Source organism: Talpa europaea, assembly GCF_964194135.1.
Source record: "Talpa europaea genome assembly, chromosome: 3".
NCBI lineage: Eukaryota > Metazoa > Chordata > Mammalia > Eulipotyphla > Talpidae > Talpa > Talpa europaea.
In genome coordinates this window covers 34,815,260-35,103,617 of record NC_140069.1, presented here as the reverse complement: position 1 = coordinate 35,103,617, position 288,358 = coordinate 34,815,260, and the positions used below count along the sequence as shown (strand labels likewise).

The 288,358-nt window shown below is 37.6% G+C and overlaps 3 protein-coding genes across 3 annotated transcripts; 1 reads left to right on the top strand and 2 right to left on the bottom strand.

Moving 5' to 3' along the window:
• Positions 1-57,331: 57,331 nt before the first annotated feature.
• NECAB1 (N-terminal EF-hand calcium binding protein 1) lies at positions 57,332-191,506 on the top strand (the record flags this gene model as incomplete). The annotated part of the gene is made up of 13 exons (XM_084230541.1): positions 57,332-57,430; positions 64,963-64,987; positions 83,976-84,084; positions 120,451-120,476; positions 128,939-129,036; positions 161,647-161,783; positions 167,454-167,575; positions 172,655-172,731; positions 176,210-176,263; positions 182,998-183,110; positions 187,682-187,759; positions 188,996-189,124; positions 191,347-191,506. The coding sequence occupies 13 exons, from the start codon at positions 57,332-57,334 to the stop codon at positions 191,504-191,506; spliced, it is 1,227 nt and encodes a 408-aa protein (XP_084086667.1).
• Positions 191,507-194,343: 2,837 nt separating this feature from the next.
• Positions 194,344-218,740, bottom strand: LOC311168810 (uncharacterized protein C8orf88; the record flags this gene model as incomplete). Its single annotated transcript, XM_084230540.1, has 5 exons — positions 194,344-194,370; positions 195,589-195,695; positions 197,461-197,536; positions 216,758-216,831; positions 218,668-218,740. 5 exons carry the CDS (start codon positions 218,738-218,740, stop codon positions 194,344-194,346), a joined length of 357 nt encoding a protein of 118 aa, XP_084086666.1.
• Positions 218,741-235,694: 16,954 nt separating this feature from the next.
• Positions 235,695-276,829, bottom strand: PIP4P2 (phosphatidylinositol-4,5-bisphosphate 4-phosphatase 2; the record flags this gene model as incomplete). Its single annotated transcript, XM_084229149.1, has 7 exons — positions 235,695-235,838; positions 236,047-236,137; positions 244,410-244,462; positions 253,646-253,769; positions 254,935-255,041; positions 259,522-259,670; positions 276,724-276,829. The coding sequence occupies 7 exons, from the start codon at positions 276,827-276,829 to the stop codon at positions 235,695-235,697; spliced, it is 774 nt and encodes a 257-aa protein (XP_084085275.1).
• Between the last annotated feature and the right edge of the window lie 11,529 nt (positions 276,830-288,358).

Here is a 288,358-nt window from a genome sequence, read left to right as displayed (position 1 = left end):
AAATTGATGCTGTAGAAGTGAGTTTGAGAGAATACAGTATGGAGGATTGGTGAAGGGATTAGTTTTAGGCTGACAGAGAAGAGTGGTGAGTTAGGGATTTTAGAAATGTATGACTATCCAGTTTGGTTTGATTGCTGCCAATGTATGAATTTCTCATTCTTACTCATAGGAAGAAAATGCATGACAAATTGACTCCTTCATTCATAACACAGCAGAAGAGGTAGGACTAATGACACATTTAGTAAATTTGATTAGAATAACTGAGCATTAGAATACTTGGCTGAACACCAGTCGTTCTGGCATTTGGGAGCAATCAGTCTGTATACAGCATATGTTCTCCTGCTCTTCCAAGGTCACCTCTTCCAGACCATACAAGACTTGCCGTGATCCAATGCCACCTTGGACTGAGTTTTGTTGGCCTCATTTTGAGATGCAGCATTATCAAACTCCTATAGCTAACAGACTGAACATTATTCTCCAACCTGACCTTTATAGCTAAAAAAAAGAAAGAAGAAAGAAAACTTGGTCTCTATAATCCCTTTCTTGTGATTTTCAATTAAATCAGTACTGAGTGGGAGAGCAGAGTGTTGTTTCGTTTGCCGATTAATCATTTAGTCGAGTGTAGCATTGACTGTGTAACCATGGCGCACTGTTACTGGTCCCCAGAATTGCTCCTGTAAATTGAACATGTATGCCAGCTAGAGACTATTTCCCAGACCCTTTGCAGCTCTGTGTGACAGCAGAATTTCATAACACCATGGAAAGGGATCAGAAGTCATGAGTATACAACTTCTTCCTCCCTCACTAAAGAGGAGGAACTTACTTTCCCTCTTTCTTCTGTCTGTGGACTAAACCTTAGCTATGGCTCTGCCCTAACTTGGCTCTGCAAAGGAGGGAGTCCCAGGGAGCAGCCCAGCATCAATGTGTAGGGAATCTGGTGGCTAAATATCCTGAAAGAGCAGTCTTGATCCCCAGACTACTCTGGACTGTTACCTGACAGAGAAACAAACATTTATCTTACTTAAACCATTGTGTATTTGGGACCCTTTCTTACAGCAGCTTAGCCTTTAACTTAAACACCAAGAACATGTTTTGGGGGCCTTAAATAATTGATATTATAAGATCTAGAGAGGCAAATGGAATTTGACCTATCAATCTTTACTTATGAACTGAAACTCTGAAGTGTGGGTTTTGTTGTTTTTCAGAGAAATAAATGACATAATTTCTAATATAAAAGAATATGACAGCCAGCCATAGTTATATTACTAATATATTCCAAGAATGGCAAGGCATAAAGTTCTGGGTTTTGATTATATTTACCAGAAATGTGGCTAAATAAACATGTGTTTGTGCTAATTTTGTTTCTTTGCAAGTAGTTTTCAATTACATTAGGAATTTTTTTTAAAAGATTTGTTTATTTCTTTAATTTATGCATATAAGAACTGGGGTACAGGCCAGAGGTGTGGGGGGTGGGAGGATCCACGAGAGACAGTGGGGAACAGAACAGGCAGACTGACTGGAATACATTGCTGAGGGGAGCAGCGGGCAAGACAGGAGAGGGTCTGTTGCACCATGGGGGTAGCTCCCTGACTAGCCAGGGACCGAATTTGTGCTGCAGAGGCTGTGGACAGCTTCACAGTACTGTGCTTAACCCCTTGTGACACCAGGGAGGCCCCTACATTAGGAAATTTTAACTGAGAAAATTCTTTGAGCATTCCAAATAGAGAAGATAGCTAGCATGCAGGGCCAAAGCCAGGAGTGAGCTCAGATTACTCAGATTCAGAAGTGTTGAGTGCCTGCCACACAGTGGGTGGGGAAGATTCACAAAAAAAGGGCTTGCACAGATTGGGATATCCTTGCAAATCAGAGTAGGGATCTGGGATTTTATTCTGTGCATGATGAAAGCCATTTGAAAACCTTAAATAACTGGATGGCATGAACAGATCTGTCTTTTAAACATACCATTCTATAAAAGTTGATGCAAAGGAAGAGGCAGGGCAATGATATTACAGCAATCCAGGCAAATAATCATTGGACAATGATACATATTTTTAGTACAATTTTGGGATTTTGAGCACACCAAGCCTCCTTCATTGGCAACAAAGGAATGTATTAGTTAAAACTAAAGAATTCAATATAATGTCAAATATTTCCTTTTGTTTGGCACTACTTAGCCAAGACATTCTTTCAGTCCCAGACATTAATACTGCTGCTGGCTGCTCCCAACATGACTTTGTTATCAGGGAGTAAATGTCTTGGCTCAGCTCAGCAAGACCCAGCAGTCGCCCCGGACCCACAGCTGCTTGCTTATGGGAACATGGTCAGCAAAATAGTTGTCTAGGTTTCAGTTAATCAAATGGAAAACAAGCTAGCACTTTTGGTTTAATGCTTCCAAAGTCGCTTCCTGCCAAGTCCGGTCAATATTGTGAGCTGTTGAAGAGACTTCTGCAGCTGCTTGGCCCTGGTGAGACTTCTAATGGGAAAGCTATAGACAGCTCACAGATGGGCGAGCTTTCAATATCAGTTGATCCAGTGTGCTGGGAGAAAGAAAATGACAAAATTGGCAAGAGATGGTTTCCTTCTGATTGGCACAGGGATGAGGTATCAGGGAACTGGAGCAGATTAATATGACCTAAAAGATTATTCTAAAACTGATATTAGTGTTTGTCTTTCTTTGCAGAGTTAGTTCTACCACTCTAATCTTTATATCTAATGCAAATTGGTCTGAGGCCTTTAGACACAGGAGTCCTTCCTACTGGTATGTGTTTCACCAGCACTAGAAATAGGCAAGAGAGAAAATTAGAGATCCTCTTTTCATAATTCTAAAGCAGATAGCACCCACCACCACCAAACCAACCCATATGACCTCAATTCAAGGAAAAACTGGCTGTTTTATACCCATGTGCACATAAACATCTTCTCAAATGACAAACTATATATGTTAACCAGAAATTTCAATTTGGAGGTGGTGATATGTGTGTGAAAGCAAAGTTCTCTGTTAAGGCTCAGGGTGACAGAGATACAACAAGGACTTGGGAAAGATTAATAGGTGATTGGTGATTTGATAATCTGCTCTAAAGAACTGGGGAGAGAGATTCCAGAAACACATGAATTGCAGAGAAGCCATGGGGGTACAGGTAAGGTAAGCGACTTAAAACAATAGAGGTAAAACCTGCCGCAGAGTCTTCCCAGCAGCACTCTGCAGTCTTGCAACAAAGAAGAGAAAACACATTTTTGTACAGAGCATGGGCAGAGGTTTGCCAAGGGGATAGAAAGACCAGCATTCAGTTGCTGATGGATGACCTTGTATTAGAACAACAGAAAAGAAAGTCTAGGCTAGACAGGAAAGGAAGTGACAATAAGGGCAACAGTTATAATATAATTTCTCTCTGGAGTTTGTGGAACCAGGGAGGCAAAAGAAATGAGAGCAAGTGGGAAGGGAGTCAGAAAATTTAACAGTTGTCCTTTGACAGAGATGCATTCTCAGTTACTCAAGCAATACCTCTAAAAGTGTGGTCTTCCTCCATTTGCTTAGTTTATCAGAAAATTGATACCCTGCCCCCATCAGATAATATGTCTTAGTCAGTTTGGGCTGCTAGAACAGAATACAAAATTTTGGGTAGCTTATAAACAACAGATTTATTTTTCACAGCTCTGGAGTCTAGAAAGTGCCAGGTAAAGGTGCCAGCAGATTCAGTGTCTGGTGAGAACCCACTTTGTGGTTCTAGTCTCCTTGCTCTGAATCAGGCAGAATTAGGACAATATAACTCCTTGGGTCTCTTATGTAAGGATGTTAATCCTTTTCATGAAGCCAACCTCATGTCCTAATCACCTCCCTAAAGTCCCCACTCCCTAATTCTGTCATATTGGGGTTTGTAATTTTTAACATGAATTTTGGGCAGACAAATATTTAATCCATAGCACCATGCCAACATTTACTGAATGTTTACCATTTGGCAATGACTGTGCTTAGTCTTTTACCTCATTTGATGTTCACAACTCAATTGGGTGAGTTATATAGATGGAAATTTACCTACTGAGCAATCACACATAAGCTGAGCGACAGAACTAGGATTCATGCCTGAGCAGAACAATGGCAGGCCCCTTCCCCCATTTTTAACCTAGACTGTGTGTGGTGCCAGCCTATCCGTGTCATTACTTTAACCTGTGAGCTTACCTCTGGCATGGAACTACTGATTTTTTTTTTTTAACAAAAACTGTGTGGTTTAAAAATTATTTTTTTAAGATTTATTTATTTATTTATACAAGAACTGGGGTAGAGGTCAGATGTGCAAGAGGGTGAGAGGATTCACCAGAGACAGAGCAGGGAACAGAACAGGCAGACTGACGAAATACAGCGGGCGAGACAGGAGAGGTCTGCCACGCCATGTGGGACCCTCACTGGCCGGCCGGGATCTAACAGGCACTGTGGAGGCTGCGGACAGCTTCGCAGCGCTGCGCTCAACCGCCCGCACCACCAGGGGAGGGCTCTAAAAATTATTATTGCATGTAGAATCATTGATAGATAATTTACAAACTAGGGAATAATATGTGCATCACAATGGTTGAATCATTTTTTTTTAACCTTGTGTTAAGTACCCATAATGTGTCAAGCAGCACACATATGTCTCAGACCTGACACAATGTACATTGTGAATTAGCACTTCATCATCAAATGAAATATCTTTTATTCAGTAGAGAGAGAAAACTTTATTAGAATGTTATTTGTCTATCTATTAGAATATTGCATGAGCCTTATTATGTATTGCTCGGGACCTTGCCATTGATTTGAGATATGAAACTTTGAGTAATTATTTCAAGAATACCCAAAGAAGTATATAACTCATTGACACAGACATTGAGATAAAGCTCAAAAAAGATGCCCAAGTTTGAGAAGCCAAATGGCAGTTTTGGTATAATTTGAAGGCTTCCCCCCCCCCACCCCCCCACCCCCCCCATCCCACCCCCGATGGTTAGAAAAGCAGCCTACTGCAGGATACTGTGGCAAACTCTGGAAGGAAGAAATGAGCGCTTATTTTTATCCAGTAAAAGTACATTGAGAGGGCATAATATGCATAACAATTGGAAAAATTTAGGATAGATGCAAAGTGTTTCTTGCCAATAGAAATTGTCAGAGACTAGAATGCCAGGGTGGGCTATGAATTTTTCTATGAATAATAAAGGGAAGACAGAAGACTGGGAGTTACCTCCTGAGTTTCTGCCTTTGTTAAGTTTGGGATCACCTGCATTAGATGGGTTCTAAATGTCTTCCTATTCTGTACAATTTGAGTGATGACCAGGCTTTGCTGTTATGCAAACCACTACTGTGTGTTGGAAGTAGATGCTCCTTGGCAGCACTGTGTCCCTATCCGAGGAGGAAACATGTAGAGAGAAGAGAGTAGCTTGAATAGAAAGTAAAGCAAGAATGAAAAAGGCTGTTTGCCAGCCTGAAACTAACTGGTCACTAAGTTAAGAAGTCTCCTGTACTTGTATTTCAGCATTTACCATTTTTTAAAAATTGAAGTGACATTGTCATATTAAAAAAAACTAGCAACAACAAATGTTGGCGAGGGTGTGGAGAAAAAGGAACTCTTCTGCACTGTTGGTGGGAGTGCAAACTGGTCCAACCACTATGGAGAGCTGTGTGGAGATTTCTGGACCTACTAAACATAGAGCTTCCATATGATCCAGCAATTCCACTCCTAGGTATTTACCCAAAGGACACAGAAACATCCATTCCAAAGAACACCTACACCCCTATGTTTATAGCAGCACTGTTTACAATAGCTAAGCTTTGGAAACAACCCAAATGCCCAAAAATAGATGACTGGATCAAGAAGATATGGTACATATACACCATGGAATATTACTCAGCATTCAAAAAAGATAAACACATGCAATTTGCAGCAACATGGATGGCGCTGGAAGGGATCATGCTCAGCGAAATAAGCCAGAAAGAAAAAGAAAAATACCGGATGGTCTCACTCATAGCAGGAATCTAGAAAACTTAAATAAGGGACCAGGAAAATGAATATAAGAAAGTGAAAATCAAAATCAACAAAAAACTATGAACCAGAGACACTTTTAGGGGGGCGGGGGCGGGAGGGGAGGGATTGGGGTCAGAATGGGGGGGGCTGCAATTGTATGGGGAATATAAAAATAAAATTTATTATTTATAAAAAAAAATTGAAGTGACATTGTATTGTAACATTACATAAGTTTCAGGTGAGTGTCATTAAATAGAAATATGTATATACTATAGTAAGTCCACCATGAAAAGTACAGCTCTATTACCATAAAATTGCCCCATTACCCAATTTATTCACTAAGATTTCTATTTTAAATAAAAATATGTTTGAATAAGAACTACACTGTAGAGAGAACATCATTTAATAAAGAGTCAGAAAAAAACAAACCCAAAACACCTTGTAGAAATCTGACCATAAATCTGAGGGTACTAGAGGGAGAGAAAGAGGGGAAGAGTATTTGAGGGGCGCTCAGTGGACTCTGATAGAGGACAGTGGGTGCCCTGTGGGGGGGGTATGATGTGGTAACAGACACCTGAAGAGGTGGGACCCTGCATTGCTAAATCATATAAAATGTTATAAACCAATGTTACCTTAACAAAAGAAATCGTGAAGTCTGAGACTTCAAATATGGTACATAATCCTTTAGCTGAGTCTGTTTTATTGTTTGTATTATAGAAACACAGTTGGGAAGTTGGGAGCAATCACTGATTTCAGAAGTTTGTCTTTTGCTTGACAAATCTCTCTAACTCTTGCTAGTAAAGTATCATTCAAATGGAAACCTGCTTAGGTTTATTATTTTTAAGTGAATTATCTAGTGTGGAGTGTTGCATTTGGCAAAGGACCAAAAAAGGCTTCTGTGAGAAGGGAAATCAATTTTTTCCTCAGTATCTGATTTCATTAAAAAGGAAGAAAGAGGTCACAATAAAATTGAAATAAAATTTTAAAAGAACTCAATTTTTTGACCCAGTAATCTCAAGAAATTGTATTTGTATTTGAGTGGAATCTCTTATTATAGAATTAAGTCAAATATGCAGCAAAATGAACAAGCCAGTAGTCTAGTGTTAAGAATTGCTTCTTTGGGCCTCCCTGATGGTGCAGGTGGTTGAGCTCAGCCCTGTGAAGCTGTCCACAGCCTCTGCAGTGCCAATTGGATCACCAACAGCTGCGGAGATACCCACATGGCACGACAGACCTCTCCTGTCCCGCCCGCTGCTCCCCTTATCAGTGTATTTCCATCAGTCTGCTGTTCTGTTCCCCACTCTGTCTCTGGTGAATCCTCTCACACTCCTGCACAGTTCTTGTATAAAAATAAATAAATCTTTAAAAAAAAAAAAAAAGAATTGCTTCTTTGATAGCCAGTGTTTTCTTCGAACTTATTTTTCTTTTTTCTTCCACAGTGTACTCACAATTCTGAAAATATGCTAACCATCCAGTCACAACTCAGTGCCTTGCGTATAATGTTTCTTGATTACCTCCCTCCCCGTTACTATTTACAAGACTATTTTGTTCATCTATTATGCTTCATTCTTGGTGAAGACTATTCTGGAAATTCCAACTATTAAGAAAAATAGGAGGGGGGCGGAGCAACATGGCAGCGAGGAGACGCTGCGAGTAAGATCTCCCATTAAAAAAAGTTAATAGGGAGGAAAAGCGGCAGGTCCCAGAGAGAACTGGGACATGGAAGATAAACGGACGACTCCAGCAAACTGCCCAAAGAAGAAAGTTGCCATAAAAGAGGACCAGAAGAGAGGGAAGCGCAGAACCCTGCTCCCCTCCCCCTCCCACAAAGTCTGCATTTTCCGACAGGCAGAGAGGAGGGAAACAACAAACCAAAACGGCCAACAAGAAAAACGGACGCAGCAAGTGGGACTGTGAGTGGAAAGGAACTATTTCAGCCACCACACCCCGTGAACGGGAGCTGTGGAACACTGCAGGATCCGCCGCGGAGGTGAGCTCCAGGTGCCATTAAAGAGAGCCCCGCCCCCCAGGAGGAGACCAGCACCAGCACACAGCCCCGGCTGCCCGGTAAGCTTGCGCACAAAGCAGCACGCTGATCCAGATCCGATCGCAGCTGCCCAGGTCCCCGCGCCTGCGACCTAGGCTTGCGGGGAGACTGAGGAGGCCCTCCCTGAGTGAGCAGGAACAAGGCGCCCAGGCAGGGAAGCGGGATTCAAAAGGCGCCATTCCTGCGCCACTGATCTGGGCTACAGCCTGCGTCCTGGAACTGAGGGCTTTGGAACTGAGACCCGGGGCACGAAATTAGGGGCGTGGGTTCCCCACGACGGTGGGGCACAAGGTAGACACAGCACCCCAAAGCCGTTGAGGTGTACCCTACCATCCCCGCTCTGCTCCCTGTCCCACGGGGTGGAAAATCAGCTCCCCAAGGGCTCTAGGAGAGATCTCTGGCGCCACCTAGCGACTTGAAGCCAGCAGAGGCTCCTGAAGGAGCTAGTGGCCAGCTGGGGAGTTAGCCCACACCAGGCCCCTTCCGAACAAGTAGTCTGAGCCCACAGGGAGAGCGAGCACCCACAGCCGGGGCAGTCCAGGGGCGCAGAAGAGTGTGCCTGAGACCAGACACGCAGGGAGTGTGTCCCACATCACCATTTTAGAACAGGGACATTTCTTCAGTAAAGACTACCTGCAGAAGGCTTCCTCAGGAGCCAGAGGTGAGCGGGGGAAGTTCGCCCACACCAGACCCCCTCTGGCCTGCAGTCCAAGCCCAGAGGGGGAGCAGGAACCCACCGCCGGGGCAGACCAGGCGCACAGGGGAGTGTGTCCCCACATCGGTATTTTAGAACAGGGACCTTTCTCCAGTAAAGACTGCTTGAAACTGACAGATGACTCCTGGAGGAACCAGAGGGGAGTAGAGAAGCCCACCCAAGATGCCGGCCAGTCCCAACAACACAGTGTCCCAACGCATACGGCAAATTAGAAAACAGACACTAGGGAGGAGAAGAACCACACGCAACCTAGCAACTCTCCAGAGAAAAAGCACACCACAAAAAGAAAACCAGCCTCCAGATTGCAACGACAATAACTTGGAAGAATTTCTGAGCCTTCCAGAAAGAGAATTTAAAATTGCCGTGATTAAAAAACTGACAGAAGTCATAAAGGAAAACAATGATAAGGGAAAAATAATCAACGATCAGAAGAATGCAATTGAGTCCCTAGAGAGGGAAAATAATGGTCAGAAGAAAGAAATTGAGTCCCTAAAGAGGGAAGTAAAAAAATGCAGGAGATCAAAGAATTAATGGAGACGCTAAAGAACTCTGGGAAAAGCAATGAAAGCAGAATAGATGAAATGGAAGAACGAATAAGTAATCTTGAAGACACAGAAATAAAAAGAACCAAAACAGAAAAGGAAAGAGAAGTACGAAGGAAAAAGAACGAGGAAAGACTTCGGGAACTATCTGACTCCATGAGGAAAGGAAATATAAGAGTTATAGGAATACCAGAAGGAGAGGAGAGAGATGTAGGAACAGAGAAAATATTCAAAGAGATAATTGAAGAGAACTTCCCAAATGTGAAGAAGGAGCTGAAAATTGATATACAAGAAGCAAGAAGAACACCAAACTTCCACGACGAAAGGAAAAATACAGCAAGACACATAATAGTAAAGCTCCCAAGAATACAGGACAAGGAAAAAATAATGAAGCTGGCAAGAGGGAAGAAACAGATAACATTCAAAGGAAAACCAATCAGGCTGACATCAGACTTCTCCGAAGAAACACTACGGGCAAGGAGAGAGTGGAGGGACATAGTCAACAGACTCCAAGAAAACAGATGCCAACCAAGAATACTCTATCCCGCAAAGCTCTCCTTCCTCTTTGAAGAAAGAATATGGACCTTCCCAGACAAACAGAAACTCCAGAATTTCATTGCAACTAAACCCCCACTCCAAAAAATACTACAAGGAGTCCTAAAGCCAGAACCTCAGAGGGACGAGTAACAATGAAAGAAGGCCAAAAAAAAAAAAAAGTTATTAAAAGAATAAATAAATAAAATCAAAGGAAAGACAAACACAATGGCAAATACAGATGTTAACATATCAATATTAACTCTAAATGTAAATGGACTAAACTCTTCAATGAAAAGACACAGAGTTGCAGCCTGGATTAAGAAACAAAACCCAACCTTTTGCTGTCTCCAGGAAACACATTTAGCTACAAAAGATAAAAAAATAGGCTCAAAGTTAAAGGATGGAAAACAATCCTACAAGCCAATGGACCAAAAAAGAAAGCAGGAACAGCTATACTTATATCAGATAAAACAGATTTCAAACTCAAAAAGATAAAAAGAGACCCCAATGGTCACTACATTATGATCAAGGGGACAATACTTCAAGAAGAAATAACACTCATTAACATATACTCACCAAACGAAGGAGCACCAAAATATATCAGATAACTGTTGTCCTCTCTGAAAACAGACATCAGAGAAAACACATACGTAGTGGGAGACTTCAACACACCACTATCAACAATGGATAGATCAACAAGACAAAAAATAAGTAAAGAAACCAAAGCTCTAAATAAGGACATAGAGCAATTGGGCTTAACAGACATCTATAGAACACTAAACCCCCAAAAACGGAGTATACATTTTTCTCAAGCACACACGGATCATTCTCCAGGATCGATCACATACTGGGGCACAAGACAAACATCAACAGATACATCAAGATTGAAATCATATCAACCATCTTTTCTGACCATGAAGGCATCAAACTAGAAATAAACCATAAAAAGAAGGCAAGGAACTTTCCTACCTCATGGAGATTAAAAACCACACTACTGGAAGACCATTGGACTAATGAGGAGATCAAAGAAGAAATTAAAAAATTTTTTGAATTGAACGACAAGGAGGACACCAATATCCTAAATGTATGGGATGCAGCAAAAGCAGTAATAAGTGGAAAATATATAGCAATAGAAGCTCACATCAAGAAACAAGAAAGAACGCAAAGAAACAACCTAATCTCGAAGCTCAAAGATCTAGAAAAAGAACAACAAAAAAACCCCAAAACCAGTAGAAGAAAAGAAATAATAAAAACCAAAGCAGATTATAAATGAAATTGAAACTAAAAAAACAATCCAAAAGATCAATGAAACCAAGAGCTGGTTCTTTGAAAAAATCAATAAAATAGATAAACCCCTAGCCAGGCTCACAAAGGAAAAAAGGGAGAAAGCACAAATAAACAGGATCATCAATGAAAGAGGAGAAATCACAACGGACACAGCAGAAATCAAAAGAATAATCAGTAACTACTATGAACAGTTATATGGAAACAAGTTTAACAATCTAGAGGAGATGGACAAATTCCTACAACTCTACAATCACCCAAAGCTAGATAAAGAAGAAATAGAACACCTAAACAGACCAATTACAATTAGCGAAATTGAAATGGTAATCAAAAACCTCCCCAAAAACAAAAGCCCAGGACCTGATGGATTTACAAATGAATTCTACCAAACATTCAGAGACGAATTAGTGCCTATCCTTCACAAACTCTTCCAAAAAATTGAGAAGGAAGGGACAATACCAAACACGTTCTATGAAGCCAACATTACACTAATACCAAAACCGAACAAGGACAACACAAAAAAGGAAAACTACAGGCCAATCTCCCTAATGAACACTGATGCAAAAACCCTCAATAAAATTTTAGCTATCAGAATCCAACAATGTATCCATAAGATAATTCACCACGACCAAGTTGGATTCATTCCAGGGGCACAAGGATGGTTTAACATCCGAAAATCAATCAACGTTATCCAACACATCAACAAAAAGAAATATAAAAACCATATGATAATATCAATAGATGCTGAGAAAGCTTTCGACAAAGTGCAACACCCATTCATGATAAAAGCCCTTGAAATTCTTGGGATACAAGGAACATACCTCAACATCATAAAGGCCATCTATGACAAGCCAACAGCCAGTATCATTCTCAATGGTGAAAAGCTGAAAGCAATTCCATTAAGATCTGGAACAAGACAAGGATGTCCACTCTCACCACTGCTTTTCAATATAATACTGGAAGTCCTAGCCAGGGCAATAAGACAAGAGAAAGACATCCAAGGAATCCAAATAGGAAAAGAAGAAGTCAAACTATCACTATTTGCAGACGATATGATATTATACATAGAGAACCCCAAAAACTCCACAGAAAAGCTAATTCAACTCATCAATCAGTTCAGTAAAGTGGCAGGATACAAAATCAACACGCAAAAGTCAGTAGCCTTCCTATACACAAACAATAAATCTGAAGAAGAAGAAATCAAAAAAACCATCCCTTTTGTTATTGAAACAAAAAAAATCAAATATTTGGGAATAAATCTAACAAAAGAGGTAAAGGATCTATACAAAGAAAACTATAAAACACTGTTAAAAGAAATAGAAGCAGACACAAAGAAATGGAGAGACATCCCCTGCTCATGGATTGGAAGAATAAACATTATTAAAATGGCCATCCTTCCAAAAGCAATATACAGATTCAATGCTATTCCAATCAAAATTTCAATGTCATTCTTCAAAGAAATAGAACAATTATTGATGAAATTCATATGGAATCACAAAAAACCCCGAATAGCCAAAGCTCTCCTGAAAAAAAAAGAAGGGAATGGAGGCATCACACTCCCAGACTTCAAACTATACTACAAAGCCATAATCATCAAAACTGCATGGTATTGGAACAAGAACAGACATACAGACCAATGGAATCGAATAGAAAATCCAGAAATAAACCCACAGATTTATGGTCAACTAATCTTTGACAAAGGAGCAAAGAATATGCATTGGAGCAAAGAAAGTTTGTTCAATAAATGGTGCTGGGAAAACTGGGTCGCTACATGCAAAAGAATGAAGCTTGACCACTACCTCACACCATACACAAAAATCAACTCAAAATGGATTAAAGAACTAGACATAAGACCTGAAACCATAAAATATATAGAAGGAAATATAGGCAAAACACTACGTGATTTGCACATCAAAGACATCTTTACAGACACATCACCCAAAGCAGTGATAGTGAAGGCAAAGATAAACAGCTGGGACTACATCAAATTAAAGAGCTTTTGCACAGCAAAAGAGACAATAACAAAAACAAAGAGAAACCCCACCAACTGGGAGAACATTTTTGCACCCAACGCTAATGATAAAGGACTGATCACAAAAATCTGCAAAGAGCTGATGAGACTCAACAACAACAAAGAAAATAATCCAGTCAAAAAATGGGCAGAAGAGCTAAAAAGAAACTTCTCTGAAGAGGAAATGCAAATGGCCAACAGGCATATGAAAAAATGTTCAACATCACTTGTCATCAGGGAAATGCAAATCAAAACTACCATGAGATACCATCTTACACCAGTGAGAATGGCACATATTAAAAAAACTAGCAACAACAAATGTTGGCGAGGGTGTGGAGAAAAAGGAACTCTTCTGCACTGTTGGTGGGAGTGCAAACTGGTCCAACCACTATGGAAAGCTGTGTGGAGATTTCTGGTCCTACTAAACATAGAGCTTCCATATGATCCAGCAATTCCACTCCTAGGTATTTACCCAAAGGACACAGAAACATCAATTCCAAAGAACACCTGCACCCCTATGTTTATAGCAGCACTGTTTACAATAGCTAATCTTTGGAAACAACCCAAATGCCCAAAAATAGATGACTGGATCAAGAAGATGTGGTACATATATATCATGGAATATTACTCAGCATTCAAAAAAGATAAACACATGCAATTTGCGGCAACATGGATGGCGCTGGAAGGGATCATGCTCAGCGAAATAAGCCAGAAAGAAAAAGAAAAATACCGGATGGTCTCACTCATAGCAGGAATCTAGAAAACTTAAATAAGGGACCAGGAAAATGAATATAAGAAAGTGAAAATCAAAATCAACAAAAAACTATGAACCAGAGACACTTTTAGGGGGGCGGGGGCCGAGGGGAGGGATTGGGGTCAGAATGGGGGGGCTGCAATTGTATGGGGAATATAACAATAAAATTTTCTTTATATAATGAAAAAAAAAAGAAAAAAAGAAAGTACTGACCACTGAGAAAAAAAAAAATAAAATAAAAAAAAAAAAAAAAGAAAAATAGCCTGCTGATGGAGAATGTAGAACCAAACCAAGCCAATATATAGTAAAAACCTGACATAATATCACATCATTAGAAAAGTTTTATGATAAAGGATGGAAACTTGACTTTACCTTACAGATTTATAGACCATCATTTTCACCCCAAGAAAATCTGGTAAAAGAACACCCATCTTTTTAGAATAGAAAAATTTCTAATTTGAGTGCATTGCAAGACAAATTACTCTGAAAACAGTTAAAACTTGCCTACTTTATTGAGGGTAAGACTGAAATTTTGCAAATTATTCTTCTCTAAAGAAAATAATTGTTTTTCATAATTTTTATAGAATCTGTAATGTCCCTGAAAAACATTGTATTCTTAAAAGAGGGTTTTCATGTTCATTGCACTTTCATCCCAGAAATGAAGAAAAGAGAATGAAGTTTGGAAAGATTATGAGTTTTACTGAGGGCAATATTTTTGAAATATCATTTGATATATTCTTCATCTTTATCAACTTTTCACACTGAATCCTTCTTGCCATTACTACTAAATGGAATAGTCACAGTTTATTACTCCAAAGGAGACAAAGGGGTGTGAAAATACAAAGGAATCAACTGAATTTATAAAAGGGTTTTGAAATAAGATAAATAGTTTTGAAAGTTCGGTTTTCAATTGCAAGACTGTCACTTAACATTTCTGGAATTCAAAAGTTTCTTTTTATTATTAAGGATTTAGAATATGGAATTTTCTCTCTCTGTTTATTGATAGTAGATTAATGATAAAATTATAAGTTAACTATGCAGAAATGGAAGCCCTTAAGTGAAATTCAGTTATAGAGAGAGGAAAAAAAAAAAAACCCAGTACATTCTGCACAACAACACTGGTACTTATTTTGGTATACACAGATCAAAATGATAACAGAATGAACAGAGTGGAACAGTGTGACCTCCCCCTCACTTGAGGCCACTTAGAGGGCAGTGATTCCAAAACTAACAGCAAAATTAATGGCATGGAAAGCAAAAAATACTCTGCAACTAAACATAGCAGATGCTTATGGAAGCACAGACCATATCCTTCCTCCCTGCCCTAAACCTCATCCTGAGTCACTCAACTAGAAGAACAGGGACCTTGAAAAGGAGCAGAGAATATGAGGTCCTGCTAGTCAAGGACAAGGGCTCTTAGGTCATCTCATTTAGATTTAGAAGGTATGGTAAAGAATGATGTGCTTACTTGTTTATTTTCTAAACAAATTCACTGGCACTTTTAACAACTAAAATATTAGCTGCTTCATGGTAATGTCACTTTTTTTCTATAAGTACAGTATTGTCATTTCAATGCACATGTAAACTCTATTTTGCTCTTCCAAGATATCAACATATCTTTTATACACTTTTATTTACATTTTGTATTTATTGAGCATAAACTTTCCTATATTTTGCTATTTCCATAAACCACTACTTAAGAATTCTCAATATTCCTACATTCTTTTATTTCAAAAAAGCATATACTATTATGTTTATGTACCACAATTTATTAGAAACATTACAGAGTATCATATATCCATGTGCTTTTTCCTTTTGCTGGGGAATTAAGGGAAAATCCAGTGCAGAATTAGAGTACATGATCTTTTGTTTCTATTTAATAATTTGCTAAAGTTTATTTTTCTTTGAATTTGAACTGAATGAAGTTGCAGGTGGTTGGATTACTTCCATTCCCCACATTAAATTGATTAGGAAGGAACAGTTGACTTTTTAAAATGAAAACAAACTTGGATTCTCAACTTGGGAACAGAATTTTCTTTAGCCAGTAATAAAACAAAAAACAGAATTTGGAATGGGACCTCACTGATGTATTTTTAATTAATTTTTTTTTATTTTTGAATACTTTTAGATTTACAGAAATATAAAGATAATATAGAAGATTACCATTACCCCCCCATGTGGTTTCCCCTACTATTAATATCTTCCATTAATATGGCATGCACAAGTGGTAGACTAATGATACCATATTATTAATTTTATTCAGATTTCCTTTTAGAGTTGTTTTTTTAACCTTGAAATAGCAATAACTTGTTTGTACAGTAGGTATTTTGAGTATATGAAAAGTTGATTTTTAAAAATCAATTCATACTATCCAAATGGGTCCTTTGAGTTAGCCTACAAGATGTGGGGAGAAAAGAGCTGATCAAAAATCATTTCTAACTTGTCTCACAGAATTTAGGTGAGGTCTTATAGACAAAAGAGGAAAAGTCTCTCCATTTCTTCTCTCTCACCCTTCATCCACTGGTCACAAGTCAGAGCATTGCCACAGTAGGGGCATGGAAGCCATATGACCTCATAAACTCCAGTAGGCCAACAGAGTTTCCACTGCATGCTTGAGGAGCTCATTTGGATCTTAACACACCACTGCTGAAAGCTAGCTCTGAATACTTGAGAAAATTCTGGTGACTATGACAGAGCCTCTCAAGTATTAAAGAACTTGCTCAGCCTATCCTAACCCATCCCTAGGCATGGTGTTCTTTATAACAGAATGGAACCCGCTTTGTAGAAGGGCATACTTCTGTCACATAGAAGTTGGGAATATCTCCCTTTGGCTTAATTACTCCTAAGATTTTTTCAGAGAAGTAAGTGGGCCCCAATTTGTTGCACTTACTCTGGGAGATAAAATTAATCCTGTGCATAGAAATTAAAACAGTATTATGTCCCATCTTGCTAACCAAAGTAATGTTACCTCTAGATTGCTAAAAATAGTTAACATCGGCCAGTCTCTAGGCTAAAACAGTTTGCATAGATTAACTTATTTAACCCTAACAACAACCCTTGGGAACTACTATTATTTGACCATTTTCAGATGAGGAAACAAACTGAAGCAGAGAAGGCTAAATAACTTTTTGAGTCAATAACACATTTATAGAATAGCAGTTAGCATTCAAACCCAAGTCCATGGTTTTAGTCAGGTTGCTACAAATTTTTGCCCTAGTTTTAAAGGTATAGTAGAGTAAAGTCAGTAAATATTTCATTAATGAATGAATGAATGAATGAAACATTTCCTAGGAGGTAAATCCTTGAGTGGGGCAAGTTTCACATGGGTTGGGATTAGAAACTATTTAGTTTGTCCTCATCTTTATATACAATAGATTTCCTGAAGAAATGTAGGCATGCTTTTGTACAACTTTGAGTTTTGAATAGGAATATAATAACAGGCTTAAAATATATAAAAGACAAAGTGATTCTATATATAAAAGACACCATGAAAAAGTTATAATGAAGGAAATAGAAAGAAAATAGGGCTAACTATTCCATTGACTGAATTGTAAATGGGAATGGAAGGAGAATGAATACCTATTGTCTGGATAAGTTATGTGAATGTGTGCAAAAAAGTAATAAGGGATTATCTAAATTCAATGAGATGGGATGATATAGTCATTGTTAAATGTTCTTGTTATTTGCCTACAGCCTTTTGTACTGATCAGGATGTGGAGAAAGACCAAAGACAGGAAGTGCAGAACAGAACAGACTTCATTAATCCATAGGCTGGATAAATGACTGAACTTAGACAATGGGGAAGGAAGCTTTGGATGAGTTCTTCCAGGGAGAGAAGACATCCTTCTCATTAGAAAGTAATTTTGAATATGAAAAGAATAATAACATAGTTCCTTCTTCTTCCTGAATTTTATGATTCTCTTTATTTTACTTTTCTTCCTTCCATTATGTTAGAATTAGATAATTTATTCCAATAAGTATGAGGCTAAGAAATTTTAAATGTGAATACTGTCCCAATTGTTTATACAATCTAACACAGAAAGTCCAAAATCATGTTTTTTTGGGGGAAAATTTAAAACTGCATTCAATGCTTTAACATATACAAAAGTAGATCATTCTAATTTCATTTTGCTAAGATTTAGCAAGTTTATTGAAGTAAACTTACATTCTCACAAACAGGAAGTCAAGAATTAGTCTGAGGAAGAGTTTCAGAAATACTGAGATTTTAGGGGAAAACCAAATGGAAATATAAATCTTCCCCTGAAAAGTAAACCAAAGAATTAAGTACCTAACAGCAATATAAATGTAAAAATAATTTAAAAAACCCTACCCCATTAATAGTTATTTTCCAAATATAACTGATACTAGATAATTTTGATTCTAGAAAATAAATTAGTCTTTGAAGATATAAAATGGTAGAGGTTATAATTGTGCAAGCAGGCTGTAATTGTAAAGTTACTGAAATAAGTATAGAGGTAGCAATGACTAAAGAGATAAATGATAAATATGTAGAAAGAACTCTAGGTGACCTGAAACTAAATTTATTGGGTTGTTGGAAAAACAGAAAAAATATGTCATGACTTTTCTGACAATCCAATAGAAATTTCGGTTAAACATAAGCTACCCTTTACCCTTGGAGGACTTTGAATTGTATACATTTCTTTCTAACTTTTGCAAATGTTGATAGCAAGCATGTATTGCTTAGAAAAAACTTAAAGGCAACAAAGTCAGGAATACTGAACTGTTTGATAACATACCTTAAATTTAGATGGCTTGAGTTTTGCAAACATTGAATTAATATTGAATTGCAAACATTGAACACTATTAAATGCTCTTCAACTTTTATTAAGTACGAAAGAAAAATTATATTGAAGAATTAAATGGAAGAAAGGCGTGATCCTATATTGAGCAGTATCATTCTTGAGCTGTTATTAAATTCTTTGTCCCTGGACCCTGTAGCCTGTTTCTCTCTCACAAAGGGAACACTGAAATTCGCAGAGGGGGATGGCTCTATCAGGGAGAGTTCACCCACATGTACAGCTTCTTAAAACTCTTCTTGTAATGTCCCTTCCTCTAGGATTCCACATTTCATGGATACTTTTCTCTGTTTCAGAAAAATCCAATCTACTTGCTATACAAAGTTCAAAATGTGCTTATCATGCCACTTCCCTATACAAAGTTCAAAATGTGCTCAATATGACTAGCTAAACATAAAACCGCATCTGTCAGTCCAAATTCACAGCTTTATTCCCCTAAGCATATCATTGAGGAAGCTCAATTTATCACACCATGTAATATATATTAACAATATGTATATATAATGTTATGTATAAATAAGATTCTTTTTCCAAAAACGGGGGCGAGGGGCAAAGTCAAGCATTCTACTTCTTTACCTAGTCCCATGCTATAACTGCATTTCCTAGTAATATTTCACTCTCCTGGCTCACCCTTCATGGATATGTACAAGGTCACATACCAGCCTATTTGCAACTTTTTTTTTTATAATAGGAAAATAGTACGCCACAGCTGACTCTATTTGCAGAAGAAGCATTTTAACAGGTGCTGTGGAAAAACGAGACCTTGAAGTTATAGGTCAGAAGTCTAAAAGCTAGCTTAACTAAGCCAGCCCTTAAAAAAAAAAAAAATCATCTTAAGTGTTTACTCAGCTGATAGTTAGAAAATATCACAGCAACAGCTGTTAATAGAGTCAAAGGGCCTGCTTTGGAGAAAGTGGTGGTAAGTAGAGTTTTGGAGATTGAGAAAAGGAAGCTGTTTCACAGTAGAACCAGCTGATCTGATCCCCCAGGCACTATTACAATATTGTGCATTGTCCATAAACCCAGAATGACATGAGAGTGGGGTGGCAGGGGAAGGGGAGGAGGAAAGAAGAGAGGGAGAGAGGGAGGGAGGGGAGGGGAGAGGAGAGGATTCAGGTCTTTCAGCATCTTCCTTTCTGCTCTTCTAGCAGGGCACTTGCATCTTTAGATATGAACATTAGAAGTATAAGAGCAACACAAAATCACATCATATACAAAAGAAATTTATCTGATTTGTGGGTATATTGTAAGGTGACTTTTTTTTAAACTTATGTGTGGATGAATTTCTGAAATAATATATTTAAGAGTTATTATGATGCTCTTGAGCTGATAATTTAACATTTGGTTCCTGTGATGATATGCACAAGGAGGACAAGAATTCATTTGCTAGGTTTACCGATGTCTCTAGCACCTGGCATGCAACAGGCACTGTATTAAATATATGTTGAATAAATAATGATGTGAGAATATATCATAGATCCAGATCATCTCTGATCTGAAGGACCTTGTAATGAAATGATGATGATGTAAAAGAGAAATAATATCTTTGATTTATTGTTCCTTTGTGCCGGGGGTTAAACTATAAATTTATATATAGTATTTCACATTTCATTTAATCCTAGGGAGTATGTATTATTGTGATCATTTTACAAATGAAAATACTGAATTACAGAATTAGGAAAAAACCTAGATCAGTCTGATATCAAGACTCGATCTTTTTACTGCCCTTTTTTGCATAAACACATTCTATATGTACTTTATGAACATAGAACGAAGTAGGGTGCAATGGACTGAAGGATACACACACACACACACACACACACACACACACACATATATATATATATATATATACACACATATATACCTCTTGAGATAGTGAAAGGCAAATGACAATACTGGAGATATGGCAAGGCCAATTTGCCAGGTCATTGGTACTGTTGATCAGTACTACAAAACTTCAGAGTGAGAATTTGCTGTGTACTGAAGAGTTCAGAAAATGCTTCATGGGAAAGGAAACTTGGACCAGATGTGGAAATATGAATAGAATTTAAGTGTGAATGAAAAGGGGGGAAGTATATGATGCCAATTGAGATGATGAAACACAGTGTGTGTTTAGAAAACAATGAGATTCAAGTGGCCAAAGCAGGTTTCGGACCCTGTGCTCATTGAAAGAAGCTTTAGGTACAGCTATGGCACTCCGGCCGTAGGTAGCTTGAATGCCCAGCTAAGATGTTTCAAATTTATTTGACAACCCAAAATGTTGGAGATAGTATCTTATTGAAAATAATTATTTTGTTTTCCATTTTAAAATGACCTATTTCTGTTAACATTTCGATTTTCTGCCTTCCTGTCTTATTTCCATGGATGTGTCATGTAAGTAGGAATCCATGAGTAGTTTGAAATGGAATAGATGAAAATTTACAACATGTCTCTATCCTGGCCAGAGCAGTGTCTGTTGATCTCGTGTCAAACGCTGGTGCTAGCCATACTTGGAGTCACAGTTAACTACCCAAGTGGCTGAAAATTGTGTGTTTCTGTGAATGCTCTTCTGTCATGGTTTCTGTGTTTTTAGAAGTGCTGGGCCCTGGGCCATGTCTCACGGACGGCTGCACCTAAGAGATGAACCATGGAGGCTCTGAGTCTACTGCCCTCCTTCACCCCACTGTAATTCTTCCTCTAAATGTTTACTAAATTGGTCTTATGCCTATATTTTTATTGGAAAAAGAAATTCTGATAAAATGCATTTGAAAACTTCTTGCTAAGCATAAACCCATAAAGCCAATCCGATCATTGTAGTATCTAAAACAGGAACTCTCTAGAGATAAACAATACCATGTTTATGGCAAATGCTTGCAGTTTGTGCTTTGCCTTAAACTTTAAGATTTTTGACACATCGAATCTTTAAAATATTGTAGTCAAATCTAATTTTTCTTTTGTGATTTTTGATTTTTATTTGGAGAACATTCTCTCATCATCCAAAAGAAGAGCTGCTGATACTTCTAAGTGTTAAGTGGTTTCATTTTTATAAATTCTTCTAATTTTAACTCTTTAATCCATCTGGGAAACTTTTGGCATAGGATTTGATAATTTATTTAACTATTTTATTAATTCCATTTACTAAATACTTCATTCCAACAGTGGTAATGGAGCAATACAAGGGGGGCTTATTTTTTATACAGTACCAATTATGTTTTATTTATCTCTTTGTCATTGTTTGTTTTGTTTCAGTGGGTTATCTGCAGTCATGCCCTATATCTGACTCACAGAAAATAGTTAGCTTTTCTAATTTGTCTTTTTTCTCCCAGATGAATTTGAGTCATTTTTGTTTTTTAACATTTATCTCCACCACCCACTACCCCACCCCACACGTATTTCCCAAACTGTTATAAAATGATGATGAATAGTTTTGGCAATTTCATTTAGGTCAGATCGTTGTGAGAGAAGTCTAGAGCAGTGTTTCTCGAGGGTTTTCCTTGGGCCGCTTTATCAGAATTACCAAAGCAGCCCCTCTGGGAGTGGGACACAGGAATCTGCATTTGTGCAAGCTTTCTGGGGTTGAGAGTAGCTGGTATGGCGACACAGGTGCACATGAAGAGGATCCTGCAAATGTTAGGCATGAAGCCATAGAGACTAAGTAGTGTGGTGATAACGATATAGAGATACCACATCAAATCCAGGTGTTTAAAACAGGCAAGGGGAGATGCTGTCGCTGAACTGGGGCAGGACAAGAGCCCCAGACTCTTCTCTCCTCCCCGTTCTCTGCAAACTGAGCCCCTAGCTATATCTCCTTGGAAATTTAGGCCTGAATGCCAGGGTATGAGATAGTTATAGCCCTCTGTCTATGGAGTGGCAAGCTTAACTGTAGTATATCGAGAAGTATAGGAAAACCTACTGTCTGATATGTGAAAACAGTGGCTGTGTACTGACCTGTCTTGAAAAAGACAAGTCACTACTCTGTCTACACATGAAAATATTGCTGTCATTTACACCTACGTACTTTAACCTCCGCCAGTTCAGAATGAGTTCCACTTAGGGCATCTGTATCTTTCTTGTTAGAAATCATTGTGAATATTTTTTCTTTAATCTAAAATATTTATTCTTAATTCACCTCACAGTTGATAATGAAGGCCTAAAGGAGAATTACATGGAGACCAGTGATTATAAAAAGGCATGCAGGAAGTTCATGGTCATTTATCTTTAATGGCCCATTGTATCTTTTCCTTCTTATCTACTGCCTTGCAAATAAGTTCAGCATTTGCTTGATGTATGTGGTATTTTAAATATATATCAGTGAAATTCCTGTATGTATTATAAACGTTTACCTTGGGTTGCTTCTGTATGGCTGCTAATATTTTAAATCCCACTTAATAAGCACTTTGTCCTCTGTTGGGAAAGATAACAATGCAATCAATTAACTTTCTTTTCATGACTAATTCTGGTTTTTATATTCTTGTCGTTGAAGGAACTGAAATTAGACCACAAATTGCTTTAATGAAGAACACAAAATTCTGGTAGGCAGTAGCAACTTCCTGTAATTTTCCAAGACTTAGGGATCACATTACAGTCGATATAGAAGTTTAAAGCTTTTGCTGGAAGAGTGAATCCATTTGTAACTTAGAACGATTAGGGAAAAATTTAGCTAAATTGTGGTCCTCAAATTTTTGTGTTGATAGCAACCAGCTACCTACAGTACGAACTAAAACACAAATTCTACTTTCTGATATTTTGATTTCAGTAGGTCTGGGATAGGGACCAGAACTTTGCCTTTTGAAGAACTCCTCCAGGAGAATCTGACACAAGTGGTCATTAGGTCACACTTTGAGAAACACTCTGTACAATAGATACTAAGTTCACTTCAAGGAAGTCTTTTGAGGGAAGCCAATCAAAAGGTTACCCTGGAGTGTCTAAGCCATGGAGAGTCCGCACTTCTCTCAGCGCTCCGAAAACATAGCAGTACCGAGCTGCCAGGTGCTGGGCGGGTGTGGGTAATCCCACTTAAGCCTAGAGTCGAAGAAGAAAACAACAGCAATTTCATGGTCCTAACTAGTTATTCAGGCTGTGTTGTTTATATTTTAGAAATTCTGCAGCCTCTGCTGATGATATCTTAAGTAATCAGAAGACGCACGTGCTCGTCCTTGAGTTCTTTAAGCCTTTTTTTTTTTTTGAAATGAATAAAAAGCTCTGCAAATCCACCTGTTCAGAAATTACCTTGACAACCATGTTTCAGTTTTTAATTATAGAAGTAGTTCCTCCTCATTATCTGTTCTTCCCTCAATAAATCATCACATATTAGAGTTTCTCTTCCAAAGACGTGAAGAGCATAATCAAGTTGTTTGAGAACTGTTTTCTGAATTATAAGAATTTTCTTTGTGATAAACACACAGATATAGACAAACTCATGGAAAAGTTCCTCTGAAAGGATATTGTGTATAGAGAATATTATTGTCCCTCTGGTCACAATCACAGCAGGCTGAAAGGTAAACGTTCCTTCTCTTCTCTTGATCTTCATCTGTCAGTGGCTGTGCCCACTACTTATTAAGACAGGATAATACTGAAATACTGTTAGAATCGCACCAGATGGTGTTAAAAGGTGCAAACATGAGATAAGGCTTCAGCACTTACCAGCCATGAGACCTTAGTAATTAAGTTTTACCACTTTCTGCTCAATGTTTCTCTCTCTCTCTCTACCCTCCTTCCTGCTTCCCCCCTCCCCTCCCCCTCCCTCCCCCTCTCTCTCTCCATATTGGTTTATCTTAATTCAATCTTTTAAGTCATTTGACACATTTTCTTTTATACCTACTATGCATCATAGTCAAGGTTAGGTTCTGGGAATATGCTGATAGCATTTTGAAAGCGTGATAATGGTGAAGGGGGAGAGTAAATGAAATGAAATCATAGTGTTGTTCAGGATTCAAATGAGATATACATGCTATTTCCAGATGAACATGTTAAGTTATTAACGTGTTGTTTCTCATTCCTTACCCCTCTCTCCCTATGTAAGAGTACACTATTCGAAGAGCCTTGTAAATACAGATCTTCATTGAATACTGTAGGTAATATTTAGAAATTACAAATAATGTAAATATCAAGGAGGAGCTGATTAAATAATTTATGGTACTTCTTATATTCTGGAATACATAGTAAATAATAACAAGAAGTAGCCTTTTTGAGTATTTACTGAGTGACAGGAATAACTCTCAATACTTTGTTTATATATTAAATTGCTTAATTATTATAATACCTCTTTGATGGAACTAAACAACAGAACCTTAAGTAATTTACCCAAAGTTTCTGAATTATTAATTGGGATTTGAAGCCAGGTGGTTTTGTTCTTAGTCTTCACACTTAGCACTGGTCTTTTTCACAGCCAGAATGGATAAAGAAGTTCCATATGTACTGAAAAGGAAAACTCTTCATGATACATTATGAAGTCTAGAACAAGTGCCAATGCTAAAGGAGAAAAAAGGCAATCCAAAAGGTAGAAAAGGAAATCCAAATAGAATACCTGCATGTGCATGAGCTTCTAGTGTGAAGCAAACACACTAGCAAACCATGAGTATGTTTGCTTCATGGGAGAGGCTCTGGGTAGTGGAGGAGCAAGGATAGAAGACCTAGTCTTCACTATAAACCTCCCATGTATCTTTTGAATTTTGTTATGAGCATATATTACCAATTTAAAATGTAGATAGGTTGGCAAAAGTGTAAAGCCTTCATAATGAATCCTTTAAAAGCAAACAACTACCTTAATATGTGTGTCTTATCTCCTAGCTGCTATAGTCTACAATCATGAGTCTTAGTTGGAGTGCCTGGAGGACCTCACTGCAGGATACCAACTTGAGGTGCTTGTTCTAGGTAGTGACCTGCATCAGCATGCAGTTAGGGAACAAATGACTCCCAAAGGAATTGGTCTCCGTCAGCTGCTCACTGACATACTTTTCCCAAGTAGCCTAATCCAGGCTACTCAGAAAGTCCTCTCTGTCCAGGCCAACACATTAAGGCTTATGAAACACAGAAAAGCAAAGGGGCATGTAGAAGTTGTCTAATAAATATTTCTTGAGTGAATAAACCTAAAAAAATTGAAAGGAAGGGGGAAAGTTACATAAATTTATGTATATCATACTTATACAATGATGAGATTGATTTTTTGCCGGCAGCTGATAAATTGACCCTAAATCTCATCTCAAACAATTTTCCAGGATGATTTGAGCAAGAGCCATTAACTTAAAAGTCTCCAATGAAACAAAAAGTTCCATTTAACTTGTCTTTACTCCAGGGATAGGTAGATAGGTGGTTATGGGTATGAGAACAGGATTATAACTTCATCATCATAACTTGAAGCATTTTTTTTAGTCCGCCAAAGTCTTTGAAAGTTACTTCAAAACAAAGTGTTCTGCTTAGGATTGTATTTTAAATAGGGACCTGTAGGACCTGAAATTGAGAAAGAAATTTTTGTGGTTATGGCTTCAGAAATAGCTTGACTACCAGACCAGAAAGGGCCCTGATCTCTTTACTTCATTGGAAGATAGCCAATGTAGCATATGTTTGGATTGAATTTATGCCTTTAAAGGTAGCAGAGGCCAAATGAAATTCCTGGTTCTGATGAGATGACAGTTTAAGAAATCAGAGAGACATTGTACTTTAAACACAGAAAGAATATATCATGAATTGGTTCCTATTTTTCTCTGTCCTCCCTGTAAGATTATAATCCTGGTATTGCTATAGAAACTTAAGTGGGTCTTTCCTATGGGAAGAATGAGTATCCCCATTCCATGTTCTCAACAGTGACCATATGATTGGTTTTGATCAGGAGAAAACATGGAATGTCTAATTCAAAGTTTTAAGAGCTATCACATAGTTCTCTCATATCCCTCTTTCCCTGCACCCCACCCCCAAATGGCATGTGTTGAAGAGCTATTGCTCCTCCATTTTGGATTCTGGGATAAGGGGAACATTTGGAGCAGGTGCTGATTCAATCCCCAGTTGATGTATAACTTAAGCAAGAGGTAAATCACTGTTGTAAGCACTAAGATCAGGAAGATTTTGTTTTTACTCTAGTAGAGCCTAACAAGAGTTGACTGATACAGAATGATAATGTGAACAGGTATGCTGACTCCAAGAAACTTTCACATGAGAAAAAGGAAGGTAGTAAAACATAATTTCTTATGCCACCCCTCACCCCCAGGCTGGGTATATGATGCTCCTGGCAGTGGAATTGTCTCCTGTTGTGGCATGCCCAGTCAGGTGGTCTGGGGCTCTCAGCTCCAGGGTAGGCCACTATTTGTCTTTGGCCTCTGAGTCTACGTAGGTGAACATCTAGAGCTCAGGGAATGTGTTTGGCCGTCCATGGGACACAGCCATCAAAGCTGCTATGAAAAAATTTTGAGTCCCATGAACCCAGCATAGGGGAAGTAGATATTTTTTTAATTAATATTTTATTTTATATAATTCTTACATCATTTTTTCACAATGTATGCATTATCATTTTGGTTAGGGGAAGTAGATATTTTAAAGCAGAAAGTTGATAGTTTTAGAGATCATCACTTGGCAGTCTTCTCAGCATCACTTGGCTTTTCCCACTCTTGTTAAAGTTGGAGGACATCAGATTTTGGAAACCAGTAGAGCTTTGACATGTAGCAGAGAACATGTGGAAGGGACAAATAATAGTTTAAGCTTTGGAAGCCATGCTACCTTTGTCATAACTACTCAACTCTACCTTTGCACTGTGAAAGCAGTTGTAAACAATGTGTAATAAATAATTGTGGCTGTGTTCCAGTGAAACTTTAATTATTAAAATAGATGACAAGCCAGAATTGATCCATAGGCCATACTTTGCTGACCTTGATCTAGTGGAAAACAAAATGGAACTTAATTCTATCAGTAGCACACTCTGAAATGTGGTGTCAATTCAAGAGGAGTTTATTGTAGACTTCTCATCTAGAGAAACTTGAAATGACCTTGCTTATTGAAGAAGACATAATAACCATGAGGAGAATTACTCTGGAGAAATGTTTGGAAAAGTTAAGTAGTCAACACAATGTCGTCAAACGTAATGAAAGTTCTAGGTGCCTTCATCTGGGTGATCTACAAATTTAAAGCAGAGTTTGTGGAGCCAGAAGTACAACCTATAAAAAAATATACGACATACAGTGGAACCATGAAAATAGATTCTGAAAACCTAGGAAATACAGAACTTGAGAAGCAAGTGTCAAAAGGAATTCATCACCCCACCCTGTGCCACTGTGAAATATGCACAGTCATTTTACATTTGATTTGTCAGAAAGAACATTGGCTCTTAGTACATGTCAGGAGAGTAATTTTGAGTTGATTTAGGGAAAAAACACTAGGACAGGAAGTGGTTTGCTGTATTGGGCCCTTTTGGTTACTTTTCTTAAGAGAAAAATATTTTATGCTCCAAGCTAGCTTGCTTTGTTTGTTAAATAAGATATAAATTTAAATCTTTTATATCTTTTTGTCAATATCCACAATGCTTAAATGCAACTTTCTTGGTATTTTGATCATTAGTTTCTTGTATTCATGGACAGAACATTGTCTTCTTCACAAAAAAATTAAGTTCTCAGAGGATCAGAGCAATGTTGTTACGTTTTAGAGACCTGAGGATAGCCTGGGAAGCTGTAGTGTTTGAAAATTGAAGGTTTATGGCATCCGAGATTCTATTAGTTCTGGGGTATAGTTCCTAGGTATGTACTTTAATCAACAACGTGGGTGACAGTGTTATAGGTGGGCATCTAATGAAACAGTGAGAAGAAACCTAGAACACTGATTCCTTCTGGGTTTAGGTTAATCCTCCTTGCTGTGTTGCTGCTGCAGCTCTGGGACAAAATCCTACCTGCCCAGACTGAGTTGAGGTTATACAAACTCCACAGTCACATTCACGTACCCCTAGTTCAGTTATGGGATTTTATTATTTATCACTGGTCAGAGGCTTTACATTTAATTTAGGAGATGTATAAATGTATATGGCAGGTAACATGATATATACCATTGTCGTTTTACTTTCTCATTAGAAAATAGAATATACTTTTCCCAATATATGTTCTTTCTAAAGCAAAAATTTTTGTTGTCTCAGAGGAAATGCAAGTACCTTAGAGAAAAAAGTTATTTGCTAATATCACGTTTTTGCCTGGTTTTATTTCATAGTAAAAATACTTTTCCCACAATTACAAAATAATTAAGTCAATTATTTTTAAAAAGAGTAAATAGGAAACAAGGATCATTGTAGGGATGGGGGTGAGGAAGATGATGTTGATGGTATTAGCCATAGTAATGCCAACTCATATTTACCTGGTGTTCACTATGGGAAATTTAAGTAATTTAATCTTTGTAACTTTTCTTTGAATAAAGTAAAATTGTTTCTAAATGCTTTATTAAGGCATAAGTGATATAAAAGCCTCCATGTTTAATGTATACAATTTGATGAGATTGTACACAGGTATGCATACTGTTGCCACAATCAAAGTAATAAATATATCTATCACCTCCAACAGAACCCCCCAAAAAATTTTTCAGAAACATAAAATTTAAACCTGAATTCTGCCTTTCTTATGTTCTTAATTTCTAACTTTATATCTTTGTTATTAAAACATTTGAAAAAAGAAAGACTTAATATAATAGGATATAATATAATAAATTAGAATATATTAAGAAAAAATGTGAGCTGGGTCATAAATGATTCAAGTGAAACTATATTCACATTAACAGAGTTAATAAGAGAACTAATAAGAGTATTATATGATACATTATACTTAGTAGTAGCTGAGTTAGATATTTATATATATTTTGACTATTTATATAAAAGTTCTGTCTCTTGTCCAGGTATGTAAAATCCAATTTGTAACAGAGTCCCAATAAAAAAATCAGTTACATATGAAATAATAGTAAAATCATCGGGCGGGTTGTAATCAGAGAGGAACAGGTCTGCTTGTTTGTTTTGCCATTCACCATCTATGTGAGCTTTCTCAGGTTAATTGATCTGTCAAAGTTTTATTTTTCTTTGTAAATGAGGAAGAGAAATATCCACTTCATAAAGTTGTTATAAGAATAAAATAAAGAAATGGTTATAAAATATTGAGTTCACAGTGCACACTGAGAAAATGCCACTTCCAGTCCCTTTAAATCATTTGACTGGGTGTGTTCCTGTACCCTGAACAGAAAATTTTTCTCCTTAAAAGGATTTAAATATTCTATATTCCTCTTTATATCACTTTCCTTCCTGCATTTGTTTTGGATATAATCCTTTTATTATATCAAAAATGTATGGTTAGAAAAAAATCAAATTCATTAAATAAAATTTCATTTCAAATCCTAACATTGTAATGCCAATGAGATTTGCATTATAATCACCAAATATTTAACTCAAATTAGTTCATGTTTTTACATTATTTTTAATGGCTAATTTTAATATTACTTTGCTTTATGAATCTTGGAAACAAAAACATCCTGAATCCTGTAGCATCAGTTTAACCCAAGCACTGTGTGCTTGCTATAGAAGGATTAGAAAATACAGATTAAAAAAGAAAAATGTATTTGCATAAATCTGTAAATAGAGCTAATCACTGATTATATTTTGGTGTAGATTCTTCAAGACTTTCTTTTTTTTTATAATAAATTTTATTTTTATATTCCCCATACAATTTCAAACCCCCCCATTTTGACCCCAATCCCTCCCCTTCCTCCACCCACCCCCCCAAAAGTGTCTCTGGTTCATAGATTTTTGTTGATTTTGATTTTCACTTTCCTATAGTTATTCATTTTCCAGGTCCCTTATTTAAGTTTTCTAGATTCCTGCTATGAGTGAGACCATCCGGTATTTTTCTTTTTCTCTCTGGCTTATTTCGCTGAGCATGATCTGCTCCAGCGCCATCCATGTTGCTGCAAATTGCATGTGTTTATCTTTTTTAAATGCTGAGTAATATTCCATGGTGTATATGTACCACATCTTCTTGATCCAGTCATCTATTTTTGGGCATTTGGGCTGTTTCCAAAGATTAGCTATTGTAAATAGTGCTGCTATAAACATAGGGGTGCAGGTGTTCTTTGGAATGGATGTTTCTGTGTCCTTTGGGTAAATACCTAGGAGTGGAATTGCTGGATCATATGGAAGCTCTATGTTTAGTAGGTCCAAATATCTCCACACAGCTCTCCATAGTGGTTGGACCAGTTTGCACTCCCACCAACAGTGCAGAAGAGTTCCTTTTTCTCCACACCCTCGCCAACATTTGTTGTTGCTAGTTTTTTTAATATGTGCCATTCTCACTGGTGTAAGATGGTATCTCATGGTAGTTTTGATTTGCATTTCCCTGATTATAAGTGATGTTGAACATTTTTTCATATGCCTGTTGGCCATTTGCATTTCCTCTTCAGAGAAGTTTCTTTTTAGCTCTTCTGCCCATTTTTTGACTGGATTATTTTATTTGTTGTTGTTGAGTCTCATCAGCTCTTTGCAGATTTTTGTGATCAGTCCTTTATCATTAGTGTTGTGTGCAAAAATGTTCTCCCAGTTGGTGGGGTTTCTCTTTGTTTTTGTTATTGTCTCTTTTGCTGTGCAGAAGCTCTTTAATTTGATGTAGTCCCAGCTGTTTATCTTTGCCTTCACTATCACTGCTTTGGGTGATGTGTCTGTAAAGATGTCTTTGATGTGCAAATCACGCAGTGTTTCGCCTATATTTCCTTCCATGTATTTTATGGTTTCAGGTTTTATGTCTAGTTCTTTAATCCATTTTGAGTTGGTTTTTGTGTATGGTGTGAGGTAGAGGTCAAGCTTCATTCTTTTGCATGTAGCGGCCCAGTTTTCCCAGCACCATTTATTGAACAGATTTTCTTTGCTCCAATGCATATTCTTTGCTCCTTTGTCAAAGATTAGTTGACCATAAATCTGTGGGTTTATTTCTGGATTTTCTATTCGATTCCATTGGTCTGTGTGTCTGTTCTTGTTCCAATACCATGCAGTTTTGATGATTATGGCTTTGTAGTATAGCCTGAAATCTGGGAGTGTGATGCCTCCATTCCCTTCTTTTTTTTTCAAGAGAGCTTTGGCTATTTGGGGTTTTTGGTGTTTCCATATGAATTTCATCAATAATTGTTCTATTTCTTTGAAGAATAACATTGAAATTTTTATTGGAATAGCATTGAATCGGTATATTGCTTTTGGTAGGATGGCCATTTTAATAATGTTTATTCTTCCAATCCATGAGCAGGGGATGTCTTTCCATTTCTTTGTATCTTCTATTTCTTTTAACAGTGTTTTATAGTTTTCTTTGTAAAGGTCCTTTACCTCTTTTGTTAGATTTATTCCCAAGTATTTGATTTTTTTTGTTTCGATAATAAAGGGGATGGTTTTTTTCATTTCTTCTTCTTCAGATTTATTGTTAGTGTATAGGAAGGCTTCTGACTTTTGCGTGTTGATTTTGTATCCTGCCACTTTGCTGAACTGATTGATGAGTTCAATTAGTTTTTCTCGGAGTTTTTGGGGTTCTCTATGTATATTATCATATCATCTGCAAATAGTGATAGTTTGACTTCTTCTTTTCCTATTTGGATTCCTTGGATGTCTTTCTCTTGTCTTATTGCTCTGGCTAGGACTTCCAGTATTATATTGAAAAGCAGTGGTGAGAGTGGACATCCTTGTCTTGTTCCAGATCTTAATGGAAATGCTTTCAGCTTTTCACCATTGAGAATGATACTGGCTGTTGGCTTGTCGTATATGGCCTTTATGATGTTGAGGTATGTTCCTTGTATCCCAAGAATTTCAAGGGCTTTTATCATGAATGGGTGTTGCACTTTGTCGAACGCTTTCTCGGCATCTATTGATATTATCATATGGTTTTTATATTTCTTTTTGTTGATATGTTGGATAACGTTGATTGATTTTCGGATGTTGAACCATCCTTGTGTCCCTGGAATGAATCCTACTTGGTCGTGGTGAATTACCTTATGGATACACTGTTGGATTCTGATAGCTAAAATTTTATGGAGGATTTTTGCATCAGTGTTCATTAGGGAGATTAGCCTATATTTTTCTTTTTTTGTGTTGTCCCTGTTCGGTTTTGGTATTAGTGTAATGTTGGCTTCATAGAACGTGTTAGGTATTATACCTTCCTTCTCAATTTTTTGGAAGAGTTTGTGAAGGATAGGCACCAATTCGTCTTTGAATGTTTGGTAGAATTCACTTGTAAATCCATCAGGTCCTGGGCTTTTGTTTTTGGGGAGGTTTTTGATTACCATTTCAATTTCGCTAATTGTAATTGGTCTGTTTAGGTGTTCTATTTCTTCTTGATCTAGCTTTGGGTGATTGTAGAGTTGTAGGAATTTGTCCATCTCCTCTAGATTGTTGAACTTGTTTCCATATAACTGTTCATAGTAGTTATTAATTATTCTTTTGATTTCTGCTGTGTCCGTTGTGATTTCTCCTCTTTCATTGATGATCCTGTTTATTTGTGCTTTCTCCCTTTTTGCCCTTGTGCGCATGGCTAGGGGTTTATCTATTTTATTTATTTTTTCGAAGAACCAGCTCTTGGTTTCATTGATCTTTTGGATTGTTTTTTTAATTTCGATTTCATTTATTTCTGCTTTGGTTTTTATTATTTCTTTTCTTCTACTGGTTTTGGGGTATTTTTGTTGTTCTTTTTCTAGATCTTTGAGCGTCGAGATTAGGTTGTTTCTTTGAGTTCTTTCTTGTTTCTTGATGTGAGCATCTATTGCTATATATTTTTCTCTTATTACTGCTTTTGCTGCATCCCATACATTTAGGAAATTGGTGTCCTCCTTGTCATTCAATTCAAAGAATTTTTTAATTTCTTCTTTTATCTCCTCGTTAGTCCAGTGGACTTCCAATAGTGTGGGTTTCAATCTCCACGAGGTAGGAGAGTACTTTGCCTTCTTTTTATGGTTTATTTCTAGTTTGATGCCTTCATGGTCAGAAAAGATGGTTGGTATGATTTCAGTCTTGGTGTATCTGTTGATGTTTGTCTTGTGCCCAAGTATATGATCGATTCTGGAGAATGACCCGTGTGCGCTTGAGAAAAATGTATACTCAGATTTTTTTGGGTTTAGTGTTCTATATATGTCTGTTAAGCCCAAGCACTCTAGATCCTTATTTAGAGCTTTAGTGTCTTTACTTATTTTTTGTCTTGTTGATCTATCCATTGTTGATAGTGGTGTGTTGAAGTCTCCCACTACGTATGTGTTTTCTCTGATGTCTGTTTTTAGAGATGCCAATAGCTGTCTGATATATTTCGGTGCTCCTTCGTTTGGTGAATATATGTTAATGAGTGTTATTTCTTCTTGAAGTATTGTCCCCTTGATCATAATGTAATGACCACTGGGGTCGCTTTTTATCTTTTTAAGTTTGAAATCTGTTTTATCTGATATGAGTATAGCTGTTCCTGCCTTCTTTTTTGGTCCATTTGCTTGTAGAATTGTTTTCCATCCTTTAACTTTGAGTCTATTATTATCTTTTGCAGCTAAATGTGTTTCCTGGAGACAGCAAAAGGTTGGGTTTTGTTTCTTAATCCAGCCTGCAACTCTGTGTCTTTTTATTGGAGAGTTTAGTCCATTTACATTTAGAGTTAGTATTGATATGTTAGCATCTGTATTTGCCATTGTGTTTGTCTTTCCTTTGATTTTATTTATTTATTCTTTTAATAACTTTCTTTGGCCTTCTTTTGTTGTTATTCGTCCCTCTGTGGTTCTGGCTTTAGGACTCCTTGTAGTATTTTTTGGAGTGGGGGTTTAGTCGTAATAAAATTCCAGAGTTTCTGTTTGTCTGGGAAGGTCCTTATTCTTTTTTCAAAGAGGAAGGAGAGCTTTGCAGGATAGAGTATTCTTGGTTGGCATCTGTTTTCTTGGAGTCTGTTGACTATGTCCCTCCACTCTCTCCTTGCCCGTAGTGTTTCTTCAGAGAAGTCTGATGTCAGTCTGATTGGTTTCCCTTTGAATGTTACCTGTTTCTTCCCTCTTGTTAGTTTCATTATTTTTTTCTTGTCTTGGATTCTTGGGAGCTTTACTATTATGTGTCTTGCTGTATTTTTCCTTTCGTCATGGAAGTTTGGTGTTCTTCTTGCTTCTTGTATATCAATTTTCAGCTCCTTCTTCGCGTTTGGGAAGTTCTCTTCAATTATCTCTTTGAATATTTTCTCTGTTCCTACATCTCTCTCCTCTCCTTCTGGGATTCCTATAACTCTTATATTTCCTTTCCTCATGGAGTCAGATAGTTCCCGAAGTCTTTCTTCGGTCTTTTTCCTTCGTACTTCTCCTTCCTTTTCTGTTTTGGTTCTTTTTATTTCTGTGTCTTCAAGAGTACTTATTCGTTCTTCCATTTCATCTATTCTGCTTTCATTGCTTTTCCCAGAGTTCTTTAGCGTCTCCATTAATTCTTTGATCTCCTGCATTTCTTTTACTTCCCTCTTTAGGGACTCAATTTCATTCTTCTGGTCATTAATTATTTTCCCCTTATCATTGTTTTCCTTTATGACTTCTGTCAGTTTTTTAATCACAGCAATTATAAATTCTCTATCTGGAAGGCTCAGAAGTTCTTCCAAGTTACTGTCGTTGCAATCTGGTAGATGGTTTTCTTTTTGCGGTGTGCTTTTTTGCTGAGGAGTTGCTGGGTTGCATGTGGTTTTTCTACTCCCTACTGCCTGTTTTCTAATTTCCCGTATTCCTTGTGACACTGTGTTGCTGGTACTGGCCGGCATCTTGGGCGACCTTCCCAGCTCACCAATGGCTCCTCTGGGGAACTTCTGCTGGGTTCATAAGTCTCCAGCAAAGAAAGATCCCTGCTGCAAAATGGTGATGCGGGAACGGGCTCCCCTGCACGCCCGGTCTGCCCCAGCGGTGGGTACTGCTCTCCTCTGGGCTGGAACTGCAGGCTAGAAGGCGCCCCGCATGGGCAAGCCTCCCAGCTTACCTCTGGCTCCTCGGTGAGCCTTCTGCTATGTTTACACAGTCTCCAGCAAAGAAAGGTCCCTGCTGCAAAATGGCAATGCGGGAACGCGCTCCCCTGCAGCCCGGTCTGCCCCAGCGGTGGGTGCTGCTCCCCTCTGGGCTGGAACTGCAGGCTAGAAGGCGCCCTGCACGGGCAAGCCTCCCAGCTTACCTCTGGCTCCTCGGTGAGCCTTCTGCTGGGTTCACACAGTCTCCAGCAAAGAAAGGTCCCTGCTGCAAAATTTCAAGACTTTCTTATCCGTATTATAGATAAGATATGTAAGATACACGATATATATGTGATGTAATATTACAACCCCTTTGTCATTCTAAAATAAATAAGGACCATCTCTTTTAACCAAATACATTTCTATAATGTTGCATCATAAAACAAGACATTGTTTATAACAGAGTGAAATGTAGGCATACTCTACCCTCAGTCGTGAATTTAATAAGAGCATGATTGTGATGTTGATCTCTGGGGGTTCTGGAGAAGGAGGAGGTCCACTTCTTTGAATGTCTCTCTAGCTACTGAACTCATTCCCCAAAAAACTCTGAGTTCTGAATATTTCCTTTCAGGACTGTATTAGGCATCATTTTTATACCCCCAGAGTCTTTTCCAGTTCTTGTCAGCAGTCTCCATACCTAGAAGCTCCCTAAGCTGCATCCACTTGTCTGGCTCTCTACCTGGAGGGAACCATTCTGTACTGACTTTTATTCCCTCACCCAGGACTCATATTGAGAGATCTTTGACTTTTATATACACAATCCTGGGCTACTTCTTTCTTGGAACATTTTATAGTTTTATGCTTAGCACTGAAGTCCTATGCTGTGTGGTACTCTCCATTTAATCTTTCAATATATATTCACTGGATGCCTACACTGTTTAGGCGCTGATTGAACAACAGGGAGAGATACTCTCCTGGCTGATGCCTTTGTAGAATATACACTCTTGCAGGGAGATGAGTCTGTTTTCTTTCACTCTAGCACATCTTCGCCTCCAAGCACTTGTCAACACAGAGATATGTATAAATCTACCTTTCAATGTCAAATGCTGTGAGTGCTAAAAGCATGTATACCAAAGAAGTACAGGTGTTCAGGAGGGAAGTCTCCTTTGACCTATGGATATCAAAGCAGAATCTGATAATGAGATAACATTTGAAACTGACCTAAAATAGGTATGGTAAGAAAGACAGTTTTTTATTGTCCCTCTAATGGTCAATAACCAAGAAAATAGAATAAAAACATCATATTTGTAATTCTTCCTCTCCCACTTTGGACCTTGTTTTGTCATCTATAAATTGAGTGAGTAGCACTGCCTTGCCATTTCACTGGAGAGTTAGGAGGTTAAGCTAAGGCTATTTCCTGCCCCATTTCTATAGATACTCAGTCTTTACTCAGGAAGCATTCACTTTCAACTGCTTTAAATATTTTTTCTAGTATTTGCCTCCATGTCTCAAAAAAACAAACAAACAAACAAAAAAAAACCCAAGAAGAAACAAAGCTTATGTGCTTAGTCCTTGATTTCCTAGATCTGTATATTACCTATTTATTCTTTTGGAAAGTTATCACTTATAATAACTAAACATACTTCTTTCTACTCCATTTTCCAATTTCCCAACCACAGTTTTTGCTAAGATCACAATTTCATGTTCTCCATCATCCTGAGTTGTGTAGTGTGCTTTGCTCATATATCCTTTCTTACGTGGCTTGTATTTTCTCAGGTCATTAGAATCCTTCTCAGTTGCTTACTTGGATGTATCTATTATTAATTTGTCCCCAAACTCTGCACCTCTCAGAGAAGTCAAACCTATCTTTGTGTATAAGTTTTTTCTTCTCAACCTCTCTTTCTGCTCTCTCTCAGTCTTGGACTTCCTTTCTGGAGCCTGTCAAATTGGTTGTTCTCTAGCTTGCTGCAAGCTACGCCATCATGGGCACTTTCTCTTCAACTTGTAAATTCCTTTATGTGCTCATCTCTGTTTAGCTCTACTTTTTAAAGCATATACACAGAAAATACAGAGAGCAATTTAAGCAAGATATTGTAGGGACTAAAGCTAGAGAATGGCAATTACATTTTTGGGTAATTTTTATATTTATACATTTCCTCTAAAAATGTGCCTTATTTTTTTTAAAGAAAAATGCTCTTATTTCAGTCATCTAAGCAGAGTAAAATAAGACATTTGCAGTATCATGGCCACCAGGAAACAGAATATGAAGCAAGCCCTGAAAACCTTTCCCTCTTTCCTATCTTCCCTCTTTGTACATGCTTTATTCCCATTCTTTGCTTTTATTCAGTCATTGATTCGAATATGTTTGCTGAACATCTGCTCTGTTGCAGACATTCTCCATGGTCTGGGGACTTCATTGTGGTGAGTCAAAACATGGGTCTCTGTCCTCCTTATGCCAACCTGTGAGATGGCATCTGGACTAGCAGACAGATAGTCACCGACTCTCTCACATACTCCACAGTAGATGCATTATGATCTCCCCTGAGAAAACAGGGGATGCTGAAAGCAAGGGGGTAACCCACACCACAGTGTGGAAAGTGGAATCCCATTAGAGCAGGAGATAGGAATTACTAAGCCTGATATTCCAGGCTTCTATCTGAACTGGGAAACATCAGTTTTTGTACTTGAAGGATCAGGGTTTGAACATGATCATCAGGAAATGAGAGTGATCTTTTATAATGATTAGTGGTGCTGAACTTCAATACACGTCTTCCCGGGTCTCTGCATCACCACTTTCAATCTCTTTGGCACTGAGAGTTTTATTCTCTCTGGGCTTGTGAAAATCCCTCAGGCGTGCTAGATAAGAGGGTATTTTACTAACTCTCATCCCTTGTATCTCAGCATGTTCACCATATTTTTAAATTAATATTTTAAAAATTAAACTACAGAATATCAACTAACTCTGAAAAGTTATTTTTTTTCTATCTTGGAAATATATTGGTTTACTCTCAGTTCAGAAAATTTAACTAAAATTTCTTATGTTCTCAGTGTACAACTAACAGTCTGTGTGAATCTAAGAATTTTGGAGTTCAAAAATGAGGATGGAGAAGGGTTGTTAAGGAAAACAAATATTATTGTCTTTATTTACTAAGTTAAATAAGCTTATAAAGTTTACCGACTAAATTGTCAGATATGATCTTCAAACACAGGTATTTTTACTCCAAAACCTATGCTTTATCTTGAGTATATCTAAGTGACTGTAGAACTATATTAGTATTATATTTTAGGTTTATACAGATTTACTCAAGAATATATGAATTATAATCTTTCTCTGAAGTCACATTTTGACATTTTTCTAATGTTCTCTTCCTGCTTTTCTAAACTTGCTTTACCTGAACACAATTTTTTTAATGCTGATATAAATTCTTGTGCTGGATATATAAAGAGATTTTCAAATCATAAACAGGATGAGGAAATTTTAAAGTATGTTAGTTCGGTACTAACTACTTTTACAAGATATTCCTGAATAGTTGAATTGTATTTAACCAGAAGATGGCATAAGAGCCATAGCAATGGAAAATTAGACAACAGACTATGGACTAGCTTAAAGGATACTATTAAAAACCAGTGTTTATATTATGTAACTCTCTTCTTTTTTGGAAAAAAGGAAGCAAGCCTTTGCTTTTTCCTTTGAAATTTTTTTTTTAAGTTAGGTAATGGCTACAGAAAAATATAAACACAAAAACTAAAATTACTGAAATCTTATCATCCAGAAACAAGTATTACCAACACATTAAACACTTGGAGGGTCAATGTGTGTGCATAGAAGGCTACATGGTATGCCTTGGGATCCCAGTTCTATGATTTAGATTCTGTGTCTCTAGTCTCCTATGGAGAACACATTTTATGCAGGGTAAGGCAGGATTTACATCTAAAAGACTAAAGTCAATCTTGAAAGTACAGTTTTCATACAATGAGTATTGGCTCCCTCCATATACACCTAGGTTCCATGCTGAAAGGTTGATAGTGTGTTTATGGAATTCCCATTTCCATGTCAAGGATACCAGACTCCTTTTTTGGTAAAAGATTGTCCAAATATGGAGTCCAGCTTCCATGGTAGCAGGACTAGGTTCCAGCTTACAGACTGATGTTCCTTTCATGGAGCACCAGGTTCTAGATGTGGTAAACCAGGCTGCATGTTTTAGAGAGAAAACATGGAAGGAGTTTAAGGAATTTGGGGCTGATGAAGAAAAAACATGAACACAAGAGCCAGTAACACATAGCAAGCTTTATTGTACAATGGCTTTTGGACTGGGTCGCATGAGAGGGGAAGTTCCTCCCCAGCCTAAGTTCATTCAGAGGCTGAGGATGGGTGGGCCACTATCCAGAAGGGAAGGGCAGCATGGAAACTCAGTGGAGAAGGAGTGAAAGACTGTTTTTCAGACCCAAAGGACCAAGTTTGAAGTCTGTGTAAGCTTGTTTCATGGCTGGCAGGTCAGAGTTCATGCTTTAAAAGCAGGACTTCCCAACAACTGTTTGAGAAAATTTACCTTCAACTTTATTATTTCAGAAATAACTATTCTAATTGCCAAATAGAGATCATATTAAGACATAAGTGACCCAAAAATGAACAGATAAATTATGAATGAGGTTTGCCAAGAGTTTCTATGCAGCAGTACAGTAAAAATGCTGTAAATTTGAAGGGGTTAGTGGGAGACACAAGTCAAATATTCTGACAACACATTTAATGGTTTTAACTGTTCAACTTTATAGTTACACTAACAACTGCTAAGTGCTAATTAAGTCTACATCTGAACTGCTAAATCTATACTTGCATTGTTTCATTTGGATCCATGTGATAAAGCCTATTACTTGACAGATGAGAAAATTGTAACAAAAAGAATTTTCTTGACTTTTGCAAAATCTAGCAGGTATAAAACCGAGTGATAATATAAACACTGCTATAATTTGTGTATTTTAAATCATAATAGGCTATGCCAACATTCTTCAGTGAGCCCCAAAGAGGAAATAGTCAGTGCTAATTTCCTGACTATACAACCAAACTCGACTGCCTGTGCTATGATACATATAAACTATAATTTGAAATACAGAATTATTTTACATGGTGTAAGAAAGAAATTGTATATCAATTCCAATAACTCTTTCTTAGAGCAATTATAAAACAGCTCCGTTCGACTTCAGTGTTAGGAATTTGTGAAATGTACACAGTATGATATTCATAATTAGTTCTTATAAAGCAATTTTCATCCCTGAAGCATTTTATGAAATTAACTAATTAATCTTCACTATACCCTTTAGAGAGAGAGAACTGTACTCTGTCTGCAAAGTCTGTCATGAGACTCAAAATGCCTTATGAATATTATATATAGTGATAAGCAAGCTCCAGGCACTTCAGATACTCACAAGTTGACATTGAGGATATTAGGATTCATTTATTCACTAAGCAAATGTTTATTTAGAGTCATTACTAGATATCTATGGCTGTGAGTCAGATGTCCCCAGGACATAAAACATTGTCTGCCTGACTGAATGTAGTGAAAATTATGAGGGTGAAATGTTCTTTTTATAAAAGACAGCAAACTTCTTTCTACCTCTTTAACCCAAAAATGGAATTGGTCTCATAAAGACAGTTTACCCAAGTATAGAAACTTCTTCCTTGTCACGTTTTCTAACCTGCACTGTTTATTTCCGGCTTAAATACAAAACATACATGGATTGCCTTGAACTTGTAGGCAGCCTGCGCTTGCACTCCACTGCTCATCACAGCTAGCTGCTCTTCCATTGCCACATTTCCCCATTAAGCCCTGTTTCAGGTTTGCAACATTAGAAATCAACTTGTGGATATCTATATTAAGTTCACCATTAAAAGCCCAAGTTTGTCTTACATTGTTTAATTGACTCCTTTGTCTGGATTAACCAACCTCCTTCCCCCTTCCCTTCTTGGTAACCACTAACTGGTCTTATAGTCTAAACATTTATTGTTTATTTAGTTCATACATTTATTTTCTCTATATACCACATATGAGTGAAATTGTACTGTTTGTCTCTATGTGACTTATAAAGCATAATATCCTCTACATCTATCCATATTGTTACAAATAGCAGAATTTCATCTTTTTAAACAGCTGATTAGTGTTCCATTGTGTATTTACAGTATCTTCTTCAATGGTCTGTGAATGGGCATTTAGATTGTTTACAGCTCTTAGCTATTGTAAATAGAATATAAACCTGGAGCTACTCAGTGACTAATGTGTGTTGAGTATATTTCTCCTCGTTTCTCATATAATATCAGTCCTACTTCCCTGTGAGAATCATGACAGTATCTCATTTCTCTGTCTGATGGTCTATGATTCCAAAGCAGGTAGGTGCCATACCTTTTTGTTTAATGAGACTTTTATTTTGTCCTTGGATGAAGCATTCCCTTCCTGGGAACCAGGATCTCAATTCCCACAGAGCCTAAAGTTAAAGCAGTGGGAAACACATTCTCCAAGGTCACTGGGATGGTGACAAGGTACATTTCTACTTCTGTGCCTTACTTCCCAGATGCATGCGATCTATCTGTTGGGAATGCAATATCATGTAACAGATGTGGATTTAGGGTATACATTGCATCCAGAAATAGTGTCCACAGTTATGGATATATTATATTTCTAAGTTAGGATGTTGTTAAAGCAGTGGAGCCCATCATTATGTGCCCACTGCTGTACCTCTTTTGCTGTAAAGTGAGTCTTTCGATCCTTGAGATAAAAATCTTTTAGCTTCATGTTAGTACTGCTTAAAGCAATGTGGAAAAATAAACCTCTACCATTACTCAGAATAAATTGCTGTCCTTTTCAGAGCAGAAGTGGTCTATGCTAACAACTGTCTGCTTGGTTTTCTTAAGGGATAATGATGATACTGTATCAGATGCTTATGATTTCTTATTCTGAGGTCAGGTATTCAGCAGTGGCAATGGCTGGATCAGTCCTTGTGAGAGCTATACTTTTGGCCCATGCATCACCTCCAAATTTCGTCATCAGTCTAATTTCAACTTGCAGAATATACCGAGATAAATTATCTGTGACCCAAGCCTGGGTTTTCTCCTCTTCCCTCACCTAATTGTAGGGAGCCCCATGAGGCCATAGTATGAGCTGAGGAAGCTGTATTCTACCACACCAGCTTCATATTCACCACTCTGACACTGTTTGTTCATCATACTTTCTGGATACTAGCATCTACTTGCTGGCCTCCACCTCAGTAGACAGGTCTAGCTCTGACTTAACTCCACTCCTCTCATCTCCCTCTCACTTGGGCTAAGCTTGAATTGACAGAAAGTGGGCTTGTGTCTGGGAGGAGTTCAGTGGAGTGTACTAAGCTCTCTGTGAATTGGAACTAAAAGCATTATGAAGCTTGAGGCAGCTTGAGATTATGGGAAATTTCAACACCCCTGTCATTTTATTTATTCAACTTCAGTACTTTAGAATACAATTTTGGTCTCATTTCTGCAACTGAGGTATCATTTTCAAGAAGGATTTGTTCCTGTCACACTAAATGATAAATTTGTACATTTGGAATTGTAGAACTAGTTATTCATGCCTTATGTAACAGATTTTGGGGGAGATGATTGACAATATTTAATATTGTGAATTCTATTGACATGTTGAAGAAAAATTTTACCAATCATACTGTGTTCCAACATGATCTCATTGATCTAAAGAGGTAACCAAAGAGGTGACTTGTGAACTGAGACTTGCAGGATGACTTCAAGATCTCCCGGTGGAGCTATGGGACAGGGGAGAACAGACAGCTGGATTTGCTGGTGAAGAAATTGCATGAGCAAACATGTGAAAAAGGAAAATACAGGGTTGTGAGGAATACCTAGTGCCCAGTTGAAAACGCAGACAGAATAAACAGCTATAAAGATAGTATCAAGACACATCTACAGACTCCTTGGATAGTGGGCCTTAAATGTATCTAAGCTTCAGCCTTGTTGCTTCAGAGTTAAATCTTTTATGGAATGAATGTATACATGATAAAAAATACCATAAGTGATGTTATGTTACTGAGATACATGCCAAACATTTTGAGTTTAGCAGGATAGTGAACCTCCCAATTACAGCAGACCCAGACTAGAAATTCTTCTGTTCTTATTGCTAATGATATAAGGATATCATTAGATATGGAATTCATAGGGGGAAAGGATGTCCTGAGCAAACTCCATACAGGCTTTGTGGACTCCACCCCCACGACACTGGGAACTACAAATCCCATGATCACCAAAGGGAAGATTGTGAGGACCCGAGGATGGAGTTAAACAACTAGGCTCCCGGTTTGGGTATTTAACTGGCCATGTGTGTGTGGGGGGGGTTGGTCGCCCCTTTTTTGGCCACCAGGCGTGGTAGGTTTTTGGCAGCTCGGCGGGTCATTGGGATTCTAGGTCAGTGGAAAGGGTAGGACGCATTTACAAACTTATCTCCCTCTTTTTCTCCCTGAGTTATTCATTTTCCCAGTTCCCCTTCCCTTGTAAATAAACCTTTTATCAACCCAACCTTTTGGGTGTCTCTGCAGTTTAGCATTAATAAGTCCCTTTTAAGTGCATGGGTGAGGACCCACAGTCAAGCAACCCCATTTTATATAGGGGTTTGCCCTCTAACAGCATCATTACTTAAACATCACTCATTATGAAATGTTTAAAAAATAAGCACCATTGAAATATTCCTAATCACCAAATAACATAAAATCATTATAATTTTTAAATACAAGAAAATACTAAGAATAAATAAGAAAATAAATAAGGAAAAAAACTAAGAAGTCATTTAAAATATTACCATCCAGATAAAATGGTCACTAATATTTTGGTAATCTGTCTTCCCCATATTGTTACAGGGCAGCCACAATATAAAATGGGTTGCCTGACTGTGGGTCCTCACCCACGTGCTTAAAAGGGACTTATTAATACTCCACTGCAGGCACACATGAAAGATTAATAAAAGGTTTATTTACAAGGGTAGGGGAAATGAGGAAATGTACAACTCAGGGAGAAAAGAGAGAAAGTTTAAACGCGGCCTACCCTTTCCGCCGACATGGAATCCCAAATGGCACTCTGAGAGCTGGTAGTGAGCCAAGAACCCTGAAGCCAAGAGACCCCCAAGACCCACGTGTCTGGTTTTATACCAAACCTGGCTGCTTAACTCCACCCTCAGGCCCAGCAACCCTCCCTTTGGTGATGATGGGATTTGTCATTCCCAGTGTCTTGATGGCTTTGGTCTGGGGTGGGGATGGAGTCCACAAAGCCTGCATGGAATTAGCTCAGGACATCCTTTCCCCCTAACAATTTCTCTAGGTTTACAGACACACGCACACACAAACATACACACAATCACATTTTCTTTACATAATTGCATTCACTATACCATACATTAAACAATGTTTTTACTGGATTTGATATAAAATGAATATATGAAAATATATTGGACCAATCCTCTATTCATGAACATTTTGGTTATATAAAAACTTGAGGTAAATAATTTATGTTACAATGAGTGTAAAAGTGATGTCAGTTTGGAGAGGTATTGGTTTCAGAGAATGGAGTCCTTGGATTACCTCTGAGAAGTTTCACCAGAGTTCTCCTTTCAGCAGCACATGGCAATTTTCCCCATGAGGTAGAGACATTACTTTATATCCAAAAATACAGCAGATTTAGTATATATATATAAAAAAAAAGAAAAAAAAAAAACAACACTTGCAGCTGTCCCTGAAAGGGACAGGTTTATTAAAAGATGCCTGCGAAGACACAGGCTAGCAGTCTTATGAGGGCAGCCTCTTGCCAGTCCAGAAAGTGGTCTGAGAATGTTCTTCTCTTTGGGTGGGGTTTATTCCTCTGTGGAATTATTATATGTTGTTAAGTTAATTACTTCTAGGGTGTGACTAGGTAGACTTGTAAGAACCCTGATTGTCTGCAGTGGTCCCCCATATCCATATCCCTGCCTTGGGTCTGCGCCTCCTGATACTCCCTTTAGCAGTTGACGCCTAGGGATTTTTCATTTCTGTAGCTAGTTTAACAACTGTGTTCATCATTGCTGCCTCTACCTCCAGTCTCTGGTCTTGTGACACCTCCATCCTGAATCTTCTACTCTTAGCTTCCATCGCAGGGTACATTTATATTGATCAAATTTACATCCTTTCCCAAATTTTCCTCATCCCACCTGCCTGCTGCTGCATTAGCTCTTGCCTGGCCTCCTAGCCCTAGGGCTCTCAGGTTCCCCCAAAGATGAGTAAAGATGAGCAGGCAAAAATCAGATTCAAAGATATGGAGATTCTGTCCCCTTCACCTCTTCCCCACTCCCAGGAGGCTAGGGAACTGGGACAGTATACCAGGAGGGACAAGGGTCTGGCTCCCCTAAAGCTATGTAGATGAATCAAGTAGCTCAAGTGCAGTAGTTGTAAGTACTATGCTTGTGAGCACAAGTATTAGTACTCTTGCAAGCAAGCGTAGGAATATTTAATGCCCAGCATGGAGAAGGGGCAAAGTGATCAGGGAATGATAAAAGATAGAAGATGACAAACAAATGACTCCCCATCCTTCCTCCATGCCAGTGGGTCTTCATGGCCAGATCAGACAAATTGGGCTTGAGCAGTAATGGCTGTATTTACCTGTGCAACTGTGGCCACCTCACTAAGTGACACTTTTTCTCCTTCCATTTTTCCTACCTTTTCCTATTTAATTTCCCTTTTCCATCGCTTTTGCTACCATAGGGTTGTATCTCCCAACAAAGTTTGTCCATGGAAACTTTACTTCAGACTTTCTGTGGTGTAGACAATCTGAGCTAAGACTTCTTTGCACTGTTGACTTCTTATCCCTTTAGACAGAAATGCCTAGAAGTGAGACCCCAGGGCAGAAGGGGATAAACAGTGTAACTTTAATAATACAAGTTACCTGGGCCTCCCTAGTGGCTCAAGGGTTAAGACGCAACCTATGAAGCTATCCATAGCCTTTGCAGCGCAAGTTTGATTCCCGGCCAGCCAGGGAGCAACTCACATGGTGCAGCAGCATTCTCCTGACTCTCCTGCTGCTCCCCTCAGCAGTGTACTTTGGTCAATCTACCTGCTCTGTTCCTCACTCTGTCTCTGGTGAATCCTCTCACCTCCCCATGCCTCTGGCCTGTACCCCAGCTTTTGTATGCATACATAAAGAAATCTTAAAAATAAATAATACAAGTTACCTTACTTCCACAGGGGTTGAATTGGTTTAGCTCCCTCCTATCAACTAAATGCTAATTTTGTTTTGAGAAAGAAAATGATGAACTATTGAACTCTGAAAGGAGTTATTTTTGTTCACCTTTAATTTTTTTTTGTCTTTTGCTAAAATTATAATTAAACTCATACTGTTTGTGAAAGATAAGTTTAGTAACTCACTGCATTATAGCCTGGGGAAAAGTACTTAATTGTATATTGTATGTAACATTTTATTTGTTTCATTTGTCCTTGGGCATTGTTCCTACAAAAGAAACCAATATATAACTCATCTAATTTAAATATTCCCTTTTTATATGAGGCTCTGATTTGATGAATTTTAAATCCCAAGGAAACAGAATGATCATGGCAATTTATCATGTAACATATTTTTTCAACAATACTCGCTAAGCCACTACAATGCATTAGGTGCTTAATATACAGAGGAAAGAAAGCAAGGTACACTGACCTCTTGTCTACTTTGGAGTATACAGTTCACAGACATGGCAATAGTTTTCAGTTTGAGTGTTTTGACTGGAAGAGTATGGAATCATAAAAGGGCTGTCTAAGACCTCCCAGGCGAAATGACATATTAATAGAAACCTAAGAATGAATAAGAATTGGGAAAACAAAAACATGGAGGCAGGGAAAATGAAGGAAGCATGTGCATGTATATGTGAAAATATATGTGCATGTGTGTATATACACTTGCTTATGTGAGTGTGTGCCTGAAAAGCATGCTCATAGAGAGATGAAATGATTTTACAGTCATCAAAGCATACAAAGGACACAAAGATTCATATAGATTGAATGCTAACATCAATAGTGGCCAAAAATTGTTTGTAAGCAGGGAATAAAATGGGATTCTATCTTTCTAAGATCACTGCTCTGAATATTGGTTGGAGCATTAACAGAGAAAGGATATATGGGGTAGAAGACTCCAAAATGGGACTCTTGATCCACGGGCAGAAATGCAGACAAAATGGGGTCTATGAATTTGAGTATTTATGTGTCAGAACTTATAAGACCTGGTGAATAACTGGATTTGTGAAGGATGATTCCTGCCCTTTTTAAGAAAGACTAAAAATTTCCATCAAAGTATGTCCAATTCTTTTGATTGTATTAACAATCAGGAACTAAGGAACTAAAAGATCTGTATCTTAGTTGTTAATAAATTCATGATTAATGTTTAGGGAGCAGTTACTTTGAGCATGGAACAATTTATTGAATCCTTACAAGTTCCATGAAGTAAGTGCTACTATCATTTCCATTTTCAGATGATGAAACTGAAATACAAATAAGAAGTTGAAGAGCTTGTGCATGAACCAGTTTTCCCTCCCCCATTTATTCAATAGCTCAAATTATTATGATAACATCTATTAGCAAAAATGAAAGAACTGAGTGAAGTAAGGAAATTATTCTAAACTTAACATAATTTTGCCCATTGAAAATGGGTGGTTCATTTAAAAGAATCTTAAAAGCGGGCCTCCCCAGTGGCGCAGCATTGAGTGCTGGGTTGCAAAGCTGCCCGCAGCCTCTGCAGCGCTGGTTCAATCCCTGGCCACCAGGTGAGGGTCCCACATGGTGCGCAGACCTCTCCTGTAGCCTGCTGCTCCCCTCAGCGATGTATTTCGTCAGTCTGCCTGCTCTGCTCTCCGCTCCGATTCTGGTGAATTCTCTCGCCTTCCCGTGCTTCTGACTGTACCCAGTGCTTGTATAAATAACTAAACAAATCTTTAAAAAAAAATCTTAAAAGCCCAATTTCTTTGACTCTAGATGTTAATTAAGGCTAGAAGAGCAGAACCTCACAATAATCAGTTTTTTATGATTGTTATTGCTAATATTATGGGAATAATTTTTATTGAAATAATACTGCAGTATAACATCAATTTCAGGTGTGCCTCATTATAAATCAGCATGTACATATACTACATTAAGTCCATCCCCAAAAGTCCAATTCTATCCTTCACCATGCAGTTGACCCCTTTTGCCCAATTTATTTATACATCCACCTTCCCCCTTTCCTCTGGAAGCCACTAATTAGTTTTATCACCTAGCAATTTATTTTTGCTTTATTTAGTTCATCCATTTCCTTGGCTTCTCTAAATGATATTGCCAATTTTCAAAGTGTTATTCCTTTAAACCAAAACCTCCCCCTACTATTTCTTCCTAACAGACAAATTTGAAACTCAGAAGGAAATTTTCTGAGAAGAGGAAGTCATTGCTGTTAAGCTCTGAGAATTTTTCCAAGTGTAATTTGTCTGTAAATTGCTTTAGTAAATTCCACTCTTGAAAACGTTTGAAAATTTAAAAAAAAATATTACAAGAGATTTATGTTGTGGTTTCTGAAACATCAGCTAGAATAGTTATATGATTAGAATACAATTTCCAACTCTTTTGCAGTGAAAAGTAGTTTAATCAATCTACTTAAAAATCACTCTTGAAAAATTGTTCCCAATAATCTTGGTTCGCCCACAAACTTGGGAACATATGTCAGCTTTGGGGAGTTTTGTTTTGGTGAGACAGTTCTTCCATATTTCCCTAATTACAGACTAATGTGCTTTTTCTAAAGGGAAATAGCAAATGCATTCTGGAAGTCCATTTTCATACATGAAAGGGTGAGGGTAAAATGCTAAACAGGGTGAAAATGGGCATTTTTCATCTTCTCCATAATTCCATAATTGCAGGTAAGAAGAAGAAAGTCCTTGTAGGACCATCACTGCCAGGGTAAAGGGGAGACACATTTGAAGTCCTCATATAATCTCTTCATACATCTTTGAGGTTTGTAAAGTTTGGTGTTGCACAAATGGTGACCCTACTATGTGCTGTTTACTGACTTACTTAACCAGAACCATTGAGAGCTTGTTCTGTATCAAAAAATGGTGCTGAGTACTGGGGACATTGTGATGAATAAAACATTAAGGGTCTGCCTGCAATACGCTCACAGCTCAATTTATGTCCCTACTAATTAACCCCATAAACATCTTCCAGCATGGCCACTGAGGTGCAGACAGGCTAAGTGACTTGCTCATGGCTGGTAAGTGACAAAACTCGGTTTTATTTCTTTAGTCATGAGAGGAAATGTCCACATTCTTGGGTCTGGATAAGACCCTAAGGCATCTACGCATCCTGGCCAGGTTTCTTTTCTATCTCAACATATCCCAGAATAAAAAAAAAAAAAAGTAGATGCTCATTATAATAGCTCTTTCCTATATTCTTTGATTGTGAAATGGTAGCAAAATTCGCCAACATTTGCTTTTCTCTATCCAGCATTTACCTTGCCTTTCTCTTTTGGCCAGATGCCCCTGCTCTGTATCCCTAAGCACTCTCAGTCTGCTACCTGGTGACCCTGCAGCAGCTCTGCCCAGCTTTTGCAGTCAGTGTTTACAGCTCTTCCTCTGAATCTGGAGGCCTTTCTGCTTTGTCTCTGTATCTTTTATCATCAATTCACATAATTGGATATTATGACAAGGAAGCAGCTAACATCCTTCATCTCTTACTCTGATTCCAATATTCAGTATAAGATTTATTTAATCTTTCCTTCTTTTGTTCATTCACTCCGCATTTATTGAGGGTCTACCATGTGTCTAGCAATTTACCAGACATAAGATAAAGATGAAAAATACATTTCAGAGTTTAGGCAGGCAGGCAGGCAGAAAGGATATAAAAAATTATTTTTTAAAAAAATGTGAGAAGGGACAAGGATGGGAGCTGTAGAGAGTGCTATGGGAGGAGCAGGGAAAACCGAGCCAGCCCTGGGGATTGGTGGGGGCGGTGAGAGAGGAAGCCTCTTCTGGAGAGAAAAAGATGTCTGAGCTGATACTTAAAACTCAACTAAATGATGGGCAGGCTGATTATATAGGAAGACCGTGTATTCTAGGCAGAGAATACCAAGGGCACTCTCCCAGGATCATGGAAGAACAATGCATATTCAAAGATCTGCAAGTAATGATAAATAGTCACATGTCTGTGCCATTGTTTTTGTGCAAGGTAGCGTGGTAAGTGTTTTAGATGCATTATTTAACTGAATCCTCATCCAAACCTTGTGCAGAAGGTATCTTTCTTATTTCTATTTGAGAGTTGAGAAAAATAGAGGCTAACTAACATGCCTTTGTATGTTAACATGCCTTCCTATCCAAAGACAATATAAAACAGTCTGAGATTTGGGCTCAGGTCTTCCACATATCAGAATTTGTCTGCCTAATCATGCCATTCAAACCCCCTGCCCCTAATTCTTCATGGCCAGAATATTGAGACTGGGGAGAAGGTGGGGGAAAAGATAAGAGATGACACAGCCAAGGTGATTTTATCTGGAAGGCTCCAGGGAGACTCTGAAGGATTTTAAGCCAGTATGCTCAATGCTTCTGTGTGCATGTTAGAAGGCTCACGCTGCGGATTGTGAAGCATGGATTAGGGGGAGACTGGAGGCAGGGAAACCAGGCAGGTGTCTGTTATGACAGTGAGGGGAGAGGATGGAGTCCAGTATAACCCTTGCAACAGGCTGGATGGGATGAGGACAAGGTAGAGGCAGCATGAGGGGTAGTGAGGGATTTTCTTTCAGATGAACTGAGGAAGTATATATAGCATTCTTCAACAAGATATAAACAACAGGGTAATTAGGAAAAATAGGAAAAAGTGTTGAATTCAATTCTGGACATGTCCAATTCAAGATGCATAAGAAATATCCAAAGAGACGTGCACCAGCTGGGCTGAAAAATACATCTGCAGGTAGGGGGAGGTCTGCTGGGTACATATCCATCAGTTTATAGAGCACTGGAAACCATAGGGTTAGGGTTATAAGCTTGTGGAGGAGAAAGGTAAAAAAGTAAACTAGGTACACTGTTTAGAAATCATTAATATTTAGAAAGCTAAAAGCATTAGAAGACACAAAGAAGGCACAATAGAGGAAGAGAAACAAGATCAGATAACCAAAATAAGAGTTTCAAGGAGGGAGCAATCCATGGTGGCTAGGGCTGTAGATAGTAACCTCACAGTAATAGCACCACTACGGCCCTGTGTCAGACACTGCGCCTGCCCTTTATTGTAAGGTCTCTCCAGTCCTTACAACTTGATTCCAAAATAGAGGTGCTAGCGGGAATAATAATGGCTGTCTTTGTTGAGTGCTCTCTCTGTGCCTACCACTTGCTAAGTCCTTTGGATGCAATACCTCATTCTTGCTTTTTACAGATGAGAAAACTTGACCATGAGCAAAACAAAAACACAACACCCTGATGTAGCAATGCGTACTTGATGGAAGATACTGGGTGCTAGGTTCAAGATGGAAGTTGAATAAACCAGTAGACAACAGTTTTATTTTACTCACAGTGTCTTACCAGAACAAAATTGCATCCACAGGGTAAAATAGTTGATAGGAAAATAGCCATTATTGATTAATAATTTTGACTCATGGTACTTACTACTCCTGAATCCTCATTTTGCCATCTGTTACGTAAGTGGTCATGCAGAATAAGTACTGATAGGGAGTTATACCCATCTCTGGCCTCTCTCAGCTTTCTCTGCAAGTCTCACTGCTTTAAAACTATCTATGACAATAGTGTCTCCTTAAGTTACGTATGTTCTGAAGGGACCAGAATCAGTCTTTTTCATCATTTTCCCCAGCTATGCCTGTCAGTCGCCTAGCGTGAATGAGGTACTTAGCAAATGTCTGAAATGAATTATTTTTTCTAACCAAATTTTTTTCCCAATCACTTAAAAAGTAGCTCTTTTTAACAAGAGAAATTTAGATTGAATTTATCTGTCAGAGTTTGAGCATTAAAAACTCCTACTGATTTTCAGAGTTTTCTAACTTTTTTATAGTATAGTCACCTTGGGAAACACTATGGAGATTCCCCCAGAAATATTAGTAATAGAATTACAATATGATCCTATATTCCCATGCCCATTGCTGCATTATTAACAATAGCCAAGAGAGGGAAACAATCTAAGTGTCTATCTTGAATGAATGATAAAGAATGGATACACATACACATACAAATGTTATTCAGCTGTAAGAAAGAAGGAAAATCTGCCATTTGTGACAACATGGATGCACCTTGAGGACATTATGTTAAGCAAAATGAACCAAATGGAGAAAGATAATGAATCCTCAATCTCATAGAAACAGAAAGTAGAAAAGTGGTTCCCAAGGACTGAGGGGTTGAAGGAAATAGGGAAAGTCTGGTAAAAGAGTAGAAACTTTCACCTCTGAGATGAATACATTCTGAGGATCTAACATAAAACAGTGAATATAGTTGATGACTCTATATTACCAGATTAAAATTTTCTAAACTAACTGACTCAGTTAAACATTTGTAAGGGTAGATGGCTATTTAAGAAGTCCATAGCAAGGCTGGAGATCAAGCTTGGAGAACAGGGCTGTGAAAATCAAAGTCAAAGTTCTTTTCTTTCCTATGTAGGTTGTGCTACATAGTGGCCATTTGACACCACTACTTTTGCCCACTAATATTGCCATTAATAAACTTCCTTTCATGCCCCTACATCCATACCTATAGTCCTAGGTGAAGATCTAAGTCTGTTCCAGAGAGCAGGGATTAGGGAGAGGGATCATAATCCCTCCTCCAAAGAAGTAGGTCCTGACCCAATCAGGATCCACACCTTGGGGAAGAGGGTTAGGCTGCCAAAGCAATGATAATGTTCATTAATTTAATGGAAAGGGTTCTGGGTCATTTCTCTAAAGGAAAGCCTTCCATAGTCTTTGAAAAATAAGATAGATCTTGCTGGCTGAAATGGCTGAGATAATAGTTCCTCCTTGAAGCAGAGATGAATTAAAATACAATTCCCACATGACTATGCTCTCCTGAAATGCTAGAAATACCTTCTTGTCAAAGTTTTACCATAAGAAAACAGAGCTAAAATGTAGAATTACATCCCTTCACAACCCCCCCCCCACACACACACAAAATCATGTTACAAGGAAGTTGGTAAGGGGATATATTCTCCTCCCTCTAGTCAACTGCCTCCTGTTTGTGACTATTACTACATACAGCAGAGCATCTGTGTTTCAGGAAAATGATGTGTGAAAACAGTTTTCAAAAATGCACACTGTCTACATAAAAAGAAAACCAAAAATATGTTTGGTTACCACTTTGTAGAGCCGATTGAATTTGGCTGTGAATGGGAATCTAATTGCCATCCATTTCTGCAGTCTTCTATGAACATTACATTTCTATTAAATAGAGAAGTCAGCTATAGCATCACAGTGTGCATGCTGAAATTGTAAAAAAAAAATTAATGACTAGTTGGTTGTTTAATAATTTATATTTTCTTCTTGACAGACCATTAGAGGTAATAAGCAAAGCCACAGGTACAGAAAGTATCTTTTATGTCAGCAAAGGTAAAAGGAACGTTTTTACTGAAGTGTTACAAATAGCTCCCTAGTTTTGAATGATGACTACTGATTATTCTCCTATTCTTCATTGATAATCAGAGAAAGTCTTCTTCTTAGTCACCTGCTTTTGTAACAGTGGGATTGGAATTAAAATGTTACCACATGCAGGGCTGAATTTCAGGGCTGAGAGACCCAAATGGCCTGGGGTCAGACTTAAAGTGCTTTGTTGCAGAAAAACCTATTCAATTCTCCATCCAATATCAAGAACAAATAATATTCTATTTTTATAAACTTGGTTACCTGTTGCCCATCAGTACCTCGCTGCGTGGCTTGTCTTTTTCAGTGATTAAAATGACCAGTAATGACTTGATAATTTGACTATGTGGTTTTTGATGATTTTTTTTTTTTTTTGACAAGCAGTTTTCATAGAGAAGGGGCTACTCCAGGAGTTCAGATAATGAGATTTGCAGTTAATAACGTAAAAGCATACAAAGATGCCAGATGAATATTTCTAAAGCACAACTCTAATCAATATCTACCCTGATTAGCTCTAATATCCCTAACTCCCTATCTAATTAAATTCAGAGTTCTAGCCCTGGACTTCTAGTATCTTTGTCCTGCAACCTCTGTCAATCTTATATTTATTCTACCGATCCCCTGCATGTACAGTATAGGCCAGTTCAATGATTCTTAATCCTGGTTGCACAGCAGAATAACCTGCAAAAATATAAACAAACAACAACCACAAAACTGATGCCCAGGGCATGCCAATTGACTATGAAGCTGGGAGTGAATGCCTAGGCATCAATTTGTTTTTTCTTTTTTTTATTGTTTTATTTTTTAAGCTCCTTAATTTGATTAACCATAGTTGTAAAACAATCCACTGTGAGGATTTGTGTTAGACAATGACCATTTTATTATGCTTCCAAATTCTGTGAATCAAGAATTCAGATAAAGCACAGCACTGCATGTACATCTCTACTCTGTGACGTTTGGGTTTTCAGCTAAGGCAGCCCAGATGGCATGGCATGGCTCAGATAGCCTGGTGCTGTGATCATCTGGAGGCTTCTTTACTCATATCACACCCCTGCTTAGACTGGCATTATAGGCGGGGCTCACCTGGTACCATTAGCATGATGTCTGCATATGCTTCTCCATACCGCTTGGGCTTCCTCAAAACATAGTGGCTCAAGGAAGCCAGATTTCTCATAGTAATCCCAGGACTCCAGGAGCCAATATTCTACTGAAAGCTGAAATTGAGAGGCCTTTGACACACCTGGCCTCCAAGACACATGCCAGCCCTTCTGATTCCTTGAAGCAGTCACCACCCTTCAAGGGACTACCTCTCTGTAGAAAGAGTGTCAGTGAATTTGTGGTAACATTTTGAAGTTGCAATAACCCCTGGAAATTTCACTGTCCAGTCAGAGTTGAAAACTGGATACATTTATTGCAAACACTGATGTACAGAGTCCAGGGCTGGGAATTTGATAAATGAGACACCAAAGGTGCAGGATTTAAGAAGCTCCTCCTAAGATGGTACAACTGCAATATACCATCTCCTTATATGTTGTCCAAGACACCTCACCAGATTCACTTTAGTCCTGACCTGCTTCAAAGCATTTGTATGTGTGGGAGAGGGACTTAGATCTCCAGTCTCATATTTTGTCATTTCAACTTAGCCTCCGGTGGAGACTAGGATTTTGTCTGTTTACCAAGATTCCCAATAGACTACTTCTCAGCACAGATTCCATGGGCTTTCCTGGACCCATGCCTTTGCTCATGCTCCTCCTCTGCCTGGAATGTCTTTTCCTTCTATTTCTGTCAACTGCAATATCAACCAATTTTTGAGATCCACTTCAAATACCACCTCTTATCTGAAGTGAATAAGTGAAGCTTATTAAGCTTTTCACAGTCCTACATTCAGGTTGTGTGTGAGGCCAACTAATAGAATGAATATGTTCTCTTTTATGGGTAGGTCAAAATGGAAATCTGGAACCACCCCCATCAGTTCTCACAGTTAAAGTCTTGTTTGGATAAGGTACTCTTTCCTTTGCTTCCTCTTATTTGTAAACCACATAGCAACTGGCATGTGCGTTACACATTTTAGATGCCCAATAAACAGTGAATATCTCTCCTGATGAAAGGTGAGATTGGCATTTTTGCAGCCCTCCCTGAAGTAGGCAACTATTGAATAATTACCCTCGTTTCAATGATTAAGCATGGGTAGGGATTGTACCCTAATAAAGGGTACAAGTTGCAATAACTTCAATTTTGGAAAACATCTCTTGAACATTACCTGGCAATTTTTTTTTCCCTCAGCGATTTTGATGCTTAGTCTATGTAAAGGTCCATGTACTACCTGTGCAGGTGGCACTGCCACCTTTAAGTGCCAGAACCCTTTGAGGTAAGCATCATTCTGTGCCCATTTTCCTGTTGAGGAAAACTGAGGCTTAAAAATATAGCAGCTTGCTAGATCACAAGATAAAAGAACTAAGACAGTTTTCTAACCCAGGCCTCAAAGATTCCAAAACTGAATAATTGGATCTCTGTGCTAACCCAACCACTCATTAGTGTGTGTGGTGTTCATGAGCCCATCCACCTTTGTGGCGGGAGGGGCAGACAGGTCTGCTGAAAGAAAAGCAAATTTGGCAAAAAACTCACCAAATTCTTTTGGATTCGTGGTTTCCAGCACAGGGGCAAGCTGTGGGTATCCTTAGTCTGAACTTTGGCTACTGCTGACAAACGTTCTTCCATCTGTTATCCCCCTCTGGGCTACCTCCACTCTTGTGACCCTCGGGGGCAATTTGGAATGGGTCACCTCCCACCTTGGTCTGTGAGGGTAAGGCGTGGGGTGGGGCGCAATGTCAGGGTCCACATCCCTGCGAGTTGGGCTTCGCGTTGCTAAGTGCAAGGATGAGCGTGATCCAGGGCTGTCAGCAGAGGAAGGGGGAGGCGCGAGTTTGAACGCGTGGGAGCGCGGAGGCCGGAGACTGGAGAGAGGAGAGCGCGCGAGCAGGAGAGTGGGGAGGGAGGGCGCAGAGCAGCTGCTGGGCTTCCAAGACCCGCAGCGCTGGCAGCGTGGAGAGCAGCGGTGCAGCCGCGCCCTGGCTAAGCCTGTGCCACTGCCTGGCCAGCTCCGACCCGCGCTGATCCGGGCTCGCGAGGATGGAGGATTCCCAGGAGACATCGCCGTCCTCCACCAACTCCTCGGAAGAGCTCAGCTCTGCTCTGCAGCTGTCCAAGGGCATGTCGATCTTCCTCGACGTGAGTATAGAGGGAAAGAGTTGGGTCGGTAGGAGGAGGAGCTACCTAAGTGCTGATCAGCCAGGGTTTTGCCTCTGCAACACTGGCGAGGACGACCCCTTCCTCATCTCTCTCTCCCCCTGAGAGGGAAAACCACCAAAGCAAATGCCAGAGAGAGGACAGCGCTCCACTTGTAAAAAGGGCTGTCCCACACCTTCAGCTTGGGGTTAATAACCTTTAACAAATCCTAAAAGTTCTGTTTCTCCCAAAACCTTGGGTTTCCAGAGAGAATAGATTTGCGAATACAACAGTCGTTGCCTGAGGGAATAGGTTTTCTGAAAGGGGCGAAGGGAGGGGGTGCATTGTCCCAACTCATTCTAATGTGCCTGCTGCAGCCCCGAACCTCCCTGAGGCTGAAAGGAGACCAAGGCAAGGGTTTGCGATGGCAGTGCCGGCCATCCGCCCCCAGCCGCTGCAGAAAACAAATTACTTTAAAATCACACTTGTTTTTCTTTTTACAGTGGTCGCCAAGATCTTGTTCAGGATGATTCTTTTTCACAGCCCCCTCCCTGCTTCTCTTTTTCTTCCCTGTTATTCCTTCCTCGTACCCCCTGCAAGCTGTAATTACTGTGATTATCTTCCTCAGTTTTAGCTTTTGGCTGTTCTGTGGTCCTTTCCTTGGCTCAGATATCGACTCCTTCCTTTTCACTGATAGGGAGATCGATCTTTCTTTTCCTTTCTCTATATTTTTCTGTCTTCATGTTGTGGTTTTATTATTTTTTTTTAATTGTCAATTTTGCTTTACTCTCCTTTTCCGCTGCTCCTGTTCTCTCATTTTTCACCCTGCTGCCTACCTCATTTCTCTGTCTGTAGGTTTAGTGTTAGCTCTCACTTGCCTGCTGGGCACATTCACAATATTCCCTCAGGTAGTTTCTGGCTCTTTGGGGACAATTCTGGCCACTGCTTGTTAAGACATGATAGAAAAATGGACAGGGATTGAGGAGTGCTGAGTGCTCTTTCCTCTACCCTTCTTGGAGTTATCATTTCTTATTAAAATTGAGATAAGGGCACCAGAGGACAAATGCATTTATTTGTGGAGAGATGAAAATATGAGGCAATCCAATTATTAGTATCATAATGGTGAGGCAGAGATAATGAAGAGAAGGGGGGAGGGGGGAGGGGTCCTCCCAAGTTTGGGTGCATTCGCTGATTTTTTTAAATTGGGAGCGAAACCCCTATCAATAATTAAACCTAATCTAAATCTAGAGATATGGCTCAGACTCCAGCGTGTCTCCTGACAGCCTTCTCTCCTCATCACTGTGCAGCTCTTGTTGGGATCCAGGCATTCTGAGTTGACGGTCTTCTTCCCACAGAAACAGAAGTATCTGATTCCTTTGCCTTCACTCAGCAGACTTAAATACTTTATTCAGGAGCACTCATCTCAGCTTGGCTTGGTCCTTTAGATGATGTTATTGGTGCTAATGGTTTAACTGGCTGATGATATATTCCTTTTACGTCCTGCCACTCAGGACCAAAAATCCCTCAAGGGACTTAACAACTAAACAGGGAGGAAGGAGAAGGTACCACAGCACTCTTGAGAAGAAAATCTTCAGGGACAGAGAGATCAGGGCCCTTGAAAATCATGTCAGTTATGTGGTTGATGGCTAAGCTGCCACGAGGTTGATTCGAAGAAGGCAAGAGGGTCCTCCAGTCATTCTGACCTCCAGTCATTCTGATAAGTGCTTTCTGTGATTTTTCTTTTTTTATATAAAACAGCAAATCATGGGGATACTGTGGAGAGGAATGGACTGAAGCTGTGTAAATGGAAAGCCATCCTCCCAGACACATACACCAACCTTGGCCCAAGTGTTCAAACTGTTATTTAAAAACAAAAGAAAGTAGATGAAAATCTCGCTTACTATTATATAGGCATCATTATTCCCAAGTTTCATCAATAAATACCATCAGGTCCCTATCCTGAAAAGACTTGCACTCTGTGACTAGGACACTCTTGCCTTCTTATATCTATTTTTAGAATTTAAAAATAAAAATATGAGACAGATTTTACAAGAGAGGTGTTGACATGCTTGTTTGTCAGTAAAATGCTAGTCTACCAAAAAAAAGAAAAGGCTGCCACTGGATTTTGTCTCAGATAGAAAAGATTTTGTTTACACTTTTCTTTGAGATATTTTGTGAAAATTCTAGCATTCTGGTGAAATATGTGACATGAAAAAGATTTGTTACTTGGAGGTTTTGAATTATTCATTTCTGGATCATGTTGCTTTTAGCAGAAATAAAATGTGAAATATAAATACATAGTTTTATTAGTTTTAATATATTCTAGTAGCACTGCTAAGAAAGATTGCTTTTTGAATTCTATTCAGCTTCTAATAAATAGGTAATAGATATTTCTTATTCCAAAGAGGAAGAGAATGAAACCAATTAAAGACTTCTATATCACAGAGACTAATTTCCAGATATGAAAATAATCCTTTGGTTTCCAATGTTTACATTTCAAATACCACAGGAATAATCAATCTTCTAAGAATTATTTAAATTGCTTTTGAGGACACTGTTAATAGCATGGTCTGATGTGCTCAGCTGATTAGGGACTAGTCATAGATCAGAAAAGCAGAGAGATTTACTACAACTATTGACTTTTGCTTTATTGTCCTTATCTCCAAGTAAGCAATAATAATGAGAATGATACTTAATTCTAAAGGGTGCTATGAAGTAAGAGTTCATAGGGTAGGCATCTGAGTGGGGAGTAAGGAAATAAGCTATATCATTTTGCACTGTTGGTAACTGTGTGATCCGTGTTGAATGCATAAATAAAAGTAGCCAAATTCATGGTCTAATGTAGGAGCTCTTTGTTTATAAATCTACTTTGTATGATTATCTTTCAAAAAAAATGGCAGAATTAAATGTCAGTTCATCATAAATACTCTTGCATACTTGCTGGGGACTTAGAAAACCCAGCACTGGTACCAAGGCATGCCACACACTGAGCTGGTGCAGCACTTTTGCTCAGGGCCCCTCCTAGCCACAGGGGGGACTGGACTAGGCACAGCATGCAGCACCCAGGAAAGACTGGAAGGATGACAATTATTTTTCTTCTTACACCAGTGTACTATGTTTTCACGGGTTGATACACTCCAGATAAGAGAGAATAAACTCTAGTTTAGAATATGAGTTCATATAGATGTGGGCTCTCTTTTGAGTCATTACATGAATCAACCCTGCTACTATGCAAAGGGAAAAGTAAACTCGTCCCCAAAGCAACAAAAGTCCTGGGTAAAGTTAGATGCGACTTCACCCACATGCCGCCACTTTCTTCTTCCAAGTGATTTCTCTTTAATTTTTAACTGGGAAGGAACTGTGAAGCAGAAGTAGGACCCAGAAAGTTGTGAAGGGAAGAGATGACTTTACCAACCACAAACACTCCTAACAAAAGACAAAGTACCTGGCCAGTCAGGGGTTTCCTGAAGATGAATTACTGTTTTTCCTTGCAGATACTTCATTCTGAAGCTTTGTACATATTCATCGATATGAGAGCAGAGATGCAGGGCTGAGAGAGCACAAACAACTGTTCAGGAGCAGTGGTTCTGTGCCTGAATTCTGTCACAACTGCACACCTCCTGTCTCACCCAATGGATAATTTATACAGATTAATCAACATGTACCATTGATTATTTGAGATTGTCCAGTTGGGAGAATGACAGTGAACCCCATTATGATCGACCCTAATTGGCAAAACATGTCTTACTCTACTAGTTTCTGGAACCAACAGAAATAAGGAAAACTTCAGTTTACTGTATTCATACGTTAAAAATTGTTTTCCTGCACTATGCTTATACCACGCAAAGTTGAGAAGGGTATGTGCTGTTCATTTTTCTCCACCCATCCTTTAGTGTCCACTTCCTGCATCTATTTCATGGTGTTGAGTGTCTTGGTAACAGAACTACCTACTGGATATGCAGGCCCACACAGTAAGGCTCACTGTCTTCCCGTCTGAACAGTACTCCAGGTTCCAGATGAGACCCAACACCCCTGCCGCAGTTTCTCAGGAGTCTTCTCTGACACTGACCAGCTTTCTTGGTTTCTAATTTTTGTTAAAGATTTATTTTTATATATTATGCATACAAGAACTGGTGGAGGTTGAGAGGCTTCACCAGAGACAGAGCGGGAAGCAGAACAGGCAGATCTACTGAAATATACTGCCGAGGGGAGCAGGAGGCTTGCCTGGAGAGGTTTGCTGTACCATGTGGGTTAGCTCTCTGGCCAGGGATTGAATTAATGCTGCAGAGGTTGCAGATAGTTTAGCTTGATAGTGCTGAGACTTTAATCCCTGCACCAAGGGGGAGATCCTTGCAGTCTCTAATTTTAACCTGGAACATGGGAGGAGGTACTTAGCAAATATTAGTTCAGTGAATGGTAATTGTGTCAATGTTTTATGACTCCAAGATAACATTTCCATTAAACAAGTGTTTTCAGTAACTGCAAGTGTGAAATGAAGAATTTCAGTTAAGCCTTTCAAAGAGAATCTTTTTGGGGAAAGGATGCTATTGAAAAATCCTAAAATTGCTGCAAAACATGTATCACCCACATTAAGTTTTAATACTTAATCTATTTACTGTGTATCTTGTGAGAGCAACCAGTAAGATTTGTTGACCCAAATTGCTATGGTAGTGAGTGTAATGAATTCGGTTGTCATCTACAGTACATTTTTTATTAGTCTGTGAGATCAAAAGCAAATTTGCATCATAGATAGCTCTGTTCATATTTAATTCCAAAGAATTGCCTTACCAACAAAAGCTTCTGTCTTAATTTGATCTCTAAAAGGCTGAATGTTATTTAAGATTGCTCTTTGTAAGGTGAAATGACAGAAGTCCTGGTCCCAAGTCTCTGGTGTGTAGTTATTCCTATTCTGGTCACTTCAAACTCATAAGGACACAACAGAGCTTGAAATAGAAGCTTAGAGCACATCAAAGCTAAGAAATAGTCTCCCTGACTCTCAGCAGGGGTTTTCTAGTATCAGCGAAGAAGATGTTTACAATGGTGAGATGGATACCTCAAACCCCTACCAGAAATTAACTTTGTGTTATAAAAAGAATTTGTACCTCATTATGCTCTAAGCACAGAAGCTCTTACTATTGAAAACTATTCTCCTCTAATAATTAAATAAATTTAGCTTTAAAAAAAGGGGGATCAACTTATGTATGCAAGTCAGGGGCATACATATCTAATGTTGGAAATTTTTAATGGGTGACACTTTTAGTAATAATATTAGCATTTTTTGATAAAACTCATTGTAATAATAATTAGATCCATCTGTTATTCATCTCTATGGCATGAACAGAAGGAAAGGAGGGTAATGTTTCTATGTAAAGAACAATAAGGCAGACACTTTGATAATTAAAAACTCTTGCTCATGTTTTAAGCTGGCCACCAAGAAATGATGACCTAAATTATAAGATTAGCTCTGGTGGGCCTCCCCTGGTGGCACAGCGGTTGAGCGCTGGGCTGTGAGCTGCCCGCAGCCTCTGCAGTGTTGGTTCGATCCCTGGCCGCCAGGCCAGGGTCCCACATGGCATGCAGACCTCTCCTGCCACGCCCGCTGCTCCCCTCAGTAGTGTATTTCATCGGTCTGCCTGTTCTGTTCCCCACTCTGGCTCTGGTGAATTCTCTCACCCTCCCGTGCTTCTGACTGTACCCAGTGCTTGTATAATTAAAAACTAAAAAAAAGAGTAGCTCTGGTATTTACCCATCACTGCATATTGCTAAGGAATAATGATCCTTAAGTACCCCTTTCCCGTGAGTAAAGGTTGTCTTTGTAATATGGCATAGGGACATTTTCTTTGGTGCTATATATAACATAACTGTGTATTATAGTATCCAGATTTGTTTTTCTTTTAGTAAGGGCTCATTGCATCTTAGTAAAAGAAGAAAAAAAAAACAAACAAACCAAAAACCTCAAACTAACTTAAATTATAAAAAGTAACAAATCATTGTTTCCTGAAATAAGAAGCAGAGATCATCTTGTCAACATCACTTCTTCTGGGGCTTAGAGAGTCATCAGGATCCAGTTTCTCTCAGTCTCTGGGGCACTGCTATTTATTTACAGGTTGTCAGATGTTGTTTTCTGGGCTGTTATAACAGTATGGTACAAAGAGTGGTTTATACAACAAAGCTTTATGCTCTCAGTTCTGGAGACTCAAGGGGGAAAATTAAGGCATGGGCAGGAACATGCTCCCTCTGGTGACTCTGGGGAGAAGCCGTCCCAAGCCTCTCTCCTAGGATCTGGTGGTGCCTGTCAGTCCTTGATGTTCTTTGAGTTGTAGCTTCATCACTCCAATGCCTGCCTCATCATAGCACCTTCTACTCTTGTCTCTACATCATTGCCTCTCTCCTGATAAGTCACTGGTCCTTGATTTAGGGTCCAGTCCAGGAAGCCCTCATTTTAACTTGAGTATATCAACAAAGGACCTTTTTCTCATTTGGGTCACATTCACAGTTCTGGTGGTTAGAACTTTGGTACATTTCAACCCATGACATGTATGATAACAAAAAAGTAGACAGCAGCTCCTGACCTGTGTCTTACCAGGTTCAGAGTCAGCAGAGGAGAAAGCATGTCTCTCTTGATAAGTCAAGCCAACATGACCCATCATTCACTGGCCTTACTGTGCTCATGCTTAAGCAGTCACCATAGTGGGAAGGATGTGACTTCCAATTGGCGACACCTGAATACTCTGCCCAACCCTGGAGTGTATGGGCCAAGAGTAGAGGAAAGATTGGCCTCCCAGGAGAAAATTGGAACTCTTTCCCAACGTTAAACCATTTGTATCCATCAAAGAGAATTAAAAGTAGGCCCCCAATAAAATAATTGATGCATAGAAGTAAAGATATACTGTAGACCCATGAATGCCAATTTGCCAACACTTTATTTTTCTTTGTTGTTTCTCTTTATTCCCAGTTTCAGTGAGATATCATTGACTTAAATTGTGCATATTTAAATGAAAAGTTGGTGACTTGTTACATATGTATACATTTATTAGACCATTATCATTATCAGATGATAAATATATCTACATCCCCCAAAAGTTTCCTCATGCTCCCATATAAATCCAGCAATCCTTAACCTGCTCATTACTAAGCAACCCTTAATCTGCTCTTAGTCATCTATAGATGTGTTGCATTTTCTAGAATTTTATATAATGGATTCATACAATAGGTATTCTCTTGTGTCCAATTTTTTTACTCAACATGATTACTTTGAATTCCATCCAAGATAATATATGCAGCAAGAGTTCATTCCTGTTTCTTGCTCAGTAGTATTCCATTGTATGCACATACCACAGCTTGTTTGTCCATTCACTTGTTAATGGACATTTGGGTTGTTTTCAGTTTTTGACTATTATGATGAAAGATCTCAAATTGGATGATATTTACTTACAATAGGTACTTCTTTTATTTAATAATGAGTAAGTTATGAGTATAATGTTCACTGCAATGCATATAAAAATGGTGATAAAATTTTTCCTTTTTCTTTCCAGATACTGAGGAGAGCAGACAAAAATGGTAAGACCAAAAATCAAGTTTCTGTTTATTCAACTTTTACCTTTTAAATCACTTTTACAAGAATAATGTGGAAGGGAGAGGAGAACCCAAGAAATTGATGCTTAAAATGTCAATTTTTGTGCAAGTAAGAGTTTTAGGCAAGTTCATGGCACCAGATATTATGAGAAGTTGAAAGAGGTAGTTGAAAGAGGAAGATGGAGTCTATGTCTTTGAAATGTAGGACCATCTTATTTTGGCTCTGGATTTTTCTCCTTATGCTTTAAATAAATTTTAAAGTAATAGCAGATTCTGATTGTTGAATATCTATGGTGTGCCAAACATTGGACCAAGTGCTTTGAGTTAATAAGATAAAGATTTGAGATTTGAACCTAGGTCTGTGTGACACCATGGTCTAGCCTCCTCACACTGAACTTCGTAAAGATCTTGGGAGTTGCTCCTATACTTTAAGATGGTTACCTGGATGCATGCATTGTTAGACTATCTATGTCTCCTGGCCTTACCTTTCTGGAATGATCATTTATTGAGAGAGAGAGATTTAGGGAAACCAGAAGGAAAATTGTTCTGTCAAAGGAACTATAGTTTAAATGATGCTTTCAAAAAGTCCAATTATAAGCTGTCATAAGCAATATCTTTTAACTTCTTTACTCCACTACAAATTTTGTTCTGTAGAATACCAAATCAGAGCTTATTGAGCTTATTTTGCTGCTATGCTCTTAGTACACAATACAGCTGTATTATTGACAAAAATTTCTAGACAAACAAGCTATAAAATTTCCTTTTCTTGAAATCCAATTTCTTATCTAAAAGTAGAGCTTACCAGCATATTTCAGATCTGACAGTTTAAAAACATGTTGTAGTCTAGTTAACCATGAAGCAACAAGATCAAGAAAAGCTTGACTGGCACTATACATTATCCCACCTAACATAAAATATGTCAATCTAAGGAGCAATAAAATGGGGTCCCAAATCCTGATAATATTTAACTGTGGCTTTTTATCAAAATGTTTTCTCAATCTATGTTGCAGTGATTGATGTCTAACCAATTCAGTGGGTTTCCCCCACTTCACTTGAACCACTTGATTAATTTTTAACACAGAAGTAATGATGCTATCATCTTGTCTCCTCGCCCCACACATCAGCCTTATGCCTGCTATCAGGTGTAGACACTATTGAATGGTCCATATGTCTCCATGCTGCCTGCCTTGCATTTCAGCAGCTGTTTCCAGCTCACAAATGCCTTCTCTCTCTCTCTGCCCCAGCCACTAGTTCTCTTCTCATACCCTCCTTTCTTTGGATCCCAAGGGTCTGATTGAGACTCACTGGTACCTTTGTAACAATCAATCTTCTTTCCATCAAAACTTACCTCTTTGGCAGCCCACTATTAAAACCCACATTAATTATAAAAATGATCTGAAAAGCCAGCTCTAACTATTGAATGGATTTTATGATGACCTCACATGGTATGTTATATAGAAAGGTCATTTGCACCAGCAGACCATGTGGGCTTGTGCAGTCCCATATTTCCTCAGTGGTCTCCTCCCCATGTATAACACCTCCCTGTTCCTTTCTCCCTGTCTTTAATGCCCCATCCTAATAGGCTGTCAAAGCTGCCTGCCCCTTTGCTCTTATTCCCACAGTCTTTACCAGGTGTCCTCTGAAGCACTTGTGAAACTCCTCTTGCCACAGTTCTGTGATGCTGTTCCTGCTTTGACCGCCATCTGCTCTAAGCTTTCCACTTAGCCTGAGAACTCTCATGTATTGGTTACTTAATGCCCCAAAGGACCTTACCTGGGAAGTTGTCTCCAACTCCCCATGCCAGGGTCCCACCCTCGCTGGGCCATCTACACTTGGGCACGTATTGATTACTGCCCTTATAGGGTGAGCACTGTAGTTGTTTGTTAGGTATTCTACCTGTCCTAGTCAAACATGCCTCGCTAGGGCAAAGAACTTATTATGAGTAGACAAAATGGCCAGTCATTCCCAGGCACTCAATATGTGATCAATGAATGAGCAATGATTAAGAACATTTAGCCCACTCATCCCCCTGCCTTTCATCCTGCTTGACTCTTCCTCCTTATTCTCAGGGTGAAGTGAGAGGAGAACAAACTAGGGCAAGTCTGGCTTTAAAGTACTGCTTTAAATCACGGCCTCCCTGATGGCATAGGGGTTGAGTCTCAGTGTTACCAATGCTATTACCTGAGTTTGATCCCAGACCAGGGAGCTAACCCACATGGCACAGCATACCTCTCCTGTCTCGCCCGCTGCTCCCCTCAGTAGTGTATTTCAGTAAATCCACCTGTTCTGTTCCCTACTTTGTCTCTGGTGAACCCTCTCATCCCCCACACCTCTGGCTAATATGCAAGTTTTATGCAAAAATAAGTAAATAAAATCTTTTTTTTAAAAAAAAAAAGTCACTGCTGTGCCACCTAGTAGCTTTGTGACTTTTGACATGTAACAAACTCTGTACCCTTAGCTTTCTTATCAATAAAGGAGATAACATTTGTCAATATCATGGGTTCTTATGAATATTAAATGGGATAAGACATGTCAAGTCCCCAAGGCAGTGCCTGGCACATAGTAAGAACTTTTATCTGCTTCCATTTTGCTACTATGATGATTAATGTTATCACTATTATTATTAAAAGCTTGAGATGCTTTTTGTGCCAGGGGCCTTCACTATCAGACACATGGTGACATTCCAGTCATTTCTATTTCAGTGCAGTTCAGTGGGAAATAAAAAGACTATTTACCATATCTGCAGAATTGAGAAAATGAAAAAGGATACTGGATAATCTATGCAAATTAGAGGATATCAACATAAAAAACCATCTTTCTGTACCATGTGTTCATCACATTCTGTATTTGCAAATAAACAGCTGCTGCATTACTTGATCTCTGGGTAACAGACCCTCACATGGTAGAATCCCTTGTGGACTGCATAATTGGTGGTGGAATAACAAAGAGAAAAAGAGGAGAGAAGCAATATGATAGTTAGCCTGCCAAAGTACAGATTTAGCTTTTGGGATCTCTCTGACATGAAAGAGAACTTGCTGGAGAAATAGAAAAAACATACATGACTAGTGAAAAGCTATGATAATGGTGTCTTGGAGAGATTTTTAGTTTTGGTTATTGTTTTCACATCGTAGACAAGAATCCTGTATAGATAGGTTTCAAAATAGGTTGAGATGCACATGCTTTGATCTAAAGAGCCCAGAATTAAACCTATAATGCCAAATTCCTAAGAAAACTTACATATATGCAGACTGAATAAAAATGAAAATGATACATGGGTATTTGTGGAATCTGCAGAAAGGTTTTTTTTAACCTTAGAAATAGTCAAACTAAAAAGATGGATGGCAGTGACTGCATTCCTTTTGTTGACATTGCTTGCTAAGACTCGCTGCCATTCTCAATCATTGGCACTTTTGATTCCAGTTTAAGAGGCCATTATAATTCTCAGTGGCCTTTAATCCACTCCAGCTGCCTGTGCATTGTAAACCTGTGAGGGCAGAAATCAGGCCCATTTCCATGGGCCACAGTGGTGAGTAAAATCCCAGTCACATCATAGGAGCTCAGTAAATATTTGTGAATCTGTAAAATGTTTATAACCAGCCATTTCATCTTGACAACTAGAAAGCCACAATCATATATCAGTTAATAAAGCTAAACATTGCTGGTATTTATCTGATGTTTATTAATTAATAGTATTACCTAAAATTTATTATGCCATATTATGGATTAGGCCCTATTCTAAATGCTTCATATACATTGATTTCCATCATTATGTAAAGGCTGCAGAATAGACAGTGTAGAACAGTGGTAAGAACATAATTATTGGTTTTATGATCTTGAGCAAATTACTCAACTTTCTCTTATCTCAGTTACCTCATCTGAGAAAGAGGGGTAATATTGTTTCTTGAATGCAGTTGCTTTGAGAATTAAATGAGATTATGACTCAAAAACAAATTCATGATCTCACACATAATAGTAATTGCTGAATATTTTTAACTACTTTTATTATTTTCCCATTATTTCCAGTGAAGATCTCAAGAAGTAAAATAGTTTTTCCTGGGTCTAGGTGGCAGAACCAGGATTCTTGAATTCAGGTCTATTTGACTCCAAATTTGTGATCTTTTTATTTTATCATATATGATCATATGTATGTATTTCACTACATATATATATGAATAATAACCTGAATTTTCAAAGATCTTGAATATGATGTTCTAATTTTCTAATATAGTGGTTTTATTGATTTCTTATACTCAGTGTTTCCCTGGTAAGCTGAAAGAAGGTCACTAATATACTTCAAAAACATAATCTTGACTTTAAAAACCCTAGTTTAAGAAATGTTGATGTTGTATTTGTGTGTTGGGAATATTTTGAGGATTTCATTGGGTCATTATATAACAATGTTAATAGATTAAGTGGGAGTTAGGAAGACCCTTCAATTTTGCCCAAAGTTTGGTTGATTCAATAAATATGGAAAAATGACCTTAGGTAAAGAGGTGAAACAAAGGTTCCATAAATGGGTAACTTGAAGAGTTCATTCCAGAAGTCTGTGATTCTTTGTGTTATGCATGTTGATAATGTGACAGCCCTTTGATGTGAGCTACTTAGCCAAGCATCAGCAAACCCCTACTGGCTTCATAACACCTCTGATCTTCTAATCAGAGATCCTAGCCTCAAATAATGATGAAAAGATTTAGGGTAGGGAAATAAAGATTATTGGCATAGGGCTGATTTTTATTTTATAATTCCTCACTATTTTCTCAAATTATTTGAAACTGATAATCAGATAACTGACTACAGAGCAGTTAGCTTCTCAGCCCTATAACTCATGTTTATTCTCGGGCATATACAAACTAGCAAACTTTTCAACTACAGATCTTCCTCCACTTATAGTAGGGTTACATCCTAATACACCCATCATTAATTGAAAATATTGCAAATCAAAAGTATATTTAATACACCTAACATGCTGTACGTCATAACTTAGCCCAGCCCACCTTAGACAACTTGGAACACTTGCATTAATTTAGACACATTCATCTAACACATTCATCTAAAAGTCTATTTTATAATAAAGTATTCAATACCTCTTATAATTTTTTGTACTAAAAGTAAAATGTTTTATGGGTTTTCATAATACACGTGCACAGCCCACAGTAGAGCACGCTGTGGCATATAAGTTGTTAAGCCTACTGATTGAGTGGCCAACTGGGAGCTTTGGCTCTCCGTTGCCTCCCAGCATCATGTGTGTCAAACCACTTATCAGTAGTCCTGAAGATCAAACTTCACAATTCAAAGGATAGTTTCTACTGAATTCAATGTCACTTTTAAACCACAATAAAGTAAAAAAAAAGAAAGAAAGAAAAAAGTCAAACCATTGTAATTCAGGGATTATCTGTATACACCTACTAGCTTGAAGTTGGTGCAAAGTCTAGTAAAAGTGACTCATAAGAAAAGAAAAACCACAAAAAAACTTTATGCCCTAAGGATGACTCCATTAGAAGTGGCTTATCAAGCAGTGCAGCATGTGGGAGTATACAAATGCAAGTTCTGACTGTAATGACTTTTTTTTAAGACAAATTAAGGGAAAACACATTTTCTATTTCTATAGTATGTTTTTTTTCTAAAATGTAAAGCAGCTTCATGCTTACAACTGTGTTGTTTTTCTACCAAAAGTCAAAAACTGTGAAAATTCTTATCTTTACTTAGCTGGGCTTATCCGCTGTCACAGAAACAAATGAAATTTAGATTTAAATTACTAAGCCCATCACTTGGCTGCCATGGCAGCTAAAGTCTCAGAAGTCATACACTGCTCCAATACCAGATCTTGAAGCGTACACAGTGAACCTGCCCTGAGGTGTGACTTCTACCTCAAGTGCTTTCTGTGATCGAGATTTATGGATTTGACAGCCCAGCATTCCTTCCTTTATGTTCCCACAAAGTAATCACTGGAGTTCCTAAACTCCTCTAGTGCATGTAGATTCAGAAGCCATGTAGCATTATGGTTAATCTAATAACTTTGCTGTCAGATAACTTGGGTTCAAATCAAATCAAATGATCTGGGCAAATTACTTAACTTCCTTATCTACAAAATGGAGATAAAACAGCACCTCTCTCACAGACTTGCTGAAAGATTAAATGAGAAAATACACACAAATATCTTGGAAATGTACCTGGCCCTATGTGCTATCTAGTTTTAATTTTATCCTAATTCTTATTCTAATTTGGTGAAACTGTCAAATACAATGGCCTCCCACTGGTGATGAGTTGTTCCCCCACCCCCTGCAGTGCAGTGCCCAGAGCTTCTTCTGACCATGAAGAAGGGGCTTAATAGCCCCTTCAACGTTTCCAATTGTTTGCAAACCAACAATCCTAATATAACTCCCCATATGTACTTAGATTTAGCTCTAAATTCCCAGTGCGTCCTTTGGGTTCCATGTCATACTGAAAACAAAGGTGACATTTATCTTTATGGGTTTTAAATAAAAGAATTAAATCAGAAAAAAAAAAAAGAAATGTATGTTATACATTATGTATCTAAGACTCTCCATGACAAAAAATACTGCAGTGCTAGGCTTATATTGACTATTTCTTCATGATGTCAAAAAAGATAATGGATCATTGCATGTCTTTGAAAGTAGTAATATATTTATTTTTTCACAAAATATTGTGTTATCAGTTATTACTTATATGGAGCTTCTTAAATTTTTTATGAAAGGTAATGAAACTAAGCATAGAAATGATAGAGTTTTTGGTAGGAGATCATAAATTATAATCTCGCCCACCCCAACCCCTGGCCACCTTTATCCATTTTTATTTCTCTCATTCATTCAGCTACTACTAGGCAATGCTCCCATTTGCCAGACCCTTCGTGAGGCATGAAAAACACTAAAATAAATGATGTTAAACTAAAGATAGTACCACACATGCATGCATGCATTCTCTCTCTTTCTCTCTCTCTCTCTCACACACACACACACACACACACACACACACCATACAATATGCAAGGAATGGAATGGAATTCAGCTAAAGTTCAAACTCTAGAGGAGGGGATAAATATGCAATAGAAAATAATTATACATGCTAATAAATGCTGTAATATAAGTATGTACTGAGATTTAGCCCTAAATTCCTAATGCATCTTTTGGGTTCTAGGCAAAATATTTGGAGTAATCTCTGATTCTACCATTTCTCTGTTTAAAACACTTCATTTGCAACCTACCCATTGCCTATGGGATAATGTGTCAGACCTCCCCTGGTTCTCTTTCTCTGAAGGACACTGCTTCTAATTCCACCATCCCTTGGTGTCTGTGCATGCACAGCTTCCTCAACTGGGAGTGGCCTTTGGCCATGGTTTCAGCTCAAGTTTATTCTCCCTATAAAGCTTTTTCTAAGTGCTTCCCTGGTGGCACAGGCAGCTAAGCACAATGCTGTGAAGCTGTCTGCAGCCTCTGCAGTGCAGGTTCGATCCCCTCTGGCCTTGGAGCAACCTACATGGTGAGCAGATATCTCCTGTCTCACCCGCTGCTCCCCTCAGCAGTGTATTTCATCAGTTTGCCTGTTCTGTTTCCCGCTCTGTCTCTAGTGAATCCTCTCACCCTCCCACGCATTTGGCCTATACCCTAGTTCTTGTATATAAAAAAAAAAGCTTTTTCTGAATTTGGTTTGGCAGAGAAATGGCCTAGGAGCTAGGGGTTCATTTCTAAACTAGTTTTGTCACATGAAAGCTATATAACGTTGGGCTAGTGCTTAAACACTTAGGCCTGACTTATAGGACTGTTGTGATGATTGAATGAAATCACACAATTAAAGTACTTTACACATGACAAATACACAGTACATATCAGTGCCTTGTCTGACTATCCACCATGCTCTCCTCTCTAGTTTCACACACGCACGATACATAATCTATACTCATTATATTGAATAGTTTGTGGGTGTGTTCTTCCACCCCAGCTAGATTGTAAGCTCTTTGAGAGCAGGTGCCATACATCTTTGTAAACCCAGTGATTTGTGCGATGTTTGATTCATGATAGGGATTTCATAAACAGTACAAAGTTGCAATGAGGCATAGAGGAAGGTAAGTCTAATTTTACCTAGGGAAGCCTCCTCTTGAGTTGCAATAGTTGCAATTTGTCCAATTAAGGGTGGGTTAGGTTGGAACAGGTAATTCCAGGTAAAGAGAAAAGTTCAAAGGCACAGAACTTGAAAAAACACATAGGAATTAGTTACTGGGCACAATTTCTTAATTTGTATATATATTCTACATAAAATATTCATAAAGGTGTATATTCTATACATGCCATATACTTAATCCTGGTTGCTTGACTTTCTCCTGCAACAGCAACTCACATCTCAGGAAACAGCACCACAGTCAGCAGTTGCCCCAACCAAAAGTTTCAGAGGCTTCCATGATTCTCCTCTTTCCCTTAGAGGTCTATGTCTAATCCATTAGTGGGCCTGTTTGCGCAACAGTTAAAAGGATCTTCAAATTCAAATTCCTTCTTATTACATCCAATTCTCACCCTAGTTAAAGCCTCCTTAATCTTGTACCTGGGCTGCTGCAGAACCCTCAGATTAGAGTTGTTGAAAGCTTTAGTAAATTAGCAGCAAAGATGAGAGAGAAGAAATTAAACTTGATGTAATGGCAAAGACCTGATAATTAATTGGAATGCCTAATGAGAGAGATATGAAGGTATTTAATGGCATGTATTTATATAAGGGTAACCAGGTGGACATGAGATTGTTACATTCTTTATGTTGAAAGTATCTTATATATTAAAAGTTTGATTTCTTTGTAATATCCAGGTCACTTTTAGTTATGAGAGCTTACTTCTGAATATGTTCTCTAATAGGTGACATTTCTTTTTCCTTAATAGTCTAAATCACACCTAAGTGTTAAAAAATTGAAAAATTTACTAGATGATACATTATTAAGATATGTTGCTATGAGCAAATTGGTTCACACTTCAAAAGAAAATGTTATTACAGTAATAACATTTATAATAACATTTATAGTAATAACATTTATAGTAAGTAACCCTAGCAGAAGATGACTATGTGCTAACTGCTATGCTAGGGATCATTTTATTTAATCTTCATAATAATCTTACAAGGAAGATAAAATCATTATCCTAATTTTATCAATGAGTAATCTGAAATGTAGGTAATTTTTTCAAGGGCCCAGAGCTAAGTAAATAGGATTTATATCTAAATTATTCTTCACCTCAAAAGTCTTAGTTCTTTCCTTTTTTTTTTTTTTTTTTTTGTGGGACCCTCGCCGGTGGCCGGGGATCGAACTGGCGCTGCAGAGGCTGCAGGCAGCCTCACAACCCAGTGCTCAACCACTGCATCACCAGGGGAGGCCCTCAAAAGTCTTAGTTCTTGGCCCAGGATGCTTTATTTGCTATGGCTCATCTCTGTAGCAGCATTATGCTGTCAAAATTTAGAAATATCAGTCTTTCCATATGAACAATGCTAAGTGATTCAATGGGATTTAAAAACAAAAGACGTAGATATATGGAATTATTTGTCTATGGTCTTGTTTGCAGGTGGCATGGTCTAATGGAGATTTGGAACGGAAAAGGTCAACTTTTACTTTTGGCCTTATCATTTGCTCATTCATTCATTCATTTCCCTAGTAGTTTATGAATGCCCCCTATTTACTGGATATGGTGCTAGGTGGTCAGATTAGAAAGATAAAATTTACAGAAACTTAAGTATATATTTTCTACTGTTTATCTTAGACAAATTAACTTCTCAAGCTTGTTTCCTCATTTTTAAAGTAAAGATTATAAGACTAAATTAACAATGTTATTGTGAAATCTAAGCAATGTAAATATATATGAAATCCCAAAGATTTTTCTTAGTATATTGTAATTTTCTTAGTATATTGGCGGTTCTCTCTGCCTTCATTAATTTCACATAGGCTCTAGAGAGCCCACGTGATTTCCTTACTTGTGAATCAGTTATGTCAAGTTGATGGAAGACTGAGTCCTTACAATGCTTTATGTTACTAGGGCAAATTATATATTTGTGTGACAAAAGGAACTACCCTTAGATTTTTGCACATGTATCTGTAGAAAACTTAGTTGCTTAACTTTAAATTCTTAGGAATGACTTCAGGTGGAGATACTGAGTAATGTCACTTGATAACTAGCACCTTATTAATAAACGACTGATAAGCACAGGCAATATTGAATACAAATGTCATCAATAATGCAAGGGGTGTCACTAACCCAAATGAATGGTAATGTCTAAGAATCCAGAAGAGAAATAGGTCCTGGGCTTAGGGTCTGTGGACTTACTAGGTAAGCTAATGGAATAATTGTTCTTAACTAAATATTTAAAAATTAGTAAAAAATTAAGATAGGTTAAAAAAGAAAGATTGTTATTAATCAGAACCAATCAATTCAAAGTGACAGAAAATCAACTCAGATTAATTTAAGTAAATTTGGGAGTGTGTTGGTGCTTGTCATTGAATACTGAGGAAAGGGTGTTTCAGGCATAGCTGTATCCAGGGGTTCAGGAATCACTTTCTCTACCTCCTTCCTTCTCTCTTCATCTAAATTTTGGTTTTCCTCTGGTTTTACTTTCAGATAAGCTTTATTTCTAGGAGTGACAAGATAGCATTTAGTTCAAATCAGAATAAAAAGAGCATCTCTTTTAATAGTAGCTTTAAAAAAATTCTCAAGTTTTCCTCTGATTAATCAACTAGTCTTATGTCCATTCTCAAAGCAATAGCTGAGAGAGGGGATTAACTAATTTTTTAGGCTTTGGTTACTCACACATTCCCAGGTTTGGGTGAGGTGCATGAAGCCTCACCTAAAATACTTGCAGAGAGAGCAGGTGCTTCCACGTGAAAATCAGTTTCTCTTATTTTTGCAAAATAAGAGTAATTAGATGTAGAGCAGGCAAAAATAACAGATAGTGCTAGTTTAGAAGATAAACTAGCTGGGAAAGCAGTGAGAATAAAAGACTAGGAGGTGAAAGAAAAAATTCAACTATGCATTGTGTTTCTTTGTCTGTATCTAACACCTGAATCAAAACATACTTCACATCACAGCAAAATGTGCCTCCAAATAGAGGATTCTTTACATTGTTAATTTTGAATCCACATTCTCTACAAATGAGTAAATGTTCCTCCCACAAATGTTTCATCTGTCATTCCACAAAAGGCTTAGTAAATGGGCGTGTGTTTTCTTGTTGCCTTTCTCCCAGTCTTGCATAAAATGTTAGTTAATTCTCCGTGGTAATGACATTAAACAGATCTTTTTCACTAAATTAGAAGCATATTTTTTCTAGTCATGAAAAACTAATATACACTCATTTCCTCAAGATGAAGACAGTTTTTTTTTCATATTTCCAACACAATTCCCAGTGACAAAAATATTTTGATTTAAGAAATAGCTTTCCTGATAAAGTATCTAAATATCTGGCATCAATTCAGTGCAGAGTCAAGCATTTAACCAAATTATTTCATTTCCTACCTGATTTATGGGCCCGTGGGTGATTTTAAACCAAAACAGCTTTGATAAGGAGCTTCTAGAAATGTGTCCCAGGAAGTCTGCTTTCTATGGCCTCAGATAAGTTATTTAACCTTGCTATATTTCAGTTTTCTTCTCCATAAAAGAAAAGAATCATAATTAATTCATAAGATTTAGTATGATGAATATAGATATAAAATTTGGAGTGAAAATATTTTGCAAGATAACAGATAACATATTTTTACTTGTTTGAGCGCTCATACATAGAACACATTTCATTCCCCAAAATAGTCTGCAGAAAACATGGAGACCAAGGTAGAAAGCCTGGGGTTTAAAAAAAAAAATGAATTAGTTGAGTTTATTGAGTTAAATGTGTTAGATTTCATCTTTGTCTTAATTAACATTATTATTATTTCTCCCCCCCTTTAGATTTATCATATATGAGTCTTTATATTTAAGGTGGGGATTTCCTAGAACTGCTTTCATGCTCCCTTTTCTTTCAGCTTTAGTCTGGGTCACAGCTGTAATTGTGCTGCCTTTTACCATGGTGGCTGTTTTAAATTCTGCCTCCATCTTGGTCTCAGCCAGGCCTGCCTGTTTTTCAGTTTTGTCCTCAAGATAGATAAAAAGAGCAGAACAAGAACATATAGAACAAGTGCAAGGAATGTATGGTTACCAGCCCCATGACACTTCTACATTGTTCTTATTTTTATGTTGTCAGTAAATTATTTTAAAATAAATATATAGCATTGGAAGTTATAATAGGAGGGGGCTTTATTTAGAGAAAAGAAGTTAATGCACAATGATATCAAATGACTTGTACAAGGTGATATGTACATTTCATAGAATGTGTTTTATCTCTTAAAATTTAATAAAATATTAATATATTAGTAATAATGATTCTGAACATACAATTTAGAACTTCATTTTTGAAACAAGCTTGTGATTTTTTTCTATTTCTGCCTCTAAGATTTGTGTATGTATGCACAGTATATGCTCTCCTTTGTGAATTAAACTCAGTGATGTTTTCCAGGTGTTCATTTCGTACCAGAATGCTGTTTTTTTGTTTTTTTTTTTAAGATTTATATTTATTTATTTATTTATACAAGCAGTGGGTACAGTCAGAAGCGCGGGAGGGTGAGAGAATTCACCAGAGCCAGAGCGGGGAGCAGAGCAGGCATAAGGACCGAAGTACACTGCTGAGGGGAGCAGCGGGCGGCAGGAGAGGTCTGCGCACCATGTGGGACCCTCCTCCGGTGGCCGGGGAGCAGCCGGGGATCGAACCGGCGCTGCAGAGGCTGCGGGCAGCTTCACAACCCAGCACTCAACCGCTGCACCACCAGGGAGGCCCAATGCTGTTGTTTTTAATGGAAGATCATCATGTTTAATCTTGATAAACTGCAGTATTTAAAGCATTCAACAATGTTAAATTAATACATGAAAGGAAAGCCCATGTTTTGAAAACAATCATTTCTAAAGCTCACAAAAACTAGATTAAAATTGTAGTAGAAGATATGTGTGGAAATGAAACTTGAAGGAAAAATTAAATAAGTGTATAAAGAGGCTTTTCTAAAAAAAAAGAAGTACAAGGCTTTGAATGTACAAAACCTGACTACCTAAAGAAAGAAATTAAAAATTCTATTTTTAAATAAGCAAATGAAATTCCCATTTTTGTATGTACTTACTTAGAAGAGTAAGGATAAGGAAGAGTGGAAAATTGGAATTAAAAACACACAAATGGGGGGCCACCCGTTGGCGCAGCGGTTGAGCGCTGGGTTGCGAAGCTGCCTGTGGCCTCTGCGGCGCCGGTTCGATCCCCGGCTGCTCCCCAGCCACCAGAGGAGGGTCCCACATGGTGCGCAGATCTCTCCTGCCATGCCCGCTGCTCCCCTCAGCAGTGTACTTCGGTCCTTCTGCCTGCTCTGCTCCCCGCTCTGCCTCTGGTGAATTCTCTCACCCTCCTGCGCTTCTGACTGTACCCCGTGCTTGTATAAATAAATAAATAAATAAATAAATAAATAAATAAATAAATAAATAAATAAATAAAAATAAAAAATAAATCTTAAAAAAAATAAAAAATAAAAACGCATAAATGGTCTTCACTTAGTAAGACAGATCTAGCATGTCCATCCAAACTCACCTTTACATAATTGAACTCTTCTGTGCTCTAGCTACCTTTCCTAAATGTTTCCCGTGTAACCTCATTCTTAATCCTTGCAATAACCAAAATCTGAAACTTAGTGAATCTAACTAGCATTTTCAATACTTGTTCTGGGTCTTTTCTTTCTCAATGTAGGCAATCTTTCCAGGAAAACAAACTCACTCACTTCTAGGACCTCAATTAGTGTCTGCTGATAACTACCAAGCACACACTTCAGCCTCTGCCCCCTTCTGCTCCCCTTCCCTCCCTCTGTCTCCCCTGTTCCTCCTGCACTTACATGTGTTCTCTCTCTCTCCTCTTCCTCTGCTCTACCCCTCCCTTTCACCTCCTCTCTTTTTTTTTCTAGACCTGTTTTATCTTTGTGCCCATTAGATGCCTTTACTGCTTCTGCAGATATTTCTAATTTCAGCATGTCCAAAAGAGCACTCTTCACTCTATGCTTTTGCCATGTGTTCTCTTACAATGAATGGAGAATCATCCATCTGATGGTTCAGTTCTGGAAAGTGGGTATCATCTTGGACTTATGGTGCTCTCTTCTTTTCCCGTCTCCTAAAACTGATCACATTGGTGATGAGTCTATTTCCCAAACAGATTTAAATTTATTCACTTCTATGTGTTCTTACTGTCACCTCCAAAATTTATATCACTGTTGCCCAAATTAATGTGACTTATTCTTTTTTTTAAAACAATCTGATTTTTTTAAGATTTATGTATTTATGCATACAAGAACTGGGATACAGGCCAGAGGTGTGTGCAGGAGGGGAGTGAGAGGATTCACCAGAGACAGAGTGGGGAACAGAACATGCAGACTGACTGAAATACACTGCTGAGGGGAGCAGCAGGCAAGACAGGAGAGGTGTGCCTCACCATGTGGGTTGCTCCCTGGCTGGCCTTGGATCGAACTTGTGCTGCAGAGCCTGTGGATTGCTTCACAGTGTGGTGTTTAACCCCTTGCGCCACCAGGGAGGCCCCTAATGTGACTTATTCTTAATGGTCTTCTGGTAGCATACCTCTCCATTCCCTCCCACATTCAGCTTTCCAGTCAGCTTTCCACTGAATGTCTCTTGAGCGCTCTTGCAGTAAATTAAACTCATATAATATTTACATTATTTCTCATGAGGTTGACTCTATCTAATTCTCTCACTTTTCCTCCTTCCCCCCAATGTAGACTCTTTTGTTCAACTTTATTGAGGTATAGTTGACAGTTGTATATATTTAAGGTACATAATTTGGTGATCATATAAAGATAATTTTTGAAGTATTCACCACAGTAAAGCTACTTAACATACCAGTCACCTCATATAGTAACCATTTTCTTTCCTTTTTTAATTTGGTGGTGAGAACACAGGATCTACCCTCATCTAATTGCAAATATATAATACAATATATGAATTAATTAATCTATCATAATTAATCTATCGTAATCTATCATAATTTAATCTATCATAATTTAAATATTGTACCCCTTGATCAACATCTCCCCATTTCACACTCCAATCAGTCTGTAGTGACCACCATTCTACTCCAATATATACATTTTGCCTGAGGATACTGATTTTTCTTTTCTGTTCCCATCCCATATTTTTTCATGCCTCCTAGCTTTATGGTTGGTGTTCTCTCTGCTCAAAATGCTCTTCCTCTTTACAAATGTTATCCCACTAAGCTCTGGTCTGCAGTTGTGTCTCAGGTGAAATGCCACTTCTTCTAAGAAATTTTCCCCATGCCTTTACATCTGGATTAGTTTCCTTTTGTACATGTTCCCAGGGTCCCCTCTATGCCCTGGAATGACCCTTATTCTACTGTATTTGGCAATTCATTTGGTAAATCCTCTATCATAATTATAAAATCCATAAGGGCTATCTATATACTTATCAACAAAACCATGTTTGGCATAGAGGATTTTGATAAATATTTGATGATACTAGTAAATGGCAAATCCCTGTTTAAAACTCAAGATTTTCTTCATTATTGTGCACTAAGCAGTTGCATTCTGCTGCCTTCATCTTAAAAAATTACGGGAAGTTGGAATATAAGATTAAAATGATTTAAAAATAAAGCCAAACAGGATCAGCTATGTTCAGAACAAATTCAGACAAAGCATGTAATCCTAAAAGAAACACTGAAAAAAAGAAAAAGCCTGTGGTGGCAAAAGTTAAGACAGTATCATATGGCATCAAACTTTACAGAATATGGCTATTTTATAAGTCAAGTCAATATAAATCCAGGTTTAACTGTGCTGCTCCATTTCAGAATAAAAGTTCAACAGGAAAATTGAAGTTGAAATAGATTATTTTAATAAAAATTTATAATTGCATCTTTAAGGAAACAGAAAAATATCGATGGTTTCACCTATAACAGGAATATAGGGGACCCAAATAAGACGTCAGTGTAAAAAAATAATAACAGTACAAAACACAACAAAGCAAAAACAGACAGTTATAAACCAGAGACATACTGCAGGGGAGGAGGAAGGAGAGGGATGAGAGGGAGGGAGGGAGGAGCACAGGGGATTGTGGTGATAGTGCATGGGTGCCTCGGGGAAGGAAATTCTATGGGAACTTAATTTGAGGGGGTGGGGGAAAGTATATATTGTCTAAAAAAATGTAAAAAAAGATAAATGTTAAAATAAAAAACATTAAAGTAGGAAAAAATTTTATAATTGCTTCTTTAATGCAGAATCATGGTAAAAAGGAATTTTTTTTCTCCCTCTCCTTTAAACCAATACAACACTTTTATTTATTATTAAAGCATGAAGGTTAGAAGTATTCCAAAGTAATGCTTTGCAATTGCTTGTTTAAAATTGGGGCAGAAAACTTCCAGGAATAAGAGCAGACTTTGAAAATACTTTCCATCCTACAAATCAAAAAATGTAATTCAATACCTCCATTTTGTATTTTGTATTTCCAATGAGAATTAGAAAAAAAGAAGGCTAAAATCCCCATAAAGTCATCCAAAACATTAGTCAATGCTTCATAAGACAGTATGTGCATTACTACACGAACTCACTCTTCGTAATTACAAGGCAGTATTCCAGGCGCCCACCCTATCCCCACGGTGTATAGGCAGCTGAAGCTGTAATAGCGTGATTCAGCTCGCCTGACGACCATCAAATAATCACAAAAAAAAAAAATCCACCATGAATATGTATGTATTACATTTGTTACAGTCACAATGGTAGAGTTGGAAACAGTGGGTTGATGTCAGCTTTTCTTTCATTCTTTTTTTTAAAGAAGATGAAAACCTTTCCCTTTTTCTCTTATCCTTACCTCTGGTTTATGTGGTTTCCCAGGCTGCTAATATGTTTTTCACCAATGTATGGAGATCCAAGGCCCAGAGACTATTACTAAGTTTCGTCTGGGATATACAGCAAGTTACAAGGAGTTAAAGTTTAAAATGGTCATTTGAAACATGACACTAAAATAGCCCTTCCAAAAACAGAAACACAAAATTAAACAATTGATGAGCCTTGTGGGTTAAACCTTGTTTTGCATTGAGTTTCTGTGATGTTTGAGATGGCTGAGGTAGACCAGCTAGGCTGGCCCAAGGGGCTACTGGAGCTTAGAAACTCTTTCTGTGCTTGCTCCGGATCAAGATTTTTATACCTCAAAGGCAATGCGTGCTCAGTAAACTGTGGCAAGAACTGACTTGAAGGTTGGTTTAATACGCCTATTGATTTAAAAAGCAAAATGAAATGCAATTTAAAAACACTCGGGGAGCAGGAATATAGAAAACCTAAATAAGGGACCAGAAAAAAGACTAATTATAATAAAGTAAAAATCAAAATCACAAGCAACTATAAACCTATAAACCAGAAACACATTAAGGGGGAGGTGGGTGTAGAAGAGGGGGTGGGAATAAGGGGGGGGTGGGAATATGGGAGGTGGGAATTGTATGGGGACTATAACCAAGATGAAAATGCATACATTGTGCAAAAATTAAAAATGAGGAAAAAAATAAAATAAAAAGTAAAATAAATAAATATCTGATCGCAAAATAAAATAAATAAAAACACTCAGTGGTCTTTATATTTTGCAAATAAGAATTTTTGAAATGTTAGAGACTTTAAGTCCTTATCTGAAAAACTGAGTAATTCAGTAATTAGCTTGTCTCATCCTTTATGTTAGAAAGGCATCACACAGGTTGTTTAAATTCCAGATTTCCTGTCTGCCCCTGCCTCCATGCCTTCTGTAAGTTTCTGATACTCAGGTAGGACCTGACAGTCTGCATTTTTAGCTGTCCTAAAGCTGGCATGTGAGTCATGTTTTGAGAGAATAAATATTCTAAATAAACCTTAAAAAATTCTTTGTTATTAAATCATACCTTCTCTCTACTCCAAGATAAATTCCACAGTGTTGTTGATAGGATCCATTCACAGGAGTTTTGTGAGTTGTGTAAATTCCTCTTGAGAACTCAGTTGCCCCTTTGTAAATGGAGAGGACCATTCTCCCACTTACAGTCCTTGGATTATTTTGAGAGACCTGAGAAACCAGCTCAGAAGGGTGTTTCTCTCTCCTTTTTTTCCATTCAATTCACCTGAATTTCTGCTGCTGTGTCTTGCACACATCGTTTTATTTTCACCTGTTATTCATATGTTTCTTCCATCTCTGCTAATGTATGTATTTCTGTTCTTTAGGAAAATTCAATAATAAAACTCCTCATGCCCCCAAATGGAAAGATCTTTTATTATCCAAACTGATATGCATTCCACAATGTGTTGCAAGTACTCTGTTCTGCTGTGTAACATACTTACACTCATACGGTATACCTTCTCTTTTATTAGATGCCATGACTGCATTTCACTTCTGTATCCCACAATAAGTAAAATGTGTTTGGCTTAAAAAGTATTTGTTTATTTAAAGGATAAAGGAATGTACATGGTTCACTGGTAATAAGAACCCCACGTGTTAGCATCTGTTCTCTCAATAAACACTTATTTAACATTTGCTTCTTATTCTGTAACCTGCTAGATCCTATATATAAAGGAAAAAAATACCTAAATAATTTCTCTTTCTGGGGATTTTATTTGTTTGTGTATAGACAGCTACATTGTTTGTTAAATGTTAAATATCTACCATGTAAATAAATGAACCAAAAAACTACCCAAACCATATATACGTATTTCATCAGGGTATATACATATCTGCAGTCTATGTACTGAAAAAAGTCACCAAATTGTTTTTCTCTTTAACATTGAATTACTCTTTGGTTTTGAATACATATATGGTTATGCACAAATAAACCTGCATGTGATCTGTGCAAAGTTTTAAAAACTAAAAGATAAGAAAACGAAGTAAATAACATGCTTCTTTCTGTTCTTACATTTCAGATGATGGAAAATTATCCTTTGAAGAATTCAAAGCTTATTTTGCAGATGGTGTTCTGAGTGGAGAAGAATTACATGAGCTCTTCCATACCATTGATACACATAATACTAAGTAAGTAACTTTTATCTTTGGATTCTGTAAGCAAGATAGAAAGTGTGTGAAAAAATATATGCTTCTGAGAGAGAGAGGGGAAAGATATACAGGGCACATCTTATGCTTACCTATGTTTAATTCTGAGATACCCCCTGTTAAAAATTGAAATTCTCTGAAGAACTAAATATTGAACTGTAAAACAATGATCTTCTGTAGGGAGCTCTCCTAAAGTAGTTTTAGAGTATTCAGAATATGAAACAAAAATTTAATTATGAATAATTCTAATTCTATGATTAATAAGAAATTAGAATTCTATCTTGTGTCTTAGGTTTCTTCATTTAAAAATTATCCAGAGGCCATTCTTATATTAATATAGTGGAATGAGAAAATGCCACAGTTCAGATGTACTGAACTCCCAGTACTAATTCCTGAGAGATGCATGGAATGCAGGACACAGAATTTTCTCTGAATAATAAATGCAAACAGTAACCCATCTATTTTATTTACTTTATGCATACAAATCTCTTTTTCATTAGTATAACATTTATAACATTTCTATTTATATTCTCACCATCCTTAAAAAATATGAAATGATGAGGAATTTGGGATATAGAACAATAGAAATGTGCTGCTTGATTTGAGCAATTGACCCAAATCACATTATTTGTGACCATTGTGATTACAGAATTTGAATGTGGAAACACACTATTTCAATCATGACTTGAGAGCCATCAGTTTGTTTACTGCTTGAGCATTCAGCATCTTGGTTTAGGCAGTGCTGCGATGGTTCCAGGCAGTGAGCCAGCATGGCACGAGAATGCTCTTGGGCTGCATTTAAGCACAGATATTTTCTTGAGACAAACTAATAAGGAAAATGAAAAAGATTAAATTCACTTTACTCAAGTGGCTGAATATTTTGCAATCAACCAGTTTGTAAATTTTTTGACTTCTGTTCGGGTTTCACATTCCCTTTGAAATGGCTTAAGTTCTTCGTATCAGAAACAGTATTAGCAGATGACTTTATCAAAAGTTCCATTCTGTTCAGTAAATCTAGGCCTATCAATGCCCTAGTAGGTACTGATAACACAATATGGAAACAGCTTGTAGTTTATGAAACACAGACCCACTAACTAATCATTTCATTCTAAGATCATAGACGATGTCAGTGAGGTGTGCTCAGATCATATTAGGATGACAAAAGGAGATTTTAGTTTGGTAGGCTCAGGGAATGTTCTTTAGATAGCCAAGAATTGTTTATATGGAATAGTAGAAATTGACCAGGTAAAAAAATGGACAGGGGAATATTCCAGTCACAGAGGAAGGCTAACAAAAAGCCCTGGAAGTCTAAGGTGAATGAAAGTAGTAAGTGTTTTCTTAGAACCAAAGTGTCAGCTGTAAGCCTGAGAATCGGAGAAGAATCTGGGAAGAATGGGCCATAGAAGAAGGAATTTGCATTCTGAGATTGCAAAAGTGCTTCAACTCTAATATGTAGGTTAGGGAAAACTATAAACGAACTTAAGCAGCATCTTCATACATCATTGTGTCTCTACCGACTGATAAGCTTCAGGGGGTAATGGTGGAGGGAAACTACAGATGTTAGCTGAATCCTTAAATTAGCACTGAGGAATAATGTTTACACATAGAGAAAGGAAGTCAGATGATGCCATTCTGAGGGATGAGCCCTGAGTGAAGAAAAAGAACAGAGACTCCCTTTGTGGCTCAGATGTTAAAAGTTGAGATGCTGAAACATGGATGGCACTGGAAGGGATCATGCTCAGCGAAATAAGCCAAAAAGAAAAAGAAAAATACCGGATGGTCTCACTCATAGCAGGAATCTAGAAAACTTAAATAAGGGACCAGGAAAATGAATATAAGAAAGTGAAAATCAAAATCAACAAAAAACTATGAACCAGAGACACTTTTTGGGGGGTGGGGGGGCGGGAGGGGAAGGATTGGGGTCAGAATGGGGTGTTTGCAATTGTATGGGGGAATATAAAAATAAAATTTAATATTAAAAAAAAAAGTTGAGATGCTGATACCCCCATCACAGTTATTATTATTAAAGTTTTAATGATATCCAGCTTTAGAAAAACTGTTGAGAATATAGTTCCAGAATTAAATGTCAGGGAAATTTCTCAATATGTTTTTACATATTAACGAAAAAGTTTCAATAGATGCTGTTGGTCTTATTTTGCTGTTTTATTTATTTATTTATTTGCTGTTTTATTTATTTATTTGGAGTTACTTAGCATAGAATAAAATTACATACGTGTTAAGGAATTACATGTAATGAGTTATACAATAAGTTTAAAGGAATAATTTTTACTAGCATTTTCTCTCATATATGTATTAGTGACAAGTGTGTTATGATAATGATGGTATTCATCTTAATTTGGAGCTAAAGTATGTTAGATGCAGGGTCTGAATTATATCCATGAAATTCCTTCTTTTTAAAAAGATGTCATTGTCAGGCTTTGATTTTTTTTTTTTTTTGAGTAATTCAAATACTGGTGGAGAAATTTCAGAGCTATATTTCAAGTAAGTGATAACTTTGTCTTTGCATGATCCAAGTTATTATCATTTTAGTGGTTACTGTATGCAAGCTATATATTTTGCTCCTTCCACATACTTTCTGAGAAAATATGCTCTATTTGTCCAACATACCCAACCACTTTTATTTGATCAAAGGTAGACCCTTCCCTGAAGGAGCCAATTCATAAATAAGGTGGCTCAAGACAGTCAGATTCATTAATTCATATTTATGTTGAACCACAGGAGACAGAAATCACAAATGAATGTCTGCAGCCGAGGTCCCTAGGGCTGCCTAGAGCCTCCTGCTCCTGATATCAGTAGTTGAAGTTAACCTCAAAGTCCATTAAATTATTGAGTGTATAAATTCAATGCACTGCATTTTCTTGAGTTTATTTGAATAAGATTCTATTTCTTTCAAAAGTGTGGTCTAAGAAAGTATTACCTTAGCTCATTCCTGCCATCTATGATAATCCAATTTTCTTTTTCCTGTTTGAAAGTGACATATATTTCAAAAATATTTAGAAAGAAGGCAAATATTAAGACTATGTCTTACCAGTCTTTTGTCTCATGAAGAATATTCTTAAATTATTATACTTGATTACAAGGAGCAAATATTACTTAGAAACATAATTATAGCTGTGCCAATAGTACAACGTAATTAAAGGATTTTAAATATCAAAGTAAATCATTCCTTATAAAACAACATCAAAAAGACATCAGGTAAACCTACAGATTTTCAGGGGTCATGTTTTTTATAAGTAGCTTTAAATGAAAAACTATAAACATAGAGTTGTGCAATGATTTTAGAAAATAGTTTGACAAGTAAAAAACACATACTGGTGCCTCTATATTTATTTAGGTAGCTCACAGTTTCAGTTTCCAGTATTAACTTGCTGAATTTTTTCCTTCATTTCATTCATTCATTTCTTTGTTCTTTCATTTTAAAAAGTGAGTATTTAAGAAATTATGTTAAGTATGTGAAGAGCATTTCACTGAATTTTTTAATTGCCCTTAAACCTCTTAGTTCTTGTCAGTCAAATTTCCTCTCAAGGATACAAATGACCTATAACAAACAGAAAAGCAGACCAAACATATATAACCTCGTGTTTGATGCTGTGGAAAGATTTCTGTATGTGACTGTTACCAAGGTTAGAAGGATTTCAGGTCTGAATCATAGAAAATGTTTTCAGTGTATTTCAAATCTAACCCCTCAAGCACATGTCCCTGCATATGAAGGAAAGTGTCTAGAGAGTTTTGACCCATACAATTGTAAACTGTATAATCTCATTCTAGTGAGGATTCCAAGAATCATCCTAATTTTTTATTTGAATTTGAATTTTTCAACAATGAATGTTTTTCTGGTAATTACATTCCTAATCTATATGACCTAGAGATTTTGTTCAGAACATAGGCTTTAGAAATGAGAGGAAACCTGAATAAAAATAAGAGAAATTTGAAGGTAGCAAAAGTCTAACTTTCCATCACCTTTAAAAAACTTTATTGATTTTTTTTCTATTATGTTTGGACATTTGGAAAATTGTTAAGAGCTTTTTTCTTAAATAGAGTAATTGGATGAATGTGGAATATAAAACAACTTTATGTCTGTGGATGATTCCTGGAATATGTGATAGAGCAAAGGAAAAGAAGGTCAAAATGTAAGTTTTTGTCAATAAGGCCAAATATTGTTGCAACTAACTTTCTCCAACTAAGTAAAGTGACACAATCTAATATTCCAGGACATTATAAAGAATGTAATATCCACCTTACTAAATGTTATTCTTCACAAATTTTGTTCAGCCTTCATATTGTTTTATTTCTACATCAAATATGCTCACTGTTTACATAAGACAGAATAATGTCGCAGTCATTTTGTTTAGCCTTATTACAATTTTCCAGTTCCATTAAAGATTGTTTAAACATACTTCTCCCCAAATTTTGTGATAGTCACTGTTTAGGAAAGAATACTTGAAATCCTTAGCATTTAAGTTTGGAACAAGAGAGCAGTATTAGGCAAAAAGTGATCCTCCTAGTATACTTCATTTTGAGTTCCAGATTGTTACCAAATGGTAGACCAGATGGAAGCTTTGCTTTTAGGTAACTGTGAACACAGAGAAGTTTCCCAGGGCCTGCAGATGGGGGCCTGTGACTTGAGATGGATGAGTGATGTCTTCAGGTTAAGTACTCTTTATTCCAGGCTAAAATAATTTGGGGTGAGGGGGCACTGAGTACTGAGATTTCAACCCCGTCCTTGTTAAATCACTGAAGCACATTAATGCAACAAAAATATCACCACCTACTAAAAAAAGCATAGTCCATCATGAACTAGTTCTGAAAGTTTAAAAGCTCTTTGTTAAATTAAACTATTTTTCTCCCTAAGCTTCCACTTATTTTTATCTTAGTTCTGTTCTTTAGGGCCATGTGAAATATGAATAATTTATGACAAGTCTTTCTAATACTTGAAGACAGTTCTTACACACCAATGATGAGATAAGTCTCATAATATTTGGAGAGTAATGCTATCAAAGGAATTGTTCCAGACAGAAAAATTTTGTTTCTTCAAAACTGGGAAAAGTTGTACATCTTGTATTTGTGCATGAAAGTCAAATTCTAAAATTGGATGAATTGGTGGATAAAGTCACTTTCTCCATTGAGTTATCTATAACAGTGCTAAAGTAAGTACATTTTTTTTGGCTATAGGAAAAGAAGGCAGGATAGGTTCCCAAGAAATGAACAGTAGGTTGGTCTGAAAATCATGTAGCAAAACTGCATTACAGTTTGAATAGAGAGTCTGTTCCAATAGTGGGCAACAGAGATCTCCATATTAACACAGCCTATACTATCTTCAACTTGAACTGGCAATTTTGAAATCAGCACTGAGAACTGCCTTAAGGAATATGGCAGGTCACAATTTCAGGTGGTAGTCTAAGGAAGTATAGCATAACTGAGAGGTGCACAGTCAAAATATCAGAGAAGAGGAAAAAAATCATGACACTCCATGTCACGAGAATAAAGTAGAAAATCAGAGTCCATAGTCTGGGGTAAAATGCAGTGGTCAGACTGCAAAGGCTGGGGTTGAGTTTTAGCAGTAGTCATTGGGCAAAGGAAACATGGGAGTGTTCAGTCAAGGCTCAGACTGGCCCTGGGCAAACCTGCAGAGAGCACAGAGTCCAGATAGAGCATTGCATTTGGCTACGTGATCAAGATTTAGCTGTAAAATCTAGGCAGTAGGCTGATTTCTGTCCAGGTATTAAATAGCCTACTTGACATAAGTAAGCAAAGGCCAGCAGATGTATCTTGTTTTCCAGAAACACAAGTTAGCTGACACCTCTGGCCAACAATTTTAGTTCAAAATGCTCATATGCCAAATGAGGCATGGAGTCAGAAGGACCACAATACTATGAAGTGAGAGAACAATATTGTTTTGACAAATTTTCGTAAACTTCTCTTAAATTCTTCTTGGAAGAAGTGATGGCAGGATAACAAAGTAGGCAGGCGTTGACTGGTTGTGAGTGATAGACATAAACTAAGCTGACTTAGAGAAATACTTATCCGGCTCATGTGTCTGAAAAGTCCTAAGAAAAGCTTTATGTCATTGGAGTCAAGTACTCAGTCATCAGTCTCATCTCTTTTCCTAAGTTGACTCTTCTCTTGGGAAAACCCCTCTTCGGAGAGGTCAAGATGGTTACTAAAAGTTCAAGGTTCATATTGCTGCCAGCAGGACAAACTATGACAGAACTACTGCTGGGAAAAGTACTACTGTTCTGAACTACTTCAGAAACTACTTTTCTTTCCTAGTAGTCTCAGAAAAATTCTGGCTTTGGAGCTCATGCCATTTCCTGAAAAGTCACTGTTTAAAATAACAAACAACATAATGGGAAGGGAACTAGAATGCTGAACTAGAAGGGAGAATAAATGCTGTGCAGGCAAAACCTGACTCAACTGCAGATCAAATAACTGCCTGCTCAACTTCAAAGACATCCCTTTACCATCTCATATTTTAGAGGAAAATGATCTGCTTCCCCAAGAAAACAGAGTAGTTGGTGGAGTTTGAAATCCGGAGAGCTCCTACATAGTGTGGGGTCAATCAGGAAAATATGAAATCATGATGGCATTCACTTCAATAATTTCTAAAACCCTGTAACAGGCATCCCCATCTGAGCTGACCAGGGTCCTAGCCACCTACACCTGTTCCCTTCCAAGCCAACTGATTTTGTCTATTCCTGGTGTTTCTATTTTCCCAGCTTCTAACTACTAGCATCATGCCTGTAAATGCTACTTCTTTGATGCATGTGAATCTGTCAGCATTCTGTATCTTCAGGGATTGCCAAAATACAGGCAGGCATAGTAACATCTGGTCTTTATTCCCATAGTCTGTCTTCATAATCACATAGTTTAGATTTTCTAGTTCTCACATGTCATATTATCCTTATTTCTTAATATTTTAAAAATTAGGATGACTGGTTAAGTGGAGCACTATTTAATTAGATCTTATTCAGGTGCACTATTTGCCACATTGTTAGAGACTGAAAACTGAAGTCTTACAATCTTACCAATACTCATTCTCAGGTTTCCAGTTACTGATTCCATTTGGCCATGAGAACTAGTTTATTAATTTTTCTGAGGAATCACCCATTTTTATATATACTTTCACTTCAATAATTTCTAAAACTCATTTACTTTCTTTGATCATCTCTAGCTCATAAAGTCATAGAAAGAATAAAGCAAACTATTTCCTGAGAGTCTGAAAATTCTTTTCTTTCCTATGAAGGAATGTCATTGGCACCACTTCTGTTTTCTCCTAAATCAGGTCACTCCACAATTTGCGATGATCAGTGGGGCTTAAGATTCTTCCCTGAAGGAAAAGGGAGAAATCAACAAAGTCTACCATATGAGTAAGAAGATTAGCATAGCTTAGAGGATTTATAAAGAAGAAAATTTTAAGGAGATTTTCTTCAAGTGACATGGAAATGGTTTCTCTTTATTTATAATTTTCTTTTGGGGGGGGGGGATGGTCCAGGTTTCACTGATGAAGATGGCAGACATGCCAAATTTAGAGACATAGCAGTACTTAAACAATTTCTTTAAAAATATTGAATTTATAAAGGAAATGTTTAATTTTTAATTGAATAGGGTAATATATTTATTGAATAACTGACAAGCACTGGCTTGCACTATTTTACTTAACCTTTATAAAAACCAAATTAAAATGTATTACTATTATTATTCTCAGCCTTCAGTTAAGGAATCTGATCCAGAATGTTAAGCAACTTGCCCAACGTTGATTTCTCCCTTTTCCTTCAGGGAAGAATCTTAAGCCCCAATGATCATCGCAAATTGTGGAGTGACCTGATTTAGGAGAAAACAGAAGTGGTGCCAATGACATTCCTTCATAGGAAAGAAAAGAATTTTCAGACTCTCAGGAAATAGTTTGCTTTATTCTTTCTATGACTTTATGAACTAGAGATGATCAAAGTATGGATAGTATATATATCCATACTTAAAATGGTCTGCTAGGGCCTCCCCTGGTGGCGCAGCAGTTGAGCGCTGGGCTGCAAAGCTGCCCGCAGCCTCTGCAGTGCCAGTTTGATCCCAGGCCGCCCAGTGAGGGTCCCACATGGCACCCAGACCTCTCCTGCCACACCCGCTGCTCCCCTCAGCAGTGTGTTTCGTCGGTCTGCCTGTTCTGTTCCCTGCTCTGGCTCTGGTGAATTCTCTCACCCTCCCGTGCTTCTGACTGTATCCAGTGCTTGTATAAATAAATAAATAAAGCTTTAAAAAAATTAAAAAATAAATAAATAAAATGATCTGCAATTATTTTAGGACTACTTGAAAGCAAAATGTAAACCTTTCTGTTGTCATGTCCTCATTAGTACATTTTCTCAGATTTTTAGCTATTTATTTTAGCTATTATCAGAAATCAAAATATTCCAATGCCAGTTTTAAAAGTCACTTTCAGGTATTTTATTCTTGATAAAAAGGTGGTTAATTCTTTCCTGCAGTAGAATATATTTGGATGAACAGTATAGAGGTAATTGCTTTAATTACTGTCTTTATCTCTTCTCTTTTTATATCCATTATGTAGGATTTTACAGTGTGGGAGTTGTACAATGTAGAAATGTTAGCTTTTTCTCCGTGGACATTATTTCCATTCTTTCCACATTTTCTCTCCCTCCATCTTGCCTTTCTAGTTGGAATTCATCTTATACTTTTGGCCTTTGTCCCCTCACCACCCTCCATTCCATCATTTTTGCATTGCCTCATTTTCCCCTTGTTCTTCAGAGCACTCCCACAGTTTTAATGTTTCTTTTAATTAAAGGCTTTAGCTTTCAGACTTTTTCAGATCTTTTTATATTTGTAATCTTACCTAGAGAATTACTTTTTGTTTGTCATCTATCCCTAACAATAAAGAGCTTGAATTTTCTTTTAATCATAATTGAACTATCTTCCCATCAGTAGCTAATGGTGAAGCAAAATCAATTTCTTTTCTAAACTAAAACTTGTCTACTGAGAATCTAGGTAAATTATTTATTCATATTAATGCAGTCTTTGTTTGTTTGTTTTTTTCTTACTTTGCCAGTATTACCAAATGGAGAAATTAAATCAGTAAAACTTTAACTCCAATCTTCTAAAAATACTTGGTGCTCACTTCTTGGACCATTTCTGTTCTCTCCCATCCCCTATTTCCAGTACACCAACTAAGTCTTGATTATTTGGCTATTCATTGATTCCCAGCACAGTGTCTACTACACATTACAAGTTCAAGGAGAAGACATAGATTCCTTCTTCCGCTTATCTTATATTGTTCACTTTATGTGAATAGCCTTGTCCCTCCCCTCTGCCTAGTAAAGCTTTCTAGAAGTCAAGGTTTATTCAACTCTGTAAAAGGCAGTATTGCAATGTGGAAGAACTCAGGAACGGCTAAGGTTATGTTTAAATGCTTCCACTCTGCAGTGCTTAGCAATAACTATAAGCATCTCCACAAAATAATAAGATGTGTTCACTAACCTTACCCTCGTTCCTGATCTTTCTCCAATTTTTAATAATTATAGCTCATGCCAAACCTCCCCTGGTGGTGCAGCGGTTGAGCGCTGGGCTCGAAGCTGCCAGAGGCCTCTGCAGTGCCAGTTCGCTCCCCGGCCGCCCGGGAGGGTCCCACATGGCACGCAGACCTCTCCTGCCACTCCCGCTGCTCCCCTCAGCAGTGTATTTCATCAGTCTGCCTGTTCTATTCCCTGCTCTGGCTCTGGTGAATTCTTTCACCCTCCTTCGCTTCTGACTGTACCCAGTGCTGGTATAAATAAATAAATAAATCTTTTAAAAAAATATATAGCTTATGCCTTTGTAAGGTACCATTAAATGCATAATGTTATATTTTTTTTAATTTTTTTTTTAATAGAGGCATGCTTTATTTATTTGTTTGCTGGTTTTGTTTGTTTGTTTTGTTTATACATGCACTGGGTACAGTCAGAAGCGCGGGAGGGTGAGAGAATTCACCAGAGCCAGAGCGGGGAGCAGAGCAGGCAGAAGGACCGAAGTACACTGCTGAGGGGAGCAGCGGGCGGCAGGAGAGGTCTGCACGCCATGTGGGACCCTCCTCCGGTGGCCGGGGAGCAGCTGGGGATCGAACCGGCGCCGCAGAGGCCGCGCGGTTTCACAACCCAGCACTCAACCGCTGCGCCACCGGGGAGGCCCTAATGTTATATTTTTTAAAGATTTATTTATTTATACATACAAGAACTCTGAGATACAGGCCAGAGGTATGGGGGTGAGAGTATTCACCAGAGACAGAATGGGGAACAGAACAAGCAGACTGACTGAAACACACTGCTGAGGGGAGCAGGGGGCGAGAAAGAAGAGGTCTGCTGTGCCATGTGGGTTGCTCCCTGGCTGATTGATTGCTATAGGAATGGGTTATATTGATTAGATATAAAAAAGGCATGCAGAGGTACATTGCAGGTGGCTTTTAGAGTTTAGACTGACCACAGAATGATTGCTGCCACTGATCAGTCATGTAAAATAAAAGGGAAACTGGCTCTTTTTTGTTGGGGACAAAGAAAATAAGAGATATGGCTTTGGATGCTCAATTCAATGTAAAGAGTTTTTAAAGGTTATTTCTTTTAAAAAACATTGTTATCTACGCCCATAAATTAAAAGCCATGAACAGAAAATGCAGATAATTTCTTCCTTTTAGGAGACTCAACATGTGTTCATATTAAGAATTTCTTTGTCCCAAAATGTTTAATGGATCTGCATTGATATGTTTTAAAAGGTTTCCAATGCTTAAAATGAAGCTCTGCTTAATAGAATATTATATTATTTTTTTCTGTTCTTAAAAGTTTTGTCCGTGGGGAAAAACATACTAAAGAACAAGAGCTTTTAGGGGTTAACTCAAACTATAATAGGAAGAAAACTGAGTATGCGTATCAGCTGCACACAACTGTTCTTGACTCATGCACTAATGGGTTTAATAGTTTAATTTTATTTTTAAGTATTTCTGGGAGTTATTTTTAATCAACTTTAAATTTAAGACAGTGATTCACAATAAGAGGAAATTTACATGTAGCGGTCCATAGGATTTTGATCATGTATAACTAATTTTCCTTCCATCTTCCCATCCAAAGAGCCATCAGGTTGAAATTAGTAGATATATTTCATTTTCCTTTCCTTATTTTTTTGAATTGCAAATAGTTTACAACTGAAAATTCAGATTGTCAAACTTGACAGCCATTTATTCTAGTTGAGTTTGCAGCTTTTGAGAAATTAGTCATTTATTCCCTACTTATTTATTTATTCAACAAGTATTTATTAATGATCTATAGTGGCACTATGTGCCATGTATTTTGCATAAATGAATAAATATTACCTCATATTTATGGTAAGTCTACATATTAATGGATACATTGCTTTCCAAATCTCTCATGGAGGGCTGATTTTTTTTGCAAAAGTGGAGTCACTGGCCCCTACTTACGATTGAAAAATGTGAAAAGACACTCTTTTCTGCTAATATTTCCATTGCCATGCCTTTATAATAAGTAATTCTTTATGATAAAATGCAGTGTAATTTGTTTATGTTATTGTTTGAACAACCTATCTTTTAACAAAAATTGGATTGTCTGAAAATTATTAGTAAGAGACTAATTTTTAATAATAGTTTCAAAAACCAGAGACGCTTAGGTTATGTATTACAGGAAGACTGCTTTACTTGGGCCAAAGGTCAGCCATTTATTGAAATAATATAGATAAGGGTAATGAATGAAATCCCATTACTTGAAAAATAATTGACTAAGAAGCCCTTTCTGTGGACTCAGGAATTGAATAGGAAGAATTACCATTTGACCTTTACTTTAAAAATTAAAAAGAAATAATGAAATTCTATCTACTGTCTCTCACTTCCTATTGCTGGTTTTGTTCTTTTTCCCTTCTTACTCTTTCCTTTCCTACACTGTATTTTTAGAAATTGTTATGTCTATACCAGATTTACTTACCTTAGAATGGATTTTAAGTGCGTTCCATTCTTTGAATTTTTGTTCTTCTATTTACTATATTTTCTCTTTGTATTTCTACTTGAATGCAAATACTTAAATTCTATTTTGAATTTCTAATCCCAAACTTGCTCTTCAGAGTTTATATTTCAAAGTCTCTTTATCATCCATGGAACTAAATTATCTATGTCCAGGTTGGCTTCTAAAAACATGAAAGGATTATGTCTTTAAAATGGAGTATATTCAGAAAAATATATTCCAGTGAAAATATCAGGGTTTTTTTAATTTGCTTTTGATGAAGACATGAAGAATATTATCTTTATTATATTATGTTCGTTAATGAGAATATTTTTCTCTTACATTCGATTGTAACTATCCTTTAGGGTGAAGAAAATAATCTAGATTTCAAAGCTTGTAATAGAAATTCCCCTTTCACAATTATAGAATTTCTGTCCTTGATTTATTATTTAAAGTCTTTAGTACAAGGTTTCTTAACATAGATAACCTGTTATATATAGATAGCATATTTTTATTTCAGTGGGAAAATTGAAGCAATGGTTAATACATTGTGTCAGTCATCCAGGGATGTGTGCCAAAAACAACAAAGAACCACTACAAGAAACTCACCTTCCCTCTTAACTTATACACCAAGCAAGTCACTAGCCTTATATGAATAATTTTCTATCAACCCTGATATAGCAAAATTAAGGTTATTGGTAGAAGTTACCACAAAAAAAAAATTGCAGTTTCTTGGGAATTCCAGTAGACAAGATCCTGGAGATTAGGGAAAAAAGGAACCTATTGAAGTTGAACTGAAGTCAGCTCATATCTAAGGTTTGTTCTTACAAACTGAGCTTAGCATTCTTTCAGCAAGAATACTCAAGGCTTACTCAAATGCCCAAAAATAGATGACTGAATCAAGAAGATGTGGTATATATTCGCAATGAAATATTATTCAGCAATCAAAAAAGATAAACTCATGCCGTTCGTAGCAACATGGATGGAACTAGAAGGAATTATGCTCAGTGAAATAAGCCAGAAGGAAAAAGAAAGATACTGGATGGTTTCACTTATAGCAGGAATGTAGGGGAACCAAATAAGACATCAGTGTAAAAAAAATAGTAACAGTACAAAACACAACAAAGCAAAAATGGGCAATTATAAATCAGAGACAATATTTGCTTTCCCCCACCCCCTCAGATTCAGTCCCCATAGAATTTCATTCCCCAAGGCATCATGCACCATCACCACAGTCCCCTGTGCTCCTCACTCCCTCCCTCTTACCCCTCTCCCACCTCCTCCCCTGCAGGAGGGATCAGAGGGAGGGAGGGTAGAGAACAGGGGACTAAGGTGATGGTGCACGCGTGCATTGGGAAGGAAATTCCATGGGGACTACACTTGAGGGGGTGGAGGGGAGCAAATATTGTTTAAAAATGAACAATGATGTTAAAAAAAAGTTTTTAAATTTTAAAAATTTTTTGAAAATTAAAAAAACATAAAGAATTACTCAGTGCTTACTATGTGCCAGATACTTTATTCAGCTCTGGATCCATAGTGATAAATGAGCTATTGATAGATTAGCAGAGAATATAGAAAAGCAAAAACTTGATATTATGACAAGAAAATACAACTACTTTGGGGTTACGGGAGTAAACTAACCTGTAAACGGTTAATCAAGACCTTCTTGACTTTAAAACAGAGTCATGAAATACTATCAAGAAGAGGTGTGGATATGGGTGTGGATGACACAAGTTTCCAGCCAAAGAGAACAGCATATGGAAGCCTTGAGCTGAGAGAGAGGTTGAGCAGGTTGGGAGAAATGAAGACATTCAGTATGTCCATAGCATCAATTCAAAGAAGCAAAGGTGAGAGGTCCCTGAAAGTCAAACTGGGGTACAATTGTGAAGGCCTTGTGAACCAGTGGGGATTTGTCTTTTGACCCTTAGGTCAGTGCTGAGTCATTGAAGGATCTTAAACATGGAAGTGACTGAATCTAGGTTTATGTTTTTTTTGGAAAGATTGATCTCTCCAAAATGAATTGATGGGAGGTAACAAGTCTGGAAACATAACAATTAAGAGACTTCTTCAGCTGCACTTGGAAAAATGTTTGCTGAACCAGCATTCTGAAAATCTGTGCTCTGATGTTTCTGAGTTGAGTTGGCATAAATCTTTCTGATCTGGAAAGATTTTGAATAATTACTCTGATTCTGCAGAGTAATAGTAAAGGATCATTTACCATGTGTCAGAATTAGTTTTAAGCACTTCCTATCTCTACACCAGACCTAGGATTGAGCCCATTTTGCACACAAGGAAACTGAAATGCAGTGAAATTGAGTACCTGTCCCAGTCATGCAGAGAGTAAGGGGTACAGCTATACCGCCTGGCTCATAAGTTCTCCTCCCACAGCCTCCTGTTCATTGTGCTCTGCCTTCGTGCTGACAGAGCTGAGATCTCATTCTGTCCCTTAAGGCCCTGGTCAAGCAAATTTTCCATTGCTTTACTATCTTTGAATATTAGTGGCGCTAATAATATTTTCTGGCAGGAAATTGTGAAAATTCATGAAACAAATGTTAAAAAGCAATTTAGTCTGTCAGCCAAGGAAGGTGCTACATAAATACATGAAGTGCAATTTGACTCAGGGTAGTAATGTCTGTGAGTTCAGTTATGGGAAGCATAAATCCACTGCTTGTTGCTACCTCCTGTCCTTTTGTTCTCTGCACTCTGTCCTAAGTCTTCATTGAGGATATTACTGGCATTTGTAGTGTGGGCGCTGATGCCCTCAATTAATAGAAATTTTATAGTTCAAGAGGTGGTATCAAGGAAGAACAAAATAATAGTGATGAACCTATCAGCTTAATGCCCTTGTAGTTGAAGTGGTTAATTAGATTATATTGTATAGAGATGACATATCTTGGCCAGAGAACCCTTTGAGATGAATCTCTTTTTCTGAAGAACCTTATAAATGTGAACTCCAGTTGACAGAAATTGCTTTTCTTATAATCATGCCTTTAGGATGCATTAGTAGATTGGAAAATGGACTTTCTTTGAAAAAGGAGATTAGCACAGTATAACATTAGATGTGGGTCCAAAGGACATTGACTTCAGTAATGACAGAATACTGGAGGCTCCCCAAGCTTGCAAGTATCGTCTAAGAATGGTAATTCAGAACTGCCATATATATTTGAGAGTTTGCCTTTCTCTCTCACTTCTGTTGTTATTTTCTCAACGATTAAAAGGGCCTGGGTGACTTGTTTTCAAGGACAGCAAGGAACAGGGGAACTGAGTACTCAGGATTTCAGCCTTGAGACAGACCTTAATAGGGGTCTGTTGAGAGAATGGGGGGAATGGCAATGCAGAGAATTAAAGGAAAGTAATCTGAACCCAGTAGGAATGATCAGAAAATAGGGAACAGGCAGATACCTCATGTCTGAGGAATAATTTGGAACACTGAGGAAACAGAAGTCCATGCAACTGTCTAGAAAGTAGATGGGATTTCCATAGGGTTAGAAGGAGCCTCTTAAAAGGTCTACCCATCCCTGACCTCAACAGTTTTGTCCCTGGACTTGAAGTTATATGTATCCAGTACAGATTGTATAGCTATCATATAGATGTAATGTTACTTCTTTTTGAATTCTTCCATTGTTTCTCACCCCCTCAAAGACAAGTGTTGGGTAGGAGGGATTAGTTCGGCTGCATCTCACATTATAAAAGCTGTGTGCACGGGAAAATCTTCAGCAGGCTCTCAAGGACTGGGTTGTGTGGGTGGGCTTCTTGGTTGCTGCTGGCTGTTTGTTTTATGTGGGCTGAAACAGCTTGTCTGCTAGATTCTCTGCTCTTTAAATGAGTCCTTGGCTGTCTGGCCCTGCACTGTCGGTGATTAGGGCTTTTCAGCCACATTTATAGACTTTTCCAATGTAGAACATTTTTTGTAAAGCCACAAAATGCTAAGACAGTGCTGCTATTTAGATGACCACAAGATTTTCCATTGTTGTCTGTCTTGATGGATCTCAGAACATCACATGTGAGTTTTTATGGTGTGCACTTTAGGAATTTTATTAAAGTTGCTAAGGGTTTTTGGGGCAGTGTAACTAGTTCAGGATTGTAAGTATTAGAAAATTTGCCTCAGCATAGGGCAGACGAGGATAGATGGAACTACATGGGACTTACCCCCATGTCTGTCCCTTCCCCAGTCCTTCCTTTGATTGATTTTTTAAAAGTTATTTATTTATGCATACAAGAACTGGGGCACAGGCCAGGGGTGTGGAGGGTGGGGGTGAAAGGACTCACCAGAGATAGAGAGGGAAACAGAATAGGCAGACTGACTGAAATACACTGCTAAGGGGAGCAGCGGGTGAGTCAGGAGAGGTCTGCTGTGCCATGTGGGCAGCAACCTGGTCAGGGATTGAACTCATGATGCAGTGACTGTGGATAGCTTCATAGGTTGCATCTTACTCCTTGCACCACCAGGGAGGCCCTGAATAGGTGATTTTTTTTTTAATTTTTTTTAAAAGATTTATTTATTTATTTATACAAGCACTGGGTACAGTCAGAAGCGCAGGAGGGTGAGAGAATTCACCAGAGCCAGAGCAGGTAGCAGAACAGGCAGAAGGACCGAAGTACACTGCTGAGGGGAGCAGCCGGCAGCAGGAGAGGTCTGTGCGCCATGTGGGACCCTCACCCTGAGGCCGGGGATTGAACTGGCACTGCAGAGGCTGTGGGCAGCTTCGCAACCCAGCGCTCAACCGCTGTGCCACCGGGAAGGCCCTGAATAGGTGAATTTTTATTGGTCTTCACTTCCCCCTTCATGTCCAAGAGGGGTACCAGTAAACATGTCCCCTAAAAAGTAAGAAGGGAAAAATCTTTTTATGTTTCCTCATTTTGTTTTTTAATTTCTTATGCAGTTATGATTTGCAGGCTCATCAGTAAAAAATCTTTAATATTTTCTTGGCATGTGGCAGAGAATTAAATTCAACGACTTTTCACTGAACTCCTCTAACTCACTCCTCTGTGTTAGTAGAGGGAACTATTACATGCTCACTAACTAGAACGATGAGACCTAACGAGGTGACAAGACCCCAGGATAATTGCAACACGTAAGTCTGGCATTTGTTTCATTTCACTCAATATTTAACCAACACTGGTTCTGAGGTAGAGAGCATGCAAATGCAAAATCTAGCGTAATTTTTGGATGGAAATACTTCCTTCTGAGCTGGAAGTTTCCTTTTATAGATCACTGATAAAATATGTCAAGGAAAAGAAAAACTTTGCTTCTGAAGGGGGCTTCTAGTCTGAGTCCCTCATTTTACTTTTGAGGAAACTGAGTTCAAGAAAGATAAGTTATTTGCCAAAATTATGACTGACTAGACTGGACTAGAATCATGTCTCTTGAACCCAGCCCTTCCTCTTCTCTCTATTCCATGCTGCCTCTTTACTCATAAAAGCCAGTGAGGGGTAAAAGCAAATGAGGAGACTTTGGTTCATATTTTAAAATACCTACCATGCATAATTATAGGCGCTAGATATTTATTTTGACTCTGATTAATTAAAACTTTTCAATATGCTGTTTTGTAAGTCCATTTTCATTTTTTCAGGTGTTTATCTTTTTCTTCCAAACAAATAAAGCTCTTGAAAGCAGGTACTGGTTCACCTCCCACTAATTATAGTGTCTTGTACAAATAAATAATAAATTCCATTGATTAAAAAAATTTTGTCTTTAAGTCACAAGGCAAAGCACTATATATATATTTGTGTGGCAAAACTACACAATTTTCAAATATTTGTCACTAACAAAAAACATTTCAAGTACAACTATTTTCATTTAATTTATTTTTTTTTTATTACTTTGAGATTTGAATTTTTTTGGTCTTTATGCAAAATGAAAAGACATTAATCTTGGGCCTCCCTGGTGGCGCAGTGGTTGAGCGCTGGGTTGCGAAGCTGCCCATGGCCTCTGCAGCGCCGGTTTGATCCCCGGCTGCTCCCCAGCCACCAGAAAAGGGTCCCACATGGCGCGCAGACCTCTCCTGCCGCCCACTGCTCCCCTCAGCAGTGTACTTCGGTCCTTCTGCCTGCTCTGCTCCCCGCTCTGGCTCTGGTGAATTTTCTCACCTTCCCGCGCTTCTGACTGTACCCAGTACATGTATAAACAAAACAAACAAATAAATAAATAAACATGCCTCTATAAAAAAAAAGTGGTTATTTATTAAAAAAAAAAAAAGAAAGGACATTAATCTGGTAAAATTTCAAAACATTAAACTTTTCCAAAAATGAGCAATGGTTTTTTGCCTCAAACAACAGTATATTCCCCTTTCTCTAAGTGTCATATGTTCTTAGTTTTTAAGTTTTTAGATTTTCTCTGGGTAATTTTTCAAAACCAGCAAAATTGTTTCCATCTTTCTTTTAGTTTCTGGAAGACCAATTTTTTTTTTTAGAATGAAGTACCACCTGGAATATCCTTTGTTCTACAAACCAGAGATCAAGCAGGTGAAATGAACAAAAAGGGGCATATCCTTGATTACCATAATATGATGCCTAATTACCTTCACACCAGCTTTAATGTAACACTGCACATAATTCCTTAACTTGCTCTTGATACTTGATAACAGAGATTTTATTAACATCAAAATGGAAACTGCAATATGTATGTCATAATAGATGTAATCAGCTAACTTTGCTTGATCTCTATTTAGAAAGAAATATGATAGCTCTAGAAGTCCCATAAAACTACCTCAGTAAATGTTCTATAGTTTGATTAATGCAAGAGACCTGCTATGAATGGTCTTTCATTTCCTTTTTTTTAAGATTTATTTATCCATACAAGAACTGGGGTATAGGCCAGAGATGCAGGCCAGAGGATTCACCAGAGATAGAGTTGGGACCAGAACAGACAGACCGACCGAAATACACTGCTTAAGGGAGCAGCGGGTGAGACAGGAGAGGTCTGCTGCGCCAAGTGGGTAGCTCCCTGGCTGGCCAGGAATCGAACTTGTGCTGCAGAGGCTGTGGATTGCTTCATAGTGCAGTGCTTAACCCCTTGCGCCACCAGGGAGGTCTGGTCTTTCATTTTCAATGGCAAAAAATTTAAGGCAGATAATTTATTTTGAATTAATATATTTTTACATCATTGTTCATTTTTGTACAGTCTTTGATTTTTCCTCTCAGGTATTGTCCTCATAAAATTCCTACCACTAAGACGCATGAACCATCACCATAGACTCTTGTGCTCTTCCTTCCCTTTTTGATCTCTTTCCTTCCCCTTCCCCTGATGAATGTCTCCAATTTATAGTTTGCTTGCTAGTTTTGTCTTTTTTTTTTTCCTCATCCCTTGTATGGTTTCCTTGTGTTCCTCCTATAAATGAAACAATCCAAAATGTTTCTTTTCCCTTCTGACTTATTTCACCGAGCATTATCCCTTCCAGCTCCATCCATGTTGCTGTGAATGGCATAAGTTTATCTTTTTTGATTGCTGAGTAATAGTCCATATTGTATATATACCACATCTTCTTGATCCAGTCATCTGTTTTGGGGCATTTAGGTTGTTTCCATATTTTAGCTATTGTAAATAGTGCTGTCATGAACATAGGAGTGTATGTGTCTTTTTGAATTAATGTTTTTGTCTTTTGGGTAGATTCCTAGGAGTGGAATTGCTGGGTCATATGGTCGATCCATTTTTTAGTAATTTGAGGATCCTCCACATGGCTTTCCATAGTGGTTGAACCAGTTTACATTCATACCAGCAGTGTAGGGGGGTTCCTTTTTCTCCACATCATCATCAGCATTTTTTTTTTTTTAATGTGGGCCATTCTTACTGGTGTGAGGTGATGATATCTCATTGTGGTTTTGATTTGCATTTCCCTGATAAATAATACTGAGCATTTTTTAATGTGTCTGTTGGCCATCTAAGGCACGTAATTTAGTTTCAAGTAGTTTCAATAAGAGAATACAACATTCAAAAAAATCCAGTATATTTTTTAGTTTTTCCTATTATTCATTTGCCCCACAATTATTTAATGAGTTATTACTATATGCCAAATTGTCCAGATTAAAATTGACACATAGTTTAAAATAAAATAATTTGGTTGTTATTTCTCGGGTTTTTTTTTTTTTAAGATTTATTTTATTTATGCATGCATGCAAGAACTGAGGTACAGGCTAGAGGTGCAGGAGTAAGAGGATTCACCAGAGACAGAGTGAGGACCAGAACAGGCAGATCTACTGAGATACACTGCTGAAGGGAACAGTGGGAGAGACCGGAGAGGTCTTCTGTGCCATGTGGGTTAGCTCACTGGCCGGGTATTGAACTCAGGACACGTGGCTGGCAAAAGCATGATAGCGCTGAGTCTTTAATCCCAGCACCATCAGGGAGGCCCTGGATTTGTTATTTTTATGACAGATTTTAAAAGACTTTGTTTAAAATTTTTCCAAGTTTTCCAAAGGTTTTAAATAAAATTGTCATAGTTGATCATTATATATAGCTATGATTTCCACTTTTGTAATAAAATTATTTGCTTTTGTACTTGAACTTTCCAAAGGAGACAGAGAAAGTGCTAGAATGGACTACGATCTAGAATTAATTCAGCAAACCAAAAATCATAAGGGGAAAGAATAAATAAATTCAACATTTCAAGCTGAGTAGTTACCAATTAAGTTCAAATCACTTAATTGTCCTCTTGTAGTTGTCAGCAAGGGACAGAGGAAAAGCAAAAATGCAAATGTAGCAAGAAGAAATTGGTGACATAAAATAAAAGTAAATAAGGTGGGGTAGGAAAAGACATGTTTGATTTTAAGGCCCATTGTCTTGAATACAAAAATAACTCAATATGATTGATGCAGTTGACCTGGAAGGGAACAAAATTTTCTTCTCTGACAGAAATGTCCCTTGAGGGGCCTCCCTGGTGGCTCAGCGCTTGAGCGCTGGGTTGCGAAGCTGCCCACAGCCCACTGGTTCGATCCCCGGCCATGGGGCAAGGGTTCCACATGGCACACAGACCTCTCCTGCCGCCCGCTGCTCCCCTCAGCTGTGTGTTTTGTCAGTCTGTCTGTTCTGTTCCCTGCTCTGGCTCTGGTGAATTCTCTCACCCTCCTGCACTTCTGACTGTACCCAGTGCTTGTATAAATAAAAAATAAATCTTTTAAAAAAATGCCCCTTGATACTCATTTCAGGAACCTTTACAAGACCCTGTGCACAAATCAGCACATTTTCCTACAGTACATTGTGTGAAAAATCATTAAAATTAATGGAGAATGGGGAGATTTAGTATGAAGAGATCTGGTATCATGTCAGAGAGGTCAGGTAAACCATTGGTATGGAGAAGACAGTCAACCCTGGAGAGAAAGGGAAGATAAATCATTAAAGATCATTTGTCATAAGTATTGCAAGCTGATAAATATATATCATATGATACAGAAACACCATAAAAATCACAAAATAGGATTTATTGGACAGCTCAGAGAAAAGTTCCTGTTTACAGTGCTTGCCTGCAATCTTGAATGTGCCTCCTAAAATATTAGAAAGGATACTGTGGGCGTGTCTTCAGTTCTTCTTGGATGTGGAAACAGATCCAATAGAGATCTCAACATCAGGGCGAGCCAGGGTGGATATATCTGATAGTTACTAGATGTTATCCTTAATAGAAAATGGAGGGTTTAGAAGTCCCTTTGGACTAACATCTGGATGGTATCTACTTAGACTGCTGAATCTTTCACACAAATTTCTTTAAAAAGAATGTAATAATTAGTATGAGGCCTGAAAGGAAGGAAAAAATCTCCCCAGTGTAAATAAAAATTCTCCCAGAACCTCAAGATTAAACTTTTCTTATACAACATTTATATTACTAGGCATATTCCTGCCTCCAAAACTAGTATTATTCACCTAGTTGAAACAAAGCTGACAATTTTTTCTAATGATAAGCATATATTTTATATGTCATCTTTTTCCATTTAAATTTGCAATTCTCCTAAAATAAAGATTGTAACATTTAGAAACTATCAGATAAATACAATTCTACCCTTCTCTTTATTTGAGCTTCTGGCAAATAAGCATGCATGCAAAATTTCTCGGATTTAGGTCAAGATGTAAAGAGCATTTCATGTATTAATTCTCTTTACCTTGTCATAATATAAATCACCACTTTGAAATAAAATGGCTTACATTTTGCTATATGATCCTCTCCTAATAAAAGGCAATCAGTTCCAAATGGTTAATGATAAAGGAAATGCTGTCCAATGGCATATGACTAAACACCTCCCCACCTTTTTGGTCTGCCAAAGACTAATTATCTACATTTCCCTATGAATAAGATCTATTACTTTGGGAGATATTAATTATGTGTCAGGCACTGGGCTAAAAGGTTTTTATGTATTAGGTTGTTCAATCTTTACATACAATCCTTTCACAAAGGTATAATTACTATCCCCAATTTATACATGAGGGCACTCTAGCCAGAAATGTTAAGTAACTTGCCTCAGCTCACATCTAGCAAAATGCTGGAGCCAGGCAGACTCAAGTCTCCTGATTCTCAATCACTGCATGATATCACCTCACAGTTCAGACTGGAATCCAAAACTAAGCATGAGACTACACACTGCAAATGGATGGCAGTGGATTAGAGAGGGGTTGACTGGGTTTAGGAGTAGTGGCAAGCACACTGATGTATTCTTTTCTAAATAAATTACCTCCCAATTAATTTGAAGGTAGTTTGTCCTAACAGTAATAGTCATTGAGTAATTTCTAGAAATGATATATGGTACATTCATTTTAAAAACTACGTTGTCTTTAAAAAGAATGAGACAGCACTGGATAGATATTGATATTTGATTGATAGATCTGAGATTTATTGTCAGTCAAACAAGATATCAAATAGCCTGTGTAGTTGCAACCTTTTGATTCAAAAAGAAAAGTATATATGCATGAATTTGTTAATAAATATAAGGAGAGCCTTGGAAAGTTACACATGAAACTGGAAATAACAGATTACACTATTAGAAGCAAAATGAGTGACTATGAGATGAGAGGGGGGAAAATAAACTGCGCTGGAATGTTATGCCCATTGTATGGTAAATAAAAACCTTTTGAATGTTATGCCCATTGTATGGTAAATGAAGTTGATCAGGCTTTTGCACCATTGGCCTCTGTGGCTATCACCTGATGCCTTGATCTTGTTAACATAGAAGCATGTAGGTGTGGGCCTGATTATGGACAGCTGAGCAAGGGGTGCATGCGCATGTGCAAGTGGGCACACCTGAGCCTAGGAGGGAAGGGATAAAAGGGCAGTGTCACCCCAGGGAGGGGACTCAAGTTGCTGTCTCCCTGCTGTCTTGTTTCCCTGGCTTACCATCAAAACTTGTGAAAATAATGCCAAAGGCTCCAAAATTCTTCAAATGGCTAAAACTGACAGTGAACCTATCTGGCCTGGATGGTTGCAAGAGACCGTGCATATTTATTAGCAGCTGCTGAGAGAGGTGAGCTGCCGGTAAAATGAGGAAGATGAACTCAGTGGTAAGTGATACTTGAAATAAGCAAGCAAATTTGAGTTTTAAAAATCTCAGTAAACGGAGGCAACTAGTAAAAGGAGATTTTATGAGGCAACCAATGAAACAGTGTATATATTGATCTTGAAGATGAATATGGAGGTGATATAAGCAGGAGCATATCATTCAGCACACATTTGCACACTTGTTCATGTTTGAATTACATGGTTTTTATTTGAGACTGATTTTTTTAAAATGTAGCATCACTACCTAGTCATATTTTTTAGTGGATAAACTAATGCAATGAAAGGGATTCTATTAAACATTGGAGATATGAAATGTGTACAAAGTCTAAAATACTTTCACTAAGTGTTTTCCTTACTTCCCCTCCCCCAACTCATGCAAAATTCAGAACAATAAACTATACCACAAAGTAGGAATAGGTACCAAGTTTCTTGTTCATCACAATAACCTCCTTCCTCTTCCATTTATAATTAATTTTTTTTACATTTTTAATTTAACACAGTACTCAATTTTTGCAACTTCTGCCCTTTTCATAACAAATTTATGTTAATTTCAGAAGGATTATCCTCTCAGGTCCATATTAAGCCCTTGAATGAATTTTGGTGAAACCATAATGATGATTTTAATTTTTTTTAAAAAAGGGAAGGATTCATTTTTCATTCCCAAAGCTATTCTCCACAGTATTGAGCAATTTTCTGGAATGTTTTTACTTGACATTGTTGTATTGTATGACTGATGACAAAGATTGAATTCTCAAAAGCAAAGTGATATTTGAAATAAGCCCAGAAGATTGAGAATATTAGTAGAAAAAAGATCAAGCATTTTATGAAACATGTTAAATTCAAAATTATGCATAACAATTTCACCACATAAAAAAGAAAGGTATAAACATATTCCAAACTTCCCTTTTCTCCAAAGTAAGCTTTTTATGTGAGTTCTTTTCACTTTTTGAAAAGATTTAGACATTCCCAGTCATACCAAATGTTCTTAAATTAGGACAATTTTGTTATTTCTTGCATAGTTACCAAAAATGTGTAAGTCTTCTGAAATTTATCCATCTTGTGGAACTTCCTTATTAGTTGACAAGTATGTTATATAATGCCAAGACACTACATGGAAATTTCATTAGGTTAAATATGAGATGAGAGCATTAATGTGTTTTGTACTGTTTTGATATTATTTGTGACGTCTTTAAGATTTATGATTAGACTATCAAAACCAGAAGTAGAAACCTGTTTTTATTACATATTATGCTGATGCTTCTGATACAAAACATTTTTTTTGAAATACATTCTGAAATCTAAAATGGAAGCATTAAAACAGTCTACACCATCGCAGCTCCTCAAAGTAGAGGCCACCGGCCCACAGATGGCTGCTTGTCCACACAGAGATAAGCAGAAACACAACTTAGAAACTTTTTTTGAAATTTTATTATTTTTAATTTTTTAATTTTATATATTTTTTACATTGTTTATTTTTGCACAATGTATGCATTTTCATCTTGGCTATAGTCTCCATACAATTCCCACCACCCTTATTTTGATCCTACTCCCTTCTCCCTCCTACCCCCGTACAACTTAAAAACTTTTACAGCAATTTGATATTGCTACACATCCAATACATTATCTAGTAATTCATTTTTATATATATTTTTTTTACAAAAATATCAGTCTGACAGAAATTGGTAATTTAAAAATGCCATCCTTCCCCACAAGAGTATGAGAAGCACTGCTCTGCAGAATGCTTGTGAGGCTCCTGGAAGACTTCCCAGGGAAGAGGAGCTAGATAAGAGCCAACTATCCGGTGGAAGAAAAAAAGGGAAGGAAAAGAAGGTTTAAAACTACATGGCAACAGGACCTCCCTGGTGTCGCAAGGGGTTAAGCACATCACTATGAGGCAATCCACAGCCTCTGTGGATTGAGTTCGATGAGTTCGATCCCCGGGCTGCCAGGGAGAGACCCACATGGTGCAGCAGACCTCTCCTGCCTCGCCCGCTGCTCCCCTCAGCAGTGTATTTCAGTAGGTCTGCCTGTTCTGTTCCCCGCTCTCTGGTGAATCCTCTCATACTCTGCATCTCTGGCCTGTACCCAAGTTCTTGTATGCATAGATAAGTAGATCTTAAAAAAAAAAAAAAAAAAAAAAAGCTACTCTGCAAAAGACACAGCTGAGCAGAGCAAAAGACATGAATTTTTTTTATCACTTGTATCACATGCAAAGGGAAGGTTACTTGTCTTGCGGTAGAAAACAAGTACACTCATTGGTTAGAAATTCTCTATATCAGTCTTCTTTGTCCATGTGTCCCAGAAACCAACTCAAACTAGCCAGAGCAAAGAGTGAAAATGACTTGCATAACTGGAGACACTTGAGGTGCAGTTTATATAGGGATTCGAGGGACTTAGGGTATCATTCTTTCTCATTCAAGCTGTCTCAGAGGAGTCTGAAACACCCACTTACACAGGGTGCTTGATGGGGGCATCATCACAGCGCATATGCCTGTGGTACCATGGTTTGGATTTGGTAGGGTGGAAATGGGGTACTATGATCAACAGAAACACACAGCTGAGGGAAATTGGCCAGAGATCAGGGGTGAAGTTAGAGAATGGAAGAAGAGGTGAGCAGGAGCACAAGCAAGTGATGTCCATTGCATTATAAAGATGAATCTTATGTAAAATTCTGATGGAGGATGGGGCCAGATGTTGAGCTGCAAAGAAAACACAATGAGGAAACACTGAAAGAAGTGGAGAGTTGTATTTTATTGTCCTCTAAGGATATCAGCATGGGATAGCGTTTTATTTCTGGAAGACAGTTCAAAATCCTCTAATAGTTGAGTATAATATTAAGCCACAGGAGCAGCTTGTCAGTTATTTTATGCTTTGGCGGTTATTCAGCACCTTCTCATGAAAACAGTGTTTGGCGATTTTTTATTCTCCACCCTTTTTCCCATATTATTGATAACAGCTCTAAAGTCAGACTGGGTTTTTCTTTTCTGAATATGAAATAACATCATAAAAGAATCTGTAAAAAATATTCATTCTACTGGCCCCATGCACAACTTTATACCTGACATCACATTTGAGCTACAGTTTTCAACATGATTTGTGCCCAGAAATCTGCTCAGACAGAGCCATGGAGAAAACTGACACTTGAAATCATGTTTCAATCTTCAGATGTTAGGCTCCAGAGTCTGTTCACAAATAGCTAAAGTAATTAGTGATGATTTCTCTCAGGTGTTGGGAGCAAGTTTGTGTGACTGAGGCGGGGTGGGGATGCAGGCTGACAGATGGTGCTTGCAGTTTATGATTTTGGGGTTGTAGAATCCTCAATCTTACTTGGACCCCAAGGAAGAATCTGAGCTCAGGTGACCCTGTTGAGGTACCAATCAGTGCTATTCAAACTGGGTTCTAGAACTAGCAGCAGCACCTGGAAGCTTGAGAGAAATGCAAATTCATGAGTGTTTCCCAGTAATGTGGAATCTTGGGAGTTTAACAAGGTCTCCAGGTGTTTCTAACTTACACTAAAGAGTGGAGAAATGCTGGTATAAATAGTTTACAGTAGAAAAAGCCAGTAGAAAAACCCTATGTTGGTTGCAGAAACTGGACTGGCATTTGCATAGGGAGGCAAGATTCGTGATGAAAGGAGTAAGGGTATCAGCAACTGATAGTTGAAACTATAAACTTAATAAGCTCTGAAGAAAAGATGCAGTGAGATATTAACATGACTCGGGAGAATTTTCCCTAAAGGTAGGTTTCTCCATTAGACATTGTTATTGACTTAGACTTGAGCAAGGTCAAATGTTCTATTTTCATCTGGAGATGGGCCTTTTTGTATAAGCTGGTTCTTGCTGCCTACTGAATGTCCTCTGAAGAGTCAAACAACACTAAGTAACAGGATGTTGTTATGTATATAATCATCGAGCTTATGCTGTTAACATGGAGTATATAGTTAGAATAACTGCAGGCTTCCACTTTGCAGCAGATCTTTGTTGCAGATTGTTATATTTCTAATAAATACTTTAACTTTTTTCTTTTATATTATAGTATTATTTTACATCGTTCATTGTGTATAATGTTTGATTTCTCCCCTCAGGTAATCTCTGTAATCCCCATAAAATTCCCCTCACCAAATCACCCATGAACCATCACCATAGTCCCTTGTGCTCCTCACTCCCCTACTGTGTGTCTCAGATTTATAGTTTGTCTGCTAGTTTTGTCTTTTTTTTTCTGACCCCTATATCCCTCCTGTAAGTGAAATCATCTGATTTTTTTTTCCTTCTGATTTATTTCACTTAGCATAATCCCTTTGAGTTCCATCCATATTGCTGCAAATGGTATGAGTTTATCTTTTTTGATTGCTGAATAGTACTTTAACTTTATGTGATAGTGTTGAAGTACTGAAAGGGAGAGGTTGGTTACTAAATTCACCTTGATGTCTTGTTCTAGAAAAGATTGCTTAGCTAAGCCATAGTGTCTAAGAGTTTGGCCCAAAAATCTGTATTTTAAAAATTTCCCAGGTGGTTGAGTTGCTCAGGCCACATTTAGAAAACTCTAAACTAGAAATCAGGCATAGGTATGAACCAATTAGATTTCTGCTTTTTTTTTAATTTTAGACTCAGAAGTAAATGTCTCCTCCCAGCCCCATTCCTTTCAAGGTACACCTGTGCTTCATTCAGATTCCTCCTTGGTGTCTCTTCACCTATTTTCCCCTCTTTCTCTCAGCCTCTAAGAGAAAGTTAGTTAAACTTTCTCCCTTCATTTGAACTAACCTCCCATGTCTCTTTTGTCCTGCCCGATTTCTTGCTTTCATGCCTCATTTCTCCAAATAGTCATGGTCATGTCTGCCTGTACTGCCCGGGCTCCCAATTTCAGGAAAGGGCCAAAACTGCCTCAAAGGTTGCCAATGTGATTTGTGATGGTTCCTCTTCATACTATCTTTTCTTTAGTATAGTGAAATCTTGGAATTATTTCCTCCTTCTGAGACAGAAGTCTCTTGGCTGTCCTCTAGCCATCTTATTTAGGTTTTTTCCCAGTTGCTCTTCCTCAACTGGTTTTTTTCATCACCATAGCTTATAGCTTATTTTTGTCTAGTTTTATGGAGATATATTTGACATATAGCATTGTAGGGTAAGGTAAAAAGTATCAGGTTTTTCTGCCCTCCCGCCATCAGGATTGATGATGGATCCTTGTCCTGAATGCATGCCTGATGGCGGGCACCTGGAATAGGGCGTGGGCATATGTAGATGGGATTCACCTGGGCTGAGACTGTGCTTTTTAAGGGCAGCGTCACGGGGATGCCAGCAGAACAAACGCGAGAGCAGAGAAGCAGAACCACGAGAACGGGTAGGAGCAGAGGAGCAGAGAAGCAGAGAGAACCAGAGAGCCCAGAGTGAAGACTTGCTGGGGGCTGGGAAGTCTGCCAGCTCCCAGCACCCCTGCCTGCTATGTACCTGGTAAATCCCAATAAAAGCCTGAAAAGCCACAAGGGCTCCAGGACTCTCCTCCTTCACCTGTCTGCTCGGATCATAGAGATCCTGCTCCGTGGCCATCCTGCCTTACAAGCATGTATTAGTCCAAAGTGCATAACAGTGATTTAATGTAAGTATATATTATATATAAAGCACAATAAGCCTCACATTTAATCACCTTGCAATTGTGATGAGAACTTTTAAGATTCACTCTCAGCAGCTTTCAAATATATACAATAGTATTGTTAATGATAGTATTAACTATAATCACATGGTATATATTATATGAATATGTATAAAATAGGGGCTTACTGTTTTGAAAGTGGCTATTCAGTCTTCCCAATACCATTTATTGAAGGGATTGTCCTTTTCCTATCATATTCTTGACTCCTGTCATAAATTTAAAATATATATGTGGCTTTATTTCTGTTTCATTGATCTGTCTCTGTTTTTTGTGCCAGTACCATGCTATTTGATTACTGTGGCTTTGTGATACAGTTTAAAATCATGGACTTATTCCTTCAGCTTTTTTCTTTTTCAGGATTGCTTTGGCTATGTGTAGTCTTTTGTGGTTCCAAACAGATTTTATGATTCTTTGTTTCATTTCTGTAAAAACTGCCACTGATAGGGAGGGACTGAACTTCATAGAGATTGGATTGAATCTGTAGGTTGTTTTGAGTAATTTGTTAAAATTGACATTTTAACAATATTCTTCATATCCATGATCATGAAATGTTTTTCCATTTATTTTTGCCTTCAGTATTTTTCATCAGGGTCTTTTAATTTCCAGTACAGACCTTTCACATCCTTGGTTAAATTGACTTGCAGATATTTTATTCTTTTATAAGATACAATTATAAATACTATTGTTCCCTCACTGGGGCCATGAATGAGTGGTAGCAGTCTCTAGGAGAAACAATCAGGTCTTTGCCTTACAATAGTTGTACTCTCTAGGACTTGTATATACATTGAATGAATTTAATTCCCTTGCACTTGGGTGATAAAGAGTTTATTGGAGGAAAAGTGAATTGGAAAAATGTCTATCCTTACATTTTGAAAGATATGCTGCTTTGGCTTAGAGTTCAAATGAAGATTCTTCCATGGTTCTTATGGTCACTATATTTTGTGTAGATTTGTTATTACTATGATTTTCATTATCACCATGTACTGGTGACCCCAAATCAAGTCCAAGATTCTTAAATGTAGTTGTTCTAAAAGCACTTCTCAAGTTAAACATACTTGGGTTTGAAATCTGGCCCCTCCGCTTACTGCATATGTTGACCCTGGAGAAGTTAACCTCACTTCAGGTCTAGTCTCCCACTTTGTATAATGGTGGTTGTGAGATAGAAATCGTAAGAATTGTTGTAAGAACTAGCTGTGACATACCAGTAAACATCTCAATGCTATCTGGCATATGCCTAGTACTCTGTGCAAATTGTTGCTATTTGACAATGAATTGACAATTTCAACTTTTCTCCATACTTTGTAGGGTACAATAACCTTTCAATTTTTTTAAATTCCTAAAAATTTACAGTGTGAAATAGTAACTTCCAACTTTTGAACCAACTCATCAGCTGAATATTCCAAAGATACTGAAATGACACAGACCAAAATGGTGAAATTTTGTGTATGAGTAATTTTTAACCTGATATAGCATAGAGTAATATGCAAGCATTAGTTTCCTCGTGCTGTCCTGACAATGTACCACAAATGGGTAGCTCAAACCATAGGAATTTATTCTTTCAGGGTTCTGGAAGCTAGAAGTCCAACATTAAAGTGTTAGTTAGGCCATGCTTATCCAAAGGCTCCAGGGGAATATCCTTCCTTGTTTCTTCCAGCTTCTGGTGTTTGTCAGCAAGCCTTGGTATTCTTTGATTTATGGCAGAATAACTCAAATCCCTGACTCGATTTTTCACATGGCCACCTTCTCTCATGTGTATTGTATTCAGTATTCCTCTCACTGATGTAAAGAAGCAGTAAGTCATTGTATTAGGATCAAATTTAACCCAGTATGACCTCATTTAACTAGATTACATCATTAAAGACCTAGTTGCCAGATGAAATTAGGTATTGGATTTAGGACTTGAGTAAATGTTTTTGCAGATATAAATCAAACCACTATAATTCACATAGTAAGTTTTTAATATGTCTTAGATGAATAAATGATTAACTTAGCTTGAGTAAAAATAAGGTATAGCTTACAAAATTCATTTTGTCTCTCACATGAGTCAATTTGTTTATATGTGAAGATTGACCTTATCTGACCCCAATGGTAGGGAGAGTCTCAGCTTTTGGGACCGCCTTATTCTCCTCCTACTGATACGACTATATCGCAGAGCTTGTGAGTCTCATTATATACTCTATAGTCCATCCTTCAAACCAATTAAGTGCCAAATGCTGCCTAATATAGGTTTCTGTGGCCCTCATCTCCACTTAGGAACATTTGTCCTATGATTATAGTCTCCAATCACTCTGTTCTGGAAACATTTGTGGTCTTCAACAGTGATTGACAGAGTTCTTACCAGTGTTCACTCAGTGTCACAACATCATGTCATACTATGTTGATTGCCTGGACTTGCTTACGTTTGCCCTGAAGATATGGAAACATAGTCTTCTCAGATTATCCTTAGTGAGTTGTCTTGATTATAAGAACCAATGTTTACAAAAAAGTGGTCATTATGTAAGGTGATATATGCCTTAATTTGTGGTAATTTGACAATATATACATGAATTAAACCCTCACATTATACATATTTTAAAAACCACATCAAACAATGTAAATAAAGCCACATTGTACCACCTAAATAAATGTCAATCATACCCTAATAACACTGGGAAAAAAATAGCAAAATGAGAAAAATCTCTTCTAGTTCTGGTTCTCTTGATTCAGGCCCTGTTCAATAGCCCATGTTGTATTCCTTTTCTTCTACAAGCAAGGATCTATATTCATGCCTGGTCCTAATGTTTGGCTATGGGAGCAGGACTTGAATGACTAACTGGCTCCTGCTTGCTGTGATTTTTGAGTAAACTCTGTTCCTGAGGTCCTTTGGGCGACTTAGATTATTACAGCCCTCTAGGTTACATTCTAACTCAGATTGCTCACCTCAGTTTGGTTTGTATTTGCAGCATCTAATCACTCACATCTAGTTTTAGGTGATAGCCTTTCCCACAGTCTTCTCTGTTCCTCCACAGTTAACCATACACTTGTGTGACCAATTAGAAATAGATTTCATGGAGTTAAATACCATCCAAAATATTTGCAAGGTCAAGTATTTCATCATTCTAATCCCCCAATATATTACTTCTGCTGATTTTCATTAATGATGTTTGATGTGTCAGAAATAACACATTTACCTAGGTAATGGAAACATACTCTTTGCAGATTCTCCTTCCTGAATTGGGAAAGCATAATGTTACTTTCTAGAATGAAGAACACAATGATAGCAGAGCCTATTTGTTACTTGGCCAGTCTGTTAATCTGCCAATAAACCAATGTGGGCATCACTACAATGCTTCTATCAGGAAGTAACTAAGTATATTGAGTCATTTCTCCTTCGCTCAAATATGTCTAGAAGTAAGTATCTTTGTAAGCCAGAATTAACTCCTTCAGGCTACAAAGGAATTTAATAGTGTTTAGCAGACTGCTTTGCCAACTAAAAAAAAAAAAAAAAATTCTGTTTTCCTGGCAGTAGTAATGTTCAGATTAGTGGGAGATAGTTAAGGAAGTTCAGTAAAATGTGAGCTAGATCTCGGATCTCAGAATTCAAAGATTCTTGCTAAGATCCATAGTGTAAGAAATCTTAATTTTAAAAAGAAATTAGAGACAAAAGTAATCATTAATATAATTGGGAGAAGTATGGAGGTACGGGCTGGTGGTTTTTCAGTAACAGTCCAATTTTTCTTATAAATTACAGTAAATTCAGCTAACACTATAGGAAAATATCTCAAATAACTGAATATTAGCCCTGAATATAAAAATTGTACTGAATATAAAAATTTTGAGATTGTACTCTAGAATTGAGAACTAGCATGTTAAAAGCAGTAATGGGAAGATTCTGAATTCCCAAGTAGAAATCAGCCTGCACAATGCAGATCTTCTCTCCTCCTAAGCAGATAGCAGTTTACTTCATTAGAATTGGAGTGACCCACAGGGAAGAGAAGAGTCAAAACAATTTCATCTCCCCTCAGGGCTGAAAATTAGTGCCGGCAAATTGACTATATTTTGTCATTGTTATACTAGGTATGTCTGAATAGTGCTCTTTTTCTAAAATGAGTGGCAGGCCCAAACTGAAAAATTAATGTATTTTATATGAGGTAGGCATACCATAAGCCAAACCATATGAACAGAATAACTATGAGCCCTACCTTTTATCTTTAGTATTTCTTACTTTTCCTGATTTCTTCTACTTTTAATCCCAAACCATTTTTCCCATTATGAATGAAATAAAGATTTGGAAAACTATAAAAAAAAAATTAAACCCACCCAAAAGCCTAGCATCCAGGAGCAATGTGGCCCAATACTGACATGGATCTTTGTTTTTTCCCCAAGTGTGTTTTTCACTCATTCTATATAAGCCATTTTATATCTTGATAGTAAAACTTGATAGTTTTACATAACTTTTAAACATAAGCCTTCCCCTGGCTATTGACAACCTTTGGATACCTTTTAATAATTGTACAGTGTAATACTATTTGTTTAGTTATTCATCTAATGAACATTTATTTTCTTTTTTTCAAAATTGTCAATCAGGCTGCATGATTATCTTTGCTCTTTACCACTCTGGCATCTAGCTGAGACACATTCTAACTGTAACACCCCCTGGTTCTGCTTCAATAAGGACTTATAGTATAACTAACATTCATTCTTTTCGAACTTTATTTTTGCAATGTGATGACATAGCTAAGAGTGTAAGGGTTCTGGCTATAAATATGAAAAACAGGAAAGCATCACATGCTGTCAGATCTGTTCTAACCTTACCAATGGCTTAATATTCCTGTGAAAGTCTCTGCTAACTACAGAATAGAAATACATCGCAGTAAGTAATCAGTTCACCCATGGAAGCCCACTGTAAAAAGGACAGTGTTTCACTGCTCACTACAAACAGCACAGTACAGAAACAGCTCAACAAAGGACCGCTGGAGGCAACAAAGGCTATAACATAGTCTTCTATTAAGAAACACAACAGCTAAAGTCATGCAAATTATTATGCACTTCTATGCTTTATGCTATATTACAAATAAAGCCATTTTATGTAATGGATTGGGGCTGTTTCTTGAAATTCAGAATAAGCCTTATTATGAAACTGAAACCATTATGAAGAAAACTAATACAAAATAACCTGAATGTCCTTTGCAAGTCTAAAGTTCTATGAAAACACTATTAGGAAATGGCATGTCTTATACAAAATGTTTGAAGTGGTTCTATTAAGTGTGTGAGCTATCTACTTCTGGTAAATTTCCAAGTTTTGTTGGTCCTACCTCAAAATCCTTCATATCTATCCTTTTCTTCCCCTTACCCCTGTCTACCATTCCTAGACAAAATAGAAGTTTCTTACAATGTCACATAAGGTTTTTCATTATTACTCCCATTTCTTCAGTAATGAAGTTGTTTCAGCTAAAGGAACAATTAATTCCTGAAATTTAGTAACATATTCACACTTCAATTTTTATTGTGAATAGTGTTCTAACTAGAATGTTATTCCTTTGTCTGCCTTATCTACTGCTATTTAACCTTTGACATTTACTCCTCAAAAGTTTACCCTCTGATGTCTTTTGCAAAAGTTAATTACCACCCCCATAGCAACTATTTTATTGCATTTTAGTTATTTTCTGTTTGACTCTGCCTCTAAATTGAGCTACTAGAGATTATTGATCTGGGATGTCACCTCAGTATCTGTTAACACCCTGCTATATTTTATCATGGCAGATAGAGCAGTGTCTGGCATGAAGAAATGAGTGTTTGTAGGGTGAATAAATGAAGGAACTTTACCAAAACTACAGAAGAAGATTACAAAAGCTATCTGATGACAACTATTAATTTTCAAAAAGGTTTGCCTAAATATGGAGATATAGGGGGCCTCCCTGATTGCACAAGGGGTTAAGAAGCTACCTATGAAGCTATCCACAGCCATTGCAGCACGAGTTTGATCCCGGGCCAGGGAGCTACCCACATAGTGCAGCAGACCTCTCCGGACATGCCCGCTGCTCCCCTCAGCAGTGTATTTCAGTCAATCTGTGTGTTCTGTTCCCCAATCTGTCTCTAGTGAATCCTTTCACTCCTCATACCTCTGGCCTATACCCTAGTTCTTGTATGCATAAATAAATCTTTAAAAAATAAATAAGGAGATACATTTATCCATGATCAAATATTCAATGTCTTAGAATAAAACCTTGATTTTAAAATTCTATCACAGTTAGTGATTGAGCTGGTAAAAAGTGTGTATTGAGAATTCTTACACCGTTGTTCTACCAGCCCTGACTGGTACTTAAAGGAGAACTAAATTAGTAAGTTTACTTGCATTGAAGTTTGATGTGTGACAACTGTACAAAGTCAAAGATGTTCAGTTAACTGATGGATGCAGTTAATTTTTAGGAGTCTTCATCTCTAAGTGGCTTCCATTCCAATCTCATTTAAATTTTTTAAAATAAGGAATGACTGAATTTTATTAGAGGCCATTAATTTTTGTTAATATAGCCTTTGTACTTCATAATGCATTAAGTTCTACTTACTGCTTGGAATTGAAACACTCTTGCATCCCTGGACCATGCCTTCATTTGTCCAGGCATTACTCTTGTCAACTAACTCTTCATGTGGCATGTATCTTTATGAGATTAATGAGTATTTATTGTACACATGTACAGTTTCAATCCACATCATTCTTTGTTACATGTTTGAAATCAGTTGAAATAAACATTGAATCAAATTACCTCAAAGCTTGAATACAGATTATTGAAGAAATAGTTTAACCAAGTTTTAATGAATCATGATAGCTAAGTTTATTGTGTTTGTGTCACAGTTATTGTAATTGCTTTATATGTATATACTCATTTGAATGCTATGTCATTCCTGTGAAATAGAAATTATCTGTATCTTGGTGATGAGGTACTGAGACAAAGTACTATGGGATACACAGGTGGTGAATGGTAGAAGCAGGATATGAACGCCATCAGTCTGACTCCAGAGCCAACATTCTTCCCCTTATGCAACATTCTCTCAGTATGATACTACAGGAAACACAAATCCCAAGAATCCAGAGACAGAAGCTGACATAATCATTACTAGTAATTAAACAATGTAGAGCTTATAAAAGAATTATCATAACTACATACCCTCTAGTGATATAATATGTATGTAAGCATAATTATTTAATAAGCTAAAAAATTACAAAAATAATACTTTTTTTCCCATCTTTTCAGCAATCTTGACACAGAAGAGCTATGTGGTAAGTTCCTTTTTTATGGTCTTTTTATTCTTACTGTAAATTTTTTTACTGAGATAACATTGGTTTGCAACATTGTACATGTATTAGGAGAATAAGTTCATACATCTTCAGATGCATATTGCCACACCCACACTAAAGAACCCATAATCCACCATAGACCATTAGTCCCCCTGACCCCTGTATCTCAATTGTGCATTCATATTTCTGGGGTTTGTTTTGTATGAGTTTTTCTGTCCCTTTACTTTTTTCTTTACATTCCACATAGTAGTGAAATCATCTGGCACTTATCTTTCTCCTCCTGACTTATTTCACTTAGCATAATCCCCTCCATTTCTATTTTGTTGTCAACAATGGTGAGAATCCATCTCTTTATCATAGAATAATATTCTGTAGTATATATATACCACAGCTTGCTTATCCACTAAACTGTCATTGGGCACTGAGGTTGTTCCCATAACTTGAAATTTGTAAATAATGTTGCAACGAACGTAAGAGTGCATATACCCTTCAAAATAGTGTTTTTGCATTCTTTGGGTAAGTACTAGAGAGTGGAATCTCTGAATAATATGGTAGATATACTTTTACTATTTTAAAAAAGTGTTTTCCATAGGGACTGAACCAGTAAGTTTCTTTAGGAGCAATCAAACCTGCTACTTACTTTAAACTCAAAAAGAACACTGTCATATATTTCTATATACCCTGAAATTAATTTCATAAATTAGTTCTAGAATAAAGTAAAAGGTAACTGAGATCTCAAGGGAATTATCTTCGAGTCCTGCTCAAGCATGTATTTCATTGCAAAAAGAGTTGGGCCTTATTAATTTCCTCCTGGGAAGAAAACTGCTATTATAGTTGGTACAGTTAATTTTGCAACTACAAATTCTCCACCAGTTTGAATATATTTCTAAATTGGTGTTTTGTGCAACTTCATTATCTTAAATATATTGTGCAGTCACTTTTTGTTTTCGCAAAGTTGCTCCCTTGAATGTAAAACAAGTTTGTCTTACACCTGCCTAAACCATTCTGGAATTTTAAATGTCACTTGCAAGATAAGGGAATTACTGCAAGAAAAATCTTTACAGATTCCTGATACAGCAAACTGTTTTTCTTCATCTTTGTATTTGAAAACAAAAGTAGAAGTCTAGGAATGTGGAAAGGCAGATATTTTTAAGGTTCTTTGTTTTGAAAATATTATGGAGCATTGTAAGTCTATTCAAATTGAAACAGCAATATTTCTTTGAAAACTGGAAGGTGATAAGTTTTATGTTTCAAGATAAATGTATAAGCAAATACCTTTGTCCAAGTTTGATCTTACTGTCTAGGCTACCTAAAATAATTTGGTTAGAGATAAGCTTCTTTGAAACTTCTAATTGAAACCAGAGGTACTTCCTGAAAGGTTTATAATTGCTAGACATTGAAAGTTTACTAAAATCCTACAAAAGACTATAACACTTGAGTGGTTATTTTCCATTTCATCAAAATGGTAGAGCAACACCAAGAGGTGTCATGCCAGGACAAAATAGCAAAATACAGAATTTCAAACACAAAATTAATGTGATAATTACCAAACATAAGCTTCCAGCCATTTTCCAATAGCTATAAAAGGCGATGCTTCCTGTCCCTGCAGAGTTTCATCTACTGCTCAGTGAGAGACTCCAAGAGAATAGCAAGATCAGCTTATATAGTGGTAAAGTACTTGGGTACCAAAGCAGGCCACGCTTTTGTTAGTATGAAACATTAACGGAGAATAATGGGGAAATCCTGATATCATTATCAGACTATCATCCATTTACATAGGAGCATTACCTGTGCCAAATGGTCCAAAGGTCCAAGTGGACCATGACCACCAGTTTTCCTGATGAATAATGATCATTATAAAGTTGTGGCCCAATCTTTTCTGTTGTTAGTCCCTGCTAGTAAGAGATGAAGTAGTAAATGAGATGATTGTCTTCATCATTTAATAAAGGTGGTAGACCTATTTGCCTCAAATGTCTACATGTGTGAAGTCAAAGTTATCTCTTCAAATCATCCAGATAATTTTGCTTTGCCACTTGCCTTTGCCTAGGGTAGGTATGGTTCATGAGACAGCAAACATTCCATAAGGGCTTTTATATATTTAGTGTTCTTCTATAGACATTTGCTACGTTGCTACCTATAGTCATTTAAAGGTATGATATAGCTTATAGATCAGACACTGGGGCTGTGGTTCTCTTTCCCATCTTGTAAAATGGAGGGTGCAAAAGCTGAGTACCTTCAGCTACTAAAAAGAAGCCAAGAAAGCTAATGCTAGTGACAAGGTTCAGAAAGCCAAGGCCAAAACCCCTAAAAAGGGGAGTCACACAGGAGCTGAAATGCTGTCCCAGTGACAGGAACTGTCAGGTACTCCTGATTTGCTAATTACTCCAGAAGGGCCACAAGGGGAAGTGTAGCAGTGTCATATCCCATAGAAAGGGGAGGTGCCATGTTCCCTGCTCCCCTCAAGGAAGGATGGAGCTGAGCAGCGAGATGAAGCAGGAGATCAAGAAGACTTGGAGGAGGCACAGGGAGCAGAATGGCATGTGAAGAAAAAAACTGCACTTGCTCGGACTTGTACTAAGGACTTAGGGGACATGGAAGGAGATACTTGAGAGAGGCAAAGACCAGGGTGAGCGACCCAAGGGGAGGCTGACAGTGGCAGCCTTTATCTTGACTTGGATTTTGATTTTGTTCTTTTCCTTCCAGATTTGCCTGGCCCCTTCTGCCCCTTTCCTATGGGTCCCCCCCCCCCCCCCCAGGAGGTGCCTTAGACTCTGTCAGGCTTTCAGGCCTTAGTGGCCCTGCTTTGGGCCAACCCTTGTTTGGCTGCACATTACCCCACTATCTTCTTTCTCTTCTCTGTTGAACACTAATTAATATTCTTTTCCATTAAAGGTCTTATGCACTAGAGTATGTTTTGTCTTGATGTATCAGAGCACGTAGGTTTGGGAGTCCTGGGTGCACCTCATTCTGCCCATTAGCAGAAGTTTTCAGCAGCTAAATCCAGGATTGGGGAAAAAAAAAAAAAAAAAAAAAGGAGGAGGTACTTGCTACTGTCACAAAACCAACCAGTGCCTGAGAGGTTCAGCTTTTCAGAATGCCTAGAAAAGATACTATCCTACTGAAGATGTACCTCAAAAAACACTCAGCACATAGAAACCTGTGAGCCATAGAAACCTGCGAACTGGCAGCATTCCTGGGACCGTTCTGATCAGCCTAACTGGGTATTAGAGGAAGGAGGGTGGTTTTCTTGAAGAAGCTGAGCAGTGGCTTCTATTTGTGACTGGGCCTGTGTCCCTCAATCCAGCCCCCCTGGATAGAACACACCAGAAATGTGTCATCACCACCTGCTGTCAGTGGTGTGACGATCCCAAAGCATCTCACCAATGCTTGCTTCAAGAAGCAGCTTTCTAAACCCACTCACCCCCCCCCCCCCCCCCACCACCACCGGTAGGAAAGATCTTGGACACAGAGAAGGAGAAATAGGAGGTCACAGGGCCTCATAAGTTTCAGCAGAAAGCTGTGGACTCTCAATTCTGCCGAAAATCAAAAGCTGTTAGCTTCACGGCTACCTCTGCTTGTGCTTGCTCTCCAAACTGGAATTTACCCTCGGAAATGGGTGTTTTATATTTTTCAGAGAATCTAATTAAATAATGACCATTTTTTTTAAAAATCAAGAGTTACATATCCTCTATCTAAGATAATGCTGTTGTTAAAAAGTATTATATATCATCTATTTTAGTATGAGTTAGCTCCACTGAATTATTTTTCTTTTAAATGTTTTGAATTTGTCTTCTATAAAATGTAACTAGATTAGGAACCTACTTTGTATTTATTGCAAAAGCTCTGTTTCTCTCCCACTCCCCATAGTTAGGGAACTGAGGACTAGTATAATTCAATGAAATTATTTTTAAACCCAGTGATTGTACCCTCACTGGTGTGTTACAATCCTCCGCCTCTCTGTTCAACAATATGCATTTTAATTCCCACAGTGTAGTTTCATTTCTCATTATTTTGTGAATATAAAGTCAATATTTAAGTTGGATTCTAATCAAAACCAAATGTTTCAATGCTACCAAGAGAAATATGTCTACTCACACCCCACACAAATTCCTTGTTTGTGGGAGCAACGGTAGTTGATTGGCAGAGGAAACAGACTTCTCCTCCTCCTCGTTCATAGTAGTCAATTAAAAGGTCCCGGTATCAAAATGTTCCTTATGCTTTTACTTATTTTGTCAATGTACTGATGTATGGATGTGGAATTTTAAATCAAACTGAAATGTTATTTTTTAAAATATATTTTTAATTTTAAATTTGAAAATAATATCTAACTTTCATTGAACAATATAGAATTCTGTAGATGTACAAGATAGAAGGTCAGTCTCTCCTTTTTACCCCTGCTACTGATCTCCATTGCTAACTGCTTGGAATGCATTCTTCCAGGCACCATTCCTATAGTGATATTAATAATTATGTATATATTTTTCCAGCAGTGAGATCATACTGTGTTTATCAGGGCATCACAATACCGGAGGTACTGTTCTACCCCCTTTTATTTAAAAGGCTACACAGTGCCCCATTTAAGTTAATCTTTCAACCAAGTCTCTTTTAATGGGTTTTCAGGTTATTCTCAACTTTCTACTGGGACAAATAGCACTGAAAGAAATATCCTCATCTGTACTATCCTTGCACTCTGGTACGAGTAGTTCTAGTAGGTTCCTACAAATATAACTCCTCAGGCAGAGGTTCTTTTGATGTGCACACCCACCAGCAGAGTATAGGCATGCCAAAATTATTCATCCTTCACACAATAGTGAAGACCTTGTTAAATAGCAGCTTTAGGCTTTGTGTCTTATTCCTATCAATCCATACATTCATTTAATTAGGTCAGTGTGTTTGAACTCTAGCCTGGGGTCTTTGATTTCCTGTTCATGCCAGCTTTAACTCTGATCTAAAACTGGCCCTTCCCAGTTTATAACTGTTGTTTTTTTTTTTAACCTTTCTCTTTTTTACTGAATGCTTTTGCAGATCATGAACTTGGTAGCTAAGCATTTTGGGATATTAATAGATGGGTGAAGAACAATTGCCAGGCAAGTTCATGTAGCTAGTATAGTTGATCTAATAGCGTATCTGCAAAAAAGCTTGATGAGCAAGGATAAATATATTCAGTAGTCTAATTTCTCATCTAGTTGTTGCTTACCAAATTTTAAACTAATAGTCAACAGGATCTGTAAGAACTGAGGGTACAGGAAACTACTATTAATGACACACTAGTTTCATATGTGAAGTTCCTTTTAGTAGCTGTGCCAGAAGCATCCAAGTCAGATTGCAGAGGAATGTGGCTGGTCTTGTCCAGAACCTGGACCACATAGAGGGACCTGGGTCAGCTGGGTCTATGTGCTAGAAAACCCAAGTTCTATTCCTCCTTAAGCCTGTAATAAACTTTTGGCTGCCTGGCACATTTATAAAATCACCAAAATGGTTTGTAAAATACTTTGAGTGATGCTGATCCTCATCCCTACAAAATGTTCTTACTCTCCCATTGATGTGCTTACTTGGAGTATATTCTCTTATATTCTCTCTCTCTCTCTCTCTCTCTCTCTCTCTCTCTCTCTCTCTCTCTCTCCCTCCCTCCCTCCCTCCCACCCCCCTCTCTCTCCCCTCCCCCTTTCTCTCCTTTTCTCTCCTTGCTTAATCTTCATGGCAGCTGTGAACAATGGCACCTCTCATTTTCATTTGGAATTCTTAAGCCAGATTTGCAAAATCAACATCTTTGGTGACTGAAATGCAGAATAGAAGAAAAAAAGCCCTGTAGTTTGGTGATGTGACACCAGTACAGTAGACTCAGGGAAATTAACCTTGGGTTAATGTTTTATTAGAGAAGATGCTGCACTGAATATCTGTGAGAATATAATTCACTTCCTAACAGATGACTTGTTTATGACATGCTCTGATGTCTGGACTTTTTAACTTTTCTAAGACTTACAGTGATGAAGGCTGGTCCTTGCATATTTCCTTGTATATGATACAACTCTCATTTTTTTTTTTTTTTGCCCACAGAATCTACGTATCAGTGGGTCTCTTCTCCAAGTTATTCTAGTTTCCAAAGGACAAGAAATTTAAGGAACCAGTATTTCTGCATTTCTCTTAATTCCATAATTTAAGGATAAGACACATTTGCACAGCCCACACTAGCATCATGATTCAATGAGAAGCATGAGTCACAAAAACAGGAATAAAACATTAGTCCAAACTCAGCCACTTCCAAAGCCATCACTGACCTTCCTTTCCTGCTTGCCACATCTTGGGGTAAGCTGATACACTGCATGCTCCTACCCGTTTCCGACTCCTAGCTTTGACATGGCCCATGGTTCTTATTCTGTGATTAAATCACTCCTAGCCATTGATGTGACCCTTGTCTCTCCAAAATTTGTGTCACCAACATTCCCCAAACTTGCCACAGTATATTTGGGGCAATCTTTTTAATAGGAACATTTGAGGATGTCAGTATCAACACAATGATTCTGAATTAATATACAAGACCTTATCAATAATCTTCACTTCTGGGCCTCCCTGGTGGCACATTGGGTTAAGCACAGGACTGTGAAGCAGTCTGAAGGCTCTGCAGCATGAGTTTGATCTCCTGTCTCACCCGCTGCTTCCCTCAGGAGTATATTTCAATAGATCTGCCCATTCTGCTCCCCACTCTCTCTGGTGAATCCTCTCACCCCCTGCACCTCTAGCCTGTACCCCAGTTCTTATATGTATAAATAAATATTTTTAAAAAATAATCTTCACTTCTAATGAGGACTCCAGAGCTGTGCTTTCTCAGGCTTAAAAGTGTCCACAAATTGCCCTCTGGACCTTATAAAAAATGTAGATTCTTGGAGGCAGTGGGTTAATAGAGTGCATTAAACCCAATATCCTTTTTGTACTTTGAGTTCTTATTATTTAAATGTATAATTTCTCCTTATTGCCAGATCTTGTTACAGAAGGTAAAGATTCAATCAACAGGTACCTACTATGCCCAAAAAAGCCCCACAAAAATATCTCTAGATGAATATTTAAAAAACACAGATTGAGACTATGTAGGTCTGAGGTGGCCTTGAAAGGCTGTGTTCTAGCAAGTCCCCAGTGATGCTGACTCTCCTGGTCTACAGACCACAAGTTGGGTAGTGAGGCTCCAGAGATTTCTCTAGAGGATTGTGATGAAGATGGTCAAAAATACTGACCTAGGGCCTCCCTGGTGGCGCAGGGAGTTAAGCACCACACTATGAAGCAATGCACAGCCTCTGCAGCACAAGTTCCATCCCCATGGGCCAGTGAGCAACCCAGATGGTGATGTAGAAACCTCTCTTGTCTCGCCTGCTACTTCCCTCAGCATTGTATTTCAGTCAGTCTGCCTGTTCTGTTCCCCACTGTGTCTCTGGTGAATCCTCTCACCCCCTGCAAATCTGGCCTGTGCCCCAGCTCTTGTTTAAATAAATAAATCTTAAAAAAAAAATACCTAGACTTGAGAGTCTCCAACACTTTCAACCTTCTCACTTGTCACTGATTTTTAGCATCTTGCTGCCTTTTCTTAAGTATCTCCCGCTTCTGTCTTTTTTATTCTAGCAATGCTGAACTACACATTCTCCGGCAAACATGACATCACTTCCATGCCTTTGTTTACCCTCCTGCTGATTATCCTCCAGAGTATATTCTGTCTATCTGTTCAGGTCCTACTGGGAACACCTTGTTCCTAGACTCTTAAACAATTGGCTTCCACAATGGTCATGTATATGGCAATTGCTTGTTGGAATGTTTATTTCCTCTGATTGTAGTCTCCTTAAAAATAGAGGTGTTCTTTTCACCTTGTCTATTAAATCTCCTAGTATAGCACTTGGCATTAGAAGGCATTCCATACCTATGTGTTATATCATGGGATGAGTAAGTGAACCTGCACCATGGTGAAGTAGGGAGGTGTTTATCTCCTTTTTCCATATTACTTGTCCTAGCTCTTTCATCTAACTTCTTGTTTGTGTTCATTGAATCCCTGTTTGCTCTGACACATGTCCCTTTGTGAGTAAGTTATAAAATAGAATGACACTAAACTATACCATCTCAAAACAACCCTTACATTTAGATATACAGTTTCAAATCTTTTCTAGGGATATAAAAATAGGCTTCTGAGAATAATTTTTTATTGAAACAGTCTTGTCTTTGGATCAAGATTTAAGATTTTTTTCTTTTTCTTTGGAAAGAACATTTCAAGAATAATGTAACCATCTAGGTCTCTTCAACAAAATAAATGTATTGACACATTAGTCTCATTTGAAAACCTTTCAGTTTTCATTTATAGCTGGCATTTTGTTTTACTCATTTTTGGTGAAAATCAACAGTTGGTTTTTTGATTTAAGATTATCTAAATGTAAACATGAAATTATTTAAATTTTTTCACTTTTCAGAATATTTTTCTCAACACTTGGGAGAGTATGAGAATGTTCTAGCAGCACTTGAAGACCTAAATCTTTCCATCCTGAAGGCAATGGGCAAAACTAAAAAAGTAAGGAAATTTTGATGTTTCTTTTCTATTACCTGCTTGGAAATTTTTTTTCTTGAAAATCATAGCTATTTCTTTATTGTAAAAGTATACATTCAGTGCTCACTGATAATTTATTTATTTTTCTTTCTATTGTATTTCCTTGTAATACAATGAAAAAGTCCTTACTGGTTACCAAATACTACACTTTGTGTTCAGACACAGAGCTATTTAACCAGCATGTATTATGATGGGAAGACAAGTTCATAAACAAGTACAAGATAGAAATCCTGACTCATGCCAGAGGAGATGACACTGAGAGATAAAGGAAGTAATTATAGCAAGGCAAAGGAGAACCAGACACAAGGAATAGCATATGCAAATGTCCTGTGTTAGGATAGGCATAAGTCTGCCAAGGAAATAAAATTGTCAATTAAGCTAAAGTGAAGAAGACCCAAAAGTGGTATGATATAAGATGAAACATATTGTAGGGAGAGGCAGTACCTTCTGTGATGTTACTGACAAGTCTAAGGAATTAGGCCTGTATTCTCAGTGCAGATAACTCAGCCACTATTTTAAGCAGATGTGTGAAAACTCATGCAGTCCTTTGGAAAAATCATACAAATATTAGTTTGGGTTTAGGGTGGAGAATGTGTAGGCATAATATCAGGAAGATGAGTGAGGAGGCTAGTTCACTAATCAAGATGAGAGATGTTGGTAGTTTGGAGGTATTGGCAGAAGACGTAAAAAGTAAATGAATTACACAAGATATATGATCATATAATAGAAGTTGGAGAAGGATTGAATGTGGGGGATGGGAGAAGGAAGGGGCTGGGATGAATCCTAGTTTTTAGCTTATGTGCCACATCCTTGAGGTCTCATGTTAAATACCAGGTCCTCACAAAGGTCTTCTCTGGCCACTTTATCTCAAAAAGATTCCCTCTGTTAGAGTATCTCATTTGTTTCTTGCTGACATTTATCAAAACTGTTTTTTTTTTTTAATTTGTAAGGAGGGGAAGTAGGGCAGTGTCTTTGTGAATAGAGAGAACTTAGCAGAGGACATGACTTAAAAGCATTCAATCAAAATAAATAAATTGAGTAAATTGATTAAATGAATATTGATAACAGTTTCAAAAGCTAAATATTTTGCTTCTAAGTCCATTTAAGAAGCTCTCATATTTCCTTTAATAGAAAGGAAAAGCAGGTAAATAATTTTTTTCTCACAAGTTAAACTAAAATAATGTTCTTTACCTTATATTAATATAATGAGCTTTGTGGTGTTTAAATCCGCATCAATCTACTATTTTGATCTCTAGATTCAAAATCTCTTTATTGCCACTGACTCTTCAAAGTGCATTTGATCCATATCATATTGCTTAATCAAGGATAAGTTCTTTGATTTAAAAAAGAATGAAAAAATGGCCAAATTATAAAAGGTTCTTGTATGATAGCCCAAAGAGGAGTGAAATACAGGCATTTTGACATTTTCCAAGTCACTGTTGAGCTGACATCTTCTCCATACTGTCTAGTGCAATGAACCCTTCAGAGTGAGAAAGCCAACATTTCTTTTTGAGAACTGCTATATATTTTTACCTAGATGAAAAGTACTGTCTCACTAAGAAAGGCTGACTGTTCTAGGCTTTTATGAAAAAATGAAATGTAAGCCATTTGTGGTCTATCTTAAACCCAGTATGTCTCTGCTGTGTCAGAGAATGGATAAAATGTGTTCCATCTGCTTAACCTACCCTCCAGGAGGCAACTCAGGATAGAGCTAATCTGTCATCATTATTTTCCCTTCCTCCTCTTCCTCACTTAACTCCCACCCACCTCGAGGGTTACCTGGATTATTTTTCTTATTTTTCAGAGAAAACACCATAGCTCAAATTCCAAATGGTCATTTGAAAGCCAAAGGCAGCTAAAATGAGGGTTCTTTGTATGACTGGTATTTCACAAAAAATTAGGTCCCTCAGTTTGCTTTTCTTCTTTCTAAAGTGGGATGTACTCATTTGCATCATCAGTATGTGGCGTACTTGTAAGCTCAATGTAAATATAGAACTCAAACTAAAATTTATCTTGTGCTCTGCTGTATAAACATATAACATGTAAATGCCAACTAACATTTATATTTATATAGTGCTTTAGTGTTTTCCATGTGCTTTAATATATGTTATTTCATTCATGCGTCATAACACCTCGGTAAGGAATGTTAGGTGAATAGAAATATACTCATTTCATAAATGTGGCAACTGAGACACAAAGCAGTTAGTTGATTTACTGGTATCATAAAGTAAGATTTAAACCAAATGAATCTCACTTGGAAAGCTTTTATTGTATTTGTGGTTTCATATCAAACATTACTAATATTCAATTCTAAGCTGTATCAACAGAGTTCTGACATTAGAAACATTTTGGCTTTGAAACAATTGATCTCTTCAGTTGTTCAGCTGTGGGAAGATATCCAGCTTCTCTGGCAAAGTCCTTTGCAATTTTTTTTTAAAGATTTATTTTATTTATGCATACAAGACCTGGGGTGTAGGTCAGAGGTATGGGGGTGTGAGAGGAGTCACCAGAGACAGAGTAGGGAGCAGAACAGACAGAATGACTGAAATACACTGCGGGCAAGACAGGAGAGGGTTATCTCCCTGGCTGGGGATCGAACTAGTGCTGCAGTGGCTGCTAATAGCTTCATAGTGCTGAGACTTAAATCCTTGTGCCACCAGGGAGGCCCCACGTTCTTTTCATTTTTTGGGTAAATGAACAAATATAAATGTCCAGAGCTTAGTGTAATATGTGAGGAATATATAGAAGCAGGTGATAAATCCTAGAAGGAAAATGGCACATAATCATTCTAGGTAAGGAAGTTACACATTTTTTTTAAAGTCTGTGTAATCAGCAAAGCAGATGGGACTTTAATTGGACACTAAAGGAATATACATGTCATGTCAAATAATGGACACTTAGCTTTTTTCTTATTAGGTTAGTGAAATGCATCCAAGAGAGAAGTTAATGTACTTGAGAGCAATAAGCAAAAATATCGGAGAACTTTTGAGCTCTGGAGAGATTTGGAGAGGATTTAAAAGCATCCAAATAGGATTCCAACTGATTTTTTTTCCAAATAGCTAATCATTCAAATGCTACTTCTTGAGCAATTCATTCTTTATCCACATACTTAAAATGCCACACTTACTTTGCTAAATACTTATACTTGATTTACATCAGAGCTCACAGTCCTTTCCACTGATAAAACTATGCCTTCTAGTATCATATATCATTGTCTTAATTCTTGAACACTTGGGTATATTTGAAAATATGAAAGTGCAAGACTACATGAATTGTTCTTTTCCAAAGATTTTTTTTTTTGGTTTTACCATTTTTACATAAGTTTTATTACTGTTTTTTCCAATTCTTGGGGAAAATTCCATGGGGAATTTTCAAATTATACTTGCATTAAATTCACAAAGTAATTTTGACAGAATCATCATGTTGGTAATATCATGCCTTCCCAGAAAGGTGCTTTGATATTTCTTCACTTATTCAAGATACCTTTATATCTCATTAAATTTTTAAAGTGTTTCATGTAGCATGTCTTGGTAACTTGTTTCATAGGAATACTTATGTTGCTTTTATAAATGATCTGCCTCTCAATATTCCTGACTTATTATTGGTGGTATATTGGAAAATGATTGATTTTTCTTTTTACATATATTTGGTAACTAGCTTAACTATCTTCTTGGGGAGCTGATCTATCAGTGACACGTCATTTATCTTCCTTTACTGGTATTATTGGATTAAACATCGAGATACAGAGCCACTCACTGTTAGAACCAACCTATCTCATCTGTCTTCCAGAAAATCTAACTAATCTCTGTAGTATTTAGCTTTGTGACTTCTCCCATTTTTTTATCTGACCTTTGAAATATAGTTCTAAATTCTACTTTATTGCCACTAAATTGTGATATTACACTTTAAAATCTTAGAGAAACTAGATAATTTTCTATAGCATCAAATATAACTTTAAAAAGGTTATATCACAAAAATACAATACAAACATGAAAAATTAACATATCCTTCATATTTTACTGAAAAAACAAATAATAAAACAGTGAGCAAATAGTATATTTGTTTAATTTTCAATACATTGGTAGAGGCCATGAATCAACTTGACATTCAAAAAAAGACTGAGATCAATGTTCTCTGTGTAGACAAATAAAACTTGAGAGTGGAGATGAGACATAATGAGCCTCAAAGAATGAGCAGGATTTTAATGGAGTAAAAAGATAAAAGCGCCAGCTTTGACCTTTAAGTAGGCAATTTGGGCACTGGTTCTGCTAGAAGCTTGATTCATATCTGAAAGAGGCCATGGTTTATGGACAAATAGTGTCATATCCTGCTGCCTGTGAATTACTGCACTTCAGATATTTACTGTTTCCTGAAGGTGTAATATAAATATCAGACAGGAACCTTGCAAATAATTTTGAGTTGAGAAGACTTACGGGAGGAAAAAAAATCTCAACCAATTCCTAGAGTTTTGACATTTAGATAAAGCTGATAAAACTTTAGTGTACCCCAAAGCCACAGGGATCCCTATAATTCATCACTTTTCTGTCATCACTTTGTTTTCAGACAAACCTCCAACCATATTTCTTCTCCCCATCTCCAACCAGACAAGATACAGTGAGAAGTTATTTTGTTGTCTCATGTACCTATAGTTTTGAATCGGTTTACATCTCTCATGGGAATCTTTTATCATCTCTAAATCACTGGCTGGAACAGTTACATTTTTAACAGAGATTGGGAGTTAATTACCTGCCTAATGAAGTGATGAGCACAAAGTGTATTAACAGAAAAGCTGGTTTATTTTGCCTATGGATGTACTTCTGAAGTACGGTTACCTTAGTAAAGTCATAGCCTTCTTTCTGAAAAAAACTGATCTTTGAAATGTTAAAGCTAGATAAGGAAAAGAGAATTTAATGTAACCATTTCTCAAAGATACACAGCACAGTATGTGATTTCCTTCTGTCTTGAGAATCAAACTTGATATGACTCATTTACTTTGCTTGAAGTAGAAAAGTACAGAGAAGAGAGTAAAAATTAGTCTGTTGTAATTTTAGATCTGACAGGCATCAATTACTATCTTGTTGAAGTTGTTTTTTTTTCCCTTTTTTCTTTGCTGTTGTAAACAAGAAATAATATTTAATAATTGAGGATGATTTAGTTGTGCCAAATCTTTAAGTGGTATAGCCACACCCACAATGCAAATGTGAGCATTGTACCTGTGCCTCCTGCGAAGGACAGGATGATGGCTGGTGGAGGTGTGGAGCTGTCTAGTGTCCCTTGGGAATCATCTAGTCAGTGATCTGACAGTTGTGTGCTGGCACATGCTTGTAGCTCTAACAGTCCTACAGGCTTCTGTGGCCTGGAATATCTGATAAGGTTCAAAACTGACATGATCTTAGAGTTTCTTTGGCTTGGAAAAATTTGAATTTGAATTTGTTGCAGATCACATTCACCATCAACACTTTTTCCATTTGCCCTGCAAGAGGCCTAACTCTCTGACAGGAAGGTCATTGTTTTCATTAATTGTGCATGTAGGTATCAATAGTGGTGATGTTGTTACTCTGTGAAACTGAATGTTTACCTAGGCAATCCCTTTTCTTATTGAACCAAAATAATAATAATATAGCAACTATCTGGCCAACATTTATTGAGCAATTACCAAAGTCTATGCTAAACAATTTTTAATATCTGAATTAATACTAGTATTTTACTGGGCAGGTTCTGTTTCTTTCCTGTAAGGATATAAGGAATTTGAGGCCAAAAGATAAAGTATTACATAACTCACTGTGAAATGGACAGCAATCTCAAATAGATGCCCTGTGAATTTCTTCTTAACCCATTTTTCTGTGAACTTACCATAGTTTCTCTTCAATTTCTTGAAAAGATTACAAAAATCATGATTGGGTAGAGAGAAAAGAGAATATATTTTAGGGCTGTGTGTGTGTGTGCGTTGAATATAGTAGTAGAGGAAATCCTCATTGGTTTTATTATGTATTAATAGCTGCCTCCATTAAAAAATCAAATTTATTTTTAAAACTTTGACATTCATGTTCATTCCTTGTCTTAGTTGAGTATTACTAATACTGAAAGATAGTGAAAATCATGTTTTATCTTTAGAGTTATGCCTCAAGCCACATGCACAAATAATGAATCAGTATCAGTAAATTTTGATCTATAACAAGTAGAAAATACATTTTCCTGTATTTGAGTTAAATAAATAACACTTTTTTTTTCTTTTATATAATTCTTACATCATTTTTCATTTTTGCACAATGTATGCACTTTCATCTTGGTTATATTCTCCATACAATCATTGCACCCCCTTTATTTTGACCCCAGTTCCTCCTCTCCCCACTCCCCCCCAGTGTCTCTGGTTTATAGTTGCTTAAAAAAAATAAATCACACTTTTAAAGAAGTACTTCAAAGATACCAACTTTCAAAAAGTTTGTTTTTGTTCCCAGTTTTATTGATACACATTACAAACTTAAGGCATAAAGCATGATGGTTGGATTCACCCATATTATGAAATGATTACCCCAGTGGGTTCAGCTGACATCTTTCATAAAGATAAATAGAAAGAAAAAAATATTTTTTTCTTGTCATGAGATCTCTTGGGTTTTACTCCAACATTTTTCCTCTACACCACACAGCAGTGTTAACTAGAGTCATAAGCTATATATTATATCCCTGGTACTTACCTGATAGCTGGAAGTTTCTACCTTTTGACCACCTTCCTTAATTCCTCCTTCCTTGACAACTCCACCTCTGGCAGTACTTAGTCTGATCTCTCTGAGTTTGTTTGCTTGGTTTGTTTTTTTTAGATTCTCCATATAAGTGAGATTATACAGTATTTGTCTGAATTTCACTGAGCATAATGCCTTCAAGTTCCATTTATGTGGTCATAAGTGGTAGGATTTTCTTGCATTTGTGGCTAAATAATATGTGTGTGTGTATTATTTTTTTTAGCCATTCAGCCATTGGCACACACTTTCTTTCCAAGTCTTGGCTATTGCAAATAACACTATGAAAATGGGGTATAGTTATCTTTTCAAGTTAGAGTTTTCATTTCACTTGTATATAAGAATTTAAACTGCTGGATCACATCAGAGTTCTATTTTTCTATTTTTAATTTTTGGAGGATCTTCCATACTATTTCTATTGTTTTCCATAGTGTTTTCTATAGTGGCCAGTTTACAATCTCACTAACAGTGCACAGGATACCGCTTTCTCCACATCTACTCCTGCTTTCATTATCACTCATCTTTTTAATGATGACTATTCTAACATGTATGATGTCCATCTCACTGTGGTTTTAATTTGTATCTCTAAATGTCTAAGGATGCTGAACATCTTCTCAGGTAACTGTTGGCCTTTTCTTTGGAAAAATGTCTATTCTGCTCCTTTGCCTATTTTTTATCAGGATTATTTAAGGTTTCTTGCTATTGAGTTGTGTGAGTTCTTTGTATTTTTTGGATATTAATGTCTTATCAGGTGTGTGGCTTGGAAATACAGTATTGGCTATTCAGGGAATTCTTCCAAACACTTTTTGAGAGACCAACATTACACTAATACGAAAACCAACAAAGAAAGAAAACTGCACTCAATCTTCTTAATTAACACAAATGCAAAATCCTCAATATAAGCATAGCAAACTGAATCCAACAATACATTAAAAAGATAGTACACCATGACCAAGTGCGATTTATACTAGAACACCAGGATGGTTAAACATCTGAAAATCAATCAATGTAATATACCACATCAACGAAAAGGAAAGGAAAAACACATGATCATCTCAGTAGATGCTGAGAAAGCATTTGATGAGATTCAGTATCCATTTATGATATAAACCCTGGAATAAATGGAATGTACCTTAACATATTAAAAGCCTTAGATACAACAAACCCCGAGGTAGTATCATTCTCAACAATGAAAAGCTGAAAGCCTTTCCACTAAGCTCTGGTACAAGACAAGAATGTCCACTCTCACCATAATAATACTATAACATAGTATTAGAGTCCTAGTTAGAACAATTAGGCGAGAAAGCAATAAAAGGAATCCAAATTGAATATTCAATTATTCCAGCAATTCTCTGTTGAATATCCTTAGCTTAGCAATTATTAGTTGGCTATAAGTGCTTGGTTTATTTCTGTGCTCTCTATTCAATTTGTATATTTTTTCTCTTTTTATGCCAGTACCATACTGTTTTGAAGGCTGTAGCTTATAGGATAGTTTGAAATCAGGAAATGTGATACCTCCTGATATTTCTATTCATTGTTCTCAGCATTTCTTTGACTTATCAGCATCTTTTGTGGTTCCATATGAAATTTAGAAGTGTGTTTTTTACTTCTGTAAAAAATGTCATTGTACTTATGATAGGGATTGCATAGAATCTATAGATGGTTTTGGGTAGTATTTTAAATCTTAATTCTTCCAAGCCATAGCACAGATACTTTTCCATTCATTTGTGCCTTCTTCCACTTCTTTCATCAATACCTTCTAGGTACCACACTAGAGATTTTTCACCTACTTGGTTAAATTTTTTCCTAAGTATATTTTTTTACACCATTATAATTGTGATCAATCTTTTTCAGAAAATTTATTGTATAGAAAAGCTGCTGCTTTGAATTTAACTATGTATCCTGCTACCTTTTTTAAAAAGATGTATTTATACATACAAGAGCTGGTATGTAGGTCAGAGATGGGCGGTGGGGGGGAAGGCGTGAGAGGATTCACCAGAGACAGAGTGGGGAATAAAAAGGCAGATTGACTGAAATACACTGCTGAGCAGAGCGGCGGGAGAGGCAGAAGAGGTCTGCTGCGCCATGTGGGTCTCCTCCCTGGCTGGGGCTCAAACTTGTGCTGCAGTGGCTGCTGATAGCTTCATAGTGCTGCATCTTAATTCCTTGCACCACCAGGAAGGCCTCCTACTACTTTTTTTTTTTTTTTTTTTTTTTTTTACTGAATTTATTCATTAGTTCTAACAGCTTTTTGGTGGGGCCTTTAGGATTTTTTCTTTCAAAATGATCTCACTTGCAAGCAATTTTGCTTCTTCCTTTATTTTTCTTGACTGACTCCTCCAGTTAGGATTTCCAGTACTATGTTGAATAGATGTGAGAGTGGGTACCCTTGTCTTGTTCCTGATGAACCTTTCACTATTAAGTATGAAGTTCACTGTGGAATTGTCATATATAGTATTTATTATGTTGAGCTATGTTCTTTCTATGCCTAAATTGTTGATTTTTTTTATCATGAATGGATGTAGAATTTTATCAAATGCTATTTCTGTATCTACTAAGAGATGATCGTGTGGTTTTATCTTTCATTCTATTAATGTGAGATATTATGTTGATTTGAGTATGTCAAAGCATCCTTTCATCCTAGGGATAAATCCCACCATTTCTTGTAGGATGTCTACTTTGCTGGCATATAATTGTTCAACATATTCCTTTGTATTTGAGTATCAGTTGTAATTTCTCATTTTTCATTTATAATTTTTGTTGATTTTTGGTCTTCCCATTTTTTCTAGATTAGTCTAGCTAAAGATTTGTAAGTTTTATTTCCTTTCAAAAAATTTTTTTAAGATTTATTTTTTTTATATTCCCCGTACAATTGCACTCCCCTTATTTTGACACCAACCCCTCTTCTCCCCACCCCCCCCCCCACCATAGTGTGTCTCTGGTTTATAGTTGCTTGTTGATTTTGATTTTTCCTTTATTATATATAGTTATTCAAACAATCAATATTAATCTCTTCTAATTGTTTTTCTGTTCTCTAGTTCATTTATTTTTGTTCTAATAAGCAGTAATTCTATTTTGGTTGTTAGCAGTCCAAAGGAATTAAACACAAATCCCAGGTTGCCAGCACTCTTTTCTTATTCAAGTATATTTTTACATGATCTGATCCAAAAGTAATGGATAAAAGCCAAAAATTTTTGGTTTATGGCAACAAATAAAATGGCAGCTACACAAAATATTCTGAAAATATTTATGTAAGGATTTTCCTTTGTTTATTCAGTAACTTCTGATCATGTAATTTATCACTCTTATTTTCTTCACATGATTTTTTTTGTACTACTCTAAAAGTCGCTTTCTATTTTTTTCCCACTATTTCTATTAAATGAAATTGGGATAAGTGATGGTTTATCTCACAGGTGTTCTCTATTGTGAGAACGAAATATTTTTTGATTTAGTCAAATACAAGCCATAATATCTTGTGATAAACATTTGTTAACATCAGGGTTTTGTTTTTAAAAAGATTACTAAATATCACACCTATCAAATGTTCCTTATAATGCCTATAATATTTAAGATATGGTAATAAACATTTTAAGTTAAAAAAGATCTCACACATGGGTTAACCAAGTAAAGGGTGATTTTCATGTCTATGTCTCCTTTGGATCTTTGTTGCCTTCCATTCTTTTATCTCCTGTGGCCAAATTGATCACCTGGTACTGATAGCTTCATCTCTCTCATGTTGCTCACATCCATAACCTATTCTTTCAGCCTACTCTCTGGGTCATGTGGGACAAAACCAGAATGATTTTTACTGTGATTCTTTACCACAGACACCTAATTCATCATTCTGCTTCCAGTGTTTTCTATAGACCATGCTTCCCTGCAGGACAAAAAATCCTTCCCCAAAATAAGTCTTTTATCTCATCTACCTAAAACCTTTCAATCATTCCTCATTGCCTCTGGAAAATAGTCTAAAAACTCTTCCCATACCACACAGGGCCCAGAAAAATCTAGGCTTTCGCTGTCCATCTGATACCCTTGCCCACCTCTTTTCCCACTCTTGCCAGGCTTTACTGTGTAATTTTTTTGCCCCAGCTGTACTCCATTGTTTACAACTACCTGCACTCCCCATTGCCTATTGCATCTGAACTTTGACTTATGGTGGTCTTCTGTGTGGATGAATTCCTTTGTTCTCCCCAGATCCTTTCTCAGGGCTCCAGTTATCTACTTGCTTTTCATCCAGTGGTCCTGAAATATTCCTGTTGATTCTTTTTTTTTTTTTTTTAAAGATTTACAGTCAGAAGCGCAGGAGGTTAGAGAATCCACCAGAGCCAGAGCGGAGAACAGAACAGACAGACTGACGAAATACCCTGCTGAGGGGAGCAGGGGGCGTGGCAGGAGGGGTCTGGTGCACCATGTGGGACCTTCGCTGGTGGCAGGGGATCAAACCGGCGCTGCAGAGGCTGCGGGCAGCTTCACAGTCCATCATTCAACCACTGCGCCACCAGGAGAGGCCCTCCTGTTGATTCTGTCAGACTCAGTTTAATGTCATTTGTACTAGGAAATCTTCCTTGATCCACCAGTAGTTGAATATCCTCAGATGACTACATGCGTATCTCCATGATAGCCCCCATCACTTTTTCCTTGTCTGTCATCTCAGTGCCTTGAGGTGCCTTGTATTGCTACAGCTAGTTAGAGCACATCATATATATTTAACTTATAGTTTACTCATAGGAGAGCTGAGGTTTTGCTCAGATCGCTGCTGATCATGAATCATGCTGATCATTAAGGGAAGAGGGCTCTTTGACTGCAATCCCATTCTGGATAGGTTGGAGAACCAAAGTGACTGTCCTTTCTGAGGAGCTAGGAGAAGGTGAAAAGGGAACAGATTTATAAGATTTCCACCAGATGCATTTTGTGATCGGTGGGAAGGACTGGACAAAAAGATATTAACAACTTTAGCCATAGTACTTACACAATTGTATATTTTATAAAGGATGCTGGTTTTTTTGTGGTTTTTTTTTTTTTTTAACTGTAGGTCAGTATCAGGCTTTGCAGTTGGGTTTTTCCTTGGTCCATTATGTTCAGCTTGCCTTTAAAATGATTTTGTCTGACACATCTTCAGTTCATGATCTTCTGTTCTGACATTTTGAGAGCTATAACAAAAATTTTGTGGCAGAACATGGTAGGTGCAGGTGAGTAGTATTTTTAGTTTCTTAGGAACAGAAGTTCATTTTCTTGTTGATAGTATAAAGAGCAAGGAGGAAAAAGAAGACATATAGCTTAAATCTCATATAAAGTAGATTGATAAAATATTTTTAATCAATTATGCATCTTTTATCAATTTCACTTTTCCTCTACCTCAATTACAAAAACACATTATGGAACAAATTACTCAACAAGTTAAAGAAATAAAATGGATAAGCCGTTAAATTTGTAAACATCTTGTAGTTTATGGTGTACATTTTCTCTTTTTTTAATTATCTGATTTTATTTTTTTAATATTTTATATAATTCTTACATTTTTCATTTTTGCACAGTGTATGAATTTTCAATTTGGTTCTATTCCCCGTACAATTCCCACCCCCCTTATTTTGGCCCTGATCCCTCCTCTTCTCCCCTCTCATCCCCCCCTTTAGTGTGTCTCTGGTTTATAAGATTGATAAAATATTTAGATACGTGTTCTTAACAGTTCCAAACACTCTTTCCCCCGTATATATCTTTAATGATGACAGCCTGATTGATATAAGAGAATACATGATACTAAGAGAGAAACCTATTTTTACTTCCTTGTCAGTTCTGCCCTTGAGGTTTACATAGGTTATACTTACAAATAGTATATAGAAAAATAGCCCCTCAAAACTGTGTTGATTAGGATATGAGCAGAGATAGCTCTGAACCCAGTTCTGCCCTGCTAACATATGGTGAGGTTAACCTCTTTGTCGTCTTTTCTTCATTTGTTTGGGTGAACAACTATACTTCTCTCTCAGGCATGTTGGCAGAATGAAATGAGATGCATGTGGTTGTCTGGCATTGCCTGTGGCCTAGTCAAGAGAGACTAATTATCTTGTTATTTCCTGGGTCATTCCCAAATTTCAGCCTTTGCTACTGAAAAAAAAAAAACAAAACACTAAGCTTGTGGTTTTGAGTTTTGATTCATCACAATAGGTTATTTCTTAGGACAACAAACAGCAAGATGAATAAATGAAAACTTGAAAGTTGACCCTAGAGTGAAAAAATTTTTCAGAAATTTTCTATCCTGGGTTTTTTTTGTTTGTTTGTTTGGGTTTTTCTTCTGTTGTTGTTTTAGGTAACATTAGTTTACAACAACTGTATATGACTTAGAGGTATAAGACCACACCCTTCAAGTATATGTTACCACATCATACCTACCACCAAACACCCATAGGCCCCCACCACAGTCCATTGTCTCCCCCCACCTACTTTGCTCTGATTTTTTTTTTAAATGAGTAATAAATGTGTTTCATGAAACTTTCCTTCATTTTAAGAATACACAGTTAATGTGAAAACCACATCGAGTTGAAAGAACTAGGCTTGTTTCTGGGAAGACTTCAGTCTGGTGAATGCATGGGGGTGCACCCATATCCCTGAGCGATCGACCTAGATGTTAATTCTGAGAAGAGACACTCAATTTTATCAAGGTGCAAGTATCTGTCAATAACAGAATTATCAAAACCCAACACATTAATTCCTAACAATATAGGGAAGCAACTGAAAAGGAAGCACTGCTCCTAGTCAGCCATCTCCTTGTTAATATGATCAAAACAGATCATCTGCAGCGACAGAACATACACTCCTACAACCCCCTTGGAGCACAAAGAGGGGATGTGCAACCTGCCTACCCAGGGTTATAAATAGCTTCAGGAACAGAATCCAATGCCTCTGAATTCTAGAGAAAAAAATGAAAAAGTAGCCTCAACACTGAGGAAACACAGGCTTCTTTTGAAAGTTAGAAGCAAATAAAAACCAGTGTGGTATAGAGGGGCTGTGGGTGCATTCTCAATCCATTTTAATAAATATATAGGAAGTGCCTCCCACTGGTGAGGGGATGCCAGGTGTTAAGCACTGACTGTAGTATAATATGGAACAAAAATTAACCCCCTGCCTACCAATGAAGTGATATGATGCTAAAAACAGTTTTGTTAATGTTTACCATCTTGATCATTGAGTTGCAAGGTTTTTACAAATGCTAAGGAGTAATTGTTGTAGTGGTAAAGAGAAACAGCAGGTAATTAGGTAAACCTCTCCCCTATGCAGCAATGTTTAATGCAAGGAGGGGATGACTGAGGAGTGGACTGTAGCCACAGGAAAGGGGCAAGTGCTGGAAGGAGGGGCTGTTTTCCTTTCATTTCTTCTGTCCACTCCCTTTTGTATTGTCTCAAGCAAATCAGACTCACAAGTGAAGCTTGATGAGCTGATCACAGGTACGAGGATAATTCCTCCAAGTTACTCATTTTGGATAGAATCATGCAGAGTATCTGGAGTTTATTCAGCCTAAGAGATGTTTTATAAATGGGTGCTTGTGGGTGCTTAAAGAATTGGCATGTAGGAAGCAGCAATGAAAGTCCCTTACTCCAATTTCAAGTTAACTTTATTAGTAACTCTCTCTTCTTTTTCCACAATCTTAGTGTGAATTGTTTAAAGAAGGGTTAGGATATAAATTCACTCCAGGTCCATCATTCCTTATTTGAAATCCCACAGTTTAAGGAGTTCTGAAAACTGAATGTGGTGGTGGTGGTGGTGGTATTTGACAGGTTTTGCTACTACTTAGGATTTTGGTGCTAAGTTTATTTTAATAATCAGACTGGTCATTACAGGGTGCTGCCCAAGGCCCTACTGGGGGTACTATATGATACATGGTATATGCTTAATATTGTCTTTCTAGATTGTGAGAAATTCTGAACTTTAAAACACATCTGGTCCTGATAGTTCCAATAAAAGCTTAAGAAGGTTATATTATTGCATATGGTGTGATAATAGACCTTCTAATTATTCTTCTAGACAATCAGAAGGTATGCTTCAGCATGCAGAAATGCAATAGCATCTCATGCTTTTAAAAAAAATGATTTTTTGAATAAGTCCATTATATTTCAAAGTGCAGCAAAAACATATCAAGCATAGACAAGTGAAAATTGACCCCTAGTGCTCTGGGGGATGTATGGATGGATTTATTAACATTTCAAAAATGACAAGAGACAGAATTATGTTTGTGGCAAATGCACTGGCAGGTACTGAATTAGGAATGGTTTCACTTGGAGGCTTAATTTACTAAGGAATCAGGAGCTGCCTACTGAAAGTTTCTACTGAGTGATGATTAGGTAACTTTGAGAATAAACAATTGGTTTAAAGAATAATTCCTCATTTATTTACAATTGATATAGGATGAGATTGTTTTATAAGCTCTTTATGCTCTGTAGTAGTCTGCAGGAGTTTTTTAGTTGTAGCCTAAATCTTCATAGGAGGTAGAGTGTGGTCTAGAAATTGTGTCTTATATCAGGAAAGTCTCTTTAATCAAACTATAATGAAAGTCATTGTTTGATTAAAGTCTGTTTAATCAAACACCTAACTATGGAGTTAGTGTTTCCATCTGCTTAAAGTGCAACTGCCAAGCCTTGGAGTTCCTTGTAAGGAGAAGTACAAAAAGCGAGGCAGGGTTTGACCCCGCAAGGGGGCCTTTTTGCTTTCACCTCCCTTCTTCTACTCAACTCCACTCAGGGCTCCAAATCCATATGAAAATATAGCCTTGTCATTATATCTGAAGTTGGACAATTTACGGATTAATATCAATATTAAGCCCCACACTGAGATCAGACACTACATTAACTATTCAGGAACATAGGACACTATAGGTCTTGAAAAATTAACAAAGTCAGTATTTGGAACCACCTATTATTGAAAATCCCCAAGGAAACAACTATGGTTGTATATATCCCCATAATATACCAGAATAACTGGAGGAACATGACCAAAGATTCAAGAATCCTTAAAAATTTGCCTTTAAAGATCCATTTTTCTTGGGTCTCAAGATTTTTTCAGTCTTTAAGAGTCCAGTCTTCACAAGTTTTTAAACTCCCCAGCTTTTGGGGAGTTATACCTGAGAAAAGACTAAACCTGATTTCCTAGTTGGACCATGTTCCCTTCAGACCCCCACCATCTTCCCTTGTCTGATTCTTTGTTTCTTCCTTGAATTCCTATCCACCTGACATTTTCCACAAAGGATCCAACATAATTCTTAATAGTGTTAGCTATTGATCATTTAATATGTTCGTCACTGAGCATACATTATCTCAACTAATTTTCAGCCCTGCTCTGAGGCACCCAGTCAAGCACCTGCTGAAAGCTGTAGGTAACTCAATCTAGTTTCCTCGTAGCTCTTCACCTCCCCTAATAGTTCATTTTCTCATCCTAGCTGGCACAACAAATATTTATGGAGTACTGTCTGCTCAAATCTTCCAGAAAATCAGATGGATTAGCTTAAGATTTGTTGAGAGAAACAGCTGTGAAGTGTTAAGGGGAGAGCAAGCAGGAGCCATAAGGCAGGTCTGACACTGGGAAGGATATAAATGTTGGGCAGGAAGAGCCTCCGAGAAAGTCTCGACCAGATCAGTGAGGAGCTTCAGCGCATAGCCTGCCCCTATGAAGAGTCCGTGTAAGGCAAAAATGGCCCGTTCCTTGCTCCTTTACTCTGCAGAATCACTGATGGAGAGGAACCTGGGGAGAATGTCACTTCAGCACAAACCTTTCAGAGGATCCCTAAGGTGCAGCAGCCAGAGGCTGTCATTAAGTATATTCCTTTGGCAGTTTCTCACTTATGGCACCTCCATCACTGCCACAGAACCTACGATTCACAAGTTTTGCTTTTTAAAAGCAAATGTCCCTGGGAAGGGAGAGGTATGTGAAGCCCTTATTTATTATAACTTAGGATAGTTTGAAAGCTAGCTAAGAATGGGACACAAAATTTACCTGAGTTATAGAAAAGTCAACAACTGTGGAACAACGAGATATACAGTGAGGGGTTATGACTACACCAAAAACAAATTGCCTAGATGTAACCTTGCCATAGTTTGTGATATACTGATGCTCATATCTCATCCATGTTGTATGTGTTTATATTTATTAACCAACCTTGAGTTCAGGAAGATTTATAATGCTTCTTCATCAGGTAGGTCCTTATGCCTAAAACCAGTTTAAAAATGAGGCTACCGGGGCCTTCCCAGTGGTACAGTGGTTGAGTGCTGGGTTGCAAAGCTGCCCGTAGCCTCTATAGCACTGGTTCAATCCCCGGCCACCTGGCAAGGGTCCCACATGGCATGCAGACCTTTTCTGCAGCCCGCTGCTCCCCTCAGCAGTGTACTTCATCATTCTGCCTGCTCTGCTCTCTCCTCTGGCTCTGGTGAATTCTCTCACCCTCCCATGCTTCTGACTGTACCCAGTGCTTGTATAAATAAATAAATAAATCTTAAAAAAAAAAATAAGGCTACCCATTATAGTTCCTAGAGTCAGATATAGAGTAAGGATAATCAATATGTGAAAGTAGTTAGTACCCAATAGGGAGCTTTGAAGGTCACATCAATATTTAATGGAGTGTTGCGAAGGTACCCTCTCATCAAAAGGAGTAAAAGCTTTCCTCTGCTTTTCTCTGGGAGGCTAATATTTTCACTATTAAAATAAAGCTTCATATCATTTAGAAATAGTTGCCCAACAGCAAATCAGCTGACTTCAGTCTTTATATATGGAAGTGGGAAGAGCAAGTAAGGATAAAATATCAGGACACACACAGTACAATGGTTATAATTCTGTGTGTTCTGCATCTCCCCACACTGACCTTTGAGACTATTGTTAATGTGGTAACACTGTTTACAGCACTATCTGACTAGGGGGATAGCTCCACACCTCCTAAAGTGTATGTCACCACATCTATGACCAAAGCACCTGTATTTACCAGAGACCTGAGCGCTCCTTCCCCACTTTGTCCACACCCTCCCTGGCTTGATGCCTCAGTTCTGTAGTCATATTTCTAGGATTTGTTTTACTTGGTTTTGTCAGTTGCTTGGGTTTGTTTCACTGTATTCCCTAGGAGAGAAATCATCCAACATTTGTCTTTTTCCTGACTTATTTCTTTTAGCATAATCTCCTCTAGTTCCACCCATTATCACAAACAGCAAAAGTCCATCCATCTTTTTATAGCTGAATAGTATTCTATCATATGTATAAACCACATCATCTTAATCCATTTCTCCATCATTGGGCACTTACGTTGTTTCCATAACTTGACTTTTGGATACAGTATTGCAATGAACATAGGAGTGCATTTATCACTTTGATTTAGTGTTTTTATATTCTTTAGGTAGATACTAAGGGGTGAAATTGCTGGGTTATATGGAATATCTATTTGTAATATTTTGAGGAACCTCCATATTTTTTCCATGGCAGCTGGACAAATCTCCACTCCCATCAGCAGGGTATGAGGTTCCTTTTTCTCCACACTCTCACCAGCACTTGCTATCAGTTCATTTTGTTTTGTTTTGATATGGGCCATTCTCATGGGAGTGAGATGGTATCTAATTATGATTTTGATTTGCATTTTCCCGATGATAAGCTATGCTGAACATTTTTTCTGGTCCTTAGACATCTGTAAGTCTTCTTTGAAGAAGTGTTAAGTCTTCTGCCCATTTCTTGATGGGGTTCTTTTTTTTCTTTGTTGAGTTGTAGGAATTAATTGTAGATCTTGGATATTAGTCCCTTGTTCTGTGTATGATGTGCATAGGAAATGGCCATTTATCAAAAAAGAGAAAAGTAGACTAGGTATGAGAAATTGTTTCACGTATGAAAAGAAAAGGGGAAAATGGCCCTTTTCTTCTCACCAAGCACTAGACAGTGAGCATAGACTTAGCCTATTCTGGAATAGAGATGAGATCAATGTTCCATTTCATGGATTTGGGGGAAGGGTCATTAATGGACTTGCCTAAGGTCACACTGAGCTAATGGCCTAGTGTATCACCCAATATGTTGCATCCTCTGTGAAGATGAAAAAAGTATTCACAACTGGGTGGAAATAATCAAATTAGTTTACTCAGTCCAATTACTGAACTGTTAACACAGGGCCTCTTCTGAGCATAATGAAGATTATCACTGTAACCTTCCAGGTACATGATTCTACATCTGTTGCCATGGCAAAGCAGCAAAATCTAAGCCTCTGATTAAAATGAGTCCTTTTGTAAGAAATAATCAGGATTCCTATCAGAGTTTCATCACTGTCTTAAAGTCTTTTCATTTACCCATAGTCCCCCCAGCCTGGAACTGAGTCCCCTATTTGAAATATGCTTTTTGTTGTTTACACAATAACTGAATTAATTTTATTCCATCAGTGTCTTGATTTTTTTTTCAGTGACATAAGAGACAAATTCTGACTATTTGAATGTTTTGATCTTCGTGATGAAGAGTAGATTGATAGATAGTGAGGTTATAACTTAGATTTATTTCTTCTAGGATCTAAATTTTAATCTATTAATATTAATGGTTTTGAGTGTTTGATTCACTGTAGAACACAAAAAATCTTCCTCAAATGTGAAAGAGGAATAGAAAATTACAAACGGAATAACTGGCAGCCTGGAGATACTCATTCCCGCATAGACTTTGATAAATCTTTACCTCGAGGCTGTCAGCATTTCTGAGAAAAACCTTCTGAGGTTGATATGTTTTAAGTGTCTCTGCTCAAGAAAAACTGGCTTTGAGAAATCACTCTTTTTGCTGCTATCAACTTAAAGAGAAATTCAGCTGCAATTTAGATGACTGTTGCTACTGCCTTTATAAATTGCTTATGTCCTGCCCTGAAAAGCTTTCTTTCCAGCCGTGCCCTGAAGGGCACAGTTTTATAACCAAGAGCTTCAGCCCCTCAGAGCCTCATAGGCTGGAACCTGCTGTGTCTTTCCAGACATGCATAACACAGAGGTAGGAATGATCCAAGAGCCTTTTGTGTTTTAAATACTTTTGATAGGAGGCAGCAGGAAAAGCACACCTGTGTCCTGGTTTAGTCTAGAAGAGCTGTGTGATCTTGAGCAAGGATCTATTCTGTCTGGACCTCGTTTTGGAAATGAGGAATTTGGATTCTGTGGTTGCTTCTAGCTCTAGAATGCACTGTCTTTGGTTAACTGGCTGATTGCCTATGAAATTTGTTGACTTTCTGACACTGAATTTTGTTTTCCACATTAGCAGCTCTATGTACCATCCTTGTCATTAAATAGCTCTCTTGTGCCAGTTGAGTTATATACATTTAATGGAGGCTTTGTTTTGTGTGTATTCATAAGTATTCTTTGAATTAGTGAATTTTAATATATACAACAGCAAAAGCAGGGTGCTTTATTTCCTTTAAAGCCCTTCACACATTAATACTTTCTGAAGGTAAGTCAGTAAACACTATCTATTGATCCATACATTTTATTTCTTTTTCCAAAGAAAAGATTAATCAATGAGCATGAAATTAAATCTTTGTTTAAAAAGGACACACTAGCATTGAATACTACCGCTTGCTGTCTGATGAAGACAGCACATGTATTCATTTTCTGGGTTCTGGTCCCTGTTCAGGTTAGGGAGAACTAACCTTGCCTGAAAATGAAACAGGAAACGGTATCATGCCAGGCAAAGTGAGTCCCACCCAGTGTGAAGCAATGACCATGGTTGCTGCCCAGGTTATGAAAATAGGTTTGCTGTCACTGTTGGAGGCAGCAATGCACATTTTGAATTGAATGTTTTTGAGTCAATAATGATTAAGAATGTGTTACATTCAGCTAGGCTGCTGGGAGATACATCTGTTTCCTTCACAGAAAACCATGTGGTTGGGATTCAAGCCAACACAGAAAGGATCAACAAGCTAATGAACAAATCTCTAATGTTAGAGACAGTTCTAAAGCCTCATATAGGATATGACAAGGCAACCAATATTGCTAAGACAGCACCCAGCAATGAATCAATCTTAAAAGCAACTGCTCTTGGGCTATCCCATAGCAGAACAGTTAGATGAGTGGGTAAAACCTTTGAACATTCTGGGTTCACAGTAATTTTAATTTATAATAAAAATAATCATGTTGTATAAAATAAAATGAACTTATATTTCACAAACAAAAATGGATAAATGTGAAAGCAAACTGCTATTGAACTTGACTCTTTCTAGCAGAGCCATTTGGCTAGTGTATAAAACCCTAGAACACGGTAGATCCAAAATGAATATTAAAATCATAAAATAAAACATTTACATTTGTCTATGGACATTTAGGTAGTTTCCATATGTTGGTTATTGTGAATAGTGCTGCAGTGAACATGGAGTGTAATATCTCTAAGATCATAATCTCAAATCTTTGGAATAAGTACCCAGATTTGAGATTGCTGGGTCATATAGTTCTATTTTTGGTTTTTTGAGAACCCTCCATATTAATTTCCCTAATGGCTGCATCATTCTGCATCCCTGCCAACAGCATACAGGGTTCTAGTTTCTCCACACCTCACTAAAATTTACCTTCTTCTGTTGTTATGGATTAACTTATTATTGTTGGTGGATTGACCCTTTTATCATTCCATAATCATCCTTGTCTCATGACAAGGCTTTTGATTTTTGTCAGTGTCATCAGATGTAAGTATAGCCACATCTGCTTTACTTGTATGGGAATGTTTTCCCATCTCTTCAGTTGTGGCCTATGTGTATCCTTAAATGTGTTTATATAGACAGTGTGCAGTTGAGTTTTGTTCTATCCTTTCAGCCATTTTATGATTTTATTAGGGAGTTCAATTTACATTTAATTATGGACAGAGAATGATTTACTGTTGTCATTTGTTATTTTCTATTAGTCATGTAATTCCTTTAATCCTCTCTTGCTAACAACTTTTATGTTTTATTTTTTCTATGGTATAATTTCCCTCTTTTCTTTTGTGTAACATAGGTATCATTTTTGTGATTATCTTAGATCTTAAATAAAATCTTATAGTAGGATTTTAAACTGATGCCCTAAGTTCAAACATGTACAAAACAGGCTTTCTAACTTCTCCCCCTCCCTAAGTATTAATTTTGTCACAACTTATAAGCATTCATTTTGTACATTTTAACATATTTTAGCTATTTTTAGTATTTGGTATTTTTTTCTACAGTATTCTGTATCTGTCAATATGTTTACCAATGAGTTCCATACTTTCTTGTGTTATGGTATTATTGTTAAAATCCTTTTTATTTAATTTTAAGATTTGTACAAGAACTGGGGTACAGTCAGAGGCACGGGAGGGTGAGAGGATTCACTAGAGACAGAGCGGGGAACAGAACAGGCAGACTGATGAAATACACTGCTGAGGGGAGCAGCGGGTGAGGCAGGAGAGGTCTGATGTGCCATGTGGGATTCTCCCTGGCCGACCGGGATTGAACCCGTGCTGCAGAGGCTGCAGACAGCTTCATAGCGCGGTGCGCAACATGCTGCGCCACATGCTACGCCACTGGAGAGGCCCAAACATCCTTTCATTTCAACTTGAAGAGCTCTCTTTCACCCACTTGTAAAGCAAGTCTAGTGGTAATGAATTTCCTCATTATTAATTTTACTGAAAAAAAATTTCTACCTCTCTTTCATTTCTGAAGGAGAATTTGGCTGGCTATAGTATTCCTGATTACAAGTTTTGTTTCCTTAAGCACTTTGGATATATAATTCCACTGTCTTCTAGACTGCAAAGTTTCTGCTAAAAAATCTGTTCATTGTCTTAGGCAGGTTCCAATGATTGTCACAGGTCAGTTTTCCTGTTTTAAAATGTCTCTTTGTCTTAATTTTTGACAAATTGATTGAACTTTGTTTTTAAATAATTATTTTTTATTTATTCAATAGCTGAGGTACAGGCCAAAGGCGTGGGAGGGTGAGAGGATTCACCAGAGACGGAGTGGGGAGCAGAACAGGCAGATAGACCAAAAGCACTGCTGAGGGGAGCAGCGGGTGCAACAGGAGGGGTCTGCCAAGCCATGTCGGAATGGCCCTGGCCAGCCGGGAATCAAACCCACAATGTAGAGGTTGCAGAGCTTCACAGCGCTGTGCTTAACCCGTTGTGCCACCGGGGAGGCCCTGATTGAACTTTGAAAGGGAACAAGGGAAAGTTCAATATAGCCTGTGAAAAATTATTGAACCTATTTTTTTTGTTTGCTGAGAGTCGTAAGGTGTAGAGTCAGACAATTTTGATTTCATTCATCAAATTAGTTGAGGGTTTCAAGGGACCCATACAGAATATTTATCACAAGTACACTGGAGTGTAAGCCACTTTGGAACTGATTCATCATTTATTTGCGATGAAATTTGAGATGCTATGATAGAAATTGCCTTTAGGTAGTGGTATATAGAACAGCCACGTTTCAATAGGGAGCTGGAATAATGATTCATTCATGTTGTTTCATCTCAATTCCTCAATAAGGGAGGGGAAGAATAAAGTATTAGTATTTCTATTACTTAAGATATTCTATATTGTGTCCAAGTGTTGATTTTTCTTTTATCCTATTAGGCATCTACTTGTGATTCCTGAATCTGAGACATCATATATTGGTTCAGTGATGCAAAATTCTCATGTCTATCTTCTATTTTCATCTCTTAGAACTCTACATCTATAACATAGACCCTCCTATTTTCTTCCCTATCTCAAAACTTACATTTTTTATTGTCTGTCTCTGTGGTTCAATTTGGGTAATTAGTTCAGATTTATATTCTAATTCCCTAATTCTCTCTTTATATGTATCCAATCTACTATTTGACCTATCCATTGAGGGTTTGATTTAGTTTTTTGAAGTTATTAGTTCTTTCGAAATATGACTGTTTCTTAGTTGCAGTTTTTCATTCCTTTCTCCTGTTTACGATTAATTTTTTAATTTCTCTGAATATTTGAGGAAGGTTCTGTTGACTTTTTTTTCCCCATGATTCTCTTTCCTTTGTGCAGTACAGATAAATGGATGGATTGACTTTTATTTAACTATGAACTCATACTTGGATGCTTAAATCTTTGGTGTTCTGTGAAATCTGGTTTGATGATATAGTCCTCCACAGAGAATGTTTTTATGACAGGTGTCCCAAGGTACTACTAATACAGAACTACTTTGAGTTAATCTCTCAGTTTAGGATTCTACTGGCTCAAGCAGATAGAAGAATTGAACTCAAACTCTACTGTGAACTAAGCTTTAGCCGTACATTTTCAAGTGGTTTTTGTGCCTATAATAAAGACTTAACCTGTCATTTTCCTTTGTGTGGATAGTATGCTTTCTGTGTTCCAAATCCAACTCTCCATCTTGACTCATTTCCTGTTTTCCCTAAAGTTGTTAAGATGTGAAACTCAAAGATTCTACCCAAAGAAAATACCTGAGAGACAGCAAAGACATCGTGCTAATTTTCTAGTTTTCATCTGTGCCCCATTCATTTTGGATATTTTTGGTTTTTTCTTATTTAGAAGTTCTTTGCATTTAAAAATAATGTTTGTCATTTTATTGACTACTTTTGTGTGTTTTCCAGAAGGAACATATTTAAGATATTTTTCCTAATCATATTTCTGAAAAATGGCACTTCTAGGAAATTCGTTTAATGTAAATATTATTTTTTAATTAATTTGTTGGAAAATATGATTTCAGAACTAATTGAATAATCAACTAAGTAAACTTTTTTTAAGAAAGAATATGGGCAGATTTTTATAACCTATTTTTTTCTTTATGTATGTTCCCCATAATTTCCTATATATTTTTAATCAGTAGGATATTGGGAGGAGGTTCTTATAATTAACCCAGGGGTGAGTGTGTGTGTGATATGTGTGTATGTGAATGAGTAGACTACATTATTATTTTAGCTATCTGATATCAGAGAAACTGTTCCAGCATCAACACTTGACTTTTCTCTAGGTTGCTCATGAAGATTTTCTAAACATTCCTAAAACAAGCTAAGAAATCTTAGACAAGTCTAATTTTAAGAAAAGCAATCAAAACTATGATTTCAGGGTATATCTAGTTGAGCAATACTATATTTGAACATGTGGGACAAATGGTGAATATTGTCTCACGATATTTCAGATTTTTCAAATGTGGGAGTCATAATAGTATGAAATTACAGGAACCAAGAAATCATCTTTGGTCTTTGCTCTCAGTACCATATTGAAATGTCATAATACATCATATTTTATCAATTTCTAAGATGCATATTTTTTCGCTTTCAACATCTATGAAATTAGAATGCAACTTGCAATTGATGGTATATAAAATGTAATTGCAAACATTTTTATTTCCTAGTGGGGTACAAAATACCAAATTAATGAAATTACTTATAATTAACTGTACTTTAAATTTGGTGAAATATAGTATATGGTTATTTAAAATCCCACTGATAAAAATTCTTGCCTATTTATTATTCTAAGGAAGTTATATATTCCCAGAGACATTTTTTTCTGTATAAAAGTTTTGTAGTATTTAGGTATTGAATTCATAAATGGGACACAAATTAACTCCAAAACCAGGTTAGTGTTAATATATATTTATGGTCTACTATTTTTCATACATTCTGCTATTTGTAAATGCTCACAATATTTTGATACCCATTAGTTCTTTCTCACAGACTTTGCCACAAAGATTAATTGCTTTTAAAAGCAGAGAGATTATATATGACATTTAAAAAATGTATTTGTCAAACACATGTATTAACACATATTAACATATTATAAGACTGTGGTTAGAACAGAACTATCCACCTGACAAAGATACTGTTTAGGAGGAGTCAAATTATAAGAGAATATTGTCCTTGAAGTATTTGCATGTGCTTGAAAATAGTATTGAAACAAAAGTGTGTAAGTAGTAAGGTGGAAAACAATGTTTTTATGGGGAAGAAATTCTGATTTATTATCAATATCAACAATCATAAATTGAGCATAGTTTGTATATAAATGTAACTCTTTGCATTTCATAACAAAAAAATTAACATTTGGTTCTATCTTGCACTCCAGTAAAATGCAGACTAGTTGTTAAGGAAATAGTACATAAGAGGTGATAACAGTGACTAACTTGGAAGTGTTTCTAGATTTTCTCTTCCTACTGCTTGCTAAGGAGTCCTGTATTTTACAGCCCATGTCTGTCTACTCCCACAGTTTCTCGAAAATATAAGGATGCGAGGATAGTATATGTTGACATGCTTGATTCCTATATTTAACCTTTATTTTATAAAATAAAGAGAAAAAACATGAAGATATCAAATTTAATGATTATAGGAAACATTCTTTAATCTACTCCCACAGATCAAAAAGCCAACCTACCATTCACACCAGACCTTCTGTATGGCCTATCTCAATTATCTCCTTCCCCCCTGAAAATAATAACCAAACTGATCCCTCTTGTGACCATTTCCTTCCATTTTATTATGGTTTCATCACACTGGAAACTATAGTTTAGCTGTGCCCATTTTTATGTCTGTTATATCTCCCTTAATTTGCATGCTACCCAGCATTCCTTTGGAGAGGAGCTTGTGGTCTAGATTTTACTAATTGCCTCATCATGGTACAATTCAGCATGTTATTCTGAACTGTTTCTACCACAAACTGCCATCTGAATCTGGAGTCTTGCTTGGTAAGACTCCACTTGGTAGTTTATTCTTTCATCCAGAACTCTTTACCGCCTGGTGTTCTCTCTCTCTCCCTCTTTCTCCCTCCTTTTTTTCCCTAATGTTAGCTGCCATTGATGCTCAGTTCCTAGATCAGGGATTAAAAACACCCCAACCATGGGCCACATTCTGCCAGCCATATGTTTTATATGGTCTATGACCAAATCATCTATGGCTGATTTGGAAGGGGAGGGTGAAGGGTTAAAGAACAAAAATTAATTTTTCATATTTGTAGAGGCTGAAAGCCCAAGATTTTCACTTGATCTTCCCTCTCTGTGTATATATTTCCCAGTCTTTTTTTTTCCTTCTAATTTTAGCCTCCCCATTCTGTGGAAGGGAGGTTTAATAAATCACTGTTTAACTAAGATCTTGCCATATGTTTGACCGATAAATCCACATGGATCATAACTTTAGTATAGTAGCATGGATATAGCTTCAATATGGTAGCAACTATGTGTGGAATAAAATGTATACATTTTTGAAGGAGAATGGTAGAAGATTTGCAATAGAAAACAAATGTAGAGGGCCTCCCCAGTGGTGCAGTGGTTGAGCGCTGGGTTGCGAAGCTGCCCGCAGCCTCTGCAGCGCTAGTTTGATCCCCGGCTGCTCCCCGGCCACCAGAGGATGGTCCCACTTGGCGCGCAGACCTCTCCTGCCGCCTGCTGCTCCCCTCAGCAGTGTACTTCGGTCCTTCTGCCTGCTCTGCTCCCCGCTCTGGCTCTGGTGAATTCTCTCACCCTCCCGCACTTCTGACTGTGCCCAGTGCTTGTATAAATAAATCTTAAAAAAAAAAAAAAAGAACAATGTTATCTTAAAAAAAAAAAAGGGAAAACAAATGTAGAAAGAACTCAGGAAAATTAATATTTGTGGAAAGACTTCTACATACCAATCACAAACCATTTATTTACCCCAGCTGTAATTCTGAGGACTTTTTATCTCACCTTTCCAACCTGGGTTTTGTGATTTGTGAGCCAATGATCTGTCCATTGTGCTTTGTAACATTCTTCCTCCAGTTGACTAATAGCAATGATGAACATTTATCAAAAATAATGTAGACCCCATACTGCATGTTTTGTGTGTTTCCTTTTATTAATACAACAAGCCAGTGAGTGGTACTATTCTTACTGACAGTTCGGGGGAAAGGGACCTAGAAAGATTGAACAGTTTCTAAAATCCACATTGCTGGTGAGTGGCACGTGCTCTGATTAGAGCCTAAGGGTAACTATCTTCAGCTCTCTATTCTTTACCCCCATGCTATGTTATTAGACGCACATGAGTGTTTTGTAATGTTTATAGATGTGCGTGAATATTTTTGACCTATACCTACTAATTTCCAAGTTTGAATTGACTATGTCCCCATGTTTATACACAGGCGTGTTTTGCTGAAAGTCCACTTGTTTGCAGAGGATTACTTCCCTGCAGATTAAAATTGTTCTTGGACAGACATTAAGAGGCAACATTGCCTCTTAGGGTCTCCTGGTGTGCAGTAGAGAGAGCCAGAGAAGAGAAACCTGCATGAAATAAATCCTTGACAACTCCAGGGTGAGCCTTTTGCTATGGAGTTTGTCAGTATACATGTTTGAAATAATATTACTCATCTCTAAAGTGCTTTTTGGATTTCAAACTACAGAGTCTCTAGTTCAGATTGGGTTTAGAAATTATCTCAACTTGGTTATTTAATATTTAATTCCAAAGTTAAAGCCTTGTTTCCTTTTTCACTAACCTACAATCCTGCAATTCACTTTAATTTTGGGAAATCTGCAGTTTGAAAATATCTTAACTTCTTATTTTGCCATCTAAGATTTCTACAGACCTACCTGGAATTAACCTCAGTCCATTTTTAAGACTTTTGATTATGGACCAGTTCTTTATTTTGCTTCTATTTTTAAGCCTTAAATTTGATGTGGTTTTCTCCTACTTGGAAAGAAAAAAAAATGTGCCATTTAAAATAAAAACCTAGGAATGTTTAAAGAAATAGTACATAAATGATATAGTGCAAAATGGTTAGTATTTTTAAAAAGGTAACACTTTGGGGAGAATACAGAAAGAGAAAAAGGCAACCTCAGCTTTGTAAAAGTGAATGTTTTCCTGTTATAGAAACTGGCACAGATGTCTCTCACAAGAACAGGGAGAGCTGCAGGGGCTTAGATCAAAGGCAGCCAGAAGCAATACCCCCTGTGAAACATGATTGTATCTGCTTTCATAAACAAGAAGACACTGAGACTGGATGTCACTGCCTTGATTAATTTTCACATAGGGCACATGCAAACAGGGAAGTCTGATGCTCTGATTTTCCTAATTAACTCAGATGATTCATAGTAGGGTAATGGCTCAGATGACCGCTCTTCCATCACCCAGATGGACAAGAACTTGCTTTCTGAGAAATGATCAGACAATTAAGATGCGAGACAGTCTCCGAAGAAACCTGGTTTTCAAAGCACTATGCTTCTAATGCTAGGGCTTTTACTTGAATGAATGCTAGCCCTGTTCTAGCTCTACACAAAGGGAAGTAGGCAAATTGAAATGTTTACATTCAGTCTTTCCAAGGTACAAATAGAAATATTGCTACTTTAATAATTTTCATTTAATGATTCATAGACAATTATCAACAACTTGAATGAATGTTACTGGAATCTGAGAAACAGGCGATAGCCTTCATTTGCCCTTATCCTTTCTTTGAAGACATGAAGGACTAAATGGGTTTGGAAAAAGGGGCAGAATCTGGGCATCAGGTACCATCTCCACATTTTTATTAGACCAGTAGAAGTTCTATCTACCAGTCTCTTGAATACCAGATTTGGCTCAAAGGAACTAATGCCTTAAGTTCACCTATCCCTTTTATAGGAGTTCAGCGTGCAGAGATCCCTTTTTGTACCTTCACAGCCACACATTTGTTGGGAATAAAAAGGGCCAGGCTTTGACATTTTCCAGCTTGTTATCTATTTAATTTTCCATCTGCTTCTTTTGCCACTGCCTTCCAAAGGGACATCTGCTGTGTAGCTGAGAAAAGGAAAGGAAGATTGGAGCTATGCCACCTGGGTCTGCAGATCTAAACCTCAGGATCAAGAATAAGGGAAGGGAAGAAGACTTATAAATGGTCCAGAAATAGAAATGAGGACAAACAGTCTGTTAAGAGCAAGGCTGTGTAATCCACCATTGCGGGGGGGGGGGCATGACTTGGCAACCCAGCCAGCAGCACCCCCATGGGCAGGATGCAGGGTGGCAGCTGGTGACTGCTGAGGGCCCAGAGCAGTTCCCAAAGAGCAGACACTCCAACTGGAGCCGCAGACTCCAGATGCTCCCTGTTCCTCATGTGCTCTTTAAGCATTTTTGGGACAGCTGCTATGACGAGTCAGCCTTTATTCTGGATATTCTGGAAGCAGATGATTAAGACATATTCCCACCTTTAATAGCTGGTCTACAGTGGGAAAGATAGATAAGTAACTAACAGATTGCAATATGAAACAAAAAATTCTTTACCCTGAGTAGGGATCAACAGTAGGGCACTACAGGATCAACACAGAAGGGAAAGGAGACAGTGCTGTGAGCTGAGTCTGTGCAGAGACAGTGCTGTGAGCTGAGTCTGGGAGGATAAAAAACATTAGAAAACAGACTTATTTCTCTACCTTTGCAGGGCAGCGCAGAACAACAAACCTTCATGATTGACTCAAAAAAACTTAATACTCCAAAGCCTTAAACCCACCACCATCCTTCAATACCAAGGCACCAACATTTCTGTCAAATGTAGCAGAAATGGATTTGGGTTTGTCATCTCTCAGTGTAATCTGAAGAGTAAGCATAGTAAACTCTCATTAAAGTGGTGAGTCGCAACTATAAATCAGAGACATTCTGCAGGGGAGGAGGCGGGAGAGGGCTCAAAGTGAGAGGGAAGAGCACAAGGGACTATGGCGAAGGTGCACAGGTGAACTGGTGGTGGGAGTTCTGTGGGGACTACACCTGAGAAAAGAAAGCAAACATTGTAAAAAAGTGAAAAATTATGTAAAATACATATAGTAAATTTTTTTTAAAAGTGGTACGAGTCTCAGCAGAACGATTTCTTAATTTACCATGATAGAGTAGCCAGTGGTCTGATTTTTAACCCTGTTTAAAAACCTGTCTAACTCTAAGATCACCAGACTCTCTAGATATAAGACCACAATAGCAGATACAGTAAATTCTGAGCATTACCTGCAAACAAGCATGGAATGAGTGTCTGCTCAGGACACGATGAGACAAACAGAAATAGAAGGCATGACCTTTGTGTCTAAGAAGTGAAAATCAAATTGCAATGACTGAAGTGTTTAAATTGGATAACTAAAAAAAATCCTGGCTATAATTCTGACATAACAAATATTTAACATTTCAATAAGAAAAGAATAAGGCCAATGTGCTACTGCATTGCTCAGAAAATGTACGTTCCCTTCAGTTTTCCATATGTCTACAGCAAACTTATCCTTTTCTGTAGATTAGTTGTAGTATACATTGAGGTGGAAATATAATGGGCATAATAGGTGATTACACGTTAGATCTCATTTCAATATTTTTTTTAAATTATGCTTCAGCAAAACAAAAAGGATTATGGAAAGTCAAGCGTACCTTTTTTCTGTTATCAAATTTTCTTTTTCTCTCAAAGGAAGTATAATTTAATTTTTAGAAGTACATTGAGAAATAATTTTGAAGCTTTTGTTGTGACTAAATAGTAAGCTACTTAATCAAATTATATGTAGAGCTTGAATAAACTCACCAAAATATTTATGGTTATTATGAGCAGGAAGTGTTCTGGTTTATGTTTACTTTCCTAGGTGGGATTTAAAGGCAAATATTTTTCATTTTTGAATATGAATAATATTACTAAATATGGTAGATAAGAAAATGTTCCATCTGCAAAGAATAGATTTAAAAAGTGACCAATAACTGAAACCACTTATGACAAATTAGTAAAGACAAAAGTTTTCTATGGTGTTAGGTTGTTCTGCTAATACAAGAAAATTTCCGAATCTGTATTAAGAGGCCACAAGTTCAATATTTCCTAATTTAGATTTGCTAGGAGCACAGAATATTTTTGAGTTGTAATGGATGCCAGAGTACATAGGCTGATTTGTTAAGTGAAAAAGTTGAGACACAGAACAGTGGAATAAATAAATCTTGTTTGCTCTTTAGTTGCAACTATGCCCTAAGATTCCCAGCACTCATTTCTCCTGGCATTATCCAGTTACCATCACTCCTTTCAGCTCTGTATTTTGATTTTTTTTAATGGAAAAAAAGTGTTTTGTTTTGGAAAGGAGCCAAATAAATCTTGTGATTGGCTGAACTTACTTCTACTTACCAAGTTTCTAGAAAATCAGGGTTAATAGCAGGTGCCATAACCTGAAAGAGTGGAATCTGGCACCATTTTACCCTGTGCCAACTTAGTTTTCTTATCTTTCTCAGTTTGCCCCAAGTCTCTAGAGAGCTAGAGAAGCAGGTGGCACCACCCACAATCTGCCATCTATTGATAACTAGACTAAATTTGGCAAGTATCACTATTATGTTTGTGATCATTATCTTGTAGACCTGGGGCCATTTGAGTGAATGGCTCCCACAGAGCTAATATGTTATTCTAGAAGTCAGAGCAAACTAGCTCAGATGAAGTTACTGAGAGGTACATGCGCAGATTTTGTTAACTGTTTTAATATTTGCAGTCTAACATTTTCTGAATTTTGAGATAACCGCATAATTTTCTTTGACTTCAGTATAATACAGATCAGGCATAATAAATACATCAAGAGAGAACAAAGCCAATTGCTGAAACGTGACTGCATTTATGGTAATAGAGAAAACACACGATAACATGGTCATCATTTAAATGATATACAGAACAAACTCTGAGTTAGTAACATTCTTTTCCAGATAATATACTTTTTCCTTTTCTACAGATGTCTATTCGATATTCTGTTGGGTTTTGTTCTTTTTCCTAATCATGAGGTAGACGCAATGGGAAATGAGATTATTCTAGTTTCTGCAGCTCTTTTATTCAATTTCTGCTGGTGGCTAGAGCTCTGCCCCAAATTCAGGCTCTGACATGTCGTCTTTCCTCTGTCTCTCCTTTTCAAAGATTAAACTGAGATTTATGGCTACATGGGGGGATAAGCATCCCTGGTTATTTTTTCCTACCATACTTCAAATTGCATTCATTTTGTCATCCTTAGGACTACCAAGAGGCGTCCAACTTGGAACAATTTGTGACTCGGTTTTTATTGAAGGAGACCTTGAATCAGCTGCAGTCGCTCCAGAATTCTCTGGAATGTGCCATGGAAACTACTGAGGAGCAAACCCGTCAAGAAAGGCAAGTCAAACACTTTCATATGATGTCACTTTAGTGACTCTATGGAAGATCAGTTGAAGGGCATCAGACTTAAAATAGTGAAAACTAAAAAGGAGCATTAATGGATTTAAACAGAATGACAGAGACCACCCCTGAGTGCTTGCCTTATATTTGCCGCTTAAAAATGGCAATTCAACTTTTACTGTCCATCTTTTATACATCAAAAATTAATTGAAATTTTAGTAAAGAAGATTTAAAAGACACTGTTTATAATGTCCCAATCTTTAAGGTGGTTAAAGTCAGTGACACAGATAAGATATGAACACTAAAACTATAATGCAAGATACAAAATAAGTGCCATAGAGAAAAGGAAATAAATTGCCAAGGTATTTCAGAAGACTGAAAGAGCAAATATCAATAATACAACTTCATGGAGTTTCCTTATGACATTTGAATTCGTCTTGCAAATGGGTATTAATGATGGGAACAAGCCTTACAGCCTAAGTGAACTTGGGTATCCTAGGGGACTTGAGAATTCAATGAGTCTACTTTTTTAAGGAAATAGAGAAAAGTGAATGATGGAAAAAGAGTTCAAGATTCAGAACCACTAATATCACTGAGATGATGGGTAGCCAGGTTATATTAGTTATGTAAATAAAGACATGAATGCTAAAGAGAAACCTGAATTAGAAATGTGTAAAGCAGACATTAAAATAATTCAACCAACAGTTGGTTCTGTCTTGAGTTACTCTGTTTATACCTTACAAACCAGAGAACGGTTTGCCAAAAACTCTTGCTTATGCAACATATTTCTGCATGTGTTACTTTAAACCTATAGATATATCTTATCTAACTTTTGCATTTTAAATTAGGGTTGAGTCACATAGTACGTTTTTTGAATAGGCTGATAATAGACTACTCGGTAGGGCCAGATTTTCTCAACAAATTAATGGATACATAATTATTAGGACATCTCAGAAAAATGGTGGAATTTTCAACCATGTGTTTACTGTGTCAAAATGAGTGATCGCCACCCAACTCCAACAAAAAAGCCTGTAATCTCAGATCTCATGGACTTGCACAGTCGATGAGCATGGGTATACTCTCTTCAGTGGATCTGTGTGGAATTTTTATCTTATAAACTTCCTTTTTACATTGCGATTCCATATCAAATGGCAAAGTGAAACAATAAGTTTATGAAAAAAAACAGCCTGGCTCCTCAGGTTGCAGCAGAGGATAACTGGATGTCTTAAAGCACAATGAAATTGATTTCATGTTCCTAGTGAGAGAATGAGGCTGTTTTTGTTGTTCTTTTGTTTAGATTTTCTTGACAAAAAAAAACCAGATTCTTTCTTTTTTAGCATCAATCATTTACCACCTGAGACGAGGCTTGGAAAAGCCCTCTACTCCCTTTCTTCACCCACTCTTTGGGTTTTTCTATAGTTACCTCCTACAAACTTGGATTCTGCACTCATCACCATTTAGTGGGTGTGTAATAAAAATTGGTTTTTTTTTTCATGTGTCTCTGGTAGGCCACAGGCTAGTCTTGAACTCTTGTGACTGTTGCCAACAGCTGCACAGCAGCTGTGTTTAATGAGAAGCTTAATGCAGAGTTTAAGGAAAATAGAAGACATTAGAGGACTAATGAGTCTTTTATTTCTAGCGCAAAAACAGCCTGGAAGAATGGGAGATTTCAAAGGCCCAGTATTAGTCTGGGGAATACTATACTATTATGTGGTATTTAAGGCTCCCAGGGATGGCTAAATCTCACCTTAAATTCCATGATAATACACAGTATTTTCTGTGAGAAAGAAAGGCGTCTAGAAAAAATGCATACACCCAAGCAAACAGAAAACAAATTTCCATTATGGGTTTGCATGTACAATGTCCAAAGAGAAGGCTAATAAGCCTGACAGAAGCTTGTGAATTAGGCCCAGCTTGAAAGGACTGTCTTCCTGTAAGCTGGTCACCAGAAACCAAAGTGAGCAAAAGCCCGTGGCCCCTTACTAGTTTAGGAAAAACACAGAAGAAAGATGGTCCCATGATATCAAACAGGAGATCAGTGAAGAAATCTCATGTGGAGTCAAGACTCAAACTGGACCTTTATGGGCATTTAATAGTATTGCAGAAAGACACTCTTCACAAAGCGATGGGGCTTATCATTATCCCCTATTACCTAGCTTCTCCCATCTGGCAAATTCCTCTGTTTGCTCACATCTGTACAGCACTTTCTCTGGGAAGACTTAACAGCTTTCAAAGCAGGTTTTTCTACCTCCCATTTTAGCCTCATGTGCTCTCCTAGCACCTTCTGCTTCTACTTCCCTTGTTTTTCTCCCTCATTAGACTGAGTGTCTAGATGGCAGTATCTTCACCTTTTTCCCCCCACTGGGTACAACTATGTGTTAAATATATGAAACTGAATCAAAGGGAAGTTCGGGTAAAGAAAGCCGTATAGAGAGGTTGTGGTTGAAGACCCGGGATTGTGAGGAGACTGGCCCTACTGCCGTGAGAGGTTAGGGAAAGTCTTGTAAGACTGATGCATTTAGACCTAATTTGATCAGAGATTGTCAATGGTGGTTATAAATAGGGGGAAATATTATGAAAATGAGGTTAAGGGAAATTAGTCTTCCGGCGGTATGTGATATTAATCTGGGGAAGAGAACTAGCTCAAGAGAGGAAAAGGCAAATCAGTGTATCCAAGAAGTCACCTGTGTGAATTTGTCATAAAGGAAGATTCCAATGTGCCCTGCAGAGACAAAATTTATAACCCACAGATATCGTTAAAAACCCCAGGTTGTAATAATTTGCTCCTCTTCAGAATCAGTACCACTTTGCAGTTTAATATTTGTGAATCCTAGGGATACAAAGATTTCTTGGAATATATCAAATTCGGAGAAGTCATCTATTGTAGCTCCCCACCCCAGGGAGGAATAACACTGTATCATTCATCCCACAGTAATGAGTTAGACATGCCACGTTGGGCAAAATGTCTGTGTCTATTCATGTGAAAATGGCAATTTCAGAAAGAAGGGCTGCATACAGTCAGAACACCACAGAGGTGAGGTTTCCAGATGACATTCTATAACACTCTGAATCTGCCCTGGAAAACTATTCTAAATGGGGACCAACTTAATCCCATGTCTTTTACACTACCTAATAGCCAATGATAGGAATAATCATTACATTATGTGGAAGTTTCTCTCTATAGGACCCCTGACCTCTTACATAAACCTCTCTTCCTTTACAAACTAGCTTTCTGGAAACAGTTTAATTATATATGAATTTCTTTTTTTATGCTTGAATCTACAAGCTTGCTCTATTTTTCCAAAGAACTTCTTTATCCAAAAATGACCAATTTCTTCTGTGCCAGAAAATTATTTTTCTTCTTTTCATAGTTGTTTAGTCTAGAAGTTAAAAAAAAAAAAAGGTTTAATTTCACTGACATCTAATTTTAAATGTTCGGTTTACATTTCCTTACCTTAAACATAGAAAAGGGCTGCTCTACCCACCAACTCCTGTGACCATCAAACTGCTAGAAAGTTCTTTTTGAATGCCTAGGAGAATCCACAGGAAGGGCTAGCAAAAGATTGGTACATAAACACAAGTGATTTATTTTGCTCCCTCCTTAAATTCATTTTAAAAAAGTATTAAAAGTGCTTGAACTAAAAACAATCAGAAACCCACCAACAAAAAACAAAGAAGAGCCAAAAAGCTAGAAACATGGAATATGAAGAAAAGTCTGTCGCACCATTTCTTCTGTGATCAGAGGCACACAAGAAAAAGTAGATGGCAGAGATTCAAGCAACAGATCTACAACTCATGCAAAGACCAAAGGAGGAAGAGTTTGTCTCAAACTCACTTTCCGAGAAGGCACTAACAGCCAAGAGGCAAGAACTCAAGGACAGTGAAACCAGTGAGTTAAGTGACTCCTAAGACAGTATTACTTGTCTTCCTCTGTGTTAAGATTTTTTAAACTCATGACATTCGCAGCAAAGTGGATGGAGCTAGAAGGAATTATGCTCAGCAAAATAAGCCAGAAGGAAAAAGAAAAATATTGGATGTTTCACTTATAACAGGAATGTAGGGGAACCAAATAAGACACCAGTATAAAAAAATAATAACAGTACAAAACACAACAAAGCAAAAACAGACAATTATAAACCAGAGACATCCTGCAGGGGAGGAGGAGGGAGAGGGAGAGGAAGGGAGGGAGGAGCACAGGGGACTGTGGTGATGGTGCACGGGTGCCTTGGGAAAGAAAATTCTATGGGGACTCAACCAGAGGAGGTGGGGGGAAGCAAATATTGTCTAAAAAAACAAAAAAATCGATAAATGTTAAAATAAAATTTAAAAAATAAAGTTTTTTTGTCATTTCTTTTCCAAAGTTGAGTCATTTAAAATTTTTTAAGATCAAATAATTTTTTGTGTACAGCTGAATGAGTTATTTTACATATGTATACATCTATACCATTACAATCAAAGCAAGGTGATTTGACTAACAATATATAAATGATTCCCAGCACTCTGTGAACACAGTGTAAAATTTTCTGAGACACACAGCCCCCCCACTCTCCATCTTGGCCCAGGTTGGCAGAAAGAGTGCAAAGTCATCTTCATAGACTTAAAATGTGAATCAGGCTCCATCCTGTCATGTGTGCAGGGATCTGTTGCCTGACCCTGATGGTAAAGTCAGTCTTTTCACACCCATTGAGGACCAAGATTAGACAAAGAATATTTAACAAAGGGTACCCAAACTTTGCATCTCTGCAGGAAGTGCACTCCTCAGGAAGGGAGAAGTTCAATCCTAAATTGCCCTCTTTTAGCATCAGCATAGCCCCAGGAAATAACTTAGAACTGGAAGCCCCTCCTATCAAGAATTACATTCTTGGGCATCCCTGGTGGCACAAGGGGTTAAATCTCAGTACTATGAAGCTGTTCACAGCCACTGCAGCACCAATTCCATCCCCAGACAGGGAGCTGACCCACATCTGACCCATGTGGTACACAGCAGACCTCCTTCTGTCTTGCCCGCTGCTCCCCTCAGCAGTGTATTTCAGTAGATCCGCCCATTCTGATCCCCACTCTGTCTTTGGTGAATCCTTTCCCCCCTACCCCACACACACCTCTGGCCTACACCCCAGATCTTATATGCAAAAATAAGTAAATCTTTTTAAAAATTATATTTTTCGTGTTAATGACTCACCATTCCTACTTTTAATAAACTAAATTCAGACTGGCATTTATTGGAACAGCTCTGAGAGTAAAATCTGTTGGACTGCCTCCCAGGCTCAAATCCTCACTAATTACCTAATAAACCTTAACTATCATTGAGACTTTCAGTTAACAACGCCAAAGACATTATTATACAACTCCCTATCAAAAGCCAACCCCAGAAGTATCCACTTCATAAGCCACTGGTAAGTCAATTTGCCTGTTCTTAGTGTTCATCTAATGTAAATATACAATAAAAAAATTAGAATCAAAATTGAAAGGAAAAAAATCACCTTAGATGCTCTGAAACTGAACACAAAGAAGCAAATGTGTGTACACACACAGTTACATACATATATATAATTTTTAAAAGTTCATTCACTACACTAGAAAATCTTTGTGACTGACACTTGATCTGTTCACTGAGGCAAGGGACTGCAGCTCTGACATTGAGGTTCAGCGTTATCTCTGTTGTTTCAGACAAGGGCCAACCAAACCAGAAGTCCTGTCGATTCAATGGCCTGGAAAGAGAACAAGTCGCCGAGTCCAGAGACACAATAGCTTCTCCCCAAACAGCCCTCAGTTCACCGTCAGCGGTCCAGGTAAACACAGTTGTCTTTTTCTCTTCAAAACTGAATCTTTGTATTTTCACATTGGGTTTTTTTATATAAATAAGAAGGCATTTAAAGGGCTTCCCCTGGTGGCGCAGCAGTTGAGTGCCGGGCTGTGAAGCTGCCCGCAGCCTCTGCAGCGTCGGTTCGATCCTTGGCTGCTCCGCGGCCACCAGGGAAGGGTCCCACATGGCGCGCAGACCTCTCCTGCCGCCCGCTGCTCCCCTCAGCACTGTACTTCAGTCCTCCTGCCTGCTCTGCTCCCCGCTCTGGCTCCGGTGAATTCTCTCACCCTCCCACGCTTCTGACTGTACCCAGTGCTTGTATAAATAAATAAATTAAAAATTTAAAAAGAAAAAAAAAGGCATTTAAAGCAAAAATATTAATGGACACTCCTCATTTCAAACAAAATTTGTCTGAAATCAAAGTGGCTAAGGGTCCAAGGTTTTAAAAGCTGGGATGATGATTCTCACCATCAGTTCTGTCCAAACACCAGCAGGTGTGCCCATGCAGTGCACAGAGGTGGTGGAGAGGGCAGGAAGGGACTCATCCCCACCTGAGACCCATAGAAATCCCCATAATCCTCAAGCAGAAAAGGAACCCATTAGTCTTTCCCCTACGAGGCACTAGATCCCCACACCTACTGAAGAGATTAAATGCATCTTAGGAAAAGAAACTTTACTTCCTTTCATGATAGTAATGAAGTCATAGCTGATATTTTTCAAGTGTTAGAAGATTTATTGGACTAAAAACCTTCATAGTAATTTCTTAGGCTATTTCATTTCACAGTGCCATTTATAATAATTACATTATAGTCATGTTGAAATATGCAAAGTCATGGTGTGAAATGGTAATTTTTATAAAGCATCAACATATATGCTTGTGTATATATGTGTAAATGTGTGTGTATATATATCACTTGAACATGTTTTAACACAAGTGAGGCTTTAAATAGCTAGCATTTCTGAAAAAGTACTGACTATGCCTATATTTATACAGCATGTGCTTTAAAGATTTCAAGGTTTTTTCTTAAATACTGTCCTATTGATGGATGTCACTATCACCATTTCTCAGAAAGCAGAGTAATTTGTCCAAGTTCATACAGGTTATTGGTCCATTTTCTGCTGTGAAACAAACAACCTCAAAGTATCAGTGATTGCAGTAGCAAGTATTTGGGGTTTTGTTTCATGAATTTATAGTTAACTTTTTTTTTAAGATTTATTTATTTATGCATAAAAGAGCTGGGGTACAGGCCAGAGGGGTGTGTGTGTGGGGGCGGGGGGAGAGGATTCACCAGAGACAGCGTGGGGAACAGAACAGGCAGACTGACTGAAATACACTGCTGAGGGGAGCAGTGGGCGAGTCAGGAGAGGTCTGCTGCGCCATGTGGGCTGCTCCCTGGCCGGCCAAGAGATTGAACTCGTGCTGCAGAGGTTGCGGACAGTCTCATGGTTGCGTCTTAACCCCTTGCACCACTAGGGAGGCCCAATTTATGGTTTACTCTGATGTATCTCAGTTATCTATGGCTCTAGGCTATTGGTTGGGTTCTGCTCTACCACTCCTGTAACCCTGGTGGAAGTCAGAAACACCAACCACAGGTCAGGAATGCAGCATTTTTTTTTTAAAGATTTATTTATTTATTTATTTATTTATTTATACACGCACTGGGTACAGTCAGAAGCGCAGGAGGGTGAGAGAATTCACCAGAGTCAGAGCGGGGAGCAGAGCAGGCAGAAGGACAGAAGTACACTGCTGAGGGGAGCAGCAGGAGGCAGGAGAGTTCTGTGTGCCATGTTGTACCCTCGCCCTGCGGCCAGTGATCGAACCGGCGCTGCAGAGGCTGCGGGCAGCTTCACAACCCAGTGCTCAACTGCTGCACCACCGGGGAGGCCCAGCATTTATTTTTTTTTAAAGATTTATTTATGCATACAAGAACTGGGGTATAGGCTAGAGATGTGGGGGAATGAGAGGATTCACTACAGACCAAGTGGGGAGTAAAACAGGCGGATCTATTGAGCCATATGTGGGTCAGCTCCCTGGCAGGGAATCAAACTCAAGCCACAGTGGCTGGCGATAGCTTGATAGTGCTATCTTTACCCTGCGCCACCAGGGAGGTCCCAAGGTGTGCAGCATTTAAAACCACTTATACCATTGTGTGTTTCAAGGGTTGGTTTTAAAGTCTGTCTTTGATCCTTGTTTGGTTTTTCTATATTCTACATATGTGACACCGTCCAGTAAATATCTTTCTCCTCTGGCTTAATTCATTTAGTAGAATCCCTTGAAAATTGACCATTGATCTTTGGCTTTCAGAGGGGCAGGGGAGGAGAGGGATAAAGACAGGGATGTGGCTGGAGAGTGCAAGGGACAGTGGTGGAGAATGCTGGGTGCTTTGGTGGAGGGAGGGCTACAGTGACCAGACTTGAAGGGGGAGGGAAGCCTGGACTGTCAAAACACTAGCAAGAATGTAAAATAATGATACTTCGGTTACAATAAAAATAAATGAGACAAAAGGAAAAAAATAAAACTAGTGCCTTTCTCGGCTCTCATGAGCCACACGCCAACAGTGACAGGAGGGCAATGTCCTGGGCTCCTGTGCTAGGAGGCACTTCCCCGGAACAGGCAAAAGGTGTTTACATGTAATTCTACAGCAAAAAGATAGGGAAGAATTGGAAACAATAATCAACTGTGTGTGACTAGAAAATGACAATATCTAGTCAAAATACAGGTTGTTCTTTCCACTTGAACTGTTGGCAGAAATAAATTCTAGCCTTTTACCCAGGCAGGGGAAGAACAAGTGGTACTTCAGGAATGGTGAAGCCAGGAAGCTTTGTTACTCATGCATGAGGTCCCAGACCTCCCGGTAAGGTCTGAGCACCTGTCTAGAGACAAAGAGTTTCTTTTATACACAACCACTTTACATTGATAACGTTGGTTAGTTAGCATACAAATTCTTGACACAGGAAAAGGGGAAGGACACAGATCTTTCAGGATGGCCTGCTGCCAGACCTTGTTCTTGTTTAGATATGCTTTTTTTTTTTTTTTTTAAAGGTTTGTTTTTTATTTACTTATACAAGCACTGGGTACAGTCAGAAGCGCTGGAGGGTGAGAGAATTCACCAGAGCTAGAGCGGGGAGCAGAGCAGGCAGAGGGACCGAAGTACACTGCTGAGGGGAGCAGCGGGCGGCAGGAGAGGTCTGCGCGCCATGTGGGACCCTCCTTGGGTGGCCGGGGAGCAGCCGGGGATCGAACTGGTGCTGCAGAGGCTGCATGCGGGCAGCTTCACAACCCAGCGCTCAATTGCTGTGCCACCAGGGGAGGCCCTAGATATGCTTATTAAGGACACAAACTTATTATTTACTTTACATTTCCAGGTCTGTGACTCTTTAACAGGGAAAGATTTCTTTTTCTTAGCAGTACCCTTTCAGAACCATTTAGAAAACAGTCTGCTAAAGGACTTTGACATGACAGCCACCTTGAATTCTTTTAGGAGCAACCCAGAATGGAAATGTGCTAATGAATTTGTGAATTAAAATATAGACATAGGGCCTCCCCTGGTGGTGCAGGCGGTTGAGTGCTGCGCTGTGAGCTGTCCACAGCCTCTGCAGCGCCGGTTCAATCCTGGCCGGCCGGTGAGAATCCCACATGGTAAAGCAGACCCCTCCTGTCTCACCTGCTGCTCCCCTTAGCAATGTATTTCAGTCTGCCTGTTCAGTTCCCCTCTCTGTCTCTGGTGAATCCTCTTACCCTCCTGCGCATCTGGACTGTACCTGTACCCCAGTCTTGTATAAATAAAAATAACTCTTTAAAAATAAATATAGACATAAAGTTTGTTTTTATATTTGTAAGATCTTGCTTTTACATTTAGAGTATTTTCTAAATTTTGTAGCCACTGCTTGGTCTTACCACTAATTTTTGCATCATTTATTTGGTGGGCTTGGAGAAGTGCTTCCCCCAAGAAGGCAGGAAGAGAAGTTAATTCTTACCACTCCTTTATAATTTAGGACTCGTCTCCTTATTGTTCAAAGCTAAAGCGAGGGCTTATTGTCTTGAATTCAGTCATCTCCTCCTGTCAAGAATTCTTAAATAATTGTACTTCAGCAATGTCTGAGAAAGCATTTGAGCAAGTAGCAGTGAGGATATGTAAGGACGTAGGGATGTTGGTGCAGGAGCTCAGGCCTCAGCTCTTCCATTTGCACTTTGTATAATACTTGTCACAACAATGACAAGAGACAGAGCTTACATAATGTTCAGCCTGGTGCTGGATACAGATGTGAGGGGCTGTGTGTACCTGTGCATGCCCATGCTCTATGTGTACGGCCATGTGTGTCCACCTACATGCATGTGCATACACATATAGACACACATGTATACTCACAAGCATATACTTACATATATACTTAACATGTACATACATATATATACACTAATCCTCACAGTGACTATGAGAGTGGTCATATTATTATTCTCATTTTAAAAATAAGAAAAGTCCAAGTCCAGAGGAGTCAGGTAATTTGACCAAGATCAGCATGCCCCAGTCTGCTCTCTTACCCATTATGTCTTGACTACAGTGGCCATGGATCCTCAGGTTAGTTCCTCGAGGAGGAGACACTGGCTACATTTTTCTTCTTTTGTTTGGTTGTAACAATTTATATCTTGCTGTGGTCAGGCCTGTGCTTTCCCTGGCTCCGGCCACTGCCCCAGAAATAAGTTTACAATGATTAATTGATGCTTTCCTTTTTTGAAAAGAAAAATCAACTGCCTCATGGGGTGGTAAAAATGGCTCAGCAGGACCTGTTCTTTCATATCAAAGTTTAGTACAGGCAACATTACATTACATTACAAAACAAACTTGTGAAAATAAACCCCCTGGGATGTGTGGATCTATGGAAATCTTTATTTCAGCATTCTTGTGAATATCTCCGTGGTTTCTTTTCTTTTCTTTTCTTTTTTTTTTTAATGTGTGGCTAGTCAGTGACTCTGCATTCTTCCTTCAGGGGAAAAGGAAAGTGCTGAGATATCTAAGCCTTTCTGTCCCGTTTAACATATTGCCCTCCTTGTTTTCTCCTCAAGGTTTGCTAGAAGATGACAACCAGTGGATGACTCAGATAAACAGACTCCAAAAATTAATTGACAAACTGGAAAAGAAGGTGGGTAATGCCTTTTCTTTCTTCTCCTTCAAACCTCCTAGTGGTTCTGAGTCTTTATTCCTCATTGCCCCAATAATTAAGGTTGCCCCACAGTTAGGGTATCAGCTCAACCACAGTGATGCTTCATACGGCAGATTGTTAGTTAATTGGATTTGTTTCTGTCATTAAAGAAAATATAGAATCTCACATTAAGCCCCATCCCTAGTTATATCCAAAATAGAATGCGGTAATTGTGTGCTTGAAGATCCAGAAGGCAGATCTTAGGGATGACCTGCCTGAAGTCTGAACAATGTTTCAAAGGGATTCAGGGAAATAGCTGTGTGAGATAACATACTCAACTTTTAGAAATCAGCATATTAATCTGTGATTTTGGGCATTAAAGTTACCCAGTTTGTATCTATAGAATAAGGCTTGGAAGCCTGGGGGTTGGTGAGGGGCATAGAGCAAGGTGGGGAGGTGCCCCAATGGACTGAAAGTATTTTTAACAATTGTTACCTCAATAAAAAATAATACAAATTTTTAAAAATTAGCAAAATCATCACCCAGTTAGCAACCAAGTTAGGTTGTGTTGAAGAGTTCATCAGAACTATGTTTTGTATTTTCAGGGTTTTTTGTTTTATTTTGGTATTTTATTAATACAATTGATATTCCCCTTAAATGAAAGAGGCAGCATCTGTACAAATGTATTTTCTGTGCATGTCAGACACTAAGGAAGGAACATTTGTGTCTGGGACACAGTTACTAATCCACAGTCCTTTAAAATAAGCTATATTTTAAAAAACAAATTAACAGGGTTTTTTAAAAATATGTGGCAACACAAAACCACGTTCACAGTTAATGCTCAGTAAATACTTGCTGATGGACTAAAATGGGCCAAAGATGAGTGGAGCAGATGCTGACCTGAGGGACTGATCACATTGAATTGGTGTGATTAGAAAGAACCTCATATGTTAGGAAGGTAGAGTAAATTAGGTTTTAAAAAGAATGACAGGAATTTTGATCACAAGGAGCCAAAACCATCCCTTTAATCAGAAAGGTTTTCTTTCTCAAAGGAAGTAAGAGTACTCACAGAATCAGTAAACAGTCTGGAGATGCGGATTCAGCAGAAGTCAGGAGGCAAAATAACTCTCACAAGAAATATTCAACTGTCTCTTGGCTTACCTCCACTCGAACAAATGAATTCCAAACATGTCCACCTTGACATTCTGCTCAAGATTCTGATTCCCAAAGGGAAGAATCTGATCTTTTTAGAGTCACATATGGTCTTTTGGTTAGGGGCTGGAAGAGCAACTTGATTTTTATCATCTGGGACTCTGATACCATCCCGTAGTACTGTACTGAAAAGTAAAGAGATAATTCACTGAAAGGAAAATGTGTTGTTATTAAAGTTTGAAAAAATATTAGTCAGCTAGCAATTTGTTTTTGGAAAAAGTTACGGTGAACAGAACTGCTGGAGAGAGTTCAGGTAAGTGATAGAATAAACTGGGTTTAAGTAGACCACTATGGTTAGTTTTTTGTTTGGAGAAATTGTGACAAATGAGATTGTATGGCTGAATGGGGCCATGCCATGGTGGCATTAACAGACTAAGGGATTTAGACTTGGCCTTGGAGACAATAGGAGGCATTTATTATTTTTCAACAGATAAGTGATGTAACTAATAAGATTCTTTAGATTAAAAAAAAGCAAGAATATAAAATCAATTCAAACAAGAAAATTCAGAACCAGAGCTACCTCAGTCTGTTCAAACAGTGGCATTAAAGCCCAGACTGTAGACCTGAGCCCACCTGGATCACGTGTATCAAGAGATGGACCTGGACTAAGTGACTGAAAAGAAAATGACAGATGTAATAACTTGAGGTGAAGTTAATAGGATCATCATATGGGTGTGGTGGGCAAAGGACTGGAGGATCTCAAATACGGGTTTGAGGGTATGAATTTGAACTTCTGAGACAGTGATGCCGTTGCAAATGAGAGAGAGAGAAGTAAGAGATCACTAGTGAAGTGGGGTGAGAATATGAAGTGATCTTTTGCTGTGTTAATTTCAAAAAATGCAGGAATTGGGTGAAATTCCCAGTCTGATATTGGGAGGTGAGAAATCGATTTAAGTTTTAAGAGGTGTTCTCACAAAGGCGAAACTTCCAATCTTGAGGATAAGTACAGTCTCTGAGGAGATGCTATGCAAAGAAAAAAGTCCAGGAGAAGCAACCTTAGAGAGTTGCATGCCTCTGCCACCACTTTTGCCATTAGTTAAATTTACACTGGCCACATGCTGGGCAGATAACCTATGCTAAGAACATGCTGCAAATCAACTTTTCTTCTCCCTAATTTCATTAACTGATATGTGAGCTGAAACTGGAAAGAGTCATTGGAATAATAAAGGCTTTTCCTTTGGTGAAAGACCTGGAAATCCAGGATCCCTATTTGGAAACCAAACCTAGTTAAAACATAAGGATGCAGTTGTTAAGTAAGTTTGAGTTCTCTTAAAGAATGCAAATGCTTCTCTTAAAAACAGCTTTGAAGTTGTTGGCAAGCCTGTCTTTATTTGGTGTCATAAATTTATCCAGTTATTTTTAAAAGAATGACTCAAATTTAGGTCATACCGTTTTTTCCACTTTAAATCAAAGTAGCATCATACCTTTTTCTTTCCTAGACTTTTTCTCCTTCCCTTTTCTGTGAAAGGATTTCATTTTGAAGATGGTGTCTGAGAGGTTTGCTGAAAGTAGAATGTGACTGTCTTCAGCAGGGAGCTCTAGCTGTGTGGGGCTCAGCATGAATTGTATTAATGAATGGAGAAGCAGCGCAAGTTCAGTTTCCTTCTACAACGTAAAATCTGGACTGTCTGAATTAGGTTTTTAGAGAAAAATCCAAACACGAGCTAAGTGCATGTCATTTCACTGCTATCTTGTCTCCTACAGTGGTTAGCACTAGATTTAATCCCACCATTTAAAGGAAGTGGACCTGCAGTGGAATACATGTTTTCTCTTCCCTCCACTAAGCATTTACGATAAGTCTTCACTGTAAGACTTATCAAAACCGTGCATGGGGGTGAGAGGGGAAATAACACTTGAAATCTCTACATTTCTTCTAGCATTTGTTCTTCCTATGTTAGCCCCCGAGTTTTTAGGGAAATATGTTGAAAGTATTTCTCATGTATTGCTGAATCCTCCAGTAAGCTTAAAACAAAGTCCCTTCCTTCTTCATGAAGTCTTAAATGTAGCATCAGATCAGAGGACATCCCCATTTGAAGTGGTCTGGTTAAATATCACTCTCATTCAATGTTTTAAGTTTCTCTTACCTTAAAGAAGATTGAGCTGAAAAAGCACATCTGAGTTGGTGTTAGGAAAAGAGCAGTCAGAGGGATCACTATTGCTGCAGTTTCTCTATGTAGACTATTTTTAAAGATTTAGTTTACCATTCAAACACGTTTCTTTTAATCTTTTTTTTGTCCTAACTTCCCTTTCTTTCTCAAACTTGAAGGATCTCAAACTTGAACCACTGGAAGAAGAAGTTATTGAAGGGAATACTAAATCTGTAAGTACATTTTTAAATCAATTTTGAAAACATAGTTTCTTCAAAATTACTATTTCAGTGAAAATTTGAAAAAGTAATAATGCACATTGCCTTTTATGTGACTAAGTATTTTCTAAATTGTAATTTGTGGAAACCTGTTTCTTGGGTTTTTTTTTTTTTTGTTTAAAGATTTATTTATTTATGCATACAAGAGCTGGGGTACAGGCCAGAGGTGGGGAGGGTGAGAGGATTCACCAGAGACAGAGTGGGGAGCAGAACAGGCAGACTGACTGAAATACACTGCTGAGAGGAGCAGTGGGCAAGTCAGGAGAGGTCTGCTGTGCCATGTGGGTATCTCCCTGCCCAGGAACTCATGCTGCCGTGGCTGCGAACAGCTTCATAGGTTGCATCGTAACCCCTTGAGCCACCAGGGAGGCCCTCTCAGGGTTTTTGTGAGAGTACCTGGCATGTAATGCTTGCAAGTGAAAATTTGATGCAGGTTTAAATCAGTGAGGAAATTGAATGACTGAATGATTATGACAAGCAGAGATAGGACCCATTGAAACTGTCATAGACATTTTACAAACCCTATTAGGCTGTGAGCTCTGGCTGGGTTGAATCCTGGCCCCCATCATCACTTGTCTTTCTAGCACTTTGCCCTGTACCGGGCACATTGTGGATGCTCAGAAGTCATTTTTCAAAGAAAAGTGATTAGTAGGAAAAGATGTCCATTCAAGGTAACAATTTATAGAGATTGAAAAAATTAACAAAATTCATCTCAATAGGTAACTGAGTGCAACAAATAGAGATTTAGTGAATAAATTCATCGAAAAGCAACAGGTATCATGCTTTATTATTTTGAAGAAAACATTTATAGTACATACGATTTGGGGAGACTGGATGTGTGCATTCGCATTTAGAATTTTGTATTCGTAGAAATTTGCATTTTAAAATTTTGGGCGTCTACAGAAAATCACTTTTTTCCTTATACCATAAATGTGTTGAATAGTATCAGGTTTGTAGGATCAATCACATTTCCATGAAACAGAGAGAAAATACCTTTATCTCTGTGCCATGCACTTATCCACAGGCCCTGTTTACCTGAGAGAAGGGGAGACTCACCTTTGTGTCAGCTGCTGCCCAAATCATAGTGCAAAGGACATCTTCAGAGAAGATGATTTGGGGGTTCTCAGAAGGGTTTAATAATTAATCATTATTAGAATCCTATAGACACACAGTCCCTGGATATAAGCTATATTTCACCGGCATACAGTGTTTTGATTTCTTCAAAGATAGTGACCTGTGTGCATTCATCAGGCACCCAGAAATTTAAAGCTGTAGGTTTTGTTGAGAAAGTGGGAGTCAAGGACTGGAGATGAAAGTTCAGTAGTCAATATGTTACTAAAAGCAGGAAAGGAGATTGCTTAACTGTTTTGAAGCATGTGTGAAGGCAAAAAAAAAATATGTTCTTTGGGAATGTAAATACAGTTTAAACTGTTTGTTTTTCCAGAAATTCCAGTAAAACACTTGTCATTAAAAGTTAAGACTTTTCATTAGTGGTAGCACAGGCATCATTATCAATTCCTACAAAACCTACAATTTTTCACTGTTATCTTACAGAAGCATTCATATTTGTATCCTACTGTGTATTCAGTATTTTATCCTCATTACCGAAACCAGTTGACTAGTTATTTTTCCTCATCCATTAGTGAACGTACATGGACACTGAAAAACAAATTCCACATCAGAAAGCAAATTTTTTAATAAATTATTTTGTTTTATATAGTTCTAATATCATTTTTCATTTTTGCATAATGTATGCATTTTCATTTTGGTTATATTCCCCATACAATTCCCACCCCCTTTTTCTGACCCTTATCCCTCTTCTCCCCCCGCCCCCAACTGTAGTGTGTCTCTGGTCTATATATAGTTGCTTGTTGATTTTGATTTTTATTTTATTGCAATTAGTCTTTTCCTGGTCTTTTATTTAGGTTTGCTAAATTCCTGCTTTGAGTGAGACCATGTGGTATTTTTATTTTTCTTTCTGGCTTATTTTGCTGAGCATGATCCCTTCCAGCTCCATCCATGTTGCTGCAAATTGCATGTGTTTATCTTTTTTGATTGCTGAGTAATATTCCATTGTGTATATGTCCCATAGCTTCTCAATCCAGTCATCTATTTTTGGGCATTTGGGTTGTTTCCAAAGCTTAGCTATTGTAAATAGTGCTGCTATAAACATAGGGGTGCAGGTGCCCTTTGGAATTACTGCTTCTGTGTCATTCGGGTAAATACCTGGGAGTGGAGTTGCTGGATCATATGGAAGCTCTATCTTTAGTAGGTTAAGAAATCTCCACACAGCATTCCATAGTGGTTGGACCATTTTGCACTCCCACCAGCAGTGCAGGAGAGTTCCTTTTTCTCCACATCCTCGCCAACATTTGTTGTTGCTAGTTTTTTAAATATGTGCCATTCTCACCGGTGTAAGATGGTATCCCATGGTAGTTTTGATTTGCATTTCTCTGATTGCAAGTGATGTTGAACATTTTTTCATATGCCTGTTAACCATTTGCATTTCCTCTTTGGAGAGTTTCTTTTTAGCTCTTCTGCCCATTATTTGACTGGATTTTTTTTTTTTTTGAGTCTCATCAGCTCTTTGTAGACAAAAAAAAAAAAGAAAGCAAATATTTTTTATATACTCTCCTTTTATATACTATCCTTTTCAAAAGCTCATCTTTACTGAGCATTTGCCAAGTATTGTGCCAAATACACACATACGTAACTCACTTCATCCTCACAATAGCAGGATGAGGTGGTACTGTCATGAGCCCTATTTTACAGATGAAGACATTGAGATGGAAAAGTGGAAATACCATAGCTGAACCCCAGTTCTACACTAGACTTTCACTTGTCACCACATGTAACATTCCAACACTAGTGGCTGGTGCACAGCTGGGTCCTGAAGTAGAGTTTTTCTTTCCTGTTAAGGTTGTGCACTAAGAGATAACGCATGAGCTTTCCTACAGTAGACCAGAGCAGATGAGCTGATCAGTCTACTTAAGCACATAGCAGAGGTCCTGCACCCTGGCAGCTGCCATATCTTGTTTTCTGGGACATGAGCCGTTATATAATGGTGAGCCTAGAGTGTAATTTCTTTTTTTAAATCTATTTTTTTCTCGCCTGAAGCAAGAAGAGTAACCTTTATTAACTATCATGGGGGAGATTTTTGCATACACTGTGCCACCTAATCCCCAAAACTCTCTGACTTTAGAACCGCTATTTTAATTTTATGTATCAGAAACCTAAGAAGAGAAATACTAAGTAATTTGTTCAGGCCATATAGCTGGTGAAAGTGAAGCCAATTCTTTTAAGTTTATATACTTTGCTCTTAAAGGAGAAAAAAGGACAGGGAGGATAACATGCGGGGCTAGATAAAGAGCACAGTGCTCTGGATTTTCAGCACCACATCAAATCCCTTCCTGGAATGAATAGAATGTGAATGATATAGATTAAAGGAATATTTGAGAATAGTCAGTAGCAAAAGTGAAAGAATCTTTTACTTGTTTGTTCCAAAAATAACTTGCTCACCAACTAAGTGCCAGGTCCAGCGGTCTGGCCATCAAGTGGTAAATTACGTTACAGGCTAGAAAATAAACTAGATGCAAATATAGGCAATTAAACAGGTTCTACAATAAAAAGTGATGAGGATTATTATAGAAAAGTATACATTTGCACAGCAACATAATACAACGTAATTTAGGAGGCCAGGAAACACTTTGAAAACAATGTAATACTGTTTTTTAAATGTTTATGTGTATTTTAAAACATTGAATTGTTCTAACACTATATCAAAGAAAGAGTAAGGTACAACACAGATATAAAAAGAAGCACAGCATTTACTGGTTCATTGCAATGATGAATCCATGCTAGGAAGGTCTGTGTCAGTGAAGGAAATTCCATGATTAGCCCTCAATCTCCATAGAATGAACCATGTTGTTCATTGTTTTGTTTTGTTTTTCTTTAATTTCTTCTTGGTCCATTATCTTCCATGACCTCTTAAGAAACAGCCCAGTAGAGGGCCTCCCTGGTGGCACAGGAAGTCTCAGGTCTATCAAGCTATCACCAAGCACTGAGGCCTGAGTTCGATTCCCTGCCATGGAGATAACCCACATGGTGCAGCAGACCTCTTCTGTCTCACCCGCTGCTCCCCTCAGCAGTGTATTGCAGTAGATCAATCTGTTCACTCTATCTCTGGTGAATCCTCTCACCTCCCACACCTCTGGCCTACACCCCAGTTCTTATATGCATATATAAAATTTTTAATTAAAAAATGAAACAGCCTATTAGGGAGTATTGCCCTGCATGGGGCTCTGCAATTTTCACGACCTGCTTCCTGCTCACATAAATTTGGGGGTACAAATAATCTTTTAAAGTCTCAACAATCAAAGGATTTTAAGACTAAAATCGTATTTTTTTGGTAATACAGTTCTCTCAAATATTTAGTCACTTCTGATCAACTTACATATAAGCAGTTTCATGTGCTAGTTAACCATACCTAAAGTTATACCTTAGGTATCCCTATTTATTTACATAACTGTATGAAGACAGGAATTCTCTCTTGATTATCATTATATACCCAGAATCCAACACCTAACAGTTTACCTCCCCAAAGTACAGGGACAATTATTGAGTATATAAGGTGCCTAACATAATGCATATAATTGGTGTTCAAAACCAATAACTATTAACGTAAGGTGAGAAACCCATTAGAACAGAAGACAATAAACCAAGCAAGGGCTTCCTTCTAGACCTCCCTGTATATAGTTGAGGGATATTGCACAGGTTAATTTTTATCATATTCTATATTGTCCTGACATAGTTGCTATGCACTTTTATGATCTCCTTACTCTTTTGTTTTCCACTTTTTGATTCATTTCCAACCCCTGATGAGGAAAGGCTTAATGTTTAGATGAAAATATTGTGAGAAGGCCATAGGCAGATGTTTAGGGACTATAACTGCTCAATAATAGTAATAGGAATTGTTAAAAGGAATAGTTAGCATCCAACCCACTATGATCCACTGTTTCATGTCATGAGGTTCCTTCTAATGTCATGAGATTTTGATGGGAGTCTAATGTAGGTGGTTAATATGTCTAAGAACTCTCTGGTGGTTCATGAACCTTTGGAAATGCATCAGTGTTTTGCAATTTGGTTGTTGGTAATGATTCCCACATGTTTACTATTATGAACTATCCAAGAAGAAGCTGGGGCTCCACACTGTGTACAGTAGGACTTCTCTTTAAAATGTGGTAACTCTAAGTCATTGATCCCAAACCTGGCATCACATTAATCACTTGGGGAAGTTTTAAAAATACTGGTGCCTAGGCCCCCAAATCCCAGAATTTTTACATAAATGCAACTTTAAATTCACCTGTGATTCTAAGTATGAACCACTGCTTTTACAAGAAAAGCAAAGGAGAATGCAAACAGCTGGGACTACAGCAAACTAAAAAGCTTTTGTACAGGAGACAGCAACCAAAATAAAGAGACATCCTACTGAATGGGAGTAAATATTTGTACACCATACATCTACAAACACCTATAAAGAGCTTATACAACTCAACAAGACAAACAACCAAAGACGAGATTTAAAAAAAAAAAAAAACACTTCTCCAAAGAATAAATGCAAATAGCAACAGGCATATGAAAAAGTGTTCATCACTTATAAGGGAAATGCAAGTCAAAATCACAATGAGAAAATCACCTCACACCTGTGAGAATAGCTCATATTAAAAAAAATAAAAATAAAAACAGAACAAATGCTACTGAGGATGTGATGAAAAAGAAACACGTCTGGAGGGAATGCAAAGTGGTCCAACTAGTGTGGAAAGCTGTGTGGAGGTTCCTCAGAACACTAAAAATGGAGTTACCATATGACCCAGTAATTCCACTCCTAGGAATCTACCCATAGGACACAAAAACATTGCTTCAAAAAGGAACTTGCACCCCTGTTTATTGCAGCACCATTTACAATAGCCAAGATATGGAAACAACCCAAATGCCCCAAAACAGACAAATGAATCAAAACAGATGAATCAAGAAAACATATATATACACAATGGAATACTACTCAGTCATCAAAAAACAAACTCATGTCATTTGTGGCAACATGGATGGAGCTGGAAGGTATTATGCTAAGCAAAATAAGCCAGAAGGAAAAAGATAAAATATGAGGTGAATTTCACTTATATGCAGAATTTCAAGAAACCAAACAAAGTGTCAAGAAAAGAAAAAAAAGACAAAACTTGCAGGCTAACCATAGATCTGAGGCATACAGAGGGGTGGGGAAGGCAGGGGGCTGATAGATGGGAAGGAAGAGCACAAGGGACTGTGATGGTTCACAGGTGCCATGGTGATGGGGGAACTGCAGGGACTACAGTGGAGGGGAGAAATCAAATACTATCCAAAAAATGAACAAAGATGTAATAAAGTAAATTACTCAAAAAATAAGAAAAACATTGAAAAGAGCCAGTGCTTTTAAAAGGGAAGCATGTAGTGAAGGAAACTTTCTTTAGTGTCTGTCTCTAGAGGCAACAGAAATATCCTCCATGTATTACAGCTTTTATACAGAGATATTATCATGGCCCTCCTTGACATGTTTTTAAATGAGATCTGTTTGTGGAATGGGGTGGGTGGTGGGGGGTGGCTTACGCCAGGCTCCATGACAGCCAAGACAGTAACACTTGCCCTGCCCTCAGCACATCATGCTCGTGCAGCGTCAGATGTCTGTGATAGAAGAGGACTTGGAAGAATTCCAGCTTGCTCTGAAACACTATGTGGAGAGCGCTTCCTCCCAAAGTGGATGCTTGCGGTAAGTGCTCCCACGAATGTGCCCTAGTGAGGGTGGGGCTAGACATTGGAGAATCCTCCTATGAAGTTAGGCTAATTATTTCATCCCTCTGGGTGATACATGCTGCAGAGTTTAACTGAGTGTTTCTCTTTTGTCCTAGGACTCTGTCCATATTTGATTATTAGGGGCACCAAGGGAAATAAAATGGAGAGCACAATATGAATGAGAAGAGGCTTTTCATACAGGCTGAAATTCCCCCTTTTGTGTCCAGGCAGACCTGCTCTCTGATTTAATACCATCCTGAGTAGTGGAGGCCCCAACTCCAGTGCATTTAGTTCTAACTGCTCCCTTGACAGTATGCCCTATGGCCCAATAACCATTTCTGCTGTTAGGAAATTTTACAGTCTCTGAAGTCGTGATTGCCGACCTTGGTCTTTGGAGCGGGAAAAAAATCTCTTTCTATGGCCACCCCAACTCAGGCTTCTATTACCTCAGGCTACTAAAATTTATGAACTACTCCTCATCTTCAGTTTGTCTACTCCAAGAGGACCAATGAGCAGCTGCTACAATAATATTCTGGTGACAATTACAGAATTCCCTTCATCAAAACTTGTAGTAATCCTCCAGTGAGTTTCTTGTCAAATGCCAGATGTTTATACTGTTCCTGTGTTCATCCTACCAGCAGACCCCAGGAACCACAGCTCTTTTTGTCCTCCCTCACCCAAGCACCCTGCTTCAGCACAGCCATTCCTGCACTGCACCTTGGTTTTCCCAGGACTGTGATCCCAGCTGATCTCAACTACCCCTTGCTCTGCTCAAACCAAATCCTTCTCACCCCCAAACTCACCTGCTTCTGGACAACAGTCACAACCACGTCACCCATATCTAGGCAGATTCTTTAAACTGCACTTCATAATGTTCAAATATTTTCTGGGCATGTGTTCTAGTGCATGTGTACACATGTGCAAACATGGAAAAACACACTCGATGTCTGAGTGCTTGCTTTGGTGTTTCTCCCAGTAACTATCGCAGTCATACTCCAGCAGAATACTTCCCCACCTAAGAAACCTGTCTCTGGAATCAAACATATTGTACTAATTTTGTGCTTTGGGTGAAGACCTTTATAGGCTCTATACCCCAGAGTGCCCTTATCAAGAATCTCATAATGGTTCTGAGGATTAACTATGAGCTCTGCATAGTGCCTCCCATCCACAAGACCCTGGAAGTGTGACCTGGGTTTACTGTTGCCTCCTTGTTGACTAGTAGAGAACCTGCTAGCATCATCCGTGTCAGGAGCTCACCATATTCCCAGCAGCACCTCTGTAATAGGGACCAGGACACGCCATTGTTTCCTTCTTGTTCTGCTTCACAACAGGCTCAGAAGGGCACAAATCAAAACCTCATTTCAGTCCTTTAGGTCAGTGACTTGAGAGATTTGCTGAGATTATTTTTTAAAAGTCTACTCATTTAAAAACAGAATTGAATGTTTGGAAAATGCAAAAATAATCTATTTTGTGTTTTTCAGATATTAAATGTATGATACATATATGAACACACACACATCCATTCATCCCCAGTGTAGAAACTAGAAAGTATGGCTCAGTAAACAATTCTTTGGCTGATATGGTTAGCCAGGGGTTAACCATAAAATGTAAGATACCTCCAATTACAACAAAGGTTTATTTCTTAAATTTAGACCATTAAATTAATATTATTGCCTCCTCGGTATATGACAAAAGACTCAAAGAGGTTTGGGGACTGACAGAGTTTTTGTCTTAGTAGCCAGCTAAATTTTCAAATGTAGAACTCGAGCAGATTAATTATATCACCCATGTCTGTCTCTCTGTTTCTCTCTCTCTCTCTCTCTCTCTCTCTCTCTCTCTCACATATACACATACACACTGATGCTCTTTAACTTATTTTTGAATGATAGAAGTGAATTCCTCTGTTTAGAATGAAGAAGTACCAACTTAATATATGTGGTATACACAGTGTGTTCTCAGAAGCATACTTGACACCAGAAGAAAGTGAGAATAGTTTCTGCTTTCAAGGGCATTAGAATCCAGTTGGGAAATCAGGTTACTCTTCATATTCTTGGCCTACAATCCAGATAGTAAGCAAAATAATATGATTTCTGCAGTCACTCTCAGCTCGAGGTTCTGGTATCTGTATATGTTCTAAACTCCATGTCAGGGACCTGGGGAACTTGAATGTGGAATTACAAGAATCCGCTCTGAGATTTCTACCATGACCAAAGAAACATCCATAGAACTGACTATCATCAATACAAGTGAATAGGTTTGTTTTTTCCCTCATTTTATTTTCCTTCCTTTTACTTCATCCATGCTTCTTAGTTTTAATACCATTTAAGGCTTAACTTTCAATAAATACTTGTTCAGTGAAAGTGCTAATTTATTTTTAGTTAGAGCTATTTCTCTTCTCTCTCTCCTCTCTCTCTCTCTCTCTCTCTCTCTCTCTCTCTCTCTCTCTCTCTCTCACACACACACCAGGCTAAGCATTCTACATGCACCACTTTTTCTTCATAGTACTATTATCATTTTACAGATAAGAAAAGTAGATTAAATAATAAGGCAAGGTAACAAAGCTAGTATGCAGTACATGAAGGTCACCTTTATCACACTGATATCTTTAATTTTTTTAAATCTTGAAACTTACTCTAACATTTTATGAATTTCTTATGGTCTTTTGACCAGTCTGGAAAATAGAAAGTTCAGCTGTCAGGAATAAGTAAAATAATAAAAATGAATGTTTAGAGTAGGTAGTTTATAGATGGCTTAAAATGCTATTATAAACTTGATTCTTAAAAAAGCCATAGGTTTGTATTTGTCTATTACAATTTTACAATATATTTGGAGATTGTAAACCTGAGACTATGATGGAAGTTATGGTCCCCCTTCCTAGGAAAAGGATATTTATATTAATTTGCAGCTCTTTTTTGAGGTTTCAAGGAACTGTTCCAAAAACATATTCATGAACACCTGCTAGAATAGAAAATCTCTAATTTTACTTATATTCAATTCCTTTAATTCTATTATGAACCTTTCTCTGAGAAAATCTGTTATTAGTCTAATAATATTGTTTACTGCATGAAGCTAGCCAGAAAAACAACTCTGAACAACAGTATTTACTGGGGAAGAGCTACAGGGCCAAAAAAAAAAAAAAAAAAAAAATCATGAACTGTATCTGTGTAGATACTACCACCTGCTGGCCACCTTGAGTAAAACAGTCTACATTTAGCTTGACTATTAAAATACGTTATTCTCTTAAATGGGTATTGTTTTTCTAAGCTTTCATTTTTATTCCTAATGTGAATATATTGTCACTCATTAAAGAAGCTGGACATAAATTTTAAAAGGCATCTTTCTATTTTTACTCTCCTTTCTACCTTAAAAAAAAATCTTCATCTTTCACCTAAACAATTTCTCTACCCTTTTAACTTTTCTTTCTGCTTTATATTACTGCTCTCCATTGGATACCACACACTGCCATTAAAACCAAGCTATAATCAGGACACTCTCCCTGCTTTAAATCCTTCAATAAATCCTTAGTGCAACAGAATTAAACCCAGACTTCACGTCATCTTGCCTCTTCAACCTTTCATCTTGCCTTTCCCTAGTTCAAAACATATTTTATAGGCTTTTAGCAACTCTCAGACTAGTCAGAGATTAGTAGAAATAAATTTGCCTTCCCTGTATTGGAAAAGAAATTTAAAAAGATAATGATGATTGGGCCTCCCCGGTGGCGCAGCGGTTGAGCGCTGGGTTGCGAAGCTGCCTGCGGCCTCTGCGGCGCCGGTTCGATCCCCGGCTGCTCCCTGGCCACCGGAGGAGGATCCCACATGGTGCGCAGACCTCTCCTGCCACCCGCTGCTCCCCTCAGCAGTGTACTTCAGTCCCTCTGCCTGCTCTGCTCCCCACTCTGGCTCTGGTGAATTCTCTCACCCTCCCGCGCTTCTGACTGTACCCAGCGCATGTATAAACAAAACAAACAAACAAATATAATAAATAAATAAAAACATGCCTCTATTAAAAAAAAAAAAAAAAAAGATAATGATGATTATGGCCAGATCATGGACTTTCAAACATAGGTGGAACAGAAGAAAATTGGAGCAAAAAATACTGAGAGTCAGCAGTGCAGTGCAGTCCAGGTGACTCAAATGCCTTACAGCAGGACTCCAAACAAAATGTGTCAATCTAAGTATAGAAAGCCAAAAGTTTGACAAGGATTAGGCTATAGAGATTGACAGAACAGATCCAAAGAGCCACACTTGAAGACAAGGAAGGAGCACACCTTCACATTTTTTCTTACCCAGAGTACAACAGGTATTTGATACATCTTTCTGAATGAATAAATAAAATTTAATAAAATTTTAAGTTATGCCTGTAACACACTGAGTCTTATGTTAAACTATAAAACTTAAAAAATGTCAGATATATTAATTCTGGATAAAACTGCTCAATTTTCATGGAGTCACCATAGGTGTTTCCTATATGAAAGGATGATTGTTTCATACCAGAGCTTAAGAAAATGCATTTTGCTTATCTAATTATGCTTTTTCTTTTTCACTACAGTATTTCTATACAGAAGCTTTCAAATGAATCTCGTTATATGATTTATGAATTCTGGGAGAATAGCAGTGTGTGGAATAGGTAAGTTATGATCAGGCCTTATTTTTTTCTTTGTCAGTAGATACACATAAATTTAGGATTTGTCAGAAAAAGTTCATTCCCTTTACCTCACCATAAAACATGTCCTATTTGCTGCTCATTTTCCTAGATCCCATTCTTAGGAATTTATTCCATGCACTAGAAATCACTTTCCTCTTGAAATGTAAATACTTTTGGTAATGGCCCAACTTAAAATATTATCATATTACTGATGCTTTCAGGTAAGATTTAGGTATCAAGATTTAAAGTCAAAATGTCTTAAGATGTGAGAAGAGGGAGAAAAAGGATGCAGAAGAGAATGTATGAGGGAAAAAATTATTTCCTGATTTTTTTCATTGTCTCTGGTTATTTTACAATAAAACTATATGTATTGGTTAAGATGATCGCACCCTGAAGTTTCTAAATGTGTCAACACTACAAATAAAGGGTAAATTCAAGACATTGCTTGAAAAAAGTTTAGAAACAGTCTTCTCTTGTATATATATACAAGAGAAGACTGTTTCTAACCTTTATATATATATCTCTCTCAAATGTTAAAAGTCAACTTTAAAATACTTAGTGACAAGTAGTTAGAAAAATGGGATGAAGGGAATTTTTGCTATTTTAAGATTAGATAGTTCTGGTTGTTTTTTAATGGCAAGAGAATATAGATTTCTAATAACTATATATTTTAGGGTGTTGAACATGGTAATTGAATAGGAAATTTAGTTGATGCATATTTCACTTAGAAGTTTCATTTTTGTGACTATTTTAAGGCATTTTCTACTATAATGCATTAATGATAGCAATAGAATTTCAGGCACAAAACGGAGCTTTATAGACAACTTATACTGCTCTGTGATTCCAAGTCTAAGTTTAAGAAAGATGATTTCTTTTTATTCTCTAGCAATGAAAATCTATACACTCTTTTTAGCTATCCTATTTTTAAAAACATCCTCTTCTGTTTAAACTTCTTGGTGCAATTAAAATCTTTTCTTTTTCTTCTATAGAGAATTAGTGTTCTCCTGTTTTTAAAAATCTTTAAAAATACTTATAACTACTGTTAAATTATTCCTGGGTGGGTTTTTTTTTTTTTTAGATTAACGCTAAGAAGTCTGCTTTCAGACACTTAATATATTCAAAACTTTGCCATCTTGACTGAATTTGATCTCTGCCACACTCTTCTTGGGAAGTTATTAATAAAAATGCACAATCCTTAACCTATAATTATTTATACAGCCATCTTCAGACGAATTATAGCAAGACATTCCAAAGAAGTAATGTGGATTTCTTGGAAACTCCAGAACTCACATCTACTATGCTAGTTCCAGGTAATTATCCTGGGTTCACAATGCTTTACATGATTTTGTATTGTCTTTTTTCTTTTTAAAAGAATATTCTTCTCCCAATATGTCACCTCTAACACTTTGTCTATGATGTTCTTTTTATTATTTATATGTTAAAATTTGAGACTTGAGGGGAAAGTGGTAAGAGATCTATGTACTTATCCTGTTGCCTTTAGTCCTTAGTTGACTTAATCCTGGCCAAATTATTTCTAATATTACATACTTGCTGATTGCCTTAAAAATTTTAGCAAACCTGAAGTACAAATTCAATCACATTTCAAAACAATTATTCAAATGCTTTACATATTGTAAATTACTGTAACAAGCAACATTTGAAGTAAGCGACCCAAAGATTGGAAATAATTATTTTAGAAATAGATTTATAATGATAGCTGTTAAAATATTGTTTGTAATTAGAAGAGTGGAAAGACAATTTTGAAATGAAATTTTCTAAGAAGGCTAGCTTAGCTAAGACTCAACTGAAAACCAAAATTCATGTGTTTACTTACACATCCTATTACTGATTAAAAATCTATTTACTGGATGTTAGCCAATGCTAGGGCTTGCATTTTGTCTGTTTACTAACACTGATTGAGCTCCAACTTTAAATAAGCATTGTGTTAGGAGCTGGAGTGTACAAAGTGAAAAAGCAGTGCATACCCATAAAATGCTTTGTGCCCAATAGGAAAGAAAAGTTTGCAAAAAAAAACAGTAATCTCAGGAGTTACTATTAGTCAAAAAATGGCAAGTGGATTTCAAAAAGTAATAATTTTTGAGATTATCCTTGAGCTGGAGCTTAAAATATGAGATTGATTTGGACAAATACTGAGAAGGGCACTTCAGAGGAAGTAAACTGTAGGCAAAACAAATGCAAGAATGTTAAATGTAATTGGGTGCAGAGATATGACAAAAGCATAAGGCTTATATAAGATATCAAGAGAGGGAAGAGAAAGAAGTGAGGTTAAAAATGAAGAGTTATAATGAGATTATAATGAAGAGTTTGATTGTATTCTTACACACACACACACACACACACACACACACAAAGAGTCCTCAAAGGGTTTTGAGAGGATATTGTATGCTCTAATTAATAGTAACTTTAGCAGGAAGGAGAAATGGAGAGGAAAGGGCATTGTTCAGGCAGGGTAATTTAGGCCAGGGCGGGGAGAAAAAGCCATCTGTACCGAGAACTACCCAGAGAATACCCTTGTTGATAGTTCTCAGGAGTAAACTGAAGCAACAGCAGCTGAAGGCTGGGATTGCTGAAGGTATGTGGGTAAGCACAAAAGTTTGGGAGAGAGTTCTCTTTATTAAGGAGACTGAGGAGACTCAGATGTAGAAAAATTGTAGAATATCAAGGAAACCGAGAAGAGCAAAATGCAAGCTCTAATGCTCCTCAGGAGGTTTTGTAGTAAGTGAAGAGAGTGGGACTGAAAATTGGGTTTGACAATAGGTCATTCATTGGTCAAGAGAACAGTTTTAATAAAAGTACTGAGAATAAAATTACTTAGAATTTATAATTTAGGGTAGATTTTGATGGATTGGTGAATAAATTGGAAAATGAAAAAGTGCATTCGTTTTCAAAGAATCAAAGGTAGTTGAGGAGATGGAGATCAGGTTGTGAATGCTTTCAAGTTATTGCTGTCTCAGTTTGTGTTCTATTTAGGTACTATAGATATTATTAAGGGCAAGTTTGTATGTATAACTCAGATTTAATCTTCAAATAAGAAACCCATGAATATGATTGAAATTTCTCATGATTCACTTAGGATATACCACAGTTTCAGGAATGCTGTAGATGATTGTGGCAGCACAGGTGATTAAGGAACAAACTTCAGTGACTGCGTTTCTTCTTTGTCATAGGTTTGTATTCATTAGGGAAAAAATTCTAACTTTACAATATAAATACACTAAAAAATATATCTACTTGCTTATACCCCATCATCCTGAAATCTGTGCATAAAAGCTTGTTACATGTTGTATTCTAAAAAGTACATGTTGTACTGAGATTAAAACATGACTATTAAGATATTTCTAATCTCAATTCAAGTTACATACACAGACATATCTACATCTAAAATATTTTGAGTATCACAAGATATGAAACAGTATAACAACTGACTAGAAAGATAAGTGAGCAGAGTAAATGTGAGAGAAAACAGTTTCTTTAGGAGTGAGTTACACCTTGAACTTTAGCACAGGTAGTTATTTTCATTATTAAAATAAACTTTTTTCTCTTTTCAGCTTCATGGTGGATCCTGAAAAACAAATAGATGTTCCTAGAAATTTTCTTTATGGTTCCAAGTGCAAAACAAGTGTTCTTATCCATAGTGTTATTCAGAAAATTCTCTGTAGTTATTACTCTACACTTTTAATATTTATTGTACGATGTGCACTCTTCTAAATGTCTCCTATAACTATCTTGTGAATTTTAGTTCAATTTTCAAAGTTCACAATTCTCAATATTTGCTGCTGTTTTGCTGCATTGTAACCTAAAACTATTTAGTGGCAAAATCCCAATAGGTGAAAAAAGAATACTAATAGGAATGAAATCATGAAAAAAAATTCAAAGTGGGAAGTTTTAGGGTACTGCTTCATAGGACAGCTTTTGTATATTTGTCAAATGTTAAATCAGTGTTTTGTGACTTTTAGGTAATTTTCTGTAAGTGAAGTTTGGTCTTCAATAATGCCCACTCCATTCCCATCATAATCCTATGACTACTCTTTATATTACTAAAAATTTAATACATAAACATAAAACATTCTTGGCTGCAAACTCTAGAGTATCCATATGTCAGGCTATAAACTAGCTTTTCACAAGTAAGCAATTCTGTGATAGGGCTCCAATTAGTAATGCAATAGTTATATCATTTAGTAGATCATAATTTTCTGTACATAAGTTAAATGCATCAAAAAGAGTCATACTTTGAGAAAATCTGGCTCAAATTTTGTGACATATGGTTTTAGTATGTGATCCAGAGAGCTAACTTTACTTATGTAAAATAGATAAGACTTCAAAATACTTTAAAAACAAAGTTTCAAATGAAGTGAAATAGGCACGAAACAACTCCAGTTTCACTAGAACTAAAAGTATGTACCTTACATATACTCTTAGCTCTACTTGCTCATAATTATTCTTATTAAAATTGGTTTGATCATAAATGCTAATGAAAATACTGTGCATACAGAAATGTGTTACCATATTGTTCTCCAGCTGAATTTATTTGAAAGCAGAGGTCTTTCAGGAAAAAGCTGCAAAGTAAACCTTTCCTGTCTTGTTCACTTGGAAAACTCAAAAGGTAAGTTACACAGAAATTTTTAAATATAAAATAACCTAAAGTATTCTCGAAATATTATCCATACGTTTGTATAGCTTCAGTCCTCATTCAATCTAAGGCTTTTTCATAGGTACTACTAGAATAAGGAGTAAGTTTTGACATGTAATACACATACACACCATTACTTTAAACTCAATTTTGTGTGTGTGTGCATGTCACTAATAATTTCTAAAGATGACAAACACTATGAAGCAATACCTGGCTCAATTCTTTTAATTTATATATATACAGAGAACAACATTAATGGAGTTGTACAATGATTATTCAAACAAGCTATACACATGTACAAAGGCAAATAGGTAATAGAACAGTCTTTGCAGTCTCACTCTGATTATATACAGTAAGAAAGGATCAGGACTTTTGACATACAAACTCTTCTTGAAAATACAAATTATAGCCAATTGAAATAATGTTCCAGCCAGTTAATTTCTGTATCAGACTTATAATGTACATCAAGTCTTGCATAGTAGGCATGACTTTAAAAGTCCTCAGTGGTAAATATAACCAAGGATCATATGCCCTTAAGATCTCTAATGAAGGCTTAACTTTAGATTCCAAATTGGAGTAGGTTCTATCATGCTTTTTGATAACTAGGATAGTATCAAAAGAACTTGAGAATAGGCAAATTATAAAGCAAACCAATTTATATGGTAATTCCGACTGCAGCTTTTCTACAATTTACATATTTGTGTGAATAGAGACACAAACAGGAACCTATCTATAAATAGGGAAAAAACTGGACTCTACATACCATAACCAATAAATTTGGTTATGAAGTCTATTATAAAAACTGTCCATAGTTATGGGGAATAAAGTAATAAAAGGAGAGTATTAAAAGACAAAGGGTAAAAGCTTGAATCTGGGTAAAGATGCAAAGACCAGTAAAGAAAAACGTATTGGTTTGAGGAGTTCAGAATTAAGATAAACTTTCAGCCAAATTATGGCTTTAACAGAGTGACTATAAGTAGGGAAAGTTTATACTTACCTTGTATCAGCATTTTTTGATACTATGCAGTAATGAACTTTTTATTTTAAAAGATAACATCCAGACTGATTAAACTGTAGATTTAGTGTGTAATATTATATAAAATTTCTAGAAACTAAAAGTTTAAACCCCAAAATTCTTCATCCATATACATTCTTGTTATAAGAAATTACAGAATTGAAAATGTGTCTCAATTATTTGCAAATGCCTAAATTTTACAGTTTGGGAATTAAAATGTTAGTTTTATATTGCAACTGCTCAACTTCTTAGGGTCTGATTAGTGATACAAGTTATATTTCACTACCATTGTTTCCAAATTATCAGTAAGTAATTACATATCTTGAATAATATTAAGCTATTGAAAACTAGAGACCAGTCATATTTGAAAAGAAATGCCTATTAAAATATTCTCCTTGCTATCATTGAGAACCATGCACTAAACATTCTGAATCATTCTAAGCCTCTGGAGAGATTGTAAAGATTCTTTCAAAAGTTGGTATGAAATCAGATGGAAGCTTAACTAAAGTAACTTTAAATGCACCAAGAAATTATGTATACATTGTAGCGAATACTTTATATTTGAGAATCTTTACAGCTTACATTTCCATTCCATTATTACAAGTGATGAAAAACAAAACAAAAAATTGCAAGTGGTATGCAAATTATAGTTTTTTCCACTTCACTAACCAAATTCCCGCTTTCCAATGTTTCTTCCAATGTATGCAGGAAACTGCCTGCAAAACTGAAACTGATTAGGAAATTCTTTAGTTTAAAATATCATTTTAGGAGAAACCAATACCCAACCATCAAAATTAAAACAAAATGTCACAGTCCGTTACAGTTATTGTTAAAAGATCCACTTCATTTGCCGGTGTCTAAAATATAAAATGAATAATTTATCTTCAAATTCATCTGTTCTTACAATGCTACTTTTTGGTGGTTTTCCTGTAATGTAGAAAAAAAGGTTAATTTATCAATTAGGTTTAATGAAAAGTTTTATTAGTTTACCAAACTAAATACTGTGACCCTACTAATGTTAATAGATGCATGTTACTAGAGAAACCATCAGAGTAACTGGATTTTGTCAAATATTAAGTAGTACTTTTGTGTTTAATAAAACATGGCTCATTTTTAATATTCTAACTTGTATTCCAAATGCACTGTTTTTGTGGTATCTAGTTTTTTAAAGAAATGTTTTACTGGTTTGGTCAAAAGTAAATTCTAATGTACAAAATTTGTTAAACATGTGTATGTTAATAAAGTGTGAAAAATTGTACAAACAAAAAAACTATAGCACTTAATTCTAGTCTCAGAAACCAAGGATCATATGTCCTTAAGATCTCTAAACAGGTGGAAAAAATTTAAACATAAGTACATTTCCTCAATATTACTGTACGTGAGGCATTATGGAAAAAAATATTAAAAGAACACAGGAAGGTTCTACCTTGAATCTGAGCTCTTATCAATAGAATCCTAGTTGCTTTTACCTATGTAGTGCTTAAGACAGTCAAATCCCAATCAAAATAGAAGTCAATAAATGTTAGAAATCAACACTTACTGAGTGTATAATAAAGGCTCAGTACCATTACTAAGCACTTCATCCTATCTGTCCAAGTTTGAACATTTTATCAGCATACACTGGAGCTACAAATGAATCCCAAGTCTGATGCCAAAACTCTTTTTTTTTCCAACTGATATTCTAAAAGATCCATGCTATTTGTTGTGTGGTAATTTGATAGAATTGACATAGAAACATGTTGAAAAATATGGGATGGATTGTTTATAAAAAAGACTGAGCAGAATAGCATACACACATTTCCACAAAGATAGCAGAGGACTACTTTTCAATTATGACCAGATAGTCAAGTAAAATGAAATTGACCCCTACCTCACATCACACAGTAAAATAAATTCCAAATGGATTACTTAATTGCAAAACAAAACTTTTAAAAGTTAGTATGTGATACTCATTTCATGGCCTGTCAATAAGCAGTACAAAATACAATTCCACTATTTTTGATCAGAGTGGTCATTACTTAATTGGTTATATTATATATTGAGATTTATGTACTTTCTGAATTTTATTTCATGATGGGACATTAACAATGTGGATGGATTTAAAACTCAAAGTTTTAAAAAATACAAAATTGAAGAACTACTTACAGGTTTTTGAAGTACAATGGGATGATCAGGCAGAAAGTCTGGTTTTTTTCTGCAGATGGAAACACTTGAGAGCTTCAACAGGAAATCTCTGCTGTATTTAATTCTCTCTATAAATATTAAACATCAAATATAATGTTAAAAAACACAGAACTCTTCCTGCTCACTTTCTGGCTATCTCTTGTCCATTATGAGTTTCTATACCAAAGAGAAGGAAGGTAAAAAAAAGGCTTGAAAAATATCTGTTTTCAATTTTCCTTTTACAGGGGAAGGAAGCAAAGTAACCAGAGGCAAACAGGAAAAATAGAAATGTTTCAGAATTGGCAATCACCGGCTTCTTTTCACCTGGTTATTCATATGTAGTAAGGCAATTTTATATTTCATGGAGATTACAGCACCAAACCTACTGGGAAGTTCAGATCTTGCCAAAATAAAACCCTAATAAGCCTATATAGCCTTTATTAATTTACCAAAAAATGCAATCAAAATCATTCAAGAAACATGCATCTACTGTATTTCAGGGACTTGCTAAGTAAAGAAGAGATTCAAGATAAGGCTCCCATTGCTCTTTTTTAGGTGAACAATGATTCAGACAGGTATCTGCAGATTTTGCATCAAAAATGATCACCATGAACTATAGGGATAAACTATATGCTGGGCCAGAAACAGCGGAGCAAGTTCTTTATAGCAAAAGGAAAAAAAAAAAAAAAAAAAACAAGCAACCTAAAAGTCTCTATCGTGAAATAACAGGAAAAAAAAAAAAATATATATATATATATATATATATTGGTCTCCGCCCTTGATTCCTGGCATAGAGCACCAAGAATATATTTTATTCTAATATTTGGTCTTTTGACCCTGGTTTCTGATGCAGAGCTCATAAATCCTGTGGATTTATAAACACTGACATACTTAACAAAAAAAAAAAAACAGAATTGAGGGAAAAATGGTTAATAACTGAAGATTTCAAAATCCCACTTTCAATGATAGAAAGCTAGACAAAACAAATACAGGACATGAACACTATTATAAGCCAATCAGACCTAGCAGACATATAGTGCTTCACACAATGATAGTAAAATATACATTCTTCTGAAGTACACATGGACCATTGTCCAGGGTGAGCCAAATGTTAGGCCACAAAGCAAATCCCAATACATTTTCAAAATCTGAAATCATAAAAATATCCTCTCTGACCACAGTGGAATACAACCAGAAGTAAAAATGGAAAGTTTACAAGTATGTGGAGAGTAAAAACACACTCTAAAACAATCAGTGGATCAAAGACTAAGATCAACAACATGACAAAATGTTTTGAGAAAAATGACACAATATATCAAAATTTATGGCTTAAGTGAAAGTAATGTTCAGTACAAATATAGCACTACATCAAAGAAATCCAAGTTAATTCCTAATATTAACCATTAAGCAACTAGATAAAGAAAACTAAAAAACCAGTAGAAGAAACCTCTGAGTAATACTCTATAAAGAACTTCCTTTCCCCGCTCCACCTCCATGAAAGCAAAACAGGGTGGAGCAAAGGCATTCATCTTGGGCTATGACATGGAGTCATGTGTTGAGAATGGGAGAGCAATAAAATAGAACACAAGGTCAGCAGCAACTTCACATAGCAGAACCAGAACAGTGGCCCAAAATTTTATATGAACTAGAAGATACAGAAATAAATTTCTATCTTGTCGTTATTCTGGTCTACCTTTAAAAGAATCATACTGATAGCCACACTAATATAGACTGAAATCATCTGAAAGAATATAAAATTTATATACACAGGTTTGCAACTAAGCAACATAATAGTATTAACTTTAGGCAAATGGTAAGACTCCTGAAATTGGCAAATTATAGTAATAAATTTACCTTTTTTAACTGGAGACTGATGTTGCTGTTGTTCATTAAGACCTTGAGTAAAGGCTTGCATTCCATTCGTCTTACACTATTAAAACAAGGAAAATATATTTTTAAGCAAGGTTTACAACCTTTCACTAACCACCCAAAAGTATTTTTCAATAATCAAAATATTAGTGGAGAGTGATGTCACAAGACAGCAACATAGGGTGTTCCCTACTTCATTCTCTCACAAGAACAACTAGCAATTATTCATGGAACAGAGACTATTATAAGGATCCTAGAACACTACCATAGGGCTGAAGCATCCTCCTGCACCACAGAGACTGGGATGGACTTCATCAGAAAAGTAAGAGGAGCATAACACTCTGACTGTGTTGACCCTCCCCCAAGGCTGGTATGTCACAGCACTAAGGACTCTCCTGAGCCTAAGGTCTCTCCGGTCACATAAAGAAATCCCAGTTGAACATAGACCTCCTCCAGCATTGAGAGTAACTTCTTAGGAGGATCCACTTCATGTCACCTCAATGGAAATAGGGGAAAATGGGCTATAGGATTTTACCACTATGAATCAAATTGTGAAGAAGGAGCAGTAACCAATGTTAGGATATTGACAGACCCAGTTCCTATTCACAATGCCCAAGTGATATCCCAACCAGAGGCTTGCTCATCTGCAGTCAAGATGTTACTGGTCTAAGGAGTCTATTCCTTAAATTGGGTCTATTCCTTCAATTGGGATCTCAAAGAGCTGGTTCATCACTCTTTCCACACAACTAAACTAATTAACATCCCCATCTAGTGCTAAGTATAACTCCCAGACCAGTCTAGGAAGTGTTGTCTAAGCAACTAAGAAGCTATTTAACACAGCAGTGCTGGAATGTAGACTATGGCTAGCAGGTACCCATAGCTAAACAGCAAAGCCATTGGTCTCATTTGGCCAGGGAACTAGGAAGACAGCTCTCTGCTTAAGTCAAGACCTCGGAGAAATCTGCCAGTCTTGGAGCCAGTTATGCTGTTTCACCCAGGTATGGGGAGTTAATTCATAGTCCATTTATTATTGAGTAGAGTGTACAGCCCCACCAATCAGGAAACTTGCCCTGACAACTGAAACCTTTACTCCCAGTAGAGAATTACATATGGTTCTATCCATCTGCAGAGTCAAAACAGCAACCCGGTCTGGCCAGAGAACTTAATGCACAGTTCTGCTTAATTTGCTACCCAATCCCTGTCTGCCTTGGGAACTGCTGTGATTCTACCTGTGCAGGAAAGCTAATCCATAGTCCTTCCCACTGCTGAATATAACATCTAACCATACCAATCAAGAAAACTAACCAGAGTACACAGGAACCTTAGTAGCTCACTCTGCAGCCCAGATTACAGCTGCACTTGAGTGGAGAATATGGTCATGTGTCTATAGAGCATAGACAGTGGTTCATCTGGCCAGGACTGAATGCTACTTGACTTGATCCCTTAATACCTTTGCTGGTTGAAGCATGTTCTTGGGAGGATAATGATTTATAGCTCCACCCAAAGCAGAATACTCCAGCATGGCCTGAGCAGAAACTTAACCAGAGCTCAGAAACTGTAGTTCATCTGATTATAGCAGCACTTGAGCAGAGTCTAGTCAGTGCCATACCCACTGGTAAAGTTAGGATGGTGGACATCAGGCCAGGATACTTAATATTTATTGCCGCCTAATCTGGCCCCCAAATAAAGTTTTGGCCTGGAAGCTCATGTGGGGCCCACACCAGGGCTGGAAAATTAATTTGTAGAACTACCCATTACTGTGTAACCTGTCTTACAGTTCCACTTATAGAGGCACTTGAACAAAAAGCACAGCCTGTGCCTTTCTCTGTCTACCTAGCAAAACCAGTGGCCCTGTCCAGCCAGGGAATTTGGTACACAGTCTTGAATGATTTGAATCCCAAACAATGAGTCATACATGCCTTGGGGTCCATTCTGCTGCCTGGCCTACTGCTGAATATATAGTACCCAGTCTTAACTGTCTAAACCTGAATAGAGAATCCAGATAATTTCAAAGCCTATTCTACAGCTTCGTTTAGACAGGGGAGTAACCCGGCAGTTCTAGCCAACTGTTCTAGTAAATAGACCCAACCCCTCTATCATCAAGTAGTAACCTTGCCCAGAAACAGACCCTAATAGCAAGCCCCATCTGCCCAAGGGTTCTACCAGCTTACCCATTCAGAACTCCAAGCTGAGTTGATTGGTAAAGGACTTTCTTTGCCAAAAGAAACCTGTAGAGTCTGGAAGAGGAGAACACTTACTTAAATGTGCATATACCAACGCATGAAAACAAAAGATCTTTAAAAAAATCAGGTAAACCATGAAAGCATCAATGAAAATGAATAAAACCCCAATTACTGACTCTAAAAAGTAGAGAATTATAAACTGTCAGAGAATTCATATTAATCCTGAGATATCTAGTGAACTAGAATACAGACAAAACTAGGAAAACAATGTATGAACAAAAGCTCAACAAAGAAATAAAAAACATTAAAAAAGATATCCTACAGTTTAAGAATACAACTTATCTGAAAAAATAGTGAGCTTCAGCATCAGATAAAATCATGAAGAAAAATCAGCGAACTATTGATGAGCAGGCATTTAAAATTATCCAATCAGAGAAGCCCAAAAAAAGTGGGCGAGAAAGAGAAAGCATTGAGAAAATCTATGGGACCTAAGGACATCATCAAAAGAAATACTTCATTAGCAGAATCTGAAGTGGGGGGGAAGGGGAAGGCTGGTGAAGAAATGAAAAGGGATAGAGAGTATTTTTAAATGAACAGTGGCTGAAAACTTCCCAAACCTGGGGAGAAAATCTGACATTCAGACACATGAGGTTCAAAGAATCCCATATAAATTGAACCTAAACAGTTAGACTAAGACATATTTTAATTAAATTGTCAAAAATCAAAGATAAAGACAGAATTTTGAAAGAAAGAAAAAGTGACAAATTACATATCCATAAGAATATGGGTAAATTTCTCAACTTTTCAGACCACAGAAATGGGGGTGTTATATTCAAATATATTTTTTTAAAGATTTATTTATTTATTTATATAAGCACTGGGTACAGTCAGAAGCGCGGGAGGGTGAGAGAATTCACCAGAGCCAGAGCGGGGAGCAGAGCAGGCAGAAGGACCGAAGCACACTGCTGAGGGGAGCAGCGGGCGGCAGGAGAGGTCCGGGAGCAGCGGGAGATGGAACCGGTGCCACAGAGGATGCGGGCAGCTTTGCAACCTAGCGCTCAACTGCTGCGCCACCGGGGAGTCCCTATATTCAAATATGTAAAGAAAAAAACTCTCAACAAAAAATAGAATACTTGGCAAAGTTGTCCTTCAGAAATGAAGATACTTTTCTGAAAAACAAAAGCTGAAGGAGGCTCATCACCATTTGTATCCTTATAAGAAATTCTAAAAATTCTTTGGATATAAGTAAAAATATCAAATTAGTGTAAAACTCATTTATAATAGTAAATACACACGCATACACACACACACACACAAAGAAGGTTAGATTCCCTTATATGGCTAGTGGTTTCTATGTTCATTTGCAGTTTTTTTTTTTTTTTTTTTTGTGGGACTCTCGCCGGAGGCCAGGAATGAACTGTTGCTGCAGCCGCAGCCCCAGCGCTCAACACTGCGCGGCCAGGGGAGGCCCTCATTTGCAACTCTTAAAAAAGTTTTTTAAAAATCTATTTAAAATAACCATAACTACAATAATCTGTTATTGGATATACAATATAAAAAATAAAGTGTGAGGGGGAACAGTAAAAGTGAAAAATTTAGAAATGCTATCAAAGTTATCAGTTTAGACAGGTTATTGAAATTGTAAGATATTTTATGTATTTTATGTAAGCCTCACAGTAACCATATGAAAAACTGGTAGTAAACAAAAGAACAAGATAAAGAAGCCAAAGCATACTAATGCCAAAAATCAAGCCACAAAACAAGAGGATAAAAAACCACGGGAATTTCTCTTTGTTTTTGTTATTGTCTCTTTTGCTGTGCAGAAGCTCTTTAATTTTTTTTTTTTTAAAGATTTATTTTTATTTATTTATGCAAGCACTGGGCACAATCAGAAGCGCGGGAGGGCGAGAGAACTCACCAGAGCCAGAGCGGGGAGCAGAGCAGGCAGAAGGACCGAAGTACACTGCTGAGGGGAGCAGCGGGCGGCAGGAGAGGTCTGCGCGCCATGTGGGACCCTCCTCCAGTGGCCAGGGAGCAGCCGGGGATCGAACTGGCACCGCAGAGGCTGCGGGCAGATTCGCAACCCAGCGCTCAACCGCTGCGCCACCGGGGAGGCCCCAGAAGCTCTTTAATTTGATGTAGTCCCAGCTGTTTATCTTTGCCTTCACTATCACTGCTTTGGGTGATGTGTCTGTAAAGATGTCTTTGATGTGCAAATCACAACCCAAATGCCCAAAAATAGATGACTGGATCAAGAAGATGTGGTACATATACACCATGGAATATTACTCAGCATTCAAAAAAGATAAGCACATGCAATTTGCAGCAACATGGATGGCGCTGGAAGGGATCATGCTCAGCGAAATAAGCCAAAAAGAAAAAGAAAAATACCGGATGGTCTCACTCATAGCAGGAATCTAGAAAACTTAAATAAGGGACCAGGAAAATGAATAACTATAAGAAAGTGAAAATCAGAATCAACAAAAAACTATGAAACAGAGACACTTTTGGGGGGGTGGGGGGGGTGAGGGGAGGGATTGGGATCAGAAAGGGGGGGTTGCAACTGTATGGGGAATATAAAAATAAAATTTATTATTAAAAAAAAAAAAACACGGGAAAGATCTATAAAGAAGTCCCAAAACAATAAAAAATGGCAAGAGTAAATTCTACCTATCTATAATTAATTTAAATGTAAATGGATTTAGAACTGCAATCAAATAATGCAGAATGGTTGAACAGAGTAAAATATACTGCTTATAAGTGACTCACACTTTAGCTTTAAAACCACACATAGGCTTAGTGTGAAGGGATAGAAAAAATATTTCAAGCAAAAATTCAGGAAAAGCTGTGATTATATCAGACAAAAGAAACTTTAACATAAAAAATGGTAAAAAGAAACAAATGTCATTATATAATAAAGTGTCAATCCATCAAGAAGAAATAAAAACTGTACATAATCAACATCAGAGCACATAAATATATAAACACTAAACTAAAAAACAGCAAAAAACATAATTGGTAATACCCCACATGCAACAATGTATAGATCCTCAAGACAAAGAACTGATAAGGAAACAGCAGATTTGAAATACACTATAGATCAAATGAACCATATAAGCACACCTCAGACATACTGCGTGTTTAATTCCAGACCGCTGAAGAAAAGCAAATGTCACAATGAAGTCACACAAATTTTTGATTTCCCAGTGCATATAAAGGTTGTTTACATGAACCTATAGTCTATTAAATATATGACAGCATGTCTAAAAGAAAAATGTACATACCTTAACTGAATGTGACACAAAGATACAAAGTCAGCACATGCTCCTGGGAAAATGGAGCTGACAGACTTGCTCCATGCAGGAGATTGTTGCCACAAACCCTCAATTTGTAAAAAGCACAATATCTGCAAGGCACAATAAAGCAAAACACTATAAAAGAAGGTGTACCTGAATTGAACAATCTGACAAAAGTAGAATACACATTCTTCTCAAGCACATTTTCTAGACAAGTCATATATAAAGGTACAAAGACTGAAATCACACCAAGTATCTCCTTTAGCCACAATGGTATGAAATTAGAAATCATAATAGTTGGAAAACACAGATATATGGAACTCTCGTGTGCAGCAATGGATCAAAGTAGAAATTAAAGTTGAAATTTGAAAGTATCCTGGGGAGAAATAAAAATGAAAATGGAGGGACAGTATACCAAAATACATGATGCAGCACAAGCAGTTCAAAGAGGTAAGTTTAAAGCTATAAATGCATACATCAAGAAAATTGAATAATCTCAAAGAAACTACTTTTAAACCTCAGGAAACTAGAAAAAGTAGAACAAACTAAGTTCAAAGATAGCAGAATGAAGGAAATAATGATTAGAGAACAGGAAAATAATTGAAAAGATTAATAAAACTAAGAGTTAGCTATTTGGCAAGACAATACATTGACCAAGAAAAAAAGACCCAAATTAAAAAAAAAAAAAAAAGAAAAGAAAAAGGAGCTATTACAATATCACAGAAAGGTAAATGATCCAATGAGTCTACTTTGAACAATTATATGCCAACAGATAGGACATCCAAGTAAAAAATGTATAAACTCTTAGAAACATACAACCTACCGGGCCTCCCCGGTGGTGCAGCGGTTGAGCGCTGGGTTGCGAAGCTGCCCGCAGCCTCTGCAGCGCCAGTTCAATCCCTGGCTGCTCCCCGGACACCGGAGGAGGGTCCCACATGGCGCGCAGACCTCTCCTGCCGCCCGCTGCTTCCCTCAGCGGTGTGTTTCGTCAGTCTGCCTGCTCTGCTCCCGGCTCTGGCTCCGGTGAATTCTCTCACCCTCCCGCGCTTCTGACTGTACCCAGTGCTTGTATAAATAAATAAATAAATCTTTTAAAAAAAAAAAAAGAAACATACAACCTACCAAGACTTAATCACGAAAAAACAGAAAGTCTGAACAGACCAGTACTAGTAAGGAAAGTAAATTGATAATCAAAACTCTTCTATTAAAGACCAGACAGCTTCTACTGGTGGTTTTTACCAAACATCTAAAAAAGAATACCAGTCTTTCTCAGAAAGAAAAATAGAACAGCAAGGAATGATCCCAAACTTATTTTATGAGAGCAGCATTACCCTGCTACCAAAGCCACATAAAAACACTACAAGAAAATTACAGTCAATCCTCCCTGTTGGTGCAAGGGGTTAAGATGAAACCTATGAAGCTGTCCACAGCCTCTGTAGGCCGGTCAGGGAGCAACCCACATGGTGCAGCAGACCTCTCCTGATTCACCCACTGCTCCCCTCAGCAGTGTACTTCCATCAATCTGCCTGTTCTGTTCCCCACTGTCTCCAGTGAATCCTCTCACCCCCACACACCTCTGGCCTGGTCCCAGCTCTTGTACTGGAAGGAGGGAGGGAAGAAGGAAGGAAGGAAAGAAATTACAGTCCATGGCCTCCCCAGTGGCCTGTGGATTAAGTTTCAGTATTATCACTGCTAAGGCCTGAGTTCGATCCCCACCCAGGGAGCTAACCCCCATATGGTGCAGCAGACCTCTCCTGCTTCACCCACTGATTCCAGGTTAGCAGTGTATTTCAGTACATTGGCCTGTTCTGCTCCCCACTGTCTCTGGTGGATCCTCTCACCTCCCCATCCACACCTCTGGCCTGCACCCCGGTTCTTCTTTGCAAAAATAAAGAAAATATCAAAGAAAGAAAATTACAGGGCCTCCCTGGTGGAGCAGCGGTTGAGCGCTGGGCTGCGAAATTGTCCGCAGCCTCTGCAGTGCCAGTTCGATCCCTGGCCACCGGCAAGGGTCCCACATGGCGCGCAGACCTCTCCTGCCACCGTCTGCCTGTTCTGCTGTCTGCTCTGGCTCTGGTGAATTCTCTCACCCTCCCGTGCTTCTGACTGTACCCAGTGCTTGTATAAATAAATAAATAAATAAATAAATAAATGAATCTTTAAAAAAAAAATGCATCAAGGGGCAAGAAATAAAATTATTAAAAAAAGAAAAAGAAAAAAAATTACAATCCAATATCCCTAATGAATAGAGAGGCAAAAACTCTCACGGAAATACTAATAATATGTTGGCAACACATTAAAGGATCATTCATCATGATAAAGTGGGATTTATTTATGGGATGCAAAGGATCATTATCTGCAAATCAATAACTGATATATCACAATAGTGGTGTGAGAGATGAAAGTTATTCAGTCTTCTCAATAAACACAAAAGAATATTTAACAAAATTCAACATCTAGAGGGTTGTGTTCCAAGATGGCAGAATATGAAGAGCTTCTGTTTAGTCTATCCCACAATCACGATGAATCTCTACCTAGAAATGGATTAATCTACACAAACCTGAAACTTGAATGAATACAGATTCCACAACAAAACATGAAAATGCAGCACAAAGATGGATAGAAGAGATAAACAGATGCTCTCACCAAGGAAGAAACACCACTGTAAGAACAAGGTGCAATTGGATGTGGAACATTTCCCTGGGAGCAGGGGAAACATCACCTCACACCTGTTAAGACAGCTATTATCAAAAAGACAATAGTTAACTAGTACTGGGGAGGATGGGTGAAGAGAATCCAGGTACACTCATGGTGGTAATATAAATTTGTACAGTCATTTTAGAAAACAGTATAAAGAATCCTCAAAAAATTAAAATAAGATCCTGCATGTGATTGAAATCCCATTTATCAGTATAATGAGTACATTTATCCAAAGGAAATAATCACTATCTCGAAGACAGTACACTCCCATGTTCATTGCAGCATTACTCACAATAGCCAAGATGTGCTAACAACTTAAACATCCACCACCAGATGAAAAGATAATGTTGTGTATACATACAATGGAATATTATTCACCAAAAATATTTTTAAAATCCTGACATTTATGAAAACATGGAAAAACATGGAACACATTATGTTAAGTGAAATAAGCCAAACACAGAAATACAAAATACTTTATAATCATATATGTGCAATCTGAAATACCCAAACTCAGATACCAGAGAATAGTACAGTGATTGCCAGGGGCTCAGGGATAGGTGAAATGGTGATATGATGGTAAAAGAGAACAACTTTCAGTTAAACAGTGAGATAGTTAAGGGGATATAATGCTTTAGTATGGTGATTAAAATTAATATTGTATATTTAAAATTTCCTATTAAGAGTAGATCTATAGTGCTCTCACAATAAAAAAAATTAGTACTATGTGAGGTAATGGATATGTTAATTTGATAATGGTAATCACATTACATCTTGATGTTGTATATCACCAAGTCTATTAACCTTTTAAAATCATAATGTAAATATATACCATTTTTATTTGTCAAATGCATCTTAAAAAGCTTGGGGGAAGTATATTGTCCTTTGCATGTATATACATAGTAACAACTGAGAGTATGATTATTTCAAATCTTTCATAGCATGTAAGAAAGTACACCTATGAAAATTTTATAAAGTGATTGTTATCTCATTTAACTCTCATGATGTTATATGGAAATAAGTGTTCTGATCACCTTGTTATAGATATGGAAAATCAGGATCATAAGTGTTTGTGGAAATCAGGATCATAAGTACATAGAAGCAGGAAGGTAGTTTAAACTCAGGGTCACTATAAATTATGAATGTTGTGCATCCACAGGGGCACCATTCATAGCATAGATGTCAACAGAGCAGAAAGTGTCACATTCTAAAAAAACATGTATTTTTCTATATTTTGTTCCTCTCACCTTTTTAAAGATTTATTTATACAAGAACTGGGGTACAGGCCAGAGGCGCGGGAGGGTGAGAGGATTCACCAGAGACAGAGAAGGGAGCAGAACAGGCAGAAGGACTGAAAAACACACCTGAGGGGAGCAGCGGGCAAGACGTGAGAGGTCTGCCGTGCCATGTGGGAATCTCCCTGCCCGGCTGGGAATCGAACCCACGCTGCAGAGGCTCTGGACAGCTTCACAGCGCGGCACTCAACCTGCTGCGCCACCAGGGAGGCCCATGTTCCTCTCCTGATTCTAGTAAGGATGCCAAATCAGTAGCAGTGGTACTATTAAATCCATTCATTTAATAAGCATTGTCTGTTATGTGACCAGCACTGTGCTTTGTTCCACGAATATAAACATGACATTCCAGTATCTGTCCTTGGAGGGCTCACAAACAATAATGTAGATCAAAAAATAAAACAACCAAATCCCAGTAAAATTTGAGAAGTTCTACATAAGGATATGCAGGGAGTGCAATGTAAAAACTGAGTAGTGCTAACGAAGTTGGTGTAGGAATAATAAGGAAATAGTTTATACAAGCAGTGAAGTTTAAACCACACTTTGAGGATTAGTAGGGGTTAGCATGCTTAGCAGTGGGGAAAAAATGAATTTCTATGGAAATAAAAAAACAGCCTTATGCTGGGAAGCAAAAGATAAAATGGTTAGTTTAAGAAAAGGAAAGAGCTAGACAGGGCTGAGTAAAGCAAAATAACATCACTTTTTTTTAAATTGCAAATCAAGGCTCTTTGAAACTTATGGTATAATATACAATATGATGCCTAGATATTCTGTTTAGCTATTTCACGTTTTATTTTTTTTTTAAAGATTTATTTATTTATTTATACAAGCACTGGGTACAGTCAGAAGCGCGGGAGGGTGAGAGAATTCACCAGAGCCAGAGCTGGGAGCAGAGCAGGCAGAAGGACCGAAGTACACTTCTGAGGGGAGCAGTGGGTGGCAGGAAAGGTCTGCGCGCCATGTGGGACCCTTCTCTGGTGGCTGGGGAGAGCCCGGGATCAAACCAGCGCTGCAGAGGCTGTGGGCAGCTTCGCAACCCAGCGCTCAACCGCTGCGCCACTGGGGAGGCCCTATTTCACATTTTAGAAAAAATGTTCCTAGCCCCGCCCCTGCACTCATCTTAAATATTTATCACTGAGAATAAGAACAAAAGAGGCAAATGCACATCAACCTTATTCCTACAATGAAAACACAGAGTGTGAGATTTACAAACAATAGTGAAAGACAAAAGGTAAACAGGATAAAACTAAACTTGCAAGGAGTTAATTTCTGTAGAATAATAGATCTCCCATGAAATATTTAAAAAAAAAAAAAGCCAACAGTACAGAATGGGCAAAGGCAGTAGCTGGTAATACAGATTAAAGGAAATTCAAATTAAACAAATCAAAGATGGCTATAAATCTCAGACATTCCTCCAATGAAGAGGTAAATTTTTTTCCTTCCCCTTGAATCTGTGCAAGCTCTATGACTGTTCACACCAATCTAATATGAGAGAAGTAACACTGTACTATTTTCCAGGCCTTAAGAGTCTGGCAGCTTCCACCTCTTCTCTCTTAGAACATTAGTTGAGAAACCCAGATACAATGCTGTGGGAGGGGTGATGTCATCAACAAGGCAGTGAAGAGATGCTAGGATCAAGTTCGCCCCTAAAAACAATTACTAGGGAGAAACAAGGGGATCCTGGCAGGACCCAGATGCATTAGAAAAACTTGGCCACGCCAGTGATTCTGATTTGCCCAGACAGAGGAAGGGGAAGGGAAGAGAGAAAATCATTGGACCCCTTCCCCCCTCCCCCACCCACAAAGCCAGCCCACTTAGTCTAGCAGGAGGAGAAAAAGTTTGGAGACTATGATGCCTGAAGAAGCCAGAGACATCTGAGGGATCCAGACAAAGACAGATGGATAAATGGGGCATTTGCGGGCACACAGCACGGGATGCAAGCCTCTTTGTGTGGCGCTTCTCTACCATCCCCCTCCTGGAAATCAGCAGGACCATTTAACTGGTCACACTTACCAGCTATACTTATATCTGATAAAACAGACTTCAAACTAAAAAAGGTAAAAAGAGATATAGGGTCTCCCCTGGTGGTGCAGCAGTTGAGCGCTGGGCTGCGAGGCTGCCTGCAGCCTCTGCAGCGCCGGTTTGTTCCCTGGCAGCCAGCAAGGGTCCACAAAAAAAAAAAAAAAAAAAGACATAGACGGTCACTGCATTATGATTAAGGGGACAAATACATCAAGAAGACATAACTCTCAATGACATATATTCACCAAATGAAGGAGAACCAAAATATGTCAGACAATTATCATCTCTGAAAAGCCATTAGAGAAAATACATTTGTAGTGGGAGATGTCAACACACCACTCTCACCAACGGATAGATCAATGAGACAAAAAAATAACCAAGGACACTAGAACTCTAAATAAGAACCTAGGCCTCATGGGCTTAATAGACATCTATAGGACACTGCACCCAAAAAAATCCAAGTACACATTTTTCTCAAGTGCATACGGATCATTCTCCAGGATCAATCACATACTGAGGCCACAAGACAAACATCAAAAGATATACTAAGATCAAAATTATACCAACTATCTTCTGTGACCACGAAGGCATCAAACTAGAAACATATCATGAAAAGAAAGCAAGGAACTCTCCTACCTCATGGAGATTGAAACCCACACTACTGGAAGACCATTGGATAAAGGAGAAGATCAAAGAAGTAACTGAAAAATACCTTGAGATGAATGACGATGAGGACACAACTCACTGACAGAACATAAAGGACAAAGCAAAAGCAATCGTAAGAGAAAAATATATAGCAATACAGGCTCACATCAAGAAACAAGAAAGAACTCAAAGAAACAACCTAATCTCTCACTTGAAGAACTGGAAAAAGAACAACAAAACCCCAAAAGCCAGTAGAAGAAAGGAAATAAAAATCAAAGAAAAAAATGAGACAGAAGTTGAAAACAATCCAAAAGAGCAACAAAACCAAAAGTTGGTTCTTGAAAAAATAAAATAGACAAACCTCTAGGCAGGCTTACAGAGAAAAAATGGGAGAAAGCAAAATAAATAGGATCATAAACAAAAGAGGAGACATTAGAACAGACACATCAGAAATCAAAAGAATAGTCAGAGATCACTATAAAGTTACATGCAAACAAATTCAACAACCTAGAAGAGAGAGACAAATTCCTAAAACTATACAATAATCCAAAGCTAGATAAAAAAGAAATAGAACATTTAAACAAACCAGTTACAGGCAGTGAAATTGAAGCAGTAATCAAAACCCTCCCCAAAATAAAAGCCCAGGATGAGATGGCTACACAAACGAATTCTACCAAGTGTTCAGAGACAAACTAGTGCCTATCCTACACAAACTCAAAAAATTGAGAAGGAAGGAATATTGTCAAATACATTTTATAAAGCCAACATCACACTAATACCAAAACCGAACAAGGACAACACAAAAAACGAAAACTCCTGGCTAATCTCTCTAATGAACACTGATGCAAAAATCCTCAATAAAATCCTAGACAATAGAATCCAACAATGCATCAAAAAAATAATTCACCATGACCAAGCAGTATTTATTCTAGGGGCACAAGGATGGTTCAACATCTGGAAATCAATTAATATAATCCAACACATCAACAACAATAAAAACCATATGCTCATATCAATAGAAGTCAAGAAAGCATTTGACAAAGTTCAACATCCATTTATGATGAAGGTCCTCAAAATTCTTGGGATAGAAGAAACATACCTTAACATAATAAAGACCATTTACAACAAACCCATAGACAATATCATTCTCAATGGTGAAAAGCTGAAAGCCTTTGCCTATGATTTGGAATAAGATAAGGAGGCTCACTCTCACCACTGCTTTTCAATATAATTCTGGCAGTCCTAGCCAGAGCAGTAAGACAAAAGAGAGACATTCAGGGAATCCAAATAGGGAAAGAAGAAGTAAAACGATCACTATTTGCAGACTATAATATACATAGAGAACCCTAAAAACTCCACAGAAAAACTAATCAAAATAATCAATCAGTTTAGTAAAGTAGGATAAAAAATCAACACACACACACAAAACCAAACAGTAGGGCCTCCCCTGGTGGTGCAGTGGTTGAGCGCTGGGTTGCGAGGCTGCGCACAGCCTCTGCAGGGCCAGTTCGATCCCCAGCCACCGGCGAGGGTCCCACAAAAAAAAAAATAAATAAAGTAGCCTTCCTATATGCAAACAATCAATCTGAAGAAGAAGAAATCAAGAAAACCATCCCTTTTATAATTGAAACAAACAAACAAAAAATCAAATACTTGGGAATAAACCTAACAAAAGAGGTGAGGACCTGTACAAAAAAAATTATAAAACATTGTTAAAAGAAATAGAAGACACAAAGAAATGGAAAGACATCCCCTGCTCATCGATTGGAAAAATAAACATTATCAAAATGGCCATCCTACAAAAAGCAATTACAGATTCAATGCTAGTCATATAAAAATTTCAATGACATTCTTCAAATAAATAAAATATTGATGAAATTCATATGGCACCACAAAAAACCTTGAATAGCCAAAGCTCTCCTGACTGAAAAGGAAAATGGAGGTATCATACTCCCAGGCTTCAAACTATACTACAAAGTCTTATTAATTAAAACAGTATGGTATTGGAATGAAAACACACAGACCAATGGAATCAAACTGAAAACCCAGAAATAGACCCACATATTTATGGACAACTAATCTTTGACAAAGGAACAAAGAATATGCAATGGAACAAGGACAGCTTGTTCAGTAAGTGGTGCTGCGAAAATTGGACTGCTACATGCAAAACAATGAAGCTAGACTACTACATCACACCATGCACAAAACCAACTCAAAATGGATAAAAATATTGGCCATAAGACCTGAAACCACAAAATATATACAGAAGAAAATACAGGCAAAACACTACATGACATACATCTCTGGAACATCTTTAAAAACACAGTCCCCCAAAGCAAAGAAAGTAAAGGAAAAGATGAATAGCTGGGATTACATCCAACTAAAAAGCTTTTGTACAGCAAAAGAGACATTAACCAAAACGAAGAGTCACCCTACTGATTGGGAAGAAATTATTGCACACAATATAACTGATAAGGAACTGAGCACAAAGATCTACAAATAGCTGACACAACTCAACAAAGTAAACAATCCAGAAGAACTAAAAAAAAAACACTTCTCCAAAGAGGAAATGCAAATGGCCAACAGGTATATAAAAAATGTTCAGCATTCCAAAATCAGGGAAATGCAAATCAAAGTCACAATGAGATACCACCTTCACCAGTGAGAATGGCAATTAAAACAAAACAAAACAAAAAAACAGGAAACAACAAATGTTGATGAGGATGTGTGTGGAGAAAAAGGAACCCTCCTATACTGCTGCTAGGAATGCAAACTGGTCCAACCACTATGGAAAGCTATGTGGAGGTTCCTCAAACTACTGAAAATGGAGCTTCCATATGACCCAGCAATTCCACTGCTAGGAATCTACCCAAAGGACACAAAAACATTAATTCAAAAGGATACCTGCACCCCTATGTTTATTGCAGCAGTGTTTACAATAAGATATGGAAACAACCCAAATGCCCAAAAATTGATGACTGAATCAAGAAGATGTAGTATACATACACAATGGAATATTACTCAGCAATCAAAGAAAGATAAACTCTCATGCCAGGCACAGCAACATGAATGGAGCTGGGAGGGATTATGCTCAGTGAAATAAGCCAGAAAGAAAAATATTGGATTGTTTCATTTATAGGATGAATACAGGAGAACCAAATAAGGGATTAGGAAAAATAATTATAATAAATTAAAAAACAAAACAGGCAAATATAAATCAGAGATACTCTGCAGGGGAGAAGGAGGAAGAGGGATCAAAACAGGGGAGGGAAGAGCACAAGGGACTATGGTGATGGTGCACAGGTAAACTGGTGGTGGGAATTTTATGGGGACTACACTTGAAAGGAGAAAGCTTACATTGTATAAAAAGGAAGAATGATGTAAATATTTTTAAAATGCTGTGCAAAGTTCTAGTTGGAGAGGTCATTTGTAGGTGTTCCCTTCACTCTATAGGAGTAACTGAACTCCAAGCTAATAATGAGCATCAACTGCCAACTGAGTAAATCACATGACCATTCAATACTTATATGTTATTAGACTACAGCTATCAATATATGACTTAACTAATATAAGAAATGGCCATCTGAGCCCAGTCAGCCCACAGAACCATGAAAGATAAATACACTACTACTTTCATTCAAGGTTTTCAAGTGCTTTGTTATAAGGTAGTAATAAAAAACAGGGGTTAAAAGAAGTTGTTCAGGCAGAAAGAAGATAATGCCAGACAGAAACAGATTTATAAAAAGAAATTAAGAGTGCTAGAAAAGGAATAAATTAAAATTCTTTTATTTTTTAATTACTTAAAAAAAAAACACCTGAAAGCAGGTATTTATAGTACAAGCTAAAGTAAAATTAGAGCAAAAATGGGAGAGAAAATTCTACAAAAAGAGTTACAAGATCTAATAAATGAGTTTACAAGGTCAATATATAAAAAAAAAAAATTCTGTATTTTAAGCTACCAACATATGGAATTTCAAATTTACAAAACAGAACTATTCACAATTGTATCAAAAATATGAAATGTTGTAAATTTGACAAAAGATGTTCAAGACCCCCATGCTAGAAAATACAAAGCATGGAAAGATGTATCAGAAGATACAGTGGTGTTAAGATGTAAATTCAGGTTTTTTTTGTAAAAATTGACAAGTCCATTTAAAACTTACATGGAAATACAAAGGACCTATTTAAAAAGCTTTCAGTAGTCTATAAAGTGTGAGGTTCATCTATAGACAGACATGGGAACCTAAAGTACAGCATGTTGACAATAGTTAACAACATGTATTCTATACTAGAAAGTTGCTGAGAGTAGCCATAACTTTTTTGTTTGTTCTCACCATAACAAAATGGTAATTATGTGAAATACAGAATGGTTTAAACTCAGTGACAAACATTTCATAACATATACATTAAATTATTACATTGTACAACTAAATACCTATATAAAGTACTGTGTCAATTATATCACAACAAAGCTGGGAAAAAAGATGACACATAAATCAACAGACACTATAGTTTAGAAATAAATTCACACATTATGTACTGATTCTTAACGAAGATTATTCAGTAATTTATATATTAAAAACACATAAAAGATTTGAATGTATATTTCACCAAAAAGAACAAAGACACAGATGCTAATAAACTCTAGGAAAAAAGTTCAATCTCATTAATCATTAGGAAAATGCAAATATAAAATACATATTACCCGGTCAATTCCGCTTCTGAGTATTGTATGTTCACTCAAAGACTTGACACAATCATTTATAGTAGTATTACTCATAATATCCAAAAACTGGATACATTCCAATGTCTATCAGCTGATGAATGAACATTATCCTATATTCATACAGCAGATTACTTATATTATTCCACAATAAAAAGAAACCAACTGCTGATATTTATAACAGCAAGGAATAATCTCACAAACATTATGCTGAGCAAAAATATCCAACAACAAAGAACATATATGGTATGATTTAATTTATCTGAAATTCTATAATAATCAAAACTAATTTATAGTTACAAAAAGCAGGTATGTGGATAGCTGAAACAAGAGAGAGCATTAGGAGTTGTGGAAGTGGGTGGGGATGGGGATTAATTGCAAAGGGATTTAAAGACACTTCATTTTACTATATGTAAATGTCTCAAAAGTTGGTTTAAAAAATATGTAATAGTATAAAATTTTTGAGGCATAATTTACAGTTAGTAAAATGAACCCTTTTGTTCAACGAGTTTTTAGGCATAGATATGCCCTATGTAACTAACTCCACAATGAAAATATAGGCCATTTCATCTTTCCCAAAAGTGTCTTTAAATCACTTTGCAAAGTAAATTTAATTACATAACTTGATTTTTCTATAAAATTTGCAATATTAATATCCTCATTTTAAATGTAAAGATTCTAGAAGAGAGGAAACAGTTTCATGGAGTTGAGCATTACTACTGGATTAGTTAAGAAAATGTTAGTTGCTGAACAAAACATTTTAATAAATTCATTACAATGCAAGAGCAATTAATCATTTATATATTTGTATATAGAGATATACAAATAGATCAGTGGAACAGAATAAAAAGTCCAGAAAGAGATCCAGTTGATATGAAAGCTTATTATAAACTAAGATGGCACAAATTTGCATTAAAAAAAGATTTCTCAGTCAATTATGCTTTACAATTGGTCATCTATATGAAAAAATTTAATTTCTCATACAAAAAAATAAATTTCATGTAGAAAATATATCTAAATGCAAAGGTAAAATCTTCAAGTGTTTGGAAGAATAGTTCAGAAAATCTCATTTTTTGAGATGGAAAGACTTATAAACTATGATACAAAAAATGAACTCTCCAAGGAACTACTGATATATGATTATTTTGAGATTTAAAACTTCTGAACAAAAATACTACAAAAATTAAACTATTCTCTCACAAACCAATTCTTAGGAAAGAAAGTATTTGCTCTGCACTTAAGAGCAATAACTGGAATCCAGAATACACTTTAAAGGAATACACAGCAAGAAGAAAAAGACAACCCAAAGAAAATGGGACAATTATATAAATTGGTTAGTCACAAAAAGAACAAAACCCAGTGGTCAAAGTTAACATATGAAAAGATGTTCCACTTCAAGACACAATGGAAAATTAAAAAATTAAAAGCAATAAACAGAGAAAATTCCTGTTAAACAAGCAAGAAAATGTCTAACAATAAAAAGATTAAGGATATAGAAAAATCAAATCTACTGCAAATCACATTGGAGAGTAATTTGGCAGTATCTAATAACACTGGAGATGAGATTATCTTTTAATATAGCAAATCTATCCCAATTTTACAACCTCTCAAACATATAAAAAATGTAACATAAACTGATGTTCATTGTAGTGAACACAGTGCCTGTGCCCATAAACAGAAGTGGAATGAAAAATGTAAATTTATAAAAACAATTTCTATGTTGGCATATATCGAGCTCCTTTATGTTAAGTTGCCTAGTATTTCATTTATGGATATGTTTATGCTTGAGCTTGCAATAGTCTTGATCTATTTTTGGAAGTATGTAGATAAGAAACTGCTTCAATCATTACTTCTGTTAGAGGAAACTGGTAACTGGGGGTTAGAGAGTGGAGAAAAATTTTCAGTAACTGCCATTTTGTATGTCCTAAATTTTAAACTTCGTGACTATATTATTTAGTCAAAATTAATAAATTAGAAAATTTAAAATATAAACCTAAATGAAAAAAGTGGCAAAAACATGTAAGTATGATACTATTTACATAATACTATGAAACAGTTAAAACAATTCTATTTGTTATAGTAAAAATACTAACACTGATGGAAACAATAAAATTGAGGATTACTACTTTGGAGAAAGGTTAAAAGGAAATGGGATGGTGAAGGTATATACAGGGATTTTTAAATATATCTAAGATTCTTTAAAATTTTCTGAAACAAATATAGCACAATGTTTAGATATGAAAATGGTGGACAACAGGTACAATGAGGGTTCGATTCTCTTTAATATATACTTGAAATATATCACAACTTTTTAAAAGGTATATAAAGCAGTGAGCATAGTTACAGATACAGAAAATCCATCTAACAAATAATACTGTTCAGTGGATAATGGCTTATTTTATTACAATCAGTAAGACTTACTCTGCTAACTCCACTTTGCAAGCACTGGGTGTTGCATGGATATTCGTTTTGAAAGTTGAAAGGGAAGACTACCCCTGTTAAGAGGAAAAATTACTATTTCAAATATACATGACTTCAATAAATATATAACACTATCACAAAATGTTAGCTATTCCAGGATATTCTAGGCCCTATTTTAAAATGTTTCTGGTAGTTCATTTATTCAACATTTATTCAACTTTATGGAATGTTAGCCACTGTGTTAGGGGGTAAAAAAATGTTCAGAGATAAAAGAGTTCATAGTACTCTTTACAAAACATACTTACAAGTAACAATTATTTCAAAAATAACTTAAATGAGAGGTTTAGAGAAGATACTACAGGAGAGCAGAATGGGCTTTGGGGTTTTACAAAGAAAGTAATTGAGTATCAATCTTGAAAAAGATTTCATTATGGACATAAGATGGCCAGGGAGTAAGGAAGTTATGTGGAAAATGGCAAAATTAATTTCTGATTTACTAAACTTTTCTGCCTAATAAAACCATACTCCTGACTGGATCTTAAGAGGATATAAGTAAATGAGAGATCAGGGCTACTTGCCCACACACCCCCATTTTACTCCTAGAGGGAAATAATTAGCAAAAACTGAATCTGTATGGTGTGCAGGAGAGATGAATGCATTTAAAAAGGATGGTTACAGGGCCTCCCCTGTGGCGCAGCAGTTGAGCGCTGGGTTGCAAAACTGCCCACAGCCTCTGCAGCGCCAGGTCAATCCCAGGCTGCTCCCCGGCCACCGGAGGAGGGTCCCACATGGCGTGCAGACCTCTCCTGCCGCCCGCTGCTCCCCTCAGCAGTGTACTTTGGTCCTTCTGCCTGCTCTGCTCTCCGCCCTCGCTCGGTGAATTCTCTCACCCTCCTGTGCTTCTGACTGTACCCAGTGTTTGTATAAATAAATAAATCTAAAAAGAAAAAGGATGATTACAGAAAGGAGCTCTGTCAATGGCTTTATATCCTTCCATTTAGCATAAAATCTGAGACTTCACCTTGGACACAACTGCTTCTTCAATTCAACAGAAGGATATGGGATCAGCATTGCTAACCTATGATCCAGACGATCCATTGATTCATCTATTCTAAATCACAACCACCTTCAGAGCAAACATGATCCAAATGGGGATTATCTTCCTCGTAGGACCCAAAGATGGAAGAACAAATGGATGACTGAAGAACTGGCATCATTACTATTTTTTCTGCTTCATCTTTGCAACCAATAAAAGGGCTTGTTTTTCCTTTTTCTAAGAAGCCAGTTATTCAGTTGAACACATTGACTAGAATTTATATGTTACATATATACACATATATATCTCACCTAAGTTAGCTATACTATAGCAACAATAAATAAGTTTAATATTCCAGAGTTACATACCAAGTATTTCAAGAATTTGTAAAAAAAATTAATTTATAGGCAAAAGAAAATATTTAATTTTAGAATTTTGTTTAGGTTTCCTAAATTAGAAGTTCCAGCTAAAGAGTAATCCTAAATTGTGTTCTTTTGAGCTAATCATTCTTTTGTTTTTACAATTACATATATTTAGGCTAATTCTCTCTCTACGTGACTGCTCCATGGTGATCATAATCATAGGGGACAATTTGTAGTATGAATATGATTATGAGCAACAGCTGGTTAATGCGGCATGAAACTAAACATATTTACTCAGTCAAGATTTATTTTTCCTACCTTTGTTGGTCTGGAAGACTATTAAGAATCTTCTTCTTTGGTAAAATTTAAATTTCTCAAATAGAGGAGGGTCATTTTTCATTATTTTTTAAAATATTTAGCATAAACAATTACTGTATACAATATTTAGCCATTCAAATTCTAATTAGCCATTAACCAATTAATATTTTAAATATATACCCTCAGTTGCTTACCAGGGGGAGAAGTCAGATGACGAGCAGGTCTTGCTGGTTGAAGCGGTTTACCAATCAATTTTTTGGTTTCCATTATCACAAAGACCTTGAGGTTCCATACTTTAGGAGGGAAAAGCAAATTTGTTATCTTTTGGATAAGGTAATCAAAATGCTTTAATACATAACAAATAATCACAACATTCACTGGAAAAGACCTATTCTTCAAGTTAGGGTGGAAAACAAACACAAAAGCAGCATGTAAGACAATATGTAACAACTTTATATGCCTGTACAGCATCTGTCAAAGTTGAGCTTTCCCTCTTTAAAACACTGACCTCCCTCCCTTACCTTCCCTTACTTTCTTCTTTTGGTTTCCCATTTCTTTGGCTATCTCTTCTAACTTCCTTAGCTGATTTTTTTTTTCTTTTACTGCAATTAAAGGGATTCTATCATATTTGGATTTGGTACTCCTACTAACTTTATACCAATGATTGAACTATCCACATGATACACATGCTCTAATTTATACATCCAGCATACATCTTTTAAGTGACAATTCTATTTTTCTAATTGCCTAAAGATATTTCCGCTGATATTTTATCACAGGCAACTCAAATTTCTAATGGCACCAAAATCAAATTCATTACCTTGACTCTGAAGATATTTCCTCCTTACCATCCCTATCCCCTTCAAGCCTAAAGACATCACCAACTTCCTCAGATCACCCTTAAAGACACCTACAATTTAAAGGTCTGTATTTGAACCCCCTCACTATAATCAGTCTCCATTTTCTGCCCATTCTGCTTCTATCTAAATATCTCTAAAATCTATTTCTTCATTCCCACCACAACTTTTTGTTCCATTTATATATAGTATAAATACTCCCTTCCCCTTATGTTCATAGGATACAGTGAGTATGTCTACATTATAGCATTTAGAGAACATCAGAGTTCAATACTATAATGGCTGATTTGTCTTCGTTCCATACCAGGCAAAAGTGACAGATTCTTCTAAAGTGAAGAATAATTTTTATTCTCTTTAGTTTCCTACAACTAAAATAAAACTAGATATAAAATAAGCATTAGCTGAACAAAGGGTGATTTCAGTCTCTTTTCTCTTCAAATTATGATCCCTTTACACACAATTCTGCCTTATTAAAAAAAAAAAGCCCTCCTGTTCTCCATCACCTCCTGAGTTATTAAGAATAGAAACAGAAGCCAGAATCCATATTCCATGCAGAGCAAGCCATTTACCTATGTAATAATATTTAACATTCAGAACCAGGCACTACATGGGTTCATTCCATGGTACTATTACCTAGTTACATAACTGTATGGAAACCAATTGCCTTTACCTGTTAGGTAATCTGTAAAATATTAGCAGAATTCCTGGTATATAGGAGTTCAATATATAGTAGCTTTATTATTTTTAACTCATCTCATATAGATAAGAGTTAGGGAAATTAGGTACCTTGCCCAAGATCACAAGCCTAGGAAGTAATAGCTATGCCCATGCACCTGCTTCTGGCCAACACTCTATAATCCACCTAGCTTCAATTTACTCATACCCAGGGAGAACTGTTAAAATTCTGATTAAGTACCCTTTTTATGTGTTTACAAAGCACCCCTCATTCCCTATGGTACCGATGGCACTAGTTGAAATTATCGATTATCTGACTATTAAATTACAGTTCTATCACTAAGGTATAGCTCTAGTGTATAGTACAAAACATATAGCACACAGTGGGTGTTCAGTAAGTTGGTGAATTCAAAAATGTTATTTTGCTTCCCCATAATAACTGTACATTTAAGTCTTCTGACTAGAGTTCCCTCACTTTCTCTGCTGCTCTTCCAAACTGCTATTAATAATCCAAGACCAAGGTTAAACTATTGCTACTTCCATAGAAAATATCTTTATGGGGGCCTCCCCGGTGGCGCAGCGGTTGAGCGCTGGGTTGCGAAGCTGCCCGTAGCCTCTGCAGCGCCGGTTCGATCCCTGGCTGCTCCCCGGCCACCAGAGGAGGGTCCCACATGGCGCGCAGACCTCTCCTGCCGCCCGCTGCTCCCCTCAGCAGTGTACTTTAGTCCTTCTGCCTGCTTTGCTCCCCGCTCTGGTGAATTCTCTCACCCTCCTGTGCTTCTGACTGTACCCAGTGCTTGTATAAATAATAAATAAATCTTTAAAAAAAGAATAAAAATATCTTTGTCTCAATAAGTAATGTTAAATAAAACAACTTACAATGAGTTCTCTAGTTCCTAACAAATAGTTGATACTAATAAAATATAATTGTACTAATTTTTCATTCCTAATGTTCTTCCTCCAGTGATCCCTACTGTATTTTATTAATTTTTCTATAATTTCCCATAGTAAGAATATTATATACCTATTGATTAGACTGTTGAGTTACTTGAGGCCAAAAAATTTAGACCTCATTTACCTTTGAATTTTAGGACCTGCAATAGTTTTTACTACAGAAAGCTTTAAATTTAAATACTTCCTAAGCAGTGTAACTAAAATCATCTGATACTGAACAAGAGACAAGTTTTCCAAATTTGACACCTATCAAGACAAAGTCATAAGTAAAATGCCACTTAACTTTATGCCACCACATTCAGAAACAATTGTAACCATGTGATCTTAAGTATATCATTAATCTAGGTGACTATTTCCCTAAGCATAAAGCATTGTTTAATACCCCCCCTCCCTTTTAGCTCCAAAGAAAGCTAAAGCACTGTAGTGGCAGGAAGGCACAGTGCAGAATCTCTATGACCCCAGGAGACCGCTGAAGGCATCTGGAGCCCTCGACATCTGGAGCCCTCGACCTGGCGTTTCAGGCTTTTATTGAGTTTACCAGGTACACGGCAGGCACGGGTGCGGGGAGGGTGGAGGACCGGGAGGCTGGCACGCCCCCCAGCCCCCTGCGAGTCCTCACTCTTTCTGGGCTCTCCGGTATTCTCTCCCAGCCTCTGCTTCTCTGCTCTCTTCTCTTGTTTTCCTCTGGTCTCTCTTTTGCTCTGCTGGAGTCCCAGTGATGCCACCCCCATAAGCCCAGTCTTAGCCCAGGTGTACCCATCTATGCATGCCCAAACCCTACTTCAGGTGGCCGCCATCAGGCATGCATTCAGGAGCACAGGGATCCGTCATCAATCCTAATGGCGGGAGGGCAGAAAAGCCTGACAATTATTTACCCTATAAGCACCTATTTAGGAATACCACTGGACATAATTCAAATGTTAACAGCAAAAACTTACAAATAATCCTTCAAAGTTGGCAATGATAACTAAGCACTTTTTCCTTAAGTTTGGATAAAAGCAAGCCAGAACTCTCAGTTAACATCTATCTAGCTTTGTCTGTTAATTGGTATTTCAATGATAAGCATTTTAATTAGGATCCTAAAACAGAGATGTATAATAGTAATTTCCCGTATGTAACTAGTGGATCAGAATACAATACAGTACTTTGGCACATACTTCCTTGTTTTTTCAATACTTAGCTGAAACTGAATTGGTAGGTTGTAAAGTCATGCTAGTTGATCAATGCAATTTCACAGTATTCAAACTAGGGATTTTCAAGAGTTGTGGAATTACAGAGCTATTATATGAATTTGCAGCACTTTTAAACAAACAAAAAAATATTTTAGTACCACCTACTCTCTCAATCTGTAGTAGGAAAACTACAGCAAGAACACTGGGTATATAAACCATATCAGTTAAGGAAATTAGAAAAGACTGTGCCAGAGTAATCTTTTTATAGGGTTTTGAGAAAGTAATCTGTGCATGCAGAGACTGATTATTATGGAGAATAAACCTGAGATTATAATGCACACTACATGACACCATCATGCATTAAATAAAGCATTATTAATGGCAAAGGCAAGTTATTATTATTACAAAAGTGATTCACAAGACTGCAATCTATGAAGGACTAGATGCCACAAACCAAGCCTTATTCTTAGTTTAAAAAACAACAGACTAACCACAAATCAGTATATAAAATAACTTCAGTCTTAAATTATAAACCTGCTACACTCAACAAATGTAGAGCTACCAAAAGTTCCCTGTGCAGTTACCAGCACTATCGAGAGTGGCATTTGTAATATCAACTATTGTATAGGACAACAGTTGCAAAAGAAACAATCTTATGTGCAATACTGGGTGGTAATTGGCATGCATATCATAAAGTTGTCTTTTTAACATACAGTTTTATAGTACAGGTATTTTTAAAGGACAGTTTGACCCATTGTATTAATACATGCTGAGAAATGGCTGAATAAAGATTTTTTTTCCCCCAAGTTTATACATTTTTAACAAATCAACATAAAAGCCAAGTAGAATGACTAGTGTGTTGGTCTCCAAGTCAGAAAGTTTAATTACAATTGCTATTCTGAAGCTAGCAAAACTAATAATATCTTAGGTTCCTTTCTTTATATTTACTTGAATGTGGATATATTATCTATATGGAGACTTTGTATGAATTCTAAGGTCCAAATTTCTAAGATTCAAATTTCTAAGGTCCAAATTCTAAGGTTCAAATTTCAAATTCTGAAATTTGAAATTACTTATTAACCTAGAATTTTCTAAAATAGTAGAGTACAATGGAATAGTTAGCACATATACTGACCAATTTGGGTATAATCTTATTACTCAACAAATAACGTTCCTTTTTTTAAATTAAGACTCGTTTTTTTGAGGACCTATTTGATTCTAAATTTATATATATTTAATGTTACCCATACGTTAACTATTGAAGAAAAATATTAATCACTGTACAGATGCCAAACTTAAGGTTCAGAAAAGGAAACATGCTGGAAGTTCATGTTACTAATAAATGCTACAAATGAAGACTTAACTATTTAGTTCATCGTCTCTAAATTTGCCTCTCTGGCAAGAAAGACATCTGACTCTCCACTAGTCTGTGTAGACATTGCTTGTCTGACATGGGTCATTTATATATAACCTTACTGAATAGAAATGTGCTAATACTTTCTACTTCCTAAATTTACAATTTTTAGTAAAATACTAAATAAGTTACTCTAGTGCCAGCAAGCACAGAGCAGGTTCACCATGGATTCAGGTAGATGGATAGAGTCCCAGAGCTCTCAGTGGATTTTTCAGGCTTTAAAGCTCTGAGGGAACTAGGTACACAGGCTCAACAGGCAGGGAGGCTGGCCTGCAAGGAGGGAGGCAAAGCTGGCAAGGGATAAGGAGTGGGGAGGGGCTTAGCCTCCCTGCCCCCCACAAATCTTAACTCTTTCTCTGGGCTCTATCTGGCTTTCCTTCATGGTCTCTCCTCTTCCGTAGTCATGCGTCCATCCACCTCTGAGTGACGCTGCCCTTAATAGCCCTGACCTCTAGAAGCAGGTTATGCATCCGTACCAACCCAAGCTCCAGGTGTCCACAATCAGGCCCCTGCGCCTTCTGGGTTAACACGCTAAAGGCGGCAGGTGTGATAGCCACAGAGGCTAGAGGCGCAAAATGCCTGATTAAATCATTTAGCCTACAGTTACAGGTTGCATGCTTCCCTCATTCTGTAGGTACAGTGCCATACTAATCTGAGGTCACAACATAAGCAGCATACCTTGTACTCTATTTACAAGCTGGCTATACTATACTTCAAATTTCCAACAACCTCTAGATTTCCTTAGAAAGTGTACAAGGTTCTGCTGCAGTTAAGAAGATCTCACAAAATTAAAGCAGCTGTGAAGAAGTGAAAAGACTATACTTTCATCCAATCCATGCTGCTTTCCCACATTGATAACCAGATACTATTTTCAACCTCAAAATATTACCTTTACAAAGTTAGGATTTCTTGAAACCAAATGCTGCTTGTATTTTAAAAATTTGATACTGACAAACTAAAAGTAACATCAAATAAATATGGAGGAAGAAATAAACCAACTAGGACCTAGGTGATTAAAGATACTCTATAGTCCACAAATCAGGCAGTCACAGCCAGGGAAAATTAAAACTTAAAGTTATATTGTCCACTATAAGCCAAGAGAGTACCGTCATAATTTCTATTTCATGTCTTCTCTTAATAACTGACCAAAAGAACAGGCAGATGGAAAAAAACAGGCAGTTTTGCTCTGTGCTGAGCTCTAAGACGTTCTAAGCATCTTTCAGAACAAATATAACTTAACATTTTGATGGGATTAAAACTGCATTGTAATGAGCGCTTGTAGTTACTGTACCTCAACTGTCCTTTGTAGATTTGCCTAAAATGCCAGCAAAACTTTTGATAGTGAATCATTATGCTGCTCACCTGACGCATAATAGGCTATAAGTCAACTATATCTCAACTAACAACCAAAAAAAAAAAAAAAACCCAGCAAATGCTACATAAGTTAGGGGTAATAGCTTCAAAAAATTGCTTTTCTTCTGGGAATTGATCACACGTGTTCTCTAGAGTTTTTTTTCCCTTTCTGGGTTTTCTCTTGTTAAATAATTTCATGTGAGTATCGGTTTATTATTTATCTGGACAAGGCGTGGGGGGCTAACCTTCCAACTATCCTACTACCGGGGAACAGGAGCCGGGACAGAGAGGACCGAGCCTCCTTCTGTTGGGGGCGAAGTGTGGGGAGCCTTTTGGGGTATTTACTCTCTCTCCAGCATTTGTGACTCGGCCTGTGCTCCCTCGCGGGTTTGCCCACTCCAGCCACGTCCCTTCAGAGGTGCGGGCTCCCCACACACCCCACAAGCGCTGCCACCCTCCCTGGGGACCTGGGGCCAGGGGGGGACGGGCGCGCAAGCAGCGGCGGCGACTGCTGGGTCCCAACCCCAGGGCTTCTCTCCCCTGAACTTTCCGGGGTCCCGCCCCGGGGACGCGCCCACCAGCGCCCGCCCACGCCGCGGCCCCCCTGTGGCCCGCCCGAGCGGCTCCTCCTCGCGACGACCTACCGCCTCAAGATCCGGGAGGGTTTCGTGGCAGCAGCGTCGCCACGTTCAGCCCAGACGCGGCGGCCGAGCGCCCCGCTGCCCGTCGGGGAACGGCTCCCGCCGCGCGTCAGCTCGCGGCCCGCGAGGTGAGGGCGGCGCGGGGGGCGGGGCCGAAGGGCTGTGGGGGGCGCGGGGCGGGCACGCGACGGGCGCGGGGCGGGGCCTTGGGCACCGGGCGGTGGGCGCGGCCGCGACCTCGCGGGGCCGAAACCGTTAAACCGGCGGCACGCGCTGCCCAGGGCGTGGGGGGGTGGGGCGGGCGCGGCGCCTCAGGGGGCCGTGCGGCTTGAGGAGGCCGGGAGTGGCCGCTCCGAGGTGCTGCGGGCTCGCCCTGGGTGGGGCGCGCCCGCATGAACAGCCTTCGGTACCCCAGTCGGCGGCCCTGACTGCCCGAGCACCTGAGGCGTCAGGCGGGCCGTCTGCGCGGGCCGGGCGGCGGGCTCCAGGCAGCGTCTGTGAGCGAGGCCGCCTCTGTGAGCGAGGCCGCCGCGCGCTGACGACTGAGTCCTTCCCCGTCAGAGCGGCCCGCGGAACGGAGGGTGCGCGCGGCTCTCCCCGAAACGCGCCGCGCGCCGGGGGCGTCTGGTGGGATTGGGGTTGGCGGGAAGTGCGGGGTTTGAGAAAAGTTGACACAAGCTAGGAATACATAACGTCGCAAATGGCCTCGCTGAGAGGAACTAGATTTCGGTGGAAGTAACTGCATCCTAATCCGAATTCGTGATGTTCAGTCTCCAACAACATTTTTTTTTTTAAGATTTGTTTATTTTTACAAGCACTGGGGTGCAGGCCAGAATGCAGGGGGTGAGAGGATTCACCAGAGCCAGAGCAGGGAACAGAACAGGCAGACTGATGAAATACACTGCTGAGGGGAGCAGCGGGCGAGACAGGAGAGGTCTGCCGCGCCATGTGGGTATCTCCCTGGCCAGCCAGGCATAGAACCAGCGCTGCAGAGGCTGCAGATAGCGTCACAGAGCTGTGCTCAACCCGCTGCGCCATCAGGGAGGCCCTCTGCCTCCATTCTTTTGACTCCTTTTTGCACTTTCTTTGAGCTCACAGCCTGGAAGGCTGCGTTAGCATTAAGGAACAGTTTTCTGACAGGCTGTGCTAAGCACTGGGACAGGGAAACGTTCAGGTTGGAAATACGGTACAAGGGAACTGTAAATTGACCTTCAATTCAAGAATATGAGACTTTTCAGAGCTATTGATGCTTATTTTGTTGTCAGTGACTGAGGGAAGAAAACAGTAAAAGGGAGGAAGGATGTGCAAAGTGAAGACTTGTCTAGTATGAAGTAGCTGGAATTGGGGAGACAGTTGCAGGAAAATGAAGCAGAGAGAGGGCCACGAATCTGATTTTAAATTTTTATAGTTTGTCTTTGAAGTATTATCTTTAAAGGATTTTAATCCAGAGCTCAAAAGTGAATATTTGCAAGGTTATTATGACAGCAAAGTGGAGGCTACATCGTTCGAGGAGAGGATCATGTAGCGATGATAAACAGGTCTCAGGAAGGTTTTCTTGAGTTCATTTACAGTAACTCCGGAAATGATGTCTGAGTTAAGTAGCTAAGGAGGCCAGTGATTCTGAGAGAGGTTGCTGAAATAAAATCAATTTAGTGACATTGGATGGAAGGGACTAATCAGAGGAGAATCTAGGGTGGCAGTTTTCTGATATGGGAAAGTAAGTGGTGGCAATGATATTAAGGCAAGAATACAAGAGGTAGAAAAGCTTTATGGGAGGAAATGATGAGTTCAGATTGGGACTTAAAGTAGGGACTTATAATAGGATACTTGAGGATTCCAAAAAGCTAATATATAGGTACAACATATCCATACAGATATATACATATACAACATATTCTTACACATACATCACAGGCGTATTATAGAAATATTGAAAATGAGATGAGGGATGCTGATCAAGAAAACTTATGCATTACAAAAGGAAGTATTTAGAAAGAACTAAAAAGGTGAATAACCTCCAAAGGAGACTTATAAAGGCAAAGAAAGTCTGTCAGGAATGGGGTAACTGAAGAAAGAATGTGTCTCTGAAAAGTGGTAATCTTGATGAGATCAACCTGAAGGCTAATGTATAGGAGGATGAGTTCAAAGGGAACTGTAGGTATTAATGCCCTGGGGTGAGAAGAAATCAAGTGACATATTCCAGGAAATGATACAAAACCAGTATGGCTGGGCTATAGTATGCAAGAAGAGAATGTGAAAGATGAGTTTGAAGTCATGGGAAGAACTGAAATCATTCAGTTTTGTAGGCTGAATTTTATTGTAAGAGTAAAGGGAAGCATAAGGGTTTAAATGGAGTGGAGAATATGATAGGATTTACCATTTTAAAAGATGTGGAGGTTTACAAAAATATCCGTGCAGTGAACTTACTGCTGGCTGTTATGGTGTAGAAATGGCTTCCAACTGATAAAATGGCTCCCACCCACTGAGACAACTCACCTGGCATTCAAGATTAAAAGAGCAAGATCAAAGGAGGTGTCATGGTATGAACATGTCCTCTGGTGTGAGGCAACAGAAGTCTGTGGACAGTTCAGTCAATAAATCCAACCCCAAGTGTAGAAAATTTTAAGTGCAGAATTCAGTTCTCATCAATCTAGTCAAAATAAAAATTTTCTTTTCCCAGAATATATTTAACAATGCAACATATACAGTTATATACAATTATGTAATTATACAATAAAATTATCTTGTACATATTACTATGTGAAATCCATAGAAATTATAACCAAAAAAGTGAATTGGAAGAAAAAAATTCAGATCAACCAAAATTAGTCTATTGAAAGATATAAAATTTTAGGTAGAAGTAATAATGGACGCCTTGACTGTTGGCTATTTGATTGATAGGGAATGAACCAGAAGATCTCACTGAAAATTTGTTTAATTACTGATCTAAAATGAAATGTTGGCATCTCTAAGTTTCATCTGGTACTCAAATCACTGCACCAAAAACTTTACAACAGGTCAATGAGTAATTTTAAAAGTATTTAAGATGAGCCACTACCCCAAAAAACTTAAAATGTCCTGAAATTATAGAGCTCACATAAACTCAAATGACTCATTTTAACATTTAAAAAATTACATGCTACCATGTCATTGCTACCAAAAAAAAAAAAAATGAAACTGAAATTTTTTAAACTTTCACTAATAAAAAAATAAACTAATTACATGGAAAAAAATGCCCAATAATTTATTCTCAGCAGAGAAAACACAGTACAGATTTGTCGGCAAATAAAGAGGAAATCAAAAAATAAAGCTTAAAAATACAGGGAAAATTAGGGAAGGTTCAGATCATTTAAAGAAATTTTCTGGATATTTGATGTTTATGGTATTAGCTTTTTAAGATTTGTAATTTGTCATTGCATTGCTTTTCTCATTCTAAGTAAATACTATTTTGGTTCAAAAAGTTTGAAGAAAAGGAGGCATGAGGAAAAGCAAGAATGGAAATAGGAGTCCCAGAGATAATAATTTGCATTTAATGTATTTTGTTACTTGCAAGTATAAGTTTTATTTACAATTATATTTTCATATCATTTAACTCATCACAGTACCTTCCATTTAGTTAATACAGTGTTTATGAGCACAGACTGGTTACCTGTTCTCATGGTATATACTGTCTAGTGAAGCTGTATGTATACAAATAGAGAATTCCAATTTAATAAACTAAGATAAATGCACTCACAGTGTGCATTTATGCCAGAGTGGTGGTACTACTTGAATACCTGGAGAGTCAGGAAAAGCTAAAGAGGTAGCATTATCTGGTGTTTACCAACTCCTGCCAGTATTCTGCCTCTCATTTATTTAATCCACCATTTACAAAGCATTTTATGGAGGACACACACACACATTACAACAATGCTTTAAAAGTATGAGACATTTGGTGCCATTCAATTCAGCTAAGCAAAAAAATAAAATTCTTTTGAAGACCTGTGTTTATGATGTGCCAAATACTGAGGATACAAAAACAAGCATAAATAAGACTAGTATGACTGACACATAATTAGCAAGAAGGGAATGATATAGTAGCTATAAACTAATAAGTAAAATAGAGGGTAGTATATGTAACAGGAGTACATGTAATAGAAGTAGAAGGAAAGGAATAATTCTGTTCTGGGGTTGGGAATAAAGAGAAGAGATCATGGATGGGCAGGAGAGCTAATGCCTGAGCAGGATTTTCATGGATAAAAAAGGAATTTATCCCACCGACAAGGATTTTCCTTAGAGGCAGGAGGATACAGAAATGAAATTGCAATAAACACCAAGAAAACACACATAGGGCCTCCCCGGTGGCGCAGCAGTTGAGCACTGGGTTGCGAAGCTACCCGCAGCCTCTGCGGCGCGGGTTCGATCCCCAGCTGCTCCCCGGCCACCAGAGGAGGGTCCCACATGGCGCGCAGACCTCTCCTGCCACCCGCTGCTCCCCTCAGCAGTGTACTTCGGTCCTTCGGCCTGCTCTGCTCCCACTCTGGCTCTGGTGAATTCTCTCACCCTCCCGCACTTCTGCACCCAGTGCTTGTATAAATAAATTTAAATAAATAAATAATGTTTTTTTTTTTAAAAAAAAGAAAACACACATAATTCAGTACTGGAGAAATACTGCTTGGGTAGTGACTCACATTAGGCTGAAGGAGGATGAAGGGTCTTCTGTATAAGATATGGAGAAATATTGAAAGCTTTTAGATAGGGTATGATTGTGGCACATATACATTTGGAGAAGAGTCACATAAGTAACAATGTTGAAAATGGATTGAGGGGAGGGACAGGCAACAGACAACTCAACAACTGATGCAGAGGGATCAGTTCATAGGCTTTTACAGTAACCCAAACAATGTATATGAAAACTGGAAGTAAGGCAGGTAAGGACCATGAAGAAATAGAAGTGTACATACTGAGAAAATAAGGGAGGAGTAATGAGTGTGAGAATCAGAAGTAAAAATTGACTTGGGCAGTCAGGTGGACCTCAGAAATAATGATTTTGTCAATTCCTTCAGGAGGCATGAGGCGATGGGATGACTGGAGAAGGCACAATAACTCACCCATGATCAGAAGAAATAACTCACCCATGATCACAGGAAAGGCATCTGCTATGGAAGTATGGTAAGGGACTTTAAGACTTTCAAATTTCCAAATAGGATCTTAGGGAACTTGCAGAGAGCTGTGACAGGTAAGCAATATTGAGGAGTAGCTATCTGAGTGATAGAGTTCAGAGATGGAATGGTTCCTAAGTGTCAGCGCAGCCTACAGTTAGAGATGAAAAGCACAAGTGGAGTGAAGATGAAGGTCACGAGACTTGAGGGAATCAAAGAACTAGACCAGAGATTAGGCCATTCACACTGACATTTAAATCACTGGCAAGTGATTAGAATGAAAATCAGGTTCTTATGTCTGCATTGATTATAGGAGAGTACAGAGAGCTGTGGATGGCAGATGGTAGGTGGAAACTTAAAGGATGGAATAAGGTGTGTAGAAATAAGGCAGGAAAATAAGGTACTACGTAAACCAAAGAATCTCTACAAATCTCCTAAGCTTACTCACTAAAGACTTAAAAACTAATAAAAGTTTAATGCATTTTCTCCAAGATTATGTGTCCAATATCTTAAATTGAAGGTATGTTTGATGTTGGAAGATCAGACAGTTGTAAGGCTTTTCAAGAAAATATATTTGAATACTGGGAGCTTTCAGTATTTCTGTATCTAACCACTAGTACCATAAGACTCCCAAGGTATTTTCAAAAATTTGGTCACAGCAATGTGTGATTAGTTCCGCTTAGCAGGTTACCTTAAATGGTTTCAGTTACATTGACAATACCTGAAATGATCGCTTCTGTGATAGATCAAAACCTCTTACCTATTAAATTACAAACTCTACTCACTTCTCAGATCTTTAGTTGATATCTTACTCTGACGCCAGTCCCTAAAAGAAAACAGCCTTCCAATTTTTCTGCTTTTTACATAATATCCCATCTCAAACATATGTACATTTATCAAAATTTACAAAACTTTTAGTATCTAAATTTAGCATACTTTGTGATAAATTTAGAAATAATTTTGACAGATATTGCTGTTATAAGAAAAAGTTATAATAGTGAAAACCCACTGTATATCAACTTCCTCATTTTTTACTATATCTACAGTCTTCCAATGAATTTAATAATTATGAGAAAACACATCTAATCATATGTTGTTAACATGAAATTCTCCAAAATTAAGAAAGTTGGATATATCAAATTCATAAAAATACATTTAAAGTAAGGTACTCTATTCTTGGTGATATGGAATACTTAGGGAAAATACTTTCGTCATTTTTTTTCCACAGATGAGTTACAGACAATGAACGGCAGGGGGCACAAAAGTATAAAAGTTATCTAGAAAGCAAAGTACAGTAAGCTCAGCGAAAGAAGGTAAATTTTGGAGGCAGATAGACTGATTTCAGCTGGCTCCATCAGATTAAACCTGGGCTTCTTCAATGGTAAAAACATGGGAATTATGACACAGAGATTAAATGTTAGCATATGAAAGGCAAACACTAGGGTTTTTTCTTCATTGCTTATTACATACATTCACACCAAAAAACACATCAGATAAATGCAAATTTAGATTTTGGAGGAATCTGTACAAGCCTGAACACGGAAATGGCTATGGTTTCTTGATTACATGAGAACATAAGTACAGCTAGGTCAAAACTGAAACAAAAACTGAACCAAAAAAATGGTGGTATTTACTCAAATATTACCAGAAAATGTGAATAGCAGAGAAAGTTGATGTAAACATCTGTGAATATTTTCAGTATAATATAGTGCAATGTTTCTCAGAGTATGATCCAGGAAAAACCTACTTCAGAATCATCTGGGAGAGCTATAAATACCATTGTAGATAAATATTTGTTCTCTTCTAACACCTTTCAAGATCAACAACTCCAGACAGAATTAATAGGTCAAAGAATATGTGTGTGCGCTTTCCTAGACGGCCAACATTGCAGGAATATTTCTCTTTCAATCTTTGCTAATATGATAGGTGAAAAATAGTTATCTTTTAACTCAGACTCTATTAATGAGTTGGAAAAGTTGTTTCTCACTATATATTTCTTTTGTAAATTGCTATTTCATACCTTTAGTATCTTTCCCATTTTAAGAAGATTAACTCTACTATTTTGAAAATATCTTCAACAGTTTCTCATTTGGCTTTGCTGATTTTTTTTATTTAATCATAGTCTTATCAATCATTTCCTAAGTGATTTCTGGTTTTGAATTCTATTTGGAAAGTGTTTTCTTACTACAAGATTATATAAATATTTGCCTATGTATACTGAAACAAAATATAAAATCCAGCTCCAAATGCATGTAAGAATTTAAAATACCAATTCATTCAATCATGTATTCATTCACGCAACAAATACCCATTGAGCACATATATACTAGGAACTATTCTAAATACTGGAGATAAAGTAGTGATTAGACCAATAAAGTTCCTGCTAGCATGGAGTTATTTTCCAAAAGGAATATGATCATGTAGCATATAATTTAATGTGAGATTTCAAGTTAATGGGCTAAGAATATTCAATGTACAATGCTATTACAACTAGTTAACCATTAAAAAAAGCAATAAATTATTTCAATCCTAACATCAAGCATATTACAAAGAGATTTAAAATATGTATAACGAAACCATGAAAGTACTAGATAAAGCATAAATGTTACATAACTGAATATTATATACATTCTTTAACATGAAAACTCCTTTAGAATAAGATCTCAAGGCAATTTTAGAAGCCTTATTTTTTTTCCTTGAAGGGAAGAATGTTATATTTTATTTTTCCCTTCTTTCTTTTTTAAAATTAATTAAAAAAATTTTTTACATCATTGTTCATTTTTTAAACAATATTTGCTTCATAGTTTCCTTCACCAATGCATCCGTGCACCATCGCCTCAGTCCCCTATGCTCCTCCCTCCCTCCCTTTGATCCCTCTCCCACCTCCTTCTCTGCAGTATGTCTCTGATTTATAATTGTCCGTTTTTGCTTTGTTGTATTTTGTACTGTTATTATTTTTTTACACTGATGTCTTGTTTGGTTCCCCTGTATTCCTGCTATAAGTGAAACCATCTGATATTTTTCTTTTTCCTTCTGGCTTATTTCACTGAGCATAATTCCTTCTAGCTCCATCCACATTGCTGCGAATGGCATGATTTTATCTTTTTTTGATTGCAGAATAATATTCCATTGTGTATATTTACCACATCTTCTTGATCCAGTCATCTATTTTTGGGCATTTGGGTTGTTTGCAGGTTTTACCTATTGTAAATAGTGCTGCAATAAACAAAGGGGTACAGGTGCTCTTTTGAATCAATGTTTTTGTGTCCTTTGGGTAGATACCTAGGAGTGAAATTGCCAGGTCATATGGTGCTCCATTTTTAGTAGACTGAGGAACCTCCAGACAGCTTTCCATAGTGGTTGGACCAGTTTGCACTCCCACCAGCAATGTAGGAGAGTTCCATTTTCACCATATCCTCGCCAACATTTGTTGTTGCCTATTTTTTTGATATGTGCCATTCTTACTGGTGTAAGGTGGTATCTCAATGTGGTTTTGATTTGCATTTCCCTGATTATAAGGGATGTTGAACATTTTTTCATATGCCTGTTGGCCATTTGCAAGAAATCTTATTTTCTAAAAATGGAGTAGAACAAGGTAATTTTGAACAATAATCTTTATTAGTGTGTTTTCAAAGGTACATATAATCCTGAGCTACTGCATTTATATATTTATCATTGACTCTTCGAAGTCTACATGTATTTTGCTCCAAACTCTCCAATGAATACATTTTTATAACAACTAGGAACATAAATCATTTAAAATATTATTATTAATCCCTGAAATAGCCAATTAATTTACTCAGATCATCTCTTTTTCTAATTCTGCTACATTAAAGCCTTTAGAACATTACTTCTCAAGCAATTTCTTTTTCAAAACTGCAAAGACGGGCAGTGTAAGAGCTGATTCCTTAAATTGTAGTGAATTCTTAGAAAACTATGTTGTTTTTGTTTCTGATTTATTTTCTTGAATATTGGGTAATTATCTGACCAGCTACATTTCAAAAGAATTTTTAATAGTAACTATCTCTAATATCAACATTTTAGCTAATGTAAAATGTCTCCCTTCACAGAGTAGTCCATAATTATCCCAATAAAGAAAATCTGCCATGATCTAATGAAAAGGCGTACAACCCAATGTAAAGATAGCTTTTTTTTTAAATGGTTAATTATTATAAAACACATATGTGAAATATTTCTTCCAGGCTCTACAAAGGATTACACACTGCTGATTAACATTAAATTTCATAAATCTATTATAGAACACTCATAACCGGTAAAGAAAAAAATAGACAAAAATGAAAGACAAAAGTCCTGTGATCTTTGAGAAAAGACATTTATCCAACATTATCTCCAGCTGTGGACAAATAAATATTTTCATTCTTGTATTTTAAATTACTACCAAAATATTGTATCTTTCTACAAACAACAAAAAACAAGCATACACTATTTATAAATGGTTTTTATCTGACAAGAATGTCAAGTCTTTGAGGGTACACTCAATTTTTTTTTCCTGAATTAGGTCATTATGATCTTAGGTTAAAGTTACAGTAAGCAGTTCAAGCAAAATGCATATTGCTTAGATTTTAAAGCAAGCAATTTTGATACTGTTTAATTAAAATGTAAGTAGAAACGTGAAACTACTGTAGAAACATTGAGAAACACTTTTTGGGAATATTCACAGGTCAGCAAGTAATGAAATATCTGATTTAAAAATGATGAAAAAATAATGTTACATGTAATGTTTAGAGATAAACCAAAAATAGCTTTAAGAAATGTAAAAGAACATGAGGGCACAGCTTTATTATTTGGAGTTTTAGACCTAGGAGCAAAACAAACTATTTGCAGATAATGTAGAGCAATGAACAGTTGTTCATAAAGGACTCCCAAAGTCTTAAAACTTTATACATAAACCAGAATGGAATCCATCAGGATAAATGATTTAAAGATGTCCAGAGTTGCTTTCTAGAACTGCTAGATACTCTCACTTGCATAACTGAATCATACATACATAAGCTTAAGCAAAACTGTGTTCTGGATAACTCACTCTTATGGCTCCCCAATAACAAGCTCGGATAAGGCAGATCAAACCTAAGAGATAAGCAATTGCCCAAGAAACATATGTTGCCCGAAATCGCCTTGAAAAATCTTGGGTGCCAACCTAAAATAAAGCAAAATAAAAACAAAAGGTTAGAAACCTTGACAAAATATCTGCTCAGAGAACTTGTCTTGGCTGATGTGATTTTATGAAATATATCCCCAAGGATACAAAAATTCCTAAAAAATATGAATTGGTATATTTGTTGCCTTATATCATTTACTACTGACAAAGTTGAGAGAAAAAATTCTAACAATAGCATAATACTCACAGTTAATCCAACTCCAATGAAAATACATATCATTCCAATGGTGATATATGCGCAGCAGCGTCTTCGCGGAAGTGCGCTACCCACTGAGGAGCTGCAAATTCATGAGAGTAAAAGAAAATATTAGACATTCACATAAATTGTCTCCATTTCACCTTTGTGAGACCTTATCTATGGGCTTACTAACAGATACATATGAGTTATAAAAGGGCCTCCTAAGGTACAGATGTAGATAGCCAATCTCCAAGAGGAAAAGATCCTGCAATGATTTCCAAACACCTAACTATTCATCTCCAAATTAGTAATCTTCCCCTTCACAACACTTCCCTGTGGAACATTAGAATTATGAAGGGCACCCAGAAAATGAAGGTGTCTAGCAGTGTTATTTATAGCACAATTCTCCAGTGAAATAGCCAGGGAAGTCTTTATTAGGTGGGGTGTAAGGACAGGGAAAGACATGATATATGGAGAGTAAGTCATCTTAGCTGGTAGCAGTACCACTGTTCAAACATGAACAAATAAGAATTTTGTTCAAGGAACAAGCAGCAGAATAATCTTTCTTCCAGAGATGGTCTCTCTAGGTGAGTAGTAGAAGCAAAGGACGTTTCAACTAATTTGAGAAATTAAGCAAGTGATTTCCAAGTAGACAGTTGGGTCACTCCAGACCTAGCAGAAAGAGACTGAGGGACTGAAGCAAGAAACAATCTATTATGGAAGTAGAATTTATTAAGGCTGGGACATAGAGGGCTATGTGTAGAGGTATAAGAACACGTAACAAAGATACCGCTAGAGAAGTTAGACAAATACCTATACTGAGAGGGTTGTATATACCTTGCTATAAAGTTTGGAATTTGATCTTGGAGTTTAGCCAAGTAAGTAAGTAAAAGGTGTCCTTTCTCAAGATACTGCATACGTTACTAATAGGCAAAACTAGAATAACAATGAAAATGACAGCGTCGGGTGTTATAGAGCCTACACAATGTGTGCCACTGTCATTAATTTGATAATTACCAAAAGATTTACTTTTGCAGCCAGAAAGCTTAAAATCCTATTTGCATTTGAAGGCCTTTACTCTAGTAAATATAGAGTTACAAGTTTGGAGGCCAAAAGACAAATTAGAAAGCTATTATAGTAGTTTCTGGTGAGAGATACTGCATGCCTGAACTAAAATGGGAAGAGTGAAGGAACATAATAAAACATGTCAAAAAACATACATGACAGGATTTATATCCACTTAAATATGGGGAATAAAGATACACATTTCTGGCTTGGTCAACTGGGCAAATGGGATAACATTAGTATATGCTCATCAATATGCAACAGATAGATTATAGAGTGGGTTGAGTGTATTTTGTTTGAGATGTGTATGGACATTCAAGTTGAAATGGCTGTGGACCAAAAAATGAACACATTTTGAAGGAAAAAAATAGGATGGCCAATTAAGCCAAATACCACAGGGCAAACAAGCAGGAGGAGGACTGAACAGACATATTAGGACTTGCAGTTGGGATGTGAATTTTGGCCTAGTTGGGACTGATGGCACTTTACTCCGGAAGTAATAGGATGTCAGTGTCAAATGAAGCGATACTCCTTGAAGAGACTTGCATCGCTCTGAGAAGATGATTTAGCATCAACATAGATAGAAACAGGCTCATAGATAAGAAGTATGAAGACAAGGGAGTTCACAGAGAGTCTCAATCATTTCAGAGACAGAGAGTAGAGGGTCTGAAGGCTGAGAGCGTAAGAGGAAAGGTAACTTGATGATAGCAGAGTGAAGACTCCAGGCTTCTCCAGATATAATAAAACTGTTGTAAAACAAAGCTAACAAAACTAACAAAACTAACAAAGCTAACAAAAGCCCGAGGGGACAACACTAATGATAAAGGACTGATCACAAAAATCTACAAAGAGCTGATGAGACTCAACAAAAACAAAGAAAATAATCCAGTCAAAAAATGGGCAGAAGAGCTAAAAAGAAACTTCTCCAAAGAGGAAATACAAATGGCCAACAGGCATATGAAAAAATGTTCAACATCACTTGTAATCAGGGAAATGCAAATCAAAACTACCATGAGATACCATCTTACACCAGTGAGAATGGCACATATTAAAAAAACTAGCAACAACAAATGTTGGCGAGGGTGTGGAGAAAAAGGAACTCTTCTGCACTGTTGGTGGGAGTGCAAACTGGTCCAACCACTATGGAGAGCTGTGTGGAGATTTCTTGACCTTCCATATGATCCAGCAATTCCACTCCTAGGTATTTACCCAAAGGACACAGAAACATCAATTCCAAAGAGCACTTGCACCCCTATGTTTATAGCAGCACTATTTACAATAGCTAAGCTTTGGAAACAACCCAAATGCCCAAAAATAGATGACTGGATCAAGAAGATGTGGTACATATACACCAGGGAATATTACTCAGCATTCAAAAAAGATAAACACATGCAACTTGCAGCAACATGGATGGAGCTGGAAGGGATCATGCTCAGCGAAATAAGCCAGAAAGAAAAATAAAAATACCGGATGGTCTCACTCATAGCAGGAATCTAGAAAACCTAAATAAGGGACCAGGAAAAAGAATATAAGAAAGAAAAAATCAAAATCAACAAACAACTACAAACCAGAGACACATTATGGGGGAGGGGGCGGGGAAAGGAGAGATTGGGGTCAAAATAAGAGGGTTGCAATTGTATGGGGAATATAAAAATAAAATTTGAAAAAAAAAACCCTAGGGGAAAACTAACAACCACAACAAATACTAAGAGCATCAGTAAGGCAAAAAGGGGTGGGAAAAATTTTAATTGAATTTTTTTTAGAGTAATAACAGGTAGTACAACACAAAAGAGTAGTTGCTGTGCAGAGCCCCCTTACAACTGATTGGGGCACACACCAACATCGGGGTTCCTAAGACCCAGCACTGGACAGAGGGGTGCACAAACAGGCACCCAGGATGGAGGGTATACTGCTGGAGAGCTGGAGAGGTAGGGGCAAAGATTATTGGGCAAAGATTATTGGGTTGAGTCTTTGGCTCGTAAGACAGAAACTACACCCTTAATTGGGTCAGAGTGCTTGGACCTCTCTAGAGGGGCCACTACTCGAAGCCCAGGCTGAAGGATCCAAAACATCTGGCATCTCTGCAAAGAAATGCTTGAACACACGAGAGCTTGAACATTTACCAACAGTGAGAGTGGACACCCCAGGATAAGACTCTGCTAGGAAGGAAAAGAAAACAACTCTGAGCCTGTGACCCCACATCAACTGCTCACATCTATGCCCAGCATTGTTTCTAGTGCTTAAAAATACCCTTGAGTGGAAGTGGACATGAGAGCGTAAGACACACTGAGACCAAGAAGCTGCCCTGTGGGAGGGGATCACTGTGGCACCCATACAACTCTGGCACCCACAACACAACAGGGAGTTCAAAGTCCTAAGAACAGATAACTATTTTGGAGAATGGGGGAGGGAATTCATCAAGGACACTTACAAAAAAGAGTATCAACAACAGATAAATTGATAAAATTTGACAGAAAATAGAGCATCAACAAGGGTTTTAGTTGAAGCATACAACTATACATTTGTAAAGAGCTAATCAATATAGAACTTTTTTGGCTCTTATTTATCCTGGTAGAGTAAGGGAGAGGTCATGGCCATATTGATCCATGTGGTTTGAAAAGCAGACAGTTGGAAGTGATTTTCAAGGGATGATGACTTAGCTAATCTAGTAAGCCTTACAGTCTATCTCTAACACATTAAAAATGAATTCATCATCTCTCTCCCAGACACATTTCTCCTAGATCCTGCTTTCCTTATCTTACTGACTGGTTCCACAGCCTCTCAGATATAAGGTCATCTTTGACCCCAATCTCCCTTTACGTTTAAGTCATTCACTTCCTTAACAGCACATCAACCTGGTGACTCTACTGTACACCTCTGCACAGGTAGCACCTCCTGCAAGAATCCATCCCACCCTCTTTTTCACATCATTCCCTCTTATCTTTAATAACTTTGCTCATAAATCCCTCCCTCTTAGAAGCCTTCTCTCACATTCCCCATCCCTCCAGTTTGGATTAAGGGCTCTTCAGAGTATGCTGGTCATACCTCCTTTTTTTTTTTTAAAGATTTATTTATTTATACATTGGGTACAGTCAGAAGCACGGGAGGATGAGAGAACTCACCAGAACCAGAGCAGGGAGCAGAACAGGCAGACGCGCGAAGTACACTGCTGAGGGGAGCAGCAGGCAGTAGGAGAGGTCTGCGCGCCATGGTCATATGGTCATACCTCTTTCAAAGCACTCAAAACACTCTAATTTTTATTTTATTTCCCCTACACCTACAAGACTAAATTCACCGAATCAAGGTTCTTTCTTTCTTTTTTTTAATCACCTAATAGTTAGCACAGGACTGTTCACTGAATTAATGGATAATTATAAAAGCATATAACATTTAAGAGGAGGAGTCTGATATAAAACAGTAGGGGGTGATCCACTAAGGCGTAGTACATCAGTGATGGAGAAGAAGTTCAATACTAAGTATCATGGATTAAACTGCTATCTCTAATAGTCTTAGGCTTATTATAACATCTACATGAAAACACAGTTCACAATGTATTTCAGAATTCTAAAGCTACCTCTTGGGTCAGGCACAAGCTTCCAATTAAAAGAGAAACAAGCTTCCAATTAAAAGAGAAATTAACATTTAGCTACAATAGTACCAGTGACTGCATGAGTAAGAAACAGTGATATATGAACATGCTTAGTCTCTGGAGCCCTGGAGGAAATGGAGCTTTCTTCCACATGGTTTGTGAGATAAAATGACAGACAAAGTTCATGGTAATTTAGTAACTCTAATAAATTAAAAATAATTTTAGTATATTTAATATTTGTATTTAAAGAAATATAATTCTATCTCAGACTCTTCAACAGATGACTCACATTTTATTATCAAGAAAACATTCAAAGAGAAAAGAAATCTAGATACAAATCAAAAGTGTTCATGTGATAACAACATCTTTGCTCAAATAAGTACTGAATATCCTGTGTCCTCCCATGTTGAGATTATGATTCCAATTCTATAAAGAGTCCTGAGAATGACATTTATACTGTGAATATCTATGCAAGATGTTCCTTAACAATTTGATACAAATTCTTCTTCATATCAATATACTATCTTGTGATATTTTAACCAATCAAAAAGCATCTAGAGACTCAATACTTCTTTATTATTAGCAAAATATTATCATTGTGCTGAAATAATTAACCAAGAAAATCATGTGGGCAACATCCTCAACCCCTTTAATAGTTCCTCATCAGTAAAAGGAGGAAAATTTCAGCACTCCAGGATCGTTGTAGAGATTAGAGGTAGCATATATGTGTGTATATAAAGGAACTATCACTATGCTCAGTATACAATCTTGCTAACCACCAGAAGTCTCTCCTTTTTAATTTTCTATAAAATTTCTTTTTTTTTAAAGATTTATTTATTTATTTATACAAGCACTGGGTACAGTCAGAAGCGCAGGAGGGTGAAAGAATTCACCAGAGCCAGAGCGAGGAGCAGAGCAGGCAGAAGGACCAAAGCACACTGCTGAGGGGAGCAGCAGGTGGCAGGAGAGGTCTGCGCGCCATGTGGGACCCTCCTCTGGTGGCCGGGGAGCAGCCGGGGATCGAACCAGCGCTGCGGGCAGCTTCGCAGCCCAGCGCTCAACCACTGCGCCACTGGGGAGGCCCTCTATAAAATTTCTTAATACCATGTTCTTGGTGAAGACATTTGCAATTTATTTTTCTTCATTTTCATGAAAATACAGCTAATACACAGAATTATGAGTCATTCACATACATGTGTTTGGGGATGTCCCTCAAATACATAGAGTCCTGTGTATTTATTTGGGGTGATGCACTGTGTTGCTCTGTATGCAGATGTCTATGAGATTCAACAAAGAATTCAAATGACTGATTTCACAAAAAAGGAGCTATCTATATGCCTTTGAAGCTAGAAATATGCTGTAAAGCACATTATCATAGAGCTATATTTAGTTGGAATCAGATCTAGCATAGATATATGGAGATACTCCATTACATGTACTCTACTTCTCAGATACTTTTTGCACTCCTAGAAAATATTCTCAGAATTTTTCAACTGTCAAAATAGGTAAGGCATTTATATCATGATAAAGATTACAATAATTAAACCACAAACTCTTATTTTCAATTTTAAAAATTGAATTATCAATTAGTTAAATTTCCTTTGTTTAAGTCATAATTCACATATACACTGGAGAACAAGTATTACAAAAATAGATGCAGAGTTAATACAACAGGTTTAAGACTGCAATCCTTAGAGGGACCTGCTTGCAAGGTTGGCTTGTGACTGGAAAGTTAGAATTCCAGAAGAAAATTTTCCCCATTCCCTACCTGGCAAGAGTTATCAAACAATGTGTTTTATTCTGAATCACATTCATTATATATTTATTCATCCATAATATCTATTATATCTCAGAGTATAGAATTTTAGTGTGTGTTATACAATAAGAATCTCTGTGTAGCTTCAATTAAAAAAACTTGCACACTGGGCCTCCCCGGTGGCTCAGCGGTTGAGCGCTGCGTTAAGAAGCTGCCCGCGGCCTCTGTGGCGCCAGTTCAATCCCCGGCTGCTCCCCGGCCACCGGAGGAGGGTCCCACATGGCGCGCAGACCTCTCCTGCCGCCCGCTGCTCCCCTCAGCAGTGTATTTCGGTCCTTCTGCCTGCTCTGCTCCCCGCTCTGTCTCTGGTGAATTCTCTCACCCTCCCGCGCTTCTGACTGTACCCAGTGCATGTATAAACAAAACAACAAACAAACAAACAAATAAATAAATAACATGCCTCTGTAAAACAAAAATTAAAAAAAAAAAAAAAAAAAAAAAACCTCGCACACTGAGTCTCTGATGAGACTTGTAACACAGAACAACTTACTGCTAGGGAATAAGCCCATGCTATGAGACATCTGAGAGAGGACTCTTGAAATATTCCTAGTTTCCTCCACACTTTGCTAATTTTGCACACTTTGCTAATTTTGCTAATTTGCTAACTTTGCTAATTTGCTAATTTTGCACACTTTACCTTTTTCTTTTGCTAATTTTGCTTTGTATATTTTCACTCTAAGTATTATTTCTAATTCCTATTAGAAAAATCGCAGAATCTTGGGGTTGTAACAGTGGTCCACAGGGAAAGGAGAGATTCTAGATTTGCTGCCCCACCCAAGGAACGGTGGAGCTGAGCAGGGAAAAGCAGCTGGAGAGGAGACAGGAGAAGGAAGGAAGCAGGATGGAGAGCCAGGAGGAGACTGGGAGGAGGCACATGGAGCAGAGGGACATGTGAAGAAGCTGCACTAGCAGCTTCGGGAGGTTAACAATTCCAGTGTTTATCTTGATTTTGATTTTTTGCTCTTTTCTTCCCAGACTTGTCTGGCTGTTTCTGACCCTTTTCTATGGGTCCCCCCTGGAACGTGCTTTAGACTTGCGGGAAGCTTTCAAGCCTCAGTGGCCCTGCTTTGGGCCAACCTTGTTTGGCTGCACATTTACCCATGAGGGGATGGGTAACTGCAGGTGCTTGATTTGAAAACTATATTCTTTGTCTTGTTTTTGTTGCACACTAGTTTTATTAAAGTTCCTTTCCATTTAAGGTCTTATGCATTAGAGCATGTTTTGTCTTAATGTAGCAGATGGCAGAACCTATTTACAGTGGGCAGGTTTCAGGGTTCTAGGGTGCCCCTCTCCCTGCCTTGTAACAGGGTGACTGAGGGAACCCCTAACATAGATACCATAAATTATCTTTCATTAAAATATGACCTATCTTACCCCATTTTATATTGCTTTTTGTTTTCCTAGGTATATCATTTAGGAATAGGGAAAAATAGACTGAATAGTTAATTATATAAACTTTGCCACCATACAGCAATCTTTCTGTGGGGGAGAAGACAAAAGCTAGCAACTGCCTATCTACAAACCCCAAATACTTTAATTTTTCTCCTATATTACAGTCCATTTTTAAAAAATAAATTTTAGGATATTTGTAATAGATTGTAACCTCTTACAACATTTAAAAATTCTGTCAGGTTACTGATAATTTTAGTGATTTCACTGTCTTAGAAACTGATTTCTCTTAAGAGAATGATAAACCAAATCATTTTAATTACAAAATTGAATTTATTAAGCAGTTTAAAGATGCCTTTTTTAAAAAGTCTTAAGTCTTGAAAAGCATAAATAATTAAGCATGCACTCAACCCACAGCATGTCTTAAAATCAAAATCTACTTAAGTCAGAATTCTGAACTCTAAGCTGTTGTGAAGTACTTCCCAATAGTATTTCCAACTACAAGGAACTTACATTTTTTTGCAGTGTGGGCATTTTGCCAGAGTGTTGAACCTCAGTTCCATCCACTGTAAAATAAATAAAGAAGATATTGAAAAGAAAAACAAGTGAAAACTATCCAATCTGATAAGATGTTTCTTTCAGTTCAAAGGTCATCAGGGACCACAGCAGAAACAATTCCCTTCTCACAGGTTCTAGGAGCTCTTCCCTCCACCACTGCTCCACATTCCTGAAAGTAAAGTTTGGGATTCCCCTTGGAAAGAGTTCCCATGATTTTCCCAAGGTTCTGACGCAATCTAAGTTTGTTTTACACTGAAAACTGAATGTCAGGTCATTTCTTTCAGTCCTGTGTCTCACAGTTCACCCCCAGGGAATAAAAACATTTTTTATGTGACTTCAAAGTTGTTTTTCATTTAAATCTTTCCTACATTTTATATATTTCCTGCTTGTTCAGAACTATTTTGTTCTGCAACTATAGTTGCTTAACTTATATCATTTTGATGCAGCTACTTTGGATAACATTTACATTCTTACATTTTAAAACTGAAAATATTAACAAATGAATATGACTACACTTTCTAATGAAAAAAGAATTGCTTTCTTAGAAAAAAACAAGACCTCTTAAAATATTTTTTAAAAATCTTAATGACTTCTATTAAATACTTGAATGGTTACATTATTAAAATGCAACTGTTTACTCCATTTACATGGGAATCCCACACAGTAAATAAACTAAACAAATTAGGTGAAGACAGAACTCAACTCAGGAAACTACCTTTGTTCTGTGCTTGCTTCTGTAATAAAACATACTTTTCCTATGGGACAGCCTTATCTTCATCCCTGTGAATGTGAGTTATAGAACAGACTACCTCCTCATAGCATCAATATTCAGGTACTTAGAATACTTTACTGGTAATAGGTAAAGTTTTGGAAAGAATGTGCTACATAAATTTAAAGTAATTTTTTTATCATAAACTATATTTTTAAAATACCTTTCTCACCTTTCACCTTGTTTGCCTTTCTATCTTCTTCCTTGTAATGTATACATTTCCTTCATAATTTTAGGTTTCTGTAAGTAATTTAACAGTTTTACAGAAAAACAACTTTTCTTTTATTAAAGTTAATTTTTGTCTAGGATTCCTGGTCACCCCATTCTCTTTCCATAACTCTCAAATTTCAGGATTAGCAGGTCTTCAGTAAGTTATGCTACGAGGTTATAGATATAACTTAGATGACAACTTTCACAAAATAGCTAATGTATAATTTTCTTTTTAATAATTTTTAATAATTAGGCTTACAAAAAAAAAAACCCACAACAAATAAACTGTGTTTACCTGGACTTCCTTTGCCTCATTTATATTTCAAACCTGATAGAAGTTAGATATCTTTGAAAATATCTCTCTCAATCACAGAAAGAATATAAGAGTACCAAGATAAATAACTAGAAATGAAACTTCACATGAAGGTTCACTTTCTTTTCAAAATGATTATTTTTCAACATTTGATAATGCCCAAAAAAGGCTCTATTTTTTTCAAGCAGCAGTAAATCTTTCTTTTACTACTTATTTTGGAACAAACTAACTTATTTCAAAGCTTATTCTTAATAGTAAAAGTGTTATAATGCATGTGCTAAGCAGGTATTCATATAGATATAGAAATTGGTACAAAACATAAAAAGTAAAGAATATAGAAATCTAATTGAGTACTTTTTTATGTTTTTGTAATCAGCTTACGGATAGCTGCTGAACTTGTAAAATATTTCAGGTTTTATCTATATGTAACAAATTTCTCATAACTAAAAGAAACAAGGTGATTGAGAAGGCACTTAAGAAGCTCCTGAATGAAAAGTAACTCAAAATTCAGGCCTGAAGGCTAACACACTGGCATAAGAGGTCTAGGATTTTATTGTAGATGACCAATCCAAGAAGATTATTTTAGTTCAATATTATCATTTCATAATGTTCTTCATTTTAGCACCAAATTATGTATGGTAAATTCAATTATAGCTAACAGTTAAGGATTTATTGTGTAATTAGTAAATTATACAATTAGCAACTCAACAAATCTGGTTTTGTTGTTATCTCCTAGTACTTACTTAGATATAGCAAACTGAAAACAGAAAAGCATCTATTATTAGAAATAATTTTGTCTTACTTATTCAAATGAATGCAAATACCTATACTTTTAAAATGAACTTGGCTTACTATTATTTTTTAAATCTGTTAAAATTTTATTGCCAGACTTTGAAGTCTCTCTCACTGGAAAAAATAATTATTCATGTAATTTGCTATCAGAAAGATTAAGAGCAACTTCTCTAAAGCCCAATTTTTTTAGTAGAGAAATTCCAATATTTGACTTATTTATAACCATTCTACATAACAAATAAATTTAATTTCCCCGAGATAAATATTTTTTAATCATAAGAAAGCTATACCACATAAAAACTAGTAATTTGATATTAACTTACTGGATTTTTTTATTTTTTTTTTTTTTATTTATTTATTTATTTTATTTGTTTGTTTGTTTTGTTTATACATGCACTGGGTACAGTCAGAAGCGCGGGAGGGTGAGAGAATTCACCGAGCTAGAGCGGGGAGCAGAGCAGGCAGAAAGACCGAAGTACACTGCTGAGGGGAGCAGCGGGCGGCAGGAGAGGTCTGCGCGCCATGTGGGACCCTCCTCTGGTGGCAGGGGAGCAGCTGGGGATCGAACCGGCACCGCAGAGGCCGCAGGCAGCTTTGCAACCCAGCGCTCAACCTCTGCGCCACCAGGGAGGCCCCTTACTGGATTTTTTTAATGGATACAATAGATGACATGTATATTACTTTGAATTATGGTCAAGTTAAAACTATCGTTATTTTCTCCTATGGCAACAAACTACATGTCTGTGTGTTCAACTGAATAAAATCCGATCCTGCCTGAAGGTATACTGGCTCACATCAGGAAAAGTTTGAACCATTTTCTGATTCAGGCATTTGCTGTAAATTAGTTCAGTTTTTATTGGAGAGTGCCAACCTTATAGTCAGGCACAGGTGACAAAGCATTTCAGCAGCAGCAAAAAACACCCGCCCCACAGAAATGAAAATTTAACTCTCTGCTTGTCAATTATCTTAAATTGTCTTTACATTCATGGAGGACTAGCTGAAACCTATGTATTGCCTTTATTATTCTAGAAAATCATTTGCAAGCAATTTTCCTCAAAATACAACTCTGGCTAGACAATTCCCTCAAAATAGTTTGGAAGTTAAAAAATATTTGTACACACTAGATTAAAAATCCCTCTGGACATTCGGAAAGATGTATGCTGCAAGTGCTAAAGAATGCACCCAAAAAAAACCTGTCATTTTTTTTTTATCCTAACAATTCCCAATACCATAGATTCTTTACTCACAGAACACCTAATATTATTAGCTTATAAAATGAATTCTCTATTAAGTAGACATATTTGGAAAACATAAATCTAGGTTTTCTAAACATTATCTATGAATTCACAGGCCAGCCTGTGAAATGAATAGTGAAAATTCTAAGTAAATTTAATGTTAGCATTGTAACACTGACATATTAAAAGAAATTACTGAAGGATACTGTTAAAGACACTGCCCACTACATCATTTTTTTCTTAATCCATGGGAATGATTCTCAGGATGCATTACTCCAATAAAAGCTTCATCTATGTGACCTTTTTGCAAAACATCATGAATATCATGTTTTCCTCTTTTGGTTATACTCTAAAGCCTCATTAAAACTCTGTCTACTTTATCAACTGCACATGATTAAATATTATGCATACTAATATTCTTATGCATTAACTTATTTTTTTCTGCCCTATCTTTCATTCTCCCTGTTTTTTTTTCATATTCTATTTTCAATCCTGTTGAACTCTGTAACTTATTTTAATTGCTACAGAATATAAGCCAAGATTCAAACAAGGTAGGGATAAGAAAATTAATTCTCTTAATAGCTAACATCTTGAAGGCAAACACACAAGAAAGAACATGAAATTATCCATGATCAGTAAAAAAATAAGGACAAAGTAAAGTTCTCAACAGAGCTTCGAGGTCTGTTTATTCTTCACCCTGAGCAGCTATTATTAATCTGAAACTCTCAATAACTACCCTATAGGTACATAGAAAAATTTTGTTTCTAGGAATAGTGAAATTATCTTTAAATAACATATATTAATCCAAAATACTCTCTTCTGCTAAGGAATTAAGAGTTTTTAATCAGCATTACTGTGCTAAATTAATGTTAACATTATTCATTTGCCTGTACCGGGTATTAAGAAAGAGTCAGTTTTAGAAATTAGGCTCAGGCTTGCACATTACATTAGTAATTTTCTTCTGGGGGTGGGAAGATATCTAAACACATAAATTACCTTTTTTTAGGACTTTATTTTTGTATAGAAGAACTGGGGTATAGGCCACAGGTGTGGGTGGTAAGAGTATTCACCAGAGACAGAGTTAGTAACAGAGCAGGCAGATTTACTAAAATACACTGCTGAGGAGAGCAGTGGGCTAGACGGGAGAGGTCTGCTGCACCATATGTGGGTTATCGCCCTGGCTGGGGATTGAACTCAGGCCCTAGAGGTGATATGAGACTTAACCCATAAACCACCAGGGAGGCCCACACATAAATTATCTTTTAAGTTATGAAAACTATGTCACATATGTATTTAACCTCTTTATATTATTCTTTAGAATTCATGCCAAATGATTTCCAAAAAGTTAAATATAAAGCATATAACATTTGTGTTTGGTTTTCCTTTTTCCTCCCTTATCTACCTTATTATCAGCATTGTCATTTCTCTCTCAAATTCTTTATGCTAACTATTCCGACTCATCACCACCACTTTTCTGAATACATAAAAGCCAGATACCTAGTCTTGACTCTTCAGGCTTAACCCTGAGCAGTTCCCCCTATATGAAGCTTCCACAAATACAGAATTAACTACTATAAACTGTATATAATTACTATAGACTAAACTATAATTAGTATACACTAAAAACTACTATAGTTTTCCATAACTCTTATGATAATCTCATTTCCACTGAGCTAGGTGTATATAAGAATACCTGGTATTTCCCTATGGTAGTCTTAAAACATTTCATATATTTCTTGTTTTAATTGACCTTCTCTTCCTACTGGATTAAAAAATCCCACAAGGACAGAGACTGTGCCTTCCTTTTTTCCCAGCATATATCCTCACTCTCAGTACATATCTTTGTACAAATGAAATCAGCTTACTTATCATATCATTACAAGGATTATCCATGGCAAATTATCCATGTTATGTTCTATAACATAAGGACAAAAAAAAAAAAAAACAGTGGGGAAATGGTCTCAAATGTTTGAACAATGGAAAGTTAATGGCTACTTGGCAACTTACTGAAAAGGTTTCTGAAACTTGCTACCTACAGCGAGACAGGCCAGTGAAAAGCACACTAATTCACACTGAAGAGTGAGAAGACCTTTCAGATATTTGGGCTACCCAGTGCTCACAAAGGTGGGTGGTGGTGATAGTGACAAAAACAGGAGTATGTATTGTAAACTCTTTCCGTCACACCACAAAACCATAAACCCCTCCCTTTACAACACATGCAAAAAAACAATGATTTCTTCTAATAAGAAAATGGACTAAAGAGTCTATCATCTTAGGAAACCAGGCACAGTAGAACACAAGAAAAGAATACAGTCTAAAAACAAAGTAATTAAGTCAAAGTCCTTAGTCTGAACAGGACAGACCTCTATCCCTTTACCTTTCTCGGCACCTAGAATGCTGTCTCCCAGGCATGTACCTGACAAGAGATCAGAAGACTGTTTCCCAGAGGAACTTGAACTAAAAAAAGAAAAAGACTTATTGGAACTGACTGTAGACAGTTCTTCAAGAGAAAAGGTAGAGGAAAACTGAGGAAGAAAAGAAGCATGAATGGGAAGGAGAGAGGGTGAGAGGAGTTTGCTTCTGCTGTATGCATTGAGACTCCAATCAGTGACTCACTATGAAAAATGAATGAACTTTTCAGTAAATCCTCCATCACACACACAAATAAATAGTGGGGAGAAAACATAAAGAAGGCATAAAGAAGAAGAATCCCTCAGAGAAAACACAACAAGTGTAACGGGGTGGTCCCCAGGAAAGGGGGAGGTTCCCTGCCCCACCCAAGGGAGGGTGGAGCTGAGCAGGAAGAGAAGAAGCTGCAGAAGAGACTGAGGAAGGAAGCAGGATGGAGCCAGGAGACCTGGAGGAGGCGCATGGAGCCTAGAGACATGTGAAGAAACTGCTTGTCTTTTGGTCGTGGACTGGGTGACACAGATGTGGGTGAGACCCGTGGGGAGGTGACAATGGCAGCTTTTATCTTGATGTTGATTTTGCTCTTTTCCTTCCGGGCTTGTCTGGTTGTTTCTGACCCTTTTCTGTGGGTCCCCACTGGAAGATGCCTTAGACGTATGGCAGGCTTTGGGGCCTTGCTCTGGGCCAATCCCATTTGGATGGACTTTTGCCCACGAGGGGACGGGTAACTCTGGATGCTTCATTTAGAAACTAGACTCTTTGCCTTACCTGTATTGTTTCCTAGTTTTATTAAAGTTCCTTCCCATTAAAGTCTCATATGTTTTGTGTTGATGCGGCGGATGGCAGAACCCTACATAGAATAGACAGGTTTGCGGGGCTTGGGCTGCCCCTCTCCCTGTCCTATAACACAAGTAGCTTCAGAAAGAGGGCATAAAAAAGAGAATGCTGTTTAGAAAAAGGAAAATTTTATCAGAAAATATGGGAAAACTATTAGGCATTTAAAATAAAGTTAGAGCATCTGAAATTTAAAAATTTTAAGTACGTCTACAAGATATAGTTGAGGAAGTTTCCCAGAAAGTGAGAGAAAAGTCCAAAACTAAAAAAACACGTAAAGAGAGAGAGAGTGCATCAGTTCAGTGATCTAATATAAGGAATTCTAGAAAAAGGAAAGAAAGGCTGTGGAGTGGATGGTAAGAGGGTCTGCTTAGTACCCAGACAAGAGGTTGGAAAGCACATCTGATGCAATTTCAGAACAGTGGAGAAAATAAAAGAAGAAAATAAGACAGCAAACTATTAGCAACCTATATAATTCTATTATCTGGACAAATTATAAAGTGATGGTTAGATTAGTTACATTAATTTGAATAAAAAAGTTCAAGAAAAGAAAGACTTCAAATTTATTTCCCTTTACCTTTCTCAGAAAGCTAGTATGTGCTTCAACGAAATAAAGGAATAAACCAAAAACTGTGAGGATGGCATGGGATTCCAACAGGGGAAAGAAGTAAAAGGGACACCTTTGACAAAAGCAGAAGGAAGTCCCACTGGTGGAGGCTGACAACTGTGTGGAAGGAAGATGAAGAGGCAGATTCTCCGATGTGAACTGGCAGGAATTTTATTTAGACTTATATAAAACACTAGGAAAGACATGTAGTCTATTACTTGGCTCAGCGGTGAACATGATTTCCCTAATAATAAAAAAGGTTAACAGGGCCTCCCCTGGTGGTGCAGCGGTTGAGCGCTGGGTTGTGAGGCTGCAGTGCCAGTTCGATCCCTGGCCACCAGCAAGGGTCCCACAAAAAAAAAAAAGGGGGGGGGTTAACACTATTAATTGAATAAAACATTATAACTCTGCTGGAATGTGGAAGAAGGGAAAGAAATAAGTGGGAACAGCAGTGCCATAAATGATAAATCCTCAACCTACCTTTTATATAATGTCTAAAATAACTCAATTAATAAAAAAGAAACTAAACAAATAGAAGTACTTCAGAACAGCTGAAAGAGTTGAAAGTATTTGGGGAATGATAATTGGGGTGAGTTAGATAAGGAGATGACCACATTTTCCCTATAAACTCAATAGTCCTATTTCGCATATGAAATTATACTTTACTAAAAATGAAAACTAGGACTAAAAAGCAAATCATCTGCACTTTCTCAAGCTCATTCATCGTCTCATGACGGCAGGTCTTGTTTACATATTTCTGCAACCTAAGCCCTGTCTGTGCTTACACTCAGGAAGTTTCCTTTAGTATTCAGGCTCTAAGAAAAATCCTTTGTCTCCAAGGAAGACTCGGTAACAAAAGAAAACCAGTTCTTACTCTTCCCAACATGGTCATTATGAAATTAACTTTTTAAAATCAAACTTAGGGTTAAAGTTAAGTGGCCAATCAAGATCTTCTATAACTTTTTTTAAAATGGTATTTATTTATTTTTTAAGATTTTATTTATTTATTTATACAAGCACTGGGTACACTCAGAAGCGCGGGAGGGTGAGAGAATTCACCAGAGCCAGAGCGGGGAGCAGAACAGGCAGACTGATGAAATACACTGCTGAGGGGAGCAGCGGGTGCAGCAGGAGAGGTCTGCGCACCATGTGGGACCCTCGCCCGGTGGTCGGGGATCAAACTGGCGCTGCAGGGGCTGTGGGCAGCTTCTCAACCCAGCGCTCAATTGCTGGGCCACCGGGGAGGCCCTATAACTTTTGATCATATCAAATTACTTTTACCTTCTTAGTTTTATCCAATGGTTTACTTAATTATAGACACCTAGCATTAATTCCCATTATTCATGTTTCTTTTTTTTTAATAAATTTTATTTTTATATTCCCATTACAATTGCACCCCCCCTTATTTTGACCCAATCCCTCCCCTCCCCATCTCCCACCCCCCCATAGAATATCTCTGGTTCATAGTTTTTTGTTGATTTTGATTTTCACTTTCTTATAGTTATTCATTTTCCTGGTCCCTTATTTAAGTTTTCTAGATTCCTGCTATGAGTGAGACCATACTCATGGTCTCACAAGGTTTTAAAGATCCACAGGTTTTGATAAATTAGAAGAATTTTTTCTGAATCTAGGAGCCATGAAGCTGGGCCACTACATGAGTTTGTTCACTTGGTGCTCTACTAAGGAAGTGAGAACAGCTCTAAGACCCAGAGTTCACCACCCCAAGACAACCATGTTGCTAAACCTTAAGGGAAGAGCACTATTTCTCATTGGCCTCTCCAGAGAGGCCCCATTTTCCCAGTTGAACCAATCAAAGTTTGCACCTTGTATCCAACTCACAAAAGAAGCAGTATTTCCCTGCTGTACCTCTGATTCTCTTTCTTTCTTAAAAAAGGCTATTTTAATCTTTTGACCGGTTTGCATGTGGGTAAACTATAAGACTATAAGCAGTGGTCAAATCTTATCCGATCATGATCTACATTTACATACTGATGTTCCTGTGACAAATGTCTGGTGACGTACCAGGAATGTGTTTCCACAATGCCCACACACGACCCTGGTTCCTTCTGGTTGGATTGGCAATGCAGGTTGAGCTGGCTGCTCTTCTGAAATAAGCATTACTGGACCAAGGTTAATTATGCGTCTACTGTGGAAAGAAAAAGGAAACAACTTGATTATACTACAAATGGACTAGTGGCTGAGCTTGAAATATATGGCCAAAAATATGGAATATAACATTGAAAGTATGTTACATTTGTTTCACAAATAAGTGAAGTAAATGTGAATTTGGAGCCAAAATCACAGAAAACAGCAGTCAATACTTCAAAAGCAAAATGAAAGTCTTTTTAAATTTGGCATTGAAACCATAAATGATGCTATTGTTCCAAATCAACGACTCTGGCGACCATTTAACTGTGATTTCCAAATTTTTGTAAGTTTAAATCATAAAATAAAGTTCATTTGTGGTGAACGTAAAGTAGTATATACACATGATGAGTCTTAATGATCCACACCTAAAACTCATACAATGTTAAAATGCAATTTTACTTTAAAAATAAGTAAATAAACCTACAAATTTCATTGAATTCTAATTTGGAAAAAATTGTACATCAACTATTCTACATTAACAAATATGCGTGTGTCATGAAGGTGCAAAGTGTTGAGTCACAATCAAATTTCTCTTTATAGTTGGTATTCTTGAAATCTATTTAATCAGAGTTGGACAGAAAGGAAAATGGGAGCCTTCTTTTCTTTTTATTCTCCAATCTACCAGCAGATGGGATTGCAACGATTTATATAATGGTCAAAGGTTAAAGATTACAGAAAAAAAACAGTTAAGATATTGATATACTCTTCTTTGAGCATGTTATTATGGCAGTTTTTATGGGCAAGTAACTTCAGAATTTATTGCACAGATTTGACTCATTGGAGACTAGTGCAGTACACAGTGAGGTACAAAATGACCAAACACCTCCAGGTCAAGATAAATGCCAATTATGCCTGAGACTATACATAATTATGCATTATTCCAAAGGCAAACTGATTATTTTTTAAATAATTAGCTTAATGAATCACTTATTACAGAGCATAAAGTATTCACATAACATCAAGGAAACTACCATTGCCCACTCAAGAATATTATCTTACAAATACCTACACATTTAAGTCCTTTAACAAAGAAAAAAAATAATTTAGGTCCTATATATACTTGAGGGCAAAGTCTATTTAGAATAAATACTATATATTATGAGCCTTTAATATATGCTTGTTGAATGAACAAATGAATGAATAATTGAATTTTTATCTCTTACCAGTTGGGTCTGGGACATCCTATTCGCCGAGATGTGTCCTTACAAATGAGGAGACAATTACAAGGGCATCTAACATATTTCTTCCCTGTTGGGGGGTTTTTGATTGGCTAGATAAGGGAAGAAAATGTAAACACAGCATATTAGCCAAAGTACCCATTGCCTTTCCTTGTGTTTAAAAAGGAAATGATTGTGTTTGAAAATGAAAGTTCCCAAAAGGCTACTAAAGTCACGTTTAAGGAAAAGTACATTCTAAGTAGTTTTAAATAGCTCAAAGGTTGGCAAACACTGTAGGAAGCTGCAGGCATTGCAGAGATTTGATTATGAAGGGCATATTTCAAAATTAATTTGTACTGGTCTTCTCATATGGGAGAAATATTTCGTGCACACCAAGAGCTGTTATCCTTTTAAAGTTCATAAGACAGGGTCATCTACCTGTCTGGTCAGGTGCACTCACTAAGAGTTCTTGCACCTGTCCACAAGGAGCAAGTAGGGGAAGAGGAAATTATGATAAATTTCTAATTTTCCTAAAGTTAAATCACTAGTAGGGACTAAATTTTGGACCTCTTTGAATGAAAATACTTGTCATAACTCTTACTACTGGCACGTCTTTTTTTTCCCCCTTAACTTAGAAGCAAATTTAAAAGCAAGGATAAATAACATCACAAACAACACTCCTTCAGTACTAGATGGTACAAAAGTAAGTAACCTATAATGCACTGAGAGGAATAGAATATTGCTCTAGTGACACTGCTACCAAAACATATAAACTAAAGCCAATTATAAGAGGATATCAGGCAAATCCCAAAGTGAAAGACATTGCATAAAATAACTTTTCAGTGCTCTGCAAAAATGTCTAGGCAATAAAAGACAAGATTTAGATTAAGGGAGATTAAAGAGATATGATAAACAAATACAACTATAATTCTGGCATCTCTCCTGGGCTAGATTTTTTTTTTTAAAGGAACAACAGGGCAAATATGAATTTGATCAAAGAATTAGAAAACAGTATCATGGTATTAATTCAATGTTAACTTTCTGCATTTGATCACTGTACTGTGTATAAGTGAATGTTCTTTTTTAGTTTTATTTTTCATTTCGTAAATGAAGTGCCATTGTTTCACATTCTTGCTAATATTTTGACAGAGTAGGACTTCTCTCCTCAGATGTTGTCACCTAGCTCTCCCACCACCAAAGCACCCACAGTCCTCACCAGAGCCCCTTGTGCTCTCTCCATTCCTCCCCCTTACCCCTCGATCTCTTTCCTCCCTCCTGGTTGCCTCAGATCTATGGTCAGTTTTCAAGGGTTCATTTTAAAGTATGTCTTTTTTTTTCTTTAGGAAATTCACTCTAAAATGTCTAGGTGCCGAGGATCACCATGTCCACAATTACTTTAAAAGGATATTAAAAAATATTTATTTAGAGAGATTTATTTACAAAGAGAACACTAATATATCAAAATATTAATATTCAGAGAACATATATGAAGTGCCTATGGGAGTGCTCTATACTATGTACTGTTATTTTTGTGACTTTCCTGGAAGGCCACAGTTTATTTTTTAAAAAAAAAGATGTTTCTAACATTTAAGTAAATAACCATTGTTGGAAAATATGAAACTTAGCAATAAGCCACTTACAATTTATTAAATTATAGTATAGCTAACAAAATCTGAATATCTAAAATTTGCAAACATCCACAGTTTTATATATATATGTATAGATTACATACAGTGTCCAAAAAACAGAATTTGTGTTAAATTCTGTATATCCAAAATTTACCATTAAGTAAATGTGTGCCCTGCAAATGATAAGTTTTTTTTTTTTTTTTATGTTTTATTCCAACTTCATTTCCAGACCTCAATTGAATCTTTTAGGAAACAAGGCAATTAGAAGATTTCAAGCACTGGTCCTCAGTATAAGTCCAAACCATGTCATGTATGGTCTGCAGTGAAATGGGTGCCATATGCATAAGTGTTAGCATTCCTACTTGACAAAATAAACATGTATGTGCCAGTACTGCGTTAGGCATTTAACCCTGTAATCCCAACAATGACCTCTTAAGGTAGTTATGTTATTCTAGTCACATGAGGAAACCACAATTTAGAGAAGTTATATCCCCAGAAACAGATAGCTAGTAAATGGCAGAGTTAGGATTCAAACCCCACTGTGTGGGCCTCCAAATACCAGACTCATAACTGGTTGTGCAGCCAAAAAAGATCCACTGTGTCTCCAGGGCTTTTCATATTTTCCATTAACTTGTCCTAGAAATCACTCTTCCTTTAACCGTAAATTCTGTATTCTCTCAATCTTGCTAAAATTCGTTCATATTCTCTCTCTCTCTCTCTCTCTCTCTCTCACACACACACCCTTACTCCCAGTTATGTCTATTGACATAAAAAGGACTCTTTATTAGCTTCTTTTGTTTTGCTAATCTACACAGGAATATCAGATTCCTGTCACAGGTGACTGCCCAAGAGGACAGATACACTGATACCCTATTTTAGGTGATGTGAAAAGAATGAATCACAGTAAAACTGAGCAGGGAACAGTCACAGCGAAAATAGAGTACTATTCTGTTGGACTCTGGGCCACTTTATCTGTTCTTTCCAACCCAGAATTTGTCCAGAGAAGTCCTGAGTTGCCTGATACCTCTTCATTCACAAATGTAAGGTCAAATTACATAGCAAAGACTAGCAAGGCATACATTAAAGTACTCCTCAAAGATTATATTTCACTTTTTCCTTCCCCTGTAACATTATTGATCTATAGAAAGCAATCTGGTTGGAGACTATTCATTTTCTCTAGAACATTCACAATTATTTACATTTCCTTACTTAACACTTGGGCAGTAATAATACAAAAATTTTAGCATACTTTTCCTTATTCAGAAATGGTTTATTTATAGCCAAAACCTATTGATTCTCTATGAAGTCATCACTTCTATGGAGTTAGATTGAGGTGAGGCTAAAAGCTGAATCCATACTAACTTTAATATTCTTGCAAAAAAAAAAAAAGATCTAGTCTGCTCTTTACTTTCAAGTATAAAGATTTAACGCTCCTTTTTTCCCCCACTTATTAAAGAATAAAAATTGGTATCTATGGAGGAATCAGAGAATAAATCACCCTAACACCAAATCTCAGGAAATTTTTAAAGCACTAGCATTTTTCAAAATTGCTATTTATGTTAATAACTCATACTTGCTTGGTAACTCTATGTAGGGTAAATGATTTTAAGGCTTTTCTGCCCTCCCACCACTAGGATTGCATGTCTGATGGTGGGTACCTGCATCTGTTACATTGTTATAAGTTGTGTTGTTTACTTCTTGTGGGCTATGGCTGCAGTATTGAGATATTCACCAAGAGAAGCAGAGGCAGGGGAGAGAAGGGGAGAAAGAAAGCCAGGGAAGCCCAGAGAGAAGACTTGGGTGGTTGGGGGGTGGTTAGAGGCCTGCCAGCCTCCTGCCCCCCCACCACCTGCCATGTACCTGGTTGCTGCACTACATGTAAAAGTTCAATAAAAGCCTAAGAAAGCCACGGAGGGTTCAAGGACTCTCCTTTACCTGACCGGTCTGTTCGAATCATAGGAAACCCGCACTGTGCCCTTCCTGCCACTACACTCTACAAAGAGAATGATGGAAGTTAATATGAAATGTACTAGTGAGTGTTCAACTTAAAAAGAAAGGAACTGGATTTTAGGTATCAACTATTTATACAATAAAATTTGTCTCTAAATAATGTCCCTTATAGAGAAAAATATTACAATGAAATATGTACCTCATGACTTAAGGTTTTATTTTATGACTTCTTCATAAAACATATCCATGTTTTATGGGTCCTAGAGATACAACAATGGATAACATTTTTAGACTTTTCCAAAGAGGGAAACATATACAAATACCAAAAATTAAATTAATATTTAGTTACGGATTTTGAGAGATTGAATTTTTTTAATATAAGCCTAACTAAGAAAGTAAAAATATCCTAGTCAATGTATACTTCGATGTATACCGATTACATAAACTACAAAAATTTTACTTAAAATTTAGTTGCTTTTCCCAGTAAAATTTAGTTGTTCATTATTTTATTTATCAGGTAAACAAATGAAAATACCAAGTTACTTGGAAACACCTGGCACAGATGTCAATAATAAATGCTTAATCACAAAAGCTTAGAAAAACCACACTGACATCCTATAGATATAGAACAAGTTTAAATAATTTTCTACATGAAATCAAAGTCCACATTTGCAGTGAACTTTGAGATATTTTCATGTTAGTAAAAATCACAATGGATTTAGTTATGTGGGTAGACACTGAAGAGAATTATAAATAACTATGTTCAGTCTAGTTTTAGAAAATAAAGCTCCGAATAGCATTATATTTAAATTCACTATGAATGATCGTAATGGAATTAGCTTTAAATACCTAGAGGCATCCTTGTATGAGAAATGGAAAACAGACAGGAATAAAAATATCGCCATATCTGGATCCCGCCCACATCTACTTTTAAGTAACATTACTAGAGTACTTTCTTTAGGGAGTAGGTGTCAGATAACAATTTCTGCTTTTATTAAAGGAAATCTCCACTTACTGTAGCTTCATTGCAAACTGTGCACTTAACCACATGCTGGTGAAGCTTGCCATCCAAATTGATGAGAGATTGGCACACACGGCAGTTGATTACTGGAATACCACTGGCATCTGGACTGGCAATGGCTGTATATGGAGGTGGGAGTTCCGCTGAAAAGATATTAGTCATTGAAGCAGTCTCAGCAATATAATGGCTAGTTTGAGCATATGAGCAACAGAAGCAAAGCAGAAACTTATCAAAATTTTCCCACAATCTTTTAACTGTTTTGAAAGGTAGCAAGCATGTCCTAGTTTCAGAGAATAAACTCACATGCGACCATCTTGTAAAGTATCAATAGAATAATTCTTAATTCTGGTAAGGAGAGTTCGAGGACCCTAGATATAGGGTTTGTCTAGATATACCCAAATGACCAAGAATCATTCTACTAACTTATACTCAAAATACTCACTCTATTCCTATATGTCAGCTCATAAATCTTATAATAGGAAAGTGGTACTTTATGCCTAATGTAAAAATTCTTACACTAGTGACCTAACTACTTAGAAATAAAAAGTCAATAAAAGCAGTTTTTAAATCGCTTATACACACACATAAGTCATGTAGCTGTCATGCTCTGTTTATAGTGGAACCAGTACAATGACTGCAGGCTATAACAAAAACAAATAGGATTTTAGTGGCAATCAAGGAGAGACCAAACTTAACCAGCATGGAACAAAGATAATTAGAATGGAACCATGCTAACTTAAACTAATTTAACAATATTTTTATTGTTAACTCAAATTTTTACTTAACATTAAAAATCTAACAAACAGACCAAATTGTTTATGGGCAAAAATGTGATGTCTGGGATTTAATTTAAATATACCAAGAAAAATAAAAGGATGGGGAAATAGATAAAACAAGAGTAACAGAATGTTGATAATTAATCAACATGACATAAAAGGTCATTTTGTTCTCAGTATTTTTGCATTTGAAAATTTCCAGAAAACCTACAAATGCGCGCATACACACACACACATACACCACAGAGTGTAAGAGTCCATGGTTGACTGGCTAGGTAAAGGGAGGAAGTCATGTTTTAAAATGGTATTTAGCTATCAAAAGTACATATTTGTTATGAAAGTCTGAGACAAAGAATATACTATTCCAGGCGGGATTTCCATACAAGTACTGTGCACTAACCAGCTGCACCTTCTGGATGGGACTTCTAAAGGGGCTGCCTAGCTCAGTTCTGTAGCTAGTGATGGGCATCGGGCATTGGCAAGGTAAGATACTGTCTTAGGACATCTAGAAAGGGCTACACCCCAATATATGGTTGAACCCCACTAAAGAGTACTAGTATTTCAAGGGACTTCTGTGACAGTATAAAATATAATCACAATAGCTAATCATGAAAAGAATTATTTTTGAAATAGAAATTTTCTATTGACTGGATTCGATTCTGAACTGTAGTATTTTTTAATGAATTACAGCAAGGCATAGTATGTATGTCTAAAACCCACATGTTACCACCTGGCATCCTTGGAATTTAGCATATATATTTTTTTCAGACCTACAAAGAATTAGCAACAAGTCTTATTCACTCAAATGATTCATAATTAGCCAATCTCTGCAGCAGCCAAGGCAGTGTAAGAGGCCACTCTGAAATGACAACATGTGCACATTTCTAGGAGGTTTATACCAGAGCCCTGCCAAACACAGACTGAAAAAGAAGCTGTAGATGTCTTAAATTATAAAAATAGCCTTAAATCCTTGAAAGAATTTGAGGTCAATCCAGAATGACCTGTACTGTATTAATCAAGGAAACAAAAACAGGTTTAAGTGACAGTGAGCCAACAATATTTTTGATCCTTATAATTTTGACCCTTGCAGAGTACTTTATCAGATCTCAATAAAGAGGGCATTATTCTGGGAAAAAAAGAATATATACCTCACTGGAAACTCAAGATATACTTCCTGGTATGTAGTAATAAAAATTATTTTTAATCTTTCTTAGCAACAGCATTACTAATAAAATTGAGTGATAGATTAACATGAGTTAGTTCTCTCATAATTCTAGGTCTCTATGTTACATAGTATGATAGAAAATATGTTTGAGGCAAAGAGACCACACATTGCAACTACATAAGAGGACAGTAAAACCCAGGCAGAAGCTTTGCTCCAAGGACAAAATTCCAAAGGATGACCTAGTAAGGATATGAAGTGCATCAGAGTCAATGAAACTCTGTGAAGTTTTCCTCTAGGATTCACACTATATAATTTTTAATCAGAAGATGAAGACAAGGAAGATGATGACAAAGAAAATGACAATGGAGATGGAAAAGAAGAAGGAGCAGGAGAAGGAGCATGACAGCCTCTTTAGCAACAAAAATATGGTCCTATCTACTCTTGTGGAGGCTTGGGAAGTTGGGTTAAGGTGAAAGTGAGGATTAGAAGTCTAAGAGGAAGAGACTATAAGCTCCAAGAGGACATGTCATGTCTGGCTTGTTCAGGACTGACTCACAAGCACTTATGTCAGTGACAGGTCTACGGCAGATGCTCACTAAATATTTATTGATGGATGGATGGATGAATGAATGAATCACTGAAACTTGTCTGACACATCTATCTCTCTTAGAAAAAGAACACTAAAAATATTACTGCTCTCTTCCTTGGAGAGCAGCTTGATTGATAAAAGTGTCTCTTCTTTGGAGAATACCCTCTCCAAACCATGCACTCAGAGAGGTGGGGTAGTTAGGGGACACTGGCTGAACCCACCAGATAAATGGAATTAATCCAAAAGATCAATAGGATGACAGATGTTGCAGGCTAATTGCTCCACTAACCAGGGCTTTCAGGGCTACCATTTCAATTTGCTGTCCATTACTTCAGCCCAGAGATGATTTAGAGATAGTATCTTATATTTTTTTCCCCAAGGAAATCTTCACCTATTAACTCCATGTTGTCTTAAAAGGGACTTGTAACTGCAGAAATTTATCACATAGTTAATAAACCTAGCATAATTAGCACTTAGACTGTTCATTTTTTTTTTTTTCAGTTTAAAACAGCCAGCAGATCACAATGATCATACCTACTTTAAATGTCTGCCCTGAATAAAAAGTCCACTATAATCTCAGAACTCGGGATCATTAGATGTGAAGAGTCATAAATATCCTAGAAATGTCTTCCTTGTTATTTAAACAAGCCATTCTCTCTATGAAATTTGCCGAAATGAAAATTTTTTTTTTCTTCCATGTGAACAGTATTTGTTAGAACGGCAGTCTCTTGGAAAAAAATCCCTTAAAGTTTCAGAATTGTACAACAGAAATTCAAGCCATCTTAGGGATTATATAGTAAACATTCAATTTACAGAGAAGACTGGAGCCCAGAGATTCTAACTTTTTTTTTTTTAAATAGAGGCATGTTTTATTTATTTATTTATTTGTTTTGTTTTGTTTATACATGCACTGGGTACAGTCAGAAGCGCGGGAGGGTGAGAGAATTCACCAGAGGCAGAGCGGGGAGCAGAGCAGGCAGAAGGACCGAAGTACACTGCTGAGGGGAGCAGCGGGCGGCAGGAGAGTTCTGCGCGCCATGTGGGACCCTCCTCCGGTGGCCGGGGAGCAGCCAGGGATCGAACCTGCGTCGCAGAGGCCGCGGGCAGCTTCGCAACCCAGCGCTCAACCGCTGCGCCACCGGGGAGGCCCGAGATTCTAACTTTTGAATAGACTTTCATACAGCACTTCAGCAAAGAGCTGTCCCCCATCACTGCAATCACAGAATAACGCTGCCTTTCTTAAAGATAATGACTTAACATAGAGAAGAGATGTAAGGATTCCAAATCTGAGTTAAAGGGGATTGGAAGGAAGAGAAGGAAGAGTCAAGAAAAAATAAAAAAAAAAAAAAGAACAGAATATGAATAGAACAGAGATGGAAAAAGGACCAGTTCATGATAACAAAAACTTCACAGAAATCTGAGACTAATAAAACCTGAGACACAAGACCAAGGCATGTGGATCACAAGGTATCCATCATGGACTTCCTACAACACTCAAAAGAAACCATTATTATTCTTCTTTAAACCAACAAGTGATCAAGTCACATTTCCCATCACAAATATGGACCTAATTTATCGAGTCTATGCCTAACAGCCCATCTATGCTGCTAATTCATTCTATTGAATTAATCCATACTTCATTTTCCCTAGCTATATCTTCCCACATTTAAAGATTAGAATTGTTTTACTAGAAAGTGCTGACCTTTGTATCAGTTATTCCTTTTAAGTCTCTTCAATGGCAGCATTTTCCAGTTCACTCACTTCATTAATACACTCTTTATATTCAGTCCTTTAGGCCCTTGAGAAAAATGTATCAAAATTGAAAAATGACATCAGATTAAAATCAGAGCTATTTTAGGATACTCTGATTGATTATAGGATGAAACAGAAAGGTATAAAAAGATCAGCAGTGAAAAAGTCCTGTTTTATCCTCCTGAGATCTTTGCGGAGAGTACAGATGAGGACAGAACAAGTTTGGCTGCTATGGGATGGTTTTCTTTCAGTGTAAAACCTCTTTAGTCCAGGTCTAAGAGAGGAAGGGTTGCATAGAGACCCCAGGAATTTCTGCTAAAGCAACACATCTTTGGGAGGACTGAAACGGTTAGTATCACTGCAAAAGATATGAAGGATAAGACAGCCATGACACCAATCACATCTTCATTGCACTGGCTTGTTTGCTGGCTTTGTTGCTCCAGGGCAACCCTAGTTTGATAACCGTAGAGGTATGAGATAGTAGCCTTCTATGAGCTGTATGCCAGCAAAAATCAAGAAGCCTTCAACTCTAAAGCAGCAGCAGCCAAGCACTCTATGGGTGGAGGCTGAAGAGTTAACATTCATCACTCACAATTACTTGAGCGTCTGTTCTGTACCAGGTATTGCACTAGATGCTTGTTAAGTATACCATGGAGAATGAGGCTTTCCCCTGGGACTCAAAGAGCTCACATTCTTAGCATGTAAGAAGACAAAAAAAAAAACCCACTGCAATTATAATTTAGTGTGGTAAATGACAAGGACATGCAGGAAACTATGGAAGCAGAGAAGAGGGCAACTAATCTGACAACTAATCAAAGGCATGTGTCAGAGGTCATGGGTAGGGCGTGAGGGGAGGACACAATCACTCAAGCACAATTCAGCATTTTTTTAAGCACTGCAACCCTTCTATAATTTTTTACCATTAACTCTTTTCTCCAAACAGTAACTCTAGAAAAATAGGCATACCATATTAATTGTGGTTGTAGCATCAGCTTGCACCAATACCAATCGACATCTTAGTGCCTATGGTACTGTATGTAGGGACAGTGAAGCAGAAACTCCTATATAGCAAATGATGAGACCCAAATTCCACTAGGAGCTATTAATCTGCTCTATTTCTTTCCTTTAGTTGTCTCGGGGATTTGGGTTGTACTAAAAAACTACCATATATACTAAGGTGGCAGAGATGGCATGAAGAAAAGAGCACTAGACTATAAAACACAAAAAACTGCTCTATCATTGGAGACAATGGCAAGAAATGTTTAATTACTCACCAATGACCAATTTCTGGATGACAAAAGCTTCTGCTCTGAATTCTCTCTTTTCTAAGGCTTTTCTTTTTCTAAGTAGTTCTAACTTACTCTAATATGCATTTCACCTGTAGCACAGATGCTTTTTTCAAGTCTTGACATTATTTATTTTTCTCTCTACATCAACTACTACATTTATTTCTATATCAAAAGTGCAAAATTTTCTAGCATGATTCAAATGAAACCATATTACGTATTTGCATGGTTCTGTTCCTAGTTTGTTGTTTATAATACTGCTTCCAAGAAAATTGCATTTCAAGAAAAATAGAGTGAAGTTCATTTTTAGTATAGAAAAACAAATTATTTTAAGAACAAAAAAATGCACTAGGCTAAGAATTAAAAACTCCTTCTCTAGGAGTAGTTTCCTATTCTGCTTCTTCCTAGACAATTCATTTTTACTATGTATACATACTGGGTACATTTTCTAAGAAAAAACAAGATACTCCTTTGTACAGAGCTAGTATATATATTAAATGATTTTATAGGTTAAAGTATTCATAAATCAATTATAACATGTACTTAAAAATAATTTAATCCAATTCAGTTATTGGTTATCTTAGATAAGAACAAATATGGGGGTGACAAGCTCAATATGGTGAAAAGGGAAAGTTCAATTGGATTTGCAATGTTTTGTTTGTTTAAATATATGACTATAGCACAATGTTCCATAGAATTAGATGGTAAGATATTTTAATGGTCATATTAAATTCAGTATTTTTCTAGCTTGAAATATTTCATCCTTTTCCTATAAATGACATAAAGATTAAAAGATTCTAGATGAAAACTTAATAGTTTAGTAATTTTGTAATTTGGGACATATTCACCAAAATCTAAGTAAATCCAGATACATATATGGATTTTTTTTTAGATTTATTTATTTATGCATAAGAGAGATGGGGTACAGGCCAGAGATACGGGGGGTGAGAGGATTCACCAGAGACAGAGCGGCAAACAGAACAGGCAGATTGACCATAGTACACTGCTGAGGGGAACAGCGGGCGAGTCAGGAGAGGTCTGCTGTGCCATGTGGGTTGCTCCCTGGCTGGCCGGGGATCGAATTCATGCTGCTGATCGAATTCATGCTGCTGACGCTGTGAATTGCTTCATAGTGCAGTGTTTAACCCCTCGCGCCACCAGGAAGGCCCCCATATATGGATTTTGATGAATCTTTTAGAACCAATATTTATTTCTTATGCATACAATAGGTATGTAAAGAGATTTAGTGAATAAATCCCTTAAATTCTAGTGCTTAGGTATTTAGCCTGTAGGTTAACTGAAATTCATTTCAAAATATACGTTGTCAAAGAAATCCAGAAGTCAAACCATGAAGATGCATGGTCCTTATGGTAGCCAGCAAAGTTTGTAGCCATGGAGTTCCTTCCTTTGCCTTGTGGACATTTCTAAAGAGGAAAGGGTTCTGGCCACATACTCTACTGGATCACTTCCATCTTTTGTTCTCATGTTCTTCCAGTTCCTTGCAAAGACCTCACACCCTCCTTGACTTCAAAATCACCATGATGAGGCCCTCCGTGGTGGCGCAGGAGGTTGGGCCACAGCACTGTGAGCCTGCCCATAGCCACTGCAGCACGGCACAAGTTCGATCCCTGGCCAGCCAGAGAGCTGGCCCACATGGTGTGGCAGGCCTCTCCTATCTCACCCGCTGCTCCCCTCAGCAGTGTATTTCAGTAGATCTGCCTCTTCTGTTCCCTGCTCTGTCTCTGGTGGATCATTTCACCCTCCTGCACCTCTGACCTGTACCCCATCTCTTGTGTGCATAAGTAGATAAATCTTTTTTTTTAAATAACTCTGATGACATTCTTCATTGATTTCTCAGTCTATCATTCATCCATACCACTGATTACACATTGAGTACTTAAATGTATGATTTCATGAGCAAGGACTCAAAGATAAAAGAAACCGTAATTTTATCGCCCTCTTTTCCTCCCTCAATAGAGTCATGTACACAAATAAGTATTAAGATATATAGTGCACATGTTCAGGAAAGATTGCTTTGGGAACGTACATCTTCCAGTAGCAGTAATTTAAAAGCATTGCATGAAAGAAAAGGCCTTGATGAATGGGTAGAATTCAAGTGTTATCATTTCCAGAATCACTTTCCTACTCATCTACCAACAGAAAGTAAAAAAGTAAATGCTAGAAAAGATTATAAATGGGTAATAAATAATACCAGATGAGACCACTAGTATGATCTTAGAGAAAAGCATAAACGAAGTGGTATGCTTCCCATTTCAGAAACAGATTCTTCCTGTTAAGACCTTGACATGGGCCTCCCCGGTGGCGCAGTGGTTGAGCGCTGGGTTGTGAAGCTGCCTGCGGCCTCTACGGCGCCGGTTCGATCCCCAGCTGCTCCCCGGCCACCAGAGGAGGGTCCCACATGGCGCGCAGACCTCTCCTGCCGCCCGCTGCTCCCCTTAGCAGTGTATTTCGGTCCTTCTGCCTGCTCTGCTCCCTGCTCTGGCTCTGGTGAATTCTCTCACCCTCCCGCGCTTCTGACTGTACCCAGTGCATGTATAAACAAAACAAACAAACAAACAAATAAAAAACATGCCTCTATATATAAAAAAAAAAAAAAAAAGACCTTGACATGCTGGGTAGTGGACTAAATCAAACACAATGAAATGTAACAGTGTTCAACAGCGAGCACCTGTACAGAGATGTGGTATATGATCTTAAAAAATTGCATTTAGTAAAGGATAAACTCTAAAAAAGTCGATAATATAATGTAACTCAAGTATTAATATTTTTCTGTTATTATAAAATTGTATTAGTTAACTTATTTGTATGACTCAAAAATCAAAGTAACATAAAAAGGTGTATGCTGAGTTGTTACTCCAATTCTTGTGCCCACCCACCAACTCCAGCTTTGGAGATTTCCACTTACATTATTATTTTATAAATCCTTTAAGTGTTCATTTCCTCCATTTCTCTCACAAAAAAAGAGAATATGCCACATTCACCTTTCTTCATCTTACTTATCTCACTTTATAGTGTGTCCTGGCAATCTTTTCATAACATTACATATATTTTTCTCTTTTCTTTACCAGCTGCATAGTGCACTAGTTTATGGGAATGTCATGGCTTATTATGGTGAATTTACAACATGGCTACAAATATTTTGACATTTTTTCCGACTGTGAGTTGAAGTCAAAGTTTCTTCACCTTGAGTCCAGGTAGTTATAATGGCTTGACCAATGGAGCACAGCACAAGTGACAGTATATTAGACTTTTGAAATGAGATCATAAAAGATCATACTGCTTCCATTTAGGTCATTTTGTATTCAGGCATGTCTTGACCTTTGCCCTTATTAAGGACTAGTGGCAAATCCACACACTTCTTTGTTGACATGGTAAAGTATTCTACACAAAGAAACAGAACAGGGCCCTTGAATTCTGTAAATTTGGAAAAAGCCTTAAATTTTTTAAAAAAACTATAATGTCACATTATTTGGTAGAATCCATAGACTGTAATAGATATCAATGCTTATTTGGGAAATGTTCTCTGATCTAAAATTAATAACAATTTAGGTGTCTGTGAAAGTCTTCTCACTTTAAATCTCCTCAGAGCATTGTGTTGCCAGTCTCTCCTCACTCTATTTCTCTCCTCTAGATGAAGAATCTCAGCACCTTGCTAAATCCCTGAACTATAAAATTTTATCTTTTAACATACCTTTCCCCTCATTCTACTTCTGTGGAAACCACATGCTCAAATGTTGAACAACTAGGAGCTTTCTTGTATGCTGTTGTACAAGCCACATTATCATTCTACCAAGTTTAAATAATTCAACCTGGCAAATGATGGGACGAAGAAAGATTTTGTCATTGCCTTTGGAAATATGTGCTTTGATTAAAATGCCCTACCCAGTCATGTAGCATATACAAATACATTGTATGGAGAAAATACTGCATGCTATTTGGGCTTCTAATGCACAAAAAAAGTCAACACTTTTAATATTCAACATATTATCTTTCAAACTTTCAAAAAAATACTGGAAGAAAAAGAAATTTAAGTCAAAGAGGGAGTAAGGTAGGAAAAAAATAACCATCTACATTTCAAAGTTAGATATATATTCTCCTAAATGTATCCAGATTCCTGACCAAGAACAACTGTCTTATAGACTATAAAAGCAAATAACATCTATACCACACCTTCTCAGGTGGGAAACAGACTCAGAGATGTAAAGTAACTATTCCAAGGTCAAAGCTAGTATTCAGCAGAAACTCAAGTGGCAGATCCTCCAGGCCAAACCACACCTGAAGGCAGTTCTCTGGGGCTATGAGGGATTTAGTTACACAATGCTTGAGAAACTCACCTGAAAGCTGCGAAGAGGAGCTATGGTTTCCTTTTCTTTTTCACATATGTTTCTAATTCTTACAGAGAAGAAATTCACTTAGCAAGTGGGGAAAGGGAAAGTGCCAAAACGACACAAACTTCAAGTACTGCCTCCCAACTACATGAAAGCATACGAGCCCTCTCAAAGGGACAGGAAACAGCAGGAAAAAAAGTATTCCCTTTTAATAGCTATTAAAGAGATGCCCTTCCCAGGTTATTCAATATCTCTTCATCCTTGCAAATATGAAACACAAAACAGCTGAGCACAACGCCATATCTAAGGTTGTCTGCTTTTCCCCAAAGTGGAAGGATTAGGGTTTCCACTTGGATCACTTCCCAGATAGTTCCTTATTGCCCTCAACTACAGTAAAGGACATACATCTTGCTAACTCTCCTCTCCATCCATCTGGCTAACATCTGTACCCATCTGGCCAGTCTTGCAAGATTTTAATATAATGACATTGCTGAAAAGAGCTTGCAGAGTCCTTGGAAATAAACAGAAAGTTGAGAACATCATCTCCCACTGCAGCAATGTGTTGCCATACATTGTGTAAGCCACTGTTGAATGAAATTTCCTCTCTAGCCCCAAAGTCTCCTTAGACTCAGACTTGTACATCCAATTGCCTACTCAACATCTTAATTGAGCAGTGTCTAAAAGTGTTTCAAACTCAACCTGTCTAAAACAAAATATTAACTTCCACAGTGCTTCGCCCCTTCTTCTCCTATTTACCCATCCTAGAAAAAGCACTTTTTAACTAGTAGCTTAGTTCATTCCTTTCTTTCCACTCATTCAATTCATTAGCAATTCCTGATGTTCTATGTTTAAAATATGTCCTGAGGGCCTCCCAGGTGGAGCAGCGGTTGAGCGCTGGGTTGCAAAGCTGCCCGCAGCCTCTGTAGCGCCGGTTCGATCCCCGGCTGCTCCCCGGCCACCAGGTGAGGGTCCCACATGGTGCGCAGACCTCTCCTGCCGCCCGCTGCTCCCCTCAGCAGTGTACTTCGGTCCTTCTGCCTGCTCTCCTCCCCGCTCTGACTCTGGGGAATTCTCTTACCCTCCTGCGCTTCTGACTATACCCAGAGCTTGTATAAATAAATAAATAAATCTTTTTTAAAAAATTAAAAAAATTTAAAAAAATAAAATATGTCCTGAGTCCACCCACATCTCACCACTTCCATTACCTGTGCCGTGATTCAGCCCTCCATCATCTCTTACCTATTCTACTTTGATAGCCTCCTGATTGGTCTCAGGTTTTATTAGCTTCTTCTCGTCCTTTTATCCCCAATAATCTATTCTTCACACAATAATCAGAATGATGTTCTTGAAAAGTAAAACACTTCCTGTCTCTCTGTTATATCAAGCCCTCCATGGCCTCCAATTATCCTCAGAATACAATCCCACCTCCTGACAGTGACCTACAAAGCTGCCCTGGCCTTCTCTCGTGTAGCCTTCCTAGCCTCCCCTCACCTCCACTACCATGCTTGTCCTGTGTCACCAAGCTCTAAACCACTGTCCTCATTGTTTTGAAAAATTGTATGTCTGATCCTTGCCATTCCAGTTACCGGGGCACTCTTCCCCTGGTCTCCCAGTGGCAGATTCTAACTAATTTTCATATCTCTGGGCAAATGTCATCTCCTCTCAGATACTTTTCTGAAAACACCATCTAAAAACTCTCCACAGAGTCAGTTTTTCCATTATCCTCATTCTCCACTATTTTCTTCATTCTCTGAAATTATAATGCTCACTATGTGTGTGTCTCACCGGGATGTAAGCTCCCTGGCATCTGGAAAAGTGTAAGAGGCACTCAAATATTTGAAAAGATGATGAACTGAATGAGCCATTTCTTGATTAATGCTTGAAGGACGCTGGGTAGCCCCAGGAAGAAACTTGGGCATTATAAAATAGAATAAGAGAATCATGCAGCCGGATGCTTGCTGATAAATGGAATAGGAAACAGGCTCGCTGCTACTCTGAAAAACTGAGAGCAGACATACTTTGCCAATATTTAGGCTCTATTTTCCCTTCATGAGGATGTGGGCTCTGTGAGGCAGATTTTGATTCAAGAACCAGTTTGAAGAAATTCTCCTAAATAGAACATTAAATTTAGTATAGTACAAAACCAACCAAGAAGCTTGGTTTCACAGGAGGTACATGCCCTATTGGACCTTCAGGAAGCTCTGCTCTTCAATATGCTGCATCTATTTCTGCTCATGATGACAATGTGGCTTTTGGTGTGCTTCAGAACCCTTAGCAAATAAATCGAGTGCTTAATCTAATCTTACAGTGTGCTGTGCCAGTGATATGGGTCCCTGGATCTGTATCATCTCTTACTGCCAATCCACTGCTAACCTAAAATTCTGCAAGGGGTTTCAGAAATTTAAAACACTGTTCAAATACACATAGTGCAACAGTCTGTATGCTTGTGTCCCCCAAAATTCATAAACTGAAATCCTAATCCTTAATGTGATGTTATTAGGAAGGGGGGCTTTTGGGGAGATGATTTTTTTCAAGATATATTTATTTATGCATACAAGAACTGGGGTGTAAGCCAGGAGTGTGGGAGATAAGAGGATTCACCAGAGACAGAGTAGGGAGCAGAAAAGGCAGATGTACGAAATACGCTGCTGAGGGGAGCAGTGGGCAAGACAGGAGAGGTCTGCTGCGCCATGTGGGTTGCTCCCTGGCTGGCCTGGGATCAAACTGGTGCTGCAGAGGCTGGCAGTAGCTTGACAGCGCCATCTTTAACCTCTGTGCCACAAGAGAGGGCCTTTTGGGGAGATGATTAGGATTTAAGGGTGAAGCCCTATTGAGTGGGTCAGTGCCCTTATGAAAGGGACATCAGAGAGCTTTCATGCTCTCTTTCTGCATGTGGAAAGGGTTCTTTACCAGATATCAAATATGCCAGCACCTTGATTTTGGAAGTTCCTGGTAATTGTTGTTTAAGTCATCCAGACTATGGTATAGTTGTTATAGCATCCTGAGCTAATTAAAGCACACAAGTCATCTATCCTCATCCACTCTAGCCTCTCATTCACTCTCGAATCTATAGAGTGATTTAAGATAATAATAATAATATCAAGGCAGATCATCCTTTTGCTTAAGGCAAAATTCTCAACAGGAGCAATGTTGATGGCATGCATGGACTGATTAATACTTACTGTTCTGGTCATCTGTTGCTGCACAAGTTACTGAAAACTTAGTGGCCTAACACAACTTAAAACTAGCTCTCTTTGTGGATCATTCAGCCTTCGCTGGATGATAATCACCTAGAATCTATCATGCAGATGCAGTAAGAATTTGGCTTGGGCAAGCCATCTGAATGCTCAACTGAGCTGGGCATCTGAGATGGCATCTTCATTCACAAGTTTATGTGCTGAGGAGGTATCACTGTTCAGACAGTCTCTCCACGTGACTAGTGAAGTTTCCTCAAAGCATGGCAATCTGTATTCAACTGCTTACATGAAAAGTTATTTCCCTCTGAGAGCACTTTACAAAAGAGAATAGGACAGGACCTCTTGGGGCCTAGGCTCCAAGACATTCAACTCTCTTCTAACTTAGTCTTTAGGTTTAAACTGAATCACAGGGTCAGTACAGATTCCAAGACAGGCACTCTCCAAAAACCTGAATATCAAAGTGGGGGGGCCAAGGTATATGCAGAGAATTCCAACCATAACTACCTTTCCAATCCCATTTTGCAACATTCCTTATTGTTTTTTTCCTCTTTAATCACACCAGCCTTCTTTTAGTTTCTTGTACTTACCATGCTCTGTCTTGCTAAGGCTTGTTTAGATACTGTTTTTCTTTTTGCTAAAATGTTCTTCCAATTCTCCTTTTGTCAAGCTATCCCTACTGCTCAACTTTCAGGCAGCCATTAAGTCTCAGGAAAGTCATCCCTGACTTCCTAACCAACCTAAATCTATTATTACATAACCTCCTAGCACTGACACATTTCTAGCACTGTCCTCTTCCCCACTTCATTTTGCATGATTACGTAAATTTATGTCTCACTATCCCCACTCAACTGGAAGAGAAGTCATTTCTGCTTTTTCCCTTCTACCACAATGCTTGGTTACTACTCAAAAATACATATTTGCATAATAAATGACATAAATTAACTAAGTAAATAAATTAGCTAAGTAAATTAAGTAAAAAAAAATTAACTAAGTAAATAAAGTAAGTAAATATAATTACTTAATTATAGAAGGAATTCACTTAGATACCCAGGTGGGCTGTTAAAGAACATACACAATTCTCACTGTGCTAAAACCAGACGCAAAATACTAACTACTCTCCACGACAATGCCAATAATCTGTCCAGAAATAAACACTCCACTGAAGGGGAACAGGATATGTCACTTCAAATTGTGCCACTTTCACATGTGTATTATTTTCAACTGCAGGAAACTAAGGCCCAGCAGACTGAGGAAAAACTTTTACTTCTCCCTTAACTGCCTAGAAACTCAGATAAAAGGCCTGGCCCAGAAAGAACACTCTAACAGAGATAACTTTTTTATCTGAAAGTTACCTACATGACAGGGCACACATCTAATCACCAAGCAATTGCTCTTCTTACCATCCTGTGAAGCACCCTCCACCCCTTTGAAACCGGAAGCCCCAATCCCATTCTTCAGCTCAGCCCAGCCTATAAGCCTCAACTGCCCAATTTGCCCTTGAGTCTCATGTCTTGCGTTCCATACATACGTCATTAAATTTTTCTCCTGTTGAACTGTCTCATGTCAAATTAATTATTAGACCAACCACAGAACCTATCGGGGAGAAAAGAAAATTTTTCTGATCCTAAACCATCAACTTTCAACTTGAAATGGAATTTTTCATCTTGAGGTGGGAGCTAACATTCCTGACCATAGGAGACACAAATAGCAAAGGGCTGGGTTGGAGAAGATATTTGCTTGCTTGTTGTAGCTTTTCTTAAAAAAAAAAAAAAAAATTCTGGATAAGTATGAATGGCATCACAAACCAAAGTTCATTATCAAAAATCTGCATTCTATTTTTGGGCTTCTAAATCCCAAGTTTCAATTCTAGTTGTTGTCAACTATTAGAAACATCTGGTCTAGTGACAGAATGCTTCATACAATCTGAAATAATTCAGCCATGTGTTTACTTATTCTTTGTTCCCACTACAACCTGGCTCCATGAAGGTATGAGGTTAGTCAATCTTGTCCACCTAGAGCAATCTCTAAGAGCCTATGGTGCTACCCAGTGAATTACTAAGCAAAAGAAAAAATACCTCTGGTCTTTTAAAATTAGATCCTGTGTGTTACTCAAAATAGTTATGAAGATGTCTGTTTATTATTTATTGAGATATTCTATCAAAACTGCAAATAAAATGCCTTTAGTTCTCACTTACGTCCCTCGCTTTCCTAGGTATTATACCAATACGCGCTTAGTATTTCTGATTATCTAACCTGTCTCTTTCATGACTTAGAAAATAATTTATGCTGTCATAGGGCAGAAAATGCTTTTTGCTAAATTATTCCATGTCTCAGGTTATTACAATTTTCTGGAATGAAGCTTCTTCTCAGTGGCTGAACTGGAACCTGTAACTTATTGTGTAGTAAAAAGAGTCTTATCAGATTACACAAACATGGCAAATGATAAAGAAGTCCACTACAAGCCGGTCAATGAGTATGACCATTTTGTGAAATAATTTAGCTACTAGTTGACTGAAAATACAAAACAGAAATTCAAGAAAGAGGACATGAAAACTAGTTATAAGACAGTTGCTTCAATTCAAACTCTCTTAATAGTCAATATTTTGTTTTGAAAGGATGACTTGAAGGTAAAGCATTCATTGCCATATATTTAAACCTATTCTAGACTTTACCATTGAGGTAACATTAGACTATTAATATCAAATTTGTCCAAAAGGAAATTTCCCAACCTGCTATCCTGACACAAGTTTAATTCTAACCAACAAACATGACTTGTGGGTTTTCTATGAGTGTCTCTGCACCTAATTACTGAATTGATCACACTGAATTATTCACAGTTAAACATCTTCCTTTGTCCTACTTCTTGTTAATTGTGGATTAAGATCTACATTGCTGCTCTTATGGAAATTTTAAGTACCAGACAAGTTCAACCAGCTCTACAGCTGCTCCAGTTCCATACTTGAACTTAGAAAAAGTTGAGTTGCAAGAAACATGATCGGCTCATATTTTCAAATGCATCCACTTTTGCTTCCTTGGGCTTTTAAACTTCCTTCACATTCAGCCAAAAACAAAAGATGCACTTAGCTGTATTCACAAGTGTCATATTTGACCAATCTTTTCACTAATCTGTTTTTTTTTTAAGTCTTGCCTTCCATTTTCTAGAACTGCAGCTCTCACCTTACTTCCACTGCAAGAATCAACTGAAAGAAAAAAAAAGACTTAGAACAAAGATACATCTTTTCATAAATGTAATAGCTTGGAAAATAGATCCTTCCCTTCTTTCTCCAGACCCCAATGCCATCAACTCCTTATTGATCCTATCTTGAAAAGAAAAATAAACAGAAGCATACGCGGTATTAACTTGGATTACTTTTTGTAAGTTCATTTCAACCTCTCCCAAACATGCATCACAAATATCCCATCTTCCCTTCTATTCCTCCTCATTCACAACTGAAGCCAACATATGCTCCTCACAGTAGCAGTAATAAGGGCAGGGATTTCAGACACACTAGGAATATTGATTAACTCTTCCTTTTAGTAAAGCAATTTCCTGATTGAAGACAGCACTGGTGGGTGAATAGTAAAAGATGCATAATTTTCAAGCTAAGCCCTTTCAAGGACAGATGCCAAGGTGAGCAGTACGCAGGGTTTCTAGGCAACCTGAAAGGATTTGTGAATGATTGTGAAAGATCTGCACCACCCTCAGCTGCACTTAGGGGCTGCTCTGCAACAGCAAAGTCCAAGCTTGGGAAATTCATGTCACATCTAGTAACCCTAGATAAGAAGTGGTGAAACACAAACACACACACACCCCACACACACCACACCACACCAGTAGAAAAAAGGGGGTGAAATACACACACCACCACCACCACCACACACACACACACACACACACCCCACCCCACGCCAGAAAGCTCTGCGGTGAAGCTCTAAGGCAGGCAAGCTCTGCTTCAGAACATTGTCAGCATCTCTTTCTCCCAGCCCAAGTGAGACAGAGGCTCGCCTCCTCCTCCAACTCCAGGGTCTTAAACGTTCTAGGCTTTTCCTTGCAAAGTCAAAAAGGTCTGTGCTGCTCTTACCTCTGGGGCTGCTCTCCTGTAAGTACGGCGGGGCGGTGGGAGTGACATTTCCCGAATGGGATGCTGACAGCAGCGGAGAGCGTTCGTCTGCCCCATCAGCAGCCATGACTGCAGCAGCCGCGGCGGGGCCGGGGGGAGGCTGAGCCGGGGGTTGCGGCTCCGGCGGCGCTGGCGGCTGGTGCTGCAGCCGCGCCGGCCGCCTCCGGGAGCGCCCGGGATGTGTCACAAGGCTGGCGGCTGGGGGAGAGGCGGGGGAAGGGCAGGGCGCCGGGATGCATGCATGGGGGAGGGGAGGAGAAAGAAGCGAGCGCCCAGGGAGGAGAGACCAGGGGAAGGGGAGGAGCTGCAGGCCTGGGAACTCCGTGGGACTGATCCGGAACGGCGGGGAAGGGAAGGTGCGAAGTGAGCTGCAGGGGCACAAGGGGAGCGGCAGGAAGGGGTTCCAAGGCTTGTCTTTGTACTTTGCGTTTCCTGAACTAAGGAGAAGGGTGTGGAGCAGCCCGAAAGGGGGCAAGAGAAAAGGCTGAGACTTGATTACTGGAAAACTACTGCAAACGCAGCTCTCAAGTTTAGCTCCTCCAGGGGGGAGGAGGGATTCTTCACTGTCAAACTTTGGGCAGCAATTGTAGGAAGAAAGCTTATTCCTGGGGTTACGGGTTCCTTCTGGAAGCTGCTTCTTTTGTTATGAAACCATTTGTCAGCTTCTCTTGTCTTAGAGGAAGTAGGTTTTTTGCAGGAGTGGTGCCATTCCTGCCTTTCTTTACATGTTGATTTTCTAAAGCCTGTTTGATAATCAGGCCACAGTACTTTGGTGAAATGATGCAGAACGTGCTTCCTTTGATAACTTTCGTTTTACAAAATAGGTTGCCATTTTGGTTTTGGTTTTGTACCGCATTAGCCAACGCATACACAAATAATGAGGTTTATGTCTAATGTCAGACAATTTTTAAACTATTTTCTTGAACTAATGTTTTGAAGTAATCTTTCACATGTAAGGGTGAAAACAGAAGCAAGGCATGGGTATTGGTTTACTTTCTGTTGACTTAAAATCGACAATTCTATGCTTAGGTTTTTTTTTTTTTTTTCATTTATTTTTAGCTGGTTTGCTAAAGTGGTTTACATAAATACAAAAAAAAAGTTTTGAAAATGCCCAAATAAAAAGGTAATGGGATGATAGACATGGTCTTGAACAAGAATTTTTCTGCAGCAATTCTTTGAGTTGTTCATCAAATATTACCTGCTTGCAGGGTCTGCATAGATGAGTCAGGTATGGTCTTAACCTTCAAGATACCTGAGAGGTAGCACAGCCAAAAACTAAAAATGAGGCTGTTATTGCTAGCTGTAGATTTATAAGGGCATGAGGAAAAGTAAACTTTAGACATTTGAAACTACCTCTCATATTACATTAAAAAGGGCCTTCATTTTGCTCTCTGAAGATGTGCTTTCTCCCAGAAAATCCATTTAAGCACCATTTAGAAATGCTAAGAGAAAATTAAAAATCAAAGAGTGATATTTTCTCTTATGCAACATTTTTTGTGGGTCAGTAGTGTCAGGATACATACAATAATATAAAAGTAGACACAAATGTTATGATCCAAGGGCATTCATAGATCTCCAGGAACTTTAAACTGAGTGGTCAAGTTGTAGTAAAGTGCCAATAATTTATAAAATGAATAGTTTTACAGTTGCCACCTGGAAGTTAAAGAAATTTGTCGGAAGGAGACACAAAGTCCTATTTCCATAGTGTCCTGTCTTCCTTCTACCATACTCTATTGTAAGTTTATTTACATTTCCATTACCTACCCTCCCTCTACACACAATGGACTTTGTGAAGTTAGGAACTGTAATGTCTTGGGATGCCCCTCACCCTGCCCTCTTAACAGAACCATATCTATCTCATTCATTATTGTGTCTCTAGAATCTACCACAATGCCTGGCACGTTAATAAGTACTTAATTCATATTTGCCAAATAAACAAATGAGTGAATGAACAAATCCTTCCCAGTCCTAGAGTCTAACTAAAACAAATTGTTTAGCTGAAAAAAAAGTTAAAAACATTTCTTGGCTTTTTTAAAGATGACTATTTAGTCATCTGATGGAACACTGGTTTTCATATCTCTACGTTACATCTCACAATGAGAGTTTCTTTATTGCCCAGGTAAAGATTAGCATAAAGGTTTTTTTTCCTTTCTTTCCTTGTTTATATGACTGCTCTATTTCAGAATTTCAATGAGGGTGATACAGCTGATGGCAATTATTCTTCTTACATCATAAAAGTTAGCAGGGATATTGAGATTATAATTTCACAATGTTGAGTTTAACACAAATAAAACTGTTTAGATGATTATCAATTCACTCTAGTTTAAAGATAATATATAGATTATAGTGATTCAGTAAATAATATTCATCAATCAAAGACTTTTTTTGACTATGGGGCTTGGCTGTATTTATTCATGAGAGGCTCTAATGTGTGTTTTGAAAGAAAAGGTACTCACTTTAGCACCTCAAGCTACCCTTCTATTGATCTACTACTCAGTAACAAACCATACCACAGAGGCAGCTGCATGCAGCAAGCAGATTACTGGGGACTGGGCTCAACTGAGACATTTGGGGTGGCTGTTGTCTCCATGTTGTCTTTCATTCCAGGCTTCTCACTCCATGTTGTCTTTCATTCCAGGCTTCTTCATATACCTGATAGTCTGAGCCACATACTGAGAGGGTGACTGTGGAAGCCATGGAACCTCTCGAGATCTAGGCTCTGATCTTAAATCACATCACTCCCACCATCAGCCTGCCTCCTGTCCAAAAGAAGCTGCGGGCTCAGAGGCCAAGTTAGTCACAAGGTCAGTCAAGGAATAGAGTACATCTCATCTTAAAAAGAGTGACCGTGTCACTTTGTAGAGTATGGAACACAGGAAGGCATATTTCATTGGAAGCCGTTATATACCAATCTCTTGATCTCTCCTCTGGTCACAATGCTTAATATCCCTCTCACAAACTACAGCTACCCATTCCCACGGCCCTTAGTCTCATTAATCACCAATGTCATCTTTGTGTATGCTGTCATCTAAATCAGGGCCAGGTCAGACAAAGCTCTTCAGTATGATGTCTCAGGCTCAGCATCTTGGGTATGGCATGTGTTGATTCAGACAGCTGTGGACTTAAAAGTTAAGTTATATGCTCTCCTCATCTCTTCCTGCTTCAGTCTCCAATATTTAATGGCGAACCAAGAATGGGATAACAAAAATAAACAATTCAATCTTATAATTCATAGGATGAGGGGAGGGAGGTGTTTACATTCAGAATGGAAGGTACATAGTATATACTAAACCATAGAATTCTAAAATCCACTTGGGCATATGTCACCAGCTCCTTTGACCCCAGAGTCAGTGACTGCACCTTTATTAGGGCATAGTTCTGCTCCTGATGATGTTTGGTCTCCTCATCTATTGTTGCCCTCCTCTCATGGCCCTGACAATGATTCCTGTATTTTCTTAAGATATGATAAAGAAAAGCTTGCAGCTGGGTAGCTTTCCCCAGCTTTCCTCCTGCTTACAGAAAGTCAGGGATCCCGAGGTCTCTTTTCATCTTGAACTATCTTTGTCCCTTTTAATCCAAGTTGATACAGTTCACTTAAAAGCTTGAGGAATTCCTAGGAATCTGATTGTTTACCTACTACCATAAAAGGCACAAGTATAATTCTTTTGGGGACAGGTATCTTTCTATGTTGGGCTGTATTTGAAGCTTTTCAGATTCTTAGTAACACCCTTTATCTATATAAGGAAGTCTCTAACCCCTGCTTTGAATTGATCAGAAGTCTTAAAGGGTTTTACAGTCATCTCCTTGACTTGAATTTTATCCTGAGACCATTTCTTACAATTAAAATTTTTTACCAGATAAAAGACTCCTGTGTCTTCTATATTTTCTTTAAAATCTTTTTAAACTGAAAGCTCCTTCTTTAATTAATCTATGTGGTAGGCAAAATAATCTCCACACCTTAGTCCCCAAAATCTGTGAATTACTTACCTTAAACAGCAAAGGGATTTAGCAGATATGATTGAAGGGTGCAGACGTTGGGGTGGGGGGAATATCCTGGATTATCCAAGTGTGTCAAAGGTAATCACATGAGTCTTTAAAAGGTGAGACACTTTCTGGCTATGGCTAGAAATATTTACAGAGAAGGACAAATCGAAGTGTGAGAAGGAATCAACTGCTGGCTTTGAAAATGGAGGAAGAGGACCAAGCCAGGCCTTTGGAGCTGGGATGATGCTCAGCTGACAGCAGCAGGAAGTGGGCATTTTGATCTCACATCCACAAAGAACTAGATTCTCCAACCATGAATGAATAAGAAAATAGATCTTCCCCTAGAACTTCTAAGTGGCAAGGCAGCCCTGCTGACATCTTGGTTCTCTGAATGAGCACTGTGTTGGACTTCTGAACTCTTCACCAAATCAAACTGAGACAAGCCCTGAAAATCCCCCAAATGGACAAAATCATTTAAGCCACTTGAATATTTCCATAAACATAAATGAAACAATTTAGGTTATACCTTGTAAATTATCTCTGATAATCATAAATTTAAATTATCATTATAAAATTGCATAAGATAATCACTTTTAAGCAATCCCCTGTCCCCTGGAAAATCCCACTATAATTTATCAATTATTGTGAAAGTTCTTCATTTCCGTATGATAAGCCATCCTGTGACATCATGCTTCTGAGCTTCATTTCAATGTTTGATTTGAAGGTTCCCCATTTTATGAACTGCTCTTTTGTGCACAACAAACTTTTTTTTTTTTTTAAACTTTTTTTTTTTATAGAGGCATGTTTTTTATTTATTTATTTATTTATTTATTTGTTTGTTTGTTTGTTTTGTTTATACATGCACTGGGTACAGTCAGAAGCACGGGAGGGTGAGAGAATTCACCAGAGCCAGAGCGGGGAGCAGAGCAGGCAGAAGGACCGAAGTACACTGCTGAGGGGAGCAGCGGGCGGCAGGAGAGGTCTGCGCGCCATGTGGGACCCTCCTCCGGTGGCCGGGGAGCAGCCGGGGATCGAACCGGCGCCGCAGAGGCCGCGGGCAGCTTTGCAACCCAGCGCTCAACCGCTGCGCCACCGGGGAGGCCCTGTGCACAACAAACTTTTACTAAATATCAATTTACTGCTATGGTTTTGTTCTTATTGTTTTTGGATTTTTGATAGAACTATAAAATAATAAATTTATGTCATTGATGCTGCTAAGTTTGTGGTAATTTTTTATGGCCATGATAGAAAATGCCATCTCTCTCTTACAATATTTTATCCAACAGTTAGAAGAAGTTGAATGTTACTTTCTATAATCTACATGGAAATTACTGAGTGAAATCAACAAGTTCATTTTCAACCTTCTAAGTTACCACAGGCGACAATGAATTGATTCACTTCTGTTCTCTAGTCTCCAGTGGCAATTTCTTCCCTGATTTTCTAGCTTCCACTAACAACCACTGTCAACCCCTTCCAGCATTCTCCTTCTGCCTGGCCCTGTAGACAATGCCATTAATTTTGGAATTTGTTAGAGCAATACTAATTTCTGTTACATTTATCTATGGCTTTGTAACGTCGGTACCAATTTCTGTTGGGTTATCTGCTGCTTTGTACTTCTAGTGCTTGTTTCTGTTTCATTTATCTATTGCTTCATAATAATTCACCATCCTAAAATTTATTGGATGAAAACAGCAATGTATTAGATTTCAAAAGATGCACTTGGTTTGTAGATCAACTGGAACTGAGCTCAGCTGAGAAAGCTGGGTTGGCTGAAATTCTCTTTCCAAATGCACTTTTATCCTGGGTTTCTTCACTGCATGGCACTCTCAAAAAGGCAAAGGCAAATGCTGCCAAGGCCTCAGATTTTGAAACCTGAACAAGATTCCTTCTATTATATTCTGTTGGTCAAAGCAAGTAACAAAGCCAGCCCACATTCAAGGGGCAAAAAGGAAAATTCAGTCTCTTGATGGAAGGCGTGGCAATGTCATATGCAGAGGAGCATGGATACAGGAAGATGTGATTCATGGACGCCTTTCTGTATTGATCTTTCACAGCTATAAACAATAAAGGCATAGAGAAGGGCAAAGAAGAGTTTTTCAAGGACACCATGCTTTTAGGAAATAGTATAGTATGAAATTCTAAAGTGAGAAGTATATTTCAATAACTATCTATGCAATGTAAATTATGTTCATGCTATATATGTTCTTGTAAGGGTTATAACTGGTGATTTTAGCTCAGGAAGTTTAACTGCTTTACACCTGACTTGTCTAATCAGTCTGTAACACAGAGATAATATCATGGGGTATTAATGAGAATTAAATGAGAAAACGTGTGGAATGCTACTATTAGTGCTTGTCACATAGAGTTTCTGTAAATATGAGCTGGACTTTTTTAATTTTTATTTTAGCTTTTTTTAAAAAAGATTTATTTATTTATTCATTTATTTATGCATACAAAAGCTGGGGTACAGGCCAGAGATGTGGGGGAGTGAGAGGATCCACCAGAGACAGGGTGGGGAACAAACAAGCAGACCGACAAGAAGTACACTGCTGAGGGGAGCAGTGGGCGAGCCAGGAGAGGTCTGCTGCGCCATGTGGGTTGTTTCCTGGCCAGCTAGGGATCGAACTTGTGCTGCAGTGGCTGCGGATTGCTTCATAGTTTGCTTCTTAGCCCCTAGCGCCACCAGGGAGGCCCACCTTTTTAATTTTTAAAATAAGTCTTACTTTTTAACTCTACCTGAAGGAAAAATCAGGAGAATGGCTTCACTGAACTAACCTAGAATGGGTCAGAATATATTTATCTGTACACTTGCCTTACTCTTATTATATGCTAGGGTTTTAGTGTATATTCTGCAACTTTAATGCAGAAACTCTAAAGTCTCTCAGCAGGCTGAGAGAGTTGCAGTTAAGCATGAAAGTTCATAGGTCTTTTGGAAATGCCTACTGAAGCGACTTTGAGGATCACTGTCAGGTCCAAGGAAATGGGATTTAGATATTACATAAAGGGATAAATACGAGTATTTTTTCTTTATATGCTTACCCTACTAAGACAGGAAAACGGTTCTTAGGTGAGGGAAACTTGAAAGATAGGTACTGTACTAACTGAGCCTCAGGTTAATAGCTTCACCCTTGGCTCTGAGGGATTTTATTTAATTCTCCAGCAGACAGAGCTATATCCAAAGAACACACAGATGGCCAACAGGCACATGAGAAATGCTCATCATCACTTACCATCAGGTAAATGCAAATCAAAATTACAATGGTATACTATCTCATACTTGTGAAAATGGCCCATATCAAAAAGACCAGAAACAGTGTAGCAAGGATATGGGGGGATTGTAGACTGACCCAATCCCGATAGAAAACAGTGTAGAGGTTTATCAAACTGATGCAGAGGATCCAGATAATGCAGCAATTTGTCTCCTAGTTATCTACCTGAAGAATGTGAAAACATGAATTGGAAGGAATATATGTACTCCTATGTTCATTTCAGCACTATTTACAATAGCTAAGTTACGGAAACAACCTAAATGTCCATAGACAGATGATTAGGAAGATGTGGTACAGATACACAAAGGAATACAACTTAGCTATTTAAAAAAAGAAAAAAGATAAACTTTTGCCATTTGTGACAACATTGCTGGAGCTGGAAGGGAGTACTTAAGTGAAATAATTCAGAAGAAGAAAGACAAATACCATATGGGGTCACATATACATGGAATGTAGAGAAACAAAACATGGGGTCACAGGCATATGGAATGTAGAGAAACAAAACAAAGGCACAGACAAAACATAACCAATAGAAAACCCTGTAGATTTAGGGTTTAGAGTGGGAAGGGGAGCCACCCCTGGCCTACACCCCAGTTTTTGTATGCATAAATAAATCTTTAAAAAAAAGAATGGAGAGTTGGGTGAGGAAGGGGCCCAATGGACTATGGTGGAGTCTGGGGGCCTTGGTGGTGATTGTGGTGTGGTAACACATCTAAAGAGTTGTGATCCTGTACTTCTGAAACATAAACATTGTTGTAAACCAGAGTTACCTCAAAAAAAAAAATCCTTTTAGTTCTTAGAGACACATTTTTCATATAAAAACCTATTCGAGATCATAGAAGCAGTTGAAAAATGTAGAAACACATTATATGAAGAAAAACTTTCTCTTCCATGGTTTCAGAAACCAGTTGGGTAAGAAAAACAGCTGTTATTTCTTTAGAATTCGTTTTTTCAAGCATTTCCTCCAGCCACATTCTAGTTTTATTATTTTTTTAATTCTGTTTGTCTGACCCTTAAGTGCATCATCCCAGTTTATTTAACCAGTCCTCTAATGCTTAATGTTTCAGAGATTTTGCAGTTTTTACTATTCATTTATTCAGCAGAGATTTATTGAGCCCCATTATGTGCTAAACATTGTTCTTGGGGATAATGCATCCCTTATCTCATTATAACAGAAGATAAGCAACATTAGTTTAACAAGGATATGTAATCAGTCAATAGTGATAAATATTATGGAGAGAAATACAGCAGAGTACAGGGAAACTGGAAATCTGTGTGGAAGGAGCACAGTGATTTTATACATGGAGAAACTAGGATGGGCTTCATTAACATTTGAACAGAAATGTGACAATAAACAACCAGGCCTGAGGAGAGAATGAGCTTGGTACACCCGGAACAGCACGGAAGCCGAGGAAGCCATGCAACTTTGCCAAGTGAGCTTGGAGGGTTGGGGGTGGGGTGGGGGGAGAGTAAAAGTGGAGATTAGAGAAACCTGGCCTGGTGCTGATTGGGGCAGGTCATATAGAGCCACTTCGGCTTTTCTCTGAGATAAGAAAACTTTCCAGTCAGCAGTGCAGCATCTGCACATCTCTGGCTTTGACTCTTGTGCTTTTTTCACCTGTAAGGACCCTTGTAATTATTCACATGGATGATCCAGAGTCTTTCTTTTTTTTTTTTTTAAGATTTATTTATTTATGCATAGAAGAACTGAGGTACAGGCCAGAGGTGTGGGGGTGGTGAGAGGATTCACCAGAGACAGAGTGGGGAACAGAACAGGCAGACTGACTGAAGTACACTGCTGAGGGGAGCAACAGGCGAGTCAGGAGAGATCTGCTGCGCCATGTGGGTAGCTCCCTGGCCAGGGATCGAACTCATGCTACAGTGGCTACGGACAGCTTCACAAGATCCAGGGTGCAGTATGTGGATGGACATCTTTGGTGGGACATTGTTCTTCCCATCACTGAAGGATTTCCCTAGACCATGACACAAAGGCAGCTCCTTAGTGATCTTTTCTTGCCTCTTAATTTGTGTCTAGTCATTAAGCAGACAGTGCAGATCTCAATTCCTGGTGCATTAGCAAGAAACGTTTTTAAAATGGAAGAGACCCCATATTTGGGAAAGAGAAGCCAAATCTATTTTCTGGCGGAGATAAGTGAACAACCAAATCATCAGGTACAGCAAATTTCACCCAAAGTACACTTAGTTCATTAGCATTTAGTCTTGTATTAATTATTAGGGTTTATTTTCTCATTGATCATCCAACTTTCAAAAGTCATCATAGTTAATATTCTTACCTTAATTTAAAGCAGTTAACATAGGGCCTCCCCTGGTGACCCAGCGGCTTCACGCTGGGCTGGGAAGCTGCCCACAGCCTCTGCAGCACTGGTTCGATCCGGCCGCCAGGCGAGGGTCCTGTAACAGGGTGGTCTCCAGGAAAGGGGGAGGTTCCAGGTTCCCTGCCCCACCCAAGGGAGGGTGGAGCTGAGCAGGGGGAGAAGAGGCTGTAGAGGAGACTGAGGAAGGAAGCAGGATGGAGCCAAAAGGAGACCTGGAGGAGGCGCATGGAGCCTGGAGACATGTGAAGAAACTGCGCCTGTCTTTTGGTCGTGGACTGGGTGACACAGATGTGAGTGAGAGACCCGAGGGGAGGTGACAGTGGCAGCTTTTATCTTGATTTTGATTTTGCTCTTTTCCTTCCGGGCTTGTCTGGTTGTTTTTGACCCTTCTCTGTGGGTCCTCACTGGAAGGTGCTTTAGACTTGTAGCAGGCTTTGGGGCCTTGCTCTGGGCCGATCCCATATGGATGGACTTGTACCCACGAGGGGACGGGTAACTTTGGGTGCTTCATTTAGAAACTAGACTCTTTGCCTTTCCTGTATTGTTTCCTAGTTTTATTAAAGTTCCTTCCCATTAAAGTCTCATGTTTTGTGTCGGTGCGGTGGATGGCAAAACCCTATATAGAATAGGCAGGTTTGCGGGGTTGGGCTGTCCCTCTCCCTGCCCAGTAACAGTCCCACATGGCACGCAGATCTCTCCTGCCGCCCTCTGCTCCCCTCAGCGGTGTACTTCTTCGTCCTTCTGCCTGTTCTGCTCCCTGCTCTGGCTCTGGTGAATTCTCTCACCCTCCCGCGCTTCTGACTGTACCCAGTGCTTGTATAAATTAATAAATAAATCTTTAAAAAAAAAGTATTGCTTTAAAAAAAAGTAAAATAAAGCAGTTAACATAGCAAGTCCTAACAGGAGTCAGAAGCCCACCTCCACTGTATCATTTAATTTACCCTTTGGGAAATTTTTCATTTAAATAACTTGCTCAAATTCCCCCAAACTGATATACATTGAGGTTAACAATTATTCTTTAAATGTAAAGGTTCTGAAAAACTTAAGGTATGTTTATTCGCTGTGGTCACTCATTTTGTTGCAAATAAATTTGATAAATGACTTTTTTAAACCATCTAAGATTTTCAGAAGGCCTCCCTCCCTCCCTCCCTCCTTCTTCCTTTTCTTCCTTTCCTCATCCTGCCTCCTTTTGTTTGGGGGCATGAAGCAGGGGGATGTCAATACACACTTGGGAGGTCCTTTTGCTGAAGGCCTGATGTCCTGCTGTTTGGCTAGCAACCTGAGAAGATGGCAGACTCAAAGTCCTGAACAACCATTTCGCTTTCTCTGGCTCAGAGAGTTGATTTCACAGGAGAGGGCCGACTGGGCGGCATCTGTGGTTGCTTTTCTCTTAGCTGTGTGCGCTGTGTCAAGTCTTTAGACAACACCAGGTTTTTGCAGTTTGCTATTCTGATGAGTATTCTGATGAGTTCCTCCTGCTACTTCCTCTCATAGCATTTATCATAAAGATGTGAGCATTATTTCTTGGTTCCCCAGCAGCTGAGATCTTGAAAACAACAACAACAACAACAACAACAAAAACAGAGGTGGGGGGTGGGTGGGTGAACAAAGCAGAGAAGAAAAAAAAAAAAAACACAGGATACAAAAGAAACCCACACTTACAGTCTGGGCTATGCTTAGTAAAAAAGGAGAGAAAACAGCTCTGGATAAAGAGAGAACAGCTTAAATGCTTTATTTGCCTATAGTTTGAGGGAAAGAGTGCCAGAAGGTGGAAGAGGGACAGGAAAAGGAAAATGAGAGCACATGTAGCTGCAGAAGGAGCAGGATTGCTATGATCCGAGGAGATGGGGTGAGGATAGAGTCCTGGGGCCCTCAGTGGCTTTTCAGGCTTTTATTGGGATTTACCAGGTACACGGCTGACAAGGGTGCCACTTGTATGTATAAATAAATAAATCTTAAAAAAAAAAAGTGTAGTGTCCTTATAAGACGATACCAGAGAGCTCTCTT